The 286,849-nt window shown below is 41.9% G+C and overlaps 6 protein-coding genes and 1 long non-coding RNA gene across 51 annotated transcripts; 4 read left to right on the top strand and 3 right to left on the bottom strand.

The window, feature by feature from the left end:
• Positions 1–33,966: 33,966 nt before the first annotated feature.
• On the top strand, positions 33,967–45,976 carry NRBP2 (nuclear receptor binding protein 2). Its single transcript, XM_074262337.1, has 18 exons — positions 33,967–34,194; positions 35,720–35,842; positions 35,938–36,039; positions 36,293–36,382; positions 36,533–36,573; positions 36,980–37,074; positions 37,195–37,218; positions 37,328–37,411; positions 37,616–37,671; positions 37,936–38,031; positions 43,041–43,173; positions 43,457–43,559; positions 43,725–43,775; positions 43,892–44,027; positions 44,521–44,574; positions 44,677–44,740; positions 45,044–45,099; positions 45,264–45,976. Exons 1-18 carry the CDS (start codon positions 34,081–34,083, stop codon positions 45,330–45,332), a joined length of 1,491 nt encoding a protein of 496 aa, XP_074118438.1. The 5' UTR covers positions 33,967–34,080; the 3' UTR covers positions 45,333–45,976.
• A 7,162-nt stretch (positions 45,977–53,138) lies between these two features.
• On the top strand, positions 53,139–89,758 carry PUF60 (poly(U) binding splicing factor 60). Of its 9 annotated transcripts, XM_074262264.1 has the most exons (14): positions 53,139–53,282; positions 70,007–70,075; positions 77,470–77,565; positions 78,360–78,449; positions 79,716–79,766; positions 83,450–83,611; positions 83,775–83,867; positions 84,517–84,730; positions 84,859–85,049; positions 85,275–85,410; positions 85,647–85,882; positions 86,309–86,438; positions 88,135–88,182; positions 89,566–89,758. In XM_074262264.1, exons 1-14 carry the CDS (start codon positions 53,259–53,261, stop codon positions 89,658–89,660), a joined length of 1,635 nt encoding a protein of 544 aa, XP_074118365.1. In that variant the 5' UTR covers positions 53,139–53,258; the 3' UTR covers positions 89,661–89,758. The 9 variants fall into 9 exon arrangements, with proteins under 9 accessions (XP_074118365.1, XP_074118391.1, XP_074118355.1 ...); XM_074262290.1 differs by lacking the exon at positions 88,135–88,182; XM_074262254.1 differs by lacking the exons at positions 88,135–88,182; positions 89,566–89,758 and having other exon boundaries at positions 53,142–53,282; positions 86,309–87,039.
• Positions 89,759–91,503: 1,745 nt separating this feature from the next.
• SCRIB (scribble planar cell polarity protein) lies at positions 91,504–154,389 on the top strand. Of its 27 annotated transcripts, none has more exons than XM_074262022.1 (43): positions 91,504–91,796; positions 93,411–93,528; positions 94,235–94,313; positions 94,517–94,606; positions 94,737–94,793; positions 94,986–95,049; positions 95,173–95,247; positions 95,692–95,836; positions 96,213–96,331; positions 96,758–96,957; positions 97,094–97,260; positions 97,488–97,618; positions 97,873–97,998; positions 106,618–106,830; positions 109,983–110,339; positions 111,498–111,560; positions 116,312–116,401; positions 117,702–117,779; positions 123,006–123,326; positions 123,737–123,817; positions 124,129–124,362; positions 125,820–125,930; positions 126,334–126,510; positions 126,662–126,778; positions 127,111–127,299; positions 128,755–128,865; positions 130,171–130,257; positions 134,041–134,379; positions 134,897–134,956; positions 140,472–140,522; positions 140,924–140,965; positions 141,202–141,321; positions 141,856–141,969; positions 142,251–142,410; positions 142,536–142,662; positions 143,222–143,308; positions 143,479–143,667; positions 145,910–146,038; positions 146,248–146,390; positions 146,647–146,684; positions 147,264–147,338; positions 153,224–153,275; positions 153,359–154,389. In XM_074262022.1, exons 1-43 carry the CDS (start codon positions 91,638–91,640, stop codon positions 153,502–153,504), a joined length of 5,631 nt encoding a protein of 1,876 aa, XP_074118123.1. In that variant the 5' UTR covers positions 91,504–91,637; the 3' UTR covers positions 153,505–154,389. The 27 variants fall into 27 exon arrangements, with proteins under 27 accessions (XP_074118123.1, XP_074118114.1, XP_074118143.1 ...); XM_074262013.1 differs by having other exon boundaries at positions 146,248–146,411; XM_074262042.1 differs by lacking the exon at positions 111,498–111,560 and having other exon boundaries at positions 146,248–146,411.
• A 5,767-nt stretch (positions 154,390–160,156) lies between these two features.
• Positions 160,157–185,469, bottom strand: LOC141539349 (uncharacterized). The gene is made up of 4 exons (XR_012481274.1): positions 185,402–185,469; positions 178,975–179,083; positions 161,680–161,758; positions 160,157–160,707 (listed from the first exon to the last, which is right to left on the bottom strand). It is a non-coding gene; the product is annotated as an uncharacterized LOC141539349 (long non-coding RNA).
• Positions 185,470–186,801: 1,332 nt separating this feature from the next.
• Positions 186,802–236,514, bottom strand: IQANK1 (IQ motif and ankyrin repeat containing 1). Of its 6 annotated transcripts, XM_074261897.1 has the most exons (16): positions 235,357–235,419; positions 232,067–232,180; positions 225,013–225,096; positions 223,241–223,321; positions 216,878–217,011; positions 216,516–216,702; positions 215,805–215,992; positions 215,512–215,637; positions 205,217–205,356; positions 204,998–205,052; positions 202,465–202,557; positions 188,276–188,384; positions 187,984–188,077; positions 187,681–187,815; positions 187,259–187,387; positions 186,802–187,032 (listed from the first exon to the last, which is right to left on the bottom strand). In XM_074261897.1, exons 5-16 carry the CDS (start codon positions 216,896–216,898, stop codon positions 186,858–186,860), a joined length of 1,452 nt encoding a protein of 483 aa, XP_074117998.1. In that variant the 5' UTR covers positions 216,899–217,011; positions 223,241–223,321; positions 225,013–225,096; positions 232,067–232,180; positions 235,357–235,419; the 3' UTR covers positions 186,802–186,857. The 6 variants fall into 6 exon arrangements, with proteins under 6 accessions (XP_074117998.1, XP_074117970.1, XP_074118009.1 ...); XM_074261869.1 differs by lacking the exon at positions 225,013–225,096 and having other exon boundaries at positions 215,805–215,996; positions 216,538–216,702; positions 235,357–236,514; XM_074261908.1 differs by lacking the exons at positions 225,013–225,096; positions 232,067–232,180 and adding an exon at positions 228,484–228,585 and having other exon boundaries at positions 215,805–215,996; positions 216,538–216,702; positions 235,357–235,444.
• On the top strand, positions 227,288–261,949 carry FAM83H (family with sequence similarity 83 member H). Of its 6 annotated transcripts, none has more exons than XM_074261842.1 (5): positions 227,288–227,587; positions 247,352–247,846; positions 256,860–257,024; positions 257,243–257,367; positions 257,567–261,949. In XM_074261842.1, exons 2-5 carry the CDS (start codon positions 247,370–247,372, stop codon positions 260,661–260,663), a joined length of 3,864 nt encoding a protein of 1,287 aa, XP_074117943.1. In that variant the 5' UTR covers positions 227,288–227,587; positions 247,352–247,369; the 3' UTR covers positions 260,664–261,949. The 6 variants fall into 6 exon arrangements, with proteins under 6 accessions (XP_074117943.1, XP_074117916.1, XP_074117956.1 ...); XM_074261815.1 differs by lacking the exon at positions 227,288–227,587 and adding an exon at positions 227,601–228,419; XM_074261855.1 differs by lacking the exon at positions 227,288–227,587 and adding an exon at positions 234,674–234,697.
• Positions 261,950–263,861: 1,912 nt separating this feature from the next.
• Positions 263,862–276,785, bottom strand: MAPK15 (mitogen-activated protein kinase 15). The gene is made up of 14 exons (XM_074261800.1): positions 276,497–276,785; positions 274,550–274,648; positions 274,397–274,426; positions 272,898–272,988; positions 272,630–272,760; positions 272,007–272,170; positions 271,603–271,742; positions 271,191–271,248; positions 267,822–267,959; positions 267,271–267,376; positions 266,459–266,696; positions 266,039–266,157; positions 264,684–264,815; positions 263,862–264,388 (listed from the first exon to the last, which is right to left on the bottom strand). Exons 1-14 carry the CDS (start codon positions 276,563–276,565, stop codon positions 264,167–264,169), a joined length of 1,737 nt encoding a protein of 578 aa, XP_074117901.1. The 5' UTR covers positions 276,566–276,785; the 3' UTR covers positions 263,862–264,166.
• Positions 276,786–286,849: the final 10,064 nt, after the last annotated feature.

The raw sequence follows: 286,849 nt of genomic DNA, 5'->3' as shown, positions 1-286,849 counted from the left end.
TCCTAAAAGAAATCTGTTCCAGAACCTCCTCTCACTTTTTATAAGATTATGTTTATAAAAAAGGGCCCGTAGTAGATGCTATATAAATGCATGTTCTCTTCCCTTCTCAGTCTTGTGCAGTCTAGTTTCTAACCTCATCACCCAACTGCTTTTTCCAAAGTTACCAATGATCTCTTAATTGTCAGATCCAATGAACCTTTTCTTATTTCCATCCTTCTTAACCTTTCCCTACTCCCCTTTTATTTTATACACTATTGATAGATGTCTCCTCTTATGTCCCTTCTCCACTCTGTATTTTTATTACATTGGTCTCGGTTTTTCATTCATCTGACTGTTCCTATTGCTGAGTTATTATCCATATCCCACATCCTAAGTGCACGTATATTCCAAGGCCTCCTTCCCTCTTCATATGACTTCATCAGTTCCCATAGATTTTCACATCTATACAGATAACTCCATCCAGCCCTAGTCTTTCTCCTGAGCTCTAGTCCTGCACTTCCACTGCCTACTGGACATTTCCAATGTATCTATATTTTCAATAGATATCATGAAATTAACATCCATCGTATAACTCATTAATTTCCCCTAAAACTTTCTTCCAGGCTTTCTCATTTTTGTTAAAAATACCATCATCTTTTCAGACACTCACATTTATAATCATCATCCTCAACTCTTCACTCTCCCTCCATGAATTTATATCTTCAGTCAGTTGTATAGTTTTGTCAATTCTATCACCACTATAGCTCTCGTATTCAACACCTCCTATCCACTCACACAGATATCATTCTTACTCTCAGGTCCTCATCAATGCATCCCTGGATTACTCCAGTATCTCCCACCTCCCTCCCAACTCTTCACATTGGTCTCTCTGAGTCAAATTTCTCCTTCTGATGTATCCTCTACACAGCTGCCCATGATATTCCTAAAACATGCACTTCTTTACTCAATTCTGGTTGTTCTTAATTACATCTAAGATCAATTACAAACTCTTCTGCTTGGTATTTAAAGCTTTTTTTGCAAACTGATTCCCATCTGCATTTCCAGATTTATTATACATTATTCTTATGCATGAATTCTATCCTCTATCAATCAACAAGCATTTATTACGTATCTTTTCTGTGCTAGTTGCTGGAGATGCAAAGACAGAGGTGAAACACTCCTTGCTCTCAAGAAGCTTCCATTCTTTGAGAAAGGCTATTGGTACATATATAGGTGCCCACAAAAAAAAAGGTGCAAGGTAATGGAGGGGAAGGGCACTAGCAGTTTGGTGGATTAAGACAAGTCTCATGTAGAAGGTACTAGAAGGTACTAAAAGGTACCTTCTAGTAGAAGGTAGAAGCTTGAACTGTCTTGAAGGAAACTAGGGATTTTGAGAAGCAACAGTGAGGAAGGAGTACATATCAGGCATGGGGGTAACCCCATTGCAAAGGTAGGAAGATGGTTTATGCAACGGAATGTTTTAGGAACAATAAAAAGACCAGGTTGACTGGATTGTAGGAAATGCAAAATGGGGGTGATATATAATAAGGTTGGAAAGGTAGGTTGGGACCATGTTATGAAGGGTTTTAAATGCCAAAAAGAAGAGCTGATATTTGATACTATAGGTAATGGGGAACTACTGGAGTTTATTGTCAAAGGGAGTGACATGGTCATAGTGACAATTTAAGAAAACAACTCTGGCAGCAGTATGAAAGATAGACTGAACTAAGGAGAGATTAGAATAAGGTTCTTAACATTTTTTGTCTCATAAACACCTTTGGCAAGCCTGAAGAAGCCTGTGACTTTTTTCTCAGAATAATGCTTGGCCTTAAAAAAATAATAATAATTGAAGGAAGTGCTAACTTACAGTTAGAGCTAGTTGAAAATAAAGATATAATTTTTCTCTTGTCCAAGTTCATGTACCTCTGAAAATCATTGGACCCCAAGCCAAGAACCTCTGTACTTGAGGCAAGAAGGCAATAAGAAAATTTACAAGTGGGGAGGAAATGGCATGCGAAAACTTAAGGAGAGAAGTTTGGATTAACTGCTGTGGGGAGTAGAAGAGAATCAATTAGGTGGGAGTAAAAATACTGTTTTGCTTCATTGAATGCCTGGTTGGAATTAGATTAAATTAATTTGAAGTGGATCCAGTCTGCCCAGTTCCATGACCTCCTCCAACTTTGTTCAGCAATGTTGTGGAGGAGTCAGGTGGTGGGAGTTAATCCAGGTTTGGGATTTAGCAATGATGTTAATGGTACTGACAAGGGAGCAAGAGGGAATCAAGAGGTAAGGTCAGGATAGAGTTGAGATGTTTGATTGAAGAATTAAAAGCAGGAAGAGAGGAAAGTGAGGGAGCAAAGCTGATGGCTTAGAAAAGGATTGTGGAGTAGAAGAATTGGAGGTCACAACAAGGACAAAGAACATATTAAAGGGTAGTAAGGGGCAGTTAGGTGGCACAGTGGATAAAATACTAGGATTGGAATGGAGGAGACTCATTTTCATGTGTTCAAATCCTTCCTTGAACACTTACTAGCTGTGTGACCCTGGGCAAGTCACATAACTCTTTTTGCCTCAGTCTCCTCATCTGTAAAATGAGGTGGAGAAGGAAATGGTAAACCACTCTGATATCTTTGCCAAGAAAACCCTCAATGGGGTCACAAAGAGTTGGATATGACCAAAAAGGAAGAGTGAGATGAAAGGAAAAATGAAATAATAGGTTATGATTAGATAAAGGAATTTCAGAGTTCTCCCTTATGGAAGTGGAATATTTTTGGGTGATGGCGAGATGGCTCTTCCCTTTGTATGGCTGAAATGGAGTGGAGCACTCAGTGAGAACTGAATAAATTCTCATCTGATCTTCAGTTGAACTGGAAGGTCAGGGTATTTGAGGGCACATCATCATGAATGCTGGACTCTCTTTGTATGAACACAAGAGTTGAAATGAAAATAATGAAGTTTCTTAAGCAATTGCATTCAATGAGAAAAGAAGAAAATAGTCTAGGAGCCAACAAACTTTCCTTGTTGGAATTCATTACTTCTTTACTTCTACTTTTTAGAATCCTTAAATTTTTTGTTTGTTTGATTTTGTTTTTTTAAGCTCAGGTCAATTGCTACTTTCTTCATGAGGCTTTCCCTGATTTCCCCAGGGGTGTCTGGGATCTCAGCTAGAATTTAGTTATATTAATTTTACATATGTTAATACATGTACAGGTTTCTCTTAATAGAATATATGTTCACTGAGAACGGAAACTGTCTCTTTTTTTGCCTTTGTATGCCCAGTACTTAGGAAACACTGTTTTAAGATTAATTGGAGAGGAAACAGAGAGGCAAATGCTCCTCACTCTCTCCAGATTTGCACCCTCGGAGTAACTCACAGCAACAGGTAGGAAAGCACAATTCAGATGTCTTGCCCTTAAGCAGGGTGATCCACTGTTGGACAATCCAACTCAGGAACTCTTGATTTCTTGGATGCTCCAAATCTAAAACTTGCATGGTGTTATAGGTCATAGGGTATTTTATATGTAAGTAACAATAGTAATAAATTTTAAAAGATTATTTTTAGGAGCTCTTGTCTTATACTTAGAAAAACATATACTTAGAAAAGCAAACAGATAGACATAAGGTAGCCTAGAATTCAAGGTCTATGAACTTCCATCATCCTACATTGACTCAGCTTAGTCAGTTCTTCCCCTCACATCACCATTGCTCTGTTGCCCACATCAATCCACTAGGCAAACACTGGGGCCAAGTTAGAGGTCTGTGTGACCTTTGGTATTCTGTTGACCAGAAAATCACTTTAGCAGCCTAAACCTCAGTGCCCTGAGCCAATTAAATTCTAAGTACAGTATCACTATGTGTTAAGGAAAAACTAGCCCACCCTACATGAAGTGGGAGTCTTAAGATATTGCTCCCTTAACACATGGAAAGATCATTCATCATCATCATCAATTTTTTAAAAATCACTCTTAGGAACACTAGTCTTTGACCTGTACTTGTTAAAAAAAAAAAAAAAAAGAAAGAAAGAAAGAAAGAAAAAAGTAAACAAAAAGGTTACATTTAGCCAAGAATTCAAGGTCTATGAACTTTCCTTTCAGGCCACCTGAGCAGACATAGATAGTTTGACATATGCTGCCTCTGTCATTGGCCATTTTCTAATTAGGGGAAGGAAGAAAATCCCCTTCTCTTGATGAAATTTGTTCTCAAAATTCTAGGAGGAGAGAGCTTGCAAAAGAGTCTAAAATTGCATTTTAGTTCACCTTTAAATACCACAGGGGCAGCTCTTACATAGTGATGTTCCACAGTCACATAGCAAATACAAGTTCAACCCTTCACTTCAGTGATACAGAGGACAGTCAATTTATTCTTTAGGATTTGTTGACTTTCTCCTACTTCTGTCCTTTACCCCTTTAATATGTGTGGTCTCCTATCCACTAAGGCATTGAACTTTTTTCAAGACCAAGAAGGACAATGTGCTTAATCTGAAAATGAATGTACTAATTAGTCAGATAGCAGGATGGAGTCTGACCTATAAATGAGACTTGCCCAACTCAATAACACTGTTACATACATAGGGAAGTATATAAAAAAGATGTTAAAATAGCTGATATTTATACTGTGAGGTTTTCAGAACACTTTACAAATATATTACGTCACTAGACTTTCACAACAATTATATAAAGAAAATAACATGTATTTATTATATAGTTTTTCTTGAAAAGGACTTTGCTTTATATTGAATTCTCTCAAGTTCTTCTGTGTAAATGATAATGTTTTATTTTCTTATTTTTAAAATAAAGCTATTTGAAAACAAAAAAACACACACATTCCTATAAGATAGAATCAGATGAAATTGAGGCTAATTGAGATTAACTGACTTGGGCAGGGCTGAGCAATTTCAAGTGACTCAGGCCTTTCTCACTCCAAGTCAGGCATCTTAGTCACTACTCCACCACCTTGCCTACATACATAGTAGAAGAAAGGTATCTTTAGAGGAAAAGTTATTAGCCCTAAGGAAATTGGGAAATGCCTCTTAGAGCATTTCAACTGAGTCTTGAAGGAAATTAAGCATTCCAAGAGGTGATGATGAAGAGAAAAAGCATTCCAGGCATTGGAGATTGCCAGGACAAAAGCATAGCAAATAGGCTAGGATGAGTGGACCAGTTCTGTAGAGAAGAGTAAATTATAAGAAAACTGGAAAAAGAGAAACGGTCCAGGTTGTAAAGAACTTTAAATGCTAAGCAAGAAGGTTAATATTTAATTCTAGAGGTACTGGGAGTCATTACAACTTATTGATTGATCTGGGTGGAATAACATGATTAGAGCTACTTTAGGAAAAATTATTTTGATAAGTGCTGCAGGAGTTTTTAACCTAGAGTCTATGAACTTAAAAAAAAAAAAACACACCATATTTGATAACAGTATTTCAATGTAGTCAGTTTCTTTTGTAATTCTATATGTTTATTTTATCCATTTAAATACATAATTCTAGGTCCTTGGGCTTCATCACCATAGAGGTCCATAACACACAAAAATGTTAAGAACCTCTGGTTTAGAGGCTGAAATGGGAGAAATGAGGCAGAGATACTAATTAGAAATCTATTACAACAATTCCACTGATGTGATTGCCTCAGGGTTGTGGCTGTGGGAATGGAGAGAAGGGAATGTAAATTAAACATGTTGTAATCATAATAAGATTGGCAACTGACTAGGTGTGTAGTTTGAGAGAAATTGAGGAGTCAAGAAATGGCTTCAGATAATAATACAAGACTGAAAACCAGAATGATCAGAAGGATAATAGTATCCTCAATATAGTAACAGAGAAAGAGGCAGAGCTGAGATGGCAGAGTTATAGAAAAACATTATATCAAGTTCCCCTCCACAAACTCCAAACAGATCTAGACAATATGCAAGACTAAATTTGGATGGAGAAATCCAGAAAAGATCACAGTAAGTCGCAGATCCATACTAGAGCACCACCGCATTCATATCATGGTACTACATCAGGGATAGGAGTCAATTAGCAGCTTCTTCATCGGCTACTGGGGTTCTGGGACACAGATCCAGGGAGGATGGAAGGGGATCTGCTCACAGAGTAGCAGTTCTAGATAGATAGACCCTGGTCCTTGGATCAAGAAATATCAAAGGGGTAGCTAGATGGCTCAGTGTATCCACTGGCCCTGAAATCAGGAGTATCTGAGTTCAGAGCTGGTCTCTGACACTTAATATTTCCTAGCTGTGGGACCCTGGATAAGTCATTTAATCCCAATTGCTTAAAAAAAAAAATGATGATAAGAAAGGAGGAAGTTGAAAAGCAAGCAGCAACTGGTGAGAGAATACAGAGGCAATTTATGCTTAACTCCACCTTCCAAGCAGTCCAATCTAAATCCAAGCAGTCCAGCCCAAACCTCAGCAGGAGACAAAAACAGATTAGTACCTGAATAACTCAGCATTCAGAATGCCCATGGCTGAGCCTTCATAAAAATTCCAGCAAGAGAAAGGACCAAAACATCACCTGGAAGGCAAAGTAAATGAGGTCTCTGGGAATCTTGCTCCCAGCACAATGAACAACAAACACCTGGTTGGGGACTGTCAGTATCACTAGTGATGGAGCCCGTTCTGAATTCAAAAGGGAAAGGAAGAAATAAGACCCAAACTGTACATGAACCCTAAGAAAATTAGTCCAAACTCAAGAATTTCTGCAGAAAGTATAAAATAAAGAAAGAAAACTACAGACCAATATCCCTGAAAAACATCAATGCAAAAATACAAAATAAAATATTAGCACAGAGACTACAATAACATAAAAAAAAAGATTCTACTCTACATACAACTTGTATGTATGCCAAGAATTCTGAGTTAGTTCAAGATAAATAAAATTATAAACAAAATAGATCATATTCATAAAAAAATTTTAAACCACGTAATTATATCAATAGATGCTGAAAAAGAGGGATTAGAGGGATCAGGTTTTTTGTTTCCTTCTGTTTTTTTTACAAAATCTAATGCCTATTTTTGTTATAAACACAAGGATGCATGGAAATAAATGGATCTTGCCATAATATGCTTAAGTAGATCCTATTTCAAAACAAAAGCCAGAATTTTTACATGTATAATGGAGACTGACTAGTAGGATCCAGTCCTTTCAACATGTTAAATTTATTATGTGCTTAAAATAAAAGCCATCTGTATGTGATAAAAGTTCCCGGTTTCATGTATTATGCTCTTTTTCTATTCTAATGCATTTATGAAAGTGTTCGTTTTGCTTGACATTTTTAACATCAGAAAAAAATCTTTTTAACTATTTTGAAAAGGGAAAGTAAGTTTGGAGAGAGAAGTTTATGGTGTATGATGAAGTCAAAAGCCAAAGTGCAAAGGATATAGAAAAAAAGTGAGAGGAAAGAAAAAGGACCAGGTTTTCAACTTAGTTGAAAAGAGAAGGAGAAAGAGAATAACTAGTAAGAGTGGTAGGATATAGTGAGCATTTTTAAAAATGGAGAAATATTGATGCTCCCCCAAATTCTCTAATGTCCCAGCTCCTCCAGATTAACAATGAAGATGCCAAGGAAAAGAGGACTTCTAAACTGAAACATGTTTTAATATGAACAGGGGAAAAAACAGAAGAAAGTTCTGTGCAAAGAAGAATAGACAAGCAGGAGAATAGTTTTGAAAGCAATGTGTGGCAATAATCAATGACTATAGTAATCAGTGTTTGATAAACCCAAAAACTCTAGCTTCTGGGATAAGAACTCAATATCTGACAAAAATTTCCGAGAAAATTGGAAAATAGTATGGCAGAAACTAGGCATTAGTTAGACCAACACCTAAAATTTTATATCAAGTTAAGTTCACCATCATGGTCTTTGGTATTTGAGAGTGCCACTTACCTTTTGCTAAAATGCTAGAATTTTTAATAAAATTACGAATTACCCACAAATTATGTTTCTTAAACTTTTTAAATGCCACACTATTAATACTCATGTAAAATATATCCCCAAATCACAATAATAAGAGAAATATAAATCAAAACAAGTTTTAGGTTTAATTCATATTAATAAATTAGCAAAGATGACAAATTATGAGAATAGTCAATGCTGGAGGAGTTATGGAAATTAATATCCTATTAGTGGAGCTTGAATGGATACAACTGTTATGGAAAACAATTTGACATTATGCTAAGGAAATAGCTAATAGACCTATCTTTTTTGACCTTAAGATCCTGCTATTAGGCATATACCATGAAATGAAATAGAAACAAAAGATCCTATTTACACCAAAAAAAAAAAAAGATAAGTTCAAAATGACCTCATGATTTAAACATAAAGGGTGATACTATAAACAAATTAGGAGAATAAGTGATAGTTTACTTCTCAGATCTGTGAAGAAGGGAAAAAAAATTATGGCCAAAGAAGAACTAGAGAATATTATGGACTGGCTGAATGGGTTAAGGTGTATAAATGTAATGGAATATTATTATTTTATAAGAAATAATGAGCAGGCTGATTTCAGAAAAGCCTGAAAAGACTTACATGAACTGATGATGAATGAAGTGAGCAGAACCAAGAGAACATTGAATATAGTTTTTTTTTTCTTTTCATTACATCATGCTATATTTTATTTTTTTATTTTTTTTTATTTTTTATTAATTTTTATATTTATAACATTTTCTTTGACAGTACATATTCATAGGTAATTTTTTTTTTTACAACATTGTCCGTTGTACTCCCTTCTGTTCCAAATTTTTCCCCTCCTTCCCTCCACCCCCTCCCCTAGATGGCAGGCATTCCCATACATATTAAATATTTTATAGTATATCCTAGGAGAAAAGTTTAAGAAGCATTGTATAGGTGAAGATGTTTCTAGGAGCACCGTGAGGAGGGGGTATAACATGATTTATCCCAGTGAAAACCAAGTATCAAAGAAAGGAAAAACCCAGAGGCCCCCAGATAGCAAGGTCTACTGGGGTTGTGAAAAGGTCTACAGCCTTTTTTGTAATGGCAAGAAATTGGAAACTGAGTGAATGCCCATCAATTGGAGAATGATTGGGTAAACTGTGGTATATGTTATGGAATGTTATTGCTCTGTGAGAAATGCCCAACAGGATGATTTCAGAAAGGTTTGAACTTACATGAACTGATATTAAATGGAGTGCGTAGAACCAAGAGAACACTGTACATAGTAATAAGATTATGTGATGATCGATTCTGATGAACTTGGCTCTTTTTAACAAGGGGATTCAGACCAATTCCAATGGTCTTGTGATGGAGAGAGCCATCTGCACCCATCTGTAGACTGTGGGAACAGAGCTTGAATCACAACAGAATTTTCACTCTTTTTGTTGTTTGCTTGCATTTTATTTTCTTTCTCTTTTTTTCTTTTTGATTTGATTTTTCTTGTGCAGCAAGATAAGTGTGTAACTATGTATGCATATATTGGGATTTAACATATATTTTGCCATGTTTAACATAGATTACTTGCCATCGAGGGGAGGAGGTGGAGAGAAGGGGGGGAAATTGGTACACAAGGTTTTGCAAGGGTTAATGTTGAAATATTATCCATACATATATTTTGAAAATGAAAAGCTTTAATTAAAAAAAAAAAAAAGGTGTGCCTTGAAATCCAATATGAACAGGTCCTGGCACAATTGTGGCCCTGAGAGACTCAAGAAGCAAGGTCAGGAGGCAGCAGGCCATATAGCCCAGGGCATCTGGAAGCCAGGATTCTAATTAGCCCTTGCAAACAGGTCATTCCTTCATAGTACAGATCATTATTTCCACTTATGTAGATTAGCATATCACTTCTTCATTAAGTTATAGGAGGAATTCCTTTTCTGTATTCATTGACCTAGGCAAGTATTCATAGCTCTTCCAACTCTCATATTCTGTTATTTTTGTGGATCTTCCTACTGCCACTTTTCCAGTTACATAAAACTGACAAAATAATATTTATTTTAATACACAGATTTGGTGATACAACTCTTCTAATTCAAAACTCATCCATGCTCCTTATTGTGCATGGATTAATAGTTCAGAATCCTGTGCTTGATACTCAAGGGTTTCCACTGTCTGGGACCATCACTTTTATGATTTTTTCTCATTACATTCCTCATATCTTTTCCATGTGCTCTATGCTTTAGTTAAACAGGTTTATTCTTTGTCCCTAAAACACATCCAAAGCTCTCCTATCTCGATGCTTTTGCTAATGTTCTTTTGTTTGTCTAGAATGTCCTCTCCAATCTGTCTTTTTCCTGTTGAATTCCTATCCACTTATTAAGCCAAACTCAAATTACAACTTCAAGAAGTTTTACCTTATTTTTCAGTGTTAATCTTTCCCCCAGGACCTCACATAGAAATCTATTTTGTATTTATCATGACGCATCACATATTATTTTTGTTTCATTTTGTTGCCATATATGCATTTTACAGATCAACGAGGTGACAAAGAGCACTGGATAGAGAGTGGATAGAGCACTGGGCTTGGAATTAAGAAGACTCATCTTCATTTCAAATGTGACCTCAGACACTTACTAGCTGTGTGACCCTGGGCACTCAACTCTGTTTGCCTCAATTTCCTCACCTGCAAAATCATCTGGAAAAGGAAATGAGCAAACCACTCCAGTATTTTAGCCCAAAAAACTACGAATGGGGTATGCAGAGGTGGAGAGGACTGAACAACAGCAGTCTCAATCCAAGTGATTTTATAAACTTTTGAATGACTAGACCCAAAGAATCCACATGAACTTGGAAGTCGTTAATAGAGTACTCTAGATAATTTCCCTTGTCCTGTGCTTTGTCATTCTTATTAATGGCTAGGATGAAGGTTTGGGGTGGAGGGCCTATCAAATTAGCAGTTAATGAAAAGCTAAAAGGGGTAGTTACTAAATACATTAATTGATAAAATTAGGAAAATGATACTCACAAGCTAAAATGATGGACCAAATATAACAAGATGACATTTACTAAAAAAAAAAAAAAAAAAATTTAATAAAATATAATTTTAACTTTCATCTTACACTTGGGCTAAATAAAAATACATTTCATGAGTACAATATATCACATGGTCAGGCAACATTTGTGGGGGAAAAAATTTCAGTGGATTGTCAGCTCAATAAGTGTCAATGGTGCAATGTTAATGGGGTCTTAGGCTGAATTTAAAGGGGCATAGGGTAGAAGACTAAGAATTCTCTTGTCCTGTGGAACATTTACTGATTAGAATAGATGCTATAGGTTTCCCTGATTGAATAGCACCTGTGTTTATTTCTGTACCTCACATTTTAGAAAGCTGGAGAACATTCAGAGGAAGATGGTTAGGGTGGTGAGGAACTGGAGACCACAATGATCTATCCATCATAGTATTCTTGGCAGATGGTTTGAGCTCAATCTTAGGGAACTTCTTTCTAATAATATTAGTATGTTTTATGTGTGCCCCTATTCAAAAAGTCATGTTTAGTACAATCCAAATAAGGCACATTTCTATCTTTCCCCTTGGATAAACAATAAGCTCCAAAAATACCTTTTAATATAAAGCACAGTTATTAATACAATTATAAGAAAAATAAGATTTGCATCCAATTCCTAGTGCATAAGGCAATGGATGTAAATAGAATTCCTTACTTCCAGGATATCTGTCACATCCAAATTCAGTGTCCATAACGGAAGTTACAAGAGAGGGAACAGAACTGAAGGAAGCATCTGTGTGTCTCTCTTGCTCACTCCAGCACCTGAGAATATCTAATCTACGCCCATGTACACCCCAGTCTCATGGCATCAGTCCTTTGTATAGTAAAACCACATCACAGCTTCAATGTTTTGTTTTGCTCAAATACTCTTCAGTGACAGCAACATCTCTAGGGCTCCCATGGCTCATATGCTGAAAGGACTGGTTGGTGCGGCACTGAAAAGCACCCCCCTTCCCCTCCCCACCCCCCAGGACTGGGATGATCTGGGGGCTTGGCACTCATGGCATCCAAAAGAAGTTCTCCCCATCACAAGCGTTTTGTTGTCTTTCCCATTAAAAAGGTGGCTCATAATAGAAAGTGCCATATACTGGGAAAGAGCTACGCGGTCTGACACAGGTCGAAGCACACTATTTCCACTTTTTTGTGGCAGTTGGCTGACAGTTTCTAATACGATATTTGACTCAGGACATTGCCATCAGCACAGATTTGTCTTCTTCTCCTTATCAATTCTTGTTCTCCTCTGATCAACACACATACCTCGGGGCAATAGTATTATTAAGAGAAAGTAAGTCCTATCAATCTTTAAATATGACACACTTAATATGTTTGTTGGCTAGTCAAGAAATCAGTCAACACTTATCTATTAAATGCTTGAATGACTAAATAGTGTTATCCAAGGCTACAAGTCTGTCTCCTTCAGACTGTGAGCTATCCCAGAGTAGGACTGGATCTCCAATTCTCTATTTTATCCAGAAGATAATTGGGTCCTGGAGCAGGACCCAACTCTTGGCCCCTAAACTTGGCATCCCAACTTCTTCTCTCATACCTTTGTACATTCTATTCCTTTTTCCTAAAATGTCCTGCCTCTTTACTTCCAGCAGACTCAACTCATAAACCATCTCCTTCAGAAAGCCATTCTTGATTCTATCATTTATTTATATGTCTGTTGAAATACTGCATCCCACCAGGAGAATGTAGATTCCTTGAGGACAGAGGCTATTTTTAATGTAGATTAAACGTTGGCTTCAGTTCATTTCTGTAACACTCCAACCTCATAGACCACTATATTTCACTTTCAGTTTCTGGACACTATTTAACAAGTGTCCCAGAATTTGGCCTCTAAAATTTCCAACATTGGTCTGATAGACCCCATTCTGTTTAGGGACCCTTTACCCACTTTTCAAAAGGTTTCTTTACCCAATTAAAAGAATAGGGAATGATGAAGTCCTGAATGGTGTATTAGTCAAAGAAACTAAAGAATTTATTCCTGAGGCAAGCAGGGAAAAGGCACTGATTGAGATCAGTTTAACTCTATGGTTCCAGCCTCTGGGAAGGTTATCCAGTCAGAAATCCAAGTCATATCAAACCTCTGATACCCACCCACAGTAGAGGTTTCAAGCAACCTCACCTTGCCATGTCCTGCCAGAAATCCCAGTCATGTCCCTGAGGTTAAATTTTCCTTATTTGTAAAAGGAATTGGAAAAGGAAATGGCAAGCCACATCTTTGACAAGAAAACCCCAAATACTGTCATCAAGCAATGACAACTTGTTGCTTAAGATCAGGTATGCTATTAAATGTTTAACAACCTAACTTTCTGGGAAAAAAATATATACAAGACATACTTTTAAATTTAATCTACATTTTTAACTTTTTCTCTATTATTTTCTTAAGTTAAAACAGCCGATAAAACAATAAATCAAATTCTATTTTGTAGTATTAGCCTATTTCTGGGTTCACATTTATAAATGCTTACATTGAATATGTTAACAATTAGCTCTCTCCAGTATCACATAGGTTAAATCTAGTCTAATTTAATCCAAAGCATTTGGTAAACACTGAATATAAGGCTCTGTGTAGACAAGAGGAATATAAATGATGTGGATGGTGTGGACTCCAGACCCAGTGCTCTATCCACAGTGGCACCTAGATACCCAACAACCCATTTAGCTGAGTCAATTCAAATCAATAGATGCTTGGCACATAATGCCAATCAATATTTGTTGAACTATTGTCAAATAGGTCCATGCTAATATTTTAGTCTCTTGCCCAGACTAGTCAATTCCTACTGGCAGATAGTTCTCTGGATCCAATCCAGAGCACACACCGGCCAAGCTGGGCCAAGCCCAGGTTTTGTCTGCAGGGACTCAGCCACAGAATAGGGATCCTGGAGGCTTCAGGGGTGTTATCTGATGGTGGGTTCCAAAGGAGTTTGAGAGCTAAGAGGACTAACTCAGGAATTTAGTTCGGCCCCAGGCAAGTAGCCCCACCCCCCACCCAAGTCCTCTAGCTCAAGGATGACCCTGAGAATTAAATCTAAAGGATTAGTAGAGAAGAGGACTGAGGAATAGTATTACTTCATTGAAATGGTTCTGGGAAAGGAGGTAGAGAAAGGAAGGGAGTAGAGAAGATTCTAACCAAGAAGCCTGAGGGATAAGTCCCTTGCAGCATGGAGTTGCACTTGTCTTGGGAAGGAGCTTTTTAGGTTCTGGACTATGGGAAATGAAAGTTCTGTACAGAGCAGAACAAACAGTGAGATCTTTCCCCCACGCCTTTCTCATCTCCACCCCCCACCCCCACTCCAGCCCAATTGAGCCCGTTTTTACCTGCCCAGCCTAGCTCTCTCCTCTCTCCTTCCTCCTCCACATCACATTCCTAGGTGTCTCCTTTCCTGGAGGAAGCCCCAGACCGACCTGACCTGTTTCCAAAGAACTGGGGAGGGACACAGGATAAGGAGGGCTTGGTTTAAGAGATAACGAGGGAAGGAGTTCCCCTCTGGGCCCAGCGACTGATAATCACTCCCAAATGAATGAAGGTTACCCTGAGCAGGGCTGAGCTTTAGTTCTCTGGGAGAAACTGAGAAGGCTGATTTGAGTTCTCTAGGACCTGATCACCTCCAAAGCAAAGGGCTGTGGGATAAAGGCTCTCTGACCTAGGAAGACCAATGAAAGAGAAAGCTGTGCAGTTGCTTCCTATCCCTTGTGTGTCCTTGGACATCACCAGTAGCTTGTATGAATCTCAATTTTCCCACAATGCTGGAGGGATTGAAATCCCTCTCTCTCCCTTGTCCCCTGTGTGTAACAACATTGAAGATATCCACCTGGTGAGTTCTCTTGCTACTGCAGTCTTTCATACACAATCTTAGAAGTAAAAATGACCTTTGGATACTGGAAAAAAAAAAAAAATCATCTCTTTCAGGCCAGTTCCAATGGTCTTGTGATGAAGACCTCTGTATCCAGAGAGAGGACTATGTGGACTGAGTGTGATTACAACATATTATTTTCAATCTTTTTTATAGTTGTTTGCTTGCATTTTGTTTTCTTTCTAATTTTTTCCTTCTTGATCTGATTTTTCTTATGCAGCATAATAACTGTGGAAATATATATGGAAGAATTATACATTTTTAACATATAGTAGATTACTTGCCATCTAGGGGAGGAGGGCAGGAGAAGGGAGAGGAAAAAAATTAGAACACAAGGTTTTACAAGGGTGAATGTTGAAAATTATCTATCTGTGTGTCTTGAAAATAAAAATTTTTTGTAAATTTTTTTTTTAATTATCTCTGTGTTGATGAGTTTCTCTCTACAGAATCCTAGGACACAGTGTCCATTCCTTTCAGTCTGAAAACTCAGGGCCACTACCATAGAACAAGGAGATCTCAGCAAAGGGCAAGCATCCAAAAAAGAATAAATAAACCTCTGTGTTACCTAATCTTTAAAGACCTAGAAAAGTTGCAGGGAATGAAGAACTTGAAAAGAGAAATAGGGAAAAGAATTTCTAACATTCTCTGTCCCCACCTTCCCCTTATATTCCATATCCCTTTTTTCCCTTCTGATTCCCTCATATCTCATATTCTTAATCTCCCTCCCACTTTTGATAAGGGGTTTGTGAACTTGTTTGTTTTAAAAATATTTTGGTAAGTTTCAGCATAATTAGTTTCCTGTGTAATCTTATGTGTTTTATTGTATTCATTTAAAAAGATTATTCTAAGAAGAGGTTTATAGACTTACCAGTTTCAAGGATATAAGAAAAAGGTAAGGACTCTTAACCAGGTCCTGTTGATGAGATTCTGGATAGTTGGCTGCAACTGGCAGAGAGGGACTAGAGCATTGATGGAATTACCCCCTGGGACAGGCAAGGAAAAGACTAATAGAGATCAGTTTAGCACAGTGCTCCTACCCTCTGTGGAGGTTTCCCCTTCTCTCCTCCCCTATGACACCCTCTGCTTCTCACCTTGCTGTGTCCAGCCAAGAAATCCAAGTTATCTCTAGCCTGAGAAGCCCACCCTCTATGGGGGTTGCAGGCAGCCTCACTTTGCTGGGAGAGAATCCCACTCATGTCCCTGAGGACATAAATCTGCTTATGGTCCAGGCCATATTTGCTGTCCTTTGGATGAGTCTGTCATGACATTATCTCCAGATGTCTTTCCCCTTCCCCCTTCCCCATGCCACATGATATCTCTCCTCTCAATCCCCACCATGCCTTATGTTGTCTTTCTCTTTATAGCTAACAAACTCTTTTAGGGTACCAAATCCCTTTTAGCTAAAGGCATGCCCTAACCTCTTGGGATATTTTCTTTCTCCTGGCTATTTGTACGTTCCACTAGGGAACTTGCCCTTTCTCCATCATTAATTGTTAAACCCTTTTTCTTGCTATGTACTCTGCCACTTTATTTCACATTTATCATTCCTGACATTGATTGTGTCCCTTCATTTTGTCTGTAACCTCTTTTCCTAAATAAACCTCCCTTTTTTCAAAGAGAATGACCATTATGAATTCTTCACATGACCAATTCCAATATTTGGTGCCCTCCTAAATGACATCATTTGATGCTACATCAGCCACATCACTATCACCCCCTGAATATTCATTTTTAACCCCATATCTCCATACTCCTCCATTCTTTTCTAACTCCTAATCTTCCTCATTGCCTTCACACACACCATCCCCTATCTGCTCCTCCCTTCTTTCAATATTGCGAATTCTCACAACTCCCTCACACTCTGTAATAGCATATCCTTGCACATTTCCAGTTTGGGAAAGATTGGAATCTCAAGAGCAAGTTCTACTGCCTCTCTGACTTGGGCTTCAAAAACCAGACTAAATGTCACAAGAACCAAAATCTCCGATGTCCTTGAATGAGATGAGGTGAGATCTTTCAAGACAATTGTGGAAAATCGAGTAAGGCTTCATCTACTTCAGAGTTTGAGTAGGCCTGAAGGACTCTGAAGTTCCAGTCAAGGGCATAATTGCATTCCCCTCTCAAGATGCCTCCTCCCTATTTCAGCTAAATATGGGCAACTATGTACTTATTGGTTAAGTTCAATTTAATGGGCAGATCTCACATTTAGAATGTAAGACTCTCAGCCAATGAGGAGGAGGGTCAGTGGTGGGAGGGGGTGTTTTGCGTTAGGGATTAAAGGGGCTGTCCTGCCCACAGGAGGCGCTTCCTCTCTTCCATTGTCTGCTCGAAGGGTGGGACGCCCTTCTCGCGAGAATGTACAATAAACTTTGCTTTTCTCTAGAGCTCTCTTCAGCTTTTTTATTAAATGGTGTTCCCTCACCATTTCCGTACCACACATCCTGATACGGAGCCAACTGCATGCTCTTTGTCTGGGATGTCTTCTGGCTTGTGCCTTGTTCTCCATCAACTCCAGCAACTGAGCTGGATCATAGTTTTGACGGGGCGATATAGACATCGGAGAATGACAAGTAACAAAAGTTGGGTTTCGGTCATGTGAAGAATTCACTACGGCCATTCTCTTTAGCAAAAGGTAGATTTATTTAGGGAAATAGAGTATGGACAAAATGAAGAGATACAATAGACACCAGGAATGGTAAATATGAAATAGAGTGGAAGAGAACATGAAAGACAAGTTCTTTAGTGGAATCACAATTATCCAATGGAAAGGAAACACCCCCTGAGGTTGGGGCATGTTCTTAGCTGGCAGGGTAAATCCTGAAAGAGACAGCATCTTAAAAGAGTTAGTTATAAGGATGAAAAAGGTTGAGAATCATAGTAGAGTTAGGGGCACATGGCATGGGGGCAGGGGGGAGGAGAAAAACACCAGGAAGCAGCATACTGTGGTAGCCTGACCCAAAGAAGAGCAGCAGCAATGGGATGACCCATAAGTAGATTTCACAGGGAAAATTTAACCTCAGGGACATGACTGGGATTTCTGGCAGGACATGGCAAGGTGAGGCTGCTGGAGACCCCTACAGAGGGTGTGTATCAGAGCTTTGATCTGACTTGGATTTCTGACTAGATTACTTCCCCAGGAGGTGGGACCAGGGAGCTAAACTGATCTCTATCACTGTCTCCTTCCTGCTTGCCTCAGGGATCAATTCTTTAGTTTCTCTCAGCTTAACACCCCTTCAGAACCTCATCTGTTTTAGTGAATTCCTGGAAATTCAGACCTCAGGCCTGATGTTCCCAATGCTGACCTCAACTGGCCAAAGCTTTGAGAGTCAACACTCTATCAGTGCTGATCTCTATCACCCTAGAGTCAATCTATGAGACCTATCCATGTCTAACAGATTTGCTTCTCTTGGATACTTAATTCCAGTGATCCAGAAAAACCATGTCCCATTAATGGAAGTTTCTTTGCCTTGTTAACCCTTTCCATGCCTTTCTCACACTGAGCTCAATACAACTGTGACCCTAATACATTTCTTCCTTTCCAGAGCCTTTCCATCATGGTCCTTTCTCTCAAGTTTCCAAACATGTAGAGCTGGAAGAACTAGCTTGCTCCTTGCTTTCCCTGCTACTTGCCTCTCTCTGACACCACTCAGCAATCACTTCTTTGAATTTTATTACATCAATTGATGTTGCCCATTTCAGATTCTTCTTCCAGTACTATGCTTGCCATTTTTTCTCCAACACCTGGCTCGCTCCAACCTCTGACTTCTCATTTGGGAAATGTAATATAACCACTGATGCCTTCTCTGATACTCTGGCCTCCTGTGACTTCCAGTTTTACTTTTGGTGTTCATATTCTATATCTCATTGTAACTCATTGCCCATTGTTCTTGGCACTGGACCCAGATGACTCTAGAGGAGGAAGTGAGACTGGTGACTTTGCATAGCCCTACCTCACCTAAATCCAATTCCTTTGCATGTCATGGCAAAACCTCTCTGATGTCTCTTTGAAAATGCAGACAATAATTGAAACTGGTCAGTTGGACAACACAGCTTCTTTCTTTTCTTTTTATTCTTTCTCTCTTTTTCCCTCTCTCTCTCCATTCCTTTCTCTTCCTTCCTTCCTTTGCTCCTTCTTTGTTCCTTCCTTTCCTCCCTTCTTTTCTTCCTTTCCTTTCTTTCTTTCCCTTTTTTTCTCTCCACATGGGATATCATACCCTTATCTTTGGGTGCCCAAAGAAATGTAATTTATTTTTGATTGCTGAAACCTCCAAATGTGTCTTGGGGTCTATGGGCTAGATTTCTTTCTAAAGGACCATGCTTTAAACCCAAATCAATCAGGCTCTCATTGACTGGCCACAACAACAAATCCCAAGTCCCACTTAGTCTAAGTTTGAGCCCTGGATTGCTTTAGAATGAATGTAAATATCCATTACTTCCATTTTTGGCCAGAAATCCCAAGGGTCTTCCCCTCCCAGATTGTTTTTTGTTGTTGTTGTTGTTGTTGTTGTTGTTGTTGTTGTTGTTGTTTTTTGGAGGGGGGAGACTAAGTAAAAGAAGCCTTTTTTTTTTTTTTTTTTTTTTTTTTTGCCTCAATTATTATCAGGCCTTAATCACTGAAGAGATGTTGCCTCAGTCAAACTGGGACCGTTAACCATCTTAGCTTTAAAAAAGCCAAGTTTCTCCTTACATCCAGAGCCATCTGCAGTCTTTTTGTGCTATATCAGGCCACTGGACTCAGATGACTCCAGAGGAGAAAGTGAGGCTGGTGGTACTTTGCAAAGCCCCTTCTCACTTAAATCCAATTCATTTGCATATCATGGCATCACCTTCCTGAAGTTGTGGTCTTCTTCTAGAACTTGAAGACAAACAGGAAGACAAAACTCAAAACCAATTTGATATGGAACCCTCTTCAAGTTGGTGGGGATCAATGACCTTGTGCCTTCATAAGGAGCAGCTCAGAGTTAGTGAACTGCCAAATCCAGTTCATATAGAATAATATGAAGTCACAGTATATTGCTAATCAATTCATCCTGTCTACAATCTAATTAGCATCTTTAAAGATAGTCACAACAAACTTTGAGACAATTTTGATGGAAACTTGGCTTTATCAGACAGTCTTATTACCATAAGTTAAGAAGTTAAGCTTTTCCAGACTATCTTGATTGGCAAATCTTTAGACAGGTCTGAGACCTGGTGTGCCAGGTGCTTTTGCACCTGGGAAACCCCCAAGTCTATATTTCTCTTATAAAAGATCTGCTTATCAATTTGGAACTATGCCCCAAAAGTTATCAAACTGTGCATACCCTTTGATCCAGCATTGTTGCTATTGGGCTTATATCCCAAAGAAATACTGAGGAGGGGAAAGGGACCTGTATGTGCCAAAATGTTTGTGGCAGCTCTTTTCATAGTGGCTAGAAACTGGAAGATGAATGGATGTCCATCGATTGGAGAATGGTTGGATAAATTATGGTATATGAAGGTTATGGAATATTATTGCTCTGTAAGAAATGACCAGCAGGACGAGTACAGAGAGGTTTGGAAAGACTTACATCAACTGATGCTGAGCGAAATGAGCAGAACCAGAAGATCGCTGTACACTACAATGTTGTATGAAGATGTATTCTGATGGAAGTGGAAATCTTCAACATAGAGAAGATCCAACTCACTTCCAGTTGATCAATGATGGACAGAAACAACTACACCCAGAGGAGGAACACTGGGAAGTGAATGCAAATTGTTAGCACTACTGTCTATCTACCCAGGTTACTTATGCCTTCGGAAGCTAATAATTAACGTGCAACAAGAAAAAGGTATTTACACACATATATTGTATCTAGGTTATACTGTAATGCATGTAAAATGTATGGGATTACCTGTCATCTAGGGGAGGGAGTGAAGGGAGGGGGGGGATAATTTGGAAAAATGATTACAAGGGATAATGTTATAAAAAATTACTCATGCATATATATTGTCAAAAAAATTTATAATAATTCAAAAAAAATCTGCTTATGATGAAGATATTTGCTAAATTCTCTTCAGGACTAAGCCCACTAAGAGGCACTCACTCTCTTTCTCTCCCTCATACTGCTTTCCCTTTAATGGTGCCTTTTTCCTTACCCTAACTGGTTAATCTAATCTGTCAGTCAATGGCTTTCTCCCACTTCATGGAATACTTCCTTTTTCCTGGTTAATTTCCCAGAGAAACTTGTCTTTTTTCCTTGCTAACTATAAGCTTTCTCAACTCTATTTCATAATTGCCACTCCTGGCATGTCTATTGCATTTCTGATTTTTGTCTGTAAATTCTTATCTTAAATAAATCTTCCTTTTGGCTATGAATTTTTCACATGTTTATTTCAAACTAGGTATTGTTACCTTAACCATGTCATCATTAAAGAAAGCAGAGAAGAATTCCTGTTTCTTTGAATCATTTAAGTTCCTTCAAGGTCTCTTCAGTCTCTTAGAAGTTCAATAGATATTTCAGGAGCTTCTGGCTTTCAGCTTCAAGAGAGTAAATAGATGTCAATCCTGCTTCATATTGCTGAAAGTAAAGACTATGAGAAAGAAGAAGCCAATATGTAAGGAGTCTCCCATGTCCCTAAGCCCAGTTTGCTACACTAGAGACTTTGGGGAAACTTCATCTTGGGAGAGATCTATTGTTTAATGTATATTCTCCTATAACTTTAATTTGTTCTTTGCTATGTGTATTCGTTAGCAGAACTGGTGTTTGTTGAGAAGGGAGTCAGTGATATTTTGGATATTTTAAAGCCTAGGAGGCTGCTTCCTCCATTAATGAGAAAGTGATCTGAAGTTAGCTTGAACCTGAAAAATCATATCTCCACTGCTGATAATGTTTAAGGTACCAAATAGATATAATTTTAGCTCAGTACTTCCTTTCTCTGAGAGCAGAATAGGCAATTTGTCTGGTCTCAACCTTTGCTTCCCCTGCAAGGAATTAAAGCCTTTCTGAGAAAAAAGATGGTGGGAAAAGAAGCTTGAAATGCTTATTCTTCCTCCCTCCGAGCCACACCATGACAGCCATCACACTACATGTGAGGAACAGCCCTCATTACATCACAATTGCCCATAAGTATACCACCAGCATCTATCTTTCCATCTCTCACTCGAATCAAGTAAAGTTCAAAAACAATAATAATATACTTGATTGACACTATGGTAAGTTTGAGATACAATAAAAGGCAAAAACAGTCCCTGCCCTCAAGGAGTTCCCAATATAAAGGGGGAAACAACATACAAACAACTATATATATATATATATATGCAAAATATATAAAAGGAGGGAAAGCACTACATTGAGGGCTACTAGGAAAGGCTTCTTGCAGATGAGAGTCCTGAACTTTTTTTTTTTTCTTCACAACCTCCAGCTTCTCTATCTTCCACCTTCCACCCCCTGTCACAAGGTGGAGATAGCAGGTAGAGAGATGGTGGGAGGGGGGGTGTGGACAGAAGGGCACTACAAGGGGACAGAAGAATTGAGAAAGGGAAAAAGAAGGGGAGATGTGGCACAGAGTAGAGAAAAAGGGAGAAGGGTCTGGACTCTGAGGCAAAGGGAGAAGAAAGAAGGGTGGAGTACTGGGAAGTGGGGTAAAAGCTAGAGAGGGATAAACTCCTGCGGTTGTAGGAGGGAGAGTTTATGGAAAGCTGGCTGTGTGAATATATTCATGGAAATTTGGAGGTTTGTGCTTGAGGGCTCATGAGCATGGGAAAAAGTGAACATGAGGGGGATGGTATACCTTGGGAAAGGGTGAGGAGAAGTGCATGCTGGGGAAAGGTATATGTACAGGAAGGAGGGATTTCTGGACTGTGGTAGAAAGGATCTTGTAAGGGAGAAGCTTCTTTGAGGTGGAGTCACCCACACAGGTGGGAGGAGATGTTACCTGTGAATGTTGTAACTATACACTTCACTGTATTCTCTGTCTTGTGTGAAGAGGAGTGGGTGTGATGGAAACCGTGTAGGGGGAGGAGCTATGGCGACTAGATACCAGAGAACCGAGGAAGTTATTGGAGTCCACTGTCGGGGAGGTTGGGTGGAGGAAAGTGGGGGGGGGGGTCACCTGGAAGGAGACAGACTGAGTGAAGCCAGACTGCCCCCTGGTGCCTGTCTTAGGCTATGTCCTGACTCCTGCTGATCTTGGAGGCCCCAGTCCCTGCTTTGCTTTAGCCACACTGTTAGCTTTGAGTGTTAAGGCCCTAATGTGGCTCAGGGGAGGCTATGGAGGCCTTGTGCTCCCCACCTCCCCTTAACCTCCCTATCACTTGTGCCGAGAAAAGTTTGACTCCTGGGAAAGTAGATAGGAAGGAAGAAAGGGCTTCCTCCCTCCTTCTCCTTGTGCCCTTCTCCTTGGGTCTCTTCTTTCTCCATTTCCTTCTCCCCTGAGTCTGAGTCTCACCACATCCGCCCCAGCACCACCAGACACCAGCATCATCCTTCTTCTCCTGGCCAGACTTGTCTAGGAAGTCTGTTCCTGACCAGGAGGGCATACAACACCCCAGACTTGTACCTGCTCTTGTTCACAACCTTTGGGGGGAGGAGGTGGACTCTGCCTTTCTCCTGTTCCTTTTCTCATTTTCCCACTGTTTGGGGACTCTTTGAGTTTTCCCCACCCACAGGCTGCCCTAAGAGTTATTACTTCCAAGAAAAGGGAAGTTAATGGTGGCAATAATAATGATAATAATAATCATTATTCCCATTTTTATATTGTTTTAAAGTAGTGGTTCTTAACCTGGAGTCCATGGTCTTTTAAAAAAAAAATTGATAGCTATTTCAATATAATTGATTTTCTTTTGTAATTCTATAAGTTTTATTTTATTTTGTGCATTTAAGGTGGCAAAGTGAATAGCGTGCCGAACTTCTGAAGTCCAGAAACCCTGGACTTCAAATCCTATTTCAGTCAATTATTAACTGTGTGATTTGGAACAATTCATTTAATCTCTCCTCAACTCATCCACAAAATGGGGATAATAATAGTACCTATCTCACTGGGTTATTGGGAGGATCAAATGAGATGTATAAAATTCATTTATAAACCTGAAAGTATTATATAAAATCTATCGATTATTTCAATCCGGAAAACAAGTCCATAAGCATCACCAGACAGCCAAAGGGGTGGATAACACATAAGTAATGGGGGAAGGACACTTGCTTTAACAATTTCAAAGTAAGTAATTTAAGCATTAAGCTGATTTTACATATTCGTGGAGATTAAACGACTTCTCCAAGGTCACATAGTCAATAAACATGTATTAAGCACAGTCCCTGCTCTGTTGAGAGCTCCCAGTCAGATGAGAGATAATCTGTAAACAATTCTGTATAAACAAGATACAGACAGGATAAATGGGAGATAATCAACCGAGGGAAGCCACTAGTTAGTTAGCAAGTGGTTACAAAAAACAAAAAACAAAAAAAAAAAAAAAAAAAAAAAAAAAAGAATGAATGAAAAGAAAAGAAAAGAAAAAAAGACAGACCCTGACAAAGTCTTTTCTTTTAAGTTTCCCTTGTTCAATTATGAGGAAAACTCAATCTGATTTCTCTCTTTTCTGCTTCCATCCCTGTTTGAGAGGAATAGGGAATCCCTTTTAGCTCTTCTGCACCTGCCTGAATTCTTGAGTCAATTTGGGCCACAAGGAAGGTTGAATCTCCTTTGGGAATACAAACAACTGGTACCTATGAGTGGCTGAGAGGGTGTCTTTGGGGTCTGGAGGCTTGAAGCCAGATGTATTTTCATGTCCTAAGAAACCATCTCTCTTTCTGGACCTTCCTTTTCCCCAGGAAACTGAGCACTTTTCTTCACATAACCATGGCTGAAATCTTGGCTATTATGGGATATACAAAGAAAGAATACATACAACTGGATTTTGCTAGGTGGAGCTCTTTTAAGAATCAGTTTTAGCTGTGAAACAATTTTTATAGCCAATGTTTCTGATAAAAATTCTCTAAAATATATAGAGAATTGAGTCAAATTTATAAGCATGTAATTCTCCAATTGATAAATCATCAAAGGATATAAACAGAAATTTCAGATGAATGAATTTAAAACCATTTATATTCATATAAAAATGCTATAAATCAGTATTGATTAGAGTCACAAATTAAGATAATTCTGAGGTGCTACTTCACATCTCTCAGACTGGTTAAGATGATAGGAAAAAGTAGTGATAAATACTGGAGGGAAAACTGGGACACTAATGCATTGTTGTTGGAGTTGTGAAATGATCCAACCATTCTGTAAAGCAATTTGGAAATAGGCCCAAAGGGCTATAAAACTGTATATACTCTTTAAATCATAAAAGAGGGGAAAGGATCATATATGCAAAAATGTTTGTAGCAGCCCTTTTTATAATGGCAAGTAATTAGAAACTGGGTGGATAGCCATCAGTTGGGGAATGGCTAAATGAATTATGATACCATATTGAATATAATGGAATATTATTGTTCTATAAGAAATGATAAACAATCTGATTTCAGAAAAGCCTGGAAAAACTTATATGAACTGATCTGAGTGAAGTAAGAAGAATCAAGAGAACACTGTGTACAATAACACCAAGATTATGTGATTATCAACTGTGATGGACTTGGCTCTTCTCAACAATGAAGTGATTCAAAACATTTGGGATGAAAAATGCCATCTGCATCCAGAGAAAGAACTATTGAGACTGAAAGTGGATCCAAGCATAGTATTTTCACCTTTGTTTCTTTGTTTATTTTTTCTTTCTTTTGGTCTAATTTTTCTTGTATAACACAATAAATATGGAAATATGTTTAAAAGGATTGTACATGTTTAACCTCTATCAAATTGCTTGCTATCTTGGAGAGCGGGGAGGTAAGGAAAACAGGGAGAAAAATTTGGAAAACAAAAATTTACAAAAATAAATGTTAGAAACTATTTTATGTGTATTTGGAAAAAATAAGATGCTACTGAGAAAAAAAAATTCAATTTCATTCAATTCAATTCAGCAGCATTAAGTACTCGCTATATAGAGGACTCTGGACTTAGCTACTGTGTAAACATTGGGTTGAAAATAACAGTCACAAGTTCCAAAATTCTAGGAGAGGAAGTAACATACAAGTCATACCATCCAACCTCTTTAAAAAAAAATTTTTTTTTTAAAAACAAAAGCAGAAAGAGGTTATGGATTGCTCAAAATTCCAGAGGTAGAAGAAATAAGTTTCAAACCCAAATCCAATCCAAATGTAATTTCCTCTCCCTAAAATATTTCCACTAAAAGATTAAAAGATTAAAGGAACTTTGATAACTATTTAGTTTAATACTACAAAGATACTCTTGTAGTATTAAAGTAGATGCTCTGGGCACACTCTCTTAACACCTCTCTAGCATTTGGGATTGGATTCCCAGAGATGGCCTAGCTAGCTACTTCAGCTATAAGGATCTAGGAGTAACCCTGAGGGAATGTTTGTTTTTCACTATCACTTATGAGCTTCCACCCAATGTTTGCCCCTCCCCAATATCTATCACTAGTTAATCATTTAACCAAGTAGCACACATTAGTTTTTAATAATATCGGTATTTTAAAAAGATGTAGGTTTTTTGTTTTTTTGTTTTTTTTTACAGAGATGATGGATTAAAGTACAAAAATATTCAAAACCAGGATCTCTTTGATCACTTTGATCCCTAGGGAGAATTGTCTCAAATTTAAAATGGCTGCTACAAAATATTCCCCTCACTCCAACCAACTTTATTTCTGGGTGTAAAATTCATATCTAGAACCTCATCTCCTTGCTAATTTTCTCTTGGGTTCAAAGGCAATCTAGAGATTATATGCTAGAATGTATGTGAATTTACCCATATAATAATCTCTCTATATTTTTGTGTCTCTGTCTCTTATTTTCTCTCTCTCTGTATGTGTGTGTGTGTATATGTTCATCTCTCCCTCCCTTCCCTTCCTCTTCCAGAAACTCCATTTATTTTCCTCCATGGACTGACATTCTTTTCAATCTTGAATGCCCAAATTTGTAGGCTATCCAAATGTAATTGGAGACTGGCCAATGAGGATCCTGTCCTTGGAGCATGTGCAATAACATGATTTGCCTGATATCTCCATATGGAGACTTAGGGAGTGTGCTTCTGGAAATGCATGACAGAGAATCCTTTTCCTAGTTCAAATGTATACATTATCCATTTCCTGTCAGCATATTGTATTGACCAAACAAACAAAAGCTTTTTAATTGGCTGCTGTGCAAGAACAGAATGTACATATAAAAACATACAAAGGGCCCGAATGGATAAGATTTTTCTGTATTCCCTGGCTGCAAACAAGACAAGAACTGCTAGAAAGCTCCAAATTAGGAAAGAAGTAGCAAAAGCTGCTTACTTTCCACATGTGGAATGCCATGTGGCCATGAATGCAAGGAACCTACATTTCTTCTGTCTCATTTATTCCTTTTCTTTCCTGATTTTAGGTGAATGAGTAATAGAGACAAAATTGACTAGATTTTGATCTCATGAATTTCAAAAGGTCAGAAGGGACACCAGACCTTTAGCAACTGGAGTTCATAGAAGCCATAGCAGCAAGTCTGGTGAGGAGACTTCTAAGTAGTAACCTGATTGACCTATCCTTGCTGTGAATTGATCTGGTAGCTGAGCTACTATATTTCTGCTCTCCTTTATAAAGGAGAGCTACTCTTCAACCAGGTATCCTCCATCCAGAAGTGAATCTGTGCCAAGCCTTTAAGTTTGAGCTCATTCATACAAGATTCAAGTGGGTGTATAGAGGAGAGAAGGTACCTTGGTTTGGGCAGATTTTTCAAATGTTTGTAAAAACTTTTGTAAAAACTAATTTGTATTAATTAGTTAATTGATATTGGATGATAAAGCATAGGCATAAATGTATTTTTCCTTAAAATGATGAAAAAAAAATCTACCTCAAGCCATTAGCAAAAATTATCTGTTACAGGGCTAAGCTATACATCTTTCTGATAAGATCAAGAGCAAAAGAAGAATGATCCTTATCACCAATATTATTCAATATTGTATTAAAAATGCTAGCAACAACAATAGAAGAAAAAGAAATTGAAAAAATCAGAATGGGCAATAATAAAGCTATCTCTTTTTGCAGATGATATGATAGTATTCTTGGAAAATCCTAGAGATTCAATTAAAAAGTTAATTGAAGCAATGAATATTTTTTTTTTTTAAAGCAAAGAACCAGGATATAAAACAAACCCACATAAATCATCAGCATTTCTATATATTGTCAATAAAGAACTGCAAGAGATAGTAAAATATGTTTCATATAAAGTTACATAAGCAATATAAAGTACCTGGGTATCCCTGCTAAAACAAATCTTGGAATTATATGGACATAACTATAAAACACTATAAAATGTTCTGTTTTCTCTAAAATATAATCGTTCTCTTGGGGGCAGGTTTTCTTTGGGAGAGCTTCTGGAGGCAGCCTTAGTTTCAGTTCAATTCAATAATCCCAAATCTTTTTTTTTTTTTTTTTATCTTCCAGAGTTCAAATCTGGCCTCAGATTTTATTATTATTATTATTAGTCTCATGACCCTGTTACCTTCATCCTGTTTGCCTCAGTTTCTTTTTTTTTTCTTTTTTTTTAAATTAAATTTAATTTTTAAATTAATTTTATAATTATAACATTTTTTGACAGTACATATGCATAAGTAATTTTTTACAACATTATTCTTTGTACTCCCTTCTGTTCTGAATTTTTTCCCTCCTTTCCTCCACCCCTTCCCCTAGATGGCAGGCATTCCCATACAAATTAAATATGTTATAGTATATCCTAGGTACAGCATATATGTGCAGAACTGAATTTTGTTGTTGTTGTTGTTGTTGCAAAGGAAGAATTGGATTTGGAAGGTAAAAATAACCTGGGGAGAAAACCAAAAAATGCTAACAGTTTACACTCGTTTCCCAGTGTTCCTTCTCTGGGTGTAGCTGATTCTGTCCATCATTGCTCAATTGGAATTGGAATAATTCCAAATCTTAGCTTGATATAGCACCTTGTAAGAATCCTAACAAAACACTTTTTAGTCAAATAAAGCCAGAAAATAATTGGAGAAATATTAATTGTTCATAGGTGGGCTATGCCAATATAATAAAAATGACAATTCTACCTAATCTAATATACTTATTCAATACCATCTCAATGAAGTTACTCTCCAAAAAATTATTGAGCTTGAAAAAAATGATAACAAAATTCATTTGGAAGGACAAAACATCACGGACATAAAAATATTAATGAATTAAAATGTAAAGGAAGGAGGTCTAGAAGTAGCAGATTTTAAACTGTATTATAAGGTGCTAATTATAAAAACTATCTGGTACTAGCTAAGAAATACAAAGGTGTATTAGTGGAATAAAATAGATATATAATATACAGTAATAAATGATTATAGTAATCTTGTGTTTGATAAATGCAAAGATTTAAGCTTTTGGGATAAGAATTCACATGGCAATAAAATAGTTGGGAAAATTGGAAAGCAATCTGATACAAACTAGATATAGATAAATATCTTACACCATTTACCCAAATAAAGTTAAAATGGACATATGACCTAGACATAAAGGGACATAAATAAATTAGAAGAATATGAAATGTATTATCTATCACATTTATGCATAGGAGAAGGATTTATGAATACACAAGAAATAGAAAGTATTATGAGATGTAAAATAGATAATTTTGATTACATTAAATTAAATAAGGTTTTGTACAAATAAAATCAACATAGCCAAGATTAGAAAAAAAAAGCAAATTATTGGGGGAAAAGTTTTGTAGACAGAATTATTTCTTGGGTAAATGCTTTATATCTCAAATATCTCTATGTAGAGAATTCTGTTAAATTTACTAGAATAAGAGTCATTCCCCAAAGGATATGAAAAGGCAGCTTTTAGATGAAATCAAAATTTCATAGTTACATGAAAAAATGCTTTAAGTCATTAGTAATTAGAGAAATGCAAATTAAAACAAGTTTGAGATTCTACCTCACATGTATCAGATTGGCTAAAATGATTGAAAGGGGAAATGACAAATATTGTAGAGGATGAGGGAAAATTGGGACACTAATATATTATTGATAGAATTGTGAACTTATTCAACCATTTTGCAAAGCAATCTGGAATTATGACCAAAGAGTTATAAGAGTGTACATATCTTTTGGTCTAGCAATATCATTATTAGATCTGTTTTCCAAGGTGATCAAGGTGTTCCAAAAGTATTTATAGCAGCTCTCTTTGTGGTATCATAGAACATGAAATTGAAGGGATGCCCATCAATTGGGGAATGGCTCAGTAAATTGTGGTATGTGATAGAATACTTTTGCACTATAAGAAATGATGAATAGATTGATTTTAGAAAAACATGCAAAGACTTGAATGAAATAATGAAGAATGAAAAGAACAGAATCAAGAGAATATCATAACCATAATAGCAATATTGTTTAAATTGTAATTAATTGTGAATGACTAAGCTATTCTGAGCATGATGAATATTTAAATCATCTGCAAAGGACTTATAAAGGAAGGTCCACCTCCAGAAAAAGAAAATACTGTATAGTTTCACATATGTTCTTGTGTCAAATTTCAGCCTTTTCTAGAGGGATTGAGAGGAGAAAGGAACTTAGAGTTCAAAATGTAACAAAAACTAATTTTTTTTTTTTAAGATATGGTTTAACACCAGCTTGCTCTTATAAACCAGAAAGAAGGTAGTTCTGGCAAAAGTCTCTCTTTCTGAGGTTGGACAAGAAGAAACCCCAGTCACTCTAGAATAATCAAAGAATTTGCCTGTGTCCTCTCTCAGCAAGGGGTTGGGGCATAAAATGATCATAGATCTATAGCTGGAAGGGGCTTCACATGTTACCTAATCCTACTCCCTCATTTTATAGATGGGGAAGGAGGCCCTGGGAGTTCACCCAAGGTCACATACCAAGTAGGCACCTCCACAAAAGATGTTCCTTACAACATAGTACCACCACATATGACCTCATCAAGTTGGTTGGGGAAACTTATCAAATTGATCAGGTCTTCACCTATAGTTCCTTTCATCTCTTATCCCATAACTTTTACAGCCATTAACTAGTCAAGTTTCTTGGCCTTTACTCAGATTGTTGCATTAAGGAGATGGGATCTGCTAAAGTCAGGAATGGAAATTCCAAGAACACTGATATTAATTATCATGCCAATCACAACTGTTAAAAAACCTGGGCCACTTTTGGGACACTAGACGAGATGAAAAGGTTCATTAGGATGTCAGGTGGCAACACATGTGAAAGCAGCTACATAAAAAGGATGGGTTCATGCTGCAGTGGGCTAGGGCACTCCATTTCTCACTCTCTCCCTCACTTGTCCAGGAGTTATAATCCTTCTCTGAAAACCTAACCACACAGTACAGACCTCCTAATGCCAGCCTAAGGAAGCAAGGCAGAGATGATATGACCCCAGCTCTGAGCAAAGATCACAGAGTGGGAACTTGAAAGCAGCTATCTCTGGGGAGAAGACAGCTGCTCACCTTAATTCCTCAGATCCTCTGATGAACTATTTTAGGAACCACTTGGGTTACAGTAAAGCTATCTATTCCAACAAAAGCTTCTGGGAGAGTTTAGGGAAAATGAAGTTGTGAACACAATCTATTACAGGGGTGGTTGCTGGTTCTAGTAATGGAAATGGCTGACCCTTTACCTTAGTGGCAAGTGGTAGTTAAAAAGTTTGAATATTATCTATTTTTAAATTAGGATTTCTTGTCATAAAGTATTCTGAGAATGTCTTTTTCTTTTGGTTCAAAGTAGGGAAAGATGGAAGGATATTAATGGGAAATGAAGCATGAGCTATATTTAGTGATGATCTGATTTGGGATAAATTTATCAAACATATTCTGTTAATAAAATTTTTATATTTCAAACCCCAGACCAAGCGGGGGAGACAGATGCTTCCAGATCATTTCTCATCTGCTGCTACTTCTGCATTTAGGAAAATTTTCTGAACTATCTGCAATTACAGTATCAATCCCTTTTTAATAAATTTTGAATATATCTAACCTCTCTATATGAGGATTACCCCTCCTAATTAAGCTTCAAATTCTTTTGAGGAAGGGTGTAGCAGAGCCCAGTTCTGACTTCTTCCTATTATCAGAAAGATAGAGAAGCCAGGAGAGACAGCCCCACAAGGCGACAGCTTCCTATTGTCTTTTGTGGATACACACTGTATCAAAAATGTACAGTCAAGAATAGGAAAGAAACTAAATGAGGGTGAAATTTTGAGGATAGGATGTGGGTCACAATGATCCCCAGCTGAAAAGTTTCTCTCCTCAAATTTTTCTTCCTTTTTTAGAGACATGGGAGTTCCTATGAAATTCTACCTTATGTCATTCCTTATTTGTGACCATGCCATACTCTCCCTCCCTTCTAAGTTACTTGAGGGTAGGAACATCAAGGTTTCCCTTATGCTACATTTGTAACCCTAGGATAGATAATAGGAGGCAACTGAATGATACAGGAGATAGAGCTCTGGCCCTGAAATTAATCTCAGAAATTTACTAGCTGTGCAAGCCTTAGCATGTAACTCAATCTATGTCTGCCTCAGTTTCCCATTCTGTAAAGTAGGGATAATAATAACAAATGGGACAGCCAGGTGGTACAATGACTGGAGTACCAGGCCTAGATTAGGAACACTCATCTTCCTGAGTTCAAATCCAGTCTCAGACACTCACTAGCTGTGTGGCCCTGGATAAATCATTTACTCCTATTTGCCTCGGTTTTTTCATCTGTAAAATAGGGTTGGCAAACCACTCCCGGATCTTTGCCAAGAAAATCCCAGATGGGATCAAATAGAGTCAAACAAGACTGAACAGCAACAATAATATCTACCTCTGAAAGTTATATATAGTACCTATATCTCAAGATCGTTGTGAGGATAAAAGATTTGTAAAATGCTTTGCAAACCAACCTTAAAGGGTTATGTTAACTACTGTTATTAATGAATGCTGTCTTGGTTTCAGAGGTGCCCGGCTGCTAAATAATAATCTGCTGTCTTATATTGGGAAGAGCACTGAATTTGGAGTCAGAAGATGTGGATTCATAGTCTAATTCTGCCCGCCACATTGCTGTAAGACCGTGGGCAAATCACTTTGCCCCTTTGTGCTTCAGTTTTCTCATCAATCCGTTAATAAGTCTTAATCACTTACCATGTGCCAAGCCCTCGGTACACGCTGGAAAAAAAAAGATGTAACGAAAACCGTCCCTGCTTTCAGGTGGCTTATATTTTTCTGGGGGTGACATGTAAACTCAAAACATATCTGACACAAGTATGAGGGTGGGGGTGTCAGTACCTTTGGGGAGATTAGGAAAAAGAGGTGGCATGAGAGCTGAACTTTAGAGAATTGTAAAGGTCCAGATGAGGTGGGAAGTAAGTTGCAGGTGTGGGGAAAGTGCGTGGAAAGGCTTGGAGGTGAGAGGGGGGAGTGGGAGTGTGTGTGCGTGTGTGTGTGCATGTGTGTATGTGTGTGAGTGAGTGTGTGTGTATGTGTGTGTGTGCGTGTGTGTGAGTGTGTGTATGTGTATGAGTGTGTGTGAGTGTGTGTGTGTACGTGTGTATGTGTGGGTGTGAGTGTGTGTGTATGTGTGGGTGTGAGTGTGTGTATGTGTGTGTGTAAGTGTGTGTGTGTGTGAGTGTGTGTGTGTGAGTGTATGTGTATGTGTGTGAGTGTGTGTGTACGTGTGTATGTGTGTGTGTGTGTGTGTGTGTGTATGTGTGGGTGTGAGTGTGTGTGTATGTGTGGGTGTGAGTGTGTGTATGTGTGTGTGAGTGTGTGTGTGTGTGTGTGTGTGTGTGTGTGTGTGTGTGTGTGTGTGTGTGTGTGTGTGTGTGTGTGTGTGTGTGTGTGTGTGTGTGTGTGTGTGTGTGTGTGTGTGTGTGTAAAACACAAGGGTGGGGCAGCGGGCTTGGGGATGGCCAATGGGAGGGGGTCTCGGGCCGCTCCGGGGGCGGGACGAAGTGCTCTAGCCAGCCCGAGGCGGACCCCGAGGGGCGGGACCCGGAGGGCGGAGCTCCGCAGCCTCTCCCAAGCTCCCGCCTCGGCCCCGCTGCAGCTGCGACCCGAAGCGTTGCAAGCGGAGCCCAGAGGGGATCCAGGAGACGGAGGGGCGGGGCTCTGGCCGTGGCCGTGGCCGTGGCCGTGGCCGAGACCGTGACCGTCAGCGAGCAGAGCCCGCCGAGCCTTCGGCCTGGCCCGCGCCGGCGCTAGCCCGGGTCCCGGCCCCCGGCCCCGCACCGCTCCTCGGGCGGCCGCAGCCATGGCGGCCCCGGAGCCGGCGCGGCGGGGCCGGGAGCGGGAGGACGAGAGCGAGGACGAGAGTGAGATCCTGGAAGAGAGTCCGTGCGGCCGCTGGCAGAAGCGCCGGGAGCAGGTGGGGCCCGGGCCCCCGGGGCTGGGAGCGGCCGAACGGCCTGGGACTGAGAAGGACTTGGCCCAGATGGGGCGCGAGCGTTAGGAACGGATCCTGGAAAGGGGGCTGTCTGGGGGGCGGCCTCGTGGAGTCCCTAGGAACCTGGGGGTTCGTGGGGCCTGGGCTGTGAACGAGGAGCTCTGGGAAAGGGAGACACTAGGACCCAGGGGCCACGTGAGCCTGAGGCTAGGGGGAGATACTGGGACCCCGAGGGTTCTTGGGCGGGGACATTAGATCCCTTGGTGAAAAGGAAATTGTCGGACTAAAGCGGCTGAGTGGGAGGGATCCAGGGCTTCTCCCCGGTCTTTGGATTTATGTATAGGGGTCAGTAGGTACCCAGGGATAGTTGAGGGCACTGAGGCGGCGGGTCGAGAGATAGGAGAAAAAGTAGCTGCTATTTGCTGTGCTTTTGGGGCGGGGGGGGGGGGTTCAAAGTGTTATCTGTTGGAGGGGACCAGCTGCAGAAGTCTGCCACTGTGGGGAGGCGGGGTGGGGCCCTGAGGGGCTCCGGGGGATGGGGATCTTCTGTCTGCTTTGGCTCAGTGCCCAGGACCTGATTCCTTAGTCCCACACGAGCTCCCTTTTGCTGAGCCCTGTGGGGCCCCTACTTTTTGCCTCACTCCTTTTAGACCCAGAGGAGACAGGCAGACGGACACGTTCTCCTATTAGAGTTGGGGGAGAGCAGGGACAGATACCTTTTTTCAGCCTGTACAAGGAGGAACTGCGCAGTACTGTAGTGGGGTGGGATGAAGACTCTTAGTAAGGCCCCTACTTTTTGTCTCAGTCCCTTTAGAGCAAAGGGAGAAAGGGGTCGGGGGTCTCTCAGTGAAGGGAGGAAAGGGGGACTAGGAAAAAGGCTTCATTCCCCCCCACTCCTGTGTATCATATACCAAGGCAAAGGGCCACAGTATCACGTTGGGGAGGGGGTATCTGCCACAGGCTGGGGGAGTGGGGCATTCCTAGTTTCATTAATCCTCTTCTGCTGTTTTCCAAGTCCCTGGGCTCTAAGGAAAGCTTGTAGTTTTTTTTGGGGGGGGTTGAAGGGGAGATGGGACTTCATCAGAAGCCACCTCTTTGGAAGCATTCTGGGTGAAAGTCAAGTTCTTAGATATTTAAGATGCTAGATAGTATCTTAGGGGACCAAATGGACCCCTGTTCCTCAGTTATTTTAGCCTTCCCTTTTGGATCAGGCGACAGCTCTGTTCCCTCCTCTGCCCTCCCCTTCCCTTCTGAGTCCAGCCTAGAGATGAGAGGAGCCTTTGTGTGACCCAAGGGGGCCAGGGAAGGGAAGGGGGGTGGGGCTGGCATGGGCCTGTGTCTTTGCCCAGCTTGTCCAATTCCCCTCCCCTTGGCCCTGATCCATGACTTGCCTGGCCCCCTTCATAACCACACCTCACGGAGCGAAGCTTGAGCCCCTAACCTGCCAGGCCCCTGCCTTGTACAGTCCTGGCTTCTGTTACCATGAATAATCCCATTCCCTCCCCAGGTCAACCAGGGCAACATGCCAGGGATCCAGAGCACTTTCCTAGCCATGGATACTGAGGAGGGTGTGGAGGTTGTGTGGAATGAGCTGCACTTCACGGACAGAAAGGCCTTTAAGGCTCATGAGGTGACCTCTCACCCCACTCACCCCCAGCATCCACTGATTCTATCTTTTGCCTCCTGTCTATGCTTCAACTCTCCCTCCACCCTCTGATCCCTTAGGAGAAGATCCAGACCATGTTTGAACAGCTGGTGCTTGTGGACCATCCCAACATTGTCAAACTGCACAAGTACTGGCTGGACACGCCAGAATCCAAGGCCCGGGTAAGCCCAGCATCATGTCTAGTACAGAACCTACCTCTTGTCCTATTCTAGGCTGGACCCTGTCCCACCCCTGTCCCTTCCCTCCCCCTGTCTTTGAGGCAATGGGTGGGGAGGGACAAGACTAGCCTGCCATCTAAATTCCTCCTGCTGCTCATTAACCTCCTCCTGTGGGTCATTCCTCACTGTCAAGGGTTGGTGGGGGGATCTCTGGGGAGGAGAATATGTAGACCTGAACTCCGTCTTATCCATCTAGGTGATCTTCATCACTGAGTATGTCTCTTCAGGCAGCCTCAAGCAGTTTTTGAAGAAGACGAAAAAAAACCACAAGGCTATGAATGCCCGGGTATGGAGGATATGGGGGGAGGGGGCTGTTGGTGTTGAGGAACGTACTATTTAGCAGTATCTGGGCTCAGAGGATTTTAACTTGTCAATTGGTGCCCAGTGGAGAATGAGCCTTATTTCCCTGAAGCCCTCTTCTTCCCTCTGCCCCTAGGCCTGGAAACGCTGGTGTACACAGATTTTGTCTGCTCTCAGGTGAGGCGACTCTGTCCCCCACACACACACACACACATACTTTGTGTTTTCCTCACCTCATTTCATATCCCCAGTTCACCCCTCTAGTCCATCCACCCCCTTGGCTTTTAGTCCCCTATCTCCTCCCTTCAGTCTTTTATTTTTTCCAGTATCTAATTTCTTTTTTGACAAATACAAGCCATGTGACTATGGGCTAGTCACTTGAAGTTCTAGTGCTCCAGAAAACTCTGAAATAAAATGTTACAGATGAGTTGCCAATCTGCACTGATAAAGTTTCTGCACTAGGAGTTCTTCACACCAGTGAAATCATAGATTTGAAACCCTACCCTTGAAACATACAATCCTTTTTAATACTATATCCCCTGGTCTCTGGCTTTTTCTGACTCTAAGCCTCATGTCCCCTCAGCTTTCTTCACTCGTGCAGCCCTCCCATCATTCATGGCAACTTGACCAGTGACACCATCTTCATCCAGCACAATGGCTTAATCAAGATTGGTTCTGGTGAGGCTGGACTGGGGGACCAGAGAAGTGGAGGGAGAGCAAAAAAAGAGGGAAAACCTCTTTTTGCTGGCTCTGCTCCTCCCCCCCACCCATTCATGTTTTTCTCTCTTTCTCCCTCAGTTTGGCATAGGGTATTCTCCAATGGTGAGTTTAAGACAAGGATGGGTGGGTGGGAGTAGATGGGGGTAGATCAAGTACTTGTTGGGGAAAGTCCTTCGGATCCACCTTCAGTCTCTCAATCTGCTCTCTCCAGCAATTCCAGATGATCTCCGTAGCCCCATACGCATTGAGCGAGAGGAGCAGCGAAACTTGCATTTTTTTCCCCCGGAGTATGGCCGTGAGTGACCACTGGGACCCCTAGGGCTGTCTTCCAGATCTCCTCTTTCCTTACAGTTCTTCACGTCCACTCCCTTATTCTCATCCCCCTAACCCTTTTAGTACCTGCACCATCTCCCTTGATCCCTGACTCTGTGAGACCTCCTTGAATTTTGACCCTGTGGTATACATCCCACCTCCCCCACCCTTGCTTCCTCGATTTCAGAGGTTGCTGACGGGACAGCTGTGGACATCTTTTCCTTCGGGATGTGTGCACTGGAGGTATTGGCCCCCCTCCCCCTGGTCTTCCCAGCATGGCCTTCTTGCTCACTCCTACCCTTCCTACCCAGCATGCCTTTTCCAGTCCCTCCTTAGGATCCTCCACCCTCCTTCCTCACCCTGAGCAGAGTCCTTGGTCATTCCTACCTCTTCTTAAACTGCCACACCCGCCCTCCCATCCCGCTTCCTGCCCCTGCTTTCCCTATTTCTCTCTTACGCTGAATGAGAGCAACTTAGCCTCTGTCTTTGATGTCCTTCCCTTTTCAGATGGCTGTGCTAGAAATCCAGTCCAATGGGGACACCCGAGTGACTGAAGAGGCCATTGCCCGTGCCCGTCATTCCCTGAGTGACCCTAATATGCGGGTAAATCTACGCCCCCTCTCATTTCTTCCTTGACATTTTTCCCCATTCCACCAGCCATATATTTTATTTGGTGTCAAACTCGGCTTTGCTTTTCTCTTTCCCTGTGGAGTTTCTTCCTGATTGCCAACATTGTAGAATGTCTACAAGGGGGTCATAGTAGTCAGAAATCATAGATTAAGGTCTAGAAAGAACCTTAAAGGGCATCTGGTCCAATCCTCTCATTTTTCAGAGAAAGAAACCCAGAGATATTATGTTGCTTGCTTAAGGTCACACAGCCCAGCTCCCGAGATTCCAGTCTGACCCAGCAACCCAGCCCCCAGGTCACATATATAGCCTTTCTGTAGGATTCATATGATTTATTATTTGCTGAAAAATTAGTATGTACACTTATGTGCCGGCTTTTGATGTTACTGTCCTGGATCTCTGTATGATCATTCAGTGGTCAAGGGCAACTCTTTTTACTGCCTGGCCTTATTGGGGTGGGAGGGTGAGGCTGCATGCCAAGGCATTTGCGGTTAAATGACTTAGGGTCACAAAGTAAATGTCTGAGATCTAATTTGAACTCTGAGCTTCCTGAATCTGGGGTCTATGTTCTAGCCACTGCGCCACCTAGCTGTCTTTTGCCTACCCTTATTTAAGAATACATATTGTGGCCTAGGTATTTCCCATGATGGCCATTCTCTCTCAATCCTTGCCTGACTCCATAGTTCTTTTCCTACAGTCCCTGACAAGACAACTCCTGATAACATGGAGAAGTCTGGACCCCAGATTTTTCCTGTGGGCCTTAGATCTTGTACTCAGTGTGAAGACCCCCTTTTGGGGGTCCCCCTCCCAAGCCTACATGTTGAAGAACAGTTATTTCCTACTGGGATTGAAGGAGACTCGATCCTCCACCCCCAGGCCATCAATATACATGTTAGAGACACTCCCTCCCCTAGAATGTCAAGCCTTACTCTCATCCTTCTTGTTGCTTGCCTCTCTAAAAGACCTTTCTATTTCTTAAAGTTGGCTTTGATTTATCAGGTATGTCTTAAGCTCTTGTTCTGGGGAGCCAGCCCGATGAAATCTGCCTAGAATCCATGAGCAAAATCATGGCTTCCATTGTGGCCCATTTTCTTTTCATTTTATATCAGTTAAGTAGGGAAATGAATGCTCCCTTCCCTTGTTGTTAGGCACTTAATAACTGTTTCTGTAACATGTTTAGGTTTACATAGTATTCCCCTCACAACAATATTATCAGGGTTGACGTGCAAATGTTATTTTTTGGCGTGATCCCACAGCTATTAAGTATCAAGAGCAGGTATCTGAATCCAGGTTTCCCACTCCTTAGTCCAGTGCCTTTTTCCTCTAGGTTACTTTTAGCTTTATAGTTCTATTTTCCTAGATGTGAACCAATGACCCCATTATCTCAAGTAACTTTTTTATATTGCCACCTTGTTACACTGCTCTCATTCCTGGAGCAGTGACTTAGTAAACCCCTGTTATGTTACAAGATTGGAGCTGAACACTAAAACTACAAGACTGAATAAAGGATACAATCCCTAGTCTTAAGGAGCTTAAAACCTAGAGATCTTTTTCAGTTGAACTCTACTGTCTGATCATATCTTTTCCCTGCCTTATACTTGTTATACTTGTTAAATTGATTTTTTTTAACCTTACTGTACAACTTAAAATTTATATCCATCAAATTTCATCTTTTTAGATTTGATTCCTTTTTCTTTTAAGAGCTTTTTGAATCCTAAGTGTTATCTGGCCCTACTGGTTTTCTGTCATCTGCAAATCTAAGTTATTGATCAAATTGTTAATCTTTAGAGGGTCCAAGATGGATCCCCAAGGCATTCCTACAAATTGATATTCAGTTAGTCAATCAATAAGCATTTCTTAAGTGCCAAGTACTGTTTTCCAGGGTGGCAATATTAAAACCAAAAAATGAAATTGTCTCTGCCCTTAAAAAGCTTATATTCTAGTGGAGGAGACAACATTTGTGTGAATGAATAAGTAAATCCAGCGTAAACCATACAAATTAATTTATAATGCTGGGTACTAGCAGAAGAGGCTGCTATCAGTCAGGAAGCACCGCCAATTCAAAGATTCAGAAACAGAAAAGAATGTCACTTGGGTGGAACAGCAAGGATGACAGTTTGGTTGGAAGCCCAGAAGGGGAAATTGGAGCCAGGATGTGAAGGGTTTTAAATGTCAGATGGAGGAGCTTAATCCTTGAGTCTAAATGTAGTAGGGTGCCACTGAATTTACTAAGCAGAAGAATGATATGGTTCAATTAATACTTTTTAAATTTTCAATATGTCAGTTGTGTAGAGGATGGATAAGAAAGGGGAAATATTTGAAGATGGGAAACCAATTGGGAGGCTATTGTAGTAGTCCAAATGAGAATCAATGAGAGTCTGATTTAGATGGTATAGTCTTCTGAGAAGAGAGAAGGGAAGGTAGACTTGACAAGTGATAAATCTTGGATATGGTGTGTGTATGTATGTGTGAATGTGTGAAGTGGGGAGAGGAAGAAGAGAGAGAGAGAGAGAGAGGGAGGGATGAGGGAAGGGAAACATTGATCTGTTAGTGATTGGTCACCCAATCTACCTAATCTTGTTAATATTCTGTCTCTATTTGTATGTCTTGTCCAAAAGGAAATAATGAGATACTTGGTTAAGGATGTTTTATAAAGTGACCCAGAAATAGCAAGGCCTGAGGGTTTGCCCCTCCCCATCATGATTTTGTGATTGTTTGAGTACCTTTTTTTCTTTGGCATAGTCTTTTTTTGGTTGGGATCTCATGTAGGGGCTGTGAGAATGTGTCAGTCTCTCTACAGTTTTGGCATCCCTGGTGACGTTTGGCATCTCTTTTCCTCGTTTCCATGTCTTCTTTTCTTTTTGTTTTTAAATATAAAATTTGGGTTTTTTGTTTTTTTTGGTTACACTTTCTATGTTTCTTCCCCATTCATTCCTAGAGAACTGCCTCTTATGATAAAATTTGAAAAAAAAAATGGAAAGAAAAATAAGTTCTACAACACTAACCAACATACTAGAAAAGTCTGACATCCAATGCATTTAATATCTTTGGTTACCCCACCTTTTCAAAGAAGGTCATTATAATTTTTTGGCATTCCATTTTTGATTATTTTGTCCTTTCCATTTAGTCGTTATGTATATTGTTTCATGGTGCTACTTACTTGCATCAGTTAATACAGATCTTCCTATACTTCTCTATATTCATTTTATTCATTTCTTGTGAGTAACTAGATCACATAGATTGATACTAGACTTGGAGTCAGGAAGGGTTAGATTCCTTCCTTGTGAATCCGAGCAATCCCTTAACTCCTCTTAGCCTCAGTTTCTTCATCTTTGAAGTGGGAATAATAATCTACTTCATAGGCTTGTTGCAAGAATCTAATGAGGTAGCATAAGTAAAGCACTTTGCAAACTTTCAAGTACTCTATAAATGCAGGTTAGTAGTAATAGTAATAGTAGTATTGAAGTCCTGTAATATTCTATACCACTCCTGAGCCATGAGTTATTCCTCAGTTGATGAGCGTCTGCTTTGTTCCCAGCTTTTTGCCCTCTTCCCATTGTGTCTTAATTGATCTAGAATGCCTTTTGTGCAATATCCCTAGAATTATCTAATGAATGATATAGCAAATGCTCACCTGTGAGCCAAGAAGAACTCCAAAAGCATTGACTTAAAGCTGCAGCCCCCCTCCCTTTGCCATTTGTCTAGCCCTTTTATAAAACAAGGGCCGTCCTCATGACAGCCCCACAAAGGAAGACTGGACAGGTGACAGTGCTATTTTATAGAGAAGGGAAACCGCTTCAGGGAGGGAAGTAATTTGCCCTTGGCCACATGGTAAGTGTTAGTTCTGGGATTTACACTTAGGTTTCCTAATTGTACTTGGATCACCCTCTATCTGAACACTGTTACCTCTGTTGGCATCTAGAATCTACTACATATTAATCCTATTGAGGCGGAGAGTATAAAGGTTAAAATCACTTTGTAAGGAGTAAACTGAGGCTCCAAGAAACAGTGATGATATCCATGGCTACTATTTATAGAGACTTGGAGAAGTTGCAAAGCTTTTTACATAATTTTCTCAACAATGGGGGTGAGGTAGTACTACAGGTGCTAGTCTCCTCATTTTACAAATGAGAAAACTAAAGCTCAGGATTAAAGACTTGTCTGTGGCCACATGAATAATAGATGCCAAAAGTGAATTGTTGAGAAACACCAAAAGGTCTTCCCGTCTCCAAGTCTAACATTCTTTCTCCTAAACCATGATGTCTCCTTCATTCCTATCTTCTCCCTAGGTTACATGATTGGTCGAACTTGGGCCTCTGACTCCAAATTGGAGGCTCTTTCCAGTATGCTACAGTGATATGTAGTTGGGGAGAGTTACAAAAGTACAAGTGTTCTTACGAAATCTCTAACCATAATAGTAATACTTAACATCTATACAATGCTTTAAGGTTTGCAAAACAAACATTATTTTTGTTTGACACTCACCACAGGCATATGAATTAGATATTTTTATTGCAATATTGCAGATGAGGAAAGAGGCTAAATTTAAGGTTAAGTACCTGGCCCAGGGTCATACAGAAAGTGTCAGAGGCAAAATCCAAACTGTCTTCCTGACTGGCTCCAAATTGTTTACTGTGCCACCTGTTAGATTCATGAAATAGTGAAGAGAGCTTGGTTCATTCTCTGAGTTTCCTAAATTCTCCTTCTGAGAGAGGGTGTGGGAATAGCCCAGTCTCTCTGTAGCTGCCTGACTGTGCCTGGACTTTAAGGATGGTTTCATCTCAGTTCCTCCTACCTTTTACTCATGAACACATACTCAGAAGGGAAAGGCAAGTGCTCATGAATGCCAACATTGGGTCTTTGAGGAAGACAAATCTATCTCAGAAGGAATTGAAATTCTTTTGTTTCATTCTCTTTGCCTTCCCAATTCATTAAAGCTTTCCTAATGTCTCACTATTCAGCTTTCCTTCCTCTGCTCCTCCCAGGAGTTCATCCTGTCGTGCCTTGTCTTGGACCCAGCCTGCCGACCCTCTGCTCACAACCTTCTCTTCCACCGAGTGCTCTTTGAAGTTCACTCACTGAAGCTCTTGGCGGCCCATTGTTTCATCCAGCACCAATGTGAGTGACCCTGAGCATGGAGAAATGCTTTTGGGAATGATCCAGGGATGGAAGGCATCCATTGTAGGTGGGTAGGGGTGTGTGCGTGAGTATCTGGAGCGGATGGATATGGGGGGAAGGAGTGGGCTGCGCTTGTAAGAATGAGTGGGGCCTGGGGGTAGATTTTGGTCCCCAGCACTTAAGTGAAAGAGTGATTGAAGCTAGGGAAGGTATTTGGTTGGCACGTATGAGTTGGCAGGGAGTACTGATGACCTGTGTGAGTAACCATATGAGGCCTCTTCAGACCTGATGCCAGAAAATGTGGTAGAGGAAAAGACGAAAGTGATAGATCTCAACATGGTAATGGCTGAGATTCATCGGACTGGCCGGCCAAGAGTTCAGTGGCGGTGAGTATTTTTCCCATTCCTTTCCATCTCTTTTTTTTTTTTTTCTGAGAGGTCCCGATTACTCAGAAGGGAGAGGGGGAAGTTGAGATCTGTTCTTGTCTCTGAGGACACTTCATCTTTCTTTGAGCATGTGTCCTTCCCTTACCTGTCTCTCCTTTCCACTAGGTACTCTGAGGTCTCCTTCTTAGAGTTGGACAAGTTCCTGGAAGATGTCAGGTAAGGGGGGAGCTACCTGGAACTTTGGATAAGCAGGGTGGGGTAGGAGAAGACATAGGAGGGGAGAGAAGTTAGTGAATTCACTGTCATAGTTTGACCTTTCCCTGCCTCCCCAGGAATGGGATCTACCCACTCATGAACTTCGCTGCCTCCCGGCCCCTGGGACTTCCCCGAGTGCTGGCCCCTCCTCCCGAGGATGCCCGAAAAGCTAAGACCCCCACCCCAGAGCCTTTTGATGTGGAGACCAGGAAGGTGAGCTTGGGAGGATCCCAGAACCTCAGAGCTAGAGGGGACCTCGGAGGCATTTAGTCCAGCCCCCTCCCCCTAGGAAAGCCCCTTGATCATATCAGCATCTGGTCCCTTTACTGGAATACTGGTTCGGTTATTTTTCTCTTGAGTTCGACCCTTTGTGACCCCATTTGGAGTTTTCTTGGCAAAGATACTGGGGGGCTTACGGATGAGGAAACGAAGGCAAAGGGTGAGTGAGACGGGGGTCCACGATCAGGAGCTGAGGGCTGGGAAGAGGAGTCGAACTCCAGGCCTGTGCTCTGGGGCGCCATCTAGCTGCCTAAGAGTCCTAGGAGTTGGAGTTAGAAGTTTGCAAAGTCCTTTCAACTACCTCTAACTGACAAAGAATCACCCGTCCTTGTTTGAATACCTCTAGTGAAAAGAAGTCCACCAGGAGGGGAAGGGGAACAGCAGGGGGTGGGGAGGACAGTGACTTCTCTACTTCCTTCCCCCTCAGGTTGTGCAAATGCAGTGCAACATGGAGATGAATGAGGACAGAGCTCAGTGGCACGTAAGTGGGGTCCAAGGGAGCAGTCACCCAGGGCTTCCCAGCCCTCACAAGACTGGCCCCTGCTCTGCAATCCCTGGCCTGACTCTTTGTCCATTTCTTTAGCTCACTCTGCTCCTGGTCCTGGAAGACAAGTTACACCGACAACTGAGCTATGATCTCCTGCCAAGTAGGCACTTTGCCCCTCCCCTTCTCATGCCTGGCTCTGCCCCTTGCTTGCCCTTGCCTCTCTTACCCACAGCTCTCCTCCTCTTCCTTCCCTTGTCCTTCTCCTTCCTCCCAGCCCAGGCTTGGCGGTGGGCTCCTTGGCTCTGCTCCTGCCCAATCTCAGCTTAGCTTCTGAGTTCCCTGGCTCAGGGTTGGCACTTTCTCTCCCCCTCCCCCATTTCTGTCTGGTATGCCCTGGGAAGTGGCTCCAGGGGGAATTTGGCAGGGTGGGAAGGGGCCTTACTCTATTTTCTGCTCCCTCCAGCTGACAGTTCCAAGGATCTAGCTACAGAGCTGGTTCATTATGGCTTCATTCATGAGGTGAGGGGGGAGGGGTATGAAGGAGCCTGCACAGGGCCCCAGAATAGGAGGGGCTGGGGGTGGAAAAGGACCATGGGGATGAATGGGCTTTAGGGGGAGGAGATGAAAACATCTCCTTCCCCTATCTTCTTCCCCATGGCTGTCCCTCATCCCATTTCCCCCAGGATGATTGTGAAAAACTGGCTGCCTTTCTGGAGAGTACCTTCCACAAATATCGTTCAGCCCCACCCTGATCTGGGCCCTATTGTCTACCTGCTGGGCCCCTTCTTCCTGTAGCCTGGGAAGCATTCCCCAAATATTACCCAGGAGTTCAAGGGCACAGGAAGTTCACATCCTGTCCCAGCCCAGGGCCACAATTTGCTGCTCCCCAACTCTGAAAGGGACTTGGGAATGGGGATGGGGGATATAGGGTTATGCTACTGGAATTGGCTAAGAGAGTGATAAAGTGAGGCAGAGGTGGGTGGGAGTGTCCCCAGAGGAGATGGGAAGGGGGTATACCTGATGCTTCCTCCTTGGTGAAAGACTTGGCAGGGATTAGACTCCCTTTGTCCCCCACCCCCCTCCCAAATAATTTCAGCCATTGAATTCCTATTCCCTTCCCCTTTCCCCCAACGCACACATCTATTTGGGACCAACACCTCCCCCTCCCTCAGAACCCATTCCCTCTCCAGGCTTCTGTGTGGCACACTTGGGATGCCTTTGGCCCCATCATTCTATCCACTTCTGTGGGCTCGGGGTCTATCCTGAGGGATAAGGGGGCTTGTCCTTCTCCCTGACAAACCAATGGTGTCCTTTTCCTCCCCCTTTTCTTTCATTCACAAGGGGGTGTCCCGTGTATTGTTCATGGGATGATGAATAAACAACGTACCTGCACGGATCATAAGCCTGCCATTCTTCTGGGGGATCAGATGGAGGGTCAGTAGAGGGAGGAAAAAGGGCTCCTGGGGATGGGGAAACTGCAATCCAGGGTCAGTTCCAAGCAGGTGATGGAACAGAGTAAGGAGGTTGGATCTGAGATTCAGCAGACCTGAATGCTGGCTTCAGCTTTGCCATACACTGTCTCCTCCACCAAACCACCTAATCTTTAGGTCTCCATTTTCTCAAGAGACACTGGCAAGTGCTCATTCTTGCCCTTTGCACATTACAGGCTGCTTGTTAAAAGTATTTAAAATCTGGCATCTAGTGTAGGAAGAGAAGCAGTGTAGTACAGTGGGTAGAGCAGGAAGAACTGCATTTTGGAACTGCCTCTGACCCATGCCGTTAGCAGGACATCAGTGAGTCAGTTCAACCTCCAGCGCTCCCAGGTAACTCTGAATTACACCCTAGTTTCTGATGGGCAGTAATGGAGGCTTTTCTGAAAGTACAGGTCTGAACAGAGATAAAAATTGTGCATGTTGAGGACCTTCTGTGTGCCTAGCACACACTAAGTGTCACCAGGGAAGATAAAAATAAAAAGCACAACTCCTCATTGTGAAGAAGTTGAAAGGATCCTAAAGCTGCAGAGGTCAAGTCTTCTAGTTCAGCCTATCTATGAGCATGAAGCCTCATCTGCTGGGTCTCTGACAAGTACAGTTTGAAGACTTGTAGTGACAAGAGGTTTATTACCACCCAAAGCAGCCCTCTTTTAGACAAATCTGATTATTGGGAAGGTTTTCCTTATATTAAGCCAGGATGTGACTCCTTGCAATGTAAAATTGTCAATATTTTAGCCAGAGCTGCAGAGGAGCCCGTTTCCCTCTGAATTTGCTCTTTTGGCAATTCCTTTCCTAAAGCATGGCTCCAAGAACTGACCACAATGCCATAGATGTGGTCTGACCACCATGGCTCAGTTCCATTGAAGAATCATCTTCATTCTGGTCCTAAACATAGCTAGTGGCACAATGGATAGCACAGTATCTGACACTTAGAAAGCACTACAGAAATGCTAACTAACATTATTAGCTAAATTCTACCCAAAATCATTAATCTTAGGCAGCCACATCACATTTCTTTTTTTTTTTTTTTTTGTAATTTTTAAAATTAATTTTATAATTATAACATTTTCTTTGACAGTACATATGCATAGGTAATTTTTTTTTCAACATTATCTGTTGTACTCCCTTCTGTTCCAAATTTTTCCCCTCCTTCCCTCCACCCCCTCCCCTAGATGGCAGGCATTCCCATACATATTAAAAATCTTATAGTATATCCTAGGTACAATATATATGTGCAGAACCGAATTTTGTTGTTGTTGTTGCAAAGGAAGGCTTGTATTCAGAAGGTAAAAATAATCTGGGAAGAGAAACAAAACAAAAAAACAATGCTCACAGTTTACACTCATTTCCCACACATCACATTTCTGACAACACATCAAATACAGTACACAAGTGTTTCTTCCTATTTGAACTCTTGACTATCCTGTTTTCCTGACACGAGTGATATACAGTCTTTGTAGCATGTATTTCTCCCAGATTCTGCTTTCCCAGAGGCTTCACAAAAGTCCTGACCACTCTGGGTGAAGCATCATTGTGGGCAATATTATTAAATAGCATCTTCACAAATTAATCCTTCGATATCTATAGAATATTGTACCATATGATTTCCTCACATCTCAAAGTGCTCCTGGCAAGCCTCATAATGGGATAGTCAGTTGTACTGCTGAGTTCTGGGAGGTAAGCAATTTTGCTAGAGAGGTAGGGGGAAAATTCAGTCATTAACAAATCAGTCAACTAGCATTTTATTAAGCACTTAAAATATGCCAGGCATTACGGTAAAGGTCCAGAGAAATGAAAAAATCCCTCTGTGGAAGAGCTCACATTTTGATGAGGGAAGCAATATGCACTTATGTGCAAATCTGATATTTACAGTGTAAAGGAAAAGTACTAGCATTAAGGTAAATCAGGAAAGGTTTCTTAAAGGGAGGATTTTAGCTGAAGTTTGAAAAAATGGGCTATAAAATCACTACTGATCAGAGAAATGCAAATTAAGATAACTCTGAGATACCACTACATACCTGACAGATTGGCTAAGATGACAGGAACAAATAACGATGAATGTTGGAGGGGATGTGGGAAAACTGGGACACTGATGCATTGTTGGTGGAGTTGTGAAAGAATCCAACCTTTCTGGAGAGCAATCTGGAACTATGCCCAAAAAGTTATCAAACTGTGCATACCCTTTGATCCAGCATTGCTGCTATTGGGCTTATATCCCAAAGAAATACTAAAGAGTGGAAAAGGACCTGTATGTGCCAAAATGTTTTTGGCAGCTCTTTTCGTAGTGGCTAGAAATTGGAAGATGAATGGACGTCCATCAATTGGAGAATGGTTGGGTAAATTATGGTATATGAAGGTTATGGAATATTATTGCTCTGTAAGAAATGACAAGCAGGATGAATTCAGAAAGGTTTGGAGAGACATCAACTGATGTTGAGTGAAACGAGCAGAACTAGGAGATCATTATACACTTCAACGACAATGCTGTATGAAGATGTATTCTGATGGAAGTGGATATCTTCAACATAAAGAAGATCCAACTCACTTCCAGTTGATCAATGATGGACAGAAACAACTACACCTAGAGAAGGAACACTGGGAAGTGAATGTAAATTGTTAGCACTACTGTCTATCTACCCAGGTTACTTATACCTTCAGAATCCAATACTTAATGTGCAACAAGAAAATTGGATTTACACACATATATTGTATCTAGGTTATACTGTAACACATGTAAAATGTATGGGATTGCCTGTCATCTAGGGGAGGGAGTAGAGGGAGGGAGGGGAAAATCTGGAAAAATGAATACAAGTTATAAACAAAAGTTACTCATGCATATATACTGTCAAAAATTTATAATTATAAAAATTAATAGAAAAAAAAAAAAGAAAAAATGGGCTATAAGGTAAAGGAAGAAAAGTAGGAAAGGTCCAGGTTACATAGGATTTTAAATGCCAAACAGGATTTCATAGTTGATCCTAAAGGTAATAGGAATCCACTGGAGTATATTTTAAGTAGTTGGGATGAGTCAAGCCTATGCTTTAGAAAGATTGCTCTGGTAGCCAACTGGAGGATAGACTGGAGTGAGAAGAGGCTTGTGGCCAGAAGACTAATCAGTAGGCTAACTGCAATAGTCCAGGCATGAAGTTATAAGGGACAGCATCACTTCAGTATCAGAAGAAAACGACCTATAAAAAGATACTACTACAGAATTATGAACAGGACTTTCCAACAGATTACATTTTCTAACAGCTACTTTGCTTGGTTACAACTTCATGCTCAGGATAAACTTGCCAGGAAATTTGTAATCATGGAGATTGTTTCAGCTTTGCTAAAATGCCATATTAGCAAGTTCCTTCTGACTGATTGGAGGGTTGGAGGATAAAGCAAAAAACAAACAAAACTCCCAGAAAAACCTCCCTCAGGACAGGTTCTTTACAGAGAGATCAAAATATTAGACACTTCTTCATTTGCCATCAACTATTCTGCTAGGTTTTAACTCCCATCATCTTCATCATGACTTATCCCAACTACCCTCTGGCACTTCCCTGTCAGGATTTTACGAGGTGCTAAGTCACTGGAATGAATAGAGACAATAATTATCTAATTCAGTATGATGATCTGACTCTCCAAGGAGATGTTATGGGCCAGAACTGAGTGGAATTGAGACAATGGTTAAATCTAATTTAGCATTGATTTAATCCTACAACAAATAATGGTTTCCTAGTGATGAAATGGTGTGTACTCAGTGTGTACTACAGCATATAAGCAAGGAGCTCCCACAAGCCCAGAGAAACCCACACTTCCCCCTCACTTTTTCAGCTTCCTTTTATGTGTTGTCTTTCTCATGCGATTGTGAGCAAGGATTTTTAGAATTCCTGTCTTCACTTGGCACATAGTAAGTTTATCATATTTTTTGTGTGGGGGTAGTGGTAGTGGTGGTCAGAGTATGAGAAGTTAAGGATGACAAATTGCAAGCCTGAGTGATGGAGGACAGTGTTAGAGAAGTTAGAAGAGGAAGGAAAAATAAGTAGTTTTGGATATTTTGAACTAAAGGTATCTATGGGACATTCAATCTGAGATATCTAATCAATAGTTGGAAAAGTGAGATGGGAGGTTAGAACCAGGTATATATAAAGTTGAGAATTATCTAAAAGTTATCATTGAATCCAATGAGAGCCGATGAGAACACCAGGTGAAGGAATAATAGAAGAGAAAAGGGTCTGGCATAGAGGATTGGAGAACATCTATAGTTAGTGGGCAGGACCTGGATGAAGATCTGGCAAAGGAGACTGTTCCATAAGAGAGGTGAGAGGAGTCTAAAATTAGCAGTCTTGAAAACCTAAACAGAAGAAACGATTGAAGAAAAGACGGTGATCTGGGCTGCAGAGACATTGAGTGATGAATATTGAGAGCAGGCCGTTAGATTTGTCATTTATGGGATCATGATAACTTTGGAGAGAGCAGTTTCAGTTGAATGATGAGGCTGGCAGCCAGATGCAGAGTTAAAGAGAGTGAGAGAAAAGGAGGTGGACATACCAAGTTTGCTCAGAAAGAATGGGGGGACAAACTTTTCAGGGTAGCTCTTTTATTTTTTCATCTATACTTTTCACCTTATATTAACAATTACTTGAATGAATGTTGGAGGGATTGCTGCTTATCAGATTTGTAGATAATAGCAAGTTTGTAGGGCAAATTAACAAGGATATTTACATCATAAATTGAGAGCTGGGAGAAACCCCAGAGGCCATTGAATCCAACCCTCTCCTTTTACAGATGAGGAAACCAAGGCCTGTGGAAGTTTAATAACTTATCAACTTGTGTCCAAAGTGAGATTTATATCTAGGACGTCTTAATTTTAAAGTGATTTTCCTAAAATTTAAAGTATACATACCCTTCTCCCCCACACACACACATAATAAACTCAAGTGGCTTTCCATTACCTCTGGGATCAAACAAAAATCCTCCATTTGGGATTCAAGGTCCTTCATAAGTTAATCCCCTCCTAGTTTTCCAGTTTTCTTACCCAAACCAAAACCAATGTGACTTTCATTGATTGATCCTAAGCCAAGCCCCAGAGAGTCCTGATTGACTCAGAGTGAATGTAAATAGCAATCACGTTTGTTTTGGCCAAAAAAATTGAGGTCTTCCCCTCCTAGATTTACTTATTCATATTATTTTTATATTACATTTAGATTTTACAACAACCCTGAAAGGTGCTATTATCCCCATAATATGCTCTATTATCCCCTGAGGAAATTGAGGCCAAAGGGTCAAATGACTTTCCCAGGGTCACAAAGCTAGTGAAGTGTCTAAAGCCGAATTTGAACTCAGGTTTTCCTGATTCCACCCCACCAGAGGCTAGTTGTAAGGAAGGCTTTTTAAAGAATCTTAAATCATGCATGAATGTGAATTCCTGACATTAGATTTTGTAGGGATTCTTAACCCTGGTCCATGAATTCATTTTTAAAAATATAGATACTGAAGAGGTAAAATAGACACCAGGAGTTAGAATTAGATTATTATGATTGTAAAAAGAATATATAAAAATCTGTGACACGGAGCCATCACGACATTTATCACAAGTTACAAAGTTTTGCTGTTCATTATGTGAATTAACATAGGAGTTAGCAATTAACAAGAGAAAAAAAAAAGTTTTCTAGTGTAATTCACAATTAGCCAGAAAGAAGATGCTATTAAAAAAACTTGAGGTGGGAGTACACCATTGACTGGCAGGCTAAATGCATTGTAAGAAACACAATATCTTGCCCAGAGCTCTACTGACTTTTTGATGAAAACGGGAAAAATTTATTTTGCATTTTTGCAAGAACGGCTGCCTACATTAGCAGACACTAGTGGAACTGCAAAGGCAATTCCATCAATATCCTAGAGTTCTATTTCATGTCCTGAAATGCAAGTCTCCTTTTCCTTCCCCCCCTCCCCCATTTTCCATTAATTGGGTTTTAGACATTACAGCATGTGAGGAAGTAACAGAAAAGCTAGGGGCGAAATCCGAAATTTCAAATCTCAGACCATCAGATTTGGCTCCGTGGGGCTTACGTGCTTACGGAGGCAAAATTCAGAGTTCAAATCTAAAACCTCCACTCGTGATGACCCTTTGATGTCCTTGTGGGTTTTAATTTTCTAATCGGTTTCATTTTTCCAATTTAATTTCCACAATTGTTCCCATTAACTAAATATCACCTCCCCCCACGCCCCCCACCCATCTCTAATTATATTGACGTGTTTCTTATTCTAAGCTCCCCACCACTGAAGTACATTTCTACACCACCTTTCATTTTTTTTTCCTAATTTCCTATCCTCCATTTCTTGGGTTTCAATTTAATTAAGTGACTTGCCCAGGGTGCTAAGTGTCTAGGGCTAGATTCGAACTCGAGTCCTCCTGACTCCAAAGCTAGTGCTCTAGCCACTGCGCCACCTAGCCGTCCCCGTAGGAACTAAATCCCTCATCTACTTCTCACAATTGAATCACCCTGAAGGAAGGTGCTATTAATCCCATTTTACAGATGAGGAAAGTTAGGCAGGCTTCTCCAGGGTCACACCGCAAGCAAGTTTCTGACATTGCATTTGAACTCAGACTTTATTGTTTTCAGACCCTGAGCTCTATTGTGCCTAAGACTTTCAATGTAATTGGTGTCTTTTGCTTTTGAAAATCATGGCGAAAATCGTGGCGCAAAAAAAAAAAAAAATGGTAACGATCTCTGAATGACCGCCATCTCCGAAAGGAATCAGCCGCCTCCTTCGGTGGTGAGCTCCCCGCCTCAGAGGTCTCAGGGGCTCCGGGAAGGAGGCAGGCCAGGCCCAGCGGAGAAGCGGTCTGGAATTCTCGAGCTCTCCGGAGGGGGGCGAGATGACGAGCTGCTACCAGGTCGCTTTCCGCAGCTTCTCTCTCTCCCTAGCAGGGCGCTCTACCCTCTGCCCCGAAGGCCCGCCTTCTTCCCGCCTCTTTCTTTGTCACGCCCGCTAAGAGGTGTTAGCCTTTAGTCTCAGGCCGGAAGTGGGTTCTTGTTAGTGTCTCCTCTCTCTTTCCAAGGCGGAGCCAAAGATCTCTCGCGAGTTCCCATCAGTTTCACCTTCCGTTACGTCTGCTGGAAGGAACTCTCGCGAGAGTGAGCAGAGTAGTGGGAAGAGTGAGGCGCGCGCGGCGGCCGCGACGGACGCAAGATGGCGACGGCGACCATTACTCTCGTAAGTGAGCCCCTCCCGGAGCGCAGTCAGCGGCGAGATGGGCGCGGGAAGATGAGGGGAGGGCTGGCTGAGGGCCCTGGAAGTCCATGGCAGGCGCTGCCGCCGTGTCCGCGGGTCCATCGCGCGGATCGCCTTCATCTCCAGCCTCCTGGAGACGGGAAGGCGGCGGGGGGGCAGGGCTACTGGCTTCCCGGCGGCGGCCGCGGCGGCGGCGGCCTGGAACTACTACGCCCAGACTTCTTTGCGCCGGAGCGCTCGGGACTCCCAGTCCCTGTCGCTCCGCTTTGCATGCCGGGGGTGGGGAGTATAGTTTTCGCTGGCCGTCGCGGGGCATGCTGGGATGAATCCTGTTCTTCTCCCCCACTTCCCCCATCCGTGGTACCCCGGGATGCGTACGGGACTCTAGGGGCGGGGTCTACTAGTGCATGTTCCTGCCCTCCCTCCCCCTGTGTGCCTAACAGCTTTGTCTGTGGGATGCCAGTTGCATGCTAGGAGACTGCAGTGGGGATGATTTTGTTGAAGGCAAGCCCCTGGCGCGTGAGCAACGAGGCTTGGAAGAAGTGCTTTCTTCTGGTTGTGTTCATTTTCCCTCCGTATGAGCCTAAGAGGGAGGCAAACTGGCCTTCTCCACCCGAGCTAGGGAATCCAGGGATCCCCAGCAAAAACCTGGCCGTGTCATGTCAATGTAAGCCCTGCTTCTCAACACGTGTAAAGTCCATATCCGAGTTCCAGAAAAATCCAAGGAAACTGGTTTCGTGAAGCTTAGGGTCTAAACTGGCTGTTTTGACATGTACAAGATACTAAAAAAAAACGCCATAGAGGTTAAGGAAGAAATTAATTTGAAATGATTTGTGGCAATTGAGGAAGGTAAGTTCACTTTACAGTCAGTGAACACTTCATGAAAGAGGTAATATCTGAACTGAGAGGTATTTCGGTAGTCTGCCTGTGCAGATAAAAATTCATTCATTTCTGTCTGTCCTTCCGTAAGTCTTCCATGGAATAACTGTCCACTCCCGGGATTGGAGGCCACCTTCAAGGTCTTTTGATATCTGCTTGATTATCTTCAGTACTTAGCAATCTGATTGTTGAATTCTTTCCGTTCCATACTTATTCATGACTAGAAAATTTCATGCATCTTTGATATCTTGTTACTTCCTCCAAGTCAATTTGTTCTAGAATTTTGATTCTTCTTAAATGATGTTCCATGCTAGCTATTATTTCTGTTGAAAATCAGGCAGTCAACAAGCATTTATTAAAGTCTTGCTCTGTATCAGGCACTATGCCAAGTACTGACACTCCAGTTAGAAGCAGAAAGACTGAAAACTCCTCCCTCATACACACCCTCAGATGAGGATCACACACGAAGGGATTGGTGGTGAAGGTAAACTGAAGGTACGGGGTGAGACTCTTGATAGAGAAAGTGTTATGGAGACTGTCAGCAGTGCGTCCTGGAGAGGAATGAAGAGGTGACTGTCTTGGGCTTTATCCAATCAGAAGATGAGTTTTCAGGGCAGAGAGCCATTCCAACGGGAAAACATGCCTGTGCTACGTTCAGTGAGCTTCCTGGATGAAGAAGTGTCTGAGGCATGGTGGGTCATGCCCCCTAAAACTCTTCATTTTGAAAGATCACTTCAGCTCTGGGAGTCACATCTTGGGAAAATACCTTCAGCCCCGGGGCCTCTTTCTCTGACTAGATGGCTCCTTCCAGAATCTGTTTTAGGAGAATGGGCAGGCCAGCCATCTCATCGTTTCTCAGCAGGCTACAACTTAAGACTCCTCCAACGTGCCTTTGTACTTAAGCTTTCTTTCACTATTGTCTTTTCCTTTACAATATAAGTTCCTTGAGGACTGATACTGGCTTGTATTTCTAGCACTAACAATAGTACCTGGGGACATAGTAATTGTTTAATAAATATTGTTGACTGATTATTGAAGAATGAAAACTAGCCTTTGTATTAAGAAACAACTAAGATCATTGAAAGCATCAAGCATTTCCCCAAAACTGTCTCAGGTAGATTTCTTATTCTATATTCCAGATGTGGATAATAGACTAAATGGTAGGCTGTTCATTCAACTACTTGTTTTAATATGGACAATATTTAATCTTCATCAACTTTTTTTTCTGGTATAAGTTGTTGATACTCTTTGTGTCATTTTGGATTACTTTAAAAAACAGTATTCTGGAGTTAAGTGCAATTTTAGCATATTCTCTACAAATGAGTATCTGCAGAGCAAAACCACTTAGGGAATCTATTTTATTTCACTTACTACTTATATTTAGGGAGTTATTAATAAATTTCAACTTGATTGACAGTAATGGAAAAGCAGACAAATGATAGTAATAGTCATACAATTTTTATTCATCCACTTTGTTTTTCTTGTGTGGTTTGCTGGGCCAATCTTTTTGAATGTTCAAGAATCATATTGAGAGGCTCTCTTTAATAAATAATGGCATCTTCACCTTTTATGTAGAGAGGGCTTTTTTCTAAGTGTCTGGTTTTGTTGTAATCAAAACGTTTGTTTTTTGTGTCTTAACTTTATGATAGTGAAGATGTGATCTGCTTCAAAAGAAAAATAGCTTTCAAACCTTCTCATACTTTTACCTAACCTATCCTTAATATCAGTATAAACCATTTTCATAAAAGTTTTACAAATTATAAAAACATCATTTGGTTTAATAAGTTTTTTGGGGGGGAAATATGGTCCATAGTCTATTTTCTTCAGAAGTATCTTTTATGAATTACCATGAAAACTTAATTCCACGAATCCCATTAAAAATTATTACTTCAGGCATAGATTTCTTCTGTATGTATTTGATTATATCCAACTACTTCCCCATTTCACTTAAATATAGTTTTCATTTTCTTAATAGCAATTGTACAGTGAATCCAACTATGATGATTATACTGTTACCAGTGTTGATAATATGCTGACATAGAAACATGGTCATATGTTTAATGTATGGCTTTTAATATATACTTATTGTCCTCGAATTTCTATAAGTCTTAAGAGGATGGGTGATAAAAGTCTCACCCTCTTTTTTTAGCTTTTTTCCCACCCTCAATTGTGTGTTGATATTTTGCAAGGCAACAGTACTATGGATTTATCATCCCCCTGCATAATATTTTGCAAATGTACTATAAACCAGCATTCCTCTGCACTGTTGAAGGGAGGAGGTCTGTAAAGATCTGGGCTTTTTTCTTGCTTATTTTGGTGGTTAATAATGAAAGATTTCACAAGAAAAATGAGTGTCTTCAGAAAGTTGAATACAGAATATAGAGAATTAGAGGGATGAACATAATATATAAGTGAATAGAGGACTTGAGAGAGATGAATATAAACAAAAAAGTATATGGGCTTATATAATAAAGGGGGTAAGTAATGAAGCTTTCACTCATCTAGATGGCCTTCCGTATATTGGTTGGACCACTTGTGAAGGATTTATGGGAGGAAATGAATGAGTTGCATAGAATGTATGTAATGTGGTATGATCTACTCACCTCTTCCTTCTATATTATTCATCTTAACCAAGGAAACACTTGAATGTGAAATTACTCCAGCGCTTATAAACAATTGGTTCCTATCAAGACATTGTGTGTGTGTGTGTGTGTGTGTGTGTGTGTGTGTTTTACTGTTTGGTACTTGCCACATTTATTGATTGCCCAGCTGTCCTTAAACAGAATAGTCATAGGGGGATGTGGAGCTTCTCAATAATCTTTTAATAATCACTCAGGCTCCTTCATTCCTTAATTTTAAGCTATGGCCCATTTTTTTTTTTTTTTTTTTTTTAAGGATGCATGGGAGTGTCCTCCTTCATCATAGACGAAAATAATTTCATCCAAAAGTATGTGTTAAATTCATTTGGAAGATCCCATCTAAATAGATTTTGTTATTTCATCATCCTTTATAATAAGTATTTAAATCTGTCATCTATATGTTCATATCTTCAAAACTGAAATGTGAGATGACCAAATGTCCTCTAAGAAAATGTTTATTATTTCCTTTGGATATATATTGAAATATGAACTTGGTCAACTCTATATCCCAGGATTTAGAGATTAGAGAGAAATTTAGAGATTATCTATTCCAACTCTGCTATCTTAGAGATGAGAAAAACTGAGGTCCTTAAGGGTACACAAGTGATGTTTAGTAAAAATAGTCTTCTTTGACTTAAATGTGAAATGCCCAGTGGTACAGTCCACAGGATAATTCATTATATAGATTTTTGGGAGTCATCACAAAGAAGGTGTTGATGAAATAATAGAGGGCTAAGGAAAGAGCCCTGGGGAAAACCCAGAAAATAGATGATCATTCAACAAAAAAAAACTAAGAAAAGTCAGATAGGCAGGAAGAAAGTAAAATCAGTGCCTTGATATGAGAGAGATGAGAGTGTTCAAAAAGACCATCTTAATACTATCAAAAACTATAAGAAGGCAAAAAAGAATGAGGATTGAGAAAAGGCCTTTGAATTTAACAGTTAAAAGATTGTAGGTAACCTTAGAAGAGAATGACTTCAGTAAAGAGGGAGAGTTGCAATGGTCATCAGGGACCATCAGGTCCAAGCCAGGCCTAAAAGAGAACTGAGCCCCTTTTCAATAAACCTGATAGTTATTTAGCTTTTGCTTGAGGTAGACCATTGCAGTTTAGTTAGCTTTATTGGAGGGGGGGAGTTCTTTAAATTAAATTAACTTAAATTAAACCTCCATTTGTCTTTGAAATTTAAGCGCCAACTTCTGTCATTAACTTTCCAATCTGGGTTCTGCCAACCTTACACAATATTCTCCTTCATTGTACTTGATGTTCCAGATAGCTTAGACTACCCACTGTCTTGTATTATATTGTTCTCTAATGTTTCTTCACTCCTTAATATTTCTATGTCCCCTCATCTCCTTCTATTGTTGAATTTTAGTCCATGGGATTCCAGCTATATTCTGAATTCTTTGAAATCATCTTCCAAAACTCAGGGTGTGCATTTTAGATTTTACCCAATTTTCCTTTTTATCACAAATTGAGTGCAAGTAGAATCTTGTAAATTTTCCATCACTAGAATCCCTTTTCAGGGATAACAGGGAGCTTTCCTCCTTCACTATTGATTTTGTACAAAATTTTAGGTCTAATCAATAGGCATTCATTAAAAAATTGCCAGGCATGACCTTAGGTACTGAATCACTCCGTCAACAAGCACTTAGCACTTTCTGTTGTCCAGACACTGGCTAGAAAAAGTAAAGACAGTTTTAGCTCTCCAGGTCACAGTCTAATGTAGAAGTCAACAAGAAAGCAACTCTGTACAAACAAGATAGATACAGAATAAGTTGAATATAATTGGTCTGAAGTAATCAGAGGAATTAAGAAAGTAATAGGGAGCACATGAGTTTTATTTAGCAGGGAAGTGACATGGCCATCATCTATGCTTTAGTAAAATCACTTCAACAGTTGTGTGGAGGATGGATTGAAGAGGGAAGAGACTTGAGGCAGACAGACCAGTTTAGAAATTATTAAAATAGTTCAGATGAGAAGTACACCATTAAAAATTTTACTTTTGATGTTACCAAAAAATCCAAAAGCCTATAGATACTGTCAAATGAGTTTTATTTACTTTTCCACGAAATCTCTTCTGTAGGAACATTTGAATTAACACCTGTTTTGTAGGTTGATTCTGTGAGGTCACATTGGATTTGGGTAGAAAAGAGGGTAAATTTCCAGCCACCAATCTTCTGGGTAAGTTTAGCAGTGGAATAGCCTTGCCATTCCCAGGTAAGACTGGCTTAGAAATGAGCTTTCACTGTAGTCAAACAAATGAAAAAATGTTTCTAGAACTCTCCCTAACTAACACTAGTTTACTTTCTATAAACCACTGATAAATATGGGACATTCTGGTAACTCTTAAGACATTTAAGTTTTTTAATTACTAGAGGTTTTATCACATAAGAGAATGAACAGTCAAAGATTCTGAGTTAGATCTACTGTGGAGTATTTGCCAAAATAGAATTAGGCAGTTTGGTTTTGTCAACACAAACATATAAATGGCCAATGATGTGAGGCTGTTCATTCAGGTATGAGCTTCTGAAACAGCTCCAATATGTTTCTGCAGCTTCCTGGTTTATCTCTTGTTATGTGTATTTGGTTTTTTGGTTTTGTTTTCTTTTTTAACCAGCTAGATCCAGCCTTTTAATGTTTGGTCTCACTGTAGCCAGATAAAGCTACTCTTTGGATTACACAGCTCAGAGCTCCCTTTCCTCCAGAAACTTTTGTCTTTACAGTGAGCAGTGAGTCAGAGGTGGTTGACCATTGACTTTTTCACTAGAATATGAGTGAAATATATAGCCTCTTAAGGATAAAGTGGGGACTTGTTCTGCTTCCTACCTTTGTGTATACTCCTATTTGGTCTGCAGTACTCTATTATAACTGACCCAGCTTCATCTAATCTGACCGGGTGGGTATGCCCCACTGACTGAATCCATTTATACTGTATTATTAGATTGTTGATGTGAATAGGACATAGCTTGCCTTTTCCCTAAAGACCTCACTCTCTCTGTCCTCTTATGGCTTCAGAGATCTTAGTGTTTAGGAAATGGTACATCTAAGTATGGTCTTAGTGCCCTGGCATGTTAGCTTTGATTCAGTGCCACTGGCCTTTTGCCTGTTCTACCAAACAAGGCATTCCATCACTTGGCTTCACATTCTCACTGGCTGTCCCTTGTGCCTAGAATGCTCTCCTTGCTCATCTTTGCTTTCTGGCTTCCTCTCAATTAAAATCACATATTTTACTGGAAGCCTTCCCCAACCCCTCAGTTGCATTCTCTCTGTTGCTCATTTCCTGTTTTTCCTTTATATAGCTTATTTATGTTTGTTTGCAGATTATATCTCTTCCATTAGATTGTAAGCTCCTTTAGAGCAGGAATTGTCTTTTTCCTTTTTTTGTATCTCCAGCACTTAGCACAGTACTTGGTATATAGTATATGCTTAATAAATTTTTATTGAATGACTAAAATCTGATTAACCCTAATCCCTCTACTGTGAAGCCCTTTATTCTTTCTTGTTGACTTTGCATTGCAGCCAACTTCTGATATTTATCATTCTTGCTTTCATCATTTCTGTTTTCTTCTTTTAGACAATAGAACAAAATGTCACCAATTATTTATGTCCTCACTTTCTCCATTTTGTTTTCTTGGTGTTCTGCTCTCATGTTTGCTTAACTTTGCAAGTCTGGAGCATCAAGTACTAATCCTGAGGCAGAATAGCAAGGAAGATTTGAGCTTGGGAATGCAATGGTATGGGAACTTTAGACCTTTTATTGTAGATGAGTAAGTAGTATGCATATGTGCATGTTGTTATTACAACATATTTATATACACATAACTATATATATGACATACGTAACATATATAACAACATGTCATATATACATGTTGTTAAACTACAAAGGTTTGTGTTTTTTTGTTTTTTGTTTTTTCTCTTGTTAGAGTCTTATTTGACAAGTGACCCACAGGACCTTAAGAGTGGAAAATGTTTTCTAGTGGAGATATCTTCATTGAGTCTGGGTTTTGTTTTTGGACTTGAAATGTCCTTTTTTCCTTTCTTTTATCATTTCTTTCTCATCTCACCCTTACAAAATAGGTTTTAGACTGTAGGTCCCAGATCTATTTTTCATAATGGTGCTATCCTCTTGTCCTAGAAAGGAACATTTCTATGTCATTTCTGTCCCTGTTTTTTCCTGTTATGTGTCAGATCCTTCTCTAGTTTTCTCTGCCTGAATGAGGATCACCTAGATCTATCTGCTAAGAGGAAGCTTGGAAAACTAATTTCTTGCTTTGGGGTGTGATGAAAAGTCCAAAGTCATATAGGTTTCTGTTAGGATTACAAGGTGAGAACTCAGGTTGTCTGGACAGTGACAAGGTGAACTCAGGTTGTCTGGACAATTACAAGGTGAGAACTCAGGTTGACTTGACAGTTCTCTGGCTCAGACCTTTGGTTCTCACCTTTAAAGGGAGTTTACACCTTAGGAATTCTAAGAGGAGCAAGTTCATTGGTGGAAGTATTTCCCCCGCCCCCGTTGAGTTCTTACACGCCCATTCTCTGGGAGGATAAAAGAAAGGCAGCATTGGGCCAGAGAGAATCGACTCTGGGATAGAGTTTTGACTCCAGGCAGGCTGAAAGGAAACCAGTCTGATTTGAGGAAGAACAAGAGCTGGAGGAGATTCAGAGCTCTCAAGAAACCTGCACACAGGAAAATATTTTACAGATCTCCTCCCAGAGAAGGATTATAATTGAGCAGAGACCAGACCCTCACAATTCAAGAACATTACAGGTTTCCAAGAACTTATTTGTTGAATGGGAACCTATATTTTCCTTGTTTCATGGGTATACAAGTTCTGGACCCAAACAACATAGTATAGTAAGATAATTATGAAGAAGAAAGTAAAAATGGTCAGGACTTGAAGCTGGTTTAGAGGATATGTGGGAGGTGGGGCCTGGGCAATTATTAGCATTATGGGAAATGACTGGGGCACTATGGGTTTCATCATGTAACTTCCCTCAATACCTTGGACTTTTTCCTCTTTGGAACAGCATACCGTCCCCTCAGCTCACATACTTGAAATGTCCCTTTGTTAGGCCTACCCATTTCTCCCATTGGTGAGTTCCTTCTGGAGCCTTTTTGTGGAATGACCAAGGCTAGCTGCTTTCATTCTCCTTCCTTTTACTCTTTACTCTTTTGCTGCCTTGTATTTATTTTCTTCTGTCATTAGATTTATAGATTGTTTTAGGGCAGACTATCCTTTTGCTTGTAATTGCATCCTCATTGCTTAGCTCTCTGCTGAGGGCAGAATAAACACTTAATAATTGCATTTTTCTTCCTTTCTGAGGGCATTGATCCATCCATATGTATACAAATAAAGCTATGTATACATTTGAACCAGGCTGCTAGCTTCAGGCCAGTATTTAGGAAGACTTTTTGGTGGCTTATGCCCAGATCTTTTCCACAGCTGCTGGTATTGTTCTCTGGAGATTTATTTGGAGGCAGCTTGCAGTTGTGGAGAGTATTCTAAGGAGTTATGTGGGCTCCCATGTGGGAGCTGGCCTTTTGAGGAGACAAAGCTACTTTCAGCCTTTAATGATTGGACTGGCAGAGCTACAGAAATGAATGGTTGGAACAGCTTTTTGAATTACAGTTTGTACTAATTGACTTTCCCAACAAAAGTTTCAAAGGCATACCTTAATGGTTCTGTCCTTCTGCCAGGGATATTCCATAAATTGTGGTGAAGGATTTCCCCCCAGAAGAAAGGACCTAAGGGCTGATTTGATGTCATACAGTTCAATTTCTTATCTGAGCAAAATCCCCTCTACATCTCTGGTGATCACTCTCCTCTCTTGAAAACTTCCTATTCAGTCCATTTTATCTAATACCTCCACACCTTTGCACCTTTTCCCTAGAACATAATGCAGTCTCTCTTCACTTCTCTGAGTTTCTAGCTTTCTTCAGCCCAAAGTCTTTCTTTACTTGATTGTGCTTATTACTTATTACTCAAATTATCAGGTATATATACTCGTTACTTTTATAGTTCTTGTATTACATATGCTTATATTCCCTCACATTCTAGAATGTAAGCTTTGTTTTTTGTTTTTTGTTTTTTTCTTTATATCCCCAAGATCTAACACAGGGAAGAAAAGAACAAGTTTATTTGCCTGTGTTTCAGGCATTGTGCTAAACTCTTTAAAAATATTATCTCATTTATTGCACCGCACACTCTAGGTAATTGACATCTGTTAAATTTGATTTTGAACAGGTCTAATTGTTAGAAAGTTTTTAAAAGTAATTTTTATTAATATCTTTAGGTTTTTAGGGTTTGTTTTTTTTTTTGTTTGTTTGTTTTTAATGTTACTACTTTTCCTTATAAGCCTTTCCTTTCTTTCCCAGAGTCCCATCTATATAACAGTTTCTTAAGACAAAAAGAAAAGGGGCAGCTACGTGGTGCAGTGGATAGAACACCAGCCCTGAATTCTGGAGGACCCAAGTTCAAATGTGGTCTCAGACACTTTAACACTTTCTAGCTGTGTGACCCTGGGCAAGTCACTTAACCCCAGCCTTAGGGGGGAGAAAAAGGACAAAAAGAAAGAAGGAAGTTATTTTGTTAGGAAGTTTTTCTTTACACTGTACTAAAATTTTACTTTTAACTAATCTCAATCATTTTTCCTAATTCAGTCCTATGCCAAGTAAAGCATCTAATCAGTTTTACACTTGATGGCCCTTCAGGTGTTTGAAGACTGTAATTATATACCCCTTAAATTTTCTCTAGGCCAGTCAATCCATTCTGCCTTCTATTGAACCTCTTATGACTTTATTTGGAATTTCTTCACTATCGTAGTCATTGTCTTCAGTGGACAGTGAGTCTAAAATGTAATACTCAGAAACAAACACAATAGTTCTTAAATAGTTTTTAAATAGTACAGTGGAATTGTATACTCTTTTGTTCTGGACTAGTTGCTTCTTTTAATGTAATCTAAAATTGTTCTCATATATCAAACCAAATTAATCTTCTTTGAGGGGTTGGGGAAGTAGGGAAGGTCTGTTTCAAATCAACTGTTTGTTTTCTTGACTCATCTTCTTCTGTCCTGTATTTGCATATTTAATTTTTCAGATCCAAGTGTAAGATTTTATGTAGTCCCTTTGAAAGTTTGTCTTATTAGATGTAACTTGTCCTTTTCAGCCTGCCAAGATCTTACTGGATCCAAATCTTTTCATCCACCATGTTAGGCATCCTGCCTGGCTTCATGTGTGTCATCAAAGAAGCCATTAATGTTGAACATAACAGGGCTAAGGACAGATCACTGGAACACTCTTGTTATTTAAAAAAAAAAAAAAAAAAACACCTTTCTCCAAAATGACATTGAACAATGCCCTTTGGGTCCAAAGTCAGTCAAATTTAGATCTACCTTAGCTAATGTTCTTGAGGCCCAGTGTTACCTACCTGGGGGCTCTAGGCTCCTAGGGACCATAGAATTACTGCAAAGAGTTAGGTATCCACATATGAATTAATAATTAAGCAAACACAATTTTTTAAGATGGAATAAGTATTTCATGTACAGATGCTGTTCAGATCCAAACTCTGGCATTAGCCAATGACCACAGTCAGGTCATTTAATTTCTAAGTTTTAGTCAGCTCTCTGAGATTTATCTAGTAAATTGCATAAAGTATAAAGAGGGTTTTTTTTGTTTGTTTTGTTTTTTTCACCATCAAAATCACATATTCTTGGTGCATAAGTGCTATAAATTAAAAACATTCAAATTCATTTTAAAATGTTATTTCATTTCTTTTTGTTGTCTTTTATCAGTCAGCGGCTACAATTATATGAAGGCTTTTTTCAGCTTTATATACATTTTAAAAGGAGTCCTACTTACAGAGTTTGAAAACCATGATCAGCTCATATTTTATCATCTATCTACAAGGCCTGTCTCTGTAATTCCCCAAATCTACCTGCAAAAAAACACTGTCAAATAGGGAAATAAAGTTAGTCTGGTACAGCTTGTTCTTTATGAACCCATGCTGGCTCTGTTGATCACCATTTCCCTTTCCAGCTCTTCAAAAGTCATTTTGAAAATAATACATTCTAGAATTTTCTTAGAGTCAGGGGCAAAGTTACTGGGCTCCAGTGGAAAAATTGACCTTTCCTTTTTTTGAAGATTGGTCCAGCATTTACCTTTCTCCCTCCCTGTGATCTTCCTTCCTGATTTCGGGAAGATGTTGACAATGACTCTATAATTATCTTTCCATATTTGTTGCATACTTCCAATGTTATTTAGTCAGCCTAGATTATCACAGTCTGGAAGTCATTCTCCTTGGTGGAGCAAAAAAGAGAGCAGTTTTGTTTTCTCTCTATTATCTGTTAGCTTCCTATAAACCCCAGTTAGCAGCAAGATAGTATTTTGAGCTTTCTTCGTTTTACCTCTGACACATGTTTAAACTCTGTGGTTGTCCTTTGTGTTCTTTACTAGTTGGTGCTCATTTTGAACTTAAGTGCTTTTGACATACTACCGCATCAATTGTGTTCATTGTCAGTTTTCTGCCCTTCCATCTTTTTTTATGTGACTTAAGCATTTATCTTTGTAGTAGAGAGAGAGGCTTATCAATTAGATTTGACCTTAATTCCTTACTACTAGTGCTTCCTCTGTTGTAGTCTCAGTTATCATCCTAAGAAATGAAACAGGACCTGGACGTGTCAGAGGTGGCATTACCAGTTTCCTTGACAAGTCTGCCTTATCTATTTTAGATTTGGGGTATGTTCCCAAAATCGCCTTACTCTGGAAAATGCTGCTTGAATACCTGGGACCAGCCCTGTCCCCTTATTCCCCTATCTTACTCTATGAGGCATGTAGCTAGAGAATGGGTTGGAAAGAGACTTCTTGGTTTGGATTACTATCCTTTTGGAGCCATTAGTTTGGAAAGAAGGATATCTACCATAGCAGTCATAGATTCTGCCCTTTCCGCCATGTGCCTCAGGCAGCTCCACAATGAAAAAGGCAGAGGAGGATGAAATCATATCTCTTGCCAGTGTTGTTCAGTCCTATCCAATTCTTCAGGACCCTTTGGACCTTACTGTCCATGGGGTTTTCTTGGCAAAAATGCTAGAGCAGTTTGCCATTTCCTTTTCCAGACGATTATGGCAAGCAGGGGCTATAGCGACTTGCCCAGGAACATAAAACAAGTGTCTAAATTTGATGTGTCTAAAGTTTTACTGACTCCAGGCCCAACACTGTGTGCATTACACTACCTGGTCTTGTACTTTAGGACAAGTAGCAATAACTCTAGGATTCAGTAAAAGAGGAAACTGCCTTGTTTTTTGGGGAAGTGCCAAGTTACAGAAATAGTTTAAAGATGGATGGGAACAGCATATGCTAAGACAGTTGGAAAGTCAATGTGTAGGAAAGTGAGCCTGGAACTGAAGATTGGTCAGGGTTTGGCAAGATGGCATACTTCTCCTTGCCTGGTATTGGTAACTATGGTAGAACTTTGGATTGGTTTTTTGTAGCTATCTTCCAGAAGAAGGGAGAGAGGATAGTGACAGTGACCTGCTGAATTGTACCTGTAAGTTAACCTGATCTACTCTTCTTTCATCTGCCCCTATACTACCCCTCTCCGAATATACCATTCTCCCTTCTTGCTTTGGCCTCTTGAGTCTTCCTTTTCCTTCTGAGGTAATCCTGAGCCTATTCAGAGTGGTGGGCAAGTAAGGCAGCAGCCCCCTTGGGGATGAAGGAAGGTAGACTGGAGGAGGACAGTAGTGAGGTGAAACTAGCCTCTGTTTCATCAAAGGGCAATCTTAAGAGGGGCAGGATTGGGAAAGGAGGAATAGTGTGGCAAATTAAGCAAACATTTCTTTCTCTTTTTTAAATGATTTTATATATATATATATAAAATTGGGGTTAAGTGACTTGCCTAAGGTCACACAGCTAGGAAGTATTAAGTGTCTGAGGTCAGATTTTAACAAAGGATCTCCTGACTTCTGGGCTCATGCTCTATCCATATTATATCTTTTTATTTACAAAACATATGCATGGGTAGTTTTTCCAACATTGACCCTTACAAAACCTTATGTTCCAAATTTTCCTCTCCTTCCCTCCACCCCCCTTCCCCAGAGGACAGGTAGTCCAATATATGTTAAATTTGTTAAATTCAATATATGTATACATATTTATACAGTTAACTTTCAGCAAACATTTATTAGGCATCTATAAGCAAGGTGCACTTCTAGATGCTAGATCATAGGATTGTCATTTTAGAGCTGGGAGGACCTCAGAGAGAAGTGGTGGTCAAACAGAGTTTGAATCCAGGACCACTAATGTTACATGATCTCGAGAAGCTCTTAATGTCAAGAGGAGAAAATACACATACAAATAACTCTGAAACAAGGAAGAATGTGTTAAGAGGAAAGATAAGATTAAGACAAAATGTTATAAGAAATTTGAAAAGGTACTGATCCCTTTTATACCTGTGAAGGAAAGGGAAGATGCTGTGGGAGGTTTCATAGCCCAGGTGGCAATTGAGGTAATTGAAACTTAAAGAAATTAAAAGATTTCACACAACAGAAATTGGAGGGGGCTCCCTTCCAGGCTTAAAAACCAGTGTCAGCAAAGGCACAGAGTACAAGAGGGCATAGGGAATAGAAAGTAGTTCAATTTGGCAGGAAAATGGAATGAATGAAATTTTCTAGAGCAACATAATGTACCAAATCTGTTATGGCATTTAATAGGACAAATAAATGTGAAATCACAGAGCTGGATACAGAGTCAAGCTGTACAAATAAGAAAAGAATGGAAAAAAGACATGCTTTGACAATGTTTCTCATGTTGAGGAAGAAAGGCTAACCATGTGCTGCTTGGACACGGAGTATGAATTAGAAGTGTTTGGGAGTTTCAGAGAAGATTTAAAATTGATATGAGGAAAGTATACAATTAAAATTTTCCAAAAGTCAAATAGCTCACCTAGCATGGTATAATAGGTTCCCCTTCACTGAAGACTGGAAGACTCCTTGTTAGAATTGTTGGAACTGTTCAAGTATGCATTGGACTTTTGAGATCCTTGAAATTTGAGATTCTGTAATTTAGGAATCTTCATATTGCAATAGGAAGATTATTTGGTAAGTTGTTACAAGAAAGAATTGGAAAGAAGAGTCTTGAGGCAGGAAAGAAGAGTACTTAGGAAACTATTATTAATCAAAGATTTTTATTACCTGCTATTGTGTACTTGGAACTGTTCTGGTTAAAACTTGTAAATTCAGGTACAAAGAATGTAGTGATTCATCTATGCAGTGAGCTTACATTCTAAAGAGAGAGGCAAGTCTAGCTAAAATATATATACAGCATAAATAGATTTAATAAATAATAAATTTAATACATATACACATATACACAAATCCAAGATAGTTTGGGAGGGAGAACACTCTCAGGGCACTCAGAACCTGAGGAGAAGGTAGTGCATTCCAGCCTTCCTGGGGTGACCAATTCACAGACACAGAGACAGAAGAGAAAGTAGCTTGTATAAAGTACACAGAGAGGAGCCAGTTTGGCTGGATCGTATCTGTGTGTTGTGGGGGGGTGTTGATTGTAGACAGAGATAATATCCATTGAGGCTGGAAAGTGAGGTAAGTGCCAAGTTTGAAGATTTTTAAAAATGAAAAGAGAAATAACAAGTCACTGGAATTCCTTGTGTAGAGAAGTTTAAAAATAAGTTTTGTATTAAAAAAAAAAATTACTTTGGGGATAGTTAGTGCAGTGGATCCTGGAGGTGGGAGGACCTGAGTTCAAATGTGACCTCAGACACTAAACAGTTACAAGCTATGTGACCCAGAGCAAGTCACTTAACCCCAATTGCCTCGACAAAAAAAAAAAAAAAGAAAAGAAAAGAAAGAAAAGAGAAGAAAAATTACTTTGGCATCAGTGTATATGGTGGCCTAGAGTAGGGAAAGCATGAGGTAGGGAGACATTTCACAATTTTTATAACCTTATAACATTTACAAAGTGCTTTCCCTAGTAACAATCCTCCAAGATCAGTGAGAGGCCTGGACTTACATAAGTTAAGGCAGAGAGTAAGACAGCATACTTGGTGATTGGGACAAAAAGAAGGAAAGAGGAGAGCCCAAGGTTACTTGAGATTTAAAGCAGTTAGAATAGCTTAAAGTGATTTTGAGCATAGGTTTGGGGGAGGGGAGAAGAATGGGATTATTGAATTGCTCATTAGATAGCTAATCTGAATGTATCTTATAAGTAGGTAGAAATTTCATTTGGTGCTCTAGGGAAAGACCAGATTTGGAAGTCATTTAATAATTAGAGCCCTGATGTTAAATGGAGTTTTTCAGGAGAAGAGGATGTGTTACTGGGAGAATAATTTACATTTAAAGGAGGATATAGATAAAGTCCCCAGTGTAAGGAGAATTAACTAGGTGCATCTCTTTGCTTCCTGACCCTTCATGTTCTTAGATGTTTTAAATGGCTCTACTCCTTCCTTAACCTCATTCTGTGTTTGTCTCTGGATATTGGTCAGAATAATATTCCTGGATTCCTTAGCTCTAAGAGTAAGATAGTTTAAGACCAGGAGCCAGGTGTTATCTGGGATAATATCCATCTGGGCACAGACATTGGGGGAACCCCTTCATGGTGATGGTGTGAGCATTAATTATTAGGTGTTAGGGGTGTTTATAGGGTTGTGTCTCTAAGCCCTCAAGGGGGAAAAGGAAATGTACTTCCCCTTAAGGCTTTTCAGGATGGTGGGGCTACTGGGGGAGAGTGATGGCTGTCATATTGAGGGATTGCAAGGGGACAAGAGTAAGAGGGAAGGAAGGATAGATAGCATCTATCAGGATTAGAAGTCCAGGCCCAAAGGATACTGGTATCAGTGAGGTCTGTGGTCTTAATAGACAAGGCAAGGCTGTGAGGAGTATTATTTTGATTGGGTGGATGAAGCTGTTCATGACTTGGTACTTCTTAAGCCCCTTCATCTGCCTGTGCTTGAGCTGTGCTTGTTCTTGTAGTGGCTGGTATGAGGGTATCTTATTGGGGGTGGGGGGTGGGGTATCTTATTGGTCCTAGAGTGTTGGGGCTGGGTTGGGCTAAGGGCTTCCCTTTCCCAGGTTGGAGGGGGTGGGGGGGAAGGGTGGTGGCTTGGGGTGCCTGGGTTCTGTGAACAGTAATTGAGTGCCTGCCTATCACAACATCTCATTCCTGCCTGCAGCAGGTGAATGGCCAGCAAGGAGGGGGGCCCGAGCCATCGGCAGCGGGAGACAAGTGGAAAGCTCCACAGGTATTGCCTTTACCATATTCTCTCTCAGTTTGGAGCACAGACTTATTTTTCAGTGGGGGATGCTTGAAGGCCTTTTCCTTCTTCAGCCCAGGAGTGAAACTAAATAGGGAGGCCTCCTAAAGCAATGCAGAAAAATGGCTGTTTCTTATCAACTGTTGCAGCCATGGACCACTGAGACTCTATTAAGTTAGACTCCCGAGTAAGAATGGTTCACAAGGACAAATGAAACACTTTCAAAGATTTATACTAACTGTGTGGTCCTTAAGACCTAAAGCCTTTTGAGGAAGACTTTCCTAGAACCTGATTACATTCAAGACTATTTTCAAATACAAGGAATGAACTTCCCTGGCCTCCAACCTCTATCTTTCCTGAAGTTCTGAGCTGTCTTCTATTCTGTCCTCTTCAACCTCTTCTGACTTCATGGTCTCTAGATTCTATTTCTCTTTTCTACTTTTAATGTAGGTTAGTGCAGCCCTTTGGGTTAACCTGCCCATTTACACTTTCTCCCTTATTAGTTCTGCAGTGGATTAATCTTTCTAAAGCTTAACTGTGTCAAGATTTCTAGAAAACTATTTACTCTTCCTGTATTCTCCTTCTGTATTCTAAAGATCTGCACCCTAAGCCCTTTCTGTGTGGATATTGGAATTTTCCCCTTTGGGAGGCTCATTTTTATATGTTGTAGTTATTGGTGATTTCTTGGGCCCAGGATGTGTTCATTCATCCCTAGTAGATGAGTACCCTTCCATAGACAGACCAGCGCTTCTCTTTTTGCCTAGTGATGTTAGTCCTGGTGCTAACTTGCAGATCTGTCAGGATTGCTCACAGGGAGAGGAGAATGCTCAGCAGGAGTTGTTTCTGGGCCTTAGTAGGAATTTTAGGCCAGGTGCTTTTTTTGTAGGGATAGTTTAGTGTGTAAAAAGAAAGCCAATAAATGAAACTGAGCTCCTTGTCCGAGATGGGGAGGGAGAGGGAGGAAAGAAGGCAAAGGGAAGTGTTACTGTAGGCCTAAACTTTGTAGTTGAGAAACCCCACAGTGGGTGAGGGGACCGCAGCAGGGAATGTCAGTCTGCCTCATCACTCCTCTGAAGCACTCTGTCTATTGGCTGAATGGAGAAGGGCCTTTTGTTTCTCAAAACAAAGGATGAATTGAAGGATTTCAATCCTCCAACCCTGTGGGGTTTGGCTATTGGTTACCATGGTGAATGGCCCCTGTCTTGTAGCCCCCACCTAGCTTGAGGGTCTTTTTTGCCTCAGAGTTGGGCTTAGCCTGGTAAAAGGGAATAGTGAAGGAATAGAGACAGGTGAAGGTCAGAGAGAGAGAAAGAGAGGAGAGGAAAGAGAGAGGGAAAGGGAGGCAGACTCAATTTTGGAGACTGGCTTGGGGCTGGACTGGATTGAATGACAATGGAATCTGGCAGGGGCTTAGATTGGTCCCAAGGGTACAGGGCCACAACCGTTTTTTTTTTTTTTTTAAGAATTTTTTTCCCACAGTATATATGCATGAGTAATTTTTTTTTATAATATTATCCCTTGTATTCATTTTTCCAAATTATCCCCCCCCCTCCACTCCCTCCTCCCCCCATAACAGGCAATCCCATACATTTTACATATGTTACAATATAACCCAGATACAATATATGTGTGTAAATACCATTTTCTTGTTGCACATTAAGTATTAGATTCCGAAGCACAACCATATTTTTACCACATGGAAAAAGGAATGTGCAGGTTGTATTTTTTTTGTTTGTTTAAGATGCAGCAAAAACATTTTCTACCTGTGAAATGTATGCTCTGTAGGCCAAGAGGCAAGGAGGGCAGGAAGTAGGAATAGACAGTAGATGGGCTGAGTGTGCTTCAGAGCCAGGATGTTCCCACCATATTACCACCCTGGACTACTCAGTGGTTTCTTTTCCTGCTTGAAGATTTAGAATTTGAATTTGTGTGTCCTAGGACCTTTCCATTTTCCTCTTGGGACCCAGTATTAGTGTTCTGTGTTACTGTCTACCTTTCCATTTTTGACAAGGGTAGTTGACAATTGTTGGGAAGAACCTGGGCCCCAATTGACTAATCCCGAGTAGCCCATGCCCTGCCCTTTCTTGTTCTTGTGTTTTTATTCATGCTGCTCTATCTGTATAGCATACCCCATTTCTTTTCCACTTATCATTAACTTGACTATCATTGAAATAAGTTCAGATCTGGAACATGTACCTTCTAAGCACTTTCCTGCGATTTGGCTATCGTTAAGTATATTGGGGAAGGCAATTTGTCTATCTTGAGATGTAGAAGAGAAAGGGTGACATATCATTTGGCAAATTCCTTTTTTTCCCCCCCAATTAAAAATTATTGGTACTAATTAAGCACTGATGGCCTGTATTTGTATTTTAACAAGAAAAGAACCTTTGGGAGTGGGACAAGAAAAATAAAATCTAGCCAGAGATTGGTGCCTTTTAATTATATCAGTAAATTTCACATTTATTTACCCTTTTTTAGGGTTAGAAATAATGTCATGAAAACTTAAGGGACATGATCCTTGTGTTCAAATATATGAAGGACTGGCATGGAGAGAAAGGATTAGGCTTGTTCTCCTTAGCCCCAGAATTCAGGATAAGGACTCATTTTGGGAATATAGATTTGGGGGTCAGTGGCAAGAAAGACTTTAATACTAAAGCAGACAGAGGCAGCCAGGTGGCTCAGTGGACAGAGCACCAGCCCTGAAGTCAGGAGGACCTGAGTTCAAGTCTAGCCTCAGACACTTAACACTTCCTGGCTGAGTGACACTAGGCACGTCACTTAACCCCAATTGCCTTAGCAAAAAAAAAATAAATAAAATACTAAAGCAGCATGCTTAGGGAGGCTTTTTTATTTTTATTTTTAAAAATTTTGTTTATTAATTTTTATAATTATAACATTTTCTTTGACAGTACATATTCATAGGTATTTTTTTTTTTTTTTTTTACAACATTATCTGTTGTACTCCCTTCTGTTCCAAATTTTTCCCCTCCTTCCCTCCACCCCTTCCCCTAGATGGCAGGCATTTAGGGAGACTTTTTAGTAGAAGTCTCCATGAATGGAGTTAATTCAAGCAGAGATATGAATGGATAATTTGGCAGAGAGGTGGGAGAGAAAGGGGATCCCCTCCCAAGAAGGGAGCTCTGTCCCATCCAGCACTTGAAGCCTTTCAGGGCTATCCTCAGTGCTCTCTGCAGTCATGCACTATACTGCTTTTGTTTGATCTTTTTCCCCCTGGTCTTTCTGGTCTGAGTGGACTCAACAAAGTCCTAGCAAATGAGCTTTTTGTTCTGCTTTGTGTCTGATTAGAGCCAGGTAGCCTGTTGGCTGGCCCACCTGCCTGGCTTTCTTCCTATCTCTCCCTCTACTTTATTTCTTGGTTACAAAATAGCCCTGAAGAAAAGCCTGGCAGACCCATACGGTGCAGACTGCTGGCCTGTCGTTGTTGAGATCCAAATGTACCTTAGTTACTTTTTGGATCCTTTCTGGCTTTTTCTTCCTATCTTTCCCTCTACTTTATTTCTTAGTTACAAAATAGCCCTGAAGAAAAGCCTGGCAGACACATGCAGTACTGACCACTGGCCTATTCCTCCCTGTTGAGATATGAGTGTACCTTAGTTACTTTTTGGACCACTGTTCCCCCCTCCTCTTCCCTCGACCCTCCACCCCCTTTTGAAAAGCTGGAGAGTTCAGGGAGCCCTGTGTGCTGTGAATGACTATGAAAGCTCTCCTTGCTCCAAGCTTACAGGAGCTAGGTATTGTCTTTTCTATCTAAAGATTTTGTAATTGTATTGTAACTTTAAATGACTTCCAATTTTGATTTCTTCCCATCATCATTCAGGATCCAGGACTAACTTTCTCCTTGACCAGCCTACAAAGGTTTCTTCTTTGAAGGCTTTCATGGCTGCCTTCTATCATCTAGCCCTTCATCATATGCTATCTTGTGTTCTTTAATTATTCCTCTGAGTGGGGCCTATTTTCTAATTAAACTGTGATCTGTTGAGGGCTCAAACTCAATTCTCACTTCCCTGTCCTCCCCTAAGTATAGTGAAAGTCCAGAACTGTTCAGTGAGCACATATTTTCAGTCAGCATATATAGTGATGGTACAAACTTTACTCAGGACTCTGGACTGCTTGGTATACATTCCTGAAAAAAATAAAAATAGTTTGCTATGGGAGCCTGACAGTGAGGGAAAGTGAGACAGTTGACTTTGGAGGATAGATATTATGGCCATTGTTCTTCATGTAATAACAGTTTTAGGGAAGAGATTGGGGGGAGGGGGATAGGAACTGTGGAGCCTGGAGATTGGTGTATATATAAAAAGTCCTAATAAGGTGGGTCTGCATGGATATTCTGTTTTACTGTGACCTCTCTTGTTAATACTAATATTCCCATGCTCAAGAAGTTTCAGTAGCTCCCTATTGCCCTCAAGATAAAATTCAAAATTCTTTTTGACATTTAAAGCCCTTTACTGTCTAATTTCAGCCTCACTTTCCAAGATTATAATTATCTATAATTAATAGATATTAATAATTAATATAACTAATCCCACTCATATATTCTATGCTCCAGCCAAATTGGCCAAAGTTTCATGTCTTTGTATAAGCTGTCTCCCATATCTGGGGTGCTTTCCCTCCTCACTTGTGAGAAAGCACTTTTTGTCCCTTCATGATCAACATGGTACCACCTGAAGAGTGTTTCTCCAAGTTGTTAATGCCCCATCAATCATAGTGGGATTACCCTCCTTCCCTTCCTGACATAATTTATTCTCTCTTATCTGTAACTAAGCATGCCACTGGTAGAATATGATCTTAAAAACAGTCTGTTTCCTTTCTGTGTTTGTATTCCCTAGCACAGTGACTCCTTGAATATTAGGTGTTTAATAAATGTTGATTGATTGATAAGGGTTTGAAAAGTATGAAAAGACTTGTGGCCTTCAGATATACAAAGATGAGTCAGATAGATGAAGAACCCAAGTTGTTGCAAACTAACTCTAGAGTTCCAAATTAGGAAAAATTGATAGAAGCTAAAATTTATCAGATTCTATATATGAATATATGGATGGATGGGAAAACTTTCTCATAATCTGAATTGTTCAACAGTGGAATGGACAAATAAGTCACCATCATTTTAGAATCCCTATTAATAAACCCTCAATGAATTAGACAGGGAGAAAACAGCATATATAAATAAATATATATGTATGTGTGTACAAAATAGCCCTGAAGAAAAGCCTGGCAGACCCATGCGGTGCAGACTGCTGGCCTGTTCTTGTTGAGATCCAAGTGTACCTTAGTTACTTTTTGGATCCTTTCTGGCTTTCTTCCTATCTTTCCCTCTACTTTATTTCTTAGTTACAAAATAGCCCTGAAGAAAAGCCTGGTTTTAGGGCTATAGAAGGCATTCACTCAGGTAGATATATTATCATATTATCTGTTCACAACAGTAGCGAAGATTTCTGTGTCATTTGTGCTTTGGGAGTAAAATTGGGGGGAGAGAAGATTGTTAAGAATGAGAATATATATATGTATATATATGTAAGTTCAAGATTTTAATAGAGACAGACCACTAACTCCTGGCACTTACTAGACCTATTGAAGGAAGTGGTATTTGAGCTGAACCTTGAAGGTAGACAAAAGGCATTTAGAAGTAGTTTGTTCCAGGTAAGAGTATACATCTTGGTTGGATGTATAGAGATAATCAGAATTGGAATGTTGAGTTCAGGGAATAACTAATGGTCTAGTTTGGCTGAATTGTAGAGTTCATTAAAGGGAGAAGATACTAGCTGGAAATAAGGTTTCCTCCTTATATTTCCCAAAAGAAATGGGTTCCTTTATTTTGCTTCTTGGAGATTGGGGGGGGGTGGGGTGGAGAATGGATGCTTCCTTTCTATGCCTTGTTTTAATGCCTCAAAGTAAGCTAAACCATTTTTCCAGCAGACAAGCAGTCTCCTCCCTCTCTCAGGCCTCAGAAGTAGGAATGATGAGGAGAGCCATTTGCTAAGCTGTTTGCTATAGAAGACAAAAATCTTCATCCTGTGTAGTTCTTTTATTTCCTAGCTTTTGAGCTCTTTGTTTCTGTGATATATTCTTTACCCCTGTTTTCCCTCCACCCACTTTGCCTTTGTGTGCATTCTCTGGGGCAAGGACAGATGGAAAGAGAGAAGGGGCTTATTAGTCTCTAGGCCAGAGAGACAGGGAAACAGGGCCTCTCAGCTTTGCCAGTCACCCTGGCCTTAGGCCAAATCTGAGATCTTCTCTTAAAGAAAGTAGCTGGGGGGGGGGGGGGAGGTTTGAGACAGAATCTGGAGCCTCCCCTTGGTGATTTGGTCCTGGCAGCTTCTTTTAGATATGGGGCTTTAGTGGGTGTTTATCAAACCTCTCCTTGCTCATTCTGGACTTTTTTTGGCCAGGTTCAGGTTGAGAATTCGTGTTATTTTTAACTTCTGCCTGGAAAATGTTAGAGATGGGGAACTTTCTGGCCTTATCTTTCAGGACTGGATTAGATCCCACTTTGGTCATAACATTATTGGGACTCTGAAAGAGGGGTAAAAGAGAGGAAGCAGATATTTGGATTTTTTCCTCCTAGTTCCTTCTGAGGGGCCTGCAATGGCCATCATTTGTTAGGATTGGGGAGCTGAGTAAAGTGATCTGCTTTTCCATGTCTCATACTACCTGTCCCAGTGCTTGGAACAGAGAAAAGAAATGCTCAGCCAGTTTTTGATCAGACTGGACTCTCAGTGCCTGGTACACAGTAGGCACTTAATAAATTTTGATTTGATTTATTGGCTTGGCCATTGGATGCTCTGGGTCCTCAGACACTAGTCACACTGACCCTATGGAATGATTCTGCTGAATTCTGGGTGGAGACAATAACATGGACCAAGACGATATAAAAACTATCTAGGCAGGAGACCACAAGAATGGTTATTAGGTCAGGATGGGCTCAGCCCTAGCTGCGGTAAAAGATGTCTGGATACTACTATCCTAAAAGCTGAAGGCATAGGAATGAGAGTGAAGACAACAGAACATCCTGAACATATTGGCAGTGGGAAATAAGCTCAGTAGAGCTTGGAGGAGAGTGGAAAAAGAGGAAGTGAGTGGTTAGTGTCCAAATCCTAAGGATTCTGGTTTTAGGGCTATAGAAGGCATTCACTCAGGTAGATATATTATCATATCACCTGTTCACAACAGTAGAGAAGATTTCTGTGTCATTTGTGCTTTGGGAGTAAAATTGGGGGGAGAGGAGATTGTTAAGAATGAGAATATATACGTAGTTCTTTGGGGATGGGAGAAAGGAGTAAGAATAGCAGCAATGCTACCTCTAGGGTTTGTATATCTGTATGGAGTGTGGGACAGCTGATCATGGCTCTTGTGTCTCCCAGGGCACAGATTCCATCAAAATGGAAAATGGGCAGAGCACAGCAGCAAAGCTGGGGCTGCCACCCCTCACACCTGAACAGCAGGAGGCCCTTCAGAAGGTGAGCAATCATTTCCTTCCCTTTCCCCAGTCCAGAAATAGTTTATTCTATAGAAGCTCTGTAGACCCATTGTATGAGTCAACCTTAACTTATGATACTTTCCCCTTACTTTTGACCTCCTTGATGAAGTGATGGCTCAAGTTTCTTAGGAAAGGACAGACTTCATGGGGCTTTGAGCTGGTGAAGACTGTTGACAAGAATTGAGATGATAGACCTCTTACCCAGCTAAGTTTTGAAGGCACTGACCCTGATCCACAAAATTGGAAAAGATGGCCATTTTATCAATGAGGGATTTGAATTAGATGCCTTCTAGAAAGCATCTCTAACTTTGGTAATCTAGGAGTTTCTGGGATTTTATTTTGAGTATAGACTGGGTAGAAAAAGCTTTAGAAAGAGATTCTTAACCTTTTTAATATTGTAGACCTCTTGGGTAGAAATCTTTCCTCAGAAAAAATCTTTTTAAATGTGTAAAATACATAGGATTACAAGGGAAATGAGTTATACTGAAATACAGATGCCAAAATATTTTTCGAAAGACAAGTTTGTGGACCAGGTTAAGAATCCTTGTTTTTAAGGATGTAGGCAGACCAGGATGAGATCCAACTGGTAATGAGGGCCTTCTGTGCCAGACTCTTTGGACAAGGCGGGTTTTTCTATAAGTGTGACTTTTACTCCTAAGTTATTAGCTATTGGGTACCTGAATTTTGGTGCCTGACTCTGTGAGAGGAGTAAACGTTACTCACTCTGGGTCCTGATTTGTTAAGACTATACTATCTCTTTTGCTTCTCCGATAGGCCAAGAAGTATGCCATGGAGCAGAGCATCAAGAGTGTGTTGGTGAAGCAAACCATCGCCCACCAGCAGCAGCAGCTCACCAACCTCCAGGTGAGATACCCTCCTTATTATGCTTTACCTCCCTTCCCTACCCTGAGGAGCCTAGGTCCCAGGGAGCCATGACAGCTGGCTGGCCCCCAGGCCCAGGCCTCTCATTGCTGTTTCCACAGTAAAAATCCAAGTGTGCTGTGAAAAGTGCCCCAACCAGCCAGATTGGGGAAGGGAAGCTGCTGCTGCCTCCTCCTCCTCTTCCTCTTCCCCCTTCCCACTTCCTGCTGAATCCTGAGGAGTTTTACAAACTCTCTCTTAGCCCCTATTCCTGGGGCCTACTCTAGAGATCCCTGGGCTTTCCCAGAGATTGATTCATCTCTACTTCCCCAGTCCATTGGACTTTCTATTCCCTGATGTTTCCTCCTTCTTTTCTCTTTGTTTTCTTCCCTACTTTTCTTTTTCATATTGGCTCTTTCCTGTGTTGTTTGAGCCCATACAACCCTTGTTCTGTTTCGTCACTCTGGGGTCCCGCTCTCCTACTCTTTCCGTACCCATCTGCTGCCATCCCATCTTCAGTGCTCACTGCTTTCCCTTTCCCTTTCCTGGGCTGTCTGCATGGCCCGCAGGCACATGTGGTGTGTACAGTGGCTCTTCTTGTCCATAAGCCTTGGGCTGTAGGGCTGATCTATGTAATCTAGTTATGGCCCGCAGCCTGCCCGCCCCCGCCCCCCCCTTAGCAGGAAGTAGGACCATCTGGGCTTGGCCTCTTCCCCAAAATTCTCCTTCTCCCTGGGATGGGAAGTTCCAGTCTGGATTCTGGGGCCAAGGCATATATGCCTAGGAGAGGCAGCTCTGCTCTGCTCTGCTCTCAGGTGGCTGGTGTGGTGGTTGTGATGTTCGTATGAGGGGCTCCTTATAATTCCAAGGGTGAGGCAAAGGCTTGGATGACCGAGGTCTATAGTGCCTTGAGCCCCTGCCTCCTTCCTCTCTCCCTCCCTTTCTCCCTCCATCCCTTCCTCCTCCCTCTCTCCCTCCCTCCCCTGCTGGGAGAGGCTACTGCTCCCTCCACTGCAGCTCCCTCCCTACCTCCCTCCTGCCCTGGCTGGGCAGGCTTGGAGAATTGGCACATTGGGCCCGGCCAGCCCGGGGCTCTGGAGGCCCTGAGGGGGCAGGCGGTGCAGGCGGTCGGTCGGTCGGCGGTGAGGGGAAGGAAGGCAGGCCCTTCCAGCAGGCAGGGTCTCCGTGCCGCTGTCTGCGTGAGTTGTTGACAATAGCGGGAGAATGCTCAGCTCCAACAGACTGAACTCTGTCTTTACTGTCTTTCAGATGGCAGCAGTGACAATGGGCTTTGGAGATCCTCTCTCACCTTTGCAATCGGTCAATAGAAATACTCACTTCTTCTGGGGCACATTTCCTTAGTCAGGGCCTAGAGGGGGGCAGTGAGGCCCGCGTGGTGGGGACCATGCTCCCCCAGCCCGCCAGCTCTGGACGAGCCGAGCAGAGAGCCGGGCGGGGCCGGGCCCGGGCAGCAGCTGGCCAGCTGTTTGGGAGCACACCCCCCCGGGACATTGGGGGACAGCCGTTTCCCTAGGGATGCCTCCGTTCTGAGGGCCCGCCTTAAAAGTAACCGGCCAGGTAACTCCGGAGGGGCAGCAGCCGCCTGGGAGGGCAGCAGCCAGCCACGCACGCACTTGGGGCCGCAGAGGGCAGGCTCCCTGCACAACTACGCTCCCTCCCGGCTGGCCTGTCTCTTGGGCCGTGGTTGGGCTTCTGGTGAGAGAGGGGGGACCCCATGGCATCATATTAAGTTCTGGGTGGGAGGGAGGACGGGAGGGAACTACATAATCAATTGAGGGGCTGGGGGAGGTGGGTGGAGGGTAAGGGAGCAATAAAGTTACTGGAGGATTGACCTTGGGCTTTTTTGTGGGCTGCCATTAATGGGTTGTCACGAACAGAGAGTTGCCTAGCCACCAGAAGAGGCCAGCAATGAGCCAGAAGCAGCCCCCCCTTTGGGGTCTGCCCAGTAAGTGAAAAGCCTTACCTGGCTCGTAGGTGATAGAAATTTATAAGAAGGAAAGCAGTTTTCCATCAGCCATCCCCATTCCCTTCCATCCTCCCTCCATTTCCCTCCATCTCCTCTCCACCATCCCCTCCCCAGCCTCAGTATGAAATATGGGGCAAAGCCCTGGGCTGGGGGAGCTTTAGAGATAGAAAAAGGAAAAGATATAGTCCTCACTATCAGGGTGCCCCTATTCTAAGAAGGAAATGGCCCCTGGTCAAATGCAGTGAGGGAAGAGTCCCTTGTTTGAGGGACATGGCCCCTAACATGGTCTCTCTGGTAGGGAAAGGACAGCCCCTGGTTGATTAGTGATATTACTCCCTGAAAACTTCTGGGTTTAGGAGGAGAGACTGCCTTTGGTTTGATGGTGTCAAGAGAGGACCCCACCCCATTTTGATAAGAGAATTTGTCCCTAGTCTGAGGAAGATGTATACTCCTTGCCTTCAGAGAGGCCCTGCTTTAAGATGGAAGAGGCCTGCTCAATTTGATGAGAGACTTGGTCCCTGCCCTCTGGGAGCAGAAAGCATGGTCTAGCCTTTGGGGAGTCTTCCCTCTGATAAAATAGACTGGGCTTTCCAAGAGGTTTCTGGCCTGAAGGGAATGTTGTGGTCCCTGCCCTTTAGGAGTTCCCTTGGTCTAGAGGGAGAGGGGCATCGTGTTTGATGATCCATATACTCTCCGCCCTTGGAGACTTCCCTCCAGTCTGAGAGGGTGAGATATGGCCCTATCCTCAGTTAATCATCAGTCATAATGAAGATTTCCCTTTCTTAAGGAACCCTCAATTTGAGAAGGGGAAAGATAAACCCATCTTTGGGGCTTTAATTTTAAGGGAGAAGGCATAAGGCCTTTCTGGGGATAGAGCCCCTGATTTGCAGGATTTGCCTATAGTATCTAAACAGTTGTATTAGTCACTTTTTCATAATGACCTTAGACCTAGGTATTGTCCAGGGTGCTTACTGTTTTCTCATTTCTTTCTACCCTTCCCCAAGAACCACTATGATCTTGTTCTTTGGGGTAGATGAGTCAGGTGCCAACAATACGTAAACAGACCTGAAGGTGAAGGGTACACTTAAGGATTGACTTGTCTGAACTATCTGTGGCTTCCAACTCTCCTGTTCTTCCCAAGGTGGCCCTCCTTGGTCAGGAAAAGGCTAGCTGCAGCACTGGGTCCAAAGTCAGGGCTAAAGGGGAGAGGGGAGGATATCCCTTTCATGTCCTTGGAGATATTCCTTAAGGAGGACAATGTGCTTCCCTGCCTCCTCTTCCACCTTTCTGATGTATGCTGAGTCCACTGAGAGAGGAATAAGCACAGCTGGTTCTCCCCAGCCCTTTCCTAGGAGCAGCACTGTGCCTGAGTTAGGCTGGTGATTTGGGAGATGAGAGTAGAAGTAGAAGGGACATTCTAACAACTCAGAGCATGGAGTGGATGAGTCGATAGTGCCTCCCAGTCGAGTTCAGCTCCAATGTTAGTGACAGTCCCAGCCATTTCCTTAGGAACAGGGCCTTTCCTTTCCTCTTGCTATGGTCACTATCTTTGTCTGTCGATCTCCTTAGCCCCACAGCTGCCAGAAGGAAGCCCACTGCTCTCACATTGTGAGGCTTTGACCCATAGAGACCACCCTGCCAAACTAGAGGGTAGGATGCTAACTCCTCCCTCCACCTCATCAAAGGAATTCCCTACACCTCTTACTGCTCTTGATGCAGGCAGTTGCTATATAGTCATTCTGGGTCTTTAAAGGGTGAGGTGGGGAGCCGGCTTATTGGGATTGCATTTGTCCTCCTTACTATCCCCTAGCAAAAACTGATTCTGCTTAGTGGGATCTGTGCAGGGATGGGCTTTGGCATATATGTGGTTTGTGCTGTGGACATGAAGAGTCCAAACCCCTTAGCCAGCCCTCCTCCCCATCACCCTGTTAACCCCTCTGGATTCTGTAGCCATGGAATCCTTGGATAGGACATAGCTGAGGGAAAAGCACTTGGGCTCTCCTGCTACATTCCCTCCGTCCTCTCCTGTGGACCTTACTTAAGAGCACCTGCTACTAGCAGGTGTTGGCCAGGGCCAAGACCAGCTCAAGGTTTCTACTTTGAGGTGCCCTTCCCACCTTCCCAACCTTTCTGTTCCTAGATTCTCTCTTTTAAAAAGCTGGGTATAATGAGCCTTGATGATGATGAGGAGAAAACAAGGGAACTGGGCCTATACTTTGCTGAATTTAGAGCTCAGTCTTTAGTCTTTTTAGCCGTTGGGGCTATGGATTCTCCTTTTAAACCCTAGGCTGGAATCTTGTGACTTTCAGAAATAGCTTCCCAAAGTGGGAGAGCTGAATAGAGGGGATATTCCAGCCTAAGTGTAGTAGGTCTCTGTCTAGCAGAACTGAGGGGTAAGGCACTGCCCTACAGATAGAATTCAAATACCTCCAATCATTCAACTCCTGGCTAAGATCCCAGCATTGCGTATGTCCTAGGCAATCAGGGCTTGACCTGGGGGAGGAATGGGAGGGAAGGGTAGAGGGAAAAGTAGTGGTTGGTGCTTTTATTGAAATTTCCCTGCCCCCCAACAGCCTGGTTTCTTTTAGGCCTGGCTTTATTTCCTTGGGCCAGAGCAGTATACTGTTTTATTGAATTCCCCATAAATATGGGAAGGAAATAGGGAATGGGGGAAAGGCATGGAGATCCCAGGCCTGGCCACCTGAAGCAGCCATTGCAGAGGTGATTGGTCAGCATCAATGTGTGACTGGGAGCTCACCCTTGTACGGGCTAGCAGGGGGGAGGGTGGGATTGGGGGCCTGCCTGCCCGCCCGCCAGCCTGCTGCCACCTTGCCCTGCACAGCCTGGCCAGAGCCTGCCCCTGCTGCTGTGTGTGTGTGCAGGGTGAGCTGTCTCCCACAGCTCTGAAAAAGGGTTTTGGGGTGGTATTGGGGCTTGGGGAGAAATTTTTCCTGGCTCCCTCACTCTTCCCCCATGCTCATGGGTCAGTGGTTCTCTCTCTTTCTCTCCCCTTTAGATGGCAGCTCAGAGGCAGAGGGCACTGGCAATCATGTGTCGGGTGTATGTAGGCTCCATCTACTATGAGTTGGGAGAAGATACCATCCGCCAGGCCTTTGCCCCTTTTGGGCCTATCAAGAGCATAGACATGTCCTGGGACTCAGTCACCATGAAACACAAGGTGGGCCTGGGCCTACTCCTGTTTCCTTATATGCTTTACTCCTAGCCCTGGGTGGGTTAAGAAGGAGGCTTTGTCTCCAGGGGGTGCTAAGTTTATGTTGGGACTTAGCTCCAGATCCAAGGCTTCCCATCCCCCCATAACCTGGCTTTTCCCCTGCATCTAGGGTTTTGCCTTTGTGGAATATGAGGTTCCAGAAGCAGCTCAGTTGGCCTTGGAGCAGATGAACTCTGTGATGTTAGGAGGAAGGAATATTAAGGTGAGGAACTTCAAGGGTACCCTCCCCTTTAGTATGGGGTGACTGGGTCCAGGAGGTAGATGAAGAAAGGAGGCTTTCAGGAGCCAGAAGGACTTGAACAAGACCAAAAGCTCATTGTATATTATTATTTGGAGTGGAGGGTTGAAGGGAATAGACAAGGTGAATGTTTCACTAGAAAGGGCCTAATGATAAGAGGGCTCTTCCAGGGGGTACAAACATGGATTTATGTGGGCAAGATCCTTGTTTTTTCATAATGACATTAAAACTCATGAGAGTTTGCACATTTTGACAACCACAGTTTTATATTAATTATCTTGGAAACATTTTCACAGGCAGTTAAATGCAAACAGGTGGAGTCAGTGTTTCTCAGTTCAGAGTGGAAACAAGATAGAGACTTAATAGAATGCCTTGAATCTGGGCATGATATGGCTGCCACATTGATAGTTCTGAGATTTCCTTTCCCCCTTCCTTGCTCCATCCTGATAGAAGGTTTAACCTAGAGTTTCTGACTACAAAGACTTGCCCTTCCTAAGACCTAGTTCCTTGCTGATTGGTGGTCAGAAAATACATTAGGGTTGTGATAAGCTTGGCCTATCAGAGTACTTTGAGTGGTCTGCCTAACCTGCCCATTCATGCCACCCACTCTCAGGTGGGTAGGCCCAGTAACATCGGACAGGCTCAGCCCATCATTGACCAACTGGCTGAAGAAGCCAGAGCCTTCAACCGCATCTACGTGGCCTCGGTGCACCAGGACCTCTCAGATGATGACATCAAGAGTGTGTTTGAGGCATTTGGCAAGATCAAGTCGTGTACTTTGGCCCGGGATCCAACCACAGGAAAACACAAAGGCTATGGATTCATTGGTGAGCCCAGGGGCAGAGTAAGAGGAGAGGGAGAAGGGCCTTTAGCAAGGCCCTGACTCAAGGGAAAGGTGGAAGAGTGGGTCATGGATAAACTGCCATAGGTCTTACTGGTTTCTCCATTCTTGCAGAATATGAAAAGGCCCAGTCATCTCAAGATGCTGTCTCATCCATGAATCTCTTTGACCTGGGGGGGCAGTACCTTCGGGTAGGCAAGGCAGTTACACCACCTATGCCCCTACTTACACCTGCCACTCCTGGGGGCCTTCCACCTGCAGCTGCTGTAGCAGCAGCTGCTGCCACAGCCAAGATCACTGCTCAGGTGAGAGCCACTGGAGGGATACAGTTTGTGTGTGGTTTTGTTTTGTTTTGCTTTTTATTTTTTTAATCCACTGTCTTATTGGGGAGACGAAGAGATAATTTTAGAGTTGGGGAAAAGAGGTGAGGTATGGAACAGGTGAGGGGCTAAGGAGGAAATGTGTGTGTGTGAGGGGTGTTGGCTGTGAGTTATGTAATCTTGGCCTGAGCTCTTCCTGTTGTGTTGTAGGAAGCAGTGGCTGGTGCAGCTGTGTTGGGCACTCTGGCCACTCCTGGGTTAGTGTCACCAGCACTGACTCTGGCCCAGCCATTAGGGGCTCTACCACAAGCTGTCATGGCAGCTCAAGCTCCTGGAGTCATCACAGGTAAGCAATCCAGCCACCCATACAAATCTGTTGCAGGATTTCCGTCTTCCCTGTTCACCTTTTTTTCTCCCCAGCTTTGTTGCTTTTAATAGACTTGCTCTTTTGGCTCCATCATTATTCCTCTTTAGTTCACCACTGTTTTTTCTGTTAGGACTTGAGCTATGGGAGATATGGGAATGGGAGGTGGGGGAGAAAGACTTCAACTGATAACCCATAGTTATGTTGTTGTGTGACAGGTGTTACCCCGGCAAGACCCCCCATCCCTGTCACCATTCCTTCTGTGGGAGTGGTGAACCCCATTCTGGCTAGCCCTCCAACACTAGGCCTCTTGGAGCCCAAGAAGGAAAAGGAAGAGGAGGAATTGTTCCCTGAGTCAGAGCGGCCAGAGATGCTAAGTGAGCAGGAGCACATGAGCATTTCAGGCAGTAGTGCCCGCCACATGGTCATGCAAAAACTGCTGCGGAAGCAGGAGGTAAATGAGACTCCCAGAAAAAATTCAATCTTTTCCTACATCTTTTGTCCCATCCCATTCCCATCATCCTGTACCTGTGTCCCTTTCAAATCCACATCCTCCCACTGTAGGAGCCCATCTTCACATCCCTAGATTTCTGTCTTCATTTTTAATGCCTTCAGGCATCATATCTGCTCCTAGGAATTAGCCTGGGATCTTTGGGTTCTGTTTGTTATTCTTTTAAACTAACCATAATAATGTGGGAGAAGGTTAAGGAAAGAGAGGGGTATGTGGTAGAAGGGTTAAAGTCAAAGGGGAGGGGCAACAGATCTGTGTTATCTTCAGTATCAAGTAGGGAATGAATAAAAACAGGAGAGAACCCTCCCCATCTAAGCTCTGAGATTGAGGACACCTAGTCCCAGTGCTCACATGCCATTGTCTTTCCAGTCTACAGTGATGGTTCTGCGAAACATGGTGGACCCCAAAGACATTGATGATGACCTGGAAGGGGAAGTGACAGAGGAGTGTGGCAAGTTTGGGGCTGTCAACCGTGTCATCATCTATCAGGAAAAGCAGGGTGAGGAGGAGGACGCTGAAATTATAGTCAAGATCTTTGTGGAGTTCTCCATGGCCTCAGAGACGCACAAGGCTATCCAGGCCCTCAATGGTCGTTGGTTTGCTGGCCGAAAAGTGGTGGCTGAGGTCTATGACCAAGAGCGCTTTGACAATAGTGACCTGTCTGCGTGACCTCGGCCCAGCTCCTCCCCAACCTCACAGACTTGGATTTTCCTCTTGTCTCTCCCCTCCAGTTTGTGTAGAAAGATATATGGGGCTGAATTCAGCCCCTGCCTGGCCTTTTTGTGTAGTTTGGATAAAAGTACGGATGCTGCTGGCCCCCTGTACACACTGTGTGTGAGATCATATGCTTGCCGGCTCTCCCCAGCTCTCCATGGACTTTTATCTTCCAGGGCCTCCTCCTAGGCTTTGGCAAGAGCTTTCTGGCCCTTGTGGTGCTTCGGAGAGGCCATCTAGCCTCACCCTCCATGTCAAAAAAAATTTTTTTTCAGTTCAGCAAATGTTTGCTCTGCTGGGGGAAAACAGGAGAAGATATGCTCTTCCCCTCAAGGACCCATAGCTGGGTAAATAATACACACACAATGAAATAGAATGATACAAAATAGTATCTCTCCCCTTTTGTTGTCTGCAGAAAGATAAGGGATTGTCCCTTTGAGGCTGGGTCCAACCCTACCAGTCCTGTCTGGTTTGAATGAAAGCATGAGGGTCGTACTTCAGAGTCTTAAGGGGGCAATCAATAGTTTGGGTCAGTGCATTTCAAGGAAGGTTTTACAAAGAAAGAGGATTCAGGTCACGTGAAGTCAGGGTGGGATTTGATTACTGGGGGTTGGAAGTAACATTCTTAGGCGTAAAACCAAACAGGAATAGAAAAGGAAGGAGTCTGTTGGTAACTTGTCTTCCAAAGAAGGGACATAAATTTGAGGGGGGCAATTCCTTGGTTATTTTTACCTGCAGTGGTGGACCACCTTGCCTTATCTAGGTCAGTGAAAAGGAAAAATAAGTGATGATTCATAGCTAGGTGGGATAAGAAAGGCTCAGCCTTAACTACCTAAAGCAGTTTGAGAAAGGGGACACATCCCCCCAAGAACTGCCGTATTTCTGCTTTCATTCTTCCTTTCCTCTTTTTCTAGCTTTAGCTCTCATCTGATTTCCTCACTTTTTACTTTCCAGTTATTAGCTCCCTTCCTGGGAATCTTGTCCTGCCATGGGAGAGGCTCATCCCCTGCATATGGGGTTTTAGATCCTGAAATGAGCCTCCAAATGTGGTTCTGTTTAGGGTTGACCTAAACTTTTGAATCAGTCTGCAAGTAATTAATGGTGTCTTTTCATAGGACATAATCCTAGGGTTCAAGGATTAAAAAGGCATACCCAGAAAAATGTTGCCTTGATCATCATTTCACAATAGTTTTATGTTGGGGAGTAAATGAATTTGGCTTTAAAGAAGCCTTGTTGCATACCTCTAACAGTTACTCACTTAGATTTCCTAAGGACTTAATTGCCCCTGGAACATTATTTTTTCTGGTTTAAGTGCCACATGTCCACCCTTCAAGGAAATTAGTTTAATAGAAATAATATGTACAAACATGAAAAATTTTTGTGTGACATCTTGTGATGTTATTACATCGTTTAACTTTGTTTCCTTTGGAGACCATTCCTCTTCTTGTCAAATGTCACCCTTTCTACCTCCATTTTTCCAGATAAAAAGCAAAGGCCATCAAAGAAATGCATGCCAAGTAAAGAAAAAGGTGGGCTGGTCATTGAGCAAGAATGAAGGACAAGACTAAGGGACAGCTTATATGTTCCTTTTATTTCCACCACTCAGCACATTGGATAGATCATCTGGGATGCATTTATAAGAGTGCATGGATGGAGTGAGATCGACATTAGTGAAGGGAATATCCATGTTAATGAAATGACATTCATTATAGAATTGGAATTAAGCAGGAATGTAGCCAAAGAAAGAAAAATCTATATGGTAATTAATTATTGTTAGAAGTCTTCAAATGTGTTAGTGACCATATACCAAGAGAAAAGATTCCTATTCAGGCACAGGTTGGATTGTATGATTTTCTGCAGACTTCCTCATTGTAGCCCACCCACATTGCTTAAAGATTCCTTGTGAAGGAACCCATTCTCTTCCCCTCCCCAAAGCCTTCTCCTGGCCAAGTAGTCAATTCTCCAGATCCATCATCATTTTTCTTGTCCTCTATATATTCTCCTGCTTACCAATGGCTTTTTTTTTTTCTTGCTAAGGCAACTGGGGTTAAATGACTTGCCCAGGGTCACTTACAACTTGTAAGTATCTAAGGCCATTTAACTCTGGTTCTCTTGATTTCAGTGCTGGCATTCTATTCACTAGCTGGCCCGCCAATGACTTTTTAAGATACACTTGGAATTGAAAACTTCCAGATGTGGTCTGACCAAGGCATATAATACCCAGACCATTTTAGGGAGACCCCATCTATGTGCAGTCTCAAATTGGATTCTTTTGGTGCCAGAGGACAGTTGATTCAGTTAGAACTTGGAGTCTCATAACACCCTAATACTCAAATGAACTACCTCTTAATATTAAACCCAGCATACCAGCCTATCAAAATATATTTTGGATTCTTCTCATCCAGTGCATTAGCTTAACTATCCTTTTTATGTTTGTTTGTTTGTTTGTTTTTTGCAAAGCATAATACAAGGGAAAGAGCCTTGGATCAAAGAGTTTAGGTTCAAAATCTGGGTCAGATACAACCAATGTGACTTTGTGAACAAATTACTTCATAAACTACTTTGGAGACCCCGGTGAGGGTGTTCAAGTATTTAGGAAGCTCCTCAACTCTTCCACAGTTAGATCTTTAATGAGGTCGTCATTCCATCTATATGATTCTCTTGTCTGCACTACGGACTAAGCTAAATGCTATGGAAATACACGGAAGCTATAGCGATAGCAGATCCCTGGAGAATCCTGTAACTTAGAAACATCAGACTAATTTGAAATGATTTGTTGATTAGCCCACGAAAAATCAATACTTTAAAGAATTTTGCAGAGAACTATAGGTGACCTTTTTTCTTTTTTGTAAGGGGTAGCTGGGGTGCGGGTGGAGAGTGGGGATAGGGAGACTGGAACCTTTCTCTTTCAGTTTTTGACATCCCTCCTATTCACCACGGTACGAAACACTTCCGGCACCACATTTCTCAGTATTCCTGGAATGAAGATAAGGATCTGAAGACTTGACTTCATCAAAGCTCACCATTAGCCATTTCCTGTCCTTTTCGCCTCATTTTTTTTCCCCAAACCGAAACAAAATAAGACAAGGAGTTCTGCTTTCCCTATGTCCCATTCCTAATTTGAGCTTCGTTTTTTTTTCTCAATGCAGCTTTAAAAAAATTCTTTTTCTTGGTATGTCTGCCCACTAGATAAGGATCGAGATAACTGGTAATTACCTGAACACGATCGCAACCTCCTTTTACACGCCCCCTGTCCATCAGGAACTATAATTCCCATAATGCTAGACGTTCTAGTCGTTGCTCTCCTTGGATTGGCTGGGAAACCTAGACTACGTTTCCCTGCATGCAGCATAGAGGGAGGGAGTGGGAAAGGCTTGCCAGACCGAAAGTGGGCGGGAGAATGATATGGGTCCTTGGACGGGCCAACAATGTAGTTAGGCCGCGGGGCCTTCTGGGAACCGCAGTCCTCCACTGGGTTTGGCACTGAAACGGCGGGGGAGGGACTCGCCTTCCCGGCAGGCGGCGCGGCGAGCAGGCGGTTGGGCGGCCGGTGGCGGTTCCGGCGGCGGCGGCGAGGACGGAGGGAGGGACGGACGGAGGGCTGGAATCGGAGCCGAGACAGAGACCGCGATTCGAGGCCGAGGCGTCGCCGTGGGATCGAGAGTAAAGAGGAGCCGGGATGTGGGAACGGAGCCTCAGCGCCTGAGCGCCCAGCCGGGGCCGCGCCCCCCGCCCCCCCCACCCCCGTCCCAGGCCTCTCCCCACCCATTTCCCGGGCCCCGCTGCGCTGTGCCGAGAGGGCCGGTGAGGAGACGCCCCCGTCCCGCCCCGCCTTCCCGGGGAGCCCCCTCGGAGACATCGCCCCGCCCCTCCCCTCCCGGGAGCCCCTTCCCCCAGCTGTCCGCGGAAGCTTCGCCTCTGCTCCAGAGTCCCTGGCTTTCCCCACAGACCTTCCAGCCTCTCCCGAGGTCTCCCCGATAGGGACCCGGCGCTCTGCCAGCTCCCCTGGTCTCCGGGAAGACCTGCCCCTTTGTCCGAGGCTGAGGTCTCCGCGTCTGGGTCCCTCGCACACACTCCCCCTCCCCTCGGCCGTTCTCCTCCCCTTCAGCGCCGCCTTTCTCCCCGGGGTGGGAAATCCCTTTCCCTGCCCTGGCCCTGGCCCTCCTCCTTCACTTCCCGCAGCCCCCTTTCCTCCCCAGAGCCCCTTCTGCCCATACCATTTTTTTTTTTTTTGGAAGATCTAACGGCCCCCTCCCCCGGGACTTCAGCTTGGGGAATTTCTAACAAGGACGACTCGCCCTAAAATCAGCTTTGAGGGGCTTTCACTAGAAATCTTAGCTCCTTTTTCATTTTCCCCCCTTTATTTGAAGCCTTTTCTGAGACTTGAGTTGCTTGTATTAGAGAACTCTTCTCACTCCACCTTGTGTGGGAAACCTAGGCCTTCCCAGGAACTTCTAGACCCGCCCTCCCGCACATAAGAGTTGTTTTTGTGGGGCTCCTCCCCAACAATCCCTCCCTCCCACCTGTCCGGTGCTTTCCAGCCCCCTTCGGACTCCCTCCGGGGTGCCTGGCCCGGCCCCCCCTCCGGCCCGTGTTTACCTGGTAGGGTCCAGCTCCCGGTGGGCTCAGGCCTGGCCCCACCTGCCCTCCCGCATGCAGCCCCGAGCCCCCTCGAAGCCCCCTGCCTCCCGGTCCCTCCTCCGAGGCTGCCCCGGGCCCCTGTGCCCCAGGCAGTGCCGCCGCCGCTCCCTGCTGCTCCTGGCCTGGCCGCACCTTCCCGCTCCCCGATAAGAAGCCGGGGCCGCCCGCCGCCCCGATCCGGAGCGGTGCCTCTCGCCCCATGCCTCCTGCCCAGACTCGCTTGGTTTTGGCTCCCGTAATCCGCGTCTAGGCCCCGGCCTGAGCCTCTCTGCCCCCCGCCTGCCCGAGCCCCTGCCCTCCTCCCGCTCCCTCCTCCTGGGGGAGGGAAGCCTTCGCGAGCACCATGCTGAAGTGCATCCCCTTGTGGCGGTGTAACCGGCACGTGGAGTCGGTGGACAAGCGGCACTGCTCGCTGCAGGCCGTGCCCGAGGAGATCTACCGCTACAGCCGCAGCCTGGAGGAGCTGCTGCTCGACGCCAACCAGCTGAGGGAGCTGCCCAAGGTGAGGGGCGCGCCCCGCGTCAGGGGCGCCGGCTGCTAGTGGGGCTCCTCTTGTTCAGCAGGGAGCTCCCGCTCTCCCGAAGCCTCCCTGGGCATTTGAGGGGCGGGCACTAATTGGCAGTTCCAAGGAGGGGCTGCATTGGGAACTTCTCCTGGGGGCGCCTGCTTCTGGCGGTCTGGGCGTCTTGTCTGGCACCTGCGCGGGCCACTTGTCCACCCCCCTTTCGAGGGCAGAGAAGCCCCGCACGCCGCGGGCACTCTCTGCCAGCTCTTTCACTTAGCCAGGAGTCTGTGGGTTGAGTCACTCCCTGAACTTGAGGCTAGAAGTACAGGGTCCTGCCCCGGACCTCCTGGGGAAGGCCACGGTCATTCCTCGTCCCGGTGTTGGAAAAGCTTGAGGCAGAGGCGGCCTCACCGAGCGGCTCCAAGTCCAACTGGTTCCTGCTCCGCCTCACCCCCCACCTGCTGCCGAGGAGCACCAGGCGGCACCTGTCACCGGCGCCGCTGCCCCTCTCTGGGGGGCCGAGATGTGAAACCTGAGCAGCAGTCGGGCGGGAAAGGCCGGGATTGTCCGGAGCAAAGCTGCCGTTCGGAGCAGCTTTTAATTTGCTTACATCTAGGGAAGCCCCAGTGCTCCCAGTCCCCCCTTGGGGCTGCCCGGGCTTCCGTCCCTGGGGCAGAGAGGCCTCGGCCTGTCCGGGCAGGATAGGGCTGGGCCCTTGGGAGTTTGGCCGGGCTTTTTCCTTCCTTATTTCCCCTCCCCCAATGCAGTACCAGTCTTTCCCCTTGTATTCCTGTAACTGTTCCACCCTGTCCCTGCTGCTTTCTTTGCTTTTATTTCTTCCCTTCTCCCCTCGGTGTCATTGCCGAGGCTCCTGGCTGCCTTGCTTTGAGTCTCATGTTTTTCTTTTTCCGAACTCTTACATACCCACTTAACGGTGCCCAGACGTCCCTCCCGTTTACAGGCGCGCAGCCCCTCCCGGGCACCCCGTTCTGAGAACCTCCGGGCCCACATTGCTGGAGGTCCAGGTCTCCTCTGCCTACTTACTACTAGGTTGGGCCATTGTGTACCAGCATTGTGGGTGGAAGCTGTTGTCTTGTAAGGGAGGGGATACTGTTGGAGAAGCAGATTCCAAAAAGCTTTGAGATTCCTAAGTCTTGGTGTTAAATGGCCGGAAATCCGCCTGTTGTACATCACAATGGACAAACAGCCAACTCCCTGGCCTGGAGCTGGCAATCCACAAAACGCCCTACCTCCCCATCCAGTTCTAGGGGCCGGGGTCCCAGTTCTGTGGGAACGAGGCTGTGTGTTAGAGGAGAAACAGCAGACTGAGGGGGAAGTGGAGACCGAGCAAGTCTAGATGGATTTTAGGGTTCTTCAGGGCATTGGTTCTAGGAGACCTGGTGAGAAGTGAGGGACAGAGCGTGTGTGTGTGTGTGTGTGTGTGTGTGTGTGTGTGTGTGTGTGTGTGTGTGTGTGTGTGTGTGTGTGTGTGTATAGGATGTCTTCTGCAGGGGTAGTTGTGAAGTGGGGGGCCTCAGAGGCTACCTTTGAGATGAGTGTTTCCTTTCTTAATAAGGCCCCCCAAATATACCCTTTTCCTTCATGTCCTAGCCTTTCTTCCGCTTGCTGAATCTTAGAAAACTGGGCCTGAGTGACAATGAGATTCAGAGGCTGCCACCTGAGGTGGCCAACTTCATGCAGCTGGTGGAGCTTGATGTTTCCCGAAATGGTGAGAGACCTTGGGAAAGGGGCTTAAGAGTGGTTCCCTGGAGAGGTGGGCATGGGGAGACCACTAAGAATGGAGGTGGAACGAGGCTTCTATGTTGTGTTTATGTTGATGAGAGAATTAATAAAATCTTGATCTGGGCTCTAGCTTACTAATTGTACAGTACACAAAAGAACGCCCAACAGAATTCCAAAAGGACTTCCTGAAGGATGTGTTCTTCAGCACATGTTAAAAAAGGGTCAGGGCTTATTCAGAAAACCAATACTAAAAAGCTTCCAAATTTACAGCTGAGCCTGGTGCTATGGGCTGAAGTGTTATAGATGGTCACCGTGGATACCTCAACTCCACCAAAAGAGTACCTGGAACCCCACATTTTAAAAAATATGATGTGACTATTCGATAGTGTCTGGGTCACGTGTGATCTCTGGAGCCCCTTCCTGCTTGGGCATTCTTCTGATGGGGATGACAAGTTCAAATCTTACCTCAAATACTTAGCAGCTGTATAACCCTGGGCAAATCATTTAACCTCTCCTTGCCTCAGTTTCCTCATCTGTATAATGGGAGTTATAATAATAGCTTCTAACTTCTGAGATTGTTGTGAAGATCAAATAAAGTAGTAATTGTAAAGCTCTTAACACAGTACCTAGCACATTGTAGGTACTATATAAATGTTAGCTACCATTAGCTATTTATATATTCTGTCATGCAGACATCCCTGAAATACCTGAGAGCATCAAGTTTTGCAAAGCCCTGGAGATTGCAGACTTTAGTGGGAACCCCCTATCCAGGTAAAAGGACTAGGGAGGAGTAAGGCTTAAGATCTTCTGTGATTCTTTTTGGTTTCTGAGGGCCCTGTGTCTATGGGATAGGGGTAGAAGGGGAAGCTAAGTATTCTCTGATCTGGTGGTGGTATATTTAAGGATCTATCTTTCCCTCTAAAGAGGGTTGTCTGGAGGTCTTTTCTTCCTTTTGATTCTCCCAATCTCTGTAGGCTTCCCGATGGCTTCACCCAGTTGCGCAGCTTAGCTCATCTTGCTCTGAATGATGTATCTCTGCAAGTGCTGCCAGGAGATGTGGGCAAGTGAGTAAATGGGAGGACCTGGGCAGAGAGAAGGGGATTTAGATGGTGGGAGTCTCTTGGGAAGGGGAATGGCAGTTTGGTTGAAGTAGGAACCACCTTCTATCATGCTTTACCCCATTCTCTCTTCCAGTTTGGCCAACTTGGTAACTTTAGAACTACGGGAGAACCTGTTAAAGTCCCTTCCCACGTGAGTTTCAGCAGAACCCCTGGTCTCATCTAGGTATTCTTTTCCGCTTCTAGAGATTCTCTGCCTTCCTAGGCTGTAAGACCTTAGTTCTTTTGGATACAGTTTCAGCTCTTTCCTTCCCTCTCCAGTCCTAATCCCTTTAGTTGCCCTCCACCAATCTCTCATCCCACACTTCTGCTCTCCTTTCTGCAGGTCCTTGTCCTTCCTTGTCAAACTGGAACAGTTGGATCTAGGTGGCAATGACTTGGAAGTGCTGGTAAGGGCAAGGGCCTACGGCCCTGAGGACTAGAGGTGGTGGTGAAAAAGCACTTTCTTGGGCAGAAGCAAGAGAACTCCTAGTCTTTACTGACAGATCTTTATTTGTCCTGTTCTGTTACAGCCAGACACTCTTGGAGCCCTTCCTAATTTGCGAGAGCTATGGCTGGACCGAAACCAGTTGTCTACACTGCCTCCGGTAAGCAAAAAGGAGAGTTAAATCAGGAACTTTCTCCCCAAATCTCCCTATTGTTTTGCTTACTTCACTCAACCCCTGTTTTCCTATGAGCCTTCACTTTTCCTTATCCTCTACTTGTCCCTTCTTTCTCAGTCTCCCCCATTTTTTTCAAGATTCTCTTATTCTAAACTCTCCAACCTTTCCTCATTTCCCTCTAGTTCTAGTCCTTTCTGTCTCCTCCATTCCTTTCTCTTCTTAGCTTTCCTTTATTTCCTCTCACTTTTTCCTGGCTTCCCTCTATTTATCTTCTCTCAACTTTTCCTCTAGGCTTCTCTAGCCCCAGGCCTGCTGTATTCACTTCCAGGTCTCTGTTGAGCTCTTCTCTTTGAGCATTTCTCGGTCTGTAGTTTGACTTCTAAATACGTGGTTTTAGTTTGTCTTTCACTGTTTCTCCACTTTTTCTAGGAGTTGGGGAACCTTCGGCGCTTGGTGTGCCTGGATGTGTCTGAGAACAAACTAGAACAGTTGCCAGCTGAGGTCAGTGGGTTGACGCTGCTCACTGACCTATTACTGTCTCAGAACTTGCTGGAGCGGCTTCCAGATGGCATTGGTATGTGAGGTGTTCAAAAGATGTTAATTTTTGATGGTGAGAAAAGATATGGGCTTAGATAGGGGAAGAGAGAAGGGGAATAAGCATTTATATAGCACCTTCTTTTTGCTAGGCACTGTACTATATCCCTTTTATAAAAGTTACCTCATTTGATCTTCTCAACAATCCTGTGAGCACAGTGATATTATTATTATCATCCCCATTTCACAGATGAAGAAATTAGGATAGAACTTATATGATTTCCCACAAGCCACATAGCTACTAAGTATCTGAGGCTGAATTTGCATTCAGGCCCAGCATTCTATTCATTCTGCCACCAGCTGCTCCTGTTGAAAATATCTCTTTCCTTCATTTACTCTATCTTTCTTTCCCCCAGGTCAATTGAAACAGCTTTCCATTCTGAAGGTGGATCAGAATAGGCTGTGTGAGGTTACTGAGGCCATCGGAGAGTGTGAGAACCTATCAGAGCTCATTCTTACTGAAAACATGCTGACGGTATGGGCCACGGAGCCTGGACCTGGACCCTCCGTACATACCCCCTTGCTTCCACAGACTTTAAAATTCCTCCTGTCGTCCTACACACCCTGTCCTTGGTCCCACAGACTCTGTACTGTCCCAGTGGTAGGCCTCAACGGTGCCCACGTTTGTTTTATCTCTACAGTCCCAGTTCTGATTGCTGTCATGTTCTCTATGCTCTTCCTCTCCTTCTCTTTTTGTCTCTGGAAGTCCTTTGCAAACCTCCTGCCCTGTGCACTCACTTGGGTCACTAGAAGCCCTCCATGGGACGAGGTCTCATTCTAGTTCCAGTGAAAGAAGGCTGACCCCAGGATCTTCCTGACGGGTTGGGCAGATATGTCACTGACCTTTTGATGATTATTTGGAAGCCCTGAATTAATTCATGGTCCATATTGTTTCCTGCAGGCACTTCCCCGGTCTTTGGGGAAACTTACCAAACTGACTAACCTGAATGTGGACCGAAACCGGTTAGGGACACTCCCTGCCGAGGTTGGCGGCTGTACCAGCCTGAATGTGCTTTCCCTTCGAGACAACCGCCTGGCTTCTCTGCCCCCTGAACTAGCTGGTACCACTGAGCTACATGTGCTGGATGTGGCAGGGAACCGGTAAGCGCCTTCCCCCTCCCCATTCTGAGGGCTACCTCTTCTTCCTTTTGTTTGGTGGTGAACATGGGAGGGGTTATTGGAGGGGCCGTTGGCTCAGGGGAGCAAGGCAGATCTCAGTAGACTTCATTCCCCCCAGGCTGCAGAGTTTGCCCTTCGCCCTCACCCACCTCAACCTGAAGGCCCTGTGGCTGGCAGAGAACCAGGCTCAGCCGATGCTCAAGTTCCAAACAGAAGATGATCAGAAGACGGGGGAGAAGGTGCTCACCTGCTACCTGTTGCCCCAGCAGCCCTCTCCCAGCCTTGGTAGGACATGATTGTATTCAGCTCTCCCCATCCCAACCCCAGCCTGGATCCCACCCTCACCCCACTCCTTTTTTTTCCCCTTACCCCACTCTCGCCCTTGCCCTCCCAGGTCTCTGCCTCACCCCATCTCCATGTTTGCCCTTCCTAGTCCAGTTCTTATCTGCCTTGGTCCCCCTTCCTCTGTGCCTTCCCCCGGCCCAGTCCCTGCTTCCTCTCTGCTCCCCTAGACACCCTGCTGCAAAGCAGCTTGGATGAGAGCTGGAGTGGCAGCCACAGTCACGTGAACCGGGTCAGCGTCATTCAATTCTTGGAGGATCCCGTGGGTATGGAGGATGAGGATCCTGGGGCAGAGAAGAGGGTGAGTTGGGTCGGACTGTTGTAGGAACATGAATGATTTGGAGGACAAGTTCCCATTTCCCTTCCCTGTTAAGCAGCTGGCCTGCAGAGCCACACCAGTCCCTAAATCCACGCCCTCCCCTCTCCCCTCTCCCACTGTCACTGCTTTGTGGTTCCAGCTAAAGTCACTCTCCTCCTCCCTTCCCTCATTCTTCTCCCCTTAGCCCACTGCGCAGAGCAGGGGCCACTTTCCAATCGTGGTTACTTTCACATTAGAGTCTGCAGCGAAGAGCTACTCCCCACCCCAGCGAGTTGAAGGTTATGAAGAAAGTGATTGAGGATCGGCGTAACGAAGCCTACACAGCAAAGCCTGACTCAGAGCAGATGTCGCCCACTGAAGAGGTGTGAGGGGGGGTCCTGGAGGGAGACGAGCCCCGGGGGGAAGTGGGGGGTGAAGAGTAAGAGGACGTGGAGTGAGTGGGGAGTTGGTGTCCTCCTCCACCAAGGTCCTCCAGCATCCCCTGCCAGTCTTTTTCCCTCTCTGCCCTGCTGGCTCTGCATCCAGCTCACTGGCTACTAGCAGCATCTCTAGCCACTGGGATGGCTTTCTATTTTGAATGAAGAAATCCTTTCCCTTTGGGTTTCATTCAGGAATAAGAGGTGAAAAGAAGGGGGTACTTGAAGTCAGGCATCCTGGGTTCATATTCAACTCTTTCATCAACTTAGCTTTTTGACCTTGGGCAAGACAACCAAACTTGGCTAGGCCTTGGCTCTTGCATTTGTACTATGAGATTATTAAGATTTGTGTTGATTGCCTCATGGGATTAGAATGAGGCTCTGCAAACTTGAAAGTTTACATTTCTATTACAGTATAAACTGCAACAGGTGTGGCTTTGTGGAGTGGTAGTTGGGTGCCCGGCATATAGTTAGCAGGACCTGAGTCCTTATCTCACTTTTGATACTAGCTGTGTGATCCTGGGTAATTGGAGTAATCTGTTTGTGCCTCATATAACTACGTAGGACCAGGGGTATACTAGAACTAACTCATCCTGGCCTGCAGGAGCTGATTATTAAATTTTCAGTGTGAGTATTTAGAAATTTATAAAAGCTATAGACACATCTTAGGTTTGTTGTCTTGCTGATTGCCTAGATTTGAGAAAGTGATAAAATTTAAATAACGTGAATTAAACTTAAAAATATGTTGTGCACTTTTGGAGAGCTAGTTGTTCAGTATTTCTTTATCAGCATACCCCTTCCCAGGACTATAAAAGACTGGATATGCTCTGCCTTGTTTTCCCATGCTGGTAAAATCAGGGATCTTTCTTTATGCCAATATCAGTAAGACAGGACTGTAGTTTTTTTTTTTTTTTTTTTCCCAAAAGAACCTTTTACTACAAAACCAAAGGAAACAAAAAAATAATAAAAACCTAGAATTAAAGTGATTTAGAGGGCAGCTAGGTGGTGCAATGGATAGAGCACCAGCCCTGAATTCAGGAGGACCCAAGTTCAAATCTGGCCTCAGACACTTAACACTTCCTAGCTGTGTGACCCTGGGCAAGTCACTTAACCCCAGCCTCAGGGGAAAAAAAAGTTAAAAAAAAAGAATTTAAATGATTTTGGGCTGTTTTCAGAAGGAAAGATAAGTAGCTAGACGGTGTAATGGCTAGAGCTCTGGGTTGGAATCAGAAAGATCCAAGTTTAACTTGTCTCAGAAACTTTACAGTTGTATAGTCCTTGGCAAGTCTCTTAACCACTGTCTGTCTCAGTTTCCTCATCTTTCAAATGAAGATAATAATACACTTCCTTCCTAGGGTTGTTGTGAGGATTAAATGAGATACATACATACATACATGCATACATACATACATACATATATTTCTTTTAAGAAATTTTTTTTTATACTTTCTCTTTTTATATCATGGTCATCATTTCTAGAAAAGCCCTGCAACTCTGCTCCCAGCCCAACTGAAGCTAAAGGAGCCTTCCCTTGTAAACAAGAAAAATCATTAAGTAAAACCAAAGACTACAGCAATCTTGTCAGCTGTTGTATACAGTATTCCACCTCCATAACACCTCATCTCTCCAAAAAGAGAATTTAGCATCTAATGCTTCTGAATCCTGCTCTAGTATTCTTTCATGAGATAATATTTGTAAAATGTTTTGCAAAGCTTAAAATGCCCTGTAAATCTTAGTTCTTATTAACTATTATAGTATCCAAAGTGAGGGAAGTAATAGTACTGTTGTTTGTTCCCTGTTCTGGTCAGATCTCATCAGAATTTTTTGTTTGGTTCTGGGCACCAAATTTTAGGAAAAGAGATTGATAAGGTGTAGCAGATGTGTAGGAGATATTCAGGCAGAGACTGCATTAAGATTTGTCACAAATGTTATAGTAGGTGTTCCTTTATCAGTAAGTTGACCTGTGTGATCTATTCCCAACTTTTAAGAGCCTGTGCTTACAGAATACGGCCATCTGGATCTCCCATGGTTTAAAATCTAACCATAGATCTGCTGGGCTGGGCAGGAGAAATTTCCTGAGACTCCGAGTCCCAGTTTGTTTCCATGCCTGGGGATCCCCAGCCAAAAGCACCTTTCTTAAACTTTGGACATTTTCTTTTCCTATCTCTTTTGTCTTTTCTAAGAAAAGTTCTCAGACTGGTGCTTTGGCTCTTCATTTTGTTGGATTGTTGATCCTTGTTGGAGAAAGAAACTTGTATTTTATAAACTTAAAAAATTAACTAGCATTTATACTGTAATTTACAAAGAACTTAAAAATAATAGTTCCTTTTAGCTTCAACTATATATCCTTTACGTAAGTCTCTCAATACCTTCTCCAGCAGAGGTCTCATAAGATTGTGAATCTTGCACCTCTTCACTCTTATCAAGAGTCTGAGATCAGGGCTTTAGTCTGTGTGTCTCCTTGCGGCCTGGTCTATATTACCCTGGGTCTGCTGGGGAGCCTAGAGCAACAACAGTGAGAGAAATGATGGCTTTCATTTCCAAAGGACTTAAAGGTTTAAAAGGGGCATCTCTTAGAGCAACCATGAGAGAAAAGTTAGTAGAACTGTTATCTCTATTTTACACATGGAGAAACTGTGGCTTTGGAAAGGTGAAGAAATTTGCTCAGGGTCACATAACAAGTAAGTGTGAGAGTCAGTAACCAAACCTATTTCTAATGATGCTTAAACACAGTACGTTTCCCACTAAATCACACTGACTCTCCTAAAAAGATGTCTGAAGGTGCAAAGGGCATTGGAATTCTTTATTGTTGCTGCTCTCTGGGTGTTCCCTTTTTTCTTGATACCCAGCCCTGAGGAATTTCAGGAGTCTTGAGGACTGAGGCACAGAATCCAAACTTGAGTTCTACAAGGAACCATCTCTCTACAACATCCCCTGCAAGAGATCATACATCCTCTGTAACTTCTCCAATACCTAGCTCTCTAAGCAACCTATTTAATTTTATAATAGCTTTATTTAATTTATTTTTTAATAGAGTTTATCTTTATGTTGAGCTGAAATCTACCTCTCTGCAGCTTCCAATTGTTCTTTGTTCTGCCTTCTGGGCGCAGTTTAAAAAAGTACTTTTCTTCTTTATGACAGTTCTTTACCTGAAGTGATCATGCCCTTTAAGCCTTCTTTTCTACTAGGTTAAATCTCTCTAGTTCCTTCCGCATGTGGCATGATTCAGAATCCCTAACAGTTTTAATGGTCATCCCCTGAATTTATGCCAGTTTCCCACTACTCTTCCAAAAATTTGTTGGTTAGAACTGATTCTTATACTTCAGGGGTCATCTGACCAGATGAGAGATGACCAGAAGACATCCAGACTCTCCCCTCTCTCTTCTGAAACAATATGTTGCCATTAATACAACCTAAGATCTTGTCCTTGGTTTGGTTTGCCATATCACTGTTGGCTCAGATTAAGCTTTTGTTGGCATTTAGTCATTTCAGTAGTGTCTAACTTTTTGTGTTCCCCTTTGTGGTTTTCTTGGCAAAGACCTTGGCATGGTTTGCCATTTCCTTCTCCAGTTAATTTTACAGGTAAGGAAACTGAGACAAATAGAATTGAGGGACTGCCTAGGTCACACGGCAAGGAAATGTCTGAGGCCAAATTTGAACTTAAGTCTTTCTGACTTAATGTCTGGCACCATACTTTCCCACCATCTAGTTGCCTCAGATTAAGCTTGCAGGCCCCTGAAGCCCCTAGGTCTTTTTTCAGAGCTGCTACCCAACCACAGTTTCTCCATCTCATCCTTAGGCAGTTGATTTTTTTAAGTGCAAGACTATATATTTATCCTTTACATATTTTATGTTATTAGTTTGGCCCATTGTTCTGGGGTGCCAAAATATTTTAAAATTCTTAATGTTATCAATGGGTTTTCTGCTTTTATGCATTAGTAAATTTTGTAAAGAGCCTGGGATCCTTCTATTTTATTTGCCCTTCTCTGATTTTATAAGATGAAGACACCGTTATTCCCTCACAAGGTGTGAAGGCACTCAAGGGAGCAAGACACAGGAGTGGTGGGATACAGATGGAGGAGGACATGACAAGGCACTGGGCTGGGGGGTGGGGACTTCCTCTGTGGAGTTATTTGTGCTGCTATTCCATGTGGATCTTTTTCCTGTCTTGAACTATTCTTGGACACTCCATTTCCTCCCCTTATTGCTGGTGAGTGGTTGTTCCCTGGGTTTCTTAGTGGTAGCCTGTGTCGGCCTAGGTGACTCTGGTCCCCTTCCTCTGCACTGTTATTTGGTGGGATTCACTGAGCCCATCACTTACCAAGCCCTTGGAATCTGGAGGTGCCAGAGCAATCATCAGAGACCCAAGGTTTTGACTTCCAGTAACATTTTTCCCATTAAAGCCCTTCCTGGTCCTAGTCATCTCTTTGCTCACGTCAGTACTTCTGGACTTTAAATTTCCTGAGCCATAAAGTAAAGGAATTAGGTTAGATCAGGGGTTCTCAAACTATGGCCCGCGGGCCACATGCTGCCCTTGGGTTTATGGCAAATGGGCTGAGGGGCTGAGACAGAGTGTGAGTTTTTGGGTTTTTTTTCTGAGGCTGGGACTTAACCCCAGACTTGCCCAGGGTCACACAGCTAGGAAGTGTTAAGTGTCTGAGACCAGATTTGAACTCGGGTCCTCCTGAATTCAAGGCTGGTGCTCTATCCACTGTCCCACCTAGCTGCCCCCCAGAGTGTAAGTTTTTGTTTTTACTATAGTCCAGCCCTCCCACAGTCTGAGGGAAGTGAACTGGCCCCTATTTAAAAATTGTGAGGACCACTGGGTCAGATGATTTTTAAGCTTCCTTCCATATTTATGTGCCTTGAGAACCATGAGAGCTGTCCCCCTTGACTCCTGAACTTTGAGCTTCTCAAATTCCTGCCCAAGTTGCCTTCACTGAGGGTGGGGATTTCTTTTTACTTTTCCATTCTTCCCAGGATTGGAGTAACCAGAAGGCAGAGACTGCTTCTCTGGGGGACTTTATCTCCTCCATAAAAGTGATAGGCTTTTCTAGGGTGAGGATCATGTTTTCATGCAAGAAACTAATGGACCATTATTCCCTCTTTGAAAGGAGTGTTTTTGAGTGTGTCTGTGTGTCTGTAGTTCTTCATGCCTAGTCCAAGTTCTTTACACTTGGGTGTTGAGTTGAGTACCTACCAGTGTATTGTCTACTTATACTGCCACTATGCATGGTTGGAGTTTGTGTTGCTCCTTTGTATTGAAAGCAGTTCAACTAGTTTTTAATGAATACCTTCTGTGTTTGAGACTTTGTGCTAGACGATGCTGTTGGGAAGACAAGTTAAGGGGAAGATAAGTCACCTGTAATTGAAGACTTTACAGATTACCCTCCTTCCACTGATACCACTGAGCAGCCTTTCCTTCTTTGGTATTTATTCTCTCCATATCATCTTATGTAGATACTCTAGGCAATGCTCTATTAACATCCAGGTCATCTCTTTTCTCAAGAAATTTAGTACCCAGCTTACAGTTTTCTCCCCACAACAATCCCTGTTTTTGCACCACGGGATTTCAGCTTATTTGTTGATAATTCTCTTGATCCCCATGGCCTTCCACTTCATCAGCCACCTGCTCCACAGTAGCACTTTAATGGGAACAATCATACCCTTGAGCTTACTGTACCTCACAAATAGCACTCAGGTTGTAAGAAATCTTACGTTTCTGGATCTCACCATAACCTTTCATTACATCTCTCCCTATTGTTTCACCTCTTAACCAGTGATTTTATTCTTCCCTAATAACTACCATATTACCCAAATTAGCTATTCCTAATCTTTTTTTCTTCAAGCTTTTGGCCTATCCTTCCCCATTTCCCTTTCCTTCTCAGAAGAGGACTTTGATTTTTACATCTTTTAGAAGCAAGAAATTACTCAATTTGAATTCACTCTTCATCCTAAAACCCTTTGATACCATCCCCCATTCTATTTCGTCTTTACTCCAGCCTTTGAAGAACATGTATCCCAACTTGCCTAGGCCATCCCCTTACACATGTACTTGACCCCTTCCTCTGAAAGCTTACCTTCTCTCTTATACTCTTTCTTTCCTCATATAATATATCCTTATCTGCTGCTTACAAACATATCTATGATTCTCTCATCCCTAAAAAAGATATTTCACTTGACCATACCATCCTTTCAGACTACTGTACTTTCACAGCCAGCATTCTTTGAATGTTTTCTTTCCTCTTAACTTACTCATCCACCTCTTGTAATCTTCCAGCCTCATCACTCAATTGAAGCTGCACTTTCCAGGTTACCTTTGACCTCTTACTTGTCAAATTCAGTGGCCTTTTTTCAAATTTTATCCTTCTTGAAGTCGCTACACCATTTGACATAATCTTGACATTCCTTTTTTCCTGAAAAGGAGAAATCAATTCTCTCATAACTTTCATAATTTCATAAATTCGAGTTTAGCTGTTCCTTTTAGATCTCTTTTGCTAGAGCATTATCCAAGCCTAACCATTCACTCTAACTTACCTTTCCTACATTCTGATGTTCAACCCAGTTATCCTTCTGGCTCTTTTTCCACATTGTATTTCTGTACCTTGGCACAGATTGTCCCCTGTGCCTCCTTCCAGATTCAAGGGTATGGAATATTTCACTTTTGATTTTTCATTACCAGCATCTAAAATAGTCCCTGATAGTTACCTTGAATTTTATTTAATAAATATTTGTTGTTTGATTAAAATAAGCTTCATTTCTCAAAAAGGTCCCAGAGACAGAAAATATTTTATATACGATCACAGTTAGTAGTAGGAAAGAAATTTGGCGAGGTCTGTGTGTTTTGAGTGGTAGGTTTTGAATGCTAGATTTAGAAGTTCAGATTTTATCCTTTAGACAGGGGAGAGACAGTTGAGTTTTTTGAGCAAGTTTTTGACTTGATAAAAGTATTTTTAAGGAAAGGTAGTCTGGTGACACTTTATAGCATTTAAAAATAGTTTTAAAAAACAAGAAGAACTATTGCAGTAATTCAGGCATGAGATGTAGGGACTGCCAGGTGGTGCCATGATGCTCAGAGCACTGGCCTGGAATCAGGAAGATTTCAAATCCAACTGCAGGATCCTGGACAAGTCATTTAACTTCTCTCTGCCTCAGTTTCCAAGATAATAGTAGTCCCTGCCTCCCAGGGTTATTGTAAGCAATAAATGAGGTAATAACTAGAAAGTAATGTTAGCTGTCTTTATCATCATCATTATTACTACTGCTACTATTGTTACTTATATGGTGATGATGCCACTTATTTTTTTTCTTTCTTTTTTTTTTTTAATTAATTTTATAATTATAAATTTTTTGACAGTATATATGCATGAGTAATTTTTTTATAACATTATCCCTTGTATTCATTTTTCCAAATTATCTTCTCCCTCCCTCTACTCCCTCCCCTAGATGACAGGCAATCCCATACATTTTACATGTGTTACAGTATAACCTAGATACAATATATGTGTGTAAATCCCATTTTCTTGTTGCATGTTAAGTATGAGATTCCGAAGGTATAAGTAACCTGGGTAGACAGACAGTAGTGCTAACAATTTACATTCAATTCCCAGTGTTCCTTCTCTGGGTGTAGTTGTTTCTGTCTATCATTAATCAGCTGGAAGTGAGTTGGATCTTCTTTATGTTGAAGATAGATGATGCCACTTATAAGAGTCTAATACATATTTGATGAATGAATGAATAACAAGTCTTAGTAGTAACTCCCATATGTCAGAGGTAAAGGAAGGAGAGAGTCAAAAATGATACAAAGGTTTCAACTCTTCATGGTACTATTATTGCTAGAGGGATGGGGAAGATTTTACTTTTGGACATGTTGGGTTTGAAGTGCTATATCATTGAGCTATATAGCAAAAGGAGTTGCCTTGGAGAAAACTTAGCTTAGGGAACTGGAAACTTTAGTGGAGCCATTGAAAGAGGCAGTGGAGGAGCTGTCAGAAGAAGGAAGATTAGTGGAAAGAATTGGATATGTTTCCCATGAAGACGGCTCTGGAGAGACATCATTGTCTCCAAATATTTGAGGAGCTGTGGTGTATGGAAGGGATCTTGCTTGTTTAACTTGGCCCCAGAGAGCAGAACAAGAAAGTTTCAGAGGGATAAATTTCTTCTTGATGTGAGGAAAAAATTCCTAAGAATTAGATTACTATAAAAATGCAAAGGGCTTCTCTTTTTCCTCTTTCCTTGTCTTCCTTTGAAATCTTCAAATGCAGTCTGAATGGCCATATGCTGGCCATGTTTGAGACAAGATTTAATTTAGGCCATCTAGGTTAGATTAGGTGGTTTGTAGCATCATTTTGAGTAACTGGAGCTCAAGAGATGGGTTGGGACTAGAGATTAAGATTGATGTGCCATCCACAGCATAATAGTAGTTGAAAGCATAATTGTTGATAAGCTTTCTGACAGAGATTCTGGATCAAAAATAACACAGACAAGAGCCATAGGAATCAGATGAACAAGAAGGAGTAATTGAACAAGTAGTTGAATGTCTAATCTCTAGATTCTCTATTGCAGGAAAAGAGGCTGAGCTCTCAGTCCCACCAGAGCATGGACTCACATGTGTCCACCAGCACAGCCTCAGCAGGCTTTCTGGAAGACGAAGAAGAAGAAGTGGAGCAGAAGCAGGGACAAACATCAGAAAGGGATTCAAGTCACAGAGCTAATGAGGAGGACATGGAAATTATGGCAACTGGCCATGAAGAGGAAGTGGAGGATGAATATGAGGAGGTAAGAAGAGCTGGGGATGAGGAAATGGGGAGGGGAAAGGAATCAGAAAAGGGATGTTTTGGGTGTGTATCTGTAATGGAGCAGGGAGCAGCATTGGTTTTCATCCTAACCTATTCGGGTGGAAGGTTCTTAGAGAACCTTCCGTTGTGTTGCCTATCCAATACTTTAAACAAGTAAGAGGTCAGTTGATGGTTGAGAATTTATTTGAGATCAGGCCTATAAGTCTTAGGGTTTTAGTGTCAGTTAAAGGGAGGCAATTATCAAGCTTCTCTGTCCTTTACTATAGCCAAGAGTCTCCTCATCCTCCTTGCCCCTGGTCCCAACTTATAGTTTTTGTTCTGTAGTTGTGTGAGGTTTATTTTCAGGTGGTAGGAGCAGTTTGGGATTGGGAGGGGTGGGAGGGGTTGGAAAAGGAGAGTGGCTGGATTGTAGACAGAATTTTTTTTTTAATTAAGTGTTGTCTTTGTTCATTCAATTCAGTAACTATTTATTAGGTACCTGCTATATGCCAGGCACTGTACTAAAGGACTTTTATCCTTTTGGGGGGCGGTTGTTCTTTATCATCTCCTCTTCACAGAAGTCCCAGGTAAAAAGGAATTTGTATTCCTAATTTTTCCCCTTCCTTCTAAATTTCCAATTCTCCCTCTGCTCCATGCCAGGAAATTCGGATAGCTATTACCTTCTTAACCACACCCTCCCTCTCCTGCTTAGGTGGACAGAATTCCTTTCAATTCAGCCAAGGTGTAGCTAGCTAGTATTGCTTCTGAGGAACTTGCACTAAATAGTCAAGGGAAAAGAAGGCAAAAATAGCAAAGCAGAAGAATGGGCAAGGCTATAGCAAAGCACATTGTACACATAATTCTGGCATAAGTAGAATCTTGCTACAGATGGCATGGTATTCAGGGTTCTGTGCCATTTTTGTATAAATGGACTCTGTAATTGAGAGCTTCTCCTCCTCCTCTCCCCTTCCTGCAATACCTAGGAGGCTGGGTGCTATTTGTAAAAGAGGAATTCTCACTTTGGGAAATTGGAAGCAACCAAAGAAGTGCCCTAATCTGAGCTGCTTTAGAAAGAAGATGTCCATTTGGAACAATGCTCAAAAGGTTATCAAACTGTGCATACCCTTTGATCCAGCAGTGTTACTACTGGGCTTATATCCCAAAGAGATTTTAAAGAAGGGAAAGGGACCCGTACGTGCCAAACTGTTTGTGGCAGCCCTCTTTGTAGTGGCCAGAAACTGGAAAGTACATGGATGTCCATCAGTTGGAGAGTGGTTGGGTAAATTATGGTATATGAATGTTATGGAATGTTATTGTTCTGTAAGAAACAATCAGCAGGATGGTTTTAGAGAGGCCTGGAGAGATTGACATGAACTGATGCTAAGTGAAATGAGCAGAATGAGGAGAACATTATACTCTGTCAATAAAAAGCTATCATAATTTTAAAAAAAAAAAGAAAGAAGATACCCCTTCTGGTCCATTCCTAAGTAATTCTCATTCCACTCTCCTAGGACTGCAATTTCTTTTGCTCTTCAGGAAGGTGTAGTATGAGATAGATCCAGGAAGGATAGAGCATCAGCAGCTGGTAGGATAAAGAAAGCCTTAACCTAAGAAGCAGACAAGGATTCTGAGATGAAGGAATTGGGGATGGCTGGGGTTAGTGTCACAGAACTAGGAGTTCAAGGCAGGATTTATCAATCCAGTTTTGTAGAGATGGATAGTTTATGAAAAGGAGTAATGTGAAGTAAGGCAGGTGGGAATTAGATTATGCAGGGAGCTTAAAAGACTAGTTAAAGAACTTGTGTTTTACATTAAACAGTGAGGAGTCACAGCAAGTTTTTACATAGGCCTTGATCGACAAGTTTTATTAAATGTATATTATATGGCAAGTATTTCAGATTATTTGCACAGTTGTATGGCATATAGATTAGTGAGGAGAAGGACTGCAAGCTGTGAAATCAATTAGGAGATTATTAAACTGGTTGAGAGGTGTTGAGGATCTCAATTAGGTTGATGGCTGTATGAATGCAGAGAATTCAGAAGATATGGACTTAGGGGAGAGAGAAAATTTGAGGATAACTCCAAGGTGATGAATTTGGAGAAGCAAGAACATGCAAATTTGAGAAGATGAGTTGTATTTGGGAAATACTAAATCTTTACAGATGAGGAAGTAGAGGCTATGAGAGGGGAACTGACTCATCTTTTGTTACACAGCTAAATAGGTGAGGAAACTATGTTAGAATCCAAGTGTTTTGACTTAAATGCTAGTGATTTTTTTTCTTTTTCTTTTTTTTCCTATTCCTGGGATGAATAGTTACCTTGTACTTAAAGATTTTGAGTATTTCTTGTGTGAATCTACACTGAAATCTGGAAATGATGAATAAAAAACGTTTTAAAGTGCTTACCAAATGCTAAACTCTGTGCTTTGCTTTAACAAGTGCCTTGGGGGTAAGAGCTACTTACCTTAGACCTAAGGAAGCTAAGCAATGCCAAGTTCACATGTCTGATTCTTTGTGTCTAGATGAGAAAGCGAGAGCTGAAGAGGGAGTGATAGACAAGAACACGAGGAAAGATTAAGGGGCTGATGTTCCAGAGAAAACAAAGGGATGAAATATTGGGGAGGTAGAAGAATGGTGCATGTGTTTCTCCCTCTCAAGTTTTCCTAGAGTATTCTCCTCTGCAACTTTTGTTTCCTTCTTTGTATTCTACTTGCTTGTGTATATTTTTATATCATCTTTTCTGCCTCCCCACGTATGTGGGGCTTGGGCTCAAAGGCTATGTCCTTTTTCATCTTTAAAGGTGCTCTTTGTGCCTGTCACAGTGTTTTGCACATTATAGGTACCTAATAAATGTTTGTAACATTGAACTGGAGGGTAAAAAGAAGTTGGATTTGGGGATTATGGATTCATAATGAAATTGGTGATAAATTCTGGTTTATTAGGGAAAGTATAGATTTGAAATTTTTGGAGAGAAAGGCAAAAAATTGTGAATTTTTGAAGATATGGAAAAGAAAGAAACATTTGATTACTTCACAACTCAACCAGTTCTGTAGCTTCAGAGGGAGTGGTTTCAGTTTGAGTGGGATCCTCTGATTGAGAAGGAAGAGAGGACACAGTCCCAGAGTCAGATTTCACATTTCTGATCATCTTACAGCCCACCGTGCACTTTGCAGAGGACACACTGGTACGGAGTGAAGATGAAGATGAAGCTGAGGAACTGCGGCCCCCACCTGGGGAAAGGCAAAGACTGATCCGGAAAGATACTCCTCATTATAAGAAGCACTTTAAGATCACCAAGCTGCCCAGGCCTGAGGCTGTGGTGGCCTTGCTTCAGGGCCTGTCAGGGGATGGAGATGGGGAACTAGCCCCAACAGGCTGTAGCAATGGCCCCCATGCTCCACATGAGCAGCTGCCTCTTCCTTGGGGTCAGCATGCTGAAATGAACAAGGAAGAGGACAATGAACCTGATGAAGAGAAGAATGGGGCAGTGACTGCCCCACCTTCTGTCAAGGTAGGGCCCCAAGGGCCTGGGTACCCTCAGGGGGCTTCTAAGATAGGGAAGGCCCTGGAGAATAGCTGCCATGCTGCAGAAAGCCTGAAGGCTGAAAACTTATCCACACCAGGACTCTTCTTGGGAGGCCTTTCCATCCTAAAGTGGTAGAAAAGAACCACCAGGGTGGGATCTGCCAGCAATGGAGTGCCTCTTTGGTCCCCGGCTAGTTGTACTGCAAATGACGCTATTCTTTGTTCTGATGTTCCTTACTCATCTGTTTGGTGCCTGCTCTAATTTGCTTTTCTCCCCTCCCTTCCCCATTCTTTGAAATTACCCATTAAGATAGTGCTGACAGCTAGTTACTTTTTCTCCCCAAGCCTTCTGTTTTTTTGCCTCAGAGGGTGGGATTGGAAGAGTTGCAAGAATGTTGATTCTGCCAGTCAATGAACACTTTTTAGTGTCTTGTATATGCTTCATATTGTAGCAGTCAGCTGTATGGGAGCAGGGAGGGTCACTGGATATACATTGTCCATTTGGTCCCTTACATAAAATCAGAGACACATCCCCACGTCTTGTCACTCGTTTAGAGGAAGACAGAGACATCTATCCTTGTGGGAGCACTCAAAGCTAATCAGAGAGATTCTTGTGTTGTGTCATTTATTCAGACACATTCCTGTTTTAGATTTTTACTCAGACTTGCCTGAGATAACATCTTGATATCTGTGTATGTGGCTCTTGGTCCCTCAAGCCCTAGACTTAGCACTGTTCTCTCCCTCCACTTGTATTGGCAGCACCAGTCCCCATGTTATCACAGTCATAGGAGTTAGAGAACCCTAAACTTTCCTTCAGGGGGCCTGTTGCTAGGAGATGGGTTTGTGTTTGGATCTCCCCCAAAGGGGATTGACAAAGCAAAGAGCCTGGGGAGCCAGCTCTCCGGTGGAGGAGGGGATTTGGGCCCTCCGGCGTTGGTGGCTGCACTCACACTCTGGCATGGGTGAGCTTGGTGGTTTTCCTTCTCTCCTTTCTGCCTCGTGGAGCTGGTGCTGGAGCAGACAAGGCCCCAAGCAGCGTCTCCAGGAATGACTGTGGGCGTGTGGTGGTGGTGGTGGCGGCGGTGATGGTGCTGGTTTGGGCCCCACTAATCTGCATGCCTCTTTGCTGGTCCTGTCCTAACAGGGGGTGTCGTTTGACCAGGCCAATAACCTGCTGATAGAGCCTGCTCGCATTGAGGAGGAAGAGGTCTGTACCGCTCCTGTTGGGCTCACGCACTCACTCACTCTCCCCGAACTCCTCACACTGCTTATAACTGGCTACCTGGGGTTCCAGCAGGCCTGTCCTGTTTCTGAGCCTACCATGCACAGTGGTCTGTCTTTCCTTATACCATTTTTCTTCCTTTGCAAATGATCCTTTCTCTCCTTGAAAATCTAGAGCCAGCAGCAGCTGTTGCAGAGTTGGGTTGTATGTATGTGCAGGGGAGCTACTGAAGGGAGAGAGGATAAGCATCCCTTCACCTGTTTTTCAGGCCATCATTTTCTTTCCAAACTGTTCTGAGAGTGATTCACTTCAGTCTCTTTTTCCTAGTGTTGGGGTCCAACTTTCCTCCTTGGAGCAGGAATCTCCTTTTCATTTTAATACTCTGTCTCTACCAGGAATTTGGCTGCACAGAGTATAGTTTGAGCCTATTAGCCCTCTTCTGAACATTTGTGACAAAAACAAAATAACCCCATCTCTCCTCCTTGTTCCCACATACTCACCCTCTTCACCAAGCTGCAGGGGGAATCTCAGAGCTCAAATAGTTCAACTTGTATCTGAGTGGGAACCCTTTTACACAAATTCCCAATAAGTGGTCAATTTGGACTTTGCTTGAAGACCTTTATTAATTGAAAAATTAGCCCCCAAGGCCACTCATTCCTTTTTCAAACCTGTTTGGCATTATTCTACTGTCATTGTCTATTCTAGAGAGACAGTGGGACCTCATGCAAGCCTTCACTTCTCTCTAGTATTCCTCATCTTTCCTTAAGAGCATTTTCTTTTTTTTTTTTTTTTTACCATCAGCTTCTTTTCCTGGCTACTTTCTTTAACCTTGGTTTCAGAAATGCTTTTTTAGCCATTCCATCCATGTCTCCTTTACTGGCTCCTCATCTTCCTAAGCATTTAAAGCAGTTGTTCTCACAGGACCTCTTCTTTCTCTCTGCTCTCTCAGTAATCTGGTTTCAACAACTAATTTTCTGTGAATGACTTCCAAATTTTTGTCAAGCCCTTACCTCTCTCTCATCTGAACTTCATACTTTCACTTCCAGCTATTTAAAAGACATTCTCCCTCCTTCCCCCTGGTTCTTCTCCCCCTACCATGTCCCCACTGTCACTACAAATTTAGCATGTCTAAACCAAGATCATTCTTTGCCTCAGATATGCTCCTCCTAATTTCACAGTTTCTCAGTGGCACCATCATTCATCTAGTGTCACATATTTGAAATTTTGGCGTTGTATTTCCTCTGTCTTCATCACTTTTCCTATCCAGGTCCCTATCTCTAATAGAACTCACAGTTATAGCACCCTGTATCTTCATGTAGCATTTTGTTTTGTCTCATGTCTGAGGCATGTAGCACATAATATTCTATGTTATAGTTATTTATGTTTGTATATTGTCCAAGACTGATCTCTAAATTTCCTGAGAGCAGGAATATAAGTTGATGCAACCCTGTTACCTTCCCTAGTATAGAACACAGTGCTTGGGATATACTAGCCAATTAAATAAGTGTTTCCTGAATTGAATTCACCACCATATTTGCTTAGTCAGTTAAGAAGCAAACAAAGTTTGCGATTTCAAGATTTTCTTACACTGCATTAAATTGTGTGCATACTAGAAAAGGACAGGTTTTAGTCTTGAATTCTGTTTGATTTGTCTTAATGACCTAATCAGGCATTCAGTATCACTACACAGAACATGCTACCAAACTTAAGTGAGGAGGTAGAATTTGAGTTAGTATATGTGAATTTTGTGTGTGTGTGTGTGTGTGTGTGTGTGTGTGTGTGTGTGTGTAAGTGAAATGTCTTTTTTGGAAGTGTTTTCATCATTATGATGAATAGTGACCAATGCAGCTCTGTACCTGTCCAGTCATAGTTTTTGACAGTCATTTCTAACTCTTAGGCTAATTTATTAGGAGGGCATTTCAAGCATAGAGATTGTTATAAACAAAAGTATAGAAGTGTTTCCTTGCCACCCTCTTGTGGAATCTTTTTGATCCCTTTCTTCTCCATTAGAGTCTTGCTGATATAATTTTTCTCCTTTATGTAGTCTCCTCTCAGGCTCTTGATCCAGACTGTTTGTCCTAGTCTTCTTCTCTTAAGAGTCCCAATCTTAACAATCACCCTACATTTGGGTCTAATTCTTAGGGATATTCCTGTACTTCCTTCTCTTGAGAGTTGCCCAGCTTTATTATACATCCTTACCTTCTTCCTATTTTGTTTAATTCAGAAAATAAACTGGAAGATCAATAAGTAAGAAGAGTTAAGAATGGGGATTTTTCTATATCTCTTAGTTCTGTTGTCAGCCTATTGTCTCTAATATTAGCACTTCTGAGATCAGCTTTTAAAATTGAAAGTCATTTTGCCTACTCAAGCAGAATGTTAACATGTAGAATAAACAGTAAATTAGGGATGCAAATATTTCTGTATTCAAATCTATAAAATTGGAAATATAGATCCCAAAAAAGCTGAACAGTGTCACTATCCCTCTTTGCTATCATTGAAATTATGTTCTTTCTTCTCCACCTCATCCAAATCTCTTTCCATTCCTAATATTACTATTCTTTCTCTCCTCATTACTGTTCTCTGAATTATTATCCCTTGTTCCATCAATCTAGGGTTACTCTCTCCTATCTTTTACCCTTGTCTCTTAACCCAGAAACTATTTTTTTGCCTGTGGGATGTTCCCGTGGTCTTGAACAGATTCATCAAAGTCTTTGGTTTTTGTTCTTGAGGGGAGAAGGGAGTAATTTGGCTTTATTTGTGTTCTCCTGCTAGGCTCTTTCCCTGTTCTATCCAATACAATATGTGCTATTTTCCTAGTTTAATGATGAAGACAACCTTTTGTCCCATCATCTTGTTTCCTTTTCTTGATCACACCAGATATGCATCTCTTTGGCCCATCAAGAACTTTTTTTCCTGCTTTCCTTCCTAAGATCAGTTGTATCTAGGTCTTTGAGAAATGTCAGCAGGAAATCACCTTTGTATGTAGAATCTGTAGCATTCATGACTACCAAGGTTGACTTAACAAGATAACTCAGGGGGCAGCTAGGGGGCGCAGTGGATAGAGCACCAGCCTTGAATTCAGGAGGACCCGAGTTCAAATCTGGTCTCAGACACTTAACACTTCCTAGCTGTGTGACCCTGGGCAAGTCACTTAACCTCAGCCTCAGAAAAAAAAAAAAAAAAAAAAAAAAAGATAACTCAGGACATTACTGCTGGTGTTGGCCTCTCCTGTCTCCAAAACCTCCATACAACAACAGCTTAAAGGGACAGACTTATTTGGTTTCTTCTTTAGTCTCTTCCTTGAGCTTCCTGTTAAGTAACCTTTCTTTCTGTGGGACTTCATCTTTTCCTAAACTCTAGGCCCATTCTGGCTTTCCATATTTGAGTCTTAGCTTTCATACTCTCTTACCCCTTATTTGAAGATGATGCTGAGGAGAATTTGAATTTTTGGGCTCCTATTTGTCTCTTTTTCTGGGGGTGCTCTGTGCATTGTACTTGGCTGAAGAAAGATGAGATATTTCAGAAGGAAAATGAAAATGGGGGGGAAATGTCTTGGTCTAGCAAGTATAGATAAAGACCAGGGAACAGAGAAAATGGTTGACTTAATCACCAAAACATATCTGGGAAAGTAAGACTAGGATATAGAGAATAAGCACCGGTTTATGAACCTTAGTTTCCCAATAAATATCCTCTGTTAATTCCTACACAGTCTCTGAGATGGAAGAATGAGGGATCTTGTACCTGGAAACTTGCTAGAGCAAAAGTTGACCTCAGTACTGCCTGAGTATTAGGAGTGGGGGCATTCCATAGCAAAAATATTTTTATCCACAACTCTTCAGGACTTAACAGTAATAGTTTTGTAAGCATTTCTAAGAGAAGGGGAACTCTGTGTGTGTGTGTGTGTGTGTGTGTGTGTGTGTGTGTGTGTGTGTGTGTGTGTGTGTGTGTGTGATGCTGATGTGAGGATTTGGTTGAGGTGTGACTCAGGCACCACTTTGTAACAGTCATTTAAGTTTACTTTGAGCCTAGGAAATGGTCCTGTAAAGATCCCTCTCCCAAGAGATGTCACTTTTCAATGATCATTTCTAGTTTCTTTGTTCATGCCTCTTTATCTTGACCACTTCTTGGTTCGAAGGTTTCCCTTGCTTGAAAATTCTTACTTCCTAAATCACTGTTTCTTTCAACTCCTCTTTGCTTTTGCCCATATCCTCCCCTTGCTTCTCAGATCCTGGGGCTCCTGGAGGCCTCTGTGCTGGTAGCCCTAGGCCCCCAATACTCAGAAGCCTTAGTTCATTGCCCAAAGGAGTTGAGTGGAGAGGCCAGGCCTGGGACTTGCTCTCCTTCAGCTCCTATATCTGCAGAACTCCCCTTGCTAGAGGGAGGCCAAGGTGAGACGCTTGGGGGAAGAGGGAGGGGCAGAGGGAGAGTCCAGTCATGTGGGGGTAGAGAGGAGATTATGTGTCTAGGGGAGTCATGGTTGGGATAGTAGATGACAGCATTAATTATAAGATGGTTCACAGGTGTCTGGAGAGGGAGAATATGGTTACTAGACTTACAGGTAGAGGTCACATATTATCAAGATGCTAATTCTTCTTCACACTTGTCCTGCTAATGCACTGAACATGCCCCATCTCCCATAAGAGACTCTCCTCTAGACACACACATATATGTGCCTTGCTTTCCTTCCAGTACCTTTCCCTGCTGTGTATAACCTCTGCCTATAATTCTGCTTCCAGCTGACACTAACAATCCTGCGGCAGACAGGTGGCCTGGGAATCAGCATCGCAGGGGGGAAGGGCTCCACCCCATACAAGGGAGACGATGAGGTAAGGGAGGCCTGGGCCTTCTGTCTGTGACCCACCTTGGACTGGGAAGCAGGGCCCCAAAGGCTTCCTCCTTTGACCACCCCCTTGCCTCTCTCTCAGATCCTTTCATCCTGTTGTTCTCTCCGCCCCCACTTCTTCCTGCTAATCCCCTTATTCCCTTTTTCCTAATGTTTTCCTTCACCTTTGTTCTCACCCCTATCCTACAACATTTTGCCATCACTTAATAACTTTAGATTTTCATCTCTAGAACATGAGAGTGTTCTAGACAAACAAACCCAGACAAACCCAGTTTGTTTGTTTAAGATGTTTTTCTTGTGGTTCAGTTAAGCTGCCATCATTTGGAAGTATGTACCTTAATTGTGGTATTTATTGCATGGCATATGCTTTTCTAAAATCCCATTTTGTAACCACAAACTTTTCATATACTGTAGAGCCACAGCAAATCTCTTCTTTCTTTGAAATGTAATATTTTATTAAAACACTTAAAACATATCGAATGGTACTATATTTTAGAACAACGTTTGCCTTTAATTTTTACTTTATAAACTCACCTTGAATCTTGGCTTGGCCCACCCAGAGATTGGCCTTATTCCCTTTATCTTTTTTTTTTTTTTTTCCTGAGGCTGGGGTTAAATGACTTGCCCAGGGTCACACAGCCAGGAAGTGTTAAGTGTCTGAGATCACATTTGAACTCGGGTCCTCCTGAATTCAAGGCTGGTGCTCTATCCACTGCACCACCTAGCTGCCCCCTCTTGTACCCTCTTTTATGATGAAAGAAAACAAGGGAGCAAAGCTGCAGTATCATCTCTGCCAATATCAACAAAGCTCAATGATTAGATTCCTTATTCTAGAAAGATTTTCAGTTCCTTGATTCTTCACTTCTCACTTAATTAATATCTTACCTCCAGGCACTGGATTTCCATCCTTCTGCCGAGTTGCTCTGACAATAGTTTTAGTTCACAACTATTCACACTTAACTTTGCAGGAAAAAATGTAAGAGACCCTTAAGACTCCCTTATGCAAAAAAAAAAGAATTTTTAACATGCTTTTTTAAGGAGGCAAGAGGTTTAAACTGGTTTCATGATATTTCTACTGCCCCCTATTCCTCTGCCTCTTTGGCTGGTCAAATAAAGCTAGTAGAGGGGCCTAAACAGATAGGATAGAGTGATATGTGGTGGTGTCATGGTCTCTTTGAAGCCTTTTTCTCTTCTGTTTACGTGTAAACTGAAGTGTTACCCTCTTCTCTCTTTAGCTCCTAGAAAATGACCCCATTTCCCAAACCACTTTCTCTTTTCTTCAGGGCATATTCATCTCTCGAGTGTCAGAGGAAGGTCCTGCAGCAAGGGCTGGGGTTCGAGTAGGAGACAAACTACTAGAGGTGAGGGATGGATATATGAAGGGTGAGAATGTGTGTGAGTATGAGTATACATTTCTTTCTAAAGGCATATTACTGGGCATTCCTGCATGTTTATATACACGTGTTGTTTTGTCCCTCTCCATTTTTCTATGGGTATGTGTCTCTTTGTGTCTTAATCCATCAAGTCTTGCCTTGAGCATCTTTGATTTTGTTGAAAACAAAAAAGTCTTAAGATAACAGTCCTTATTCTTTGAGAGTTCCAGATTTGATTGGGGAATTATGACTAAGGCATTAGAATAGTTTGTTAATCTGGATACTAACTACAAATGCTCTCAGAGTCTGTGGAGGGAGCAAGTCTCTTAGGTAAAAGAAGTGAAGAAAGAATTTAAAAGGTATGAACTAGTCCTTTAAAAGCTGACTAACCTATGGATAATGATAGCTGCGATTTATGTATAAAAAAGCACATCATTTGATCCTCATCATAACCCTGTGAGATAAGATGCTATTTTTATTCACAATTTACAGGTGATGAATTTAGGCTCCAAAATCATATCACATAGTGATTGTAATGATAGAATTAAAGTTCCAATCCTTAGGAGCTGTAGCTATAGACAAGTAATTGATTTCTCTGAGCCTCAATTCCTTCATTAGAAAAATAGAAATAAAACTTTTATTGCCTACATTGCAAGATTATTGAAAGTCTTGAATGAGAACCTAAGTGAAGTGCTTTGCCAGCTTTAAAACACTGTTTAATAGGGGCAGCTAGGTGGTGCAGTGGATGGAGCACCAGCTCTGAATTCAGGAGGACCCGAGTTCAAATCTGGTCTCAGACACTTAACACTTCTTAGCTGTGTGACCCTGGGCAAGTCACTTAACCCCAGCCTCAGGGGGAAAAACAAAACAAAACAAAACACTGTTTAATATACTTTAACATATTTAGTTGTTAAATATGTTATTTAACATATGTAGTTGTTAAATATGTTATTTAACATATGTATTGGTCAACCTGGGGAGGAGGTGGGGGGAAGGAGGGGGAAAGTTGGAACAAAAGGTTTTGCAATTGTCAGTGCTGAAAAATTACCCATGCATATATCTTGTAAATAAAAAGCTATAATAATAAAAAAAAAAACAAAGAAAAAAAACACAGTGTTTAAATATCAGATATCATTGTTATTCAGTGACTTAAGCATTTTGCAAATCCTGAAGGGTAGTAGAAGTGTAATTATTGTTAAGTAATTTTCTTAGGCTCATGCAGATAATCCAGGGACTGTAAGGAGGAGAACATTCTATTCGATAAAAAGGCATGCCAGGTTTAGTAGATTTTTAACTCACTAAGTATCACAAGTGTGATAAGGAAGCCAAAAAATGAGTATAGTTTTAGGCAACTCCTAAACTCCCTCAACTATACTCCTTTTTTGTATGAAGTACTAAACAGGCCAGTACTAAGAAGATGATGGTATCACTGTCCTTTGTCCTAATTAGTTCACAGAGGGCCATGCTTTAGGAAGTATATTGATAAGTTGGAGGGGTGACCAGGAGGATGAAAAGCCATGTAACTAAGCCATATTAATAGTGGTAGAATGGAAGATGTCTAAAATGAAGAAGATTAGGGTCCTTATAGTTGCTTTTAAGTATCTGCAGGACTGTCAAATGGAAGAGATCCTGATCTTGTTCTACTTGATCCTAGAGTGGAGTACGAGAAGCAAGAATTAAAAGTTGCAGGTGCTTATTCAGTTCTGTTGGAAAAATTTTCCAACATTGTGAGCTATTGAAAAATGTAATGGGCTGGTTTGGGAATTAACAGGTTTCCTGTCACCTTTACTGTACAAGCAAAAACTGGATGACCATTTGTCGGGCATGTTAAATATGTTGTTGTTTTTGTTTAGGTACAGTTTGGACTAACTAGGTATCATCTAAGATTCCTTCCAACTTGAAATTCTGTGATTCTGTTTTTATAGCCAGTAGGAATTGGATTCTGTAGCAGGGTGTTATAATGAAATTAGACTTTACATAAAATTAATATGTCTGTGATCTGTAAAATGAATTGGAGGGGTAGAAATAAATTGAAAGCTGTAGAAGTTATTGAATAATATGGTGGTATGGAGCTGGTTTAAGTTTTAGAAGTTGGAAGTAATTGATGTAAGAGACATTTTGAAGGGGGGAAAATGATAGGATTAGAAGAGAAGTATGTAGGAGATAAAGCCAAAGATTACTTGAAAATTTTTGAAGAATGATAGTGCCACTGAAAGAAATGGAGCAGTTTTCCATTTCTGCCTCTTGATTGCTGCTCTGTCTTCTTTGTTGCTTCCTCATCTTCATTCCATTTTAAAAATCCACAGATCCCTTCTGCAACATATTTGACAAGTAGTCATCCATGCTTAAAAAGCTTTAGTGAGGGGGAACCTGGTAATTCTCAGGGCAGCCCAATTCAAATCATCAGAAAAATTTTCTAGCAGAGTTGAAATCTGCCCATTCAGCTTTAATCTCTTGTTGTTCTTTCTCCATTCTGGGGCTTTCTAATCCCTCAAGACCTTGTCCCAGGTCCTTTCCTCACCTTTCTCTACATTCTTCCCTTTAGCAGCCTTTGTTTGTTCTTAGGGATCCATTTGTCATAGCTACACAAGTTTCTCCCAGATATGTCTGGGAGCTTGATCTTTCACCCAAGCCTCAGACTCAATCAAATCTCCAAATTCTTATGGGTCATCTAGTCAGTCAACAAACTGTATATATCTATATATATTTGAGGCACTACAAATGCAGACAACGAAAACTCAAAACGCCTTGCCTAGAAGGAGCTTATATTCCATAGAGAGACAATATGTGCACATAGGGGAATATAAAAAGTTCAAGATAATTTTGGAGGGTTTAGAGGAACAGGAAAGATTTCATGTAGCAGTTGGAGTTTGAATTCAGTTTTGAGGAAAACTAGGAATGCTTAGAGAGTGGCATGAAGCAACATGACTAATATGGAAATATGTTTTACATTATTGCACATATAATCTATATCAAATTGTTTATGAAAATATCTTAGGAAACAGGGAGGGAGAAATTTTGGAGCTCGGGTTTTTTTTTTGTTTTTTTTTTTTATGAGTGATATATAAATATATAAAATGCATATATACGTGTAATTGGAAAAAATATATTATTGAAAAATAATTTTTTAAGTAAAAAAAAAAAAAGTAGTGTAAAGAGAGAATGCATTGCAAGCATAGGGGACATTTGAAAATGCTCAAAAAAATGAAGGCCAGTTTCATTGGAGTATAAAATATTTGAAAAGAGCAATCTTATCACTACCATCTGGAGATCCCATTATGACCTCAAATCCACAATCATTTTTTTTTTCTTCCTGTCTTTCATTTCCCATAAGCTTTTTTCCTACAACATCCTGAATGTCACATGAATACAACATTCTAGACTGGGTAATTCTTCTTCCTCTTTACCTACCATATGGAAATGGCTCTGCCTTTTTCCTTGCTTCCATTGGAGAGTTCCAGGTCAGACAAGTTCCACAGAAAAATGCATACTACTTTGTTTCATCTCTAAATATCATTAATTTTTGTCAGGGCCCAGCTTAGCTTCCTTGTTAGGCCTCTCTTAATTTCCCCAACTACTATTGGGAGAAAAAAAAAGTCTATTTTTCTCTTTTGTGTTGTGGCAAGAAAATCTCTTTTATTACAGAATACAAGTCAGGAAAAGGTTTATGAAAGGCATCAGTTAACATAGAAATATATCTGTCTCTGTGGGGCCGGTGGGCTTCTGTGTACAGGACATAGTCTTTTTTTAAAAAAAAAAATTTTTATTGCTCTTGGAAAGGCTTTATTATTTTTTTTATTGACAACATATGCATGGGTAATTTTTCAACATTGTCCCTTGCATTCACTTCTGTTCCAACTTTTCCCCTCTTTCCGTCCACCCCCTCCCCTACATGGCAGGCAGTATCATACATGTTAAAGTATTTCTTAGATAAAATATATATATACATATTTATACAGTTCTCTTGTTACACAAGAAAAATCGGATTCAGAAGGTAAAAATAACTTGGGAAGAAAAACAAAAATGTAAGTAGTCCACACTCATTTCCCAGTATTCTTTTGCTGGGTGTAGCTGGTTCTGTTCATCATTGATAAATTGGAACTGATTTGGATCCTCTCATTGCCGAAGATAGCCACGTCCATCAGAATTGATCCTCATATAATCTTGTTGTTGCCATGTACAACGATCTGGTTTTCCTTATTTCACTCAGCATCAGTTCATGTAAGTCTCTCCAGGCCTTTCTGAAATCCTCCTGCTGGTCATTTCTTACAGAACAATAATATTCCATAATATTCATATACCACAGTTTACCCAACCATTCTTCAATTGATGGACATCCATTTAGTTTCCAGTTTCTAGTCACTATGAAAAGAGCTGCCACAAACATTTTGGCACATACAGGTTCCTTTCCCTTCTTTAGTATTTCCTTGGGATATAAGCCCAGTAGTAACACTACTGGGTCAAAAGGTACGCACAGTTTGATAAATTTTTGGGCATAATTCCAGCTTGCTCTCCAGAATGGTTGGATTCTTTCACAACTCCACCAACAATGCATCAGTGTCCCAGTTTTCCCACATCCCCTCCAACATTCATCGTTATTTGTTCCTGTCATCTTAGCCAATCTGACAGGTGTGTAGTGGTATCTCAGAGTTGTCTTAATTTGCATTTCTCTGATCAGCAGTGATTTGGAACACTCTTTCATATGAGTAGAAATAGTTTTAATTTCATCATCTGAGAATTATCTGTTCATACATTTTGGAAATGAGGCCTTTTTATCAGAATACAGAATTCTTGAAAGCATTTAGAGTACACAGCATTCATGATGCTAGGTTTATAGCTGGTCAACCATTGAATCGCAGTTTTTGTGCTATGTCAGGGTAAGGGAAAAAGAGATCTTGGGGCAACTTTAAAAGGGTAATTTTATATTAGCAAAGAGATTACAGAAAGTCATTCCCAGGATAATACATCACGACCAAGTAGGGTTTATACCAGGAATGCAAGGCTGGGTCAATATTAAGGAAACTATTAGCATAATTAATTATAGCAATAACCAAACTAACAAAAATCATATGAAAGTGTAATTTCTGTAGAATGGTAGGAGTGGAAGACAAATGCAAAAATTAAAATGTTTCAGTAGAGCAATAAGGGTGATAACTATATGTCACTTTCTATGTCTGTTATTCTCTGACTTCCCTTTTATCCTTCCACCCATAGGTGAATGGGGTAACCCTACAAGGGGCTGAGCACCACGAGGCAGTGGAGGCACTTCGGGGTGCAGGTGGGGCGGTATTGATGAGAGTCTGGCGGGAACGGATGGTGGAGCCAGAGAATGCAATCACAGTCACTCCTTTGCGTCCTGAAGATGACTACAGTCCCCGGGAGAGGCGGGGGAGCTCCCTTCGTCTGCCTGAGCCTTCTAGCCCCCCTGGCCCTCCTCGGCAACGGCATACAACTTTCCTGGTCAGAAGTGAAAGAGGCCTTGGTTTCAGCATTGCTGGTGGCAAAGGCTCCACACCCTACCGAGCAGGAGATGGGGTGAGGGAATGAGATGAGATGGGAGATGGGGATAAGAGTGAAAAAAAGCATGTGCTAAGTGATGAGGAAAGAGGGAGAGGCTGAGAATAGGACTGTCACTTTTCTTCTATTCCCATGGAGCCTGAGTGCTGAGTCAGGAGCTGGGAATAGTCCTAGTGACATTGGATCCCCCTCCCCACCCCACCCCCAAGGGTATTTTGGGACTGTGATTCAGAGAAAAGACTTTCCCAAAGCTCTTTGTTGGGGGAGTCAGCTGGAGAGGCAGGGAGGGAAAGGAGGGGCTAGAATGAATCTGAGGAAGGGAAGGGAAGGCAGAAGATGGCCTCTGAGATTAATTATGATTACATAGTTGTGGGAAAGGAGGGTGTGTGGGCTACAGAGCAGGGCTAACCATTGTGTCCTCTGCCCAGGGAATCTTCATCTCAAGGATTGCTGAAGGTGGGGCTGCCCACCGGGCAGGAACATTGCAGGTTGGGGACCGAGTGATCTCAGTGAGTGGCCAGATCCCAGGGATCTGTTCTTCCCTCAAAACTTGCCCAGGGGCACTTGTGCAATCTCTGTCTCTCTGCTTTGGGGTCGCCAGATTGTGGGGGGTAAGGGTGTGGCTGTGTTGAAGGGCTGAACCAGCCCGGTTGGGGGGGAGGTCTGTTGGAGCCTCTGGCTGACCAGGGTGGTAAGAGCTGGGACTGTCTCTTCAGCGCTGCTTCTGTCTGTTCTGGCCCTTGGACTGGGATATGGGGTCAGGGACAGCTGTCTTTTCTTTTCTGGTCCCTGATCTCTGTTCCTGGGGTACTTCTTCTAGATCAATGGGGTAGACATGACAGAGGCCAGGCATGACCAGGCAGTCGCACTGCTTACTGCTGCCTCCCCCACCATCACGCTGCTGCTGGAACGAGAGGCTGATGGGCCTCTCACTCCTGCCCCGTCACTCAGCTCCCCTCCACCCCCCAGCCCTGTCACACCCATGGCAGTTGGGGAGCCTGGGCCCCCTTCTAACCTCATGGCCACCACTCTAGAAGGACCATATCCTGTGGAGGTGAGGAGCCCCCAAACCTTCCCTTTCTTTGTACCCAGACCCTACATGTCTTTTTTATTTCTCCACCCATAATCTTATTTTCTATTTTCCTCTGTCTTCCCCCTGCCTAGGCTTTCTCCTTCACCTGTCCCACTAAGAAGGTCCTTTATTCCTTTCTCTATATCCTCTGGATTTTTTTTTTTTTTTTTTTTAAACCTGCTAGGATCATCCCTGTGATCTACCCCTTAGACCAGGATTTTGTCTGGAGAGGATTGTAGTCTAGGGAAGCTATATTTATTCTCACATTCTTATCCAGGTAAAAGATATCATCACACATTTCTTGTTCTGTTTAATAATTCATGGTGACCTAAGGATTTATTTAAAGTTTTTGAGTCTCTGTTTTCAAATGATACCAGTACTCAGCATAATTAGTTCCATACATTTGCTCTCCAGTGTGTTATATAGGTCTTATTGTTTGACCTAAAATCCACCCCTCTCACACACAAGGAAGCATGGTCCTAATGTGTGGAATTTAATGGATAAGCTGCTTCTTCCCGGCCTTCAGATTTGTATAGACTTGGACTCACTTTAGCTTTAGGCTTTCAAGATTGGAAGGGCTGAGATTCTTTGATTTGTCTTCATACGTTCTTGTGATATCCACTATTCTTATATCCTACCTACCATTTCCCTCTCTTATGCCTAAATCACTTTAACATTCAGACTATCCCAGACTGACCTCTTAGATTTTTCTTGAGATTTGGAAGCCAGACCTATACGCAAAATCCCTGATATATGAAGAGCAGATAATATTTCTGTTCCATGTCCTTCTCTTATAGTGGACAGTATTTTTGATTCAGCAATCCAGTGGGCTGATGATTTTGTTCTTGAGGAAGTAGCCCCAGATTGAGAGTTGGAAGATAGTTTTGAAACTATTAGTTGTGAAGCCTTGAGCAAGTAGCTCATTTCAGACTCCATTTCTATGACCCTTTCCATCTCACTATAGCTTCAATGCTAGAAGTTTCCAGTGGCTCCTAAGCTCCCCTCTTATAACAAAGAGTATATTCTTTTCATCCCATAGTTGGGATGATATCTTTACCCTTCATTGAATCAAATTGGTTTCCTTGCCACTCTGAAGCTTTTTACACTGATGGTTATCTCAACTGGGTTAACATTTCACTTAGAAGAGTTTATTGTCATCCTTGTCAGCCTTGGAAATTTCATTGTGCAGTCTCTCTTCTAGATTATTAATAAAATTAGTCTTGTTTAGTCTTCCCTTATCCAGAGAAAGCTCTAAATATATCTGCATCAAGCACTTTATTACTATAAAAGTGCTACAGAGGTGTGAGCTTCTATTAAGCCCATGAATCCTACTTATCCTTTGTATTATTTTCTCCAAGACAGTCCCCCATCTACGAATAGCCATAGTCTTCCATAACTACCCTATCAAAACTTCTTCCTTGCCCCTTCGATATCTCCAGGAAATCTGCCTGGTGAAGGCCGGTGGGCCTCTAGGGCTGAGTATTGTTGGAGGCTCTGACCATTCCAGTCACCCATTTGGGATCCAGGAGCCTGGTGTATTCATCTCTAAGGTAGTGGGACTTGGGGGGTGGAAGGGAGTAAGTTGTGTCTATGGGAGATGGGGTTGTGTCTCTCCCTCCCTCACACTTTCCCATGAGGATCACCCCATGCAACCCCGTGTAGGTTTGTCAGTGCTGCATGTGATGAGAGGGTAGCATTTGCCACTATGGACATATGTGCCATGAGTAGGGTTGAGAGATGTCTGAATGTGGGATTGTTGAGGAAATAGCATGTCTAGATCCTGAGGCTAGAGTAAAGTAGGTCCAAAAAAGTCATAGATCATTTGATGCTTCATTCAGCCAGGCCTGTACAAGTAAGTCTCCTTCCTGATTTCCCTCATCTAATTCTATCTGGCTACCTTATCCCATCGGGCTTCCTGTGCTGCCTTGTACCTCTACTGTTGTGTTCTGCCAGGTGCTCCCTAGGGGATTGGCTTCTCGAAGTGGGCTGCGTGTGGGGGACCGAATTCTGGCAGTGAACGGGCAAGACCTTCGGGGGGCTACCCATCAGGAGGCTGTGAATGCCCTGCTCAGCCCCAACCCTGAGTTGTGTCTGCTGGTGCGGAGGGATCCCCCCCCACCAGGAATGAAGGTATGTGTCTCCAGCAAAGCTTTAGTGGATCAGGGACAGAGGGATGAGTTTGAGGGTAAAAGGGAGATGCAGTGGTATGGGAGCTATCTTTAGATGATGCTATCTTCAGATGGTTCTGTTGGACCCTTTTTTTCATCCCCTCTGCTTTTAGGAGATCTGCATTGAAAAAGCCCCTGGAGAGAAGCTGGGGATCAGCATCCGAGGTGGGGCCAAAGGTCATGCCGGCAACCCCTTTGACCCCACTGATGAAGGTGTCTTCATCTCTAAGGTGAGAGCTCCTGAAACCTAGAGAGTTCTTCCACCGAAACAAACATGTCCAAGATCTAAGAAAAACCAAGAGGTTTTCCCACCTTACCGTTCCCCACCAAACCCTCAAGGAAAGTTACTCTTCCCCCTTCAATCAGATGCTCTTCTTACATTGATAGTTTACTTTTCCGGCCCTGTGCTCCCTAATGTCAGAGCCTGACTCTTCCCCCATGTCATATGTATGCTATGATGTTTTCCATTGATACACAGCACTTGGCTATCTGCTAGGTTTTGCCTTCATCTTTCTGATACACCTACTCCAAATCTCACCTTTCCTGTTCCTTTTCTCCTTAGGTGAGCCCAGCAGGGGCGGCCGGGAGGGATGGCCGTCTTCGAGTGGGGATGCGGCTGCTGGAAGTGAATCAGCAGAGCCTGTTGGGCCTGACGCACACTGAGGCAGTGCAGCTACTTCGTGGTGTTGGAGATACCCTCACAGTGCTCGTCTGTGATGGCTTTGACCCTGTCGCTGCTGCTGCTCTTGAGGTCAGTTACCCAGCCAATGACATGGGAGGGAGAACCTGATCATTTAAGCTCTCTGAGGAACTTCCATTTTCAGTCTGCAAAATGAGAAAGAATACCTCTGGCAGATATTTAGTGACCAAAACCTCCAAACAGGACTTGAAATCCTCAGAGTCAGCAGTCCCCAACCTGCTCATGAGAACAGCACAGGTCCAGTGTCCCTTCCTCAATATATATTGTATTCCACACTGTCAATCTACAGCCCGAGTGACTGCCCACCCATTGATTCAGATTCTAGTTCACTCACACCCATTAGGCTTCCAGTGATTCCTGATGTGTTAGAATGGGCAAGTTTGGCTGAAATAGACAATGATTTCTTGAAAGGAAGATTAGAGCCAGATTGTGAAAAACTTTTAAATGCCAAGCTGAGAAGTTTGTATTTTATCTAAAAGAAGAGGGGATTCCTGATGGTTGAGCCCAGGGGGTGTCATGGTCAAGAAGTTTATTTTGGGATCTTGAATTTAAAAAGAAGCCAAACTGGAAATTAAGCACCTAATCCAGACTCAGTGGAAAGAAGGAGATGGAAGTAAAAGGTGTTATCAAGAAATATTGGAAAGACTTTGTAACTGCTTTGATATGTAGGGTGACTTTTGGAAGAGTTGGGGTTTATTCTTGGTTTGGAGTTGTCTGGGCTCAGCATTCTTGGGCTGACCTTAGTCTCAGAAAACTTCTCTTCCTGCTATTAAAGACATTCCTATCACCAAATTCAAATTCAGCACTTTTTAAAGCATCTGCTATCTACAAAGCACTGTGCCAGACATTCTGGGCTCTAGAGCCTTTCCCTCAGAGAGCCTTTTACCTTGTGTACACTTGTAGAAAAAGTAGCTTAATACCATCTACAAGCTACATGGAAGGTAGGTAAAATACAGGCTTGTGAGAAGCACCTGGCCCTAGGGCTCACTCAGCTCCATCACAGTGTGTTCTATAACCTGCACCTAGGTGGGTCTCAGTTTCTTCCTCTACAAAATCAAAGGGTTGGACCACACAATATTAGCCTTAGTTGTGTTAGGACTCCTCATGCAGTCTGGGGAAGCCTGTGGCCCCCTGTTCAGAATTTGGCTTTTAAATGTACAAAGTGTATATGGAGTCAGGAGAGACCTGAGTCTGAATTCTTATCCACGTGAAGGTTTGCAAGTCATTAACCCTTTGATCTGCAATTTAGAGAGAAGAATTATCTATCTCAGAGAGGAATGTGAGTGAGATACAGAGAGGTACTTTGTTAATCTAATAGTACTTCTATAGTATTGAGTTTTAAATGAAGCTGAATGTTTTAAGGTATCAAAATTTACCAGGTACTCAGTACAACACCCCTTAAAGTTTACAGACTTGCAGTAGTATTTACCATGACTAGAGGTCAGTTGCAAACCATTCTCTTCTAGAGCTAGGTCCTCACATAGCCCTCCTTTACTTTTTACTCAGATGTCCCCAGGTGTTATTGCCAACCCCTTTGCTGCTGGTATTGGACGAAAAAACAGCTTGGAGAGTATCTCATCTATCGACCGAGATGTGAGCCCCGAAGACCTGGACAAGGTCAGTATGCCTTGTAGTCAAGCTTCCCCTAGGGTGCCTTGAGTGGCCCACTTCCTCCCACTAACTGACATGAGTGAGAAAATTTCCTGATGACTTGGTTGAGTGTTGGGTCAGAGTTCTGTGATTATCCATGGGGCTGCTGTCAGGAGACATACTCAAAACAGAAAACTTAGAATCAGTAATAAATAAGCAAGGTATATTCAGGTAAAATCCTCAGAACTATTTGGGAAGGGAACTTCTCCATCCCACTCCCTGCTCTTCTTATTGTCTTCTCTCTCAACCTCCTAATGTGTTGGCTTAAATAGTCAGTGCTGATTTGGGACGTGCTGAGCCACCTAACTCTAAGCTTAGTTCCTCTCCTTTGACATTTGGTTTGTGGTCTGTCTGTCCCTCTGTTTTTCTCTGTCCTTCTGCCCCTCAATCCTTCTCTCTCCCTCTCCTTCTGTCTCTCCCTCCCCTCTCTCTGTCTCTGTCTCTTTCACACATGTGTATGCACAGGAGTTTTGGAAAGGACCAGGAATGGCTCTGCCCTTGCTTTTGGCCTTATCCTTCATACATTTATACATTCATGCACATTGACTTACACACTTACATGTTATTAAAAAATCTCTGACGCACAGAATTTTTTAGTTGGAAAGGAACCTAGAAGATAAAACATCCAACTCTTAGCTGAAAGACATTCCTTTGACAACATTTTTGATAAGTGGTCATCCAGCTTCTCTTTAATGACCTCCAGAAATGGAGGAACTAACTAAATATTTTGATTTCATTTTTGAATAGATAACTCTTAACTGTTCGGAAGTTCTTCCTTATATTGAGTTGAAATCTGTAACTTCTTATTTCCTCTAATTCTTCTGAGGCAGAGTAAAGAAATTTTTTTTTTTTTTTTTTTTTTTTTTTTTGGTAAAACAATTTTTTTTTTTCCCTGAGGCATTTGGGGTTATGTGACTTGCCCAGGATCCCACAGGTAGGAAATGTTAAGTATCTGAGGCTGGATTTGAACTCAAGTCCTCCTGACTTCAGAGCTGGTGCTCTATCCACTGTGCCACCTAGCTGCCCTACCAGGTAAACTTTTATAATATAGTATAGTAAAGTAAACTTTTATGGGCATATAAAACCAGAATTAAATAACCTCTGTTCCCAAGGAGCTTTCCTTCTAGGGAAATACATGTATACAAGCATATCTTTTGTCTTTCTCTGGATTGTAAGGTTTCTAAGCTCACCATTCTGGTCTGTCTTATAGTTCCTTCTCATATAGACACATGTGTCTTCTCACAGGTATATTTCCTTTGGATTTTCTTACAGACTCTTAGTCCAGAACCTCTGAGGCTAGATTACCGAACCCTGGCTGCTTTGCCTGGGAGCAGCAGTATCCAGAGGATCAATTCCAGGGTGAGTGATTGCCGTTTCTCTTCGTTTTCTAGTACTATAGCTTTCTTTCTCTTTTTTTCTGTCCCTTTCTCTCTCTTTCCTTCTCCTCTTCCTTTCTCTACCTCTCCCTCTATACTCCTTCTTTTCTTATTCCTCTTTCCCTCTCCCCCTTTCTCCATGTTTCCCTTTCCTGTCCCTGAATTCTACAGTGAGCTGTATAAGGTGAAGAGAAAATTTTTTAGCATTTAGGACCAATAATGACAAGAATTTGGGAGAATCGATTAGGAAAGATTTCTAGGTAGAATTGGGCCTTAAAGGATGGGTAGGATATAGGAAGGTTAGATGGAGGGAGGATTTACCAAGTTGGAGGAACAATATGGGCAGAGATGAGATCAGGAATCCACAGGCCATGTTCAAGAGACAATGAAGAGACTGACCAGCTGAAACTGAGGCTGGGGCAGGGAGGAGAGACTTTTAGAAAGGTAGGTGGGGCCCAGATTGCCAGGATGAGGAAGGATTTGGAGTTGATCTGGAATAGGCAATTGGGAACCCAGTAAAACACTGGGAATATAGAAGAATATTAGTTGATTGATTATAGATACTCCAACCAGACACGACCTGGTAAGAGTAGTATTTTAAAATAGATTGAAAAGGAGACTAGAATTAGGGAATTGGTTAGAAGACTGCTATCATGACTTGGTTTAGAGCAGGGGTTCTCAAACTACGGCCCTCGGGCCAGATGCGGCCGCTGAGGACATTTATGTGGCCCGCCAGGTTATGGCAAATGGGCTGAGGGGCGGAGACAGTGTCAGGCACTCCAACAGTCTGAGGGACAGTGAACTGGCCCCCTATTTAAAAAGTTTGAGGACCACTGGTTTAGAGGCACTGATATGGGTTTCCTGAGGTACAGCAACAATAAATTTGTAATTAGTGCCTGTAGTATGTGGAACATTGGAATACACATGGTATAGCCACACCAGGTGAGATGAGATGGCTCATTTCCCTGAAGGTCTCTTGGTAGAGATGGAGTGTGAAAGGATGAAGGCTAGAAATAACTTTGGAGGTCTTGGTGATTTATAGAGTAACATAGAAAGATATCCTCTGGGCTTGGCCTTGACTCTCCTCACTAACCTTGTGGCCATGGGCAGGTCCTTGATCTCTGTGAGTTAGTTTCTTCCTCTATGAAATGAGGAAGTTTTAGACCAGATAACTTTTAAGTTCCCATTCAGCTTTAAACCTGTGATGTTAAAGAGAAGTCAAAGAGAACTCCTGACTCTTGTTAGCCCAGGTGATCCTGAAAGTTAGGAAAAAAGTGTCAGGGAAGTCAGAAAACACCAACATTATTATTATAGAGGTTAAAGAAGAAAAGTTTCAAGAAAAGGAAGGGTCAGCAGAATTAAATGCTATAGGGTTTTACCAAAGTCTTCCTATTTTCCCAAATGTGGCTTTGTACATTAATCTTTCCCTCATTCCTCAATGCTTTCTCTTCCATGTAGGGTCTTTCCCACAGCTCTGTTCCCTCATCAATTTTTTTTCCTCTCCCCTCCCCTCAGCAGATAAAAATAGCCAGCTGGGTGGGTGTAACCAAGGGCAGACCAGCAGCTGGGAAGCCCAGGACCCTCAGGAATGTTGAAGGGCTGTGAAAAGGGTGTAGTCAAGGGCAGCTCTAGTCCTGGAGACCAGTGTTCTCCAGAGGAGGTGAGGAGACTACAACTCTGTTGGGGGGTTCTGCAAAGACTTAGTTTGGGGGAGGATTTTTGAGGGTACCTTTTCAGTGGGGTGCAGGCAGGGAGGTTAGTTTAAAGATGGGTTATAAAAAAAAAGATGCATGAAGGAAAGAGGGGAAAGTGGGAAGGGTATGGAGGATATAAGCAAGGTTTCAATGCTTTTAGAACATAGAATCTAGAGGTTTAATTTTGGTACTAACCTCCTCCCATTACTCTCCCTGATCCTATACATTTTCCATTCTCCCCCACATTCCTCTCCCCTTTACCTTTTCAGCACTATCCTCAACTCCTTTCTCAGATTCATTCCTTTCCCTTTGAGTTTTCTCCCATTCCTTTTTCTTCCCTATCCTTTATCCTGCTTATCTCTTTTTCCATGTTTCCTGCTGGTGATAACACAAAAATTTTTGAGGAAGATCTTGTACAGGAACCCATCAGAAAGAGGGTCCATAAATAAGCTGGTCAAAAGAAAGAAGCCATCAAGAGATTTGAAACAGGCCATTTGGTAGTATTGTCTAAGGTGGGCTCATGAATGGGAAAGGAGATTTCATGCAATAGGCTCAATCAAGTCTGTGCTTTAATCTTTGTACATTGAGGGAAGGTACCAGGGAGCTAACTTGCTTTTTGGAAGAACATCTGAGTTAGCAATAATAGATCAAGCAGTGGTAAATATGTAAGATATTCTAGACCTAACTAACACATTAGAGATCAGTAAATTCTCCTCTACAGGCATTGAAAAGCTTTTAAAGATTTCAAGGATGAAATTGGGGAAAGCCTGATAAAAAATGTGTAATGTGTCCTGACAAAACATGCACTGTTTAGGAGGCCTGGCACACAGCCAGCATGCCTCCCACTGGAGATGATGCTTGGAGCCAGGACGCCAGAGGACAAGGCAGGCAGCTGACCTAGCCCAGTAAGGGGAGGACATAGTTAGACATGCTTAGTTTTTTTTTTTTTAATGAATGTGCATTTTCAGTCACAGAAAATTTTTTTTCCATGGCCCATTGTTATTTATGTGGTAATTTAAATCAACTGCTGTAGTGATACTCCAAAGGTAGTAACATAAAAGAGGTCTTGTTTTTAAAACTTGTATGTCCATCGATAGAGAATTGTGATAAGTAGGGAAGGTCTTCCAGAAATGGGTGTCAGAGGCAGATCCTAGGCAGCATTTAAAAAAATTATCTAGAAGAGGAAATATACACTTAAAATAGCCATAGTTGCAGATGATTCTCAGCTCTGGTGAGGAATGAAATGTCCTATTAAAACAGAAAGAATTCTTGAAGCTGAACATGGGGATAGGGGAGCATGAGTATAAGCAAATGTAGAGTGATATGTTAGGGAAGAAGTCATTCAACTCTAGGCTTCTGGATTTTGAACTCAAAGAGATTAGTGAAGAGAAGATCCTAAGAATCATTGTAGAGTAGATTCTGATTCAGGTAAGAAATGACATTGGGCAGCCTTTACAAACCATTGCAGTTTTGTGGCTGTCCCTTGAGATCTTGTGCTAAGAATATAGTGATTAGAGAGGTGATAGGTGGCCGTTATCAGCAAGGACTGGGAATAGGAGTGCTAATGTTCACCTCCCCTCAGCTTTATCTAGTAGACATCATTCAAGATTTACTAGGGCCAAAGAAAGTTCACAGAAGGACAAGAAAATAGGAATGAGGCAATATTGTTGAAGACAAAGTGAAAAACTCAAGCCTTGTAAATCTTGGGTAGTGGAAGACTAAAAACAAAATCTGAATTAGTAAATTCCTAAAGTAGAGCAAACGTGAACTAATGATTCAGAATGTGGAGTTTAGGGTCTATCAGAAGATTTTGGGGCTGTCTCTAACCTTCAGAAACATCTTAAAAGTTAACCATGGCTTTTCCAAACCAATTCTTGATAACTTAGGCAGAGATGGGATGCTAGACTGGCTGGGATTAATACCAGGGGAAAGGGGCATTTTGGGGGGCTTTTATTGCACTGTGTCCATCATCTTTCCTCATCTTTTCTTCCATGTTCCTTCCTCACTTGCTCTCCTTTTCTGTGTGTTCCATCTCTGTCGGTCTGTCTTCCATTTCTCTCTCTCATGTGAAGCTCCAGTTTTCCTCTATCCTGCGTGACACTCTCTGGGAGCCAAAGCCCAGCGCGATGGACAGAGCCCCAGAAGGCCTGCACAGAGCTGAGGGCAACTCAGAGGTCTCAGCCTTGACCCAACCTAGCAAGGGCCCCACTGGGTTTACCCCAGTCATGGGTGCCTCCCCAAGAAGTTCTGAAGAGCCCTTGGGGGAGGGGGAGAGCCTGGTGGATTCCAAGTCAATTCCGTTTGGGGAGAACCCTTTTGTGCTGGCCAACCGGGGAGCATCATGCCTAGGGGGCCCTCCCCTGGGATATGGCCAGGGAGGGGTGCTGAAGACCAGCCTCTGCATCCCCAAGGCAAGCGGCTCTTCATCCTTATCCTAATACCTGTGTCATAGAAACTAACCTGGGATTTGGGCTGGGGATTAGGGTGATTGTAAGAGGCACTAATGTGGTCCCTAATTTCTCCTCTAGAAAAGGGGTTTGAGAAAGGAGAAAAACTGGGGGACACTAACTATGCCCTCTCATTGCTTTCCTCATCTGTAGTTCTCACAGTATTTTCTTCCTTCTGTTCATTTATTTCCCTGTTCTCTATGAGGACACCTACAGAGGATATTTGATGCCTTTTTGGTCTCACCCACAAATCATTTAGCCTACTCTTGACCCTTCACACCTTTCCAACTTTATGTACTTTTCTCTATCCTAGCCTTTTAACTCCATACCCATGAAGACATATATTGATATATGCATATACACATGTATAATATGCATAGACTTATATGGACTTGATGAAATTTGAACTGTGTCTGTGTGTCCATCCTCCTGTCTCTCTTCCTTTCATTATCTCACAACCTGGTTTCCTTTTCTCTCCTAGGTTTCTCCAGGGACCATAGGAAACCCTCTTGATGCCCCTCGCTCTCCCAGTAGCCAACAGGTAAGTTTCACTGGAGAATGAGACCAGAAGAAGAGATTGGACTGGAGAATGTGTAGTGGTGGGAGGAAGAGTGACAGGGGAATCTCTTTCCTGATTAGGATCTGTTGAATACATTTTTAATCAAGACCTCTTGAATCTTCAGGAGCCCTGAGTTTGATGGCAGAGGCCTGCCCCCCTGTCCCTTCAGGAATCCCTGATGCGATTGGAATGACAGAACAGTTATTAAGTAACTTCCAGTTATCTGTAGAACAAGTCTGTCCTGAAGGCCTAGTATATACAGAACACTGAGCTGTGGTCCTGAGGGAGAAAGAGAAAGTATTGAGACCAGGACCCTGCCCTCATGCAGTCACTCAGTTCAGGAGAAGAGTGAGACAAACACAGGACCCGAAAGGCACAGTCTCCACGTCACTTCTGCAAACATTTGTCAAGCACTTTCAAGGTCAAAGCTCTATGCGAGAGCTGCCCTACATAGAGAGAGAAAGGAGAAGTCAACATAAAATAATTTGAGGAGTTAGGAGCACTAACAACATAGGCATACCAGAGGTACCTTTTCCATTCCAAGCACAGGGACAATCTGCAAAGGCATGGAGTGGGGAGGTGGATGGTCAAGCTCAGTGAATATTGAATTGGCCAAATTGTCTAAAGCATGAAGTATGTGAAAGGGAACAGTGTAAAATAGCTAGAAAGGTAGGCTAGAGTCACCTGATGGAAAAGGTCTTTATGTGTCAGGTTTTGGATTCTTGTTTTATTCCAGAGGCAGTAGGGAGCCACTGAAGACTTTTGAGCAGGGGAGTATGATATGCTTGCTGGCTTGTGCTTTTGGCAGTTCTGTGGAAAGGTTGAAGGGAAGAAGGGAAATCAATTAGGCTATTCTAAATGTCTAAACTAGGGTGTTGGTCATATGAGTGGTTTGAGAACAATAAATGTAAGAAATAGTATGGAGACAGAATTAGCAAAGCTGATTACACAGGGATGATGAATATAGAAAAGAGAGTTAAGGATCACTTCATTGCAAACCTGTGTAACTGGAAGGATAGTAGTGCTCTTAGAAAGGAAGAATTTTTTAAAAGCATTTTATTTTTTCCAAATACATGTAAAGATAGTTTTCAACATTCATTTCTGTAAGACTTTGTGCTCTAAATTTTTCTCTTTTCTTTCCTCACCTCCTTCTTCCCCCAAGACAGCATTTTATATAGGTTAAATATGTGCAATCCTTTTAAATATAGTCCCATATTTGTCATGTTGTGCAAGAAAAATCAGACCAAAAGGGAGAAAAAACCATGAGAAAAACAAAAAAAGTGAAAATAGTATGCTTCAATCCATAGTCTCCATAATTCTCTCTCTGGATGTGATTGCATTTTCCATCCCAAGTCTGTTGGAATTGCTTTGAATCACTGCATTATTGAAAAGAGTCAAGTAAGGGAGAAGTTTGTAAAGGCTGGTTTAGTAGAGGGAGAGAATGAGTTTCATTTTGAACACATTAAGCTTGAGATGCCCATGATGGAGATGTACATTATATAGTTGGTGACTCAGCATTGCAATACAGGAGAGGGACAAGAGCTGCTCATATAGACATGAGAGTACTCTGAATCAATATGGTCATTTAATCTATGGAAATTGAGACTTACCAAGGTAGAGGGAATATATAAAAAGAAGAGGAACCAGGAAAGAGCTTTGGGCCAGAAGGTAACAAAGGAAACTGACAGGGTAAATTAGTTAGCTAGGTATTTCATTAAAAGTTCATTAGAAAGGTACAAAGGGCTATAAACAGTTGGAAGAACATTGTTGAGGATCAAGGAAGCTCCTCTGGTGGGTGAGGGATTCAGTAGGCAAACGGGATATGGAATTATAGACAGTTTTTATAAGCCTTCCAAAGACTTCTACTTACAGGCATTTTTATGTGATGAGAATTTGTGTATGGAGGGGAAAGAGGGCAGAAAAGGGCCTGGATACCTGTGGAGAGAGGGGGCCAGCACACAGTTTAAGGGGTTGGTGCCTGAATAGTAACTGACTGAAAGCAGACGTGAGGGTAGGTAGACAGATGCAGCAAAGGTCTATTTCTCTTCATGTTGAAGGCTTCAAACCAGGCAGCTGTGTAGTGTGATGGTGGTGATGGTTCTACTTTTTGGAGGGTTTTTTTGTTTTTTTTTTTAACTGTGGAGTGGGGAAAGGAGAGAGATTGTGGAGTGCTAAGCCAAGGGACAGGAGTTGAAAAGAGAGAAGGAAGAAGGGGAGAAATGGGGGGGGGGGTAAGAGAAAGGGAAGGGAGGGAGAAGGAGAGAACCAGAGCACGCACAGTACTATACAGTCAAGTTCACAGGTGTTTTTTTGGAATGCAAATTTCTTTCAGAATTCTTTATGCAAATTGGCCTCCCTGGCAGACTGGTTCCAGGTTCTGTTCTTGGCAGGCGGTGATAGGGATTGCAGTGGCAGTGACAGCAGCGCCTTTGCAGCTTGTCAGAAGCTGCTTCAATGGGGAGGAAGGGGGGAGCCATGCAGAGCTCCTGAGAAGAGAGGCATATCTGCAGAAGGGTGCATAATAAGTGAGAACTGATTACATAAGCATAGGAATAAACTTGGAGGTGGGAAAACACAGGGCATGTTTGGTGAATAAAAAGTAGTCCAGCTTATTGGATTTTAGAATTAATCACTTCTTGCTATGTGCTAGTGCAAGAAGTATAATTAGAAAAGTGAGGCAACCCTTGCCCTTTGTGGTACTGGTACAGAAAAACATATTCATAGCCAATAAATACTGGCTCTGTGCAGAATACACAGAATATTGAGGAGATGGGTAGGGAATCAGGGAACAAGGGGATAATTGAGTTGATCCTTGAAGGAAGCTCAGGGTTCAAAAAAGATTAACAATTGAGGAATCTCAAGAGTTCTGTAGTCCAGCCCTGATCGAATAGAGAAGGAAAGACTCAGAGAGGGCACAAGTGACAAATACCACATTTAAATCTGATGTCTAGGAGGATACCCAGTTAGAAATAATTTAGGAGGAAGCTAGTGCTGACAGGCTGGAGCTCAGGGAGAGTGGAGGACTAGAAATTGAGATCTGGAAGTTATCTGCAAAGAGGTGACATCAGTATAGAATATTCAGAAAAGTAATCTAAGAGACCTGAAAGAATAGTTTGGCACAAAATATCAGAGGGTCTTGAATGAATGGACAAAGCATTTATTTTGAACTGGGGATACAAATGGAAAAGTTAAGATGGCCCCTGCTCTCGGGGTGTTCACATGGGGGGACAACACACACAGACATAAGGTTTCAGCTGCAAGTCAGATAAAGTCAGATGTTGTACCCTGGTGCTTGAGGTACAACAAATAGTCATGCCTCCAGTCCTCTCAGTTTCTGAAGTTAAACCATTTGGCAGCACCAAGGCTCTTGTGGCAAGAACTTTCCTTTCTGGATTTTCAGTCACTATGGCTGTAGCTCCTGCAGGGGCAGTAACCAGTGTGCCTCTCCAGAGGGGGAGTGGGGGGGGGGTTCCCAATATGATGACTGTAGACACAGGCTTAAGAAGCATTGCTGTTTGCAAAGTTCTTGGTTTCAATTAGTCAACAGTCATTTATTCAACACTTGTAGTGTTCCAGGAACTGTATTAAATTCTGGAGACACCAAAAATGACCAAACCCCTCTCTCCCCCCCCCAAAAAAAAGTGTCTGCTCTCAAGGAATTCCCGTTCTAATGGGGGAGACCCTATGCAAACAATTATGTACAGATAAGACACAGTGTATCCCAAGTCTTATAACTACACTAACGTTTTTAGGATACCCTCTATATAGAATAAAAACATCTATTGACAAAGCCAGAGGCCATTTGAGGAAGAGAAGTTCATTTTACTGATGTCAGTATTATCCAAGGGAAGAGATTAAGTTGATAAGGAGTCTTTTGGAGGATAGATTAGGAAAGGATAATTTAAATTAAGTAGAACAGTACAGCCAGCAAGTGTGCGGTGCTATCTACCACAGAGACTTCCCTAAAGAAGCAAAGTCTAGAAGTGAATGGGCACATCTTTGGATGGAGAGTTGTGAGCAGTAGGATGGGTTCCTGAGAATTACTTTGAAGATTGATCTCTCTTAGCTTTTTTTTTTTTAATGATTTGGGAAAAGTAGTGCACACCAAGATCACCATAGATCATTCATGGATGAGAGAGCATGCTGATTGGCTCAAATGACAGTGAGAATTGTTGTAAAGGGGTCAGAGAGAGGCAAGATAGCATGTGTAAAGTGATACATTTGGAGAAGAGTTACTAAAAGTTAGTTATATAGGAACCTGAGAATCATTGCATTTAGCACATGGACACATGGGTCCAAATGGCCAGCAAAGATCCAGGTCCTCTCAAGAAGGAATTCAGAGCAGAACTACAATTTTTTCCCCTTGTACAGCTTGGAGTTTGGGTTGCAGGTCTGGCTACCAAACCTAACTAGAGACAGAACAGTGGGAAAGGGACTGCTAACATGAGCCCAGTGATAAATTCGGAGACCTTAGATGTCTAGCTCAAACCATATATTAATCTTGCATCCTCTTGGTTGAATTGGTTTTGTGTCAGAGGCTAGGGCAAACTAAAAAGATTAGGCTTTCTTATTCAGGGAGGAGGACCCAAACTGAGAAGAAGGGATGTAGTTAATAGTAATAAAGCTTTGAAGAGGCTATTGCCTGGAGAGATAAAGACAGGTAAGGAAAATGCCTAAAGAGAGAGAGTTTGGTTTGATGAGGAACAATGGCTTAACATTTAGAGCAGAAATAGGATGGAATGTCTTGTAGGGTCGTAAACTCCCTGTCACTAGAATTTTTCAAGTACATTCTGGATGGCCACCTGCCAGGAACGTATCCTGCCACAGATGGAAGATTGGACCGAGTAATCTCGGGTCCCTTCTGGAAGTCTATAGTTCCAGGGGAAATAGACATTTGCTTACCAAGAAGACCTAGGATCCCTTTTGTTCACCCTAAGCCTTTGTTGCTACCCAGCTGAGCCCTTTGAGCCTTTTCTTAGGCTCTGCTTTGATGGGTATGCCTTTCCCTCTTACCCTCCTTTCATTTCCCATCTTCCTCAGAGTGAGTGGCCATATTCAAGCTACTCTCTTGAGAGGGCAACAAAATTTTCCTAGCTTCATAGCAGATTCTGAAGGGAAGTAAAGATGTTTGTGAGTGTCCCTAATCTAAGGTAAATTTAAGGTAATAGGGAATCCAGGTGTAAGCTCTGCCAGTAGTCCCCAGGGTCCCCAATGAGAAATGAGCTAGAGGAATTGGCTTAAGGGAGTTATTCTGATGGTCTGGAGGGTGGGGTGAAGCTGAGCCATTGGGAGGCAAAGCCTAAGAGAGGTTGAGTTGTGTAGTCTTGGAGATCTGTGTTGAAGAGGAAATAGTAGGCTCAGAATTAGACAATTGCCAGTTAGCTCTGTACTTTCTGGCCTCTCTTGGTTGGGACCCTATGGTTCATAGAGAGGAGCCCCTCTGATCTCTTCCTCTCTCTCTCACGGATCCCTCTGTACCTGTTTCTGGTGCCCTCAGCCACCTGCCTCCCCCCGACCCTTCCACCTGGTGGGCAGGGAGACCCGCTTTGTAAGTGTCTTACGTGCTGCAGCTTCTTCTGCTTGGCCTTCCCAATGCCAGATGATCTCCAGTGTCTCTGTCCCTGCCTCTGTCTGTGCGTGTGCGCCTCTCCCTCTGGCACTTGATTGGGAGGAGCTACTAGCAAGGCATGTGCTTTGGGGCTTGGCCCCTGATGTCTTGGGGTAGGCCAGGGCCTCCCTTGTGAGCCTAATAGACTCCTTTTCCAGTCCACTTTATTTGTGGAGCTGTGGGGAGGGCAAGGAAGAGGTAACTTGAGATTCCCCATTTTCACTTTGCCCATTGGGCACAGGGTACAGCTCGGGGATGGGGCAGACTGGCTACACTCTTGGCTGCTAGCTTTGGGGAGGGGGATGTTGAAGGGGGAGAAGCCATCTAATTCTTTGTTTCAGGCCTCCATCAGCTTCCTGCCCTCCCAGGAGGAGCACAAATCCGTGAGTATCCTTTTTGCTCCTGCTATGCTTCTCAGCTTTGGGCTGCCTTTTGACAGCTCCTCACTGTTTCTCTGATTTCCCTTTCCTTCCACTTTACCCCATATTTCATTCTTCCTATCTCTCAAACTGTATCCCCACCACTATATACGCTTCTGCTGCTCTCCAACCTTTCTTTCTTTCTCCTTGTTTCTTTTCTTCCTCCCTGTATCTTTTCTTCCTCACTGCCACCGATACAGACTAAACCTGGGGTGATCCAGCCTCGGCCATGGCCAGTGGGATCCACCGCATCTGGCGGTAGAGACAGCCCCAATCCCTTCCAGTCTTCACCCCTGCCCCGAGCCTACAGCCCCAGCTCCGTAAGTGCCTCCTGCCCCAGTTCACCCTGCAGATCAGGGAAGGGAGACATCATCCTGAGGGAGGAAGGTTCTCCCTCCATTCCCTACTCCCATTTAACACAGAGCATGAAGAACTAGATATCTGCCTTGGGAATTTGGTCTGGGTTGGGAGTTGGTGGGAAGAAAAAGGAGGAAAGCAAGATTTGGAGAAAGCATTAGAACCTTTTAACTAGGAATATTTGGAAAGTGAAGGAAACTGGTGGGGAAAATAGGGCCTAATTAGAGGAGTCATCTTTCTGAGGATGAAGCAGCTGGAGATGAGCGTGGCTGGAGAGGGTGAGGAGCTGTGGGAAGGGACATGGAGAGAAGTGCTGAAGAAATCTTCAATCAGGCTATGGATGTAGGCTCAGAAAGCATTTTTCATGGCCCTATTATTCATCCTGTCTTCTTCCTCTGCCTTCTCCTTCCCTTCTACTGCATTCCTTTTTACTGCTTTCTCTTTTTCTCTGTTCCTCCTTGTCTATCCTTTCTCCTCTGTCCTCCTGTCCTCCACAGCCTCGTACCTGTCCTCCATCCCCACCCTCCCCCAGTGAGTTCCCTATCAATGTTAAGCAGGCCTACAGGACTTTCGCAGCTGTGCCCCCCCCTCACCCTCTGACAGAGGCTCAGGTATGGCCTGACCCTTGGGGATCGTCTGATTTCACCCCTGCCCCTCTCTAAGGCTTCCTAATCCCACTCAGGTAGCCAATTATTTCCAGTTTTCATTGGGTATCCCCTCCCCTCCACTTAGTTTTCCCAAAAGGAACTTCACATGCAACCAAACCCCAAGAGGCTCCAAATTTCCCCAGACGTGAGGGGGGACAGGTTGAGAAGTGGTGATCATGGAAGCCATGGGTGAGAGATGAGGATTTAGGTGACTGCTATCAGCTTTCTCCTTCCCCTCTCCCCAGGTGGTACCTCCTGGAAATGCTGCCAGCCCAGAACAGTTGTCTTTCCGTGAGAGACAGAAATACTTTGAGCTGGAAGTGAGACCTCCCCAGGCTGATGGCCCACCAAAGAGGGTGTCCCTGGTTGGTGAGGATGACCTGAAGAAGATGAAGGAAGAAGAAGGTAGGAGAAGGACTTGAAGGGAAAGGATTGGGTCGAAGTCTAATTCTGTGTATTTGTTGGGATAGGAGGCTGTCTGGAAATCTCCACTGAAGCTTTTTGTCATTCTCTTCCTTCCCCTGTCCTAGCACGGAAGCTACAGCAGAAGCGGGCCCTACTTCTTCAAGAAGAGGAGGAGGAGGAAGCAGAAGAAGTTTTAGCCCCTGCCCTTGCTCCAGTGGAAGGACTGGAGACCCCAGGAGAACAAAAGAGCTCGTAAGAACCTGGGGCTTTCCTGTGGAGTAAATCAGTCCAGTAAATGCTGACACAGTAGCTGGGGTTTGGCAAGATGACTGACACCCATGAAATCCAGGCTAAGCCTCCCATCTCACCATTCTCTGCTAGTTGTCTTGAAAATTGGTAACTGTTGATGTGAGGCTTCTTTAGTTGGGACTTTACATGTTTGACAAAACCTCTGCGTTTTTGTGGCTGGGAGGAAGAGCATTCTCTGTTCCTTGTTTAAAGGTTTTAGATATGCCTTGTTCAAGGCAAGGGGTTCAGTCACGCTCCAGGTTGGACTGACCATCTTCGGACCCACCAGAGAGGACGGTGGGGCCCCCTAATGCTGAGGGGGTATTATGGCTTAGAGTTTTGAAAGACTCTTTGTCATTGAGCACAACCAGTGGCAGGTTAGCCCAGGGTGAAAGATGGCTTATTGACTTTTGCTAGATAGAGGGTTGATGCTTTGAGACTTCATTGGGAGCTGCAAACAATGAAAAAGAACTTAAGAGATGACTTAGGCTGTCAGCACAAGATTTGCTCCTTTGCCTTCCAGCCTCCCTCAAACTGAGCCCTCCAATTCCCAGAGGAACTCACTGGAAGAAGGACCCCAACAAGAGCTGCGATCCAGCTACTCGGCTAGGTAAACAAGGCTACTGAGGGCTCCAAAAGGAGAAGACAGTTTGGGGATGGGCTCAGGATGGATCCATTGCCCTGTATCCTAGGAGCCAGGAGGTTGGGGAGTGGTCTCAACTTGCTTGCTGCCTTTTTGACATTGAGTGTTCTTCAGGTAGATCCTTGTGTCACCTACAGGCTGAGCCCCATGTCATTGGGGGCCGGAGAATTGGGAGCCCCAGTCCGGACAGCTAAGGCCGAGCGACGGCAGCAGGAACGGTTACGCATGCAGAGTCCAGAACTCCTGAGCGGACCTGAACGGGAGCTATCTCCGGCTGAACGACGAGCTTTGGAGGCAGAGAAGAGGGCACTCTGGCGGGCAGCCAGGTGCCTGACCCCCTTCCAGCTTGCTGTGTAGTCCCAACCTCCCCCTGGCACCTCAAGGAAACTTGACCCCAAGGGGAAGAGAAAGCTAGTCTGTACCGGACTCGCTGTGTGCCTGCCCTGCCTCTGCTGCTTAGGAGGCCGGCGGTGTTAAGTTAGGCTTGGGTCAGGACCAGCAGGGACGACACGAGTTTTGGGTAGAAGAGAGGGCTTGTTTCAGCACTCACTGCTTAGATAAGTTTTTCCGGATATATTATATGTGAGCTGAGAGCATGATAATGTGCGTAGAAAGGAATTCAGATTCTGCTTCTAAAAGATTCTGTGATCCTGGGTGAGTCACTACCATTCCCTGTGACCATCCGTTACAGAGTAGTTGTCGTTCTGCTTTGTTAGACAGTTTGCTCATCAATCAGTGCAGTCACAAGTATGGACAAAAACATGTGGAGATGCATTGACTGCAGGTGTATATGATCGGTGTGGGACTGTAGGTGAGGTGTGTGTGGTGCTGTGGACATCCTTGAATACTTGAATCAGTGATGAAGGCGTGCCTTGTTATATGGAGATGACTCACTGTGGGATGATGTCTGGCATGTGTGTGTGTGTGTGTAGCAGAGAAACTTAATGGAGGAGGATGTGGCCATTGCGGGATGATTATCAGGAGTATGGTGTTTGCGATGTGCATGGCTCTTAAAAGAACATACTGTTAGAATCATGTACCGAAGCCTGGGGGTGAGTGTCAGAAGTGTATAATTGTGGGGCAGCTGGGTGGCGCAGTGGATAGAGCACCAGCCCTGAATTCAGGAGGACCGGAGTCCTAGCTGTGTGACCCTGGGCAAGTCACTTAACCCCAGCCTCAGGGAAAAAAAAGAAATGTATAATTGTGATGGTTAGAAGTTAGCCTTAAATTGAGATGTTATTGTGGGGTGCCTAGCACTAACCAATGAGTTTCCGGGACTCTGGGTGCTCTAAATCTTAACTCTGCCTCTGCTGTAAAGCTCAGACTTCAGAAGTGTTGTTGGTATAAGATCACAGTTAATCGCTTTGTGTGGCCCAGTGTGTCCAGTGCACCAACAATTATGCCAATGCTTGTGGCATTTCAGGGCACAGAATGTTGAAGGCTAGCTCATTACAGTTATAAATAATACAGTTATATTACCCAGATATTTTTAGGCATCTTTTGTCCTCATTGCCCTTAGAAGTGTTTCTGATTGTCTTTTCTGGGCCCTAGCTCGTACTCTCCCCAGCTTCAGGTGTAAAATTATCCTGATAGTGCATTCCCTTCTTTTTAGGATGCTGGCTCACTTCACCTCTGGCCCTTTGCTCTCTCTCTCTTCTTTCCCACCATCTTTGTAAACTCTCACTTAACGTGTGGTGGCAATTCTGTCTCTCCTTGGGTCTGAGCTATTTAGGGCCAATCCAATCTCTTCTCCTATCCTCTAGATCCACAATGTTTTGTGTCCAAGTATGATTCTTGACTATTCCTTTTGGTTTAGTTTAGTTTGACCTCTCATTTCCGGGACTTGGGATAGTACCTCACTACCTCTTGTTTCTTCCCTGCCTGACCTGAGGTTCACTCTCCAGCTGTGGACACTGAAGGCCTCCTCATGTTGATAGCCTCAGTAATACTTCTGAACAGTTTGCATTATCCTAATGTGCCTCTTGTGGAAATATAACTCTTAACTGATTTCGGAGCTGTTATAGAACAAAAGATAATACTTCAGGGAAAAAAGAACATTCCTTAGTTAGGGGCAGGGTTGGTGACTTGAGAATGTGTATGAAAGAGGTAGCACTGGGGAAAAGGGGGGAAGACACTTTCTGGTTACTGTGTGTGTCTCAAAAAGTACCATAGTCAGTGTACCTAGTTCTCCAAATCTTTCTAGAGAATCATTCCAGAATTGTATGACCCTGTCCTTGGTCTCATACTGCCTTTTAAATTCATTTTTATTAAATCTGAAACCTTCATTTGACTCCTAAATGTGGGGCTAGATGCTAGAGTCAAATCCAGTGTAAGATGATACGGGTGATTGTATTGGCTGAGACTATTAGCAGGACAGGGAAATTTGGTTCCTCTACTCCCTGTTCTATTTTCTCCTTGCTTTTATTTTGATCTTCCTTCCAGTTCTCTGTTCTTAACTGTGCCCTTAATTGATCTAAAGGGCCCAAGTCTGGTTGCATTGTTTTCTATTCTCTGTCTCTCACTTGCTTTCTGTCTCTGTCTCTGTACCTCTATCCTCATGACCCCCAGACCCTCAGCTTTGGACGACAGCCTTAGGGACTACGAGCAGGACCTGGCCCGTAGACTCTACCGGGCCCGCCAGCAGGGGCTTCCTCTCAGACCCACCCCCCGAGCTGGGCCAGGAAGTCCTGCCCCAAGGTGTGCATGGCCCTGCCTCCCAGCTGCATGCCTTAGGTTCTGGGCCAGGGTTTTGGGTCTTCCACGGGGAATATGGGACAGGGGAGAAGCTAATGGCTCCCTAATATCACTGGATCTTTTCTTGTCTGTGGCCCTGAGTGGGCTAAGGTTAAGGAAAAGCCCAATCCTAACTCTTGTCTCCCCTGTCCACCCTGACTCTTTCTTTTCAGGATGAAGTCCTTGGAACAAGATGCTCTGAGAGCCCAGATGGTCATCGCCAAATCTCAAGAAGGAAGGGGAAAAAGGAGCCCCCTTGGTCAGCTGACAGAAGCCCCCTCACCTGCACCCACTCCCTCACCAACGCCACTTGAAGGTGGTGGGGATGGGGAAATTGGTCAGTTTGGATGATCTGGGGTGTGGGTTGGGATCAATCAGAGGATTACAACAGTGTTAAAAAGCAGGACTGGCTGTCAATCCAAGTAAGGAGTCAGACAAGTTGGTGTAGAGGGAGACATCATTTGTTCTAGGGAGAGGAATGGGGGAAGGGCAGAGAGAATGATTATCATTCCTTAGGAATGGAGGGACATTGAGGGGCACTGACTAATCTCTCTCTTCTTATGTTCCCCCAGATCTTAGCCCTAGGATTGTCACCTCCCCTGGCAGGCTGGTAAGGATGAGTCTTTCATTCCCTTAATCTGAGTTCCACTTTGTCCTTATTTCTCCACATTCCCTTCCCCTTTGTATAATTTTCTGTCTTCTTCACTCCCCTTTTCTTTTGCCTCTATTTCTGCCTCTTAGGTTTTTACTCTTGTGTTTATAATCTCTACATCTACTCTGTGTCCCTCCCCAGTGCTTTCCCATGCCTATTTCTGTGTCTCTGTACAGGTTTGTGTTTCCAAAGTCATGGCATCACCTCCAGAAGGCTTAGTCTGAGAAACAAAATCTGTATTGGGGTGTGGGGGTAGAGGGAAGTGGTTTAGAGAGATGGCAGTGACTAAGGACAGGCCCCCACAGGGGCTGAAACATGAGCTGCATTCACCTCTCCCTCTCCCCCAACACATTCGTGTGTGCACGCGCACACACACACACATACACCCCCAGAGTTCCTTCAGTAGTAAGAACAGTATCGTTCCCAGCCCTATTTTGACCTTGAGCAGCCTTTTTCTTACACTGTCTCTCTTCTCTCTCCTTCCCTCCAAACTTCCCCCTTCCTTCCTCTCTTTCATGCTGTCGCTGTCCCCTCAAGTCCTTGTCTGAAAAGAAGTTTGACTACCGGGAATTTGCTGCTCTTCCTTCTTCCAGGCCTGTGTATGACATCCAGGTACCAGCAGACTTGTGTGTTATTCCTTCTTTGACTATGCTTTTGTCTGTCCCTCCTATTCCCACCCGTTGCTTTTTTATTGTTCCTCCCCAACGAAATTCCTAGTTGTCCCATCCCTTTGCTCTGCCCTCATGTTCCTGTCCCTGCTCCCCATAACAGAAGCCTGTTGCCACAATAGCTGTCTGAGAAAGTTAGAGGCTGTTCCATCACAGCTCCCGCTACCCAGTGTGCCACCCAGGCTTCCTTCCAGGCCCCTAGAAAACGGAATATCATCTATGTGTGTCTTTCCTTCCTATCCCTGAGACAACACCTGGTTCTAGTAGGGATTGGGGAAGATTGAAAAGTTTTCTGTCTTTAAACATAAGGAAACAAATTCTCTCCTCTCTCTATTTCCCTACTCCCATCCCTTAGGTTGGAAATGGGCAACAGATGTAAGAAAAGTACAAAAATTTTCACAAAAACCTGCGTTCTAGAATGAATGTGCACATGATTTCTAAGCCTTTAGTTCTTTAATAACTAGATCCTATGCCTTGACTTTTGTGCTTTTTGTGCTCCTATTTGAGCCTGGAATTCAGGGCACACATTGTAGAAGAGAAACAGATTCATGCCCTACCTGTCCTCTCACTCTCTTTCCAGGGCAATCTTACCTACTCAAGTCCTTTGTGGGATTTGTATCCCCATACCTAGCATAGTTAGCTTTTCTAGGTTCAGCTTTTACTTGAGCAAGAATCTTCTCTGTAGAACCTCAGACAAGTGGTCATCCAGACTTTTTTCAAGCATCTTATATGACAGAGAACTTATCATCCATTTCACTTTGGGATGGGTCTAGTTGTTAGAAGAATTTGCTTCCTTCTATTGAACTAGTGTCTTGTCTTCCTGTAATTTTTACCTAGTTAGTGATCTTGGTTCTCCCCATAAATCTAATCTCTCCAATACTTAAATGCTCTATAAATTCCTGAAAATGGCTGTCATCTATCCATTTTCTCCTTCCTCTCCCCATCCCAACAAGGCTATTCATCCAACATAGTTTTGAGTTTCTGTTCCACACAACATCCTTCCTAAAATGTGGCTCCCATAGTTCCAGGTGTGATTTGTAGGGCGTAGACAAGTATGTGGTATTCTCACCTGCCTCATTCTGGATATTCTGCTTCTGTCTTAAGGCTTTGTAATATTCCAGTATGAGACAAGATTTGAAGTCAGGTCTGTCTGCTTATAGTTTGAAGAATCAGTCTGCTTTCCCCTTTTTGAATATTTAGTTATTTTCAAATTTGAGAAAATTTAAAGCTCCACAATTCTGCCATGGAAGTAGTCATTCACTAGGACCTAGTGGCTTGAACTTGACTGGTGACTAGGCGTTTTTCTTGTCTCTTCACTTACATTGAAACTAATCATTTCATTCTCCTGATAGAGAAGAAACAGCAAAAGCAAAATTGGGCCACCTGCCTTTTTTGTCATCTATGATAGATTCACAGATAGCAGAGTAGTTTGCTGTTTCCTTCTCCAGTTCATTTTAAGTGATGAGGAAGCTGAAGCAGACAGGATTAAGTGACTTGACCTGGTCACACAGCTAGTAAGTTTCTGAGGCCAGATTCAAATTCAGGAGGATGAGTCCAAGCTTGGTGCTCTTTGCACTGTATTCATGCTCAGTTCTGTTTTCTGTATATCCTTTTTAAAAATTATATAATTGGTTGATACTTTCACAGAAACTGTAGTCCTTTACAGTATGGAGGCTACTTTAGGTCCTCAGAAGTTCTGTCCAGTCAAAATATAAATTCTAACAGGCTCTGCTGAGGAGCCAGAGGACTTTGAAAATGGCTCTAGTAACAGACTTAAATTTGTTATCTGTGGACCGGTCTTAGCTGAGTGTAGAGCCACTCAGTAGCAGCAAGGTAGCTAGCTATTTGGTGACCAAGGAGTCCTAGTCATCCCCTGCTCATGTCGTGCTGCCAGTGGTAGTATGGTAGAAAGGGGAGAGAGGTTGGCAAGAATCAGAATCATCTGGGACTTAAGTGAGATGTTTATATGACATTACTGAAGTAACTAAACTGTACCCATATATAATCCCCCCCCCCCCCAGGCTGGGGGTTAAGTGACTTGCCCAGGGTCACACAGCTAGGAAGTGTTAAGTGTCTGAGAACAGATTTGAACTTGGGTCCTCCTGAATTCAAGGCTGGTGCTCTATCCACTGCACCACCTAGCTGCCCCCATATATAAATTTTTGCTGCAATTTAATTTAAAAGGCAAAAAAGTTGCAGCTAAAAGGAAGGATAGCTCAGAAGTTCTCCTTAGAAACATAAAGAAAAGAATTCATGGCATCAGAGATTTAGAGCTAGAAAGGACCCTAACACCCAGCAAGTAGAAGTCTCTCATAAAGAACCTAAGTTCCAGGGAAGTTAACCATCTTGCCCAGGGTCACTTAGGAAGTGACAGTCAGAGTTTGAACTTAACTCCTACTACAAACCCAAGTGTTTTTACACTAAACCATGATGCTTCTGGGAATTGGCAAAACTGCTTTCATTGTAAACTAATAAACATCATGAAATACTTGTTTAACTAATTTTAGTTTGTCCATGATGAGCACAACAAGCCAAATTACAGCTTGTGACATCTGTTTTAGATGGTGAAGTAAAGATGTTCTCTGAAGAACTTGATAAGACCCTTCAAACTATTAAATATTTAGTATTTGGTACAATAAGTACATTGATATGTGATGCATTTAGTAAAAATAAAATGGATGGGAAGATAGCAAAAAATGTTGGGAAATACCATTCAAGATCAAGAAAGGAAAGTGATCAAAGTCTTAACTACCCAGGTTTTCACTTGTATGTCATGAATGTTTTCTTTTAAAAGAATCAAAAATTACAAGGAATCAAGCACCAAAACTATTAGCTCTTACACACACAGTTCTCTTAAAGTATAGTAAATGGAAGTCATTTCAGAATCAGCTCTCTGTGTGTCTTCAGGCTGGCTTGTTTAAACAAATGTCAACTCCAAAAACTGGCCAAGTAAACTTGAACTCTGAATGCCACCATTTATTAGAGAAGTGTAAGGCAAAAGCTACAAGGATGCTAAAAGCACACACACGCACACATGCACACACGCAACCAAAATTTCATTAAACACCAAGCTGAAAGACATAGATAGCAGCCCTAGGTACCACTGGTTAAATGACAGCTCATTTGCAAAACATTGTCAGAGAACAGAAAATGACAAGAATTAAATACTTGACAAGACAGAGTAAAGAACTTGAGGAAAAAAACAAGCTTCCAAAGAGGTCAGTGTGAGACCCAGTGAAGCTAGGTCCTCTTTAAGAGCTTTAGATGAAACTGGAAGGACGACAACAGACTAGGAAAATAACATCCCCATTTTAATTATGATCTAGAATTAACAATGATGACCATGAAACCACATTTTATTTCGATATCATAGTATTTGATATACTATAACAATACAACAATAATAACCAGAATATAACTTCTTAAGGTCTGCAAAGTGCTTTACAAATGTCAACTCATTTTATCTTCACGAAAACTCTGGCATGTTGGTGCTAATTATTAAAGATTACTGAGACAGATTGCAGTTTTAGTGACTTGCCTGAGCCACAAAGCCTAGTAAGAGTCTTAAGACTGATTTTGAACTTGGGTCTTTCTGACTACAGGCTTAGCAGATCCAGTTCTGTTACACTGCCTACTGGTTTTCGTGAGGAAATTGTAAAATAAAATGAAGTTCATAAATACAGTGGACCAGACTGTACACCTAAAACAAAGACATTTGCATCAGATACAAATTTTTAAAATTTTATAATTATAAAGTTTTTTTGATAGTATATAACATTATCCCTTGTATTCATTTTTCCAAATTTTCCCCTCCCTCCCCTAGATGACAGGCAATCCCATGCATTTTACATGTGTTTCAGTATAACCTAGATACAATATATGTGTGTAAATCCAATTTTCTTGTTGCACATTAAGTATTGGATTCCAAAGGTATAAGTAACCTGGGTAGATAGACAGTAGTTCTAACAGTTTATATTCACTTCCCAGTGTTCCTTCTCTGGGTGTAGTTGTTTCTGTCCATCATTGATGAACTGGAAGTGAGTTGGATCTTCTTTATGTTGAAGATAATCACTTCCATCAGAATACATCCTCATACAGTATTGTTGTTGAAGTGTACAGCGATCTTCTGGTTCTGCTCATTTCACTCAGCATCAGTTGATGTAAGTCTCTCCAGGCCTCTCTGAAATCATCCTGTTGGTCATTTCTTACAGAGCAATAATACTCCATAACCTTCATATACCATAATTTACCCAACCATTCTCCAACTGATGGACATCCGTTCATCTTCCAGTTTCTAGTCACTACAAAGAGGGCTGCCATAAACATTTTGGCACATGGAGGTCCCTTTCCCTTCTTTAGTATTTCCTTGGGATATAAGCCCAGTAGTAGTATGGCTGGATCAAAGGGCATGCAGAGTTTGATAACTTTTGGGGCATAATTCCAGATTGCTCTCCAGAATGGCCGGATTCTTTCAGTGTCCTAGTTTTCCCACAGCCCCTCCAACATTCATCGTTATTTGTTCCTGTCATCTTAGCCAATCTGACTATAATACCAGATACCATTTTAAAAGCATTCAAAGAAAATATAAGAAATAATGAGAGGAAATGCAACTAGAAGTGGGTAGTGGGTAGAAGTGAAGTGATTAGAGCACCAGCCCTGAAGTCGGGAGGCCCTGAGTCCAAATCTGGTCTCAAGACACTTAACCCTTCCTAGCTCTGTGACTCTGGGCAAATCACGAAGAGAAGATGAAAGGAATGATTTCAGAGAACCATAGGAAGAAGACTCATAAACTAATGCAGAGTGAAGTGAGCACAACCAGGAAAATAATTTATAATTATGCAATAGTAATATCTTTGTCTTGGAAACAAACAACTTTGAAAGACTTTAGTGTCTGCTCAATACAGTAAACACTTATTACATGGAATCAACCTCCAGATCAAGAGGGGTGGACTCAGAATGCAGATTGATGGTTGTATTTTTTTTTTCAACTAGCCAATTTGGGGATTTTATTTTCATGCTTTCTCAGTATAGAAGACAAAGATGGGAGGGAGAGGTTGAAGGGAGACAATTTAAATCTGAAAAAAAAAAAAAAGACAGTAAAATACTAATATTCAAAGTATGCTAAAGAAAAGAATCTTGTAGGAGAAGCTAAAATTTGATCAAGTCTTTTTTTTTAAAGGCTACTTGTTAGGTACACCCATAGTTACACATGCTGCTTCTGTACCTCTCAGCACCATGGCCTGAGTCCATTAGCGGATGGTTTTGATCTTGTTGCCATCCTAGCATTTGAGGTAGAAGGGACCAGAGCTGCCAGCTGATCCTGGCCCAGACTGTCAAAGTGGTCACAGTCAGCATCTGCTTGAAGATCTTGAACACTCACCTCTGTAAGGAGCCATTCATCTTTAGGACAGCCTTGGGATCAGTCATCTGGCATTCTCATCTTAAATCAGAGACTTGTTTGTGATGCCTTTGGTCCCTCCTTTTTTTAGGATGGTTTATTGGTTCGTGTGACGTCTTCCCCAGTTCTCTGCTACTCTCAAAGTCTCATCCTTGAGACAGGGTTCAGGACCCACTTCCAGAAGACAGGCAGATTTTCATTTCCTCTTGTCCTCCCCTCTTTTGTATCACACTGGGATCTGACAAAGTGAACACAGGGTCTAAGGGGAGCTAGCTAAGGTCTCTATCCCGCCCTGCTTTAGGGATTATTAGGAAGTGGGACATTTTAAGGATGTTGGAAATCAAAAATAAGTGCCTAGAGCCCTGAGCTTAAGTGCCTACAAGAGAGTTGGATCCCACTGCCACTCCAACCCTGCCTTCTCTCTGTTTTAGTCTCCAGATTTGCCAGAGGAACTGAAGTACCTGGAGGATAGCCTTAGTCCTGGTGAGCCCTGGGGGTGAGAGGGGAGGAACCCCAAAAGGCTCTGGGATTGCCTAGACCTGCCTTGACCTCTACTTCCTCCTCAGGCCACCAGGAAGAGGATGGAGAAGTCGAGCAAGTGTTGCTAGGCCCCTCTGGACCCAGTCCTACAGCCCTGGAGGAAGTAACCCTCTGCAGCACCCGTCGGAAACTTCGGCATGAACGGCGTGGCCTAGACCCTGTGCCCTCCTAGGCCCCCTACCCAGGAGAGGGATTGGGGGAAGGCCCTGGACCCTGAGTCCTCCTGGGCCTTCCAGAAGGGGAGGGGAACCTGGATCTGTGCCCTCCTAAAACCCCAAGAGGTTTGAGGGGAGTGGCAGGGACCTCTTGGCCCCATCAACTCTGCTGGAACGGGGGAAGGAAAGGGTCTAGATGCCATGTTCTCCTAGACTCCCAGAGCATACTTCCTTCCCCCATCCCCACCGAAGGAGCTCATAGATGTTGGGAAGTTTGTAAGTTGTGTCTAGGGAATGAGTGAGCAAAAGTCTGTACCCTGATACCAGCCACACTGTGCTGGCCCCTCCCCTAGTGTCTGATCTGGTGTGGAAGGGAACCAGCCGTAGATCGGGTCACAGAGGAGCCTACTTTGTCTGGCTCCATGTTTGACCCCCCGGGGTAGGGATGAGCAGGTTCAGCCCCCAGCCTCAAAACTTTCTGGATTCCTTTCTCCCCCAGCTGTGGCTGTTCCTTTGAGCTGAATCAATGGTGGCCTCTTATCCCCATGAAACTGGATCATTTTAATGGGATTTTGATCGGGGGTGGTGGTGGGGCAGGCATTTGTCACAAATCATTGTTCATTGCTCCCCCTCCTCATTCTTCTCATTCCTGGGAGCTTTTTCTAACTCGGTTTTAGCATTTTAACTCAAACTGTTGGGAGCCCTTGGCTCAGCTTCAGTAACTAACTTGTGTCTTCCCTTACCCCACCTTCTCCCCCCTCAAAAAAAACACACAAAAAAACCTGGTACTGGGCGTGTCACACGCCAGGGAAGCTAGCATCAAGACTGTAACTAGTGACATTTGTACAACCAAAGAAATCTATTTTGTGGTTTAAGGATAATAAAGTTTACTTTACATTTTATTGCATCTGTCTTCTTTTTTCCCTGCTACAATGTAGTGCTGAGGAGCTCTGGTCTACCCAGTCAGAACTGGCTTAAAGTTAGTGTAGTCAGAAAAGCTTCCTGGAGACTCCAGGGAAAGAAATGAGGCTAGAGCCTTGCCAGGTGTCTGGAGTGAGGGAGAGGCAGCGAGCCTGCCAGCCCTGGGCCCCCGGACTCCGATGGGAGTTGTCCTATGGGAAGTGAGCAAGGCTCAACTGGTGGACTAGTTCCTCCGGGCCTGGTGACCTCTGGCTCTTTGTAGGCCCCGAGGAACTTGTATAAAACTGAATACCACTGTGGGATAAAAATATCTGGGTCTTTGCTGTTGTCAGTATAGTTAGTCTTTCTGAAGATGTCAGTAAATGCATCCATCTTCCAGTATCTAATTCTCCATAAAAGTCTCCATCCAGTTTCTGAAGGCCTGTTTCTGATACTTTTAATTTTTACCTATTGGAGTTCCAGTAGGGCAGATAGTGAAATAAATGGTGTAGTGAGGGTCATATTTATTGTCAGATAAGGTCAGTATAAGATATTTTCTGTGTTTGTCACTGGGGAAGAAGTATTGGGAAAGGAATGTTTGAAATAACAGGTGTAAAGACCAAAAAAAAAAAAAAAATTTACATTTTTAAAATGTCAAGGGTACCAAGATAACCCTTGGGTTTTCTATCTTCTTCACTCCGCACCTTGCGCCACCACTGTACTCGGTGCCAAGGATTCAAAGACTAATGAAAACAAGGAGCTCACGTTCTGGCAGGAGCATCACGCACACAGGTAAAAATGTCATTTTGACCAAATTTTTCCTCTTTAGCTCTTCAGTTTCAATCCTGAGGGTGACAAAAAAAAGTTGGGCAGCGTAGGGGCACTTTATGATAAAGGAAATCGCTTAGTCTCAATGTGCGATGTTTTAAAATAGAATTGCCCACTACAGAAAAGCCAGCATGGACCATGAGTTTGCAGTTCCTGCAGTTCCGACTTGTCAGATACTCGCTGGATCTGACTGGTCTTGGATCCTGAGCCTGGGAACAGTATCAGGTGATGGTGGAAACTCCAGTGAGAGTCTCTGGTGAGTATCCTTGTGGTAGGTGGAAAGACTAGGGCTCCAGTAGACCATGAGACAATAGAATCTTGCAAAAAGACTGGGATGGCTTTTGGAACTTTCAGTGACTGGTGAGATGATGGTTTCCTTCCAATTCCCTTTGAGAAACGGATTCCAATAATGAAAATCTTACCTAATAAAAGTATTTGTGAGCCAGGCTACAGGTCAGGTAGTTGGGTGAGACAATTAGAATGGCAGCATTTTCTAGGTGTAACTGGGCTCACCTGTGCATTAGCCTCCAGGATGTGACACACACAGAACTAACAAATAGCTACAATATTCACTTGGAGAATTGGCTTTTCTTCTCTATTTTATTTTTCTCAGTATTTCATTTTCCCAAATACTAGTTTTCAATATTCATTTTTCTAAGATTTTGTGTTCTAAATTTTTTTCTACCTCCTTCCCTGTCATCCCCCTCTCCTAGACATCAAGCAAAGATATAGGTTAAACATGTGTTTGTCTTGGCAGGTAGGGAAGGGCATCGATGGGGATCAGCCCAACCTTGCAAACTCACCCCTGTGGAGGTCTTGGGTGACCCCACTTTACTGTATCCAATAGAAAACCAAATTATGATGTCAAACTCCTGAGATTAAATTTCCCCTATAAATCTATCTATGGCCTATGCTATCTTTACTGAATCCCTTTTGGGTTAGCTTGCTTCAGGGGTTATGCCTGGAGATATCTTTCTTCCTATCTCTTCCCCCATTCCCCTTGTCTCAAGGTGTCTTAACTAACTCTTTTAGGATGCTGAATGCCTTTTAGGATTTAGCCTGCCAGTCAATGGCATATTGCTACCTCCTGACATTCTTTCTACTGGTTAATTGTGAAATCCACTGTGGAACTTGTCTTTTCCATTGTTAACTATATTCTCTCCCAAATCTATTTCCTATTTACCACTCCTGATGTCTATTTTACCCCCTCATTTTGTCTGTAACCTTTAATAATAAATAAATGTGCTTTTTGACAAAGAGAAAGGCCATTGTGAATTCATCACAGAACCAAACCTCAACATTTGGTGCCTACAAAAGACCATTTCCAAGTTTCTGCACCCTGAATCCTCTGTCTCCTCTGAAGTTTTGATTCTTCCTTTCATCGAACAGAGTTCTTAAATCTTTAAAAGTTGTTTGACTTTACCGTACTGTTATTGTATAAATTGTTCTGGTTCTTCTCATTTCGTTCCACATTAGTTCATATAAATCACCCCAGTTTCTACAAATCTTTCTGTTTCATTTCTTAAAAATTCAATATTTCATTACATGCATATGCCAAAATTTGTTCTGCCATTTCCTGCCTGAATGGTTGTTTCCAGTTTTTTGCTACAACAAAAAATGCTGCTGCTGCGTATGTGTTTGTATGTGTATATATTTTTTTCTTTTTCTTTTTCCTCTTTCAAGTCTTTAGAGTATAAACCTGGGAGCCTCCCCCATCCCAACTTCCCTTCTTCATGGTTTTTGTTTCCTTTGTGACTATTCCCTCCCATAATACCACTCTCTTTCTTTACCCCTCATTGATCCAGTTTCTCATTTGAGTTTAATGTAAACACAATTCTCAAAGTGTGGTAAGGGGTGGGGGAGGGTTTGAGGGAATAGCATTACTTCCCGCAAAGTTGAAAGTCTGTGGAGCCTAAAAGACCAAGACTTTGAAAGGTAAAGGAGAAGGCTTTCAGATGCAAAATAGAGAAGGCTTGAATACCTAATTGCATATGAAAAGGCCAGTCCAGCAATGAATTGCCTTGGGGTATGGACTCAATTCTTACCTTTGTCCGTAGCCACTCATCTATATAAGATTCACAAAGGAGCTTGGAAGGCAAAAATGACCAAACCAAATCTAATCACTAAGGCAACTTTAAGTGGTACCAGAGAACGGTTTTTTGAGCCAAGAAGAATTTGTCTTTAAGACAGGCAAGACTGCTTCCATCTCTTGCTTGGAAATGAGGAACAACTTTAGAGTTCAAGGGATGAAAAGGAAGCAGCTTCTGCCCATCCTAAACAAAGGATAGAGTCTAAAAAGAGCTCTCTAGTGCTCAATCCATCTAAAGAACCTGCAGGGCTTCCCAGACCAGCCAGTGGCTCCGAGTGGAAGAATGCAACTGCCCATGGAAGAGCAAGCCCAGGAGAGCCAAGAGGTGCTGCCCCCAGGAAGAGCCCAGCAGCTAAGAACTCGGCCAGCCTGCAGGCAGGACAGCCTGCCCAGGAACAGCAGCCTGTCAGGTCCCATCCAGTACCATCAGCCTTGGAGTCTGCTCAACCCTGTCCAGCCAGTCTAGCCTCTGGAGGCTGGAAAGGGGCCAGCATAGCCATCGAGTGACCTGCCTGCCCCTACCCTACAGGGATGAGTCCACCCAGCTAAGACATTGGATCTGCAGAGCCAGCCTCTCTGAGCAGCAGAGGGACAGCAAACTTTGTAAAGATGCTTGGAGAAAGAAAAGCCCACCTTGTCGGTTGCCTTGGACATGCAGCCTCTCCATCAGAGACGCCAAATATGGGATGTCAGTCTTCCCTGATGAAGTGAAAATAAAGACACCAGATACTGCTGTTGAGGTTGGGAAGGGGGACCCCTAAATTTGGGGTCACAGACCGATATTGTGAGGTATCTCAAAAGACTTTGCAGGCCCAAAGCCCTTTCCTAGTCAAGGGGCAATGTTTTATTGTAATTGTAATTACAATTGTAATTGTAATGCCATTACAAGCCAGCTAAGGTTCCAAAAGAAACCAGCAAATCACTTATGACCAACTAGCCAGTGAAGGTCAGTATGGAGAGAATTCAGAACAGATTAATTACCCCACAACAGCTTATGAACAGATCGCAACTGCTGCTATAAAAGCTTGGGGTTCCCTCCCTGGACAAAAAGATCGAGGGGAAACCTTCACAAAAATAGAGCAAGGTCCCAATGAACCCTTTGTGCATTTTGTGGGACATCTGCAAACAGCTGTCACAAGAACTATTGGAGAAAATGAAGCTACAGAAATAATGACCAGACATCTGACTAAGGAAAATTCTAATGAGATTTGCAAAATAATTATATGGGGAATACACAAAAATGCTCCTTTAGAGGAGATCATAAGGTGCTGTGCCATGGTGGGCACAAATGCTTATTATACTCAGGCTCTGATGAACATGGGAAGACAGGGTCCCTCTTGGCAAGGGATGTTTTCAGTGTGGAAAAACAGGACATCTTAGAGCTCAGTTTTGATATAAAGATAGAGAGGACAGGCTGAGAGAAGACCTAAAACCCTATGTCCAAAATGCCACAAGAGCTTCCATTGGGCCTCAAAATGTAGAGTGACCCAGGGAAATGAGAGATAGGGCCCCCAAGATATTATACAAAAGACAGGTGGGGCATGATGGCAGCAGAGGTTACACTCAGAGAGTCTTTAGAAGTTCAGGACTCTAATGTGATCAATCAGCCAAAAAGTAATCACATGGCAGAAAGGGATGACAATTGGGGAGAACACAGGCTTTTTAAACCAACAGGGCAATGTCCAGTGTAAACAGTTCCAATGAAATTGCCACGTGATAAGGAGAGATCTAGAAAGTGCTAATTAGAAGGGAATTAAGATAGGTTAATTGCCTGGGAGAGAGAGTTTGCCTGTATTTTTACAGATGGAGAAGGAAACAGATGGGTAGCAATGAGTACCTAGAGAGAGACAGAAAAGGAGAAAAACCTCAAAACAAAGGAGAAGATCTAAGAAACATCTGACACTGAAAGAGCATAGCTGATAATGAGACTGTTGCAGGACTTGAAAACCAGCAGGAATCACTGGATTCCCTAACACAAGATGAGACTATTGCAGGACTTCAAAGCTTGTGGGAATTATTGGATTCCTGGCACATGAACTAATGGATAATAGATTCCTTTTGGACTATTTCTAGGACTTATGGACATGTATAATTCCTGCGTTATGTTACTATGTGCTTATGTAATTTATGTAATTATGTGTAATACCTCCCATATTGATGGATTTATCTACACCTGTTTTAAGAGTGATCCCTTTCAGAAAACCACTAATCTGATTTGATTTCCCATTTCCTTTGGTGTTTTCATCTCCTTTGCTGAGAAGTCATGGAGGGCATGATCACCTCCTTTTATGGTGTTTTCACCCCTTTTTTGAGCAGTCAGGGAAGGCATAATCACCTTCTTTTTTGGGATTCTCACCTCCTTGAGAAGTCAGAGAGGTCATGACCACCTATGTGCTAAAAAACAAAAAAAACAAAAACAAAAAAAACAGGAGGTGTTAGGATTCTTACAAGATACTAAGACAGGGAGGCTGCAGCTGGCAGAGGCAAAGGACTAGCAGCAAGAGCTCTCGGGAACCAAGGAGAGAGAGAGGCCTCTAAGAAAGCTAACTGGGCCCCAGGAAAGAGACAAGACTTAAAAGGAAACAATAAAGAATTTGGACTTTAACTCCTGACTGCATTTGAGGTGATTGTTGAACTGAACTGAACTGAAACTAAGGCTGCCTCCAGAAGCTCCCCAAGAAATCTGCTTTCAGAGAACATTATAATTTAGAGAAGGACATTACAGAGGCTCTTTTAAAAGCAAGAATAAATTTCTTATAACTAGAAAAATTAATTTAATATCTCTAAGATTGTGATGAGGTTCATATTCAGTGTCACAAGGTATCTTGAAATAATTTGTTCAGACTGCCTCCAAGTCAAAGGGGTAAATTTTATTATAATGCCATAAAGCAGGCTTAGGATCCTTAAGGGAATCAGCAGGTCACTAGGGAGCAAATAGGGTTTTTTATGGGGAAAAATCAGGGGATATGTTTTTCAGAATGTAACAGAGTCAAGTTGCAGTTACCCTATTTGATACTGCACCTATATTAGTGTAATTGTTCTGTTTATTATTTGTCAACATCTTGTTGGTGCAGTGATCCAGGCATTCTAATCTTACAAGATAGCCAGCCATCCTGACTTTGCAACATAGGCTGAGTTATAAGTTCTTAAATCTACTCCTAGACCCCGTCAATCTCCCTCAAACAAATGGGACTCAAAATCATTTGGAATTGAGGATAGAAGTGTAGCTTTCTAGAGCTATTTCCAGCTGGGAGTGGGCATAGAGCTGTTCCAGTCTTATGGGTCACACTCCTCTAAGCTTAAGGGCCTAGCAACTGTCAAAGCAGTGTTCAGTGGGTGCCGAGTCTCAGGATAAGAAATAGGATCGTATCCAATGTTGGCCATCCTTTGAATCTCTTGGAGCCTAGAGGAAACAAATCAAATAGAAAACATAAATAAAATGAGATTTTCCATTGAGGTGATACAAGATAACTCATAATTTACTACTCTTCACCAACATAACTGTCCAAACTAAAATCTTATTCCTTAATGACTATACATTTTAGACTGAAAATAGCAAGATCTTACATACTTATATTGTGCTCATGTTTTCTACTGACCATTTTAATTAAATTTTCTGTAAGAGGAAAAAGAGGGGACATGATTATAACACCATCAATCTTGTCCTTTAAATTTAAGCCTAAAAGCACAACCAGTCATTAAGTAACAATTACATCTCATAGCCAGTCTCAGCCCATTCAAGGGGGAAACCTTCCTGATCAAAAGAACATAATGGAAAACTGAGCCAGAAAGATCCCACTTTAAGCTTAAGCCAAAGGTTGTCTTCCCAGCTTTTGCCCAAATACAGACCTCCTTCCACCTATAACAGTTCAGGATGACATCATTCTGAGTAGCTTGTGGCATTTCTTTTGAATGGTGGAATACTCAATTGATGATCCATCAATTATATCTGAATTCAAAACTCAAAAAGTATCAGATACATCCCAAGAGATTTTATCTAAAATAGCAATTACAGCCTAGGTCTAGAAACAATGATTTTTTTACTCTCAAAAAATTTCAATAAGCAATAAAAGTTTACCAGGACTCACAAACATAAGAGATTTTACTTAACATCTTTCACTTGTTTTTCTTTTATTCTCCTCAAGTTTAAACTTATCCTGGTGTAAAGACCAATCACTAGAAATCATTTCTATATTATAAACAAACTTGCAGATTCTCAGTTAAAGCATTTTGTTTGAGAACTATATAATCAAAACAAGCTCTTTTCCCAGGACTGATGACCTTGACCACAATAGTGGCTTGAAGAAACCTGATAAACATAAGGAGAACCGATAGGGATCCTAGAGAAGGAGCTGAGCCGGCTGCTCCTGCCTACCTGTCCCATTGATCTTTAGGACTTCTGTGGGCTGTGCTCTTTCGTTGTTCCCCTCCCCTGTCCCTCACACATAAACATCCTGTGAAGTGGAGAGAGGGAGAATAGATTAACCCTGCTATACATCCTCATAGGGGTGAACTGGTCAATTCTAGAACCAATTCAGATAAAACTGATTCCCTCCTTTTCAATAGCCAATTTAAAATTTTAACATTATGACAAAATGCAAAATAATTAGTTAACACTCTTAAAATTTACATAAGTGATAACCAAATATGTAAGGGTCCATTAGAAAGATAAGGCAAGCTCAATTGAGATGTTAAGTAGCCAGTGGTCTCTGAGGTCCCTGGATGTGATTGCAGTTGAGTACTTGTGGACTTCCTTCATGGGTGGGACCTCCAGCCATGGTGGGAATCCTAAAATCTCACTCCGAAATCTTGTCAAGTTCGGGATATAACCTTTATTATCGATTGGCTTGTGTCTTTGACCTCATAGACCCCATATAAGCTCAGGGCAGGAAGGACTCCATCTCTTTATCATCTAGAGCTTGGCATGGAGGAGCAGTACCAAGATAGTGCAGGAGGCATAGAGTGGATGTAGACCATGTGAATAAAGTCTAAGCTTGTTTGCCAAAACGCTTGGGTGCTATATTGTGCTTAGACTGCTTCTGTATGAGATACCAGTCAGAGCATTCTGGAGACCTTAAAAAAGAGGTAAGATTGATATTATATTTACCAGAGTTTTCTCTGATAAGGCCTAGGAATAAAGATCGGTTAGCATTAGTTAGGTGTGAGAATTTGCCCTAACACAAATAGTTGTAGATGTAACTTCCTTTTAATTACAAGCAAAGGTAGAAATACCAAGTTTTCTAAATTGCATTTACAAAACATTATAAAACAAGATTAGTTAAGATTTGATAAAATAACAACAGGTTTTAAACAAATTTTCCAACTTCTTTTAATTGTTTATTTAGCTCATACTTTAAAAACATTCAGAGTTACTGGATGACAAGCTAGTTCTGGGTTCTACAATCTCAGAAAGGACCTATTCGTTAAAAAATTATTATTTACTGAGTCTCATTACTCAGTAGTGGGCTCAACTGATAGGACTGTTCCTTTCCCCAAGCTATTGTTGCTTAGGGAGTTCTCAGGAGGGCTTGGCCATCCCCTTTGTTTGGGACAAAAAGACCTACCCAAATTAACTACTCAGAGATCACTCACAGAAAGCAGAATTATTTATTAGAATCTCGAGAAGCAGATGCCATCCTGGTCTGCGAGCCAAATTTCACAGCCGAATAGGGCCAGAGTCTTGAAAATGCTTACAGCTTTTACCTCCAAAATACTGCCCTCTATATGTTGTGATTGGTCAGATAAGTCTACTCTTCCCCTAGTTGGTCAGTGGAATGTAGTAGTCAAGGTGATATACATCTTCTTCCACTACATAATCCCTTCTTTGGACAATGGAATGTAATCCAGGCCTTATCTAAACTCAAGTGACTCTGGAGAAGCCGAAACTGAGGCCTATAGGCTTGATCTACTGTCGCTAACAGTCTCTGATCAATATGTGCTTAATCTGTAAGTTATTCACCTTATCTCTCTGTTCCACACAATTCTCCTCTTGTTATATGTAAATGATTTTTATCATATTTCTATGAAGAACTTACACACTGTTCAAAATCAATTAACATATCTATACATTGTTTATCAAGTTTACAATCAAGATCATCCCTCTCTAATACATTCCAGCCCCTTTTTCTCTGAAGAATCATAATTTTAACAGCATCTTCTGTATGCAATACTTTTGATAGGGACTGTTGAACTATTCTGGTTACTGATATAATTATACAGGGTAGACATAATGACAACAGGATAATACCACCGATTGCAATAAGTCCATACCATAAGAATTGCTTCTACCAACTGTCTTGGAAACAGTTATCACAGAACAGATTGGCATTTGGCATACATAAAAAAATATAAAGATAAATTTACAAAGATGACAATCTAGGGAAACTGAGGCACAACATTACACATTCTCCTTCTGAATATTTGAATTATTGAATTACCTCCCCTAGATACCTGAGACGTCTCAGCACCATAATTTTGGCCAACCCAATGTAAAGCAAATAAATCAAAACGAAACTAGAAAGTGCAAGGACTTATGGTAAGGGCAAGTCTCTCCCTGAGAACCCCAGAGTTATCAATAGTACAAAGGCCCTCATCTCAGTTTGAGATGGATAGTTCACTATGTTAAGTGGTCTGCAGTCATTTGTGCACTTAACTCAGCTTCTGCTTATATAGGGAGTAGCAGTGCTCGAGACAGTCATGCTGCCCATTCAGAGGGAGAAGGGTAAGGCTTGGAGTACCTCCACCTGTCCCCATGCAGAGGGACAGACAAGGCTGCTACTAGAATACAGATTTCTGAGCAAAGCTATCAGAGCATAGACAGTTAGACCATCAAGGCAGGAAAACCATGAACTTTAGAGGCCTGAGAATGTTGAGATACCAATGAAGAAACTGGGGTCACAGGGCTGGAGACTGCCAGTCCCAAGACAGGTGTCTATATCTTGGAGATTTCCTAAAAACAGGCCATCAGAGAATTCCAACAGAATAAGGGATTTCAAAGCTAAAGCATCAAATAACCATCCCACATATAAAGTTCCTATACATCCGTAATAGCAATAGTTATACAATTTAACAATTTCCATCCCAAATCTTAAACACACAGTAATACAGTTGTAATTTTAACAATAATTCATCAACCACTTTCCCACTGGCCCCATATCAGTCCAAATTACATCAGGAGCATGGGCGATGGTCTCAATCTAGGCTGCTTCAGGCTGAGAAATGGGCGAAGGCTCTCCATCCATGCAGGGGTGTGGGTGTGGCGTCAATCTAAGCTTCAGATGGGCTGATCCACGTCTCAGAAGAGGTTTAATAATCTGTAATTTGACCAAAATTTCTAGAACAACAAAAACCCAAATTTAACAAGATTAGAACAGTCTGAGATTTTCTATTTGTCTTCTTATCATTTAGAAACCTTTTGAAAAACACTTAAACACAATATCTAGTAACAGACAGATGACCAGGCTAAATACTTATTTGTCTAAGCATTTAGGATATAATAATTGCATATAACTAGGTTGACATAATTGAATTACATTAACAGTTTCTGTTGACTATTGCTCTTATCATAGAAATAAATCAGTCATAGGAAGAAAAAATGCAAGAACAAAACTATAACTTAACATAAGCAGTTAAAACTCACCCTTCAGCACATAAGAGAGTGGAACTTTAAAACTCCCAAATAGTATTAATTATAAGCCCAAGAGATTTTATCTCCAAAGCTTCAGATAAATCCCAAACAGTTATTTGCCATGACCTTATAGTGGTAAAAGTATGAAATTTATATTAGAAAATTCACACAATTCTTACATGCCCAAGTAGATGTTGAATCTTGAATAAGTTGAACATTATACCAATCATTTTGCTTTTAAAATACACAATACGTAGAAAAATCTCAACTACATATTGTTCACAACAAAAACATTTTCAAAAGGACAAAGGCAAAAATGATTATTCTTGGAGTCCCTTTCAGATAATTGGCATTGATACAGTTAATTAAAACTTCCTGTTTTCACATAAAAGAATCTGAAAAGTTCTTGAAAATATCAATTGAACTTTTTTGAAATAACCCTTTCAAACTATATATCACATTTCTGATCATATTTTTTTAAACACAAAAACCATTATGTATCTAAAGAAACAAATGTTCAATTGATTAACATCTTGTAAGAGCAGCCTGTCCCTTTAAATCAGTTTGCTTTCTTCAGCCAAAAGCACCTGCAACTTTCCACTGCTGCTCTCCCTCTGCAAAAACACATCCCGTCTCACAGCCATCTTTCTGTGACTACCCTTTCCAACCACTTCCTTCTTTTTCCCACTGATTTCTTCTTGAAATCATTTGCTCCTACTAATCAATCCTTCTTAAATCACCTTCATTTTCCTGTCCCATCTCTCAGTCTCCTCCCAATGTCTACTTGCTCAAACCTTCTCCAACATACTTTAAACACTCCCAAACCAATAGCCCTTCTGACTAGATGCTCCATTTAAACTATTAATTGCTTTTGTAAATCAATCTCTCTTGTCCTTTTTCTTTAAATCACCTTTTTTTTAAACTTTAAACTTCAAGATTCACAATTAATTTTGAACCAAATTTCATAAAACTTATAATATAGTTTACAAATTACCCAATACTTTTAAAAAGCAATATACCATTTAAGTAGGGAGATGCAAACACGACCTCCCCTAAGGTAAGCTACTGGCATTTTGTTTATTAACCTATATTTTAATTTGAAGTCCAACCAAACAATAAGGCAAAAAAAGTTTTTCTTTTCAGTTGTAAAGGCCAAAATATTCAAACAATTCTTAAGATTTTATACTTAGAATAAATCTAACTTGTACAAAGCAACAGTAAAAGTATTTCCCCCAATTTCAAAATTATAGTACCTCTTTAAAATATAGTAAGTTCCCAAAACTCTTAATCAAATGTTGCAGACAAACAATTACCCAGTTTAGCCTTCTTAAACTTTCTGTTCTCTAATTTCATGAAAGCAAACTTGCTAATAATGATTTTTCTTTTTTCTCCTGGAAAAAAAATTTTTCATTTCTTTTTAGAAGTATGCCTAGTTTTCCCATAGATCTAACAGCTCAGAGAGCCCCTATGTTCAGCTATTTACCTCTCTTACTCTATTTTTATTCCTCCCTTCCAATATCTGCAATTTTTTATTTCCAATCTTAACACACATACCAATTTAAAGTTATTTTAAAATTAACCAGTACTTTAGTTTGTGAAGTTTCCTAAAATCTACCTAGATATTCCATTCAAACTTCTTTTTTTTTTTTTTTAGTAAGCCATGAAAGAGTTAAGCACCAATCCTGGCTTTACCTTGAAATTTTTTGGGGGCGGGGGCAAGATTCCACAACCCCCCCCAAGTTCTGATAACAGGGTCCCTTGTTTACAGGAGCTTTTAAAGTGATAGATAGCACACTGCTCTTCTATTTTCTCAAAACTTTTCAAACTTTCAATCTATGTATTTATTTTTCCCCTTCTCTCCCTCTTCCCTCTTCTCCCCACAAAGCTGAAGGGAGAGAGAGAAAAAGATTTTTCAAATTTCTTTTCTTACCTAAGCTACTCTGAAAGAATTACTACTCTGAATGAATTCCAGTTCCCACAATTCAGCCTGATATTTTTCTAAGCCTGTAATACAAAGGCTGAATTCTTATCTCTTACAAGTTTGCTTACAAGTTTTTAAAACAGAATAAAAAACGCAAAGCAGACAAACATACACACACAGACAGACGCAGAGCTCTATTTTACAAATTTAAGTAGTTGAATTCCCTAGCTAATGTCCTGATACAAATTCTTGGAATGCTTCTATCCCATTACCAGTGGAGGTCACCCTCATGCTCACAGTCATCTGAGAGCCTATTCAGGGAGTCTTTTCCTTGGGATTGACAGTATTCCCCACCAAAAACAAATTTAGGAGGGCTAATCCCTTGAGGTCTTCGCTGACCCAGCCAATAGACCCCCAGATCCCTGAAAGCATACCTCAAATTACATGTGTAAGTCTTCCAGACTGCATTGCCGGCCATCAGGACTCTACTTCCTTCAGTCTTCAATTCTGTTTTCCACTGAGTACCTCTGCCTCAGACAATTGTCTAAGAAGGAGGGAGGCTGCCCATCCAGAGCCAGAGACCATGGAAAAAACTGCTCTGTGGGCACCTGTTCCTGTCTGGGGTGCACAGCCGTCTCCCCCAAAGACCCCATCCTGGATGAGCCCCCAACTGTTTGGGACAAAAAGACCTACCCAAATTGACTACTACAGAGATCACTCATAGAAAGCAGGATTATTTATTAGAATCTCAAGAAGTGGACCCCATCCTGGTCTGTGAGCCAAATTTCATAGCAGGACGGGGCCTTGAAAATGCTTACAGCTTTTATACATTCGGACAAAGAACCTCTGAAACCCCATCCTCTATGTTGTGATTGGTCACATAAGTCTACTGTTCCCCTAGTTGGTCAGTAGAATGTACTAGACAAAGTGATATACAGCTTCTTCGGCCACCTGGACAATGGAATGTAGTCCTGGCCTTATCTAAAATCACTTAACTCGGGAGAAACCAAAATTGAGGTCTCTAGGCTTGATCTACTTTAGCTAACAATCTCTGATTACTATGTGCCTAATCTGTAAATTCTTCACTCTCTTTTGTTTTAGGGAGAAAACAAGAGAATTCTTAAAATTCAGATAGAACATAATCACAAAAATGTGTAGGTGTCTCATATAACTTAGAGTCAACTTTCCAATTTTAATATGCAATTTAAAAAGTTACATTAAAATTGACCAATGCTTTAATTTATAAGACTCTCTATATTTTACTAGATGTTCCAATCAAACTCAATTATTTTCTGATAGTTTCCTAATTTACATAAACCTTTTCCTTTTTTTTGTGATCCAGGAAAAGGCTAAGTGCTATCTTTAAAGTGCAGGCCTTCACCTTGAAATTTTCATTGGCACATTCTCCAAACCTGCTCCCCTCCCCATAATCATGTAAATACAGGCTATTTACTACTGGGATTTTAAAGTGATAGCAAACTTCTATTTCCAAAAATTTCCAAACTCTGTTCACACTGTCAGTACAGATTACAGCCTTCTTTCTGTTCATGTTCCTTTCATTCCTACATATTTAAACTTTCTCTTCCTTTCGCTCTTTCTCCCTTTCTCTTTTTCTCCTTCCCCTCCCCTCCCCCTCTCCTGTCTCCCTATCTCTCTCTCTGTTTCTGTCTCTGTCTCTGTCTCTCTCTCTTTCTCTTTATCTCCCACCCCCACTTACCCCTTTGCAAGCTAAGCAGCTAGGAAAGGAAGGAGGGAAAGAAAGAGAAAAAGAGACTCTTTTAGATGAATATTAGTAAAATCACCTTGGATGTTTTAAAGAGGGAGAACTGACCTCCATTTTTACCATCATGTCACTTTCCAACATCAGATCTTTGGGAGATCACTTTAAATTTTTCTTTTTTCTTGGTCAGGGCTTTCTTCCTGATAGTACCAGCTGGCAGGGAATTCAGTTGCCCAGGGTGGTAGCAGTTGGTTTGGTAGGAATCTACTTGAAGATATCATCACCAAACTTATGGGCTAAATCCAAGATTCTCCTTTTCTCCAAAATTGTGCAATAGGAGGATATAATATTAACAACCCCTCCACTTCCTCCAATATAAATACCTTGATCATTCCCTTGCTTTCAGATGGTCTGAACTTATGAATTCTTTCCAGATAACTTGTGACACTGAGCACAACCTTTATCATTTTGGTGACCCCATAAGGGGAAAGTCTACTCTGTTCAACCCTCTTCGACCCAAGTTAAGTCCCTCTCTCTTTAGCTAGTGATCCCCAAACATCTAGGAAGATCTGGTGGGGCCTCCTGGGTCTTAATGCCTGTGGGCCCCTGTGCCCAGAAAATTCCCTCTGGATGAAGGATGTTCTGTTTAGAAACCTTATATGAGCCTTTATACTCCTGAGTTCCTGTGCTCTTTGTCTCTGTCTCATAGAACACTTTACGATGAAGTGAGTGGCTATTGGGAGAATTCTTACAGCATCATGGGACAGTTCCCCTCTATACCAGGGAACTCTCCCTCAGTCCGTCTCCTGAATAATTGGGATTAATTCAGTCTGCAAGACCTCAAAAGGAGACACCTTGTTTTTTTTCTGCAACACTGCCTAGTGTCAATATGACCTAGGGAATCAGAAAGATGGCCCATCAGTGGGCCCTAAATTATAGCATTATCCTGCAGCTTAATCTCCTCTGGGGCCTGCTGAGAGAGCAAGTGGGCCAAAGCTTCTTATTTCCAGGCCTTTACAGACTTCTCTCAAGACACAACCCTGCAACAACAATGCAGGATGTTCCTAGAGAAATTCACTCCAGACAAAGGCAATGGGAAACATTTTCTTTGATTTTCTTGATAATCTCCTCCTTATAAAGCCTTTGTTCTCCCTCTGTAGGAACCAATCTCATAAATTCCTGTTGGATCCTCTCCTTTACCCACCAAGCCTCCTTTCCACTGGTCCCCTGAACCCTGTCAATTGCATTATTTCATCTCACTTTTGAGAAGGGGTGAGAGAATTATTGCAATGCACAGTCACTTCTATTGAATTTCAACCTCTAGAAGAAAAAGAGTCTTTTATCTTAGGACCCACAGATCCAAAGCTGATGTTTACCTGAAGTGCTGAACGTCTGAATTACCTGATGAAATCTTTTCCTAGCAAGTTTTCAGGCAATTACTATTTTTGATGACTTAGAATGGATTATAGTCCTGGAAAAGAAAATCTTTATCATATGAATGGATTATGGGGTTGATAAGTGGCCCATTGGATAGTGCCAGACCTGAAGTCACGAAGACTCAAGTTGTGAGTTAAAATCTGAGCAAGTCACTTCATCCTGTTTGCCTGTTTCCTCACTTTCAAATGAGCTGGAGAAGAAAATGGCAAATCATTATAGTGTCTGCCAAGAAAACCCCAAATAGAACCACAGAGAGTCAGAACAATGCCTTCATTAACAAAAAATGTATTATGACAATCAAAAAACTTGTTTCCTTTGATACCTTTCTCAAAATTGTATAAGAAGCCATTGGCAATGAAGCAACTTATAATTTCTTGACTTAGCATGAGGAAAACAATTATTGTAAGGAAAAATAAGTATCCAATAATTATCAAGTTATTATGGAAAGATTCAGTAATAGTCCAACATTAGTAAACACAATAATCAATCAGTAATCAATAATCCAATTAATTGATCTATTACTAATTATTCCCCTTTCCAATTTCATCATGTTATTAATAAGATAAAGAAACAAAATAAAAGATGATTTGGGTAAAAAGGCAATTACCTAAGGTTTATAGGTGAGTATTTGATATTGGGACTAAGGTAAAGATGTTGTCTCTCAAAACCTCAATATGTAACATATCCCTCCCTTTATTTCCACATCCTCACATGATTTATTTGTAATAGTGATAGTGGAGAGATGTCTTGATATTTGTTTCAAAGTATGAACCAAGTACACCTGTACAACACAGCCCTGAAAAGATAGGCTTTTATGGAGGTGACTGAGCTACCCCTTTAAACCCAAATCCTTCTGGCTTTCATTGAATGGTCAATAATAGATCCATCCCAAGTCTTTGTGGCTCATAGTTTCAGTTCTAATGGCTTAGAATTAGTGTAAAAAGGAGCAGCTAGCTGATGAAATGGATAGAGCACTAGCCCTGAAGTCAGGAGGACCTGAGTTCAAATCTGGTCTTAGTCACTTCACACTTCCTTGGGCAAGTCACTTAACCCCAACTGCCTCAGCAAAAGAGCAATTGTTTTTCTGCTCTGGCCAGAAACTCTGAGGTCCTTTCCCTCCAGATGTCGTCTCAGACAAACTGAGACCTAAGAAAGATCTTAATTTAGAAAGACCAAAGTCACCTACTGTAACCAAGGTAATTTGTCTTGCTTGCAATTGGACTCAAATGATTGGAGGAGTTCAGTTCTGTCTCATTTAGGTGTAATTCACATTCAAGTCAAGACATCGTCATTGTGTCATTAGTTTTTTTCTAGAAGGACAATACCACCATTAACATATAAATTTTAAGGAATACTGTAATATGATGATTATATATAAGTTATATATAAATTTATATATAAGTTATATATAAATTATATATACATATATATATAAAAGTTATATATGTTAGTTATATATATATGTATATATATATATATACATATATATAAAACTAAATGTCCCCAACTTTAAGGGAACTTGTTAGTCCAAATAAGAGCCCAGGAGAGACAGGTAAATCAGTTTATTTACTCAAGAATATGATAAACACTATAAGCACGTATTGGATGGTGTGTGTTTTATTTCAAGGGACACATACATAGATATACATGTAAATGTGTATATACATACATGCATGCATGCATACACACACATGTACACACATATGATATGCTCAGGGCCAAATGATGTACGTTAAGAAGGGTAATTGCTAATTACAAGTTCCAAATGATGGGGTTCAGTATTAAAAGATGAGAATGCTATTGGGGTGAAGAATTCAAAGTGGTCAATTTCTTTGGCAAAAGGTAGGTTTCTTTAGGAAAAGAGATTACCAACAAAATGAATTAATACAATAGAAACCAGGAATGATAAATAGGAAATAGAGTGGGAGAGTATAGTTAGCAAGGAAAGGGGTTTTATCAATTAATAATGGAAAAGACAAGTTCTCTAGTGGAACTTACAGTTAAACAGGAGAAACCTTTTTCTCCTTACTTACAGTTAAACAGAAGAAATCTTTTTCTCCTTACTTAGAGTTAAATAGGAGAAACCTGTTTCTCCTTGCTTAACAATTAAACTGGAGAAACCCCATGAGGTTGCCCTTAGCTGGCAGGCTAAATGGCAAAATAGATTTAGCACCTTAAAAGAGCTAATTAGCTATAAGAAGGAGAAAGACACCAGGAAGCATGGGGGTGGTGTGGAGAAGGGTGAAGGAAAAGACACCAAGAGGCAGAGTGCCTGTGGGATATGACACCATGAGGGATTCAGCAAAGATGGTGTGAGCCATGGACAGATTTATGGGAAGATTTCCTCTTGGGGGTTGTCATAACTCGGGTTTCTGACTGAACATAGCAAGGTGGAGCCATCACCTCCACACAAATAGTGCATGTGAACATTTGGGGGGACTCTGCACATCTCCCATTTCTTCCGAGCTAATCCAATTCTTCTTTGCTCATATACCCACCGTGCTGGGCAGTATTGTGCCAGTCTCCCATATCCTACAATGGATTCTGAAGTTCTTTTTTTTTTCCCTGAGGCTGGGGTTAAGTGACTTGCCCAGGGTCACACAGCGAGGAAGTGTTAAGTGTCTGAGACCAGATTTGAACTCGGGTCCTTCTGAATTCAAGGCTGGTGCTCTATCCACTGGGCCACCTAATTCTGAAGTTCTTAAGAGAGACCTTGAGAGTGTCCTTGTAGCACTTTTTCTGACCACTCTGTGAGCACCTGCCCTATGGAGTTCTCCATAAAATAATCTTTTTGGCGAGGGTACATTGAGTGGCATTCGAACAATGTGGCCAGCCTAACAGGGTTGTGCTCTCTGCAGTAGAGTTAAAATACTTGGCAGTTTAGTTACAGAAAGGATCTCAGTTTCTGGTATCTTATCCTGTCAGGTGATCTTCAGAATTTTCCTAAGAAAGTTCAAATGGAAACAATTTAGTTTCCTGGCACAGAGCTGGTATATTGTCCAGATGAGATCTGCAGACCATCAGTTTGGTATCTATGTGTATATTGTATCTATCTGTATAATCATAGACAGACAAATCCTCTCTTCCTGAGCTACACTTGCCAGAGCAATAGATTCTTGCAAAGCAATTTTACTGAGATCAGGTGGGGCTTGTAGGCTGGAGTAGGTACTTATTAAAACAAAAGAAGGGTACTTGAATTGTTACGAAGGAAATGTAGCTTTGTTAGCTTAGCCATTTATACTAGAGTACAAGAAACAAGTATCTACTTTATTAGTCAGTTAATCAAATTTATCAAGTCCATGCTACTTGTTCTATTAGGGAGAAAAGGGAAAGTATCTGGAACTCTTGAAGAGGTTGTGATACTGGGCAAGGATGGGTCTTCTTTCTGTCTGTCTGTCTCCTCTCCAAAGTGCTAAGGCCGGATCCATGGTGAAAGAATTCACCTACTCAAAGCTGTGACAAGAAAGGCTTTGATTAGGAAAAGAACACAAGATGGTTCTTGGCAGGCAACACCCCCCATATTGCAAAGAATAGAATTTTGGAACTTCATTTTATACACAACAGGATAATAGAATTTGTATCTGATAAGGCTTTTCTTTTTCCAGAAGATATGAGAAGTTTGTATAACAAAGGAGTTTCTCCAGAGACTGTAAGTCTTCTGAAGTTTGTATAAGAAAGAATTTTTCTCCAGAGGATATAAGGTTTTGTTGGTCATTTACATACTGGGCTGTCTGCTTTCACCTCATCACTGTAAGTCTTTTTTTTTTTTTTTTTTAATCATACATTATTTAGGAATAAGAGAGTAGTGAAAGAGACATTCAATACTGTCAAAAAGGCATAAGAAAGAAAGAAAGAAAGAAAGAAAGAAAGAAAGAAAGAAGAAAGAAAGAAGAAAGAAGAAAGAAAGAAAGAAAGAAAGAAAGAAGAAAGAAAGAAAGAAAGAAAGAAAGAAAGAAAGAAAGAAGGAAGGAAGGAAGGAAGGAAGGAAGGAAGGAAGGAAGGAAGGAAGGAAGGGGAAGGAAGGAAGGAAGGAAGGAAGGAAGGAAGGAAGGAAGGGAAGGAAGAAGAAAGAAGAAGAAAGAAGAAGAAAGAAAGAAAGAAAGAAGAAAGAAGAAAGAAAGAAAGAAAGAAAGAAAGAAAGAAAGAAAGAAGAAAGAAAGAAAGGAAGGAAGGAAGGAAGGAAGGATGGAAGAAAGGAAGAAAAATAGCAAATAAAGGACAAAATAAAGTCAGTAATATTTTCCAAAAATTCCAATTTCAACACCTCCTAATTAGAAGTAAATTACTTGAAATAAAAGCAAACTAAGATTTAATCAAATGAGATAATTATAAAATGCTTAACACAGTGTCTGGCATATTAAAAATTACTACATAAATATTAGGTCTAGGAAAGACCATAATTTAGAAAGACTAAGGTCTCCCACTGTATTCTGAGCCATCACCAGTTAACTGTTATCTTGCCATTGGACTTTGATGATTCTGCAGGGAAAAGTGAAGCTGATGACTTTGCACAACTTTGCCTCACTTAAATTCAATTCACAAGTCAAGCTATCACCCAATTATGCCACTGATTCTCTTTGAGCAGAGGATGAATAGCAACATTTTATTTATTTATTTATTTATTTATTTATTATTATTATTTTAACCGACATTGCTTTATAAATCATGTTAGGAGAGAAAAATCAGAGTAAAAGGGTCATGGGAGAAATAAAAACAAAAAACAGAAAAAAGAAATGAACATAGCATGTGTTGATTCAGTCTCTCTAGTACTTTTTCTGGATGGAGATGGCTTTTCTGCCCAAAGGTACAATTGGGATTGTTTTGGATCACTGAACTACTGAGAAGAACCAAGTCCTTCATAGTAGATCATAGTACCTTCTTGATGTTATTGTGTTCAATGTATTCCTGGTTCTGCTTGTTTTGTTCAGCATCAGTTTATGTAAATCTTTCCAGGCCTTTCTAAAATCAGCTTGTTCATCATTTTAATAGAATAATAATATTCCATTACCTTCATATACCACAACTTGTTCAGCCATTCCCCAGTTGAGGGGCATCTACTCATTTTCCAATTTTTTGTTACCACAAAAAGAGGTGCTATAAACATTTTTGCACATGTGGGTCCTTTTCCTTTCTTTATGATTTCCTTGGGATACAGACCTAGTTATGCCACTGCTGAGTCAAAGGATATGCAATTTTATAGGCCTTTGGGAATAATTCCAAGTTGCTCTCCATCATGATTGGATCATTTCACAACTCCATCAAGAATGCATTAGTATCCTAGTTTCCCCGCATCCTCTCCAACATTTACCTTTTCACGTTTTAGTCAATCTGAGAGGTGTGAGATGGGTGGTACCTCAGAGTTATTTTAATTTGCATTTCTCTAATCAATAGTGATTTGGAGCATTTTCTCATATTGATGTGGGTTAAGATTCCTTGCTGATTCCCAATACCCATGAATTCCAAAGGGAGATATTCAGGCTCTCCCAGCCCCCTTCCTCATCAGAGCCAACTTGGGATGTCCCAGACCCCATTCTAATGATCTGCTCAGGTTTCCCAACCCCAACCCCAAGCACAAACAGCTTCCTCCTTATCTAAAAACCCATTGAATTCTTTTCAAATTCTAACCCTAGCAGAAGCCCAAGCCAGAGGCCAACCTGGGCCTTCACCCACCAATCCCTTCAGATTACCAAAAGTCCCCCTGTTATAAAAGGGGAAAACTGGAGTCCACTCTTTGCAGAAGTCCTAAATATGGCATCCTTATGCCGACCATGTCAAGGATTTCTGCCCACCGGTGCCAGCTTGGCCCTGGTGTCTTTCTACCTTTAAACCTTACTTCCAAACCCTTCAATAAACATCTTTTATCAATCTAGGTTTTCGGGTTTGTAAGTTCCTTTACAGAGGACTCTTGTGCCACTACTAGACCTCACTTAACTCTGTATCCTTGCACTTAATCCAAAGAGGTTGCAGGGGAGCTCTATTTGACTCCTTGTACCCCGAACTTGCCACTAGACCTCAATTAAACTTAATTTCATTTAGATTATTTAATTCTCATCAATATGACTATAGATGGCTTTAATTTCATCATCTGAAAATTGTCTGTTTTTGACCATTTGAGGAATAACTTGTATTCTTATACATTTGGCACAGTTCTTTATATATTTTAGAAGTGAAACCTTTATCAAAAATACTGGCTGTAAAGATATTTTCCCCCAGCTTTATACTTCCCTTTTTATGCAAAACCTTTTTAGTTTAATGTAATCAAAGTTGTTCATTTTACCTTTCATAATGTTCTCTACTTCTTTGGTCATAAATTCTCCCTTCTCCAAAGATCTGATAGATAACTTATCCCTTATTCTCCTAATTTGAATAACAACATTTAAATAAGAGTTCTGGAACTGAATTAATGATTTTTACTTGATTTTCATGTTGATTTGCTTGAGCTCCCTTACTATCCAGAGGAGATCAGACAGATTTGGGAATGAGAATCAGCCATGCAGGAGGCAAATTGAGCATTCCTTAAGCTAGATATGTCAGAAATCCTTTGCAGTGTTCATTTGCTGAACCCAAAACTCCCCATGCTGTGACAAAAGCTATAGAACATTAACTCTGGAAACTAAACCCTCATCTCATATAACTATGCATGTCTGCTTACTTAGGAAGAATAAAAGGCATACAAACTAACTCTCCTTGTCTTTCTTAGAGTGAACTATGGGAAAAGGTTGATACAGTATCTGTTTTACATGTTACTAAAATATACTAGAGGGCACTATGGAATAATAGGTAGAGAACCTACCTTAAAGCAAGAAAGACCTGCCTCTGATATAATGGCCATATGTCTCTGAGCATTTTATTTAGCTTCTCAGTGCTCTAGACTACTTTTGAAGACACAAATAAAAGGGAAGCTATCATATTTATTAAAGTGATTATATCTTAATATTTGCATTCTCTTTATGTTTCAAGAGAATGACTAAGTATCAATTGAACTTATCTAAAGTTAATTTAGGTCCTTCTCCAATTAATAAACGGTCAAAGGATAAGAACAGTAAGTTTTCAGATGAAGAAATGAAAACTATCTATAGGCATATTTAGAAGTGCTTTAAAAAAAAAAAGAAGTGCTTTAAATTACTTTTGATTAGAGAAATGCAAATTAAAACAATTTTGAGATACTACCTCACATCTCTCAGATTAGCTAATATGACAAAATAGAAAAATGATAAATGTTGGAGAGGATTTGGGAAAATTGGGACACTAATGCATTGTTGGTTAAGTTGTGAATTGATCCAACTATTCTGGAAAGCAATTTGGAACTATGCCCAAAGAGCAACCAAGTTACATATACCTTTTGATCCAAGGAATATCACTGCTAGGTTTGTATCCCAAAGAGATCATAAAAAAGAGGAAAGGACCTACATATGCAAAAATATTTATAGTAGAGCTCTTCATGGTGGCAAAATATGGGAAACTGAGGGGATGACCATTAACTGGGAAATGCTGAACAAGCTGTAGTATTTGAATGTAGTAGAATACTATTATACAATAAGAAATGATGAGCAGGTACATTTCAGAAAATTATGGAAATACAACACAAATTAATGCAAAGTGAAATAAGCAGAACCAGGAAAACATTGTATAGCATCAGCAACATTGTGTGATGATCAACTATGAATGACTTAGTTCTTTTCAGCAACACAATGATCTAAGACAAATACAAAGGACTCAGAAAGTTGACTATATCCCTCAGTAGTCTTTTAGTCTCACTTTAGGAATTATACTTGTTTGTGGAATAGGAAAAGTTATTTCTCTGAGGTCTATTCTCATGTTGAAAGAGGATATTGAGTTCTCATTTTGATAGCCTACCTGTATGCAAATTTAATGTTTTTCCACTTTATAGCTTATTCTATACATTTCAAACTCTAAATAATCAAGATAAAATAATCCCACATAGCAATAAACTGTAGTGATAGACAAATCACCAATAAACAATCTTTTCACAATCTGATTATATTCTAAATATTAAGCCCTTAATGTTTCCAAGATATGCTCTAAATTACCACTAGCATCCCTCCTACCTTTACTTCCCTCATTCTGAAAACTTCCTCTTTCTTCTTTCTCATCTTCCTCTTCTTCTTCTGTCCATGTAGGGAGTTATATTGCACGTAGGTGCTCTATCCAAAGAAATATAGATTTTAATCACTTATACTTTGCAAGGTATCTTGGGGTTTGAGGGCTAGATTTTTTTTCTTCCCTATTTGTTCTTTTTCTTTTCAAGAACCTGAGAAAATTCTTTTGTCTCATTTAGTTTTCATTTACAATTTCTTGAAATATAGCTCTGAAAAAACAGGCTTTGAAAAAGCTCATTGTGATTCAAATGAAGTGACTTGACTATGTCTTTAAACCTAAATCACTCTGACTTTCACTTATTAGTCAATAATAGGTCTCAACCAAGTCATGCTTGCTTATTGTTTGGGTTTTGATGGCACAGAATAAGTATAAATAGCAATTAGTTATGTTCTGGTCAGAAACTCTGATGATCTTTCTCTCCAGATTGATTCTTTTGTGAAAGCAAACTAGGCCATCTTTTGTTTCAATTTTTACCCAGCCTTTAATCACTGAAAGGGTGTTTTCTCAGACACACTGGGATCTGGGAAAGACCTTAGTTTAAAGAGGCCAAGGTCTCCTACTGCATCCTGGGCCATTACCAGTCATCTTGACTTATATCTTGCCATTGGATTCTGATAATTCTGGAGAAAAGAATAAAGTTGATGACTTTGCATAGCTCTTCCTCACTTAAATCCAGTTTACTTGCAAGTTAAGTGAATCCCCTCCAGATGCCATTCATTGGTCCTTTTTAAAGAAGGAAGGACAGACAATAAGCTCAGTCCACAATCCTTGATTAACCAGAATATATAAAGTATCAAGAAGGAATGAATGTCAGTGATTTGGATCACAAGTTTTTTGAACTGACCTTGGAAAAGCCTGGGTGTTACTGGTGAACAGTGGCTTATATATTTGTGTTAGCCTGAGGTAGGAGAAAATTAGGAAGGAAGTATCTCTTTGTTTCTTCTTTGAGTCTGCTTTACAAAAAAAAAAAAAAAAAAATAGAAAGAAAATTTAAAGAGAAAGGAGATAAGCCAGCTCATTTATAGTGAATTGGTGGCTGGTTTAAAGATGGAGTCACTCACATCAAGTTAGATGGTACAGAGAACCTCTCTCTTTGTCTTTACATAAACAGGCCTTGGTTTTTCATTGACAAGCCTTCTTTGCCCATATTATAAATTAATTTCAGGCTTTGGCAACAGATTAGGACATGGAGGCATAGTCAGAGAAGTAGGCAGAGAACCAGAAGAGAATGTGTCCTGAAACCCAAGGGAGAAGAGGATGATCAATAGTGTCAAAAGTAGCAGAGAGGTCAAGAAAGATGAGTATTGAAAAAAAGCCATTGGATTTGGTAATTAATTAAAAGTTCATAGGCAATTTTGGAGAGAACTGTTTCAGTTGAATGATGAAGTGAGAGAACAGACTTGTGGTGAGTAAAATGACACTGAGATAAGTGGGTCACTCACACTAACGTGGGTCAGACTGCCCATCTCTAACTATTAAGGAAAGTTAAGTACTTTGTGGAGGTCCATCTGTATCCTGTAGTCTGCTAGGGACAGATTTGCTTTCTCCTTGGAAGAGATAAAAATCTCTTTACACAAAAACAGAAAAGGACAGACCATATCTTTGGGGGATGGTAACTTTGTAGGGATAGTAACTTTGTAGGCCTGAACAAATGAATATTTATTAACTGTCCGAGGAGATAATGACTCAAGAGGGGAGATAACAAATTGTCCTTTAAACTAAACTAGGAACTAGGCTCAGCTGGATTTCTGAGTTGAACTGAAACCAGATGGATACAGACTCAATTATAAAATTAATACAGCATAAAATCAAAATCAATATAGTAGAAATCAGAAGTAAAATTTTTATCTCTCAAACTATGGAGAGTTCAGAAGAAAGTGGGAGGAAAGAAAATAGAGGCACTAATTGTAGATAGCTTTCTCAAGGAGTTTGGACACAAAGGGAGGAGGGAAATGTGATGATAGCTAGTGAGGAAGGAAAGATCGAGTGAAGGTTTTTTTAAGGACAGGAGAGACACAGACATGTATAGTAGGACAGCAGTTTCTTGACACAGCTTCCCTTACTTCGATGTGGCTTCCCAACACTGGGAGGTAGGTGCTATTATCCTCATTTTACAAATAAGGAAACTGAGGCAATCAGAGGTTAAGTTCCTTGACCATGGTCACTCAGACTGACTCCAGGATCAAAGCTCTATCTACTGAGCTACCAAGCTGGCTGGCTGGTGTCCTTCATTCTTGAAGAGCACCAAAGTAATAACACTATATTGGAGTCAAAGAATAGTGTGTCTGATTGTGACTGATCAGACAAATGGGAGTTAGAATACTCTGCCAGAGGTGAGGCACAAATAGTACTTGTGGATATTTGGGGTAGAGATGTCTCTAAATTTGGGCATCTTTTTTTTTTTTTTTTAAACTACTGAAATTCAGCATTGCTCATGGAGCACAGAGCCTTCTTTTTTTTTTTCCTTCTGAGGCAATTGGGGTTAAGTGACTTGCCCAGGATCACACAGCCAGGAAGTATTAAGTGTCTGAGCCCAGATTTGAACTCGGGTCCTCTTGACTTCAGGGCTGGTGCTCTGTTCACTGTGCCACCTAGTTGCCCCCACACCGAGCCTTCTTTAAGTCCATACCATGTGTATGAGCCTGTGCTGGTGCACCACCCAATCAATTCCAAAGCTCTTCTGAGACCCTGAAAATATCTTTGTATTGTTGCTTTTGACCATCATTGAACATCTCCTTTGTGTGAGTTTTCTGAAAAATTGTCTTTTAGGCAAATGTTTGGCATTCAAACAATGTGAGCAAACTGTTGGAGTTGTGCTCTCTGCAGTGGAGTCTGAATGCCTGGCAGTTTACTCTACATCTCTTATCCTGCCCAGTGATCTTTAGAATCTCCTTAAGACAATTTAAATGGAATAGATTCAGTTTCCTGGCCTGACGCTGGCGTATTGGCCATGTTTCACAGGTCAGCATAATGGCCTTAAGTTTGATAGGCAGTTTAACACCTCTTCTTATTCCACACATTACTCCCACTCTGCCATCCTTCAGAGCCTCCCAAATACGGAACTCCTATTCCATCCTATCTTCTCCAACATTGTCCCTCTATCATTCCTGCTCTTTTATCTTCAATTTCTCCTCGAAAGCTGCTTTCCTATGGCCTATAATGGGTCAACCTCATCATCAATGTGTACATCCCTAGAAAGAATACTTGTCAAGGTAAGTGAACTTCTACAATGTTCACAACTTCTCCATTGGTTGTATTCGATGGTTCCAGGATGGTGTGATGCTGGCTGGTGGAGAACCTTTTTTTTTCTTGGTGTTAATTATTAGGCCAAATTAGCATAAGCATCTGAGAATCAATCCATATTCTGTGTCATCTTAGCTTCACAGGTTACATGGAGTAAAAATCATGTGAGTGAAAAATCATGCACCAATTCTCCCTCCCTTTAATCTTAGTTTATAGCCTTTTCAAATTAAATAATTTACCATTGGTAGCTGATGCTATGTTCATCCTCATTGAAGGCATCTATCTGACATCTCTAAAAATTATCATGCTAAAAAGCATGGGAGCAAGTACATAGCGTGATTTCACTTCACTGGTGACTGGGAAAGCTTGAGAACATTGCTCTTTATCCAGAATCCAGGCAAGTATGACTTCATGAAATTGATATTCTCCAAATTTTGACATGATTCTCCAGCCACCCATTTACCTAGGCTATAAATAGTATGGGGAGCAAGGCTCAAGAAAAGTGGTTCCCTTTTTATTTATGCATAACTTTCTGATAATCTATTTGTGTATATCTATTCAAATATATAACACTGAGCCTTATTTTCCACCAATTTCTTTTAGACCATGCTAGATAATATTTGCATTTAAAGCAAAAGCATTTAATATCAACTTAATAAAAAGTGAATCACATGGTAAATTTCTAATTCTCCTGTTTTCCCAACACAGCTAGAGAGGTTTAGTTATTTAGTTAAAATAAACATGGGTGTCTGAAATAGTCTTTTCTGCATTTTGGCCAGTAGCTAGCAAGAGCTTCAGTTTGGGGGCAGTGTCCATATCTGTATCAAAGTCATTGTTTATACCAGAGACACTCTCTACATAGTTCTCTTTGATAACAGTGTACAGCAATAAGGTGCCCTGGGAATGTTTTGTCAGAGTATTCTTCAGCGAGTTAATGTTAAAACTATAAGCAGACCAAAGCTGCTTTGTGTAAGCTTCTATTGTTAGATTGCAAACTTTGTGAGGGAAGGGATGGTTTCTTATATTTCTTCCATCTTCTCCACGGCAAAGGATATTTAATCCCACTGAATCATACCATGGGAAGAGTATCATTTCTTTCTTCTTATCTCTGTTCTGTGACTGGGTGGAATGAAAACCTCCCTCAGAATCTCCCTTTCCTTTCTGGGGGAGAAATCGTTACTAGGTTTTTTTTAAGTCTTACAAGAAGTAGAGTAGATTAGGGAAAACAAAGAAATGTATTGCAGTATATATCTTCCAGCATTCACCAGTCCTTGAGGAGACTCCCTGAAATAAATTTCGTGGATTTGGGGGATAAAATCCATTCAAACTCCATTTTGGATTTTGCTTCTTAACTCTAAAGTAGAAGGGCATCCAATGCCCAGTAGCAGCTAGGGTGCTGGCAAGAGCTGAATTCATTCTCAGAAAACTCTGAAAAGACCTAAATAGAAACCCTGTGAACTATGAATCTGTTGGAGATAGAAAGAAGGGGCAGATATGGAATGCAATGGAGTGAGATTTGAGACTGATATAAGGGCAGACCTCCTCTGAAACACAGCCATGGTGAGATGAATTGACTCCAGTCAGCTATTCCTTTCCCTATTCCATCTGAGTGATTACTCGGGAAATTTCAAGTTTTAAAATTGACCAAATCCCTTCTTTTGCCTTATCTTCAACCCTTTTCCTTACAGCTTTACTAGCTGTTCAAATACATAACAATGAGCCTTATATTCCATCAATCTCTTTGCATTTAAAGCAAAAGCATTTAATATCAACTTAATAAGTGAATCTGGGTGATTCTCCAGAATGGGGAGAAAATAGATCCCAAGGGCCATCTTGCAACTTATTTGAAAGTCTCATAGGTTTTAGGTTTTAGGCTACTTAACTATTTCAATAAACTACATGGTCTAGAGTGAATTTTCAAATCCTTGTGAGGGATAATTACAAAATTGGAATGGAACTCAGAGAAATGATTTCCCACTTTTGGTAAGTGGAGTGAGGCATATTCCAGGTCATTTCTCTGGAACACTGTTGAATCTTGGGAGTCAGGAGCAAATTATGAGCTTGAAATTGATGAGACAACTTATTTAAGCCTGTAATTTAACTATGGCAAAGTTATGTATTGGTTGTTACTAATATCTTCTTGGACATGTTGGAGGAGGAAAGGATTTCAAAAATTTTTAAAATGAGGACCCCAAGAACCAGACTGTTAAGTTTAATCACAAAAGCAGTGTTGACCTCTATGATCAGTCCTGGCTCCATAAAGTTTCATCTTTTTCCAGTCATTGGATGAAGATCTCTGGTATGAGAGACCCTATGACTAGGCAATGCATCCCATTCTACTTTGGACAGTTTTGTGAGAAAGTTATTCCTCATAATTGTTGTTTAAGAAATGATGAGCAAGCTGATTTCAGAAAAGCCTAGAACTGATAAGTAAAGTGAAATACCAAGAGACCATGATATACACAGCAACAAGATGATTATGTAATGATCAACTATGATGGACTTGGCTCTTTTCAACAATGAGTTGATTCAAGTCATCTCTAATAGACTTGTGATAGAAAGAGCCTATGGAGACTAAATGTGGATCAAAGCATAGTGTTTTCTTTTTTTTTTTTTTATCTTTTTGTCTTATTCTTCTTGCGCAGTATGGCAAATATGAAAATATATTTAGAAGCATTGTATGTTAACCTATATTGGATTGCTTGCCATTTATGGAATGGGTTGGGAGGGAGGAAATTAGAACACAAGATTTTGCAAAGGTGAATATTGAAAACTATCTTTGCACATATTTTGGAAAAAAAAGCTATTAAGAAAAAAATTATCCCTTATATAAAGCTTAAATCTTTCATTCATTATTCCTAGTTTTGCTCTCTGAAGCCCAAGTAGGACAAGTCTAATCTACCTGATCACCCTTCAAATACTTATACATTCCCAGTTCCTTCAATAATCCTAGTAGAGCCATCCTGACTGAGCTCTTTGCTATTTGTCAATGTTCTTGAAAATGAAGCAACAGGAGGTAAGATCATTGGTTTTGGAGTCACAAAACCTGAGTTCAAATCCTATTTTCATCATTTATTATCTATGTGACTTTAGGCAAGTCAAATAATTTCTCTGGAACTCAAGCTACTTAATTTGTAAAATGAGTTAGACTTGAACTCTAAGGTCCTTTCCAGCTCTAAAATTATAATTCCAAAACAGTGGCTTCTGAGGTTGTAATAGGTTTGGCCATCAAATTACTTCTATCATCAATTTCTCTCATCCATAAGTTGCTATACCTGGCCCCAAGTTCAACAGTGATCCAATGAGATGACCTAGAAATAGTCTAAGGCAAAGTAAGCATAATAGGACTATTATTTCCATTAAGAAAACTATGCTTCTAATAATGAAGCCCCAGAAATCATTAATTTGGGGGTCAGGGAGAAAGGACAGGAGTGGAATGTGTTTGTCAAAGCCTTTTCATATGGGCTATTGTCTTGCTATGTTTTACCTGTAAAATTAAATTTCTGAATCCAAATCCAACTAAAAGAATGGTGCTTCTTTATTCACTCTGCACAACCATTGCGCAATGAGGAGTAAATAAAGAAGCACCATTCTTTTAGTTGCCCATTTTCCACTTTCCTTTATATAGCTAGGCTCTACCTTCCAACTCCCATATTCACTGTTGGCAAGACTTATGTATTTTTCCTCAATATTCACATCTCCTCTCCTTTCTTCCACCTACCTCAGTCCCTTTTCTTCTCTCACAAGTATTGCTTATAGCCTCCAAATTTGGGCTCGTTTATAGTTGTTTCCCTCTCTAATCCATCCTTCATCTCTTGGAAACCTTAACTTCTTCAAAGCTTGGTGAGGTTGGCTTTTTTTTTCAAAGCTTTTTTCTGATCTTACAAGTTTTTTTTTCCTCCACAAATTATCTTATCTGTGGAATGTGAACTCCTTGAAGTCCGGGACTATTTTATTCTTGCCTTTGTACAATCTCCAGTATAATTACCTCAGCAGTTATAATCGGAATCAGGATAAAAGGTACTTACATCCAAGGGTTAGGGCTTAGGGTTCACCAGGGTAGCCACCACAGTTCAGTCTTGAGTTGCCATCCGTCGAGTGACTGTCTACTATCACACCCAATCTATTTGACTGTTTTTCCTCCAGGCAAAAACATTTTTAATTATGGCAGAATCTTTTTTTTTTTTTTTTTTTGGTTGTAATGATTAATTTGTTGTGAGGAAATAAAGGCCATTATTCTGTATGAAAACTACTGACACTACAATAAGTGAATATAGGACTGGAAGGTACTGCAGAGGCCATCCCCTTCTCTTTTAGTGGGGGTTAATTAGTCGTATCCAACTTTTCTTGATTCCACTTGGGATTTTCTTGGTAAAGATACTGGAATGGTTTTCTGGTTCAAGAAGTTGTGACTTGCCTGGGGTTATTTAGTGTCTGAGAAATGGTTTGCTCTTGGGTCCTCCAGGGCTGGCACTCTATCTACTGTACCACCTAGCCATCCCATCATTTTTCAAATGAGAAAGTCGAAATGTTCTGTGCTGGCTTAACACTCAAAAACACATTAAATGTGGAATCAGAGGACTTGTATTCATGCCCTTTCTCTCACCTCTAACTCTGGGCAAGTCACCCCAAGTTTTTCCAGTTGTAAAATGAGTATGTCAAACTAGATGACCTAACTTCTTGCCTTCTAAATCAGAATTTGTGAATCTCTGTAATGCATAGTGGTGCCTCCTTTTGTGGGGCTAGCAATGAAATGTTCTTTATTATTGCCCTCAGAAATGGCTTCTAACTGTATTTCAAAATTGGTTCTGTGACCACTTCTGATCTCCTAAAGAAGCTCATAACCCAAAGCTCTCCATGTGACTGATTTATGCTGGTGCTATCAGGACTAAGGATTAGGTGGAAGGGATGGAGAAATAAGGAGTTAGGGGTCTGCAGGACTCTGCTCTTTAGGTTTGTAATGAGAAAAGATTCTCAATCGCCTTCAGTATCTTTGTCTTTAAGTGCTCAATCGCATTGCCTTCAGTATTTTTGTCTTACAGTAGGTGGTACCTTCTGCCACCTAGTGTCCAGTTGAGATTTCCCAGGGCAGAAAATCAAGAAGAAAAACCCAATTTCTCCTTGTAACTAAGGTTCATGGAAGGGCTGGGCAAAGTTAGTGAGCTCCCAACAACCGATTACATATAGTGTCCTTCCCCCCTACCCAAATATTAGCTTCTGAAATCCACACAAATACGGTCCTGTCTTTCCAAAATAAACCCAGGAGCAGACTCCCTTGCCTCATTCTGACACATACCCAGTGCCCACATCACACACACACACTCACACTTTGCCCCATGACACATATCCTGATCTAGTACATGCATCTTCCATCCTCCTCCTCTTGTGAAGCTCTTCTTCCCAATCCTAGCCATGACGGTGCCCAAAGCCTGTGCATTTAGTTTATTGTTCAGTCCCACCCTGCCCCTTCTTGTTGTAAGATGCCTAGTATCGGTCCTTGGGCAGTAGCACCTGGATAGGGAGTAGGGTCTGCAGCTGTGAGTCTGGTGGCCTTTTGGTTTTTGTCATGAAGAAGACCTTGAAATGAATGGTTCGAGAGATCTGGAACTGGTTGCGGTTATACTCAGGACCATCCCCAGGGCGAATGAGAGACAGGAATCTGGGGATAAAGGGTCAGTGGGATAAGGGATGTCAGTGGAGTTGGGGAGCTCATTGGGGTCAAAGAGGATCAGTGAGAGTGGGGATGGTTGGCTGGGTTAGAGAACTGCTAGGGTTAAAAGAATCAGGGAGGGAGGTTACTAGGATAGGTAAGAGACTATGGAAGGACTGCCCCTTCCCCTCCAGCCCCCCATCTTAGCCTCCCTAAGCCTCCTTCCTCCCCACACCTGTCCTTGTTTAGCAGATTCTTGGAGAGAAGCTCCTGGGCCAATCCCGGCTGGATGGAGTCTAACTGCCTTTTCACCGACTCGAACATGTCAATCTCACGCATATCAAACACGAGGGGTTTTCCAAACCTAAGTGCCAGCACCAAAAGGGGGGTACATATGATGGGTATTTCCTCTATCCCTACCCTGGGCCTCTCCTCCTGGGAGGCCTCCTGTTAGGAGGAAGACAGGATTAAGCCATAGGGAACTCCCTGAGGAGGGATATTAGGGGGTCTGCTTGTGGTAGTTGAGTCCAGAAGGGAGGTGAGAAAGGTTTCATTCAAACTTTGGGAGAAGTTGCCCTTGGAATTAATTGGGTTTTTGGAGCTGGATGAGCATATTTGTATGAACAGGAATGGGTTTGCACCTCCCTTTCCCCACACCTGAGGGCCCCAAGCAATGCCAGGCGCACACGGTCAGGCTGCATATGCGCTGGGTTGAGAGTGTCCAGATAGTTGGTGTCCTGGTAGCGAAGGAATGTGGCTGCTTGGCCTGAGGGATCAATAACCAGAGGCCACCTGGGAGGCCATTGACAACATAGCTATGACCTTGATGGATATTTTCCTCACTCTCCACCCCTATCACCAAGTCACACTAACCTCCCTTCAGTTAAAATAATTTCCCAACTCCCCAAGCCCTTCTGATTATCCCAGTACCCCAAGGCTCATTGTCCACTTTGCACTGACCGCCCATCGGCCTGAATTCGATCACCCACATCCTTGAGCAATACATCATGAAGTTCAGCCACTGAACACTTCAGCCCGGGTAGCTCTCCCTCCTCTGTGGGAATAATTAGAACAGAGACCCAAAGGCCTTGTCCCAACACCCTCCACTTCCCCCAGAATGCCAACATTCCCTCCAAAGGTCCCCGATCCCCTTTTTGATGGGTCAGTGGGAGTGCCAAAGGGCCCCAGCTCAGCCAGGTCCTGTGAACCCAAGTGTGCAAGGCTCCTAGTAGCTTGAGGCCCAGGTACCCACCCTCTTGGGTCTGCTCTCTCAGCTCCAATCGAGCCAGTGCCAGCTTCTCTTCTGCTTTCTCTGCTGCTAGCCGCAACTCATCCACCAGAGTCTCAGCATCTTTGATGGCCTAAAATGTGACATTTGTGATTCTTAACCCTGAAACTTTCCTTGTCTAGTCACAGACAATGAAGAAAATGTAAAACAAGCCAATGGTTATTTTCTTCTCTTTGCCAACCAGAATGATCTTCATGTGGAGAGAGTACAATCAACAGAAAATTGAAACAATAGAAATGGATAGCTGCCAAGCCCAGGCAAATTTTATCTGTGGTGCTGGAAGATATGATTGTTGAACTTCTGTCAGTGAATTTTGAGAAACAGGAGAATGGAAAAGTTGCTACAGCTACAGGACTGGAGAAGGGCAAATGTTCTGACTTTCAAAATGGAAATGGGAGATTCTTCAAACTATAGACTGATGATGATGAGCTTGCTTTCATTTTTTTGCAAAATATTGGGAAATATTATTAAAAGGCTAGTTTGTGATTATTTGCAAAGAAAAGCAATGATCATTAAAGATCTAGCATGATTTCATCAAGAACAAGATGTACCAGACTAAATTAATTTCTTTTTTTTTTGATAGGTTTATATTAGTCAATGAGATAAATGCCAAACACATAGTATTCCTAGCCTCCACATTTATGACTTATTTTCCATTGCATTATTATAGAGAAAAAATAGGCTAATATAGTTAAGTGAGTTTGCAACTAGTTGAATAACAGGATCCAGAGAGTAGTCATCAATGATTCAATGTCAGCTTGGAAGGTCTCTAGTGGAGAACATGTGCTCTTCAAGATGTTTGCTAATGACTGAGAAGGTGGTTCAATTTTACTAAATTTTCAAATGATATCACATTAAGAGGGAAAGTTAACATCCACAGTGACAAAGTCAGTCTCTGAGAAAATTTTAAAAGGTTAAAACACTGGGCCTAATCAAAGAAGATGAAATTCAGATGGAACAGGTTCTTCTATCAAATCCTATGGAAGAAAGTTGTCTGAGTAGGGACGAGATAAGAAATTTGAGATAAATTGAGGGCCATAAAGGAGATTCTACTTTAGGCTTTTGTGAGAGAAGTTAATAGGAGAAAGAGCAGGATTAAGGAATAAAAGAGTAGTAGGCAAGGCAAGGCAAGGCAAGTTTAAAACCTATGGGACAAATAAGTTGCTATTTGTCCTTCATGCTTAAAGAACAACAAAGTGACACTACAATGTTGGGGTCAATGTACAGTGTATCCAACTGTGGCTGATTAGACCCATATGAACTCAGAAGGTTCTACCAGAGGTCGGACACAAATAGTCTGTATCATCTTTTTCGAAAGAGATATCTCTAAGTTTGCATATCTCATGTTTCTTTTGTGCCACTGTGATTCTGCTTTGTTCAAAGCTTAGAGCCTTCTTTGATTCAAGCAAGTCATGTTGGATGATCTTGTGCCAGTGTCTCCCATGTCTCATAATTCAAAGTTCTTCAGAACGACCTTGAGGGTATCTTTGTATTACTTCTTCTAACCACCATGTGAGCCCCTGCCCTATGTGAGTTCTTATAAAAGTGTTTTAGGCAAGTGCATATTTGACATTTGAACAATGTGGCTAGCCCATCAAAATTGCACTTTCTCCAGTAAAGTTTGAATGGTTGGCAGTTCAGCTTGAGAAAGGACTTCAGAAATATAGTACCTTATCTTGCCAGGTGATCTTCAGAATCTCCCTAAGATAATTCAACTGGAAGCAATTTAATTTTCTGATGTGGATCTGATATATTGTCTAGGTTTCACAGGCATACAGCAATGAGATCAGCACCATATCTCTGTAGACCCTCACTTTGATAGGCAGCCTAATACTTCTTTCCCATACTTTCCTTTGGAGTTTTTCAAACATAGCCCTAAATTCTCTGTTGACTTCCATTCTCATATTTCCAACTATCTAACTGTACATGTCCTGTAGACTATTTTTTTCTTTTATAAATTTGACTCAATTCTCTATATATCTACAGCAAGAAAGTTTCTGTAAAGCTTTTCCCCAGTTTCCTTCTTTCTTTCTAATCTTTGTTGCATTGATTTTATTTGTTGAAAACCTTTTAAATTTAATGCAATCAAGGTTATCCATTTTGAATTTCATAATGTTCTCTATCTCTTGTTTAGTCATAAAGTCTGCCCTTCTCCATAGATCCAAGCTCTATTCCTCGCTCTCCTAATTTGCTTATGGTATTATCCTTTCTGTCTAAATCATACCTTTTAACTTCCTAACATCACTTGCCCATGACTTCTTAATTTATATAGCTGCCACCTTATTGCAATAACCTTCTAATTGGTTTCTTTGCAACAAGTCTCCCATTGTTTTGGCCTATTCTGCAGCATAGTTTGCCAACTGTTGCCAAAGAGGTGTGTTTTTTTTTTTTTTAATGTAGATGTGACTATGTTATTCCCTTACTCAATCAACTTCAGTAGCTCCCTATTTCTTGTAGGATAATATAAAAACTCTTCTGTTTGGTCCTTTATAAAGGGTCTCCATCTCATCTTTTCAGTCTTGAGATACATTCCTCTCCTTCCCACACTTCATCCAAACTAGCTTTCTCTCAGGACTTTACCCAACAGTCCAGTTCTATGCCTTTTGCATTACATTTGATTACATTATATCTTCCCACTCCCTATGTCTGAAATATACGTCTTACCTCTTCAGAATCCCTTCTTTCAAAACACAGCTCAAGCAATACCTTTAAATTTGGTGCTGCATGAGGGATGAAAAAAATGTGCCAACCTTTCTTCTGGAGATTGGGGATTTGGGGTTTGGAACATCACATATGCTGGGCCACACAACCAGCAGATCTGACCTGACCCCATCCAAAGTGGCAGTGGCAGTAGCAATGAAGCTGATTTGGCTACTGCACAGCACCTGGCAGGAATACCAGATCATTGAGGAATGGGTTTGTCAAAGTGAAGTGATATGAATGAGTTCCATTCATCCAGTAGACTAAAGTAGCTCTAAAGTCAGAAAAGGAATTTTTTATTACAAAAAATAGAACTTTAGTTTAAGTATGAGGTTGCCAATTCATGGAAACTGTGCATCCGCATCAGAGAAACTAAATTAGTGTTTTATGACATCCACTGAAAAAATTAACTTCCATCAATATAAAATCTAGAGGAAAAGATGCTGCTCTGGAGAACTCAACAGCCTGGGTCACAGAACTGAGCCTTGGTAAACCTATCTCCACAATAGCACTTTGCCAAAAATCTAATTATGTGCATAAAGTTTGAAGTTTTCAAGATCAATAAATCTTAACCAGTTCAATATTAGTTCCCTGACATCCAAATGACACAAATTAAAACAGATAATTACTAGCTAAATTATTAAGGACATATGTAGCATATGTACAATTAACAGTATTTCAATTTTTCCTTAATCATTTTCTGAACTCTTATTACTTAAACTTAGTATTAGATATTCCATGCCTTTTAAAAGTTTTAATATGAGAATAAATTGAGCCTTAAGCTAGTGGTTATTTTTTAATATTATTAGCTCACATCAGTTCATTATTCTATTGTGAAGAATTTTCTTCTGAAGTGGATGATTATTTTTAGACTTTGGGTGTGAGTGTTAAAAGAAACTAAAGTCCTCATTTTATATCTATACAGATGTATAATGTGGGATTGGCTAGGGGGCCCAGTTTTTATGGGCATACATCAATATGTTCAGCTAAGGCAAGTCCTCAAGGAATTAGATTGTGAGCTTCCTGAAGACAGGAATATTTTTCAACTCCTTTTGTTTTCTTAATGCCTGCCTCTTAATGTTTATCGACTGACTGATCATGTCAGGAAGAGGTCAGATAGACTATCGCCAGGTGAGTTATGATAACATGTAACAGAAGTGCTGTGGAGAGATTTAGAAATATGTTGGCCTTATGGATCAAGCACATGTTGAGTAACAGTCCCTTTAATTCACTATACTTGGGATGCTTTCAAAAGGCATTAGTTGGATTTGGTCTCTCTGTTGGATTTTTCTCTTAGTTAAGACTCCTTCACTTATAACTTCTACCAAGAGAAAATGCACGGAGGGAAACCCAGGATCCTCTTCCTCTGAGGCTACATGGGCTCTTTGCCTTGGCATTTTTTCTCTTGTTTTAGGTGAAGTTAGAAGATATGACTTTGTGAGTTTGAAGGGTCAAGACACCAAGCCATCCAGGAGTCTGGGGGTCAAATCCATGACAGATTTTGCAACCAGTGAAGTATCAGCACCCTGGTGAATGACCTTAAATAGCCAGTCTAGCAATGAAACTGCATTTGGATATGATTTGGGGAAATTGGTTCTATGTATTAACTGTGTTAAATCGGAGTTGATACTCTACTCTCCTTAGAAACTGAGGAGGGGGAAAGGTCTATTTCTATTTTTTCCCATATTTTTGAATATCCCTTTGTAAAAGCTAATTGGTTACATGGAACTGGGGTACTATACCACAGTGTTTAACAGTGGGGTAACACACCCAGAATGGGGGAGCAACAGCGATAACAAATAAGAGGCTCCCAAGTCTTCAATGTTACCCTTCAAATCCTGAAGGAAAGAGATAGTGTAGCCTGCCTGAGAGACTGAGACCAGAGCATATTTGCTACAATACTAATGTCTCTTTTCTCCTCTTGATACATTCTGTGATAGGGTATTATAAGTGACAAGTTCAGAGAATTGGACTGCAGTTTGAAACAAAATGTAGTATTACTTGAAGGATCATTTGTAAGACTGAATTGAAGATGTAGCATTTTTCCCTCCGAGTTCTATATTTAGTCATGACCTACTTTTAACAATGGTTTTGAAAAGAAATATTATATTCTAGGTAAATTAATTTGCTTATCTAAATCTAGACATCTGAGTATTGCCTGGCAGGTTTGTAATTTATATCTAATTTGTTCTTGCACACATACATTGGAAGCAATAAAATAATTTTATATTTTATAATCAACCCCCACCCTCTTCAAAAAGACATTGTACAAAATTTATTAAACTTGATTAACATACTTCAATTTTTCCTGAGATGCTTTCCCCCCTTTCTTTTTTCTCTTGGGGAGGGGAATAATAATTAAGAGATGAAGGTGATATAAAAACAAAATATTCAACAAAAATGGAAAATTTTAAAAAGCTTAACTCTGAACTTGTACTTTCCCAGAGACATTACTATGGTAGCAAAGAATCAGAACTGCCTGTCTTATGGTTGGACAGTCATTACATAAAGCTCCCCCAAATGCTTGTTATTTTGAATTTGACTGACTTCTAAGGAGTTGAAATCATGTTGGAGACACCTAGGATCTGAACAGAACCCCAACTGAAACCTAGATTATCTGATCAGAAGGCTAAATCACTCCTGCTGGCCATCATCCATTAGATAGACTCAAAGGAGGTCTGGATGACAACAGAATGAGGAATGAGGTGGTCCAAATAATCCTAGGTGTGATTGAAGCCAACAGATTACAAGGACTGGTAAGATGGACATACCACCTTGTCCTTAACCCTTTGATTTTCCCTTTTCTCTATTCCCACTAGGTGAGCTGCCTTTTGCTTATCAGTCTGAACTAATCTAGAGTATCCCTAACCACTAGCTCGACTACCACCACCATTATCATCATCCATCATCATCACTATCAGCAGTAGCAATAATTAAGAGTAAAAGAAAAAGGGAGGAGAGAAAAGTAACTTTGCTTCCTGTCAGTGAAGGGAAAGGAGAAGAAAGGTAGGGATAAAAGCCAATTTGTAAGGTCATTGGTTATGGCCCAGTGCTTCTGGAATTTAGGCAAATTGCTTTCCTTCAATTTTATTCTTTAAGGTTTTTGAAGCTATTATTTTAAAAAATACCTATTGACCATCAACTTGAGCTTTCTTGGTTATCAGTTTGAGAGCAGAGGAGTATATCTTTTAAAAGGAAGAAAGACTATTTTTCTGTCAACAATTAACAGGAAATAAGGGTCAAAGCCAAATGAAAAAGAGAGAATGATAGAAGCAGCTGATTGAGACAGTTGATAAAGCACTGGACTTGATCTTGGGCAAATCATTTAGCTTCTATTTGCCTTAGTCTACTCATCTGTAAAATGGGAATAATAGGAGTTCCTGAAAACTTCAGTATAATTTACACATTAGAAATCAACAAAGGGTACAAATCAAAGTTTGATTTATTCTTGATTGTCTATGCTCAAGAAAGCGAAAAAATAATAGTGCAGATCGAACTTTAAAATATTGGGTATACTTTTATTTTTGATAATTAGTTGTTAAACATTTATCCCTGCTCCCAACTCATTTTTGATGGTCCAGTTTCCTGGGAAATAATTACTTCCAGGTTCAAGATACTATATGAGCCTATACTTCCAAAAATCTATTACTCTCCCCACCAATGTTATTATTTTTACTCTAGTTAACTAGAGGACATATTCAACATAATACAAAGGAATTTATTGAAATTTTGTAGTAAAAGATAGTAGTAATGCAATGTCTTCCTCATGAACCTGGGGTTCATTCTGCCATAAAATACACAGTGTCCAAGGGAAAAGTGGATGTTTAGAGTTTGCAAGTTGGGAATACTTGTAGGGGACACATGTGGCCAAGGCACCTTTGAAAGGAACAACTAACTTGTGTCACATGTTCTTTGGCTGTAAAGCCTCTGAGGTCTTCCCACTCTTGCTGACTTTGGTCTCACAGTCTCTGAAGGAAGCCTTTTCACTGCACCACTACTATCTCACTCTTTGAGCTCAATTGACACCCTGGCTTAGGGCACTACTATTCACACTGAAAAAGAACCTAGTACATTAAGACCAGCAGGAGTCTTGGCTCTGGGCTCTACTATCCCCTAAACTGGACTCCAGATTCAGATGCTGAACCTTTTATCCATTTCCTTTATCTTACAAATTAAAAGGCAGTTGGATGGTACAGAAGATCTTAATTAAAATTTTGCCTCAGACACTTACTAGGCCATGTGGCTTTGGGCAAGCCACTTTATTTCTGTTTGCTTCAGTTTCTTCAAATGTAAAACAGAAATAAATAACAGCAGCTATCATGACTGTTGAGAGGATAAAATGAGATGCTTGTAAAGCCCCTGATACATAGTAGGCATTATATAAATGCTAGCTATTACTATTGTTGTTATTGTTGTTATTGTTTATTCCAAAGCTAGGCTCAGCAGGCCCATCTCTTTTTCTTTTCAACTCATACTTTTCCATTTGCTCACAGAAAATAGGCAAAGAAAAGTCATCAGAACAACCCCTCCCCCACTTTTTTGGTTTTCTGACCCTTTCATGAGTTCCTGAACCCTCGAACAGCACCTGACAACTGGACCTTTCAAAAATCTGGGAACTTACTAGGTACAAATGAAGCTTTCAAATATTCTTAACAAGATACAAAGTAGGCCACTCAAATATCTGAAAGAGCATTTGTATATCTTTATAACGTAATAAGAAAGAACAATTGAAATTTGTTAGGAACTGTTTTTAATAAGATCAATAAATTTACAAGTATTTAGTAATCAGAAAAAGAGAGAACTCAAGTGATCAAAATTAGAAATGAGGAAACAAAGATCACAATGATGTAAAAGAAATTAAGAAAATTAACATAGATTATGTTAACTTTTTATGCTAATAAATTTGAGAAGTGAAAGAAGAATATTTATAAACACAAAACAGGAAGGGGATAAACTAAATTGAGGAATCTTTGAAGAATCACTGAGAACTTTAATTAAGAAATCTCCACAAAAAAGTCCACTTAACATGCTCAGTAAGGATTTTTCTCCAGATCAGTATATGGACACCACTGAAACCAATCTATCTGCCATATCTCTTTCCCTACAGATGCGCCAACCTTTCTGGTCACATTTACTCCCTTTTTCCCACTCTCTTAAGCAGTTTTTGATCTGTACTGTATTCATGTGATTCTTTATTCACCATCATTCTCAACTTTCTTCTGAGACTTTGATAGTTCATGACTCAAATCCATACAATGTCAGAACATTAGTGTTAAAGAGAGTTTGCCTTTTATTTCAAGGAGAAGCATTGATGCATTAAAAGTTCTGAATCATTTCCCAAAGAAAATCCAGCTTAGTTTCTTTCTCTTTTTAACTCTGGACCCAAATATTTGTCCATTCTCAGAGTCTGTCCAATATTCACATATACATGCATGTGTGTGAGCATGTATACACACAAAACTTTCTGAATAATCAGATCTATAGGTTGCCCATCCAATTGCCTATATGTTTTATGTACAACTGTATGTACAAAAGTTAATGTTCATCTATTTGGTTTTTCCTGCACAGTTTGATCAAAGTCTTTTGGTTAATTATGGATCTCAGTTAAGAGAGATTTCTGGGTTAGATGCTATCAGCATAATGTCATTCAAAAATAGGAGCATTTTAGAGGATTTTGCTTGATATTCTCTGGACAATGACAAATATCTTGGGTAAGCATATGTCTACCTCACTTATGTCTCTCTTGATATTAATAACCAAAGGGCTGCCATACAAAATGATGTTATGTCTTTCAAATAAGCTTATTCATGTGAATCTTTGAATTTACCATGTACTTGGGAAATAATTTGTGAAGAATATATTGTTCTCTGTTATATGGCAATTGAGTTATTTATATTGATTAAGCTTCCTTGGGAAATGGAAGTCTGTTCTAATTGCCATTACTTTTTTCATTTTAGTGTTAGCTACTTGTTTAAATAGGTGTGACTAGGGTTGCCACAATTGGGGGTTAAATCTTTTTTCTCATTTCTATTATTTCTTTAAGTTAACCTTAAGTTTGAGCTTGGTTTTAATGAGTCAGTATGACTACACAGATGGCTGATTCAGAAATTACAAAATCAGTGACTTTGTTTTGGATAGGTCTGTTCAGATGGTTCAGAATAGAAATAGAACAAAATTAGATACTCCCAGATCATTTAAGACTTAACAATAAGTTTAATTAACAAGAGTGTGAAAAGAATATTTGGCAAGAATGTAGTGTTGGTTCAGATGGATATAACCTCCCTGACCCACATGTCAGTAAGAAGCGTGCCAAATTTGAGGAATCCCAAACTCCTTGTGCATGTGGGTGGGGAGTCTTAGTCTCCTGTATCAGGTAAATCTTTTGAGTATGATTTCTTTAATAAAGAATTAGTTTAGCCCGTGTGAGACAGGCATTGTTCCTGTCAATTAAAATATAATCTATTTCATATAATGGAACAGGATTACGCGTTAAAAAATTATGAATATGAGGAATTCAGAGAAAAAAAATTCCTCTTCATTCATACCCTCCCCCCTTCCTTTAGCAAACTCCTTGAGCACATTGCTTGGGCTCATAGTAAGTACTTAATAAATATTGTCTATTGACAATTACTACAGGACAAACATCTCTTCATTTCCCCACCGTGCTGCAATTCTCTTTTCACCATCTCCATCCCATCCTCCAAACAAAATAACTTCTCTTTTCATGCCCACCCTCCCCACTTCCTTTTGTGTAGTATCCTCTCTCATTAGATTGCAGGCTACTTGAGGACATTGCACATAGTAATTCCTTAATAAATATTTAATATCTATTTACAATTACTAAAATAATACGAATGACATCAACATTAAAAGGAAGTGAAATTCTGATTAGTTCTAATCTTGACTTTGAAGTGCTAGATTTTGGCTTTAATGTTTCCCAGAGTTTGAATTTTGAGGTTTCCTTCAGGAAATGATTGGTGGTTATTTCTACTTTTACTTTATCTCCCTGTTCTAATATGTGTAGACTACTTACTCCCATGACTTCTTAAAATCTAGATTCTTCTTTTGATCATGACTTTCATATAGTCCAGTGATTCTTAAGCTGTTTTAACTTGATCTATTTCCTAGATCAGTTGTTTTTAATATGATATATATTTTCTTCTATTTTTAAAATCTTTTGATTTTGTTTTTAATATTTTTTGCTGCTTCATAAAGTCACTTATTTCTCTTTGGCCATTACAATTTTCAAGGAATTTATAATCTGAATAAGATTTTTTACCACTTATATTAAGTTGATAATTCTTTTTTTCCATGCCTTTCTCCCATAGCACTTATTTCTTTTTCAGTTCTTTTCTCCAACACTCTCATTTCATTTATAAAATCTTTTAAAAATCTTGCTTCATTTCTTCCAGGAATTCTAGGACTTGTACCCAAGCTGTGTTTTTCTCTGAGGCTTTGCCTGTAGAAATTTCGAAATCATTTTCTTCATCTAGGTAAGTGTCCTTATTATCATAATAGCTCTTTATGGTGGGGGTTATTTTTTGTTTCCCCATTTGATCAGGAGTCACATATTTAGAATGCCAACAACTAAGTCATTGTTTATAGATGCCATAAAAGCTTTATGATTCTTACCAGCACCTGCCTCTATCACTCCAGAAGATAAGGTAGCCACATAGAGCTGAGGGCCATTTTGCATTTTTTTACTATGACCAAATAATTCATCATTTAATGGCCAACCTACTAGTGATGAGCTTCTCTGTACTTAGCCAGATTGGGTTCCACAAAACAGACATACATTGTTGCCAGGACCATACTTAATACCTTTGTCAGCATGGTCGAACCTGCTAAAAGGTTTATGTTTTTCTGGTAAAATCTTTGAGAATGTAACATCATCTCTGTGCCACTGTGAGGCACTGAAATAGGACTTTGTGGACTGACACAAACAGATTAGACAAAATAATAACAAATTAAATTAAACAACATATCAAAATTTGTTTATAACTAAAGTGGCTCTTATAAGAAGAACATATATTAAAAAGTAGGAAAAAATCACTATAATAAGTCTTAGCTATAATAAAAACCATAAAAAAAAAGGCTTTGATAAAATGTATCATCTATTTGCAAATTTTGAAAAATGTTAACACAAATATAGTGATTTTTCTTAATGTGGTAAGATTGAGTTTAGAGAATATAGAGTCCCATTGTGTTTCTTAATTGTTATTATTTTTAAAAGCATATCATTCAGGAGAGGAACATTTAGATTTAAAGATTTTTTACCAGTAAATTATCAACCATGCATATATTAAAAATCTGACAAATGAGATTGCTGAGTTTTAGTCAAACAATCATTTAAATATTTACTTTAAGCAGGGAACAGACTAGTGAGATGTTTCTTACTCACCTAACATGTTCACCAGTCATGGAGAATGTCCTGTTGAGAGTACCAGTGAAGGAGGGATTCCCTATTTGTGATGAGGTACTCCAGATATTGTTTATAAATGACACTGTGCTGACTCTGTCAGACCCCCCCAAACACTAGATCTAGTTTCCTTAATGAGAACTCAAAAAAGTTTGGGGAGAAATTCTCAGAGGAAAAACAAGTAGAAAAAGAATGCTTAATGTCAAATTAATGACATACTGTTGGTTGGGCAGTCTTCTGTCTTTGCCTATTACTGCATAGCTTTGGGATGGGTCCTGTTAATGGATGATGAGCTATAACCAGAAGCAAACAAGAACTTGTGCTACATCACAAATGGGAAACTCTGAAGCATGCTCAGTGATTTCAAGCTTCTTTCTGCCTAAAGGACTCTCTTTAATGCCAATATTTTCCTGGTTATATTATATGACTATGATTCATGGAGTATGGCACCATTCTTTCAGAAGAATTTAGACTTCAGGCAATCTGAAGGGTATTTGAAAGATGCAAGCTGGATGCTAGCAAGTTGTTGCATGTTAATAGGGATTCTTTGTGAGTGAGAAGCAATTACAAAAGACATCATCATGAACATGGATATTAAGAAAAGGAGGTAGGTCCATTAAGATCCAAAAAGATCTTAACAGACTAAAAAAAAATTGGCTGGCAGGGGGAATAACATGGCTGAATTCATACTGTAGGAAAATCATTTTGGCAGTGGAACAGAGAATGAGTTAAGAATGAGGAGAAATTTGAAATGGGGAAGCCATTTAGAAGGCCATTGCAACAGACCAGCAAGAGGTGATTAGGACCTGAATTAGGGTGTCAGCAGTATGAGAGCAGAAGGCATATATGAGAGATATAGTGAAACTGATTAGCTATGTAAGGTGAACAAGAGAGAGGAATCAAGGATGACAAGTTTTGAACTTGAGTGATTAGAAGTATTATGTTGAGATGCCTTCAACAATGATAGGAAGTTCAGAAATGGTAAAGGTTTTGGGGAAAAGATAATAAATTGTGTTTTAGCTATGTTAAACTTGAGATGTACTGGGGACATCCAGTTTGAAATGTCCAGTAAGCCGTTGGTAATGTAGAACTAGGGCTCAGGAAAAAGACCTTGGCTCAGGGATAGAGAGATATATAGATCTGTGAATCATCCACAGAGATGACAATTGAATTCATGGGAGTTGATGAGATCTCTAAGTGAGAAAATAAAGAAAGACAAAGTCCAAGACAGACTTGCTGCTTAGTGGATATGATTTGAATGAAGACTCAGGAAAGGTAAAGAAAAGAATCAAAAGAGGAGTCACAAGAGCCCCAGAAGGAGAGATTATCATGTTTCTTCCCAATGTAAACTTCTTGAGTACAGGGATCATTCTATTTTGTCTTTGTATCCCTAATGCCAGGCTCAGTGTCTGTGGTGAGCATATTCTTGTTTAGGTTCGGGTTGGGTTAAGTAGTCTTTGAGATCTCTTTCAATGCTAAGCTTCTGTAATTTTTTTACTTGATTTATCCTTCCTCTACAATAGTGCTCATATTGGTCTCCTCTTCAACACCAGCAATGGCCTCTAACCTAGTTTGGGCTTCAGGTCTACTAACCTCTATTGGGATAACAGTCACCTAAGTAGCCTTCCCCTCCTCTGCCCTTCCAATCCATTCTGCTTGATTAGACCTTCTAAAGTGAAAAACTCTGATCACATCACTTATAAACTTCAATGGTACCCCACTGACCACAGAATAGCTTAGCATTCAAGCTCCCTCTCCCTCTAACCCCATTTGGCCTTTCTAGTCTTATTCTACAATTTTTTCCAACTCTTCCCTAACACCCTCTATTGACTCCAGCCCTAATCTACTTATTCCCATACTCCTAATACCCACCCACCCCAGAGAGTATGTTCACTCCTTGATTTGCACTTTAGCTTATGATATTCCCTCTTCTTCTATCCCTATGTATATCTCTCCTAATCCTCCAAGACCCATCTCTACTCCATTCTCCCTACAGCCTGCACCCCAGTCCACTGAGATTCTCCCCATCCTGGCGACTCCAGTAGCACTTGGAATCTATGTGAATAATTGACCACAATTAGGCAGGCAACTTAAAACATATAAAAAGAGAAAAAGTTTGTTTTGCACACTTTTAACAATCATTATGTATTGTCTTGGGTTACTGTTAAGCTTTCTGTGTCTAATCTCCACCTATCTCCACCCTTCACCCCCAAGATTAAGGCCTGGGTCTGTTCATTTTGTGTCTTCCTCTGACCTGCTAATGCTGCCTTCCATCTACTCTGTATATACCTTGTTCATGTTGTCTCTCCTTTTGGAATGCAAGCTCCTTGAGGGCAAGGACAATCTTTCTTTTTTCTTTTTATCACCAGGATTTATTTAGCAGAATCTCAGGCACAAAATACCATAAACAAGAAATGTATGTTTGATTGATTGATGGATATTACAAGCCTATTCAGTTAAGGGAAAAGAGATGGTTACAAAACCATGTTCAGACCCTTGATTCAGATCTACTGGGGGAAAAAAAAGTTCTTCAAAATTAGAGCTACCCAGATTCAGAGCATTGCGTGATGTTAAGAACTTCCTAAGAGGCAGCACTGTCCCAAAGTGGGATGGGTCTCCTAGAAAAGGGGTGAATTTTTCACTGGTCAAACATTTTATAAAGGGCATCCCTTTCATGTATGAGTTGCCCTAGATGGCTACTGAGGTCCCTTTTAATTTTCCAATCCTGGGATTTGGAGTCAAAGGCCCTGGGCTTTATTTTTGGTTCTGAGCTTCTCTGTAAAATAAGGAACTAGAATGAGATGACTTCCAAAGTTTTTTTCAATTCTTTACCCATGATTCTTCTGAGTGACTCTCCCAGTTCCATGACAGCCCTTTTCCCTTCCAGTTATGCTTCCTGTGATGGTCCTCCCTCTTATGTTATTCATGCCTAGGGACCCCTCAAAGCTTCCAGAGTGAACCACTCCCCCCTCTTTGCAGTGACTTGCCCATCGCACAGCATAACTCCTTTCTCTAGCAGTGGCGCCTCTCTCACCTGCAGAGTAATCTCTGTTTTATCCATCTTTTTCCTTTCACATTTGTCATGCTCTGTGATCCTCCTGTTAAGATCACAGTAGGCTCTTTGCAGCTGTTGGGGGAAGAGAGAAAAGGTGGTTCAGTCTTGGCCTGCTCTCTGTGGGAAGCTCCTGATGGAGATCTGGATTTGAGGACTCTGAATTTGGGGAGCCTAGGTTCAGGAAATCTGAGTTTTGGGGACCAAGTATCAGGGAGACATAGCAGTGGAGATACTTAGGACTCATTGTCTCAAATGAGATGGGTTGTGAAGATCTGATTTTTGGAGGAAAGCTGGATTCTTGAGGATCATGGAATGGGGCACATAGCTTTGAGGGGCTCACTTTGGAGGGAAAACACAAGAGTAAATGAATGATTCTGAGGAGAACTAGAGATAAATATGACTATACAAAGACCAAAGCAACTAATTCAAATTCTAAAGAGACAGGGGCAAAAAAAAGAAAGAAAGAGTAGATAACTTGAGGATGAATACAAAAGGGTAGTACTATCCTATAAGAAGAACCAAAGGGATGAAGCACAGAATAAGTTGGGAAGGAATATGGACAATAAAACAGGTTTTTTAGCTATTTTGTGACCACGAGGAAGATTAAAAACTGGGAAGGACTGCTATGCTGTGCTGTGAATGACAGATGGATAAGAGTGAGAAAACAACTATTTATTTGCTTTTGTTTTCTCTTCCAAGAAAAATAAGCCTCAGTTTGAAAAGACCAAAACAAAAGAATAGTGGGGAATAGTTCAAGCCAATGCTTGGACTTTGTCCCATGATATTGAAAAACAAACAAACTGGCAGATGTGACTGTAGCTGTAGTGGGCATGATCTCTGAAAGATCTTGGAAAATGGTAATGATTACTACAGAATTGGAAAACTGTAAAATTGCCTCAATTTTCACATAACAGAAGAGGGTAAAGTCTGCAAATTATAGGACAATGGCAAAATTCTGGAAGACATTACCAAAGGAATGGTCCAAGAACATTAGAAAGGAAAGAAACATCACACACACACACACACACACACACACACACACACACACACACGCACAATCAGAATAACAACAGGTTCAACAAGAACAGGTTGTACCAGACCAAGCCTCATTTCTTTTTCTGACAGAGTATCTAGACTGGTAGGTAAGAGAAATATTACAGACATAACATATTTAAGAAAGCATTCAATGTATTATTTCATGTTATCTTTGTGGATAAAATGAAGAAATGTGGACTCCTTGAGGTGAAGGGGATTCTGAATTAGCTGAATGACCAGACTTAAAGAATGCCTATTAAAGAACTTATACCAGCTTGAAAGGTGGTCTGAAATGTCTACTCCTAGTCTTGTGATATTCAATGTTTTTATCAATTCCTTGAAGCCAGGAAAGGTCTACTTATCAAATTTTCAGATGACAAAGAAGTGAGAGGAATCGCTAATACAGCTAGCAATAAAATCAGAATTCATAAAAGTCTCAACAGGTTAGAATAAAGGGCTGAATAAAATAAGATAAAATGTAACAGGGACAAATGTAATTTTCTACATTTGGGTTTAAAAAGACCATGCTACAGGTACAGAGTAAAGTAGTAATGACTATATCATTGCTCCTGTGAAAGAGACATGGATGAAGAGCTTTGTGGACTTTGTGACCAATAGAAGTGAACAGTAGACATGGCCTTCTCTATGCTAATGTTCTCCTGCCCAAGCTCTATTGAGATGCCTGGCATACAGATTAGAGGAAAAGTCTTGCTCTGCTCTCTGTGGCCAGAATACATCTTTTGATTAACTGTGACAAATACCACACTGACTGACTGGCAATCATCCAGAAAAGGGTGGTGACTGGAGACCAGGTCTTACTGGTTCAATTAATGGAGGATATTTAATCTGAAGGAGGGTCTGACTCTCACCCCAATTTGGGGTTTTCTTGGCCAAGATACAGGTGTGGTTTGCCATTTCCATCTCTAGCTGATATTACAGATGAGAAAATTAAGGCAAACAGGATTAAGTGACTTGCTCAGGATCACAGTCAGTAAGTATCTGAGATCACATCTGAATCAGATCAAACCTTTCTGATGCTGGGTAGGGTGCTCTATCCATTGTACCACCTCCCTGGCCAGGAGAGACATTATTTGCTTTCATCTAACTGAAGGACTGTTATGTAGAAGAGGTGCTTTTTGACCTTAGGAAGGCACAATTAAGGATAACGGAAGTTGTAGACAGGTTAATGTAGACTTGTTATATGAAAAAAAAATTCCTAGCAATTAGAATTGTTCAAAAGTTCAATGATTACTTCAGGAAGTAGCAGATTCACCCTCTCAAGAAGTCTTAAAGATGAGGGTGGACGCTTGAAGATGCTGCTGAGGGGATTTGTGACAAAGGATTGGATTAGATATCCTCCAGGACCCTTTCAATTTGAACTTAGTGGGTTTGGGAACTTAAGGGGGACTTGGGCTCCTAGTTTGTTTGGGGGGCATGGTTTTGAGGGCCCACAGAGTTGGGGCCTGTTCATATTAACCTCCTTTTGACATCGTTCCTGCTCCTTCTGTAGTTCCTGCACATTGGCAGCCATTCTGTAGGAATGGAAAACAGAAGTGAGGGTGAAAGTTTCCGCTACCTCTCCACCTTTATGCATTAACTCCAGCCTTCATTTGCCTCCCTGAGACTCACCTCAGGGCCTCTCATTTATCATCTAAAATAGCCTCCCTCTTCCCACCCTCCTCTTTCCCATGGGCACCGCTTGGTTTCTGCCTCCTTCTGCTTCTGGGCTTCTTGGGCCCGGCGCTGCTGCTCAGCCTCCATCTTTTTCAGCATGGCATCTGTGAGATTAATGTCCCAGGACCTCAAGACATCTACCACGGCATCGAGGGAGGCTACCTACATGTGAAGAATAGGTAAAGGATATCAAGTTTACACATATACATGCCTGTGTTAGGTATTCTGCAAGCCCAAATATTTTTATCTCCATTCCTTGATAGACAGATTCAAAGAAACAAAGCAATTTGCCAAAGCTAGTATGTATGATCCAGAATGAAAATTCTACATCCTGGTTCTTTCTACCCTGCCATAAAACATCACAGTCATTAATGTGTGCATCATCACTATGTTTATGTTAGCACTCCAGAAACACTCCTGTTAAGTCCAGGCTGGCTCATTCTGAAGAGTTCAGAGCCAGCCAGAATCAGGATAAATAAAAGTCCTTTCCCCACATTGGGAGCCAAAATGTAAATGTTCTGTTGTCTCTCAATTGTAATCCTTCTCTGGGAGGTGGTTTCTTTTCTATAAATTATTTTCTCTGTGAGCAGGTTTCTTAGGACGCTTCTAGAGCCTCCAACCAGAGCGAAGGTAGAATCGTGAATCCTCTTCTTCCTTAATCCTGGCTCTAAATCTCCTCCAGCTTCCCTGAATTTCTCCTGGGAAGTCTTGTCCTTGACCCAATCCAGACTGCTCTCCAGGCTCAATGTTGCCTCCTTTTATCCTCCCATAAAATGGGCTTGTGGGAACTCCTACAGCCAATGGACTAGCTCCTTTTAAAGATGTGTAAACTCCTTTTCAGAACTCCTTTTAAAAGTGTGAACTCTGAGCTAGAGAATTGTTAAGTACTGACAGCACCTAGTAAGAACCTAACACACTCCGACATTTATTGTGATGTGGAAGTAATCCTGGGCCCTTTAAGGTGATGGTAGTAGATCATAAGCCTTGACAGGTTCTACCAAGTAGAAAAGATTTTGAGGATAGTCGCATTGATAGACTGCTGAGAATTCATTCTAAAAGTATAGGATGTGTTGTAAGCTGATAAATTCCTTGGTCATGGTAGCCCACATGGTAGAGAAAATTACACACTGAACTCTAGTACATATGTCCTGTTCCTTTCAGCTTATACAGTAATGGGAGCAAAGAGGCAAAAAAGAGGGCAAAAAGAACTAAGAATAATATGACATTTAGATCCTTTAAAAACATTTACTCTTGGGGCAGCTAGGTGGTGAAGAGCACCAGCTCTGAAGTCAGGAAAACCTGACATCTGAGGTTAATATCTAACCTCAGACACTTAACACTTCCTAGCTGTGTGACCCTGGACAAATCTCTTAACCCCAATTGCCTCAACAAAAAACAAAACAGAAAAAACAAACATTTAGTCTTGATACTAACAACGTGAACTCCATTTCCAACTCACTGACACTACTGAGAGAATTGAACCACATGAATATTGGCATTTTTGCTACAGATGAAGAACAAAGAATGTTGTTTCACATAGAAATGTTGTTCAGATGTTGTCTTTGGACAACTGGAAAAGTTGGTTTTCTTATCTACCCAAAGGCAATAAGTAACATCATTTTATAAAAATGCTTTGTCATCTTGTATTTCAACATACCAGCTAAACATAAGCAAAAAAAAAAAAAAAAAATTCTAGAAAGAACTAAAGTCTCCAAATTAAGTCAATACATATTTAATAATTTCAGTGTGAAAGTGTGCATATATAGTCATAGTAAAAATATGGATTGTTATTAAGGAAATAAAGGGATCAAAGTCTTGTAGATTATTAAGTATTACAGGTGCATGTCACATAGGCTTAATTTTTTTTTTTACTTCATTGTCTATGTTGTTGTTGTTATTCCATCATGTTTGACTCTTTGTGACCTCATTTAGGGTTTTCTAAACAAATTTATTGAAGTGGGTTGCCCTTTCCCTCGACAACTCATTGTACATATAAGGACCTGAGGTAAAGAGAGGTTAATTGACTTGCCCAGAGTCATACAGCTAATAAGTTCTGAAGCAGAATCTGAACTCACAAAGATGAGTCTTCCTGATTCCACTAAGATAGCCTAGTAGCTAGAGTCTTTTCCTTTTCTTGGCTCATAATTTCACTTATTAAGAGAAACCAAAAGGGAATGAATTATGATTACCCAAAACTTGAAAGAATAATGGTGAATTTAGTCAACTCTTCTGCTGTTTGTTTTTTGCTAAAGAGAATCTGGGAACTGGACATCATTTAAGGAGGTGTGGGAAAGTTGCATTTTTGATATTTGATTACTGGCTGGGAGAGTATTCTCAGTCTATCAAGCAACAGATTGTTAGGGAGATCAAAGAGTATTGTAAATTTTAATTATAACCTCTATTTTCAGCAGTGAAAGCAATGTCCTTTCTAGCTTTGCAGAACTGTGCCTTCTGCCCTAGACTAAACCCTTATGAGCTATTCTCATTATCTTCAAGAAAAGTGTTTTCTCTCTATCATCCAAGGTCAGAGAAGTAGTAACCTCAAAAGATAATACTTTGAGCCAGTATCTATGTAATAAAGATAGAAATGATCAGGGAAAATAATTTCTACCAATTCCCTCTAACAATGAGAAAAGTGACATCTGCTCAATGTCATCAATACCATGAAGGCGGTCTTGCACAATGTCCAAATGGAAAGATTTCCTTGAAATAGTATGATTAATCCATAGTGCTAATGTCTTGGTTAAGTTATAAAAAGGTAGCTAGATGATGTAATCATGGGTTGAACCTGTAGTCAAGAAGGCCTGAATTCAAATCCTGCCTCACACACTTAATAGTTGTGTGATAGACAGCTAGGTGACACAGCAAATACTCCTGAATAGGCTTGGAGTCAGGAAACCACAGTTCAAATCTAGTCTCAGACACTTATTAGCTGTGTAACCCTAGGCAAGTCACTGTTTTCTTCAGTTTCCTCATCTGTAAAATGAGCTAAAAAAGGAAATGACAAAACATTGTAGTATCTTTGTCAAGAAATCGTGAATAGGGTCACAAAGAGTCAGATATGATTGTACAACAAAAACCTCCCTTAGCTTCAGCTTTCTTGTCTATAAAACAGGGATAAATAATAATAACCATTTCCCAAGATTGCTGTAAGTATCCAATGAAATAACATATGTAAAGAATTTTTAAAATATGAGAGCACTATATGAATACAGTTATTATTATAAATATTAGGGATCAATGTAAAAGAGAACTATGGAGCCTGAACGTAAATCAACATACGTTATGTTGATTTTTTTCTTTTGTTTTTTTCCTCTCTCATAGTTTTTCTCTTTTGTTCTGATTTTTCTCTCAACATGATTTGTTATGGGCCAGAACTTGAAATAAGGTGCTGATGCTTATGTACTTAGTTCACACTTTTAAAGGAGTTCACACATTAGCTCACACATTCACACCCTTAGAGAGCATATTATAAGCTTCAAGTAGGATGGACTTTGGGAGATTCACAAGTCAGGAAGACCCCCAAGCCTACTCTTGGAGGTGGAGTCAGATTCATTCCACAGCTTTGTGCCGGCTGGAGACATTTGGAGGATGAGACGCTGAAGCTGGCTGGAGGCTGAAGGATAAACTTTTGGATTCAGAGACATTTGGAGGGAGCTCTTGGAACCAAGGAGAGAGATAGGCCTCTATTAAAGCTAAGGACCCCAGGAAAACAGACAAGACTTTGAAAGAGACAATAAAGGATTTGGACTTTAACAGCTGGCTGCATTTGGGGTTATTACACTGAGCTGAAACAAAGGCTGTTCCCAGAAGCCCTCCAAGGAACCTGCTCACAGAGAACATTACATTTTAGCGAAGAGAACATTACAATGATTCATGAAGAAATGGGTATTTAAAAAAATTAACATACATATATAACTAGAAAAAAAGAAAACAATAAAAAAGGGAAAAAAGAATCAATGTGTAGCAATGTCCTTTGCCTCATAGTCTTAATATTCTTTTATTTCCTGAACCAAGAACCTAATTAAAATAGTGTCCTGAATCTCAAAGAAGAACCATGATTAGATCAATGGAAGAAATAGACTTTTCGTTATTATTAACCAAATTGAAAAAATGAAATCAAAAGAGGAGCCAATCCTTTTGTTTATTTCTGACAAAACTATAATCTTTAGGTTTCTGGGAAATGCAAAGATATGTGTGCTAACATTAATATTGTCATTGCTACATTAGGTAAATAATTCAACTGAAACAACTTGAAAATAACATACTTCTGTATTTACATTAATAAAGAATTTTCCTTCTTTTAGAAATTACTTCATCTTTTCTTTCCTTATAACAATAAAATGTAAATTATAAGTTGTCTGGGACAGATGAATCTCTAGGCAGATATTTTTTTCCAAGCTAGACACCTAAGTGGTGAATAGAACACTAAAGAAGACCAAAGTTTTCCTCCAAATACTTACCAATTTGGTGACCATACCAAGTCACTTCACCTTCTGACTGCCTTAAATTTTCTCATTTGTAAAATAAGGATAATAATAGCAATTACCTCCCAATAGTGTTGTGGGGATCAAATGAGATAATACTTGTAAAGCACTTTGCAAACCTTTAAGTGCTATATAAATCTAGTTATAATTATGCAAGCAAAATGCTCGCACATTAATAAAGACATTTCACTGAAAGACATAAAACACAAGATATGGTGTTTTTTCTTACACAAAATACTTCACTTTATAAATGATATCACACTAAATGTATCATGCCCCAGAATGCTATATAGCCATTCCAAAGAGATCCATTGGCATTTAAAAGAAATTGGTCCAATAATCTAGTAGATTAGAGTAGTAGATAAGAGATTTTGTATTTCCTAGATTATAACAGCAACCTACTAGATTATTAATTTGTCATGTGTCCTGAATAAACCCTGATCTAAAACTATCCTGGGAACTGAGGTGTTACAGTGGATAGAGCACTGTGCTTGGAATCAGGAAGACTCATCTTCATGAGTTCAAATCTGGTCTAGCTATATGAACCTGGGCAAAAAAATTAATTTGATGGCCTCATTTTCTTCATCTGTAAAATGAGTTGGAGAAGGAAATGGCAAAAAAAAAAAAAAAAAAAATTGCCCAGACAATTCCAAATAAGGTTATAAAGAGTCAGAAGTGACTGAACAACAACAAAAGATTGGCTTGGGCTGCATTTGCATATAGCTTTCAATGACCACAAGTTTTTCCTTGAAACAAAAATTCATTTCAATACCACTATATTCCCAGTTTTTAGATTATATATGTTAAATTTCCTGATAGTACTCTAAATATGAAATTTTTATCCAAATGACCAGTGAGCCATATGACATGAATTACATCAATATTTAAATTCTCAATATAAATAAACCTAAAACATATAGGAAATTGTAGAGAAACTGAACTCATAGGAACAGGTTCTCCTTGGAGAAGCAAATAAAAGAACTAATAGAACTTTTTTATCATATGGCTGAAGCAATAAGAAACATCATTTCATAGAATACTTTGGTATCTCATATTGTTACTTGTCTGAATAGTTATAATTTCAATTCAATTCAGAAAGTTTTTAATGATCCTAATTAATGTCCCTGCTTCCAGGCCCCACCTTGTTCAATCCTATTTTTCTTTTCTCTAAAATAAAAAAGTATTCATGCTTGTTTAGGAGAAGCCCTGATCCATCTGATGGGTCCTTCAATTAGCTTCATGAGATTATTGAGTGTGGATTTTCTTTTCTTTTCTGTTTCATTTCTTTTCTTTCTTTCTTTTTTCTTCCTTCCTTCCTTCCTTCCTTTCTTTTTTTTTCTTTCCTTTCTCTCTCTCTCTCTCTCTCTCACTATTTCTCTCTCTCTCTCTCCCTCCCTCCCTCCCTCCCTCCCTCCCTCCCTCCCTCCCTCTCTCTCTCTCTCTCTCTCTCTCTCTCTCTCTCTCTCTCTCTCTCTCTCTCTCTCTCTCTCTCTCTCTCTCTCTCTCTCTCTCTCTCTCTCTTTTTTGCTGAGGCAATTGGGATTAAGTGACTCACCCAGGTCACACAGCTAGGAAAATGTTAAATGTCTGAAGTCAAATTTGAACTCAGGTCTTCTTGACTTCAGGGCTGGTGCTCTTCACTGCACCACCTAGCTGCCCCTGTAGACTTTTTTTTGAAGGGGAATGACTTATGAAAGTAGACCAGTACTATAATCCTTTGCTGAGAGGATAAAGAATTGCTCTGATTATTGAGAATCAGGAAAAACAGACTCTGGTTAAAGTAAGTGCCCCCATTCTGATCTACAACACCAAGTTGTGAAAATGCTCATCCCTTTGAGCTATTTTTGTTTTTATGTGATTTCCCCCCCCCGCCTTGTATTTGTAGACCAGAGTGCATCAAGTAAGAATAGATGTTGACTCTCACCCTTTAAAGTAGCAGAAATGGATGGCTTGCAAAGAAAGCACATGGCAACCAGACTGGCTTGCCTGGGTGAGCCTGAGATGGACATTCCTGGACCTCCAATTTCTGGGTGCTTTCTACTCTTCTGTTCTTTTTCTGAGCACAGGATATTTCCAGTCTTAAGGGTTATGGGTTACCTCATGGGTAATATTGAATTTAAGTTCTGAAGTTGGAGAGCTTATGGATTTGAGGCCTAGAACTATCTACCCAAAGGAAGATTTCCTTAAGACACCATTTATCAGAGGAAGAAGAGATCATTCTGTGGCAGAATACCAAAATCAGGACATGGAATTGGAGATCTGGACCCTGCCAATCATTTATGAGATTGTAACGAGTCATTTAATATGTCTAAGGTGACAGGAAAATATTTATTCAGCAGTTTCTTTTTTTCTGGTTATTGGAGAGGGTGGTGTTTCTAAAACAGGCTAATGAGCTAATTTGAATCTTTTATATTTCTACATTTGTTCATGGATTCCTGTATATTCTTTGCTTTTGTGCATTTTCATCAGTGAGTAGAATAAAGGCTGTTCCATATGCCATTTCCTGTGGGTTTTTTTTTTTTTTTTTGGTACATTTAGTGCCTGTGAAGGAATTGGCAACATGTTATTCTATATATGATAAGATCATACTGAAACTTGGTTATAGAGATTTTCATAAAATTTTATTCTGGGGTAGTAGCATAAGAAATCAAAGAGCTGGTGATACTTTTGGAGTGATGCCCTCAGAGATGCATTTGGCCTGTATGAGGCCAGAATCCTTAGGAAAGCTGGCCACAGATGACGTTTCATTTCTATCATTTCTTAATCCTAATTTCAGAAGAAGTTCACTTTGTTGAAAAGAATCACAGAATTTTAAGAATTGGAATGAATCTCAGTGGCCATCTAGTACAAATCATAAAGAATCCTGAACTACAATATTCCTGCCAAATACTCATCCAAGCTCTTCTGGATGAACTTGAGTGAATAGAAACTCAACACCTTATGAGGAAACCCATTCTAACTACAAAGAGGGAACCTCTAATTGTTCAGAAGTTTTTCCCAAAAATCAAGCCTAAATCACTTATTGTTCCTGTTTCTCTTTTCTGAAGCAAAATAGAACAAGTCTAATCTCTCTTCCACATTCAAGCATTTCAGATATTTGTGCAAGAATATCTGGAAAGGGGTTGGTTGGCCACAAAAGCCTCTGTAGCTCTTCCCAATGTGAGAAGAGGAAAAAAACAAAAAACAAAACAAGATCAGCCCATGAGCAGGGAGGCTGGTGTGGAGGGTTTGCACACAGAACAATGGCCAGAATATGAGAATTCCAAGGAAAACAAGGAGAAGTATTAGTTGTCCTATAATATCTCTGTGTCATAGTAACACTAGATGTGGCTAGTGTCTACCACATCTGTAATTCCCTTCTTTAAAACCATGAGATATGATCATGTATGAACAAATTGTGTGACTGCATATCAGGTTCTTATCTGAGAGAAACAAGGTGGCAGGGTGGGCCCTATCCTGTCCAGTTTTACTTCCTTTTGTGTTTTTCTTAAATCTATTTTATCAAAATACATTAGTTGGATTGAACATTATTTCTCATAAATATTTTCAGTCAACCCCACTTGCATGTTACCAGGTGTCCTTTGTGGCATAAAGATGAAAAAATCAGAATCATGAATGAGAAAAGGATACTTCTTAGTTAAGGGCTGTGCTCTAATTGTCCTCTCTCTGGGGGCATAAGTAGGAGCCATTCCATAACTTCCCTTCTAAGTGCAGAATTGCTCTGAATTTGGGCTCTATATTAAAAATCTACCTTATACACGTGGGTCAAAGTTATGTTATGGAAGTTTATCTGGGATTAACATTTTCCCCCTCTTTTTTTTATCCCCACATCCATACTGCCCAAGACTTTCATAATAGCAATATTTCCAGTGTTTATTTTTCATCTTGACTTTTAAAATAAATTTTATTATTATTTTATAATCATTGTTATGTTTTATTACTTGAGTTGGAATCTGAATTAAGCCCAATAATATCTAATTTCATATATCAATTGCTCTGAATGGAAATGTTAATGTACAGAAGGATTAATCAATATTTGGCATAGATACTGCATATGAGGGACAGAGACTAAAGATGTTATAAAAGTTTTGAAGAACAATATGAGTTAGGAGACAGCAGAATAATTTACTTAGGAAAGAGGGTGGGACAGACTCATGTGAACATAAAAAAATTACCAGAAAAAAATGGGGAAATAGGTACACTAATGTATTGCTGGCAGAATTGTGAAATGATTTAATCATTCTGGAAAACAATATGGAACTATGATCCCCAAGTTATTAAAGTGTACATACCCACTGATTACTAAATACTAATATTTATGCCAAAAAGATTAAAAAAAAAGGGAAAAAGGCCTCATGTACAAAAATAGCAGCTCTTTTTGCAGTGTCAAAGAATTGGAAGCTGAGGGGATACTCTTCAATAGGGAAATAGTTGAACCTGTTATGTGATGAGACAGTATTGTGCTGTAAGAAATGATAAAGAAGGGGCAGCTAGGTGGCGCAGTGGATAGAGCACCAGCCTTGAATTCAGGAGGACCTGAGTTCAAATTTGATCTCAGACACTTAACACTTCCTAGCTGTGTGACCCTGGACAAGTCACTTAACCCCAGCCTCAGGGGAAAAAAAAAAGAAATGATGAAGATGACAGAGAAATTTGGGAAGATGTGTATGAACTGATATAAAATGAAATGAATAGAAGCAGGACAATTTATACAGTATCAAGGTTATTGAAGAGACACACAACTTTGAAAAATTTACAAACTCTTATTAATACAATAAACAATTAAAATTCTGGAGGTTTTGTGATGAAATATGCTACCTACTTCCCAATAAAGGGGTTAAGGCTCAGAATGCAAAATGGGCCTTTTTTGGGGGAGAAGAGACAAAATGATCAATGTAGGAGTTTGTTGTTTACTATTAGGAAGGAAACCCTTTGAAATAAGCAAATATCTTTTTCTCCCCTCTCCCTCCTGTGTTTGGCAACTAGGTAGTAACATAGTAGAAAGAATGCTAAGCATGAACTCAGGAAGACCTGAGTTCAAATGCAGCTTCAGATACATAATAACTGTATAACCAGGACAAGTCACTTATTCTGTGTGCCTCAGTCTCCTCAATTATATTCTTCTTATTTCATAGGGTTGTTATAAGGACTAAATGTGATAATATTCATAAAGTGTTTAGTATAGCGTCTAGCACATAGCAGGTAGTTAATAGCTGCCCATTTCCTTCCCCTACTTGCTTAGGCACTTAGCATAGTGCCTGGCACATAGTGCTTAATAGATGCTGGTTTCTTTTCTTCCTTATTTATACTAGTTTGTAAAATGGGGATTTAGGACTTTTTTTTTTTCTTTCAGTGGGGAGAGTAGGGTTTTTATGACAGAAGGGTGGGTGGAAGAGAAGGCAGACTTTTATTGAACGAGAAAAAAAGTAATTTAGAGACAGCATGGAGCTGCTGAGACAGATACTAAGAAGAATTAAATGAAGACAGGTCTTCTCCAGGAGAAGAAATTTCATTATGGGCTTAGAAAGAAGGCCTGAGCCCAAGAATCTAGAAGGGAAGCCTGGATTCATGGCTGACCTAGGCAGCATTCGTTTATACAATGACTCGGGAGCCACTGAGCTTCCTAACAACAACACACAAGGTCAGGACCCTTCCTAGGAAGATGAAGGTATGGAGGCTTGCTCCAAGATGGTGGGGAGGGGAGGGAGGCATAAAGGGGGGGCACTATGAACCTATAACTAGGAAAGACTGGGAATCAGGTCTAGGATTCTGAAGGGAGGGAAGACATCTCGGTGAAGAGGAGGAGGGGCAGCACAGGGGTCATTCATACCTGCTCTGGAGTATTTCCATCATCTGCATAGATCCGTGGGTCTGATCCATGCTGCAGAAGCATCTCCACTGCGGCCAAGTGGCCACCAAAGGCAGCTCTGTACAGAGGGGTGCGACCAAAGGCTCCCTGCGTGGGCAAAGACTCTATGAGCAGCCCCTCGGCTTGCCCTCCCCCTTCGGCCTCACTTTCCCCTCCCTCCCGGGTCTCTGTGCCCACGACCCAGCACCAGCACTCCCAGCACGAAGGCTGGCCCACTGCTCCCTGTCTCGAATTCTCTCCCTCTTTCTCTGCACCTTGCAGTTGGGGTGGGCGCCGTTCTCTATGAGGAACTTGATAGCTGCAGGGTGGCCTCCCCCTGAAGACTCAGACAGCGGTGTGTTCCCGTTGGCGTCTGTGCACTCCACCATGGCCATGTGGCTCTTCAGCCTCACCGCCTTCCCTCGCTCATCATGGCCCACGCCGTCCTGGCTCAGCACGTCCCCTACCTCCACAAAGACCCACAACAGGCTCAGTGACACAGGGGAGTGACAGGGAAGATGTGTCCAGGGGCCACAGGGAACACGAGGCTATGTGACTCAACCTGGAGACATGTGACAGGAGACCTTGAGCCTCAGCCACAGGCTTGGGGATTAGCGGGCCCCAGGGGACGATACAGGCACACAGAGAGAGGGTCTGGGTACAGACTGCATGTAGTGCCAGTGGGGTCAGCCTACAGGAGAACTCTTCCAGTGTTCGGGCTTGGTAGGAAGCACTCTGGCATCTTCTACCTGTTCTTGTAGTGAAACCTTGAGTCCCTTAGGAGTATATGTGTGTGATGGGGGGAGGGGTTTGAGACTCTGGCCTGAGACTAGGTGGCCACCCTTGGGCAGCTTTGGGAAGCCTTCTGGGCCTTGGGAAGCGGGGAGACACACAACATAGGACCTACCTTCCTCAGCCCTGTTCTGAGACCTGTATGACTTCCTTCTGAACCCGAGCTGACTCATGGATGAGTCTCTCACACTCACACTTGGAATACCCCATGCTGACCTCCTTCAGTACAGCCTTCATTTCTTCTATATCTCCCTCAAATGCAGCTTCCAGCATCCGCTTCCGCCGCTTCTGCTCCTCCTGCCGCTTCCGCCGTTGCTCTTCCTCCTTCTCCCTTTCCTTTCGAGCCTGCTCCTGCTCCCGCTTCACCATAGCCAGGAAGGCCTGAGAGCCAAAGGGTGATGCCAGCCCCCAAAGACAACTCCAGGAGAGAGGTGGAGGACAAAGTGCAGGGGGCTGACCGCTGCTCATGCACTGTTTCCCTCCTCCTTCCCCCCCCAAAGGTCCCTGGGGATCACACCATCGGACCAGCCATGCTCCCACTTCTGCAGAGCCTTACCTCCTTTTGTAGCTTGTCCATCAAGGCTGCGTATTCTTCCTTCTCTTTTATTCGCCGGGTTCTTTCCTTCCGTGCTAGATGCTTCCTGTAGGCACACTGAATGGTGATTGCTGCTTGATCTTCCTGAGAAAGCTCTGCCAGGGAGATGAGGCAGAAATGAGAACGTTGAGGATGTGTGTACTCTCTTTTTCTATCTTTCTTCATCTCTGTCTCTGTCTGTTTTTCTGTATATGTCTCTGTCTCTCTCCATACTAATTTCTCCCTGAGCTTCAGGACATTTCAAAACTAGGTCTCCCAAACTCATCATGTCTGAATTGAACTAACTCTTCCCTCAAAACCTCCTCTCTTTCAAACTAACCTGTTTCCATTGAAGGCACCACTATCTTTCCAGTCACCCAATTTTATAACCTTGGCATTATCTTAGATCCCTCACTTTCATTCATTTTATATATCTATTCAGTGGCCAAATCTTGCCATCTTTCATATTCAACCTCTTCTTTCTACTCACATACCTACCATCTTAGTTCAAAAGCTGATCACCCATTACCCAGATTATCACAAAAACCTCCCAATTAGTCTTCTTTTAGAAATACTTTTCTTCAAGTACAATCCACATGTGATTCCTCTACCTAATCAACTGCCTATCGTTTTTAGCTTCCTATCATTTTTAAACTGTCCTATATGACTTGATCCCAACCTATGCAGCCACATTGGACACTTCTCTGCTCCCTACATGCTGTTATCCACTTAAAGTGGCCTTCTTCACACACAATCCAGCTTCTAGTTCCAGGCCTTTGCACTAATCACCTCCCATGTCTGAGATGCTTTCCTTTTTCTTAACTTGGCCCCAGAGAGTCCTTCCCTTTCTTTAGGACTCAGTTTAAACACCATCTTCTAGATGAAGCCTTTGCTGATCCCAGTTGCTAATTCTTCTCTTCCAAACTATCTTGTATTTTTCTATTTTGTAGTATATAATAGTATTTGTTTACATTGTATATATACTGTATACATGTACAGATAAAGTTATTTATTCATGAATAAAGTTAATTATGTCATTAGATCATGATTTTCTGGTGAGTTAGTACTGCTCTGTTCTTTGTACTTTCATTCTCCTCCCTGTCCTGCTCCGGGCTTTCTGGATTTCAATTATTCAGCCTCTAGTTAGCCATGCTGACTCAGCCTGAAACTTCTCTCAGTGCCTGAGGTCACCTAGATTTGGAACAGCCTGCCATTCCTACCTATTGTCTGCTCAGTTTGACATGTCCTTCCCAACTAGGTGGTACAGGGGAAAGAGAAGTAGGCCTGGAGTCAGGAAGACCTGATTTCAAATACTACCTCAGACATATACTACCTGTGTGACCTTCACCCCAGTCTGCCTTAGTTTCCTCAACTGTAAAGTGAAAATCATAAGAGCTCTATCTCCCAGAGTTGGTGTTTTGTGTACTCAGTCTTTTCCCCTAATCAGGAAGAAACTCAAATGGCTATTTATTATCAGATATAATCAATTCCCAGACTATCCCGTGTATAGAGTGATTGTGAGGAAAAACTCTTATAGTCCATCCTCCAACCTCTGACTAGTTTAAAACAATCTTTTGAGATATTGATTAGCATATCTCTAAATAAGTCTGGAGCCTGGTCTGACAGGTATTACACCTGGCTCTTCTTTGATTCCCCCTTTGTATTCCCTGTCATTTCTTTCTTCTTTGATCCCTTCCTCTGAGTTCCTGCCTTTATTTCCCTGGTTTCCCTGAGAAACCCCAAGTTTATCTTTTCCCTATAAAAGATCTACTTATGATGAAGATCTTTGCTAAATCTTCTTCAGGACTGAGCCTACTATGAGTACTCACTCTCCTTCCCCCTTCCTCTAGCTAACTCTGGTTTCTCTGCTAAACTTCTCTATCGATCTAACTTGCCATTTAATGGCTTACTCCCACCTCATGGAGTATTTTCTTTCTCCTGTTTACTTGTGAGTTCCCCTTGGGAACTTGTTTTTTCCTTGCTAACTCTTTGCTCTCCCAACTTTATTTTATATTTGCCACTCCTGAAACGTATTCTACCTCTTATTTTATTTGTAAACTCTTCTCCTAAATAAACCTTCCTTTTGGCAAAGAAAATGGCCATTGTGAATTTTTCACATGTTTATCCTGAAGTAGGTATTGCTACCCCAATCTCATCAGTATGACTATCAAATAAATTAATATTTGTACAGTGCTTAGTACAGTTTCTGGGCACATAATAAATGACTGTTTTCTTTCTTATTTCAGAAAGGCTCCCTCCTTCTCACATTGGTGAGTTCCTCCTGGAGCCTCTCTTTCCTGGAAGATCCCAGGCCAGTCTGTCAGCCTTCATTCTCGTCCCAGCCCTCTTCCTGACTGTATATCTTATATAAGAGGCATAGTCAGCCAATAAGTTAACTGGTATTAAGTACTCACTAGGTGCCAGGCACTGTGCTAAATGTATTATCTCAATTTTAGAAGAGATTTAGGAGGTTTAAGAAAGACTTTTGGAGAAGATGGGATTTTAGCTGAGATTTGAAGGAAATCAGGGAAGCTAGGGGGTATAAAGAAGAGAGAGAAATTCAGGACAGTCAGTGAAAGTCCTTGGAGTCAGGACACAGGCTATCACATGCAAGGAACAGTAATAAGGTCTGGGTAACTAGATTGCAGAGTAAATGGAGAGGAATAAGGTGTAGAAGATTGGAAGGTAGGAAAGGTTACAAAGGGCTACAAACAGAAGGTTTTATATTTGATTCTCGAAGTAATAAAGAACCATAAGAATTTACTGAATAGGGAAGTGATAGGGTCAGACTTGCATTTAAGAAAATTTGATAACTAAGTATGTTGTATTTCTGGAGTCAGGAAGACCTGAGTTCAAATATGACTTCAGATACTTACTAGCTATGTTATCCTGGGCAAATAACTTAATCTGTTTGCTTCAGTTTCCTTATCTGTTAAATGGGATAATAATAGTACTTGCCCTGGGGTTGTTATGAGGGTCAAATCAGCTGCAGAGTACTCAGCACATAGTAAGTACTATATAAATGTCAGTTATTATGTATTGGAGTGAGGAACGATGTGAAGCAGGGAGACCAAAAGCCAGCCATTGCAACAATCCAGTCATGAGATTAGGAAGCCTTACTCAGGCAAATTGAGACCTAGGAAAATCCTCAATTTAAAAAGCCTGGGTCACCCACTGCCTCTGGGCCATCCTGAAGACTTGCTGACTCTGGAGGAGAGAGTGAGGCTGATGACTTTGTGCAGCTCTGCCTCACTCAAATCCACTTAATGGACAAGTGGAGATGTCACATTCATGGCTTCGATGGTGGTCCTCTTCAAGAATGAAGGATTGAACAACAATATGAGGGTCTACCAGGGTGGTGGCAGTGTATCAGAGGAGGGAAGGGGACACAGAGAAGATCTAAGAAGACCTTGACAACTGACTGTATCTTGGGAGGTGGATGAGGAAGGAAATCAAGATGATACCTTGGAAAATGAGTCTGGGAAACTGGGAAGTCAGTGGTATCCTTCAAAGTGATAGAGAAATTAAGAAATGGTGAAGGGTTGGGGGAACACCAATGAGTTCAGCTTTGGACATGTAGAGTTCAAGATGTCTAAGAGGTAGTTGGAGATGAGAAACAAGAGAGAGAGAAGGTAGAGCTGGCCAAGAAGATCTGAGAGTTGTCTGCACAGAGGCGACAGTTGGAACCATGGGAACTAAGTAGACCTTCAGGTGAAATAGTACAGAAAGAAAAGAGAAGAAAGCCCAAGAGAGAGCAAATGCAGTGCTGTTAATATCAAGTCTCTGAAAGCTGCCCACCTCCTTTCTGTTTCACTATTGCCAGCTCTATGTTGGCTCAAGTTGGCTCAATCTTCTTCCAAGTTAGAATCAATTGTTCTTTCTCAGAGAAGTACTGTAATCTGTTGACATTAATTCTTCTGGTAGTCTTTTGATACAGACTTTATACACACACATACATACACACACACACACACGCACAACTATATAATCGCTCTCTCTCTCTGTATATATATATATATATATATATATATATATATATATATATATACTATAGCTATTTTATTTTGTGTGTGTGTATATGTATGTGTATGAAACCATACTATATATACTTCTATGTATTATTATTTATATTATATGCATAATATAAATAATATATATTATTATTATATTATTAAGGTAGATGGCATCTTCCTTCAGAAGTCCTTTGTAGTTGATTTGAATATAATAAAAATAACTTACAATTGTTTTTCAGACAATATTGCTATTTACTATGTACAATTTTTTTTGGTTCTGTTCACTCTTCATCATTTCATTTTAGAAAAACATAAAATAATTTTTAAAAATGCAATAAATAGACTAGTTTTTCCATTTAAAGTGTTTGGAAACATCCTTAGGCTTAATTGGCCAAAGGGGATAGGTTTTAAATCACTGATACAGCTTCCTGGTGGCAATTGCACAAGGAATAAAGATTTCCTCCCTTAGGCTTTAAACCAGCAAGGTCAATACAGAGGCAAGGAAGGTGCAACCAAATGAATTGATGTCATATCCTTGCTTCATAGAATTTACCTGCTTTGGCTAACTAAGCTAGGTAAACTTCCTTTTGTAAATTGGTAGGAGATCTATAAATGTCTCATATTATTCCAATTCTGAAAATGAAACAAGTTTCAGCCTGATATCTACAACATATGTTAAATATTTTTATAGAATTATTGGTAAAGGATATGGAAACTAAATACTCTTGGTGGCCACATGGTAATCAGGACAGATGTGAACTAGAAAGATGAAGTGATTCCAACCCATAGAAGTTTGCAGTAGCTAGGCTGAAAAAGGGTTTTTTTTTTGTTTTTTTTTTTGTGAATATACAAAATTACTCTTTTTTTGGAGAGGGGAGACTTGGTACATCTGTGTCTGATTAATTATTCTGATTTGTGAAGTAATGAGGGAAAAATATGTGATAATATATTTTTCCCTTTCACTAGATCAAAGATTCTTAATCTGTGGGTAACAATTATAACTGAATGTGGGGATTGTGAAAAATTTGGCACCATTACAAGTATAAATATTCTGCCAAGATTTAATTTTTTGTGTAAAAATAAACACATCCTTTTCATTAGTATACAAATTTGCTTTTGTCTTTAAAATGGTAAAATTATATGAATACCAAAGAATTATTTTAAAATACATTTTCTTATGACTTATACTCAATAAATGTTTAATTTGTATACCTATTTTATATAGCAATAGTCCCAAGGTTGGGTAAAAATTTTTCTGGTGAAAAGGTGTCACAAGTGGAAAAAGTTTAAGAAGGCCTGTATTATTAGATGGGAAGTTAGCCAAGTGATTTTATAGTGCTATTGGTGAAGCACATCAGTCCTCCATGTCATCAAAAGACTCCCTGCTTGACTGAGACTAAGGCTGGAATTAGATCAATGAACTTGATCTAGTGAGCTCAGGTGAGCAAATTCTAAATCAGTATTATCTTGAGGGAAGAGAGGCAGGTAAAAACGGGACAGGGAGCAATTCTGGGGTAGGTGTCTGATCTAGCAGAAGCAATGATGGACCAGGCTAGGCCCAGGTGACTCTAGGAGATACTCTGGGTCTGGGTACCAAAGATTTCCTGCTACTCCAGTGCTTGTGTTTAACCCTACAAAGGAACAAAGAATAAGGAGAGCATGGTGCCTGAGCTTCAGTGAGAAAAGGCCTCAGAGTATAGAGAAATGGAGAGGGAAGAAGTAATGGGAGAAGTAGGGGCATAAGGGGAAAAGATATAGTGCCTCCTGTGTGCCAGACACTGGGCTGAATCCCTGTCTCTTTTTAAAAAGAAATATTATCTCATTTGAGTTTCCTAACAATCCGAAAGATAGGTGCTACTAAGAGCTTACATGCCTTGCTAGTGTGTGCCTGAAGCTTGACCACTGGGCTTCCTGATTCCTGGTCCAGTGCTCCATTTACAGCACCACCAGCTACCTTTGAGTAGAGGGCAAAGGATTCAAAGGAGGCTGTGAGGCAGGCAGGCAGGGAAATAAGGCAATATGTCCCAGGGATCCCAGAGCCCCGAGCTGGGTGAACATTTCTCTCTCCAGCCAGAAGAGGGAGACGACACATTACACACAGGCAGAGAGACACACTCAGAGACACAGATGTTGATGTACATACATACATACATACCCAGCACAGGCATAAACAGTTGGTCTTTACTTAATTCCTGTTTATCGTGCCTAGACTGAGCGCCCCATCCAGTGAGACCTAGTCCTGTATCAGGGATCCCTCACTGGAAGGGGAAGGACTCAGCCTAACCCTGCAGGAGCCTTGAGGGAGTTGTGATAATTCCATACCTGTTCTTACCTTTGGGTGGAGTGGGTTTGTCCGGAATGGAAGGTAAGGCCTCTGTGGTCTGCTGAGGAGTAACACCACTATCTGACTTCCCTGGTTTGAGGAAGATAGTTGTTAGTAAGAGAAATGGGAAGTATGGCTCCCTGTGCCCCACCCCAGGACTCACAGTCATGTTTATAGGGCTCCTAAAAGGTTCCCAGCGTCGGCCTTTAATTTAGAGTTCCTTTTGCACTCAACAATCTTTAACAAGTCCACTCCACATGCACCATTATTAGCAACAAAAACCCACATTTGGCATCCTTAGTTAACAAATGCTCTAACACACCTTCCTTAAGGGGATTGCTTATCAATGAAGGATTCAGCAATTCCACTAAACACATGTTTATTAAGCACCTACTATGTGTAACAGTAGGTAACAGGAACATTGTATTAAGAATTAGAGAGATGAAAAAGCACAAAGTCACTGTCTTCAAGGGGCTAATGCCCTAATACAAGGGCATACTGACATAGCACTATCTGAACATAAGGTTACAGGCAAAGGAGAGTTCCAGGAAAAGTGACATGAAACTTATGAGGAGAGAAGGGGGCAGGGAGGGAAGAAAGCTGGGCCTGAAGGAAAAGGATTTCAGTTGACAAAGAAGCAACTGGAATCTGTCTGGGACTGGAGTGGGTGAGGGTGGTGGTACAAGAATGAGACCAGGAGTAATTTGTAGTCTAGCCAGCCTAGCAGCAGCTGGGTGAAGGGTACTAGAGTGTGAGATTAGAGAGGGCCTTCATTGTCAGATTGAGGTCTGTATTTTCTAGTTAAGGAGGGTGCGATGGCTTTCAAGGGTTTTTGAGATAACAGTGTCATGGTCAGTCCTATGCACTAGATATATTACCTGGGGCAGTAATATGAAACATAGACTAAAAGGGAAGAAATTGGAGGCACAGAAAACTGGTATGATTGTCCAGGCAAAAAGTGAACTTGAAGGAAATTTTTGTAGTGGTTTAGTCATTTCAGTTTTGGTTTGCCATTTCTTTTTCCACCTTATTTTACAGATGAAGAAATTGAGGCAAACTGGGTTAAGTGACTTACCCAGGGTCACATAGCTAATAGGTGAACTCAGGTTTTCCTGAGTGTGATAACTCTGGCTTAAATGTTTCATTTATTCATAATGTATTTTTCCATATGAAATATTTGTTATTTATTAATTTTGTTCTCTGGTTTAAAAGCCTTTTCAGAGTCAATCAATCAATCAACATTTATTATCCCCTTACTAAGAAGCAGGCACTATGCTAAGCACTGAAGATTTTTTAAAAAGGCAAAAGACAGCCTTTGCTTAAGAGATCTTAGAATCTAATAAGAGAAGACTATGAAGGTTTTGAATGCCAAACATTTGTTTTGATATTTGTTGATATAATCAACAAGAACAGATTGCTGATTACATATGGAAGGTAAGGAAGTGCAAAGGGATATAGGATCATTGATTTAGAGCTGGAAGAAATTTGAGAGGTGATCTAGTCCCACCCATTCATTTGACAGGTGAGGAAACTGAGACCTAGAAAGGTATGTGGTTACTCAGTCACACATGTAAGGAGTGACTGAGCCACACTCCAGCGCTAGCACCCCATACACTGACCACACTCCAGCCCCAAGTTACAGGTAGGACCTGTTGGGGATTTAATTTGGCCACTGACCCCTGACTTCTAAGGGCTAGTCCATCTCCCTCTGAAGGTAGCTTTAGCTTCTTCCTATAATGTCTAAAGGGGAAACTGAAGGCCTGGAAAGATTAGTGACTCACCAGGTCACTCAGCAAAGCCAGGGTCATGGGAAGGCGGTCAGATTTGGGGACTCCCGACAGAAGTGGCTTCAGTGCCCACTGACACTTAGAATGGAGGCGAGGCAGCACTTAGTATTCCCTTCTTCCACGCTCACCAATGGGCCCGTATTACAACCACTACTACTTTCCCTAACCCTAGTCTCAGCCCTGCCCAGCACACCCCTCCCCCCAGGGTTCCTCTTCTTGCCACTTCCCAGGGCCAATGGGGAGAGGAAAGAAAGGGAGGGGAGGGTGGGGAATCAGAGAGATGGAGGAGGGCTCTGGGAGACCAAACTTGAAGGGCCGGTAAGTGGAGGAGTTTATGGAGCTCTGGGCGTTGGTGTGACTCACCCAGACTGTGGTGGGAAGAAGTGAGGAAGGGGAGGGATCAAGATACTACTAACAGGGAATCCCCACCCAGGTCCCTTCTTCAGTACTGTTTGTCTCATCTGGGCCCCACTCAGTTGCACCCCTTGTCCCTTTCCTACTTTTTGTCTCCCTTGGACCAACCTTTACATACCCAAATACTTTAGAAGAAAGTATTTGTTTAACAATTATGTTTTGGTTAAAGAAGGCCCCTTTTCACACTCTCATAAACAAGGAAGCCTTGAGTCTGTGTGAAATAGCACATCAGGTGATAGGGTGATGAAGGAAGAGGGGAGAAGGGAGGAATGCTGAAATTAGTACAGAAGTCAGCAATTCTGGCCATCTTTGGACCTTTTCCCTGGATTCCTTGACTTCAAGGTAAAGCTCATACTCATACATTTGGCATTCAAGGCGATCTAGGTCTGCTTTTATCTCCTCTTCTTTAATTTCTGCATACTGTATGATTTCCCATTCCTATATTCTCAGATCAAGAAGGGACCTCAAAAGTCTAATCTAATCCATCAAGTAATCATTCAGCATTTGTTAGTGGGCCTCCTGTCCACTTTTGGACGGCCCTCATTGTCAGGAACCTTTGCCTGACATCTCTCCTGAACTTGCCTCCTTTCAGCAAGTTTTTTTGCTTCTCATTCAGCTCTCTCAAGTTAACCTCTTCTATTTCAAAGCTCTTCTAATACTTGAAGGCAGCAATCACACTCCCCCTCAGCCAGGATGCTCACAGCTTTCAAACATATCTTGCACCTTCAAGCCTCCAAACATTTGCTTACCCAAGTATCTATCCTCCACTGACCCAAAACCTACCTAACGTTACAGATTGTCTATAAGCTCAGGCTTTCCTCAGTGATCAGCAAATACCTTACCCTCACTGACTGCCCTGGTCTACATAGATTTCCCCTTCCTCTTTGTTATACCCCTCTGAGCCCACAGAATTCAAGGTCGGTTTCCATCAGCTCCACTACTCAATGCCACCTCCTATTGTTAATAATCTTTTCCAATATATCTCGTGAGGGGCACAGTATAAAAGAAAAAGCCCTAGACTTGGATTCAGAAGAGCCCTGGTTTGGATTTAGTTTTGGATATTTCCTAGGCAAGTCACTTAAACTCTGAGCTGCGGTCTCCTACTTTATTTAGTGGTGTGAGTATCAAATGAGATAATGTATGTTAAATACTTTGTAAACCTTTCAAAGACTCTATGTGCCAGCTATAATCTCCTCAAATAGCTCTGGGCATAAGGATTATACTCTCTGTACTGTATTCCTACAGTGTTTCCTTAGAAGCAAACTCAGTCAGGCCCACAGAGATATCAGAATCTCTGGATTTGGAGTTTGTTTCCCTGGTCTTTGAGGGCTGGGTCAGTTAGCTGGAATGCTGATTGTTTATTAGTTAATGAGTTAGGAAGGATTTAAGTTCTGGATTTCCTAATATCAGTGAAGGTCTGGGACTTTTCTGAATTCCTAGGATTTGGGGAGCAGAAAGGGATGGTCAAGATCATTTAGAGGCGTGAGAGTTGTCCAGCATCACTCAGTAGAAAAGTTAGAATTCAAATTCAGGCTCAGATTCCAAATTCAATACTGTTTCTTTTAGACCATATTATCTTTCAAATTTAAGATATCCCAAGTTAAGTACCCTTTTTTTGAACAGCTATACTACTTGACAACTAATTCTATGATCAGTGCTTTGTCACTACAAAACCTTGCTCCTTAAGGGTCCAGGGCACACAGGCTAAGTGAGGGATTGGGGTTTGAGTTTCCCGGTCCATCAGCAGGGGGTTGAAGTGATTCCATATAAGGCAGTGCTGTGGGTGTACGCCCAGCCCAGATACAGGACTCGACAAGTTGCTGTAAACACATTGTCAGATCCTGCCTCTGTGAAAGCTGCTTCTCTCGCTCTGTCTCTGTGTAGCTCTCCCTTGGTTTGGCTAATCAGGCCTGTGGCCCATAAAGTCCCTGCTGCCATGTGTCAGCCTGTTAGTCAGCCTCTGAGGCCTGGCTGAGAGGCAGCAGCTCGGAGTCCCTATAAACTCTTCAACATAGCCTGGCCTAGCCCCAGCCTTCCTGGGCTGAAAGAGACACTCGGAAAGCTCTCAGGCTGGAGGTGCTGGCTGGAGGACCGGGAGGGTGCTTGGGGGAAGAGGCAGACGGACCAGACAGGATACCGGCTGGCTGACAGGCAGGCAAGCACGGGACCCCGGAGGGTGGGTGAGCCTGAGGGCTGGCCTGTCCTGGCACTCGCCTCTAGGAATTTGTGCCATTTTTAAATACTAACTTTGCTGGAGGTTGGTCAGAGATAACACTTTGGGCAACATGACCAGGCCCTCAAGAGTGTTGGGGACTGAGATTGTACTGTGAGCAGTAGGGAAGGGCAGACAGTCATTTCAGGTGCAATAGCCTAGACTGGACATCATGTCTGGGAAGCGTAGTCGGTCCCGGAGACCCCGAACTAAAAAACAGGGACGGGGTCGGAAGGGAGGGGGTGAGACAGGCTCTGTGGTTGAGACTAGGCCACTGGCCCCAGGGGCCCCCCAGGATGGGGCGGGTCAGGGAAAGCACGTGATAGAGGAAATGGATGACATGGGCAAGTCAGTTCCTGTGGGGCACCCTGAACCAATGGTCAGTTCAGATTGCTTAGGGGCAATAGAGGTGGTAGAGGCTTCAACTGCAAGCCCAGAATTGGTGTTGGTCTCAGCCATGGAGCTGGGGGGATATGGGGCCAGCTGCCCTGACCCGGCCCTGGCCCAGGAGGTATTGAGACTCCAAGAGGTCCAGCTGTGTCTAGAGAGGGAGCAGCTCTTATTGGAGGACCGCCGGCGGCAGATCCAGCTACAGTTGCAGTTGGAGGAGCAACTGTGGCGGGAAGAACAGCTATGGCAAGAGGAACAGCGATGGCTGGAGCAGTTACAAGAAGAACATGCATGGGTACGGATGGAGGGGATTGAGTTGGCCCTGGAACTGGAGCAGCTAAGGACAGGTGGCTTTGAACAGCAGGAGGAACAGGTGCATGTTCAGGTAAGTCATTGAGAGAACTAGGGCCTTAGCCAAGGGGCACTGGTGTATATTTTCAATTAGTCACCGACATCTTGGAGGGATGGATGAACCACCGAGACGACTCCACAGAGAGACTAATCACTGATGTCTCAGTTGGTGGACAAGCTGGTCACTGATCTCATGGGGCCTAGGCAGGGAGAACCATGTCCTCTTAGGGAAGGGACTAGCAAAGAATACCTAAACGTATATGGGAAATTGATTAGAAAAGGCAATAGAACAGATGCATTGCTTTAATCATATATTGGGTATTTGATATGTCTGTCTTAGAAGGAGCTTGGGGGATAAAGCATAAGGCGGCAAGCAGTGTGGGGGATGTGATGGAATACATTCTGAGCAATGGGTTGGCAAGTATGTGATAGAACATGTTCTGGGAAGGGGCTGCTGAAAGACATGATGGAGCATGTTCTAAGCAATAGTGGGGAGAGCTGGCAAACAGTTGATGGATCATGATAAGGGCAAGGGGGTTAGTAGTCTTATAATGGTAAACAGAGGTTTGGAAGATGTTGACGGAACATGGAATGAAATATGTTCTAGGCAAGAATCTGAGATGATAAGCATGTATGATGGGCTGTATTCTGGGCAGGGGTCTGTACAATTAGTGCTGGAATCTTTTTGAGGAAGAAATCAAGGGGGCTTAGTACATATGAGTAATGGGGAATATTCTGGGAGAGGATGCTGTCCAGGTAAGGAATGTGAAACGGGTGCATTCAAATGGGCAGACTGGAAACCAAAAGTCTGTGAAATGGGTTTACAGGGATTAGTACAGGAGAAAGGAAGACTTGCTATAGAATCCCAGGTCAACTTGAGGTAGAGAAGGAATAATAAGAAAGGAGGAATTAGTGGTGAAATTGTTCCTGTGGAGATGATATGCATCTATGTGTTCAGATGATGCTATGTTAGGGACAGCATGTGTGTTTTTGGAGCATCGCTCCCATCAGAAGGATGTTCCCAGGAGGAGATCATATGCATATCTATATGTGTGTATGGGGAATCATCTGTTTGCTTGAAGTGCAGGGTATATGTTCATGTTTGTGTTGATGGGAGAGACTGAGCCTAAATGTGGTGAGTCAGGACTGATAGAGAGCAGAGAAAGCTTTTGTTTCTAAGCATCCTCTTCTGCCCTACCCCCATCTCCCCTTAAGGGCTGGTTTCCTGGTTGATTTGTCCCCCTCCCTGGCATTTATTGTGTGCTTAGGGATCAGGGAAGCACGCCATGGCTGTACTCATTACTCTCATTAAGGAGGCTGGCCCTAGCCTCAGACTCAGCTGGGGCTATTTCAGGGACTCAGGTGTGAAGCTTGGCAGGGTGGGGGTGGATTGGGAAAGGTAAACAGTTGCTCTCCCTTAACTCTCCTAGATGATGGCTTCTCCTGGGTCCTTTGATCCAACATGGGGAATCTTGTGAGACCTAGAGCTTGATTTATAGGATTGGAAGGAATGGAATGAGAAGGGTTGAGGGCTATGAATAGCACACATCTCTGAGTCTTGGGAGATCAGTATGTGCTTCCGTAGATTGGACATGGATTTGTGGTAGTGACATGGATTGGTAAGTGCTGATAAATGGGAAGATTAAAGCATCTTGGTGGAGTAATTGAGGTTTGGAAATGTAGAGGAATTGACTTTTCAGGACTTTTCACCAGTGTCATACTAGGGTAAGCAGGGGTCAGTCAGCGATGAGAAAAATGTTTCTGGGAGTATACTGAACTCATTTAGGGTTCATTAAATGTTTTTCTGGGATCACTCTGGGTTATTTTGAGGACTAGAGAGGATAATCTATTTAGTTTGAAGCTGCTTTGTCCTGCTCTTTGGGGTTCCCCAGGATGGAAACGAATTCCCTCCTAATCTCTTCCTCTGAATCTTATTTTCCTTCAAGGGTCAACTCAGGCGTCACCTCCTCCTGGAAGCCTCCCCTCATCCTCCCAGGGCAATCTCTCTCTCCTCAACTTTCCTGGTCCTGGGCATCTTTGTTTCCATGTTGCATCTCTTCTACAGAATGTAAGGTTTTGAGGACAGAATTGCATTTTTGTCTCTTTATCCCCAATGCTAAGACCAGTGTGCTGAGCAAATAAGTCACTTAATACATATTAGATCAGTTGAATTGGAACTATTTACTCTGCCCTGGTTAGAAATTTAAAATACTGTGTTCATTTCTGGGTGCCATACTTTAGGAAAATTATTGATAAGCAAGAAAGAGAAAAGAAAAAGGCAGCCAGGATGAGGAAGGGCCTACTATTCATCCCATGAGTGATATGTGAAGGAACCTTCCATCTAGTCAGTATGTATCCTGTATGTACCAATTAATTTACTCATTGTCTCTGCGTCTTATGAGGGCAAGTACTGCCAGTGATTTTTTTTTTTTTTTTCTGAGACAATTAGGGTTAAGTGACTTGCCCAGAGTCACACAGCCAGGAAGTATTACGTGTCTGAGGTCAGATTTGAACTCAGGTTCTCCTGATTTCAAGGCTGGTGCTCTACCCACTGTACCACTTAGCTGCCCCCTACCTTTTATATATATATATACACAGAGTTCAGTCTAGTGTCTATACATAGTAACTTCTTAATAGGGCTTGTTGATTGAGTGAACTTGGGAATGAATAGTCTAGGAAAGAGAAGACTTGGGAAGTCTCAAAAATATGAAGTTTTAACCTTTGGGGCATTATGTATATGTGGCTGTGCTAACTTATAGAAAAATAGCTTTAATGTTGGACTCAACCTCAGAGATTATTTGATCTAATCCACTCATTTTTCAGAGAGGGAGACAGATGTAACTCAAGGTTATATGGGTACTAAGTACTGATTTGAACACAAATGTTTTGAACCAAATCTTGACTTCAAGTATAGTGATCTAACATAATATTACCTCTTTCTTAAATCTCTTCTCTGATCTCTATCTCTACCCCATTTTTGCTCTTACCTCTCCCCTTCATCCACATCAAATTTAATTGATCTTATTAAATCCAAACCAGTATCTTCAACAAAAGTATTTTCAGTAGCTAATCATCTAACCCTACTATTCCCCTGTCCAATTCCCTCCCCTCTGGTATGGTTACAAGAGTGACACTGTCCTGAACTCTAAGGGGAACACAAGCTTCTCTTTTGATCAGTTTTGCACTCTAAATTCAGGAATTAAGAACGAATCTCTAGGGGGCAGCTAGGGGGCGCAGTAGATAGAGCACCAGCCCTGAATTCAGGAGGACCTGAGTTCAAATCTAATCTCACACTTAACACTTCCTAGCTGTGTGACCCTGGGCAAGTCACTTAACCCCAGCCTCAGGGAAAAAAAGAAAAAAAGAAAAAAAAAAAAGAACAAATCTCTGGAGATGATTGGAGTTTGAAGAATTTTTCAGTAGGTTAGAAGTGGATTAGAGAGGCAGAATCTAGGGGATACCCATTAGGTCTAAGGTAGATTTGAAGAAGCTGTTGGAGTGTATATGTTAAGTCTAACAGCAGGTCAGGAGAGAGTTGGTAGGAGTCTGAGGAGCACCCATTGCATCAGATATGAAATTAGAGGTGGGGTGGGAAGGCCCTCAAGTCAGTAAAAAAGGGAATTGGGGGTAGGGTTAAGGATCACCCCTGGGATTGTGGTTGGGGGAGGACCATGAACTCACCAGGAGGTGCCCTTGATTTAGGCCCAGGGCTAGGCTTTGTCACCTTCCGAGATACTGCAGGAGATCTGACCCCCCGCTTTTTACCACTCATCCTCTTGTGACAGGGGGAGTTGACTGAGAGGGGGATCAGAAGGAAAAGACAGGCAGCAGAATGACTGAAGAGGGTACTAAAGATGGGAACTACTGAGGAAGGTTCAAAGGAAAAAGAGAAGAAGAGCTCATGGGAAAGATGGGTGGGGAAGAGAAGAAGAGAACATCAGAGGAAGGAGAGATGAGAGGAAAGTAGAAATGGTTAAGTAAAAAGGAATCCAAAGAGAAGAGATGAATGAGGGGAGAATCAGAGTATATTCATTCGTTCCACAAACATTTATTTAGTGCTATGTACCAGGCACTGTGCTAAAGGCAGATCTGAGGGAGACAGTCAGGTAAGGAGTAGATTGGGAGAAATTGGAGGAAATAGGGAGAGGCAAAAGAAAAGCAAGGAAAAGAGTGGTTGAAGAAGAAATCCGAGGGGATGGGAGGGAGGGGTTGGGGAAGCCACAAGATGACAGGGAAGGGGTAACTGAAGGCAGAGATAACGGAATCCAGTTGCAGTCCCACATCAGTTATGGTACATCTCCAAATAGATGTTCCACAGCTACCTCAAACTCAACATGGCCAACACGGAATTTATTCTCTTTCCCCCTGAGCGCTAAGTTTGGGGCTATTCTCTAAACTTCCCTATTTCTCTTGAATCTCTCCCCTTCTCTCCCCTCACAATGCCACCTCACCTAAATCAAACCCAGACTATTGCAACAACTCCATTGCTCTTCATTTTCTCCTGTCTTCAACCATTCTTCACACACCTGCTAAAATAAAATAAGATGCAGATCTTATGTCACCCGCCTATTCTGTGGTTCCCACTGCCTTCAGGACAAAGTATAAACTCCTTACCGGCATGTAAGGCCTTCCAATCTCATTTCCATTCCCTCAAAACCTGGACTCCATGCTCCATCTGCCCCTCCACGCACTCACACAAGCTGTTCCCAGAAATGAATTCCCTCCTAATCTTTCCCTTCAAGGGTGAGCTCAGGTCTCCCCTCTTCCTGGAGGCCTCCCCTCCTCTTTTCAGACGTTAGCACCCTCTCCCTCCTTGACTTTTCTCGGTCATCTTTCTTTCCATGTTTTACCTCTTCTGTAGAACATGAGGACAGAGTTATCATATTTTTGTCTCAGTATCCTCAGTGTCAAGATCAGTGTCCTACAAAATAAGTCACTTAAAACGTGTTTCAGATGAGTTAAATTGAGATTGCTTGCTCTGATCTGGTTAAACCTCTGCAGTCTGGGGAAGGCCTTTAACGGGGGCATTGATAAGAGAATAGAGGAGGGCAGTGAGGATGAGGAAGGGCCTAGCATTTTTATGAGCCACAAATATTGAAGGCACCTTCCATCTACTCTGTGTGTATCCTGTATGTCTCTGCCTCTCAGGTCAGCTCTTTGAGGGCAAGGACTGCCCTGGCCTGTTGTTATTCACATCTCCAGAGCTCAGTCTAGTGCCTGTACATGCCAACTCTCAATCAGTGCTTCTGAACGAACTTGGGAATGATTAGCGTGGGGAAGAAGGGGAGAGGGAAGTATATTTGTCCTCCAGCATCTGAAGTACATGAAAGAACGGCTAATATTTATAGCTCTTTTGGAGCTCTTTTTGGAGTGCCTGGGGAATGGTAGTAAAAGTGCCGGGACGCCTTTGTATTATAAGAAGGGAGATGGTTTTGCTGAGACCTGGAAGGACCTATGTGAACTGATGCGGGCTCAGAGCAACTTGTGTGCCACCATGTATACGAGACAAATGGCCCTGAGATAGTAAGAACTTTTATCTGACCAGCAATGACTTCAGAGCACCAATGGGGTGAAATAGTTTGAAAGGAGACCATTTTTTTGGTTTGTTTAACGTGGCCAGAATGGGATTTGTTTTGACTAGCTTTGTTCTGGATTGGATTTTGTTTTTGTTTGGTTCTCACGGGAGAGAAGGTTTGGGGGGTAGGGAGAAAAGGATATAATTCAAAAAAGAGAACTAAGAGCAGCGGATGGAAGTTAATGTCTCCCTATCCTTTAAGAAACGGATTCTGAAACTTTTTTCGAGTGTAACGGACAATGTTCAAAGTGTTTTTAAATGCATAAAACACACAGGATTATCTTTTTTTTTTTTTTTTTGAGGCAATTGGGGTTAAGTGACTTGTCCAGGGTCACACAGCCAGGAAGTGCTAAGTGTCTGAGGCCGGATTTGAACTCGGGTCCTCCTGCCTGCAGGGCTGGGGCTCTAGCCGCTGCGCCCCCTAGCTGCCCAACAGGCTGCCCCAGATACACAGGGTTATCAAGGAAAACACTTATGTTGAAAGACAATGATCAAAACCAAAACCACAAGCTCGCAGACCTAGATTGAGAAGCCTGCTGGAAGATAAGAGACAAGTCCCCAGACTGCATCGAAAGCCTCTCACAATCAAGATCTGGCCTTCCTTTCCGGGTGCATCACTTTCCCTCACAGACTCCGGTCCAGCCCCGGCGCTCCGCTCCGCGAATCTGCGCGCGGGAGCGCGCTCGCTCTGACCCTCATCTCTCAGCTTTCTAAGGCTCAGACTGTGGGCTTTCCCTGTAAGCGTTTTTTTATTCCTTGTTAATGTCCCCTCTCTCTCCCCCCCCCTCCTCCAATTGTCATGTATATACTTAGGCTGGCTATATCACCCGTAGACTCTACGCTGCAGGAGGGCAGGGAGCACCTTGGCGTTTTTGTATCGCCTGAACTCCACAAGGTGGAAGCGGGAGGGTGCGATAGAGCAGACGAGAAAAGGGGGTGAGACAGTGGAGGAGGGTCACAGGACGGGGAGTGACCGAGGCGGGGCCACAGGAGGGGGCGTGACCGGGGCAGGGGTCCCGCGGTAGAAGAGACAGAAGACGCTCGAGAGGAGAGGAATCACAAAGAGGAGGGATAAGCCTTAGCTGGGGAGGGCAGATGAGAAGGGGGTGAAGTAGGAGGGTCCAAAAAAAGATAAAGAGAAGGTGACAGGAGGGGGGAGGCGAGAGGAGGCGGGGTGACTGGAGGGGAGATTAGAAGGGAGAGAGGAGTCAGAAGAGGAGGGGAGTGCCCGAGAAGGGGACTTCGGAAGAGGGGAGGGAGTGACTGAGAATAGGCAAAAGAAACGAAGGCAGGAGGAAAGGAGGTAGAACAGGTTTTCACAGAGGTCACTAGACCCGCTTCCGGTTCCGGTCCCGCCCCTCCCCTCTTGTCCTCCTCCCCTCCCCAAATTTCGCACCTGGGCGGCGGCCCGCCCCGCCCCTCCCGCTGCCGGCTGGGGCTGGTTTCCCGGCAACACCAAGTTCGTGCCAGGCTGCGCGCTCTCTGGCTCTCGGGTTCCGGGAGAGTGCGGAAGTGAATGCGCATGCCCGTGCGCGGCCCTGCAGGGTTCGGCGTGCCCACATGGGGGCGCCTTCAGCCGGGCGCTGTTCTGGGGGGAGTTACGTGGTCCTCTTTAGGGTCCTAAGTCTGGGGCCGTCGTTTTGAAGGAGCAGCACATTCGAGGGACTTCATTAGGGGATCTTAGGGGGCAGGCGGTTGTGCAGAGGCAGGCTTTACGCTTTAGCTTCCTTCACCAAGAGTCTTTGTGTTTTATACCTTCGGTGCTTTGTAGGTTTGGGGGTTCAGTGGGTAGAACAGCAGAGCTGAAGGCGCTTCAGTTTCCCCATTTGCAACATGGATCAGCATTTTAGCGCCTTCCCAGGTATTCTGTAAATCTTGGTTTGGGGTGGTGAGGTGGCTGCCAGGCCTAGAGTCTAGAATTCAAATGCGGATCCTCGCTGGGCGAGCCGCTGTTTCCTTCAGTTTTCTCACCTGTAAAACGAGCTGCGGAAGACAGTGGCAAACCAGGCCGCCGTCCGGGCCAAGAAACCGCCACAAGGGGCATGGGGGCGTGGGGTGTCCTTAACTTCCCGGGCTCCCATCCTGAGCTGCCCCCTGCCTGCCACCTATCTCCCGGATGTCTCCCGGGCGCCGGTCCGCGTGCTCCCATCCTTCCCCAGATTTCTGCGGAAGGGATCACGTCCCGCTGCTCCTCCAGCTTCCTTTGTAGCGCATTAATCACCCCGACTCTTCCTTCACTAACCTCATTCGTTGCTGCCCTGCCGAGGCGTGAGATTTCTGCCCCGCACCACACCTGGCGAGTCTCAACTGCTCCCGCGGCGGCCCGATTCAGGGCCTCCTCCTCGCCCTCCCAGCCCCCTCTCTCTCCACTCTCGTCCGTCCCATCGGTGTAACTGAGTAACACCAAACAGTGGGGTTTCTTTGCTCAGTGACTTCCGTCGCACTTTTTCCCTTCAGAATGCATTACCCGGCGGAGCATTCCGCACGGGGGGGAGGGGGGGGCACCTAAAATGTTGGCTGGATTGAAAGGAACCAAATCTACCTTTTCAGGCAGTGACGCTCAAGGCTGTATTGAATACTTACTAGGTAGTGAACACTGGGCCAGGGGCTGGGGTCTGAGGGCAGGCCGAGGACAGCCTCTCCTCGAGAAGCTCGCAGAGTTAATGGGTGAGAAATGACCAGGTACACACAAGGCATTCCGATGGAAGATAGCTTGAGAGGGAAAGGCAGGGGGTGGGAAGGCGGTATTGGAGCTGAGCCTTGCAAGAAGGTAAAACGGAGGCAGCGGTAAGGAAAGGGCCTGGGGGAGGGGCGGATAACCAGGGTACGAGCACCGAGGAGGGAGACAGAGGCCAGCTATAGCTGGATCATAGAATGTATGGAAGTGAACAAAATATAATAAAAATTAACAAACAACAAAAAAAGGAGCTAGGTTATGAAGACCTTTTTACCTTAAAATTTTTTTTCGGTTCCAAATTCTTTTTCTCCCTGCAGTTCTTACCCTACCCATGAAGAAGACCAATACTATAATGCCCATTATATGTGTGAAGTCATGCAAAACACATTTTTGAAAAGCTTTAAATGTCATGCAAAGTTTATGTTTGATATTAGAGGAAGCCAATGGAGTTTACTGAAAAGGGGATGGCCCAACCAGACCCATGCTTGGGAAACATCATTTTGGTGGTTGTGCAGAAAATGGATCATGGCAGGGGGACTGGGGAGGTAATGTGGTCCTGATCCAAAGTTACAGCTGTGCGAGTGGAGAGAAGAAAACCTGTGTGAGAAACGCTTTGGAAGAAAAGAAAAGGTTTGGCAAAGAATTGTGAGGGTGAGGAGCTGGTAATGGCACACACTTCGAATGGAGATACCCTCAACAATCGGAGTTTGCGGAAATGCTCTAAAAAATTCAGTTTTGGAATCTGAATGTGAGATGCCTGTAGTACGTTCCGCTGGAGAGGTCCGAGAGGCGATTCATGATGTCTCCATAGGTCACAACTTAGGGCTGAATGTTTAGATCTGGAAACCATCTGCATCAAGATAATAATGGAATCCTCGAGACCTTATGAGATCACCGTGTGAGACAGTATTGAAAAAAAAAAAGAGAGAGAGAAGGCTCAGATCCTTGGGGAACATGGAATCTATCGTTTAGTGGTATGACCTATATGAAGAACTAGCAGAGGAAACAGAAAAGAAGTTGGTCAGATAGAAGAACTAGGGAAGAACAATGCTATGAAAATCCATAAAGGAGAGAATATCCAGGAGAGAAAGTTGATACGGTATTAAAGATAGCAGAGAGGTCACGGAAGACGAAGACTGAGAAAAGAGAATTAGGTTTAGCATTTAATTTATCAATTAAGAGATCTTTAGAGTAGTTTCAGTTGAATGCTGAGGCTGGAGGTTGCAAAGGACTTAGATGGAAGTGAGGGAGAGGAGGTGGAGGCACTGATAATAGATAACCTTCCCAAGGCATTTATCCCGAAGAGAAGAATAATATCTATGAGGGGATAGGCTCACTTGAAGGTTTTTTAAGGATGGAAAGATGTAGACATGTTTATAGGAAGTAGATGGAGCCAATAGATAGGAAATCAAAGAAAAGAAAGAGGGGGATAGCAGAGGAGGCAATTAGCTGAGAACTAGGGAGGGGATTGGTATATGTGCTTATAGAGGATTTGAGCTTGACAAGGAGACAGGCTACCTCTTAATCTGAGAAAGGATGGAGGAGACAGTGGAGGCAGAAGGATGTGAGATGAGGAAGAGAGGAAAAGAGCTCTCAGTAGTGTGCCTCATCCTAGAGTAGGAATTGAGAATACTGTGAGAAACTAGAGGAGAAATGAGAATGTTTAAAATCGTAGCTGTGGAAAATGGGCTAGCAAATTGCTTATTTATCTTGCTGCAGTGAGGACCCAGATGAGATTAGATAATATTATTTTCTCCATTTCCTTTCACTAATATTGAATAAAAGTTAAGGAAGTAGGTGATAGGAGTAACCCAGCAGGATGGAGTTTGTCTAGGTGTTTGTCACAATGGTGATAGACTCAAGGATAAAGGATAATGACAAATGTCTTCTTAACCTTGGGTTTGTGTATTTGATTTTTAAAACATATATATATGTTGATAATTGGTAATTCAGTATAATTGGTTTCCTTTGTAATCTCACATCTTTTATTTTATTCATTTAAAAATATTATTTTAAGAAGGGATACAGTCTTCTGAGGCAGGCCAAAGGGTCCAAGATACACCAAATGTTCAGATCCCTTGGTCGAGAATAACAGATTTCTCAGCTTTTGCCATATGAAAATACCTACAGCTCTTTGAAATTGGGCAACCTGTCTCATGTCCCCTGTCATTCATGTCCAGAATGTAGCCCCTCCTCATCTTTGCTTTTCAAACTTCTTGTATTTCTGCAAAATTCAGCAAAATTCAGAACCCAGATCTCCTTCTCAATTGTAGTATTCTCTTCTTTCTCAAATTTATTCCATTTCAAATTACTTTGTATCACATTGATTTGTATACAAAATAGTGCAGAGGAGCCAGGAAAGGGGTATTTGAGGGAGTTTTGGAGTCTTATCTCTTCTTGCTTTAGAAATTAGTTTAGTGTCTAGCACATGGTAGGTGTCCAATAAATATGTTTAATAGAATAGAATTTCATTTCCATTCCATTCTGGAAAATTTTACTAAATTCATTAATGCGCATACAACACTGTGCCAGGGTTTTGGGGAAAGTATTCCTTGTCCCCAGGGTCTTTGCTCATGAAGGTCTTTATTACTTGGCATTCCCCCTCTTGCTCGATTTTATTGAATTCCCTTCTGTTTAAAGTTCAGTTTAAAAGTTATCTCTAGAAAGCCTTCCTGACTCTTTCAGTTGAGAACAACCTTTCCCAGATCTTCCCTCAGAGAGCATTTTGTATCATAGTTTTCAATGTATTTTTGATGTAAGATAGTGTATTATATATGGTTACGACAGCCTCCTGTTGAATTGCAACTTCTTAGTGGACAAGAACAGTGCTTTTGGAGCTCAGTCAAACTGGATCATAGAAGATGAAGGCTTTCCTGCCTAAATTCCACAGTAATCTCAGTGTCTCTGACGAAAATACGGGATGAGCTAGGGTCAGGGGAGCCGTAGGTTTAAGGAAGTCACAGCTTGGTGTAGTTCTCCCAGTCCTGGAAAGGCGGGACCTGGGGAAGGCTCCCCGGAGAGCCTTGTTTGCCCCAGGAGTTTTCCACCCCGTACCCTGATTTCTGCTTCAATTAAGGTCCCGGGGCCAAGGAATTGGCTCTGGAAGGGAGCAGGAGAGGAGGGAAGTAAGGGAGCTCCGGAGTTTGTGTGTCTCCCTCTCAGCCGGGGTGGGGCCTTGCTCCCCGCCTCCCCAGAGGTGCTGCCCGGGCAGGCCGGGCAGGCAAAGAGGGGGCTGGGCAGGGCTGGGCTGGGGGAGGGAGCGTGTGAATCAGTCCGTGGGGCAGGGAGGCAGGGAGCGGCAGCGGGGTGGGGTGCGGGTGCGGAGGGGACAGCCTGGGCCGGCACCAGGTCAGTGGTCACCTCCGGAGAGCCCTGGGCCCTCACCTGGCCAGGTAAGGTTTCCCCTGCCTCACTTCCCTAACTCACACTGCGGGGGCGGGGTTAGGTCAGGCTGGAGTCCCAGCACTTTAGGCAGGGCTAGAGGCAAAGGAGATGGTAGCGGTGAGAGAAAAAGGGACCTTGTGAGCCCGAAGTTCAGATCCAGACTTTGGAGGGTCTGTGTGTGTGTGTGTGTGTGTGTGTGTGTGTGTGTGTGTGTGTGTACACACTCGGGATAACTTCAGTGCTCAGAGTGGGGAAATCAGGGCTCTGAGATTTGCCTTGTAAGTACAGTATGTATGTCCCTCTGGGTGTGTCTGGGAAAATTAGTGTGAGACACTGTGCTGTGGGGGGCTGGAGTTGTGAGGAACACCCTGGCCCGATCCTTACCTTTCCAGCCTTTTTCTCTCCAGCCTCATTTTTTGGGGGTGGAGTAACTTAAGGCAGCTTTGGGGGACCCAAAGTTTTTAATGACCTCCTCAGCCTTCATTCCCCCTACTCATTTCCTTGGCTGGTCTGTCCTCTCAACCCTTCCGATGCCTTGTCTATGACAGGTAGAGAGCTGAGAGAGGAGGATTCCAGGTGGGGGGAAATAGTGTCCCTGGAGGGGGGCCGAAGATCAGAGTGAGGTCAGAATGATCTGGGATCTGGGCAGGTTTGGGCGAGGCGAGCTTTGGGAGGAGGACTTAGTGACTCCCTGCTCTCCTTTCCTGGGGCCAAGAAAGAAACTCCAGCGTGATGGTATTGGGAGGAACCTTAGGGAGGGAGACAGGGAGTATAATCCCCTCTGTCTTTGAACCCAGGAGGAAACTGAGGCCTAAGGTAGTGCAAGTGCCAGGTAGAGTGGGGGAGGGGTGGGAAGCAACTGGGGGATGATATTTGTCCTAAGAACTTCTGCAAAGCTGTTGTCAAAATGAGACTAGAACCTGGGTCTACTGACTGTTAGGACTGGGGTTAGTTATTGTTTGCAAATGACTCAAGTTAACTGGTAGTCTCTGTTCCCTTTCTATCTGTGACCCATTTCCTCTCTTTCTGAGCTCCACTTTTTGTTTGGGACTTTCTATAGCTCCCAAAACCAAAATAAATATCTCCTTGTTTCCTCTCTGTGGCCCCGCCAATGTGAATTGATTTCCTATTTTAACTTCCATAGAGTCCTGGTTCTCTCAGTATATGAATCCATTTTTATTGTCTCTCTCTCTTTTTTTTTTTTTTTTGTTAGGACCCAACTTTCCTTTTTTTGATTTGTTATTTTTTTGTAAGCCCTTTTGGAAAGTCCACTACTCTACTTTCTATCAGTTCTTCTTCCTGTCAATGCCCATTGTATCCTAGCTAAATTCCCCTATTTCCTATCTATGCCCTCCTCATCCAAGTTAAGCGCTTGCACTTCTTGCTTGTGTCCCTATTTCCTGTCTGTGTCCCCCATTCCTCTAAAACACTCTTACTTCCTGTATGTCTTTATGTCCTAGTTAAACTTCCTTTCTGTATCCATTTCTTATCCCAAACCTCTACTTTCCTGTATACACCCCCATTTCCTACATAAACACCACTATTTCTTGTTTGTGCCCCCCATGTCTTACATAAACACCCTACTTCCAGTCTGTCCCCATTTCCTACATAAACACCCGTACTTCCTGTCTGTGCCCCCCATTTCCTATATAAATACCATTACTTCCTTCTGTGCCTCCCATTTCCTATATAAACACCCCTACTTCCTTCTGTGCTCCCTACTTCCTACATAAATACCCTACTTCCAGTCTGTGCCCCCATTTCCTACATAAACACCCCTACTTCCTGTCTGTGCCCCCATTTCCTATATAAATATTTCTATTTCCTGTCTGTTCCTTATATCCCACATGAACACTCCTGTTTCCCTTTTCCTCATCTCCCTGAAAAATAGAGAGGGAAAACACCCCTGCTTCTTGACTGAGTTGGCTTCTGAACTGCAATGATTGACCATTAGTATGTTTTAGATCATCAGTACTTAACCTGGATTGTGTCATGGACCCCTCTGGCTGCTGGTTCACCTGTGGATCCTCTCTCAGAATGTTTTTAAATGAATAAAATAAAGTGCATAGAGTTAGAGGAAATCAATTAAATCATAGTTATTGATTTTTTCTTAAGTTTGAAGTTACCAGGTTAAGAACCCTTGGTGTTGATGGAAAATAACTTGTAAGTGATATGCCTGTGAAGTTATAGAGGGTTACCATTATGATGAGTAAAGGGAGGCTAGGAACCATGGTTGGAAGTCAAAGGTCAGATTTTGGGGTTTGGGTGGGTGGAGGGTCATAGTTTACCGGGCTATAGAGGATAACTGGAGGGGTGGAAGTTGAGGCTGATATTAAAGGCCTTAAATGTCTGTCTTAGTTCTTCTAGACTTTGGGATCAATGAGATCATAAACTTATAGATCATGGATGTTGGAGATTACGGACAGAATCTCATAATTGGAAGGATCCTTAGGGCTCATGGAGGCCATCTTCTTCCTGAGTAAGAATCCCTTCCTTCTAGGACATAACTTGACCATTCCTTCATTACAAGTGGGAAAATTGAGGATCAGAGAGAGAAAGTGAGTTACCTAAGATCCCACAGAAGGAAATAATGGAGCCAGATTATTTCCACTATGCCATGCTATTTCCAGAGCCCCTCCATTTGGATTTGAGGGGGACATAGGGATTCTTGAGGCTATTCTGGATACATAGAATGTAACCTTTGGAGAATGTAAATTTTTTGAAGACAAGGACTAATTCTTTTTGATTTTGTATCCCCCAACATGTGCCAAATGATTGGCACATAGTAGTTGCTTAATAAATGCTTATTGATTGACCAATCGATTCACAGACCTCATGTGGTCAGTTAAAATAACTTCCCAGCTTAACTCTCTCAAGTGCCCTACTTATTTTAGGGGTTTGTGATTCCTGTAGGGTTAGGGTACTTTCCTGGGCTTAGGGTTTGAATAGACTTCACCATAGAAGGAAGGTAGTTGGCCTCTTCTCCTATTTTCAGAGAGTACCTACCTGTATCTTAAATCTCAGAATCTCTTTCAGGTTTCTTTATACTTGTCTGACTGGAATCCCTCCTGTTTTTGCCTTAGTTCGAGTCCTGTGGTTCATACCCCAGGAAAAGCAGGCTAGACCCAGGAAAGGTAAAAAGGCTTAGAACTTTACTTGACAGCCTGGGAGGCCGGGTCTCCTTGGTACTCTGGCTTCTCATTGAAGTAGTTAATCCTATCTTCTCCCTATGGCCACCAGGGTTGAAGGCCCCAAGAGGTTATTAGTATGGAGAGAAGAAAGAATAAAAATGAATGGAAAAAAGTTAAGTTCTTGATAAATAGAAGTGACTGGGATAGGATGAGAAATTTTGAGGAAAAAGATTTTCTAAAGGGACAAAGGGGGCTAGAGAGAAGGAGGTGAGAGAAGGGATTGGGGAGAATGAGAACAATGGGGGTGAGGAACAGAGAGAATGAGGTGAGAGAAGGGATTGGGGAGAATGAGAACAATGGGGGTGAGGAACAGAGAGAATGAGGATTAGGACTGGAAGGGGAGAATGGATTTTGGGGAGGAAAATGAGGAACTTTGAAGGAAGGAAGAGTAGAATAATGGGTATAGGGATGGTAAGAAATGAATGAAAACAAATGAGAGTCATTGAGTCATTACAGACTATCAGAGTTGGAAGAGGCCTTGGAAGCCATAAAACCATCTTGTACCTGGACAGGAATCTCCCTATCAAATCCTTACTTGAAGATCCACCATCTCCAGAGGATACCTATTCTATTTTTGCATTGTGTTGTTAGGAATAGCCCTAATGTTTAGGGAGAAAGGTCTGGGAGAGGAAGGAGTTTGCAAAGGAATGGGAACTGGTTGTGGTGTACTGGAAAGAATTTGAGGCCTGATTTTAAATTGCAGCACTTAGACTCAGCCTGTCACATACCCTATGATGAGGGACAGGGGATGCTGTGTGACCATGGGTTAGTCATTTTTCTCTGAATCTCAGTTATTTCTTCTGTCAGAAAGGGTGGGCTTGGACTAGACATATAAGGTCATGTAAGGTTCCTTCTATTGCTACTATTTTATGAATCTATAAGGGTAATTGAAGAGTTGAAGGGCTTGGGGAAGAATGGTAAATCTAGGGATGGTATGTGTTCGGGGCACATGCCAGGAAGACTAAGGTCAAATCTAAAGTGGCAGAAACTTGGACATTATAAAATTTGCTTACACTTGTAGACTTTTCAGATCCATTGAGCATTATATTTCTCTATTTCTGGATGGGGAGAGAGGAGACTTTTTATACCTCAGGCCTTAGTGATAAAGAGATATGTTTGGCTTTTTCGGTTCTGGGGAAGCCAATAAAGAAGGTCTGCTTGGGGATACCATCCCCAAGTGGTACCACTTCTTGGGCCATATTCTTTATCCATTGTTCACTTTCCCTAAAACATTCTTTTTTTTTTTTTTTTTTCTTTTCCTGAGGCAATTGAGGTTAAATAACTTGCCCCGGGCCACACAGCTAGGAACTGTTAAGTATCTGAGGCTGCATTTGAATTGGGGTCCTCCTGACTTCTGGGCTGGTGTTCTATTTATTCACTGTGCCACTTAGCTGCCTCTCCCCAATATATTCTAGTAAGTTACTGTGGATTCTATGAGGGGGAGACCCAAATTCCTGGTCATTGGGGCTGAAAAGGTGGTAATAATTTTTTTTTTTTTTTTTTTTTTTTGATGGGGGAAGGAGTTTAAACCACAGTCTTTCAGGTGAATGCGGAGTTTGTGAGGGTTAACTGTAATTACTGCATATAGACAGAATAACAGTGATGTCAGGGGAGAAATTGGATCTTTAGTTTGATAACTTAAATTTTTAAGAATTAAGTAAAAATGTTTTAAAATTTTATTTCCTTTTTATTTTTTTCTGCAGTAATAAGAGCTGGCTTAAGAGCTAGGAAGACCAATGTTCAAATCCTGCATTTTGAAATATGCTGACCATGTGACTTTGGGCAAATCACTTAATTTCTCAATGCTCTAGGCAACTCTTTAAGATTGGAAGTGAAGAGATGGTGCTGACCTGCATTGTAGAGGGAGTTTCCTCATTTGGGATCTGCTTATGCCAGATTACGAAATCATGGACTCAATTTCTATCCTCATTTTTCTCTACAGATTAAAAAAAAAAAAGGGTGGGAAAGAAAAATGTTTTTCTAATTTGTATCCATATGTAGCATGTGTGAAACTTTTTGTAACCAGGAGAAGGAAGGAAAGGAAGGAAACAAACAATTGTTAAGTACCTACATATATATATAAGTCTGTCATTATCCTTAGCACTTTTACAAAATATCTCATTTAATTTTTTTTTTTTTTTACAATTGAGTAAACTGAGCCAGACAGGTAAGTAACTTGTTCAAGGTCAACACGGCATCTGAAGCTAAATTTGAACTTTGCAACAGTGGTTGTTTACCACAGAGTCAAACCACCTCAGAGATGTGGTGCCCTGCAAAGAATTATAGACTTTGAGTACTGAATTGGAAGTGGCCACTTAGTACCTGTGAGACCTGGGCATGTGTTAGCTCTCAAATGTCTTGATTGATAAAATGACTTTTAGATTAGATGACTTCTAACATCCAAATATCTTGAGCCTGTGGGTGCTTGGCTCTAGGGAAGGACTGACTGTATATGTGTACAGCTGGAACTCCCTAGAAAACAAGATTCACTTCTGTCTATTGTAGAATGTGGCTTATAGATGGTAGGAAAGGGAGAGGGAGAGTAATTAGGGTCTTGAGGAGATAAAGTTGAGACTTTTGGGTAATAAGGTGTATGGGTGGAACATAATTAGGGATCCTCAGAGGAATAGTAGGGGTGTGTGTGTGTGTATGTGTAACATCATACGGTCAAAAAGGTCAAAGATTTCAAGATTTAGAGTTGACAGAGACTTCTGGAGGTCACATAGATTTTCCCAACAGGAGAGAGAGAGAGAGAGAGAGAGAGAGAGAGAGAGAGAGAGAGAGAGAGAGAGAGAGGAGAGAGAGAGAGAGAGAGAGAGAGAGAGGGAGAGGGAGGGAAGAGGGAGGGAGAGGGAGGGAGAGGGAGGGAGAGGGAGGGAGGGAGAGAGAGAGAGAGAGAGAGAGAGAGAGAGAGAGAGAGAGAGAGAGAGAGAGAGAGAGAGAGAGAGAGAGAGAGAGAGGGAGAGAGAGGGAGAGAGAGGGAGAGAGAGAGAGAGAGAGAGAGGGAGAGAAAGAAATGTTAGGGAATGACAATATTTCTGGGCTAACAAAAGCAAGTTTTGCTTATATGCAGTGGGAAAGTGGATAAATAATGGTGTTGGTGTGGATGCATGTTTGTGTATAAGTGTGTGTGTGTATAAATGGGAAAGTAACTGGTCTCTGGTTAGTAGTTTGGAAGGACTCTTGTGCTTCTCCACTCCGGGTTTTCCCGCTGCCTCTATGAGGGGGCGTGGCTGGCCCGCCCCCTACCTCTCCCCGCCCAGGTAAAGGCAACCTGGGGTTCCAGGTCTCCGCCCCGAGGCTGTTCAGGCCCTGCCCCACTCTGGGAGATGAGCTACGGGGCGGGGCCTAGGTGTGGCCTGATGCAATATCCCTGCTCCCCCTCCAGGCTGGGTGGAGGCAGCTCAGGCCTGGACACCTGGGTTATTTCCTTTCCTCTTGTGTTAGCGAGAGCTCATCCCAGGCTGGGTCTTTCCAGCTTACACCCTTATCCATAGGGGATTTCGAGAGGCTTTAATTGGGGGTGTGTTCCAGGTTCTATCCCCTTTGCAGCAGAAATAATAAGGGTCTTGAGTTTTGGGGGGGTCTTGAATTCCTGGCTGATTAGTGATGATGGAGAGGGAGGTTCCCTATATCTCTTTGAACCTCAGTTTTCTTTATAAAATTGAGAGACTTACAAGGTGCTATATATCTCTAAGGTTTTAGAGTACTCATCTCCTGACTGGAGAAATAATGGGGGAACTCAGAAGGACTTGGGTCTGACCTACTGGCCAAAAGGTGGGTCCCTTGTTTCTGTAGAAACAGGGTATTTCATATCCTGAACCTTCAGGGAGTGCCCATCCAGCTAACCCTGGTGTCTGCTTTCCCAGTGAACTGTGACCTCTGGGGACTCCTCAGGAATGTAGCCCATCTCTCTACCCATATATGGCCATGTAGTGTTTCTGCTCTTAGGGTGGTGTTTTGAAGCAGACTTTAAGTCTATTTGTGAGGGTGTCATTGTTCCAGGATGGGTCGCACTCTGGGGATGTGTCTGGGGGGCATGGCCTGTGCTTTCTCAGTCTGGAGGACAGGTCACTGACTTCCTGGAAGCTTTGGGCCTAATCTCTTTTTTTGTGTTACTGTCTTCCTTTTTGCTGCAGCTCCCGGGCCCGACTGCCATGGCGCGCCGATCTCAGAGCTCCTCACAGGGGGACAATCCCCTGGCCCCGGACTATCTACCTCCCCACTATAAGGAGTACTACCGACTAGCCCTAGATGCCCTGGCTGAAGGGGGAGCTGAGGCGTACCGACGCTTCCTGGCTGATGAGGGAGCCCCTGACTTTCTGTGTCCTGATGAGCTGGCTCATGTGACCCGCCATTTGCAGCAGCCACAGCATGCCTCCCGGGAGAATGCCACTGCCCGGGGAAGTGCCTCTGGATCCCTTCCCCAAGCAGATGGTGACGTGGACATGGATGGGTCCTCTGGGACCTACTGGCCTGTGAATTCAGACTTGGCTGTTCCTGAACTTGACCTTGGATGGCCTATGACCTTTGGCTTTCAGGGCACTGAGGTGACCACTCTGGTGCAGCCACCACCACCTGACAACCCCAGCATCAAGGATGAGGCCCGGAGGATGATCAGAGCTGCCCAACAGGTCAGGACCAGACATGGGGGCCAAGGGGGAGATATGGGAGTGAAGGTTGTAAGGACCAATCAGCAAGTCCGTACTGAGCAACTGTGCTCAGCTCTGAAACAAATTATGGGAGAAGGGGCAGGGAACCAGGCCTTGTCCTTAGGGAAGCTTAAAGTCTAGGGAAGAAGTAGGGGAAGAGCGAGAGACACAGAGAGAGAGACACAGAGAAAGAAAGAGACAGAGATCAGAGACAGACAGAGAGAGAAACAGAGACAGACAGAGACAGAGAGGGAGGGAGGATGAACAAATCAACATGTAGATTTAAGTCCAGTGATTGGAGGTGAGTATTGAGTGTTGAAGGGAAATACTTTGAGGGAAAAACTTGTTAAAGGAGAGTACTCTGTAGAAGGATAGGTTCTATTAGCAAACAACTGACCAGATACAATAGATGAATGGATTAGATGAAGTTGCTGAATGATGGTGGGCAAAGGAAGGTCTGGATGTGGCCCAGGGGAGCAAAGAGGGCCAACTACTTTACCTGTCTCAGTATATATGGGGGGACATAGAAGGAGTCACCTGCACTGGAGAATGTGGCTGGTGGTAAAGAAGCAGGTTTCCATGAGACATGAGAAAAGAGATGGAGGAAGAAAGGACAAAGGAGGGAGGTGATGGGATTGGCTGTCAGGGAGAGGTAGCAGGGGAAGTTGACTTTGCTTTGGGTGATATTGATGATGAGTCACAATGATTGGGAGCAATTAACATTTTCAAATTTAGTTACCAGTTGCTTGGAGACTATCTTTTGGAGTCCTGTGATAATGGTGGGCAGTGTTGATGTGGTATTCCCTCTTCAAACATTGAGAGCCAAGGGACTGGTAGTTGGGAGTTAAAGTAGAGGTCTGGCTCCTCAGGAGCTAGACTAAACTCACAATTAGCAGCAATTTGGCAGCTGTACCTCAAGATGACAGAGGAGAAGGCACACTCAGGCTTATGCCGGACAGGGAATCTGTGCTTGGCTCCGGATCACTCCTGATGTCAAATATCTGGTCCTTCTGACATTCAGTTTGTTCCCAGCCAGCCCAGTACCAAACCTTTGCCTGAGATCTCCCTCTTCTGGTTCCGGGTCTGGTGCCATTTCTGTAGCTCCAGACCTGAATCCTGGCTATAAGTCTCTCATGATGTAGCTTAAGATGCCCAAAAAGCTAAGGGGAACTTAAGAGTTTTGAATTCCAAGTGTAATGCTTCATCTTTATCCCTACAAAATTTCATCTTGTGAGATTTGGCTCAACTTGTTGCCTTTTGAGGATCTACTCAGACCCTAACTTTCATTCCCTGTGTAAGCCATCCTTCCCTCTAAGCTTTGTGTCATCAGAAGCTTTGATAAGCACATTTCCTAAGCTTTTATTCGAGTCATCAAAAAAAAAAAAAGTTAAATCTCTTAAATTTAAGATCACATATCCCTAGAAGCATTAGTCTGGAGATGACCCTCCAAGTTCATATGTAAAACTTTTCATGACTATTCTTTGGGTTTGGCCATTCATTCAATTCCATATTCACCTACTATATTGTCATCTAGCCCATAGAGCTCCCTTTTTTCTGCACTAAGAGGGACTTTGTTGAAATTTTGGTAAGCTTCTGCTGTTCATCTTACCTGCCAGTGCAGTCACTTGCAGTCACAAATGATTAGACGTCTGAGAGACTGGATGTACATTTGTGTAGCTCTGGGGTGTGTGTGTGTGTATGTGTGTGTGTGTGTGTGTGTGTGTGTGTGTGTGTGTGTGTGTGTGTGTGAGAGAGAGAGAGAGAGAGACAGACAGACAGACAGAGAGACAGAGAGAGACAGAGAGACTTACTAATAGTGGGATCCCTCTAAGGGGTTCATATTAGACCCACAGGTACCCAGGTAAATTAGAAACAAGCATATTGTCTTTTAAAAATAAGTTTTATTGTTTTTGTTTTTATATCATTGTCATTTACTCTTAAAAACCCCATCCCTACCCCTGCCCCCTTTTGAATTTTTATTGTAACAAAGAAAACCATTTTCACAAAGCCTTAGGGATAGGTTCTTGTCTTATTCCCATTTTACTGTTGAAGAAATAGGCAAATAGGTTAAATGAATTGCTGAAGTTCTCACAACTAGAAGGTGTCTGAGGTGAGATATGAACTCAGGTTTCAACTCCTAAGTCCAGTGCTTTCTTCACTGAGCTACCTTACTGCCTAGATCCCTGTCTAATAACCTGTCACATTCCATAGTGATAGTTTTCCCTTTCTACTGAGAGAATGAGAGTGAGTTTCCATAATTTTCTCTAAGACTGATTTAATGTTCAGCCATTTTTCAGTTGTTTTCAATTCTTCATGACCCTTTTGAGGGTTTTATTGGCAAAGATGGGGGAGTGGTTTGCCAGTTCTTTCTCCTTCATTTTACAGATGAGAAAACTGAGGCAGACAGTATTAAGTGACTTATCCAGGGTCACACAGCTATTTGAACTCATGAAGATGAATTTCCCTAACTCTAGGCCCCTGTGCTTTTTCCACTGCACCATCTAACTGCCTTCTAAGACTTAGATTGTTCATCAAAATTCACTAACATGCTGTAGTTTACTATATGTATTTACTTTATGTATTATATATTATATGCATATGTATTTACTATATGTATTATTCTTTTAGTTCCTTTTTCACTCCACCACTTCCAAAAAGCCTTGCTGTTTATTTGAATGGCTAGTAATAATTTTTTACGACCATAATATTCCATTGGATCCATTTGCCATGGCTCATTCCATCTTTCCACAATTGATTGGCATTCATTCTTTGTCTTCTCCCCAGATATTTGATTAGCATTCTTTGCCAAAGTATAACCTTGTAGAAAAGGACAGTCTTTGATGAAAACAGCTAGATGAAAACAAATTTTAGGAGGGAATTTAAAGATTTAAAGAATATTTCTCTTTCGTCTCAAGTACTGAACTGTTTTTATCCCCACTGGACACATTCTATTTGCAGACTTTTTACAGGACTCTTTCTTTTCTTTGCAGAAATTTGATGGTTTTCAGGATACATTTTATACTAGATTATTTATGCTTCTTACCTTAGTTAGCCCCAGCTGTGGATAACTTAGCTTCCAGATTTCCAGCTATTTTCTGCAGGCCCCTCCATGCAGAATTCAGACCAGAAAGTTTGAGAGGTGCTGAAAAATAACATTCTGAAGACATAAAGGGAAACAATTCCAATAGGAAAAAATTGATTTTGGCTGAAGAGATTAATGTAGATATACAGGGAACACAGTAATCAACTTAGGGTTTGCTTTGCCAAAGGGTATGATGAATTCAGTTACTTATCTCAAATAATTCCAAATTGGTTATCAGAATGGCTGTATCAGGTCACAGGTCTACCAAAAGTTTGTATACCAGCCTTTGCATGATTTCTCCAACATCACTCCTTTCCATTTTTTTGTGATCTTGCCAGTTTCCTGTTTGAGGTGGTATTAGAGTTCCTTTAATTTACATTCTTCTTTTTAGTGATTTTAAAGCATTTTTCCCCCACTTAGGATTTTATATGCTCTAAATAGAGCTAAAAGGGACCTTAAAAGCCTTTTGTTGAATTTCTAAATTGTACACAAGAGGAGCCTGGAACTCAGAGAAATTAAGTATCTTGCTCAGGGTCACATAGGTTGTGAATATGAGAGGACTCATTTGAGGACTGGCTCATTGATCTTATTAGTATCAATTCTCTGTATGTTTGGGGAATATCAGACTTTTATCAGATAGATATTTGATGTCAAGATTTTTTCCCCAACCTGAATTTTGTCTCATTCTAGATGCATTGATTTCAGTTGTACAAAAAGCTTTTATATTTTACATAATTGAAATTATGTGGGTTTTTCTCTTTGCAATCTCCTCTATATTTTCCTCTCAGCATTGGTTGTAAAAGTGATCTCCTTCCATTCTCTAAGCTTAAGCATCCCAGATACTCTTTTGTCACCCTTACATTTTTGCTCAGTTAAATCAATATTCTTTAATTTTACTGTTGATAATGTGAAGTAAGAATCCTAATAGACATTTGGAGCTGATTCTCATTAATTGGAAGGATCAAAATAGTAAGAGGAAGTAATTACTCTCTCTTGATAGTCTGTAATAGAAAAAGAGGAAATCTGGATGTGTACCCTAGATTTTAGGAAAACAAGTTTCAAAGAGTAGAGATGAAAGATAGGTATAATCACAAGAAGTAAAATTCTTCAGGGGAAGTTAGACCAAAAGATTAGAGATGCTTAAAAATGAAATTCTGAAGACACAAAGGGAAATAATTCCAATGAGAAGGAATATCCTTAGATACTGAAAGAATTATTGAGACACTATCAGTAATATTTAGAAGATTGTGGAAACTATAATAAGTAGTGTAAGATTGGGGAAAGGCAAATTTCTTAATTTTCAAAAAAGGGAAGATAATATATAAACTATAGATCAATGAAATTGACTTTGCTTCTCAGGAAAATTATAGAATGGATCTTATTAAAGAGGTAACTGGTGAATATCTAGAAAAGAAAATCAGAATTGTTAAGAACCAATATGGCTTCATCAAGAACAGGTCTTATAGACAAGTCTTATGTTCTTTTTCAATAAGGTTACTAAACTGGTAAACTAGGGTATGCCCTAGATATAATTTTCCTGCATTTTAGCAATGCATTTTGAAAAGTGATTTCATGTTATTTATATGGAGAAGATGGAAACATGAAATGACTGAAAGGCTGAGCTCAATGAACAAGTTCTTAATAATTCAATAAAAATTTGGAAGGAGTCTTCAATAGAGTAGTCCAGGAATCTCAGGCTCTATGTTAACTTAACATTTTTTTTTTTATCAGTAAACTGGAGAAAATCAAAGAATACTCATATTTACAGATGACATAAAGCTGGAAGGAATGATTAATACATTGGATCCAAAAGGACCCTGACAGGCTCTTGGAGTGTTGTGCTGATCCTAATAAAGATGAAACCCAACAGAGACAAATGTAAAGGCTTATACTTGTATTCTTAAAAGCTTAACTTCACAAGGACAAGCCAGGGAAGTATGACACAGCAGTTCTGAAAAGCATCTGGTGGTTTTAGTGAAGGTAAACTCCATGTGAGTCAGCAGCAATGTGATATGGCAGCCAAAAAAAATTAGTGTAATCATTGGTTACCCTGAGAAGTATGTCTTCCAGGAATAAGGAGGTGATAGTTCAATTCTGCTCTGACTTTGTCAAATCTTATCTGGAATGTTGCTTTCTGTTCAGTTCAAATCACAATGTAAGAAGACATTGATAAGCTACTGGGTGCCTAGAGGAGGACAGTTAGGATGGTGAATGGTTTTGAATACATGTGTTAAGAAAGTCAGTTGAAAGGCACCAGGCATGTTTAACATGGAGAGGACTAAGATAGGCACATGATAGATCTGTTTATCTGAAGGGATATTATGTGAAGGAAAGCTTAGACTTGTTCTATCTGACCAAATTGGACAAAACCAGGAGTAGGAGGTAGAAATCGTGACAAGTCAAATTAGTTTTGATGTCAAGAAAAATAGCTTAACAATTTGAATTATCCAAAAATGGAGTGGACTGCCTTGAGAGGTGGTGGGTTCCCCTCCTGGGAGGTCTTCAAATAAAAGCAAGTTGACTAGTTTTATGAATTTTACTCACCGAGTATGGTTAAACTGAATGTCTACTGAAGTCCCTTCCAGATCTACCATTCTGTGATTCTGTATGCCTGATATATGACCTATTGTTTCCCGAATTTCCTCTGTAAAGAGTACTGTCTTTTAAATTATTTTGGCTTCATTTATTTTAAGGCAAACCTATTCCCACCAGCTCTCTTCTCACACTGAAGCATCTCTAAATGTTTGTTACCTTTCCCTAGTTTTGGAATTTTATTTATTAGTTCCTTTTTCTTGTTTTTTATCTAGATATTTGATTCTCTCTCTTTTATTTTTTTTCTTTCTCAATTAAGGAGTCAAGAAAAACCCTTTTTTTTCCCCTTTAGCTTGTTTTGTTCATAAATTTTAAAATTTCAGTTTCTATGCCTTTTTCTAAAAAGTATTTCTTTCCTAAGTTCTTTTCATTATTCATCTTCCCTTTCTATCTATTCTAGACTTTTATCCTTCAATTCATTGCCCTTATACTTAGTCCTTCTTTAGTCTGGAATTTAATGCCTCATAGAATCAAAGCTTTTAAAATACCTATTTAGAGTTCCTTCTTCTAAACAGTTTCTAGGTAATTTTCTTGTAGGTCTTTCCCTAGCCCTCATCAACTTTCTTCTTATTGACCCTAATTCTTAGAAATACCAATTCCTGCAGGTTATAGAGAGAATATTTCCCCAAAGCAAGAATTTTCCTATGACTTTGATCTTTTGGTTCATTATTAACTTTTGCTTTCTCTTTTGGTCACTTTTCCCCTTTTGTCTTGAAATTTCCTAGTGTCCATGCCCTCCCACTTTTCTGTGCATGAGTTGCTTCCATAAGCTTTGATTCTCCTTCTCTTGAGGCTAGATGAGTGCCTGGCCTCCCTTCTCCGCCCCCCCCCCCCAAAAAAAAAGAACCAACTACATGTGGATTAGGCCCATTGTTAGGTCCCAATCCCATTTTATAGAGTATCTCTTTTGTCCCAAGAAAGGTCCTCTCTTCCCCCTCTTGGAACAAGATTTCAGTCTTTTCTCCTTTCCCCATTTCAATCTCTCCCTTTTCCTTCATACCCAGCCTGCTGTAGGTTTTTTCCCTGAGAGAGTAGAGGAATTAATTTTCCTTTCATTATTAGCCTTTGACTTGATTAGGTACATTACATATTATTCTCTGTCTTCTTCCTCTCTTTCTCCTCTTTCATGTACTCTCTCATTCTGCAATTTAATCCTTCAAAAAAAAAATTGATTCACTGTAGGATGAATGTTGTGAGGCTCAGTTTGTGATGTTTTAGGCCTTCTTTCCCTCTCCCTCTATAACTTCTTATTTTTTTATATTGCTTCTTTGTCACCTTGTATGCATTTAGAAAGGCTCTCTTAATGGTTTGCTTTGGTTTGGGTTTTTTTTTTTTTTTTTTTTGGTTCTTGTTATTTTGTTGTTTTCGGTTGCTATATTTGTTGCATTTCTGTTGTGTGAAGTGTTTGAGGAGCAAATAATTTCTTCTGATTCTCTTTCTAAAAAAATTTTTATTGGATTTCTATCTTTTTTTTTTTTTCATGAATGGTTAGACTCAGAATTGCCAGATTGATCACCTTGTATTACATCTTTAGTTCCTTATTCTAAACAACACATTGTTCCATTTTTTTCCCCCTGTAATTTCCTGTTTGTATAGACTAGTTCTGTATTATTCAAATAGAGGATAATCTATAATGTACTCTTATTAGGTCAAATCACTCTCTTGGACATTACTCTATTAACTATTTTTAGTTAATAAATAATTTTTAGTTTGTTCTTTTTAGACCAAAGACCGTTTTCCTTGGTGGAGAAGACAAGCAAAATATGAGTTAAACAATTTTGTCTTCTGTTGTTAATTATTATCTCATCCCCTCTATTTGTTCCTTAGATTTCCTCATTAGCTTCAGCTCATTTGACTTTTAGCACTCTTGATACTTATTTATAGGACTATACTATGCTTTAATATTTTTTAAACAAATGTTTTATTACTACTTTTTTCTTGTTCACATCACTTCCCAGCGATCCCTCTTCCTGTTCCTGATGAAAAAACAAACAAACAAAAACAAAAAACAAAAACACAAAACTAAGCAGAAGAAATGATCACACTGAGCATATGTGATAATGCTTCATATTGCAGCTATAGGTCACACATCTGGGCTGAGAAGGGGGGAAAGAGTCAGGATTGGTGACTACATTGTTCAGAGTGCTGATGGTTTTTCAGTGTTGTTTTTCTTATATTATTGTGGTCATCTGCTGATGGTTCTGCTTACTTCCTTTAGTATTAGTGCATAAAAACTTCCTTAATCTCTCATAATTTTTCACAAATTATTTTTAAAGACGTGATAATGTGGCATCATATTCACATGCCACAATTTGTTTAGCTTTTCTCCAACTGATATGCAATGACTTTTGCCACAAAATAATGAAATGTTGTGGTCAAAGTCTTGGACTTGGAGTCAGGATGATGTATTTCAAATCACTGTGTGATATGGGCAAGGTTCTTGATCCTCTGGGCCTTAGTTCCCCGCCTCTGAAATAAGGGGTTTGGACTAGGATAGTCTCAATGCTGGGTTTTGTATTGTTTTAATTCTGTGCTAACCACTGTCTTTCCCACTACTTCAATGTCTCAGTCTGAAGATCATTCAACATGGTAGAGAAACCCCTGGAGTGGTTCATTTGTTGATTATGTCATTGCAGCTCTCCTGCTCATTAGTCCTTTGCTCGCCTTGATCTGTCTCATAACTCAAAAAGCCATTTTAAAATTATTATTGTCCTTGCCATTCATCACTGGCATCCTTCTGGCTCTTAGGGTTCCTGATACCACTTCTGTGCCATCTTTGTATTATTACTGATACTAAGTTGAGTTGGGTAGCAAGATGTAATGGGAGAAGAATTTGATATAGTATAGGAATCCTGCCTCAGATACTTAATTTGTTTTGTTACTTTCTTCACTATTCTGAGCCTTAGTGTCATAACCTGTAAAATGGATATAAAAATCATAATACCTATCTCATAGAGTTCTTTTGGGGTTCATGTGCGATATCTGTAAAATGCTCAGTAAACTTTAGATTCCTATGTAAATGGCAACTACTATTTTACTTTTCTTGGTAGGCCCATTTGTTGGAACCAGGGAAATTTAGAAAGAGGAAACAAAAGAGGGATAAATGGATATTGTAGGTGGGTTTCCCAGGGATTGGTGCTGGGACCAACTTTTATTTCAGTGTATAAATATAGGAGAGGGAGTGCATATTGGATTGCAGATGACAGCTTTTCTGAGGAGTGTGATATTTTGTTGATGAGGACAGATAGAGAAAGCTTTGTCTCCTTATCTCAGAGGAAGTAATTTGATCAGCAACACATCTGCCCCTTGTACATCTTCCAGGTGGTGGCCATTGTGATGGACATGTTCACAGATGTGGATTTGCTGAGTGAGGTCTTGGACGCAGCTGCCCGACGTGTCCCTGTCTATATCCTCCTGGATGAGATGAATGCTCAGTACTTTCTGGACATGGCTGAAAAATGCCGGGTCAACCTGCATCATGTGGATGTGAGTGACTTGGGGAAAGGAATGGGGGATAATTATGGGAAGTTCAACCTGTGTATCATGGACACCAGTGACTAGTGGAGGGGGGAAAGGAGGAGGTAACAAAGGGCAATCTTAACAGCTGAGGGTCAGCTTGTACCAAGTGGGTTTGTTGCAGAGGTGAGTCTGAATGGAGATTGCCTTAGTTCCTCTGCCCTTGACTCATACCCCTTTCTATCTAGTTCCTCCGGGTTCGCACAGTGTCGGGCCCTACATATTACTGCCGCACAGGAAAGTCTTTCAAAGGCCATGTGAAGGAGAAGTTCCTATTGGTGGATTGTGCTGTAGTGCTGAGTGGGAGCTACAGGTGAGCTTTTCAAGAGAGAGAAAAGACTTTGTAGGGTCTTCTCCTTAAATTTATTTCTGGGTTCTCTCCACTAACTCCTGCCTCCTTCTACTCCCAATTTCTTGTGATCTTTTGAGAAGATTCTCTATGGGGTCCTTCCACTGTGGTTCATCCTCCAGTGTCCTTCCCATTCTTGATCTCTTTGTCTCCCTCCTTTTAGCTTCATGTGGTCCTTTGAGAAGATTCATCGGAGCATCGCTCATGTGTTCCAGGGAGAGCTGGTATCCAGCTTTGATGAGGAATTCCGCATTCTCTTTGCTCAGTCTGAGCCATTGATCCCTGCAGCTGGGGCCTTGGCCCTGGCTTTGACCCACACAGACACTTATGCCCTGACTCCCTACGGGGGCCCAGGACCCATGATGGGGGGTCCTGTAGGAGGACCAGGGTCCTTTTTCCCCAAGCGTGCCCACTTGCTGTTCCCACTTCGTGATGAGGGACTGGGCTTCCCTTCCTTCTTGGACCCTGACCGTCACTTCCTGTCAGCCTTCCGCAGGGACGACCTACTTCGGCACTCAGGGGGTGCAGGAGACATGCATGGGCTGAGAATGCTCTCACGGAGGCCTGGCATGGAGGTAGAGGCTGGCCATGGTGGAGACCCCAATGCCCGTGGCTACCTCCGTGCCAAGCACTTAGAGATGGAAGCCGGGCATGGTGGAGACTCTGGTAATCGGGGCTTCCTCCGTGCCAAACACCTGGAGATGGAGGCTGGCAACAGTGGGGACCCCAGCTCCCGTGGCTTTCTCCGAGCCAAGCATCTGGAGATGGATGCCTTCAAGCGGCACACCTTTGCTGATGGAGCCATGGAGAACTTTGCTTCGTCCCGCCAAGTGTCCCGTCAGATGTTTGTTAGCCATGGGGATGACTTCCGCTTTCAGACCAGCCACTTTCACCGTGACCAGCTCTACCAGCAGCACTATCAGTTTGAACCCCAGTTTACAGCTACCCGGCCCCAAGGTTTGTTTGAGAAGCTGCGGGCTGGACGTCCGGGTTTCGGGGACCCTGAAGATTATGGGATAGAGGGAAGTCCTCGTTTTCCGGAGTTAGAGTCAGGCTTTGGCCCTCACCCTGAGGGCCCTGGTGGACACCTGCGGCTGGATTACGTGCCATCCAATGCATCAAGGGAAGTCCGGCATGGCTCTGACCCTGAACCCCGTGGACTGGAACCTGGTGCCCCACAGCGCCCCAACATTGGGCAGAGATTCCTTTGCCAGTCATCACCTACACAAAAGCAGAGTTTGGAGCAACGGTGGTTCCCACCAGAGGCTGAAATGGAAATGGAACCCAACCGGAAGGGTGGGGCTGAGGGCCGGGCAGGGTTACGTAATTGGCGTATCTCCTCCTACCTTAGTGGCTGTCACTCTGATGGTGGAGATGAGGGTCTGCCTGGCCCCATGGAGGCAGAATCTTATGATGAAGTCCTGGGTGACCCCCCTGGCCGCTACCCTCTACCCACTGGGGACTTGCTTCCTTCCTCTTTCAGAACTGGGGGACCTTTTTCCTCAAAGGCTGTAAGTGGGGGGGATGGCCCAGAGCGAGAGGTGGCTGACGGGACAGGCTTGGTCAAGCAGGACTCCTTCCGCTCCCGCCTTAACCCCCTGATCCAGAGGAGCTCCCGGCTTCGCTCCTCCCTCATTTTCAGTTCTTCCCAAAAGGAGGGACCTGGAGTCGGGACTGGTGCTGGGGCCACAACTGAGAAAGTACAGCTCTTCCAGAAGGAGCAGACAGTCAGTGAGACCGTGGGTGAGGGTGGTGAGACAGTGCGGACAGCCTCGTCTTCCAAGGTGGCAGAACTGCTGGAGAAATACAAGGGCCCGGCTCGGGACCGGGACCGGGACCGGGATCGGGACCGGGACCAGGATAGGACAGGTGGTTTGGTCACTGTTAGCAAAGCAGCGGTGTCACAGTCCTGGCGGGAAGAGACTGGGACAGGAGGTGGGGGCACAGGGGGAGAGCGACGTAGCCTTGAGAGCTGCCTCTTAGACCTTCGTGACTCCTTTGCCAGTCGGCTGCATGAAGAGGCTGAGAGACAGCCAGGGGCAGCCACTCTGAGTGCTGCCCAGCTCCTTGACACCCTGGGTCGGGGCACTGACAGACTGCCCTCTCGATTTCTTACATCTGATGGTAGGGCTGCCCTGACCCAGGGCAGGGCAAGTCCTCCACCTGAGAGGAAAGGCAGCCCCACACCAGCCTATCCAGAGAGGAAAGGGAGCCCTGTGCTGGAGAAGAGAGGGAGCCCCACACCAGCTTATCCAGAGAGGAAGGGGAGCCCTGTGCCGCCCCTCCCTGAGAGGAAGGGCAGCCCCACTTTGGCCTATCCTGAAAGGAAGGGGAGCCCCACACCAGCCTGTCCAGAGAGGAAGGGGAGCCCTGTGCCGCCTCTCCCCGAGAGGAAGGGAAGCCCCACCTCACCCTATGCTGACCAGCGGAGCAGCCCCCTACCTCCAGTGCCTGAACGGAGGAGTAGCCCTATACCCCCAGTGCCCGAGCGGAGGAGTAGCCTCACATTTGCTGGGGACCAGAAGGCAGGGCCCCCTGGGGAGGAAGATGCTGGCCACCAAGAGCCCAGTCCCATGGAGTTTTTGCGTAAGGGCTCACTTCGCCTGAAACAGTTGCTGAGTCCCAAGGGGGAGAAAAGGCTAGAGGAGGAGAGTGGCTTCTCAGGGCCCCAGGAGAACGGGCAGCCTGAGAGCCCTCACCGGCCACTGAGGGGAGACAGCCCTGAGGTCAGCCTGGAGGAGCGGGCTTCCCGGCCTCGCTTGGCCTCTGCCACAGCTAACGCCCTCTATAGCAGTAATCTCCGGGACGACACCAAGGTGATATTAGAGCAGATCAGTGCTCAGAGCCAGAAACATCGGGGTGGGCCCGGGGCCGGAGCCGGAGCTGGGGGTGCGGCCCACAGCAGTCCTGAGCTGTACCGCTCGCCCGCGGCGGCCCTGGACGCCAGCCGGGCTCACGAGATGTCTGACAAGGACAAGTGCTCGGCTATCTTCCGCTCAGACAGCTTTGGGGGCCAGAGTCGCTTCAGCCGGACGCTGCCGGCCAGTCTGGAAGAGCGAGACACCCTGCTGCGAAAGATGGAGAGTATGCGGAAGGAAAAGCGTGTCTACAGTCGCTTTGAGGTCTTCTGTAAGAAGGAGGAGGCTGGGGCAGGTGAAGCTGGGGCAGGTGAGGCTGGGGCAGGTGAGGCTGATGCTAGGGACCGCAAGGTGGGCAAGTTCATGCCCAAGATCTTGGGCACATTCAAGACCAAGAAATGATTCAACACCCTGGCAATCCTTCCTGCCCAAAGTGTCACCGTCACTGACCCACACTATTACTTACACATTCAATTGTGGGTCCAGGGCCTAAGCCAGATGCCAAATCTGTAAACAGGGTGGGATGAGATAGGGTGGGGAGTGGGCGCCCACATCCTGAAGAGCAGGCTGTCCTCTTGGGCTTTTAAGAAATGTCATTACCCAGGTGTGGAGGGCCACCCCCATCCTCATTGGGCTCCCAGTGTCCCTGGGCAGACCTAGTCCCCACCATGATACGCTACTGCCTTTGGAATGTGGGTTCTACCTTTCTGGGAGGACCATCACCATCTGCCCATCAGGTTCTGTTGGTTTATTCATCTGTTCATTCTCTGTTTTCCTTTTTTCCCCAAGCCCTTACCTTAAATTGGAAGGTGCATATTTCACCTCCCTCTACCTCCACACACTGGTCTGCTTAGCCATCTGCAGATCCCTTCTCCCATTGGTCTGCTAAACTATCTGCCTATCCCCCTCCTCAGCCTATGAGCACGTTCCTCAGTTGGGGAAATTTGGAAGTACAAATGCTCATTTGAACAGTTTTACAGTTTATTTAGAATAGTCACACACTCTCTCACTGGATCCTCATAATAGCCTCCTGAAGTATTTTTGCAGATGCGTAAAAGAGCTGAGAGAGAAGCGGAGAGAAAAGAGCTTGTTATACAGCTAAAAAACTGTGGAGTTGGAACAAGAGATCAGGTTTCTTGGATCCTTTTCTGGTGCTGTTTTCCATTGTACCAAGTTGCCTCTCCCACAGAGAGAGTGGAAAAATCTTTGCTTTGTGAGGTGTGTGTGCGTTTTCTCCCAAAAGAGCTCTTACTGTCTTAGAGGAGGGAGGAAAGAACATGTCCTCCTAGGGAGTTCTTAGCATCAGAAACTTATCTTGTAGCATTTACAAGGAAGATGTTCTTCCCAGCAGCAGATACTGTGTTGTCTGTACTAGTAGGCACTTAATAAAAGCTGGTTGATTTGCAGGTTATATGGAGCGGGACCCTAGAAAATTATGGGTTCTGGTAGGGTTTCCAGAAAGGGGGGCATTGCTGTCTGAGGCTCTGAGCTAGCATCTCTCCTATTTGGTGGATGTGTGCCACTAAGCATGTTGAAGAGGGGCACCCACAATGGACATAAAGGGGGGTTCTCTCTGGGGGAGGGATGGCACAGTCTTGGTGCCTGTGTGTCCTCGGCCCTCTCCAGGGGATGAGAGGGAGGGATGAGGGAAGACTAATTTGCTGCATCAATAAATTAGACTTGAATTTATTATATTTGGCTTTGGAGTCTTATATTCTTCACAACCACACAAACATTTGTCAGGAATGTATGCCTTAGGAGGAGTGTGTGAAACAAGTATTGAGATGGAGTCAGTCTGGGGTTCCTATGACATACAGATGAATCACACCTAAGAGCAGTGTTCGCACCTGTGTGGGCCTGTGCCTTGTCCTACAAGGCATGTGCAGGATGTGGGCCGGGCTGACTGGAGGAGAAAGGTGTGCAGGCCAGGGAGCTCAGAGACCAGAGCTGCTTCATGACAAGCCTCGGGATTCTTGCCACTTCCGTTTGTTTTCTGGCTAGGGACGATCGGTCAGTGGCACCCTTTCTTGGAACCCCCAGTGGGCTCCGTGTCTGCCTGCACTGGCCAGGCCTGGGACTAGGCCTCCAGACTTAGGTTCCTCCTTTTTCCCTGGGCTGGACTGCCTCTTTAGCAGGCAAGGCCTGTCTGTAGTCGGTTTGAGGTCTTCTGTAAGGAGGAGGAGTTTGGGGCAGATGAGGCTGATGCTAGAGACTGCAAGGTGGGCAAATTCTTGCCCAAGATCTTAGGCACTTTCAAGACCAAGAAATGATATAATACCCTGGCAATTTTTCCTGCCCAAAGTGTTACCATCACTGATCCACACTACTACTTACACATTAAGGGGAAGACCTCTTAAAAGAGGGGTGAACAAGAGCTAAATAGCTTTTCCCCAAGATGGAATGGCTAGAACAAAATGTTAACTTGCATTTTATCAGTTATATTTTCCTTATTCAAGATTCCTATATTTTACCACTTGCCATCCCAATGGAAAGAAGGGACGGAGATAATTTGGAACTTAAAAAGGAATGTTTAAAAAAAAAAACAAAACACCAAAAACTTTCTATGTGATTTCAAAATATCTAGTGTTAGAGAACTATCCCAGGGGATGAGAATACTGTTAGTTAAAGCTCAAGTTCATTCTTGAATTCAGAATGTTAAATTACTACAGATTATTTCTGGCAGATCTGTACCTAAAATTCAGACTTTAAGTATCTTGGCTTTGAGCAGGAGACCCTAGGAGTGACTCCACCCTAGGACTATGCCTTTTTTCCTAGGCCCAAAAAAGAGATGAGACCCTAGTAAGAGAAAAAGGCTTGGGGTGGAGGCCAGCTTGATGAAACCCCTTCCAGGAATTACACAGGTCTTGACTCCCTCTCTACCTATTACGAGTTGGTATGCACCACTCCATTTAAGAAAAGTTAAGTTATCCCTATCCTGTGGCCCTTCACGAAGTGCTCTGCTCAGTTCATATTTGGATAGGGCCAGGAGCCCAAACCTATGATGAGCCCAACCTGGCAAAAGGAGCCCTTGGGTGTGGGCTGGCTTTGGCAGGCAATGAAGAGAAAAGGGCTGCTCATTTAGAGACCAAGTCTGAAAAGCTGCCTGATTACCTCCTTGCCACTCAAAGCAACTGCTTTGGAAAAGCCTTTTCAGGGTCAAAGGTCAATCAGCCCTGGTAAACATACCAGAGTAAAAGCCCAGTATTAGCATAGTTGATTCCCCTCTTTACTCAAACTTTCTACCATCAAGATCATCTAATGTATATCCCACTGATTCAATGAAGTACTGTGATCTTTGATGCCTTTCCAGACTTCAGAATGCTTAGTGAATCACAGCTTCCACCACAACAAATGCCTTGTTAGTGCCCCACTGATACACTGAGGAGCTGGGTCCCAGCCCCAAGATCCAATAACCTCCGAGAGTCAGAAACCTTGAGCCTGCCCTAAGACACACTGCTGCATATGGGCAACAACAAAAAATTAAACAGTCATAACTGATGCATTTATATGTGGAATTATATGGTCCTGGTTATAGGGCAAGAAAAGGAAAGTTAGGGTTTAGGGAAGCTCAATTTCCTATGCTGGAGGAATACCAAACGATACAGAAAATCAGATACTTTATTTTTTAAAATGTTGATGTTTTTGGGAAGGGAAAAGGGGACAGACTCCCATGGGTGAGGCCAAACATTCTCTAAGCTAGAGATCCCATTGAGTGAGTCAGAGATGAGGGATCCTATGTATAGGGAATGTCTGAGTAAAGAAATAAAGGTTCAGAGGGTCATGGGAAGTCAGATGAGCGAAGTCCATAGGGTGAGGCAGGTTGGGGCTATCTCTGGGCAGATAGGGACTAGTCAAGGCTTGGAAAAAGTACTTAAGAGAAAAAGTTAGGTCGTCCCAGAAGGGAATCAGGACGGAGGTACGTGGGGGAGGGGATGAAGGGAGGAATAAGAGAGGGGCAGACCATACAGGGCTGACCTGCAGATGGTACCATAAGCCTGGGAATAGCCTCCCAGGGAGGCCTTGGCTGCCCCTATAGTCCCCTGGGAGGCAGAGGACTGGAACATCCTTCTTGCAGGACGAAGGAGAGGTCTAGCATCCTGAGTAGAGCCACGAGGCAGGCGAGGGACCTGGGAGAAAACAAGAATTGATGAGGAGAAAGCAAGTCAGCATCAGGAGTGGCTAGTTAATGCTGGGGAATGTCAGGAAGGGGATAGTGTATGCCAGGGATGAGATGACTAGTGTTAGGACGACAATCGGGATAATGAGATTTAGAGGGAGCAGGGACCCAAACTTATCTTGTAAGCAACTAAAAGTCAAAAAGGGTGAATGAGACTTGGTCAGATCTCATAGCAGAGCTGGGATCCACACTCAGGTTCTCAGGCTACTTAACACCTAGGGAGAGTCAGTGTCTGGTCTCCTCACCAGGCGGGTGCTTGTGGAAGTCATGACGCCCATCAGGGAGCTGTCTTTGCGCATGAGGGCCTGGTTGGTCACTGCAGCTGCGTGGGCAGTGAGGAAGCTGTTAGGCCCTGTCCATCTGAGGCCTGGCTTTTCCTAAAACAGAAGTGTCGACTCTTACTGGGTGCAGACAGGATTATTGCCCTGAGGTGAGCAATTGGATCCTGAAATGGGGCCCTGAAGGCTCCAGTAATGCTACAGAAAGGAGGAACAAAGGGAAGCCCAGAAGGTGGCTACAGAGGCCAGAGAGGGGAGATGGTCTGGAGGGGGTGTCCAGGGTCCCCGGATGCCTCAAGCTTCTTTCCTCCACTGTTCTTTCCACCTTCTCCCTGTGGTGCCATTCACTTTTATGCAGATGATTCCCAAACTTGCATCCCCAGCTTCAGTTTCTCTCCTAAGCCCCCAACTCTTATTTCCAAATACTTGCTGGACATCTCCACATAGATGTCCTTCAACTTGACATGTTTGGGACTGAAATCATCTTCCCTCCAAAACCTCCTTTTCTTAATTTCCCTAATTTTGTTGGTGATACCATCCTCCTCCTCCTCTCCCTTCTCCTCTTCCAGACCAACTCCTCCAAGTAATCTTGGACTTCATTATCCCCTCCCCCCATCACACCCAATCACTTTCCAAATCCTATTGATTCTACCTCTACTGCAGCTTCTACATTCATCTTTTGCTCACATCACAAGCACCTTAACATTCTTTTTCTGCTTTAAATCTCTCCTCCTACCATCCATCATCCAGATCTGACCACATCCCTTCCTTAACTAAAACCCTCCAGTGACTCCCTGTCATTCTGTAGGAGAAAGTATAGCTTTCTTAGCCTTGCCCTTAAGGCCCTGTTTGGTTAGGATCCCTCCACCTTTCTCATGTTCCCTTACACTCTTCCCTTTCACATACTTTACATTCTAGCTAAACTGGACTGCTTTGGATTAGACTTTAGTGCTGATTGACCCTCCCATGTCTATGTGTCTCATAAGTCATTCTCTCTTCCTAGAACAGAACACATTTTAATCCCAATCTCTACCTGCTATAGCCCTTGGTTCTGTGGAGACCTCACCCATTGTCATTTCCTCCATGAAGCCTTCTCTGCTGCCACCACTTAAGCCCAAATGGAAGTGATCTCTCCTTTCTTGGGTCTTACACTGATTTCAATTTGTTCCTCACTGACTGACCATGTCATGATGGTCAGATTATACTGTGAGTTCTCAGAGGGCAGGGAAGTCCTTCCCTTCTGTACTTTCCTAGTCTAGCAAAGCCCAGTTTAAGACATTGTACATAGCAGGTGTTAGCTGACAAGAAATGAATCAACTTACCCCAAGTGGGCCAGTCAGAGTACGAGTATCACCCCAACATGATTGTCGCCTCTTTCCTGAGAAACCTCGATGTTGTAGCCAGATGGAGGATGCTGGCCCCTGCCGGGGACCAAGGGTGTCTATGTTTGGGGTGGGGGGAAGGAGCACATCACGGTGAAGGTAAGGGTTTATACCTCTCTGAGGTCTAGAATTATAGTTGTGTGGGAATGGGTCAGGGGATCAAATACCATGTTGCGGTCAAGTGTTATAACATACATGGGAGAAGGGTGTTGAGTAAAATACTATGGATTCAGATCAAGCACAATACATTTGAAGGGTCAAGGAGTCACATGCCATTGGAGGTGAAGGTGGGATTCAGGGTCATACCACATAGCAAAATCAGCAGTCATATATTAGGAAATAGGGTCAGAGACCACATACCACGGCTGGGGGCAGGTTCACTCTGTGGCCTGGGTCCAGGGATTTGTGCTCGACGTTCCCTCAGGACGGAGGTTTGGGGTTGTTCCCCCAGAGCCTGGGCTGACTCAGAAGTATGGTTCTGCAGGAGGGGATCCTTCTGGGAGGGCAAGGGTACAGAGCTCGCCCGGGGAAGATCCCCCACTTCTCTCTGAATCTCCAGTCTTTGGAGCCGATTGTTGGCCCTTCGATCCAGGATCATCTAGAGGAAGAGGACATTTCAGAATCCCAAAGGGTAGCACTATTGGACAAGGGATAATCTGGGTTGAGGGGAATTCTAGGCTGAGGGAGTAATTTATGGTGTATAGAACATGAATTGAAGGATTTCCTGAATTGAGGGAATAATTAAGAGTGGGAGTGAGAATGTCATGGAAAGGAACTGATAATCAGGCAAGTCAAATTCTGTGGCTTGAGGTGAGGAGATACTAAAGTGTATTTAGAGAGAACTCATGAAAACACTTGGCAAGGAGATGACCAGGGGAATCCTAAGTAGCTCCATCCAGGTTCTGGGAGGGTATGTGTGTGTGTGTGTGTGTGTGTGTGTGTGTGTGTGTGTACGCACATGCGTGTGTGTGCACACATTCTGTGCAGGTATGTATGCAGGGCAGGCCATAGACAGTGCCTGTAAGTATCTGTGTGCACACACATGTGCAGGAGCTCACACATGTACGCACAATGCCAGGCACACATGCATATGCCTCCATAGGCGAGTGTACAGGGGTATATGCATGCCTGTGTATCTCTTAGAGAAAGAGGCAGAGGCTCCTGGAGGTCACCTTGTAAAGTCGGTTGCGATAGTCCACCACAGAGAGTTGTACACCATCATCCACAGGCAAGATTATTTCATACTCCAGGGCTGGTTCCTTGGCTGGACAGTGGAATCTAGGGTTAAGAGATCAGAGGGAAATTTAGAGGGAGATACTGTTGTCCCGGGAAGCCCTTCGTATACCCCATCTCTCCACTCACACATATGAGGGATATAGTTAAGACAGGTTCCCTCCAGGGACTTCTATGACCTCAGTCTTTTCTCCATCTTATCTTGCTGCTGCTGCCGGCCTCACAGGGAATCCCTAGGGATTCCTTTATCATCAGCTCATCAATTCCACATTTTCCACCCTCCCTCAATTTCTCCATTCCCCATTCCTGACCAATCCTGGCCTCCCTTCTCTCTTCCATCCCCGTCATCAGCCTATTTGGGAGCTTGTAAGTTTTGCCCTCTGTCTCTGGTCCCTCTCATTCTCTCCCCTCCTCAGCTCCACACTTCTGGCCTTCCCTTCCTGTTAGCCTCCCCTGGGGCCTCCCTCAACCACCCTTGCTCCCTCCCTACCTCCTCACATAGGGGTGCCTCAAAGCCTCCTCCGCTGTCAACCGCTTCTCTGGGTCAAATACTAGTAGTCGTTGCAACAGATCCAGAGCTTCAGGAGGAGTGGTTGGTGGGAGGCGGGAGTCCAGGGTCACTAGCTGCCTAGAGGCAAGTGCTGATCTCACCACATTTTGGTCACTCGTCATCCCAAATCTGGGAGCTCCACTGTCACTGTGCCCTCTAGCCCCAGACAGATCCGCTGCTGTGGCTATGGCAGCTCCACCCCAGGGATGTCAAACCGACCACAGTTCTATTGTGCACTGCTGCTTACAAAGTGCTTTTCTTACAACCACCTAAGATGTAGGCAGTGGAAGAATAGCTGACAAAATGAAGCTCAGAGTGGTGAAAGACCTTCATCTATGGTCTCATAGCTGATACATCTTGGGGTTCTCTTGGACCTAGGAATTCTAACTTGTTAAATGTATTCTTATTTGCTTGATGCAAAATAATAAAGCCTAAGAGATGTCTAAGGAGGAGGACCTGTAGTCCTTGGCTACTATTGGATACCAGAGATATTGGAATTGTGGTGAAGGTAGGAGTTGAGAAAAAGACTGGAAAAGGAAAAACAAGAGGCAGGATTAATTGGAGAAGAATTTGTAAGATTAAAAGCAAAAAGGAGGGAAGGAGAAAAGGCGAGAGCGAGGGAAAAGGAGGTAAAGAGAGAAGGGTGAAGGGAGTAAGGCAGGAGGGATGGATGATGGGTAGAGCAGAAGAGTGGGAAGGAGGGTAAGAAGGGAGAGAGGAAATAGAAAGGAAAAGACTCCTGGGGAATTTATGGAATACTGAAGGTGACAGATGCCAAGTGAATTTAGAATCTGCATCAGAAATCACATCACAAAAGTTGAGTTGAAAGGAACCTCAGAAGCTATCTAGTCCAGCCTCAGATTAAATGAAAACCTTTACAAAATATTTCACATGAAGTTAGCCAGCCTTGCCTTGAAGACAGTCTGAAGTGAGGGGGAGCCACTCTTTTCCAAGGCAGTCAATTCTACTTCAGTAGAACAGCTTTCATTGTTAGGAAGTTTTCCCTTTTGTTAAACCTAAAATTGCCTCTTAGTAACACCCCAATTCTTGCTAATTGTTCTCTGGAATCAAATTGAACAAACTGAATCCTTCTTCCTCATGAAAGTTTTAAAAATATCTAAGAACTATCATGTCTCTGCTGTTTTTTTCCTTTTTAAGCAAAATATTCCCAGTTATTTCAACTGATGCTACTATGGCAAAGTTCCAAGATCCTTCACCATCCTGCCTGTCTATTTTGGATTCTTTCCAGTTTATCAATATCCCAGAATTGAGCACAACATGTGCTCACAAGATGCAACTTGACCAGAGTCCAAAGGAATCATTTTCTCCTCAGTCTTGGACACTAAGTGTGTATTGATATAACTTCAGATAGTCTCTATACCTGTGCTTCCAGGTTACTACATCTCCTAGATCTTTTTTAGGTGAAATATTGTCTCCCCATTATCTTTCATATCTTATACTTAAAAAGTTGACTTTTTTCCCCAATAGAATATAAGCTTTACAAGGGCAAGGATTGTTTTATTTTTTGTTAGGGTATCCCCAGCACTTAGAACAGGGCATATAGTAAGTAGAGAATACATACATGTTATATTGAATTTGAATCTAAGTATAAATATTGACATCTCTTAAATTTCATCTTTTATTAGATTCCTGTATTCTGTCCCATCAATAGGAATCTCTCATATTTTTACATACTGCTGCTAGGTTATCTTCCTAAAAGTAAATGGAAATGTCCAGAACCAAGGGCATCCCGGATACCCTTATATGAGCTATGTCTAAAAGTGAGCATTCTCCTATCATTTATTCCCTAACATATACGTATATATTTAAACATGTTTTTATATTTCCTTAAGGCCATTTCCAGATCCTGTGCTGTTTCCTACCTCCTCTACACTGTTCTTTTACCGAGGATTCACAATATTTTTTGTTGCTGTTGAAAGAGGTTCTCAGAACAAAAAAATTTGAAATGATTGCTATCATATTTTGGATGATAATAAGCATTATTATTAAAGACTGGGCTTGTTTTCATCTTAGCTATTTCTTGAATCTCTATATTTATAATACCTATGTTTCACCCTAGAGTTAATGAAGTTATTTGTTAACAGTTGAAATCTTACATCACAACATATATCATTTACTTGTTTTCCCTTCTTGTTAGAGAAATCACCTGTTTTTTATTTGTACCTTTAATATAAGCTCTCTAAACTGAATTACCTAGGATTTTCTGAAAGGATGTTTAAAGACCAGAATTCTTGTGCTAAATTGGGACATTTAGTTAAATATCAAGATCTGTACACCAGGAAAATCCTCTATGTAGCTGCTTGATGTAATACTGTTTCTAATGGATTTGATCACTAAACATAAGACTGAATTAATTTATTTCCTTTGATACACTCTATATTCCAGTCAAACTAAAGTGATCTTGACCTCTCCCACCTCCATGCATTATCACTGGCTCTCTACTAGAAAACGTTCTCTTTTCTCTTCTCTACTGATTAAAAATTCTCCTCCTTTGAGGTTTGATTGAGAAACCATCTTTCTCCAGGATTTTGGAGCTGTCTTTCATCAGATTTTACTTAAAAGTATTTTATTTAAATCTTCCCATTATTCTCAGTATATTCTTCCCTGTATACAGATAAATTGTAATAGGTATGGATCATCCTTGCAATAGATGTAACTTTTCAAGAACAGGGACAGGATAATTTCCTATCTTTATAACTCTTGTGTCTATTTAGCTCCTCACATGTATCAGATATTGAATACATGTAGAATTGTAATGGAAACATTTCTACATATAATTTATACTTCAGTATTCATTAATATTATAGTAAAATATAGTTGTGAATGATGGCAGGGTAAAACAGTGCTACCAAAAGAGGTATATTAAAAGGTTGGGGTGGAGGAAGTGGAGGAGGAGGATGGAGCTGAGGAGAAAAGGAAAAGAGGAGAAAGAGGAGGAAGAAGAGGAGTAGGAAGAGGCTGTGACCTCCATGTCAGGGCTTTGGAGGATAAAGCATCCTTCTTTTGATACTCTGCATAGTGGGTAGTGAAAAGTTATCCAGAACTGGTGGCAGCAATCCAACTGGGGATCTTTTACTTGAGAAATGCCATGAGATACCTTGTTTCATCAAAGTTTCTTACCAATACCGCCTAATTTCTGAGATCATTTTGGCCTTTACTCAGAAAACATTGTGCCCAATGTTTAGAATTACTTTCCATATTAGAACCAAGTGACTGATCCCAACATATTAAGAAGATAAAAGCAGCATTAGTCCTGCCTAAACCCCTTCCCTTCAGACCCACACTTACCGGGGGCCCATGCGCTGGAGGACACAAGCACTGTACTCTGAGCCAATGGCCAGGAAGTCTGGGTATAGAGAGCAGAAGGTAGTAGCATGAAATAGAACAAACAGATGGATGGGGGTTCAAAAGTGGTCCTGGGGGAAATCACCTCCTCTGGCCGAGGGGAGAATAGTCATTCTCCCTGGTCATTCTCACCCACACTAGAGGGGCTAGGGTGACTCCCCCACCCCCAACTGTCAATCATCCTCATTTACTCTAGCTGGGTCCAGAAAGGGCAGTTCCTTGTTCAATCTCACCCTCTCAGACCACAAAAGGTCTAGAAAGGACAGGGAGATATCCAGCTACTTGGTGATTGTGTGCTAATATGGTGGAAACACCATTCAGGGCTGGAATGACTATCTCTTCAGCTAGTGCTCACCCTCTTTGTTTGGGGCTGGGATGGCTGCCAGGATTAGCTCAAGCTGGTTGAGGGTAGAAGTTCCTGGGAACAAAGGTCTCCCAAGCAGCATCTCCCCCAGGATACAGCCCAAGCTCCACATGTCCACACCCTGTGTGTACCTGCAGGGTCAGGGGGTAAAGACATGCCTAGAATGAGGGAGGAAGATATGGTAAGGATGGGATTGTTGGAGGAGTGGAAGTGGGGAGATGAAGGCATGCCTGGGATTGGTGGAAGGGAGAGGAGATGAGTTCTAAACCAAGGTAGGGGGGAGGAAATGCTAGTAGGAAGACAGAAGGATCTTTAGGGCTCAGTATGAAAGTTGCTGTTCGCCTCTCTATCCCCGTTTTCCTGGTGTTTCACCCTTCTCCAGGTTTCCTCATTACCGGTGTGAAGACAACAGGATTTCTGGGGCTCGGTACCAGCGTGTGGCCACATATTCTGTTAGGGCTGGGTTCCCTGGTTCTTCATGAAGTTGACTCAGGGAGCGTGCAAGGCCAAAGTCACAGAGTTTTACACAACAGTCAGCATCCAGAAGAACATTGGAGGGCTACAGGACGAGAGAAGGTTAAGGATCTTGGGTGTATATGTGAAAGTTGGGAAAACTGTTATAATGTTTTGGGGGAGATATGAGGACCAAAGGAATAATAATCAGCACTTTTTCAGGGTGAAATGGGTACCTTGAGATTGAAGATGAGGATCCTAGGAAAAAGTGAGTTTGATAGGATGGTGTGAAAATCTTGATGGGAGAAACAATAGATTGATGTATGTTTGTGAATTTTTAGAGTAGTGTCTTAATTCTGAGTTGCTAGGAAAAATCTAGAATGTTATATTACAGGAAATGTTATCCCTTTTTTTTTTTTTTTTTGGGTTAAGTGTAAGGACTCTACATTAGGAGTCAGTGAGGATTCTGAAGGAATCAGTAATATGGGGGACTGATGAAGCAGGTGCCAGCAAGAAGAAGAGGGAGAAGGTGGAAAGAAATGGATAGGACCTGGGGGGAGTTCACCTTTTGGTCTCTGTGGATGACATTCCCTGAGTGAATGAATTTAGTTGCACGCAGAAGCTGGTAAAGGATGTAACATTTATGAATATCCTTCAGCAGGTTCCCTTTCCGGATGACAGAATGCAGGTCTGTGTCTGCAGGGGAAATACGGGGCTCAGTGGTCAGGGGAGCGGGAGTTTGGGGAATGGGATAATGAGATAATGTTAAAACATAAAGATTCATCCACCTATGTATACAAATTCAGGGCATGAGGGAAAGGGAAGTCACTCACCCATGGATTCAAATACTAGGTAAATGTCCCTGTCATTTTCTGCCCTGATGACATTCAGAAGCCGGATGATGTTGGGGTGATTATCAAACTCCTGAGGGTGAAAAGTCACAAATCAGCAAGAGCTATATAAAGGCTTGGCTGACACTGACCTGGTGGTCCAGAAGGGGCAAGGAGCAAGTCAATTAGGAGTCTTCCTTGGTTCCAGTCTTTGTCACTCTTGAGGCCCCTTGTTCCTGTGAGTAGTCTCTAATAGAGTTTGAAGAGAATCTATAAACTGAATATGTGAAGTACAGAATCATACAATCTCAGAGTGGGAAGGAATCTTAAACATCATCTAGTCTCATCTAAAAAGTATTACCTTCTACAACAAGGGTGTTAAACTCAAATAGAAACAGGAACTACTAATCTGTACATAAGGATCCATGTAGATTGCATATTTGCTGAGTTTTGAATGTTAATGTTGTCTATGTTTTATTGTATATTTTTATTTTTATTTATATTGTATATTTAAATATTTCCCAATTACCTTTTAATCTGGTTGGGACCACAAGAGTGTTATGGTTCATTTATGGTCTACTGGTGGCTTCTGCTCTAAGAAATGCCCACTAAGCATTTCTATTACCTGAATGAAGAGGAAGGATCACTCCTAGGGCAGCTCATATCACTTTTGAACAATTTTAATTGTTAGGATATTTTTTTCTTATGTTAAACTAGGATCTGTTTCTCAAATATTTCTACTTAATTCCTATTTCTTTTTTTTTTCTGGAACTGAGTTAAAGAACTCTACTTCCTTACTCATATACTACTTCTCAAATACTTGAAAGCAAAGGATCATGTGCCAGCTTTTTCTTTTGCAGGCCAAACATTCCCATTTCCTTCAGACAATCCTGAAATGATACGATTTCTGATATCATCATTCAAGTTGCCTTTTTCTGTGCTCCAATTTTGTCAATATCCCATGAAAATGTGATGTCCAGAACTGAACATTGTTATTCCATCTCAATGATGTGGCTAAGGTTCTCATTTTTGATTCTCTTAATATGACTTAAGATCTCATTTGCATATATGATTGATGATATATCATTGATGAGTATGAAAGCTTCCCATGTCTTCTTCATATGAATTTATATCCAGACTTTGTTGCATGTAGCTGCTAAATGGATTCTTCTAAAGCACAGTGGTTGTCAAGTAAAATCTGGCAGTTGTACACATCATCAAGGGAATATTTATTGGATTAGATGGTCACTGAGAACTCTAATTCTGAAATTTTGTGATTCCAGATTCTCATGGAAGCAGTGACATCTCCCTCCCTACACTACATTTCCCCTTGAGAGGTTTCTGATATAGGAGTGAGTCTGATTAGGTACAGATAAATCTGAACCACTGGACAGAGTACCCACATCAGTGAAATCACAAGTTCATCCATGTAAGCATGAACCTGGACAGTATTTATGTGTCTAAGGAGTCCTGTCAGCATGAGGCTAGGCCATGTCGCTTACCTGGAGAAACGTGATTTCTCTGAATGTTCTCTGTAATAAAACACAAAGGGTATTGCTAGTGGTATGTGGTGTTATTGATCTCACTTCCCCAACACGGCTGTCCCTTCTACCATGATCTTTCCCTCCCTTCCAAATATCCATTAGTCCCTTCACCTGTGCATCTGTCTTGTTTCTGAAGGCATCAAAGATCTTCTTGATGGCCACGATTTCCCCTGTCCTTCGATCTACAGCTTTCCAAACGATGCCATAGGCCTGAGAGAGCAGAAACCATGCCTTTTCCTTTCCATAGAACCTGGAAGGTAGGGTGGCCAGGTCCTAACCCAACCAGGACGGTCTCATCCCTGACCTGTGTCCTCTCCACAACCTGATGCTGGTTGTGGGACTTCTGAGAATCCGTTCCTCACCTCTTCTCTAACAATTCCTACCATAACTGTTCTTCAGCTCCCAACTCTAGTTTGTCCTGGCTCAAAAAGCCAGGGTTAGTTTCAGGATTTAGCCAGAGACCTCCCCAGCCAAGGTGTATCTAAGGGAGACATAACCCTAAGTATGTAGAGATCCAATGGGGTAAAATCGGCCTGTGATATACATTACACAACTCTTAGTTGCAGTTTTTTCCACTGGGGGGAAAAAAAAAAGCCTAAACTTGACACTAATCTGCTTTCTTGTCTCAATGTCTTGTTTCCCCTCTTTTGAACTGAGCAGTGCTGGGTTTCCCTTCAGACCAGGGGTTCCCCTCCCAGAAGAGCCCGTTCTCCTCTCACAGACTTCCTGAGAGCACATCCTGAGAAGAGACAAGCCAGACGTCCTCCTGAGGGCCAGGCCCAGGGGCTCCTAAGGGCAGAGCCCCAAGTTTCTTCAGATCGTCCAAGCAGTGCTTGGAATCCGCCTCCTGCAGGGGGCTCCCTATCCACTGTTGATGGGGGCTCTCTAAGGGTAGGAATCTCCCAAGGACCAGAGGACCCTTCGGTACAGCTGAGGCCTTTAAGCCCTGAGTCCACAGAGTCCCAAGGCTGTTACCCCCTTCAGTAACAAGCTCCCTGAATTTTCTATATTCCCTCTGCTTCTGGAAGGCAAGAGTATGCCCCTCCTCTTAGAAGAGGGTGGCCGCTGGGCCTTTCACAGACCAGAGGCTCCTTAAGAGGGCGGGGAGGGAGGTGGGAATGGCATCTTTCTTTTATACCAGGGTCTCCTTAGCAGATCCCAGGGTCCCCTCCAGACAAGAGGCTCAGAGAGACAGGAGCTCACTGAGGATGGGGGTCCCAAGCCCTGCTCAGAGTAGATCCTTGAGGGGGGGGAAAAGGAAGAGGGGAGAAGAGTGTTTTCTCAGAAAGCCTGTATCCGCGGGGCCAGGGCCTGAGTCTCTCCAAGATCAAAGAGCCCTTTGATAACATGAATTTCCTCCAGGAGGGAAGAGGGGGCCCCCAGTTCCCCTTGGACCATGAGGCTCCACGAGGACAGAGATGTGTCTCTCCTCAGATAGGGGGCTCCCCAGGGCGGGGCCCGAGCTCCCCTCAGACATCACGAGGACAGAGATGTGTCTCTCCTCAGATAGGGGGCTCCCCAGGGCGGGGCCCGAGCTCCCCTCAGGACATCACGAGGAGGGGGGGCGTGTCTCTCCTCAGATAGGGGGCTCCCCAGGGCGGGGCCGGAGCTCCCCTCAGACATCACGAGGACAGAGCTGTGTCTCTCCTCAGATAGGGGGCTCCCCAGGGCGGGGCCGAGCTCCCCTCAGGACATCACGAGGAGGGGGGGCGCGTCTCTCCTCAGATAGGGGGCTCCCCAGGGCGGGACCGAGCTCCCCTCAGGACATCACGAGGAGGGGGGGCGCGTCTCTCCTCAGATAGGGGGCTCCCCAGGGCGGGGCCCGAGCTCCCCTCAGGACATCACGAGGAGGGGGGGCGTGTCTCTCCTCAGACACGGGGTCCCCTCTGGGCGGGCTCTTGGCGCTCATCAGATCTTGGGGCCCCTGAGGAGGGGAGGGGGTGTCTCCTCGGACAGGAGACTCCACCCTGGGTCCCCCAGACCGCAGGGTCTTCGGAAGGAAAAGGCGGCTGGTCTTTCCACATACACCAGGCGCTCCCTCAGAACCGGGTCTCTCACCCCCTTCCCCAGCCGCCGCTTGATGAGGTAGCGCTGGCACACGTGTTCGTCCACCTCGACTGAACTCATGGCCGAAGACACCCCGCTTCCTGAGATTCCTCCGCTTCCGATCAGGACCCCAGTTTCTCACTCCTTTCCTTTCCTCAGAGGCAGCTGTTGAACTCGTTGCTGTGGAAACCAGAGGCGATGCTGCGCTTGCGCAGACGCCTGCGCCTCTGAGCCAATCCGAGGACCGTGCGCGGGGGAGCCTGGCCCTTTCCTCCAGTTTGGCCCAGTCCTCTTTCTCTTCTCGGACTTGACTTCCGGAAGCGCCAGGGCCCATCCCATGGGGGCGTGGGCTAAAGTTAGCCACGCCCCACGACTCGCCTTCCAGGCTCCGCCCTCGTGCTCGTGCCTCTCCCCTGCGTCCAATAGTCTTCTCTGCCCCTTACTATTAAGTCCGGATGTAGAACTGAGGTTTCTGAGAATTTCCTTGTTTTCTTTTTCCTCACCGATTGGTTCCCATTATTTCTGCAGGCTCACTATTAGTTATCCTGCCCTTCCTTAATCGACATTGTCGAAAAATTGAGGGCTGGAAGGTTTGAAATTAGGGGAGGAAAATGAGACTCAAAGATTCAAATTCTAGGGGGTGAGCATGCGCGTTGTTAGGTCGCCATATTTGTACAGGCGGGTGTACACCTAAACCACTGAGCAAAATAGTGAGCCTGAGTCAGCTGTTCTTGGGAACCTATTTCCCTTTTAAAATAATAATAAAACAACTAGCATTTATAAATTTATATATTCTCTTAATCCGCACAACAAACCCTGGAGGTAGGGGCTGTTATCCCCATTTCACAGTTGAGGAAATGGTTAGGCGCCTCCCTAACCAAGGTTGTGCAGCTCGTAATTGAGTTTAGGCCTTCCTGATTTCCCTGCTGTCCGCGCGCCACTTGTAATTCACTAGATCTCAGTATAAAACGATCAATTTCATGTGTTACCCAATCGATGTGATGGCAAACTGGAGTCCGCCACGTGGAATATGGGCGGGCTTGTGGGTGCATTTTTCACAGAACACAGGGGAGCTGACGGAGACTCGGGGCTGGACAAGGAGACCTAAGCATCATTTGCACAGGGATGATCACTGAAACCGAGGATCTTCACATGAAGTAATTTAGAGGGAGGTGATGAGAAGGTCCGAGCCCTGTGGGACATCAACGTTCAGCAAGCGTGACACGTGTGAAGGTCTAGCAAACTGCACGGAGAAGAAAGAAGAGAGAAGAAAGTGTTAAGGCAAAGAGCATAGGGAACCATGTCAGAGGCTGCAGAGAAGTCAAGGATGAAGACTGGCAGTTTGGGGATCCTTCATAACCTTGGCAGTTTGCACTGAGGAATGAAGTTGGAAGTCAGACTGCAAAAGATGAGAGTAAGAAAAAAGGAAGAAAGCTTTCCCAGGAGTTTGTCAATAAAAGGAGAGTTCTAGAATGATAGCTGCTGGGGAGGGTGGATCGAGTTTGGTCATGCTCTGAGGCCGCCATGTCTGTTGTAGGCAGACTAGGGACTAAATAGCAGTGAGAGAGGAGAGTAATGAGGCCAGACGGGATCGGGAATCTCCTGGGAAATAGCACTTGTTCACTGAGGGGTTTCTGCATGTGTGAAGGCATCTGAGTGATGTGAGGGGAGGAACGAGGGAAAAAAGAGAGCTGGCTCTGGATAATGGCAAATATTTGTTTATTTATTGCTTCAAAATGCCTCAAAGGCCAGGTTCTTATCTGAGAGGGAGGGGCTAGAGAAGGTTTAAGGAGAGATGAAAAGCTATGTCAGTAAGTGGGATATGATTAGCTTAAGAAGGTCTAGAAGGATCACCCTGCCGAGATGAGCTCATAGTTTGAGATTATGGGATATAAACTTGTAGAGGTTTTGAAAGGGAGAGGGAGAAGAGGAATAAACAACCCATTCCAATGAGATAAAGAAATTTTAGAGTTCGTGAACACAGAAGTAGAACACTTATGAGTGAGGGAAAGATTAAGAGTAGGACCCTTCATGTGTATCCTTGTGGTAATGAAGAAATGCATTTCGGAGGAAACGAATAAATGGGGGGAATTAGGACAAAAGTAGTCGAGGAAGTATGTGTGCTGGAGTTCTTCGCGTGAAAGCAGGAGTTGGGGAAGAAAGACCTTGAGCTAGTCACCAAACTTATTAAGGGAAAGAGTATTTTGGAGGTCTGTAGACAACTAGAGTTTTGATTGGATTATAAATATATAAATATGATAAATATTTATAAGTATGATAAATAAACATATATATATTTATCACGGTAGGAGAGTTGATTGAGTCATGGTGCTATGTTAAGGACCATGCTTAAGTGTGAGGGGCAGGTCGGTTCTCCGAAAGCCCCACAGCTGTGAATCATAACAACCCTGAAGGAATTGCATATCAGCCTTTACTGACACAGATGTTGCTTGTGAATTGGGAATGAAATAAATTGGAGGCGAGAGGAGAGAGGTCAGAGAATGCACCTGCCTCTCAGTCTCCTTGTGTCATTATCATCCTCTCACATGAGGGGATCGTACTGCTGGTCTGAGTTGGAGCAGCCACTGGCAGATGGCTCCTGTAACAGTGCTAGAAGGAAAGCTAGGGAGCAAGGCATACTTTAATTGCCCCTATAATGACTATTGAGTTTGGATGAATGATTGAAGGTATAACATGTCCAGGAGAACAAATCAGAGACTGAAGCCTTAAGAGTTGACTATTCCAACTGATAACAGCAAAGGTGTTGAGAGATTCCCTACAGAAAGACATGGCAAAAGCAGAAATGCTCATGTTCATTTGGCCTGAGAAGTTCTAGCTTTGGAAGATCCTTTTAGGTTAACTCCAAGCAATAGATGCATTTCTCCTTGATACTCTTCTTCCTCTAGCTTTAAAACTCCCTCCTTTTTATCTATTGTTTTCACTGCCACCTTTCTATTCATTCTAAACTTTGACTCAGAATTCATATTTTTTCTTATTTAAAAAAAATAAATTTTATTGATGTGTTTTGTTTCTTATATCATCATAGTATCCCGTTTATCCCTTTTCTACCCCTCCCTGAGAACCATCCATGATAACAAATAATAGATTTTTCTTTCTTAGAAGAGAAAGAAAAAAATCATTATAATAGATGAATACATTGAGAAAGTCTGAAAGCATGAACAATGTGTATCACCTGTGAACTTCCTATGCTCACCAAGAAATAGATGGTCTTCTCATATCTTTTCATTTGAATCCTGCTAGATCTTTATGCTTTTGTTACATGTCTCTTTGGTTTTAGTGTATGTGGTTGTTCTTTGCTGTAGTTATTATGTATAAGGGACAATTAGGTGGCACGTGATTAGGGACTCATCTTCCTGAATTCAATCCTGGCCTCAGACATCTATTAACTGTGTGAACCTGGGCTTGTGACTTAACCTATTTGCCTTGATTTCCTCATCTGTTAAATAAGTAGAGAAGGAAATGGTAAGTCATTACAGTATCTTTTGTCAAACCCCCCCTAAAGGGATCACTAAGAGTTGGACATGACTGAAAATAACAATAACAAAGTTACTATATATATATTATTTTCTTGACTCTTGCTTATTTCACTCCACAGTGTAGGTCTTTCCATACTTTCTCTGCATCATTTCTTACAGCTCAGTAGTATTCCATTCCATTTGTGCCCAACAATTTCATGTACTATTCTCTGACTTTGTAATTCTTAATTATCACAAAAAAATGCTACTCTAAATATTATGTGTATATGTTGACTTTTTTCTTGTCAATGACTTCCTTTGGGGTATTTGGGGTATTTCATTACTTTCCCAGTAATGAAATAGGTCCATCATAGTTCATAATAAGTATGGACCTATTGGCCATTTTATTTGCATAATTTACCTTCTAAAATGATTATACCATTTCAGTTCTTCTTACAATACATTAGGGTGCTTCTCTACTCCTAGCTCTCTCCTACACTGACTGTTGTTTAGGCACATTTCTTAATGAATTGTGTGAAGTTTTCGTATTTTATTGCCTTGCTCATATATTCTGTATTATATCTTATAAAAAAAATTGAGGAAATTGTTGACAATTTGTTGACAATTTGTTGACAATTGTTGACAAATGTTGCTAATTGTTCACAATGTGTTTTTCAGAAAATTCTCATTTTTTTCTTCATCAGAATTGTTTCCTTTTGTGACTTCAGAATTTTATTTTTGAGGGCTTTTCTATTCATGTTCAACTGACTTTCAGCAAATAACTTTATGATATGGTATCTGATCTATCATTCATCTGAACTCTTTGAAATATGTTTTCTTAAAAACCTAGAGTTCATACCTGACTATGTCTAACTTTTCTCTCTACTACCAACTCTAGGAAACAGTAGTTATTTACTCCTTTGGTTCTCATAATTTCCACTTCAGTTGTCAGTTTTTCTGGTGTTAATCAGATCCAGATTAGAATTCCCCCTTGTTGATGCCTTTATTCTTGGAAAGATGAAATTATTATGGCATATTAATAAGCCATTAACTCCTTTTGGGGAAGGAGGGATGCATGGTATACTCTGGTGATGTAAGAAACTGTTATGCGGAAGTCTCCTTGAGCTGTTCTACCTCATCCCTGCACCAGTTTCCCTTATTGTCCTGACTGATTTTCCCTGAATTGTTCTATCTCCGTTTCCTTAACTGTTCTGCCTCAGTCCCTCAAGTCGTAACACCCCCCCCCTCCCCGTTCATTAAGACTGAGGACCATTTGCTCTAAGGTTATAAATTGTCAATGGGAGATGAGGAGCAGATCAGACTTTCTGGATCCTAGCTCCTTCTGCCCCCAAGAATTTATGACACTGCCCCTCTAAAATATTCCAAAAGATAAGAATATCTTGGATACTTCACTGACATCTTTACTTCTGTTATTCAAACATTCTGACTCTGGCTTTTAGTTAGAATTTACAGCCTCCCCCCCACCCCCCCAATCCTGACAGAACTAAGGCTTCTAACTTTTCCCGCTCTTCTTCCTTTCCTTTGTCTGAAAAGCTATAAAAGTGTTTATCATTCCCCCATTCATTACTGGATACTTGGAGACGAGAGTCCTATCCAGTCAATTAAACTCTCCAATTAATAAAATACTAAAAACTCTCTAATGTCTATCTTGCCTCAGTTTCTCCGGCATTACAAAACAAAATGCCAAATACAAATTATAAAGAGATGTGGCTATTATATTGGTTGGTTTGTTAAAATATCCTTTAAAAATTCTTTGTTACAAAGAAAACAGTAATGAGTATGAAGAAGGGACCCCAAAATTCTAAAACTCCTCGAAGGACAAATTATCCTTGAATCCTGCCACTGAAGAGACCCTACTTGAAGACAAGCAGCTTCATTCTGTAACTTAGGTAGGGCTAGTTGAGTTTGGAGCTGGAGATACCAATCCTATTGAATTAAAGAGACTCGTTCAATTCTATTCAAATTCAGCTCAAGCTGAAATCCAGTTTGTAGATTAAAAAAGAGCCTACTTGGAACTCCACCCACTATCCCCCCACTACCTCCCTTTAGCTTGTAGCCAAGGCTTATAAAAACTGCAACTTGGAATAACTCTTTACAGAGGACCTAAGATGCCAAGGAATCTCTCTTCCTGGCATAGCAAGCCTCTGCCCACTGGAATAATATTCTCTTCCAGTGTTACCCTCTCTCTATCTTTCTCACCTATTTCCCTAACAAGACTTTTTGCCTCTCTGTTAGGATTTCTCTAAACTTTACTTCTCTGCCAAAATTCCTCCAGTGAGGAATTCAGCCTTTCTATTCTTGCCTAGTAAAGGCTGACTTTCCAATGCCAATAATAATGCCAATAATTCCCAATTCCAGTCTAGCCTTTTCGGGTTTGTAAATTCCTTTATAGAGAATCTCTGCACTGCCAGAAGGGGGTTCCCCAAAACTCCCTACCCTTGCTCCAAATTCCAAGGGGGTGTAGGGGAGCCAAACTTCTCCATTTGGTTCCCTGAGTCCTGAACCTGCCACTAGACCTTATCATTTAACTCCCTGACCACCAGGAACCCTAATCTCATTTTGGTTCCCTAAATCTAGACCTCATCATTTGGTTCCTTGACAGACGGGAACCCCAAAACCTAAACCTCATCTAGTAGAGAAGGAAAAGATATATTCAGAAATTATATGATAAAAAATAAAAGCAAATAATTAAAGTTTTTTTTTTTTTTTTTTAAATTATTTGTTAGTTTTTGCAGAGAGAGATCTAGCAGATGCCTGGATAATTTGAGTCTTTTATTACTACCATATCATGCATCTATACTGGGCTTGTGATCTATTTCTCAAATTTCTTATCTATCATCTTTTGCTCTGCAGCATACTAAAATGATGGAATTCCTTTTGTTACTTATCCATTCACTTTTACTCCAGTGCTATTCTTTCCCACTCCAGTTCTTACATTTTCTAATATAAGTAGATTTTCTTGTCTTATTTTTTATGAGGAAATTGTACCCAATTAATCTTATTATGTTGATGGTCTTTATTCCACCAAATCCCAATTGTGTGTATGTGTGTGTGTGTGGTCAAATTTGCATCTTTGTGTTAAGACCTCTAAGTTGTTTAAACTTTAAGTATTTGCAAACTGACAATTGAGACTATGGGTTTTTAGTACTGGATGCAGGCTCACCCAAATTTAACATGAATATTTATATCCAAGGTATGCTTACCTATTTCATCTAAGATGGAGACATCCTTAAAGAGCTTTTGGAGCATGTCTAGATTGCCTTATATGGAAGTCTTTTAGTTCTCTACCATGTGGGTGGAGAGAGCCTCTTTTGATTGGTTGCATCTAAATAACTGGCATAAATATAAAGATATGTGCTTTATAACTGGCAAGATTGAGCTTGTCTGGCTTCATTCTTTTCGACATTCTTTCTGCTGCTCCCTTTTCAGCATATCTCATTGACTGTCACCCATAGTAGACATCAGAACTGAAGGGAGAAGAAGCAAAAATTTTTCTGTTCTCCTTTTTCCTGGCTTCAAGAAATGGGTCTGGTGATATTTGTTTTGGGTCTGTGTTGTTCTCAGTTTCAGATGCCCGAGCCTTTGGAGCAGGTGGAGTGGTGTAGCCCATCATAAAAGTTGTGGGAAGCCAAGGTGCCTGGAACTGGGATGTGAGGAGGGTGGAGAATAGACTTGGTATAGGGACTGTGTTTTTAGGAATTCAGCTAAACTGAGAACTTAAAACCTTTCTCCTCACCAAAGACTGAGACATGTAGAGGAATAAATTTGTATAGTTGTGATTATACTTTATTTATTTTTTTCTCCCTTAAAATTTAAAACTATAAAGTCATGTTGTGAAGTGATAGCAAAATGTAACAGATAATATAAGTGATCTGTTATTATTTTTTTTATTATAGTTTTTATTGACAAAACATATGCATGGGTAATTTTTCAACATTGACCCTTGCAAAAACTTCTGTTCCAACTTTTCCCCTTCTTCCCTCCACCTCCTTCCCTAGATGGCAGGTAGTCCCATACATATTAAATGTTAAAGTATATGTTAAATATAATATATGTATACATATTTACACAGTTGTCTTGCTACACAAGAAAAATTGAATTTAGAAAGAAGGTAAAAGTAACCTGGGAAGAAAAAACAAAAATGTAAGCAAACAATAATAGAAAGAGTGTAAGTGCTATGTTGTGGTCCACACTTATTTCCCAGTGTTCTTTCGCTGGATGTAGCTGGTTCTGTTCATCACTGATCAATTGAAATTGATTTGGATCCTCTCCTTGTTAAAGAGAGATACATCCATCAGAATTGATCATCATAGAGTATTGTTGAAGTGTATAATGATCTCCTGGTTCTGCTCATTTCACTCAGCATTAGTTCATATAAGTCTCTCCAGGCCTCTCTGTATTCATCCTGTTGGTGATTTCTTACAGAACAATAATATTCCATAACATTCATATACCACAATTTACCCAACCATTCTCCAATTGATGGGCATCCACTCAATTTCCAGTTTCTAGCCACTACAAAAAGGGCTGCCACAAACATTTTGCAGTGATTATACTTTCTAATGTAAATATTTCTGTGTAAAAACTAATAAGTTTGTGGCTAAATGGAATTGGGAAGCAAGGGTACACACAGTCTGTACTTGGAAGGGACCATCAAAGGGTCCTGGAGCCCATGGCAGAGAGCTTAAATTCTCCCAACTTCATTAAAGGTACTAGAATAGGGATGTGTGTGTGTGTGTGTGTGTGTGTGTGTGTGTGTGTGTGTGTGTATGTGTGTGTGTGTAAAATCTAATCTATCCGATCTTCAGGAGGGGGAAGGTCAAGGGGAAGTGAGGCAAGGTTACATAGTTGACTTTCTTAGTCTACTGATGGCTAATGCTTGCTTAGGCTGTAGAAATATATGCTATAAATTTCCCTTTTTTAAAATGACTAGAATACAATTGTTATTTAGGATATCCAAGCACAGAAGCACATGCCATCTTCAGTACTGAGGATCATTTGCAGAGGAAGACAGTTAAAATAATCCAGATGATTACTGGATGCATTTCAGCTATTTATTAGAGTGTACTTAACAAAAAAAAGTTGTGAATTAGATTTGGAGGGCTTGAAGTGGTCTCTGTCCCGGACTCTATTGCTATTTCCGTTCTTAAGCAATTAGTTTCTGAATAATTAATGTAACACTGAATTTAGTGCTTTCTCCTTTCAGGGTAAGGAATATGAAAATATGGTGAGTCTCAGTAGAGTGCTTCAGTACAATATTTGAAGTAGCCACTGGGTGGCGAGCCATTTCTTTTTTGACTACACATGTGGAGCCCTAGAACTTTTGATGATCTCAAATCTCCCTTCTGTCCAGTAGAGGGAGCTTAAAACCTGAGTTTTTCTATCCAGAAAGCAGCCATAGAGAATAAAATTATTTTAAAGCAGCTTCGAATTATCTTGACTGAGCCTTCATTTCTTTTGGAATAATTATCCCTCTCAATTTCCTTCCTCCTTTCCTCACCCTCGTACCCTTACCTTCCTTAGCATACCAAAGAATTCAAGTTGGCAATATATGTTTACTGCAATTTAATTATTTTAAATTAAAAAAACTAATTAATTTAATTGGCTCTGATAGGGATGCAAGCTGAGAGTAATCTCTCTACCTGGTTTGCTTTTCTTTCTCTCTTTCCTTTTCTTCTGTGCTAGGAATTTCCCTACACACTCCTACATGAATGAGTATGAGAGGGAGCATTTTGGTTTTATTCTCTTTCCTTTTCTTCTGTGCTAGGAATTTCCCTACATACTACTAAGTGAAGTATGAGTGGGAGCATTTTGATGGTTCTCTAAATATAATGAGGGTGGAGGAGAAAAGATTTGCAAATCCAATCTGATACTACTTGATCATTAGATGAGACTCACTGTTAACTAATGAGGAGTAAATGATGAGGAGTAAGCTGTGGTCTAAACCTAGATGGGTCAGTTCCTTTTCTCTCTCTCCTTCCTTCCCCAAAGTAACCAATGGCGGGTTCAGCAGCAAAGGAATTTGCTACTTAATGCTGTATGGAAACATAGTCTTTATTGATTAGAATGGAAACACCGGAGAGCCGGTGGGCAAAATGGCTGCAAGGTACAAGGCCATTTGCAAAGAGAAGATTCCCGTTCTCTCTTTTATGCAGTGATGTAAATAAGATAAGGACTCTCTTGTTATCTTTTGGGGACAGACAGAAGTCTCTTCCCAAAAAGGAATTTCCTGATGGCATTTGGTCTGTTTGAGCAGATTAGAATGGGGGGTGTAAAACTCCAACCAGCTCAGATAGCCCAAACTAGTTTGACTACATCAAAGTCCAAGTCCCAAATGCAGTTGGAGATCAAACAAGGAATACCAAAGGGCTACCGCCCTCAACATTAACTATTGTTTTCTATAAACTCTAGGTGACAAAAGATATTATCCTTTCTCCCAGGCTCTTCCAGCTCTGGATTGTTCTCATTTCCACTTCCAATTTTTTTTTTTTGGAATTCTGTCAAGAAGTCCCAGTCATTAATTAGTCAACCTCCTTTAATTTAATTTTTTTTTTTTTTTAAATGTAAGGGTGGGGGAGTGGAGTCTAGATAATCATCCCACCTCTTTTAAAGTAAGTGATAAGATGCTACACCCTGAGACATTTATATAATGAGAACATATTTGAGTAAACTAGGTGTGAATAAGGAAATCACTCACTCCACTTAGCTGATTCATTTATCAGATGAGAACACATCTAGATTATGAATGAGTTCTGGACACCTTAGGAAGTCTGCTGGTATTGGTATATTTCACTTCAACTTTTTCCTTACAACCTCAAGAAATTTCACCTTACAAACTTTCACCTCAGGATCTTTTAACCCATAAAAA

The sequence above is a fragment of the Sminthopsis crassicaudata genome, chromosome 1, assembly GCF_048593235.1.
Source record: "Sminthopsis crassicaudata isolate SCR6 chromosome 1, ASM4859323v1, whole genome shotgun sequence".
In the NCBI taxonomy this organism is placed as follows: Eukaryota; Metazoa; Chordata; class Mammalia; order Dasyuromorphia; family Dasyuridae; genus Sminthopsis; species Sminthopsis crassicaudata.
Note: the sequence above shows the minus strand (reverse complement) of the source record. Positions and strands in the feature narration are given on the sequence as shown.

Excerpts from the sequence above, each read along its gene's own strand:
- SCRIB (XM_074262013.1), top strand. The coding sequence starts at position 91,638 with ATGCTGAAGTGCATCCCCTTGTGGCGGTGTAACCGGCACGTGGAGTCG. Across the intron at positions 116,402-117,701 it reads CATACAAGGGAGACGATGAG|GGCATATTCATCTCTCGAGT; the intron begins GTAAGGGAGGCC and ends TCTTTTCTTCAG. Across the intron at positions 123,327-123,736 it reads CCTACCGAGCAGGAGATGGG|GGAATCTTCATCTCAAGGAT; the intron begins GTGAGGGAATGA and ends TCCTCTGCCCAG.
- PUF60 (XM_074262254.1), top strand. The coding sequence starts at position 53,259 with ATGGCGACGGCGACCATTACTCTC. Across the intron at positions 84,731-84,858 it reads CAAAGGCTATGGATTCATTG|AATATGAAAAGGCCCAGTCA; the intron begins GTGAGCCCAGGG and ends CCATTCTTGCAG. Across the intron at positions 85,050-85,274 it reads CAGCCAAGATCACTGCTCAG|GAAGCAGTGGCTGGTGCAGC; the intron begins GTGAGAGCCACT and ends GTTGTGTTGTAG.
- FAM83H (XM_074261815.1), top strand. The coding sequence starts at position 227,817 with ATGTCTGGGAAGCGTAGTCGGTCCCGGAGACCCCGAACTAAAAAACAG. Across the intron at positions 257,025-257,242 it reads TCAACCTGCATCATGTGGAT|TTCCTCCGGGTTCGCACAGT; the intron begins GTGAGTGACTTG and ends CTTTCTATCTAG. Across the intron at positions 257,368-257,566 it reads GTGCTGAGTGGGAGCTACAG|CTTCATGTGGTCCTTTGAGA; the intron begins GTGAGCTTTTCA and ends CCCTCCTTTTAG.
- MAPK15 (XM_074261800.1), bottom strand. The coding sequence starts at position 276,565 with ATGAGTTCAGTCGAGGTGGACGAACACGTGTGCCAGCGCTACCTCATC. Across the intron at positions 271,249-271,602 it reads CCCAGCCCCAAACAAAGAGG|ACTTCCTGGCCATTGGCTCA; the intron begins GTGAGCACTAGC and ends CTCTATACCCAG. Across the intron at positions 267,960-271,190 it reads CTCCAGCGCATGGGCCCCCG|GCAGCTAGTGACCCTGGACT; the intron begins GTAAGTGTGGGT and ends ACTTGCCTCTAG.
- NRBP2 (XM_074262337.1), top strand. The coding sequence starts at position 34,081 with ATGGCGGCCCCGGAGCCGGCGCGGCGGGGCCGGGAGCGGGAGGACGAG. Across the intron at positions 37,075-37,194 it reads CTTAATCAAGATTGGTTCTG|TTTGGCATAGGGTATTCTCC; the intron begins GTGAGGCTGGAC and ends TTTCTCCCTCAG. Across the intron at positions 43,560-43,724 it reads CGGCCAAGAGTTCAGTGGCG|GTACTCTGAGGTCTCCTTCT; the intron begins GTGAGTATTTTT and ends CCTTTCCACTAG.
- IQANK1 (XM_074261869.1), bottom strand. The coding sequence starts at position 235,522 with ATGTGGGCACGCCGAACCCTGCAGGGCCGCGCACGGGCATGCGCATTC. Across the intron at positions 216,703-216,877 it reads TGGACAAGCTACAAAAGGAG|GCCTTCCTGGCTATGGTGAA; the intron begins GTAAGGCTCTGC and ends TTTGGCTCTCAG. Across the intron at positions 188,078-188,275 it reads GAGAGAGCAGACCCAAGAGG|AGGAGGGAGAGCTACCCGGG; the intron begins GTGGGTACCTGG and ends TTATTCCCACAG.